Genomic DNA, 285,359 nt, shown 5'->3' with positions numbered 1-285,359 from the left:
CCCTGAGCAACGAGAATTGACAACTCTGGTATCATCTCTGTGACATCCTCGACCAACAACTTGAGAGTGAGATGTCCTACATCTGGCTCTGGACTTTTTGAGAACTTGTAGCCAATGGAAGGAGAATTATCCACCTTGTAAGTCAATTCCCTTTAAACGTTTGTTGTAAGTTGGCAAGTAGCTTTTCATATGGCTTTTTAATTTTAATGTTCTTGGACATTTTACCTACTTGTATGTCTGTGTGAGGCTGTCAGAAGTCCTGGAACTGAAGTTACAAGCAGGGGTGAGTTACCATGGGTGAGTAGGTGGTGGGAATCGAACCCAGGACCCGTGGAAGAGCAGCCTGTAACTGTCTGTATCTCTGGCCCTTCATATGGCTTTTTCAAATATCCTTAGTGTTAGTTCTTCTTCATCCTCTTCCCTGCAGCCCTAAAGATTTTAAACCAGTGTTTCATTTATGCATTATTTAACTATTGATCTAAATTGGTAGAAAAGATTTAAAAAAATAACACATGGTTTACAAAATTATATTTGTAATTTGACGAGGGGATTCGAGATTAGGTTCAAAACCAACATGGGGAAATCCGAAAAAGGATCTGGCCTCTGCCCCCTTGTTGGAACACCTTACGTGTGTTCTGATTTTCTTCTTTTATTTATTTCTTTGTTTAAGGGTGTCTGCAATTCCTTTTTGTCCACAGCTGAACACTTTCCAGGCCGTTCTGGCATCTGATGAATGTGATTCCTTTTTTTTTTTTTAAAGATTTATTTATTTATTATATATAAGTACACTGTAGCTGTCTTCAGATACACCAGAAGAGGGCATCGGATCTCTTTATAGATGGTTGTGAGCCACCATGCGGTTGCTGGGAATTGAACTCATGACCTCTAGAAGAGCAGTCGGGTGCTCTTAACCGCTGAGCCATCTCTCCAGCCCGATGAATGTGATTCCTATGCCCTCTTTCTCTATCCTCCCAATGGTCTTCAGTTTTTGGAACTCACCCCAAAGAATCCTACAGTGTCCAGCTGCAGCTTCCTGCTAAGGTGGGCTTCTGCCAAGGGGAAGCAGATGACCTGAAGAGAAAAGCCCTGTATTTCAGCCTGACTAACAGTGAGCAGTCGGTGAAGAATCTCTACCAGTGAGTAATGTGGAGTGTGTGACTGTGCTATGCACTGGAAGGACATTTAGGAGAGACACTATTTCTAGTGGCCAGAAACCATTTGATAATAACCTTTTGTAGCTTCTAAGAAAGGCGCTGCTTGAAAACCAAGTGCTAAGCTGGACCTCTGGAGCTCCAGGCTGTCCAAGATTTAAAAGATTCTTTCTTTCTCCTGCACTATCTGTCAGGCATAGAAACCAGCACCAGCAGTGATTATATGTTTTTGCAGAACTACTGGGGCTTGCTGTGAAAAACATTGTTCTTGGGGCTACATAAACATATCCAGTCATAACTAACTGCCTCAGTGGACGCTTTTCAGGTTAATGATTTCTGGAGAGGAGGCATCATGATTCAGTCTTTCAAACAGGTATTGTTAAGGACTAAATTATGAGTACTATAATGGGGGGAGGTAGATGAGGCTTTTAGTCGCCTCAGGTTTCTCCTGGCACCATCACCAGAAATCATGCTGACTGGTTTACCCACAGTGTTGCCAGAGACAAATCCATTTCTTAGTCTCCCCAGTGGGTTATTCTGCTAGTGCTGCAATAGGCTATTCTTCAGGTGTCTGTCCAGTTGGTGCTCCTATGAGACTATTGACTTCATGTGGGCTCTTTTGTCTTTGTATTTTGCAATACCAGCTTAGCCCACAGTAGTTACTTTGTGGCTTCCCTTAGTTGCTTCTCAGTCAAACTAGATCGTGGGCAGATAGAGTGACAGAGCAAAAATTTGCTGATCACTTTATCTGCAGAGCATTGTGATAAAACACTTGCAGATATTATCTTAATTAAAACTCTCTCAACTTATAGGTGGTAAGTATAATTATCTTCCCAGTTTTACCAATAGTCTTACCGAAATTATGAAAGGTGCTTATGTCAGAGTTAAATGGCCGAGCCATAGTCAATACTGCTCTGAAGTATGGATACAGGGGTGATCTCTTATGCAGAGTAGATAGGGTGTTTCTTACTTGGATTTCATGTTACCTGGTTGTTTGTATTTGGTTCATTTTATCAGTCACTCCGGTTACAGCTCACTCTGCCCTTCTCCTGCAATTTTGATATTTCTGGAAAGCATCAAAGAAGACAGTGAAGAACCAGAGTGAATGGATGACAGTGTTTGTGTGTGTGTGTGTGTGTGTGTGTGTGTGTGTCTGTGTGTGTGTGTGTGTGTCTGTGTGTGTGTGTGCGAGCGCGCGCACGCGCACACCCATGCACGCACGTTTATGAAGGCCTTTATGGGTCTAGTAGGGAAACACAACTTTCTCCTCACATGCTTTTTGCACAGACACACGGGCACACACATGCACACGCACAGCAGCTTCTCATGGCTATGCAGGTAACAATTCTCATTCTAATATTCTGTGATTGTTGGTCCTTCCCAGATGCTGTTGTTGTCCAGGGGCTCTGCCTTTAAAAATCATAGTATTTCAAGCACTCTGCCCTATTTCCAAGGGTTCTACATACAAGTGTCCCCTCCTCTTCTGCGATCCGTACCGGGTCTTGGTCTCCATCTCACCCGCTGTGTAGTCTAGACTCTAGAACAGACTTAGCATTTGGCCTCTATCCTTTCTCCTCTAACCTCTTACCCTCTAGCTTAAAGACTCTCTCTCCCCAGGTTGTACCTAGGGTCCCTTGGAAGGAGGGCTGAGTGCTTGAAATACTACGATTTTTAAGACACAGGCATGTGCCAAAAAGGAGCAGCGTGAGACATGACCAGAGTGATTAACAGATTTGGTGTGCCTCACGTTTAATAAAATGAGACAAACTACAGACAATGGAATAACATAAAATGCAAGTCAGAATTATCCTACCACTACTCTGAGTGACAACTCTGCTACCTCCCCTTTCAGCGTGGGCTTTGCCTCCCATTCCAGTGTTTCCATACTTAACACTGTCTCCTAGGCTTCTTTCCTCCAGATTCTGTCAGTATCGTTGTCTTAAGGGTTGAAACATTGCATCACACATGCCCAGTATTGAGGACAACATTTGTAAACTAAAGTATCTCAGGATCATGGTCCTAGCTCCCTCTGGATGCTTTGCTGTACCCCTCCAAGGAGAAGAACATTTTCCTAGTCCTGGAATCTTTTCCTCCAACAGAGGTCATACATTATTCATGTTTGCAGGCCTCTTCTGAAACATATGCATATTCAGGTAGAGAAGAGAGTAGTTCCTGGGAAGGGATTAGTCACAGGCAGGCCAGCATGGCTGTTCTGTATTGTGATACAGTTTTTCTTTCTAGGAGACAAATTCTATCTGTGAGCATTCAAACCTACATCAGTGTGGAGGGTAAATTAACTGTTTAGATTCCCACCAGCCACTGTGGCAAACGCCAGGATATTGATTTATGTCTCATTAGAAGGCATTTATTTAGCTCCACTCTTGCATGATTTGTATTTTCTTACTCTTTGAAGCTTTGAAGCTGTCCACTTCCAAATTCATGAGGTTTCCCAGCTGCAATACCCCTGCTGTAGGATGGGCTGAGGCTCTAGGGTCTCTTCTTACTGATTGGTTTCAGTTTTTAAAATTACATTACTGTGTGGGAGTTGGGGGTTGGAGGCAGCTGGTGGGGAGGTGTCTGGGTTGGAATCCAGTTTGTCAGAGTTTGTGTTCTCCCCCTACCACGTGGATTCTGGGTTTGCTCTAAGCTCTTGTAGTGAAGTGGCTTTCCCTGCAGAGTCATTTTTTCAGCCTGGAGTTTTGTCATCTGTGGTGTGTTTTATTTGCAACCATAATTTCTATAAGCACCAACTGAGGGCAAGAGTTGAAGCTCTGCTGGTAGAACACTTGCCTTGGGGACACAAAGCCAGAGTTTTGACCTTGGTGCCATACAAACAGGGTTTAGTATCACACCTGGTATCCCAGTGTTTGGGAGGTGCAGGCGGGAGGAATAGAAGCTCAAGGTTATCCTCAGCTACATGAGACTGTGTCTCAAAAAATGAAAAGAAACCTTAGCAATTGAATATAACAAGTCACCGAAGGGACGAACACTGACCAGACTCGGGGAGGAGAGGGTTTATTTGGTTTACTGTCTTGGGTCACACAGAGCATTAGGGGAGCCAAGGCAAGCTAAAGCAAGACAGGAACCTAGAAGGAGGTAGGAACGGGAGCAGAAGCTGTGGAGGAACATTATTATTGGCTTGGTTTCTCTGTCTTACTCAGCCTGATTTCTTATACAACCAGAGATGGTACCCTACGGTGGTATCACCCATAGTGAACTGCTCTTCCTCCCACCAATCATTAACCAAGAAAACGCCCCTCCCCCAGACTTGCCTTCAGGCCTGTGTGATTGAGGCAATCTCTTCTCTGGTCTGCATCAGGGTGACGAAATCCAGCCAGTACAGCAGAGTATCACGAATACACTTGGGTACAGGTAGTGGCTAGTGGACAGTGCACAGAATGAGAGAGAGATAGAGAACTGAAGAAAACCTCAACTCTCTTCATTATTGCTGTAGAAACCTAGACTAGAATGATGAATACTTGCCCCAGTGAACAAAGATCTTGTTATATGATTCAGTGGATCTTAATACTTCTTTTTAGCCATTCCCTCTTATTCTTGATTGTTGACTTTTGAGGAAATTACATAGTCTGGGAGAATTTGAGCTTAGGTATTTCGTGCAAACACAGGATTGATATTGGCTAGGTCCCACTTTCCAGAGTCATTTTTTTCTCCATCTTTATTAAATTAGGTATTTTTTATTTACATTTCAATTGATATTCCCTTTCCTGGTTTCCAGGCCAACATCCCCCTAACACCTTTCCCCTCCTACTCTATATGGGTGTTCCCCTCCCCATCCTCCCTCCAATACCGCCCTCCCCATAACAATCACGTTCACTGGAGGTTGATGAACGTGGCAGGATGAAGGGCTTCCCCTTCCACTGGTGCCCTTACTGGGCTATTCATTGTTACCTATGCAGTTGGAGCCCAGGGTCAGTCTTTGGGTAGTGACTTAGTCACCTGAAGCTCTGGTTGGTTGGCATTGATTTTCATATGGGGTCTCAAGCCCCTTCAAGCTCTTTCAATCCTTTCTCTGATTCGTTCAATGGGGTCGTCCCATTCTCGGTTCAGTACTTTGCTAATGGCATTCACCTATGCATTTGCCATATTCTGGCTGTGTCTCTCAGGAGAGATCTACATCCAGTTCCTGTCAGCCTGCACTTCTTTGCTTCATCCATCTTATCTAGTTTGGTGGGTGTATATATATGGTCCACATGTGGGGCAGGCTCTGAATGGGCGTTCCTTCAGCCTTCCAGAGCCTTCCTAACCCGAGCTTTCTCTTAGGGTTAGGAGTCGTCTTACACATGGCTGTTCTTTTCACAGCAAGCATACATTGACACTGAGATAGTAGGTGACTGAGCTGGCAAGAGTAGTGCCACATCCCAGCAGAAGATCTTGAGTTTCAGGATAGCTGGGACTATCTGGTGAGACTCCTCTGAGAACAGAGATTCTTGGGAACTAAGAGGGGTTCATGGTCTACAGAGAAAATGAAGATCTGTTCCCAAATACCGAGCCTCATTTTGATTAATACATTTGTATCTTACCCATGGTGAACTTTTGCTCAAAAATTGTTTTAGACTTGGTCATTAAAAAGTACTGATAGATCTGTCATCCTCTGTCATTAATACATTAGTCCATGTGAATCAGAGTACACAGAGATGTTTGGAAGACAAAGTTTCTTGTTAGCATGAAATTCTTGCCCTGGCTTTGCCAACTTTTGGCTGTATGATCTGAAGACTAGCTCACCTCTCAAAACCAACTTTTTCCTCACTAAGATCTAGCACAGCTACCACCCGTATCTTGCAGAGCACAGTGAAGACTGATAAGCACTGGTGTAGGCATGGCTTGTAGATATCAGTACTATTTAAGTGTTTTAGGAATTTTAAGCTTAAGTAAGCTTGAGTCCGATAAAGTTTTCATTCACGTCGAGAAAGCATAAAATATTCTTTCATTCCATGTTTGCTCTCAAGACAGCCAGGTTTTTGACAGAATATTTGATTTGGGCTTCTGGAGGAGACATATAACCTGATGGCTTAGTGTTCCATACACAATGCCAGACAAAAGGCAGCTTATAACAAAGTTCCTGTATGGTATTTATCTCAGTTACTTAGAAGCTTTGCTTCTGTTTGACACAGCAGGGAAAGTTTGACTTTGATCATTAAAGTCTTTTGATTCCAAAATAAATTCTGAAGGAGGATGAATGGACTGGTTAAAATCCACTCTTTCCTCTGTTCTTAGACTAAGCAACCTGGGGATTCCTGGGGCGTGGGCTTTTCACATCAGCAGCAGGCTGGCCCTCGACAATGTCTGGCCAGCCACGGTCAGAGGTAACCATTCCACAGCCTGCTCCTCAGCGCTGGAGCACTCCTTTAACCATGCTGCAGCCCTGGAGATATGCATTGAGGACAGTTTCAATTATCACAATGAGAATGAGAGGATGTAGAATAACCACCAATTGAACCAGGGGAGGCCCTGGAAGGCCACAGCAGAATCGATGTATTGATGTGTCTTTCAAATGAAAGGCTAATCCAAGCTTTGTGGATGTTGGCACCACATCTACAGATTCTGATCACGCTTCTCCTTTGCCACACCCAGCACCTGGTAACTGGCCATCCTACCAGGAAACAGAATCGGCTTATTTGTCCATCAAATCAAACAGGGGCCACCTATGGGAGAGGTAGAGGTTCTGGATTACAAGGACCCAGCATTGCTTTTGGATCCAGTGGGCACCAGAACCCCAGCTCCTCCACAGGCAGATGCAGTTTTCCTAACTCCAGACAGGAAAGACCTGGGGAACAGAAACACCCAGTCCTATTCAGAGGCATGGCCAGTGCCTTCAGAGCCAGATGCTCCCATTGCTCCTTTGGAAGGAGAAATCCTTCCTAATTACCCCGAGTCTGGTCACATGCCACCCCTGAGTGGAGGGAGGTATGTGGTAGGACTGGATGACCATGTGAGTTCTAAAGCTCAAGGCAAGTGCATTGAAAAACTTGGCATTTGAGGTTTTGTTTAAGAAAATAATAACAGAGTTGACAAACTAGGCATGGACATTCACCTGGGCCCATCCCTGTACCGGGCAGGCTGGGGCAGGCTGGGGCAGGCTGAGACAGAAAGATTGTCTAGGTTCAAGAGTAGCCTGGGCCATATAGAGAATTCTAGGCCAGCCTGGATTATACAGCCAGCTCTCCTCCCAAGTTTAATGAAAAATTCGGTTTGCAAGTTCAGAGAAGGTGAGCCATGTCGAGGCTTCATAGGCATTGCAGGATGGAGGGTACAACCATTTAGCTTTGATTGTGGTAGTTAGCTGTGCAGGCTTAGGCAAACATGCTGAAGAGCCTTAGGGAGAGAATATGGTATAGACCCCTGTGTCTGCTATTTGTTCTGGTTCTTGTCCACACAGCTGTGGCCTTCACCTCCCCTGAACCACCTTATCCTGGTTCTGTGACTCACTAGCACTAAAGGTAGCAGGAAGAAGGCAGGGGAATGCCCAGAGGGAACAACTTTTCATCCACCCTGATGGACTGGGAAACTGGTCCTAGATTCATCCTCCCCCACACCTATCTCCTCCTCTCCCTGCTCAATGATCTCTGCCAGGAGGAAGTGTCAGAGGTCACACCTCTCTCCACAGCATTTCAACTTCACAGTTTTTCTGTCAGTGTTTTGACAAAAACATTAACCTGCAAAGAGGACCTTCTGGTTCTGCTGGGACAGTTTCTGCAGGTTCAGGAGTTGTTTAGAGAAATAGTTCAGGAGAGAAGAAAACACTTTGTGTTTAACAGGTATAGAGTAATAGTTAGGGTAGGACTGTTGTCAAGTTTGAATCTTGGCCATGCTAAGGCAACTTATTTCACCCTCAAGTTTCTGATTTTCATTTATAAATGTATTGCCAGGATTTGTTGTTAGTATATGTTATGTTTTGAGTGCCTGCATTAGTCTGTTTCTTAGAAGACAGTGACGGCCATCATTACTAATCTTTAGAGGATTTAAAACATAGCAAACTGGAGGATGGGGGGGGGAGTGAACAGCTGGGCTGGAAAACAGAGAGACTGAAAACAGAAAGTTTCATTAAAAAGCTTTTACCTCCTGGCTCCTTTTCTGCTTGATGAAGTTTGATGAACATTTGTTTTTGTAAAGCCAAAGGCATGGATTTCTTTTAAACGTTCTAGAACTTTCAAATTCTTCTAACAATCTCCTAAAATATTCAGTGTGAGTTCTCTCTATCTAAAGAGATTTAAAGGCACGAATCAAAAGTTTCCTCAAAGAGATTTTGTGTTACAGATGTGTTTCTGACTGGCCTTTTGTTGGGGGTTGTATTTTCCTGGCCCAGGAAGAGCACACAGTTATTGGAAAGTGGGTCTATGTACAGTTTGAAACCTGAGGAGTGGGCTATGGCCCAGCACAAAACTGTAAACTGATCTAAAACCTTCAGAGAGTTTTCTTTTGCAATTCAGTCATGGTTCTTGAAGCATGAACTTTGTAGATGACAATGTGTCACAGTGTCAAAGGTTGTGCGTGGCTGTTTAAGAGCTCAGAGAGGCCTGAAATGGAACCAGTCACTGGGAACTGAGGGTAACAGCATAACCCAGGAGGGACATAATCTGTGGTATTTAATCAGCTGCCAAATGTAGTCAATGCTGACATCTAAATGCTAGAATGTTTATGAAAAAGACATTCAGGGGGAGAATTTCCAACTGGAAGCTTTCAAGTCATAGAGGAGAAAAATACCTTTAACTTTTATTTAAAAAACATTTATGTGTGTTCATGTGTACAAGTTCATGTGTCGGAAAGCCTAGCCCTTAAGAAAGAAAGTTTGGTGAGCTGTGTGAAACATAGAAACACGTAATTGTTATTATTTATGTTCAGAGGAAACCCTGGTGTCCCGGAGGTTTATCCAGCAGCTGTGGGCTTACTCTGGGCAGCTGTTGACATGGGGCTGAGACCTTCTAGTACCAGCTCAAGGTAGGAAATGCGCGGCTTCTGGTAGTGGATGGACTTGAGTTCCTCCACAGCTCTGTTGTGTAGTTTGAAGACAGATGTTGTTTGAACCTTATTTTCTGAATAGAGAGCACCCTTCCCAATAAATTTTAACTTCCCCTTTAAGCATATAGTATTTGGTTTGCTGAGTCAGGGAATTAGGATTTTGTTAAAGGCTCAGAAAATTTCTCTTCTTTTTAGTATTGTTTTCATTAGGGTGTGTGTGTGTGTGTGTGTGTGTGTGTGTGTGTTTGTGTGTGTGTGTGTGTTTGTGTGTGTGTGTGTGTGTGTGTGTGTGTTGTTTCCACCCCATGGGAATAGGAATAGGAGCAGTGCTCTGAAGTGGCCCCAGGGCAGCTTATGTAGCATGATGGTATAGACAGGTTCCATGCTGCCACCCTGAGCAGTGTTTCTTTGTGCTGAGAGCTGGCTGCAGCTCTGCTCATATTGGGAGCTTTCAATTCCAGTCTGCAGTACATTTTTGGTTGTCACAGCAGAGAGTATCTGCATTCTCACCACCAGGGAGATGGACTCCATTTGCAGAGAGAGAGATTCATGGGGAAAGACTGTTAGTCTCAGCAGATTGAGCAGCTGTGAACTTTCCCTTCACTAAGGCCATCCCTAACTCACGCCTTGGGAACTGTTCCCTACAGCTTTTACTCTGGACTGAGCTCACCCTCCCTGTTGCCTGCTCTATTGTCATCTTCCACCAGGTTCCCGGCAGCTACACACACAGACCAGTTCTTTTAGTCTTGGGCAGGGATTTTGTTGCAGCTTTCAACCTGGAGTAGCAAGCGCTGCTGAGGTGCTGGGGTCCGCACAGCTGGGAGAACTGAAGTAGAGGAGGACGGTGAGGCTCAAGGTCGCAAGCTCTGGGCCAGGAAGTGGTGGTCTCACAGGTGGCCATTTCTGAGCACCATCTCCACTGCTGTTTCTAACCCCCTGGCTTCTGATACCTGAAGGCCGTTACTGACTTTCCCATAGCGATGCAGGATGGGGAGGAGTCTGTGGGCAGCAAGTAGACACACCACCTAACCCGGATCAGGTGACCCAAGGGTGTCTGTTAGCCCCGCCTTCGCCCTCTCCCCCATGTCCCACCCCCAATCTTCGGCCAAGCTGCTCAAGTGGTTCTAGCTGTTGGCAGGGTCCTGCAGCTGTGATAGGCTCCTCCTCTCTGGCCCCTCCTCCCCACCCACCTCTCAGGCCCTCCTGGGATAGCTGTTGTCCTCGGGGGCCCTGCACTTGCTCCCAGCATGGTGGCTAGGCTCACTGCTCTCCTCCTTTACCTATTTTTGTCCTTGGCCATCCTGGTCCAGACAGGTAAGCTGAGTGAGGGCTGGGGCACCGGGGGAACCTGCCCTGGTTCTTGGGGGTCGATCTGTACATGAGCGACTTTGTCTCTACCTGGCTGGCCTGAGGTGTGGCGTCTGGATAGGAATAGGGAGACCTGGCTGCTCTGGGCCTAGGGGTGAGGGTCTAAGATTTTCTGGAACTGAACCAACTCTGAATTGAAGATGAGGGATGGCACCTTTTTAGGGCTGGTATGAAAACACTAGGATGTTAAAATCCTAGCCAAATATTAGTGATAGCAGCTGTCCCGAGCAGTGTACCTTGGGAAAACCTTAGAAAAAGCAGTCATTTTGAAAATTGAGGCCACCTGCAACAAAAGCATCTAGAGAGCTTCCCAGGAGACTCTCTGGCCACTTTCATCGGGAACTCAGAGGGTTAGTAGAGAGACAAAGGGAAATTAGGTTGGGGGCGACTTGTACTTCTTAATAGCATCCTACGTGCTTTTGGTGTCTGTCCCTACACTTCTAGAGACTCTGGTCATATTTTGTGGAGGAGGTGGACACAGAAATTGTGCTGAATCAAGGGAACGTTTCTTTCACCTTGTGCAACTCAATTTGTAGACCAGGCCTAAGTGGCATCACCTGTGGTCTAAGGTTAGAAATGCAGTAGCTCCTGAGTTACTGAGTCAGATCCAGTGATCTATTTAGAATAGTAATCAGATCCCCAGGAATTTGCAGGCACATTCAAGTCTGAGTAGTGTCTTCTTATGATAAATACAGTCTGTGATTGGGAATTGCATCTTAAGCATGGCCCAGCAGAGTCTTCTTTCATTTATTATGTCCCGTCTCCACATCAGGAGGGGAAAAATGGCTTCAAAAAAACACTGCGATTGTAGTTGATTCAAAGCAGCATTATGCTTTGAGATTTCTAAAAATGAAGGCAAACCCAACCACTGAGAAGCATAGGCTTAGGCAAACCAAACTTGGCCTTAGCACTGACTTCTAGCGAGGTTTATGTCACGTATAGGGAACACTGGGAAAGAGAGCTCCTTGCCCAGGTCATTATGATAAATGAATGAATGAATGAATAAATGAATGTAGGAATGGTTTTACTAAGGTAATTCTGTTGGTGTTGGTACAAGAACCTTTCAGTGAGCTACAGAGAGATGGCCAATCTGGGTTCTGGGTTCTAGGAAATGATGGTGCAGAGGGTGAAGACAGCCAACACTTGTATCTCTGCGATGACAATATGGTAGAGGAAGAAACCCAGCATAGACATCAGATCTATGTCATGGACTGCTACGGAGGGAAGGAAGCAAACAATCACAGGGATAAAGAGTGGCTCATGATTTTAGTCTCCCTTTGGGGATAAAATTTTTATTGTCTAGTGTCCTTTTGTAGAGAAAAGTATCCAGTAGCACACAATATCCTTGAGGTTTGTGTCCCAAACACTGCAGGAGATGCCTGAGACAGTAAATGTCAATTGTTTTTCCTTTGCTGAGTTGAAATGCAAAGCCCTGTGCATGGTAGATAATTGCATCTTATACAGTGGAGGTTTTGAAACTAGACTGTGAATGCCCTTAGGTTTTTCCTGCTTTGAAGTAAGAGAGATGAGGGAAGCTGGTAGAGGGGAAGTCATACAGTGATTAATTGGCAGCTAGTGTTTGCTCCCAGGCTCCTGTGACTCCACAGTCACCATCTTAAAACACGTGGCATAATTCATTTAGACCTGGAGGCTGCCCCACTTCTAACCTTCTGTGGCTTTCTGAAAATGAGTTCTCGAAACACGTTCAATCAGTCCATATAATGACTCATAATTGCAAAAGATGTCTCTGGTCCAGGAATGTGTCCATCTTAGATCAAGTACTACTCCCTGGGTGTTTTTGTGCCCATCGTATGCCTTCCATACTTGTTTGCTTGCTTTCTTTTTTTAAAAGATAGAGTCTCAAAGTTGCTATGTGTTCAAAGCTGGCCTTCAACTCTTGATCCTCCTGCCTCCGCTTCCTGAGACCTAGGCTTAGATTCCTGATTCTCTTGCCTCTCCCACCTGAGACTTGGAGTTACACTTATGTGCCACCATGTCTGACACACATCTTGTTTTGAATCAACACTACAACTCTTTAGGTTAGATATCCTCACTTCCAAGTAGGGGGACTGTGGCTACACGTCAGAAAGCATAGCAGGGTTCAACCAGATAAGAACGCCACTCTGTGACCTTTTTGTTTTGTTTCATTTGACCTAAGAATACTGAACCAGAAGTATCTTTGCTTTAAAGGTAGGGACCTAATTTTTCTGCAGCAGGGTCCAGGGAGCTCTGCCCCAGTGTCCCTTTATTCTTGTTCTTGGTCCTCAGTAATGGGTTGTACCTGAACAACCCTAGAAGGCATGCAAAAGGTTCTAGAAGCACTTTGGAACTCCTGGAGGGTTCCAATGTCCCTCCAGGCACAAGGAAGTAGCAACACATTTTAGCTCTCAAAAGTTGAAAGGGTGATTAAAACGTCACTCTAGAGACCAAGGGGTATTAATGTTCATGTGTTCTACCGCTTCTGAGACATCTTTTGAGGACAGGTGCATCACACACATGTATGCCATGCACCAACCTGGGAAGGTTGCCACAGTTATCTGCTCTGACACTCAACGTACATAGAGACTTGTTTCAAACTGCTTTGCAATTCTATCTTGCCATAGTCAGGACCATCCAATCAGATAGATAGCTCTCAATGGACAAACTATAAATGGCTAATAAATATTTGAGGAAATGTTCAATATCCTAGGTCTTTGGGGAAATGCAAATTAAAATTTCTTGAGCTTAGAATGGTGTTGATGAGGATGGGGTGGGGGCGGCTTACTCAACATTGGTGCAGCCATTGTGGAAATTAGTATGTGGTTCCTCAAAATCTGTGAATAGAACTCCCATGTGATTCAGCTTCACCACTCCTGTGCATGTACCTAAAGTACCTTAAGTCAACAGACCATGAAGATAGCTGTGCACCATGTTTGTGATTATTCCCAATAGCCAGGGTATGGAATCATTCTAGACTCCCATCAGTTGACAGGTAGCTAATGACAATGTGGTACATACATGTACATAGTGGAGTTTTGAGACAATTATCATTATCATTCTTTTTATTATTATTTTACTATTGGGGTATATATGTCTAGCCACACTGCAGGGTACACATGGAAGTCAAAGGACAAGTTTCTTTAGTTAATTGTCTTCTTCCACCCTACAGGTCCCAGGGATCAAACTCAGGTTATCAGGCTTGATGGCAAGTGCCTCTACCTACTGAACCATTTTACCAGCCTCACAATGGATTTCATTCATCTGTGAACAAAAAAAGTTATATTCCTTGCTGGAAAATGGATAGAACTGGATATAATCATGGATAGAACTGGATGTGATCATGTTAAGTAAAATACATCACCCCGAAAAACAAATACCCAAGTTTTTCCTCTCATGTGCTAAGTCTATATGTGTATCCATGTATATATTTATATTCATAAGACATGAAGATAAAGCAGGACTGTTGATAAGAGGTAAGGGAGTAGTAATATGGCAAGAAAAAGAGGAGGTAAATAGGGAAAAGATAAATAGAACCTTTTTCTCAGATGTGAAATCAGAAGGGAGACTAAGTAATGGATAATAGGGACGGTGAGAATGAGTGAAATATGAAATGTTACTTAGGTTTGCCTGTTTCTAGATGCAGACAGCAGAGCAGTTCCTTAGCACCAGGCCTTTGAATTTTAGCCTGGAAGTTGTATGCAGGTTGGGGTAGCATAGTGTGAGAAACCTGTCTAGCATATACGAGGTTCTGTTTTCCAGGAAGTAGTGGTGGGGCAATAACAGGAAAAGGAAAGTTGGTTGATTGATAGTAGATATCTTGTAAGCAAGGGAAACGTGGGTGCTGTCCTGTGTGGTGTAAGATGTTTGGCACACAATCTCTTGCCTTTACCCAGCAGGTACAGCACCCTGCTCACTTGCCTTGCAACCTGAAGACGCCTACAGAGAGCATCCAGTGTGTGCCGAGCAGTAGATTTCTACTGGTGGAGCACCAGTGATATTGACAAAGATGTCTATCTCATGACTCTTGAGATATCTCTGTATGCGTGTGGTTCTAGGGCTGGGAAAGAGGAGAGCCTTGTACATATCACAGAGATGCTCTACTACTGCCAAGACACAGCCTAGACCTTGGCAGAGTTTTTCAGAACAGGATCTCTGTTTGTATTTCAGGCTAGTCTTGAACTTATAAGCCCCTCCTGTTTCTGCTCTGAAATGCAAGGATAAAGGTTTCAGACAGTTTGCAGATATGTTTTTGTTGTTGCTTTTTTTTTTAAATAGTTCTCTCTCTTGATTTCAATATACTCAAACACCCAAGTTTTCTGTTTTCCTTGCTGCCTCAGTACAGACGTGTTGGAAGAAATGAGGTCAGAGGCCATCTTTGTGGGTTGGTGTCAGCTCCACTCATTTCAGATCTAACCTGGACTCTAGTGAGCTTTGGCTGTCCTAACTGTACAGCAAGTCACTGAGATGGGTAGATGTTAGGTCTCGCCAGTCTCAGTGCCTGATGACTTTTATTTTATCTTTGGTTTTGCTGTTGTTTGTTTTTTCTTTAATTTGAAAATCTTTTATAACAAAAGTTTTTAAAAAATGTGCTTTGATGGCTAATGGAAGATGCACTCTGGCTTATGCCTTTAAAAATCTATTTTAACCTGTCATATGATAAATATCAATAGTCAGAAACCATATTTGAAAAGCACATGAAGGTCTTCAAGTGTTTTAGCATCTAGAGTTGTAAGACCAAAAAGTTTGATGCTTCCTTTGGCAAAATTATAATCAGGAGAGTTGTTTCTGCTGTGCACAGTGGTTATCACTTTATTGTTATGAAGTGATACCCGACTGTCTCCTGAAGTGGCTGTTTTGGTTCTGGCCACCAGCAGTGTACTAAAGTAGCCATTGTGTAATGGCCTTGCCAGCACTTGTCAACTTTATCATGAACTAAACCCACAAGATTTACACTTCTACTATACAATTATATTATAATTATATATTTGTAATATATTTAATTTAAATGCTTCCGATTACTGCAGGGTTGTCTAAGATAGCTTCTTCTTTAATGAATTGCCTGGTCAAGCCTTTGGCTCAGATCCTTGTGTATATTTTCTCCTGGTTCCTGCTAACAATGCTCTTTTTTCCTGTTTTCTTTGCTTTATTTTTTTCATTATCATTACAATATCTATCTGTTGATATGTCTGTCTGTCTGTCTATCTATGCAAGTCATTCCCATTGTTTGCCCTAATCTTAAGTAGTATATGAAAGGACTGATAATTTCCTTATTGACTTATTTGAAAAAGTCAGTATCTTTGGTTTTTCAAGTCATGTACTTTGTGTTAACAGACAAGGACGTAAAATATTCTTCTTTGCTCTCAGTTTATAATCTAGTACAATAAAACCAAGAGAATATAATATAAACAAGGGATTGAACCTATCATAGTCGCTTACTAGCCAAATGCTTTTGAGCTCTATGCACAGCTCCAACCTTGTCTTTCTAAAATTATGCTTTGTTTTTGAGATCTACTTACCTGCAAGTTTCTGCCACTTACAGCTGAGAATAAAATTTTCAAAGTTTTAAATGCTATTAGGATTCCTCCCCACTACCATTGATTTTTTATTTTTTAGAGAAGATCTTCCTGTGTAGCTCAGTCTGCCATGAAATCTCAATCCTCCGCCTTAGTGTTTACAGTGCTGCCACTAGAGGCCTGCCCCACTATTCCTGGCCTACCTTGGGCTTTAAAATATTGTTTTAGATTTATTGTTTACTATTTTATCACTAGAAATATTTTTCCTACATGCATGGGTGTGTATCATGTGGTGCTTTGCACCCTCAGAGGTCAGGAAGGTGTTCGATCCCCTGGCACTGGAGTTACAGATATAAGCAGCCATGCAGATGCTGGAAATCAGTTGCCAGCACCCCGGTCAGGTCACTTATAACCACCATAGCTCCAGGTCCAGAGTATCTAAGGCCCTCTCTGTAGGGACTGCACTAATACAGATTTAACCCCTCCGCCCCTGTATGCATAATTTAAAAAAATCTTAAAAGAAGTAATTTTCTTTTACATTATTGATATTTCCCATTCAAATGTGATCTATGTAATTCTTTTAACTTTGGGTTTGTTTTCATAATCTTATTCATTTTCATTTCTCATAGGGCTGTTGCCAAGCATTGTATAGTATAGCTTCCTGTTATGAATAGGATCTTTTTCTCCACCTCCATTTCTCTAACTCATGAATATTGTTGCCTGAGAAAACTTAAGATTTTTTTTTCATATATCTGAAATTAGCAGCAACACCCTTAACTACTTTCTAAAGTTTTGTGTGTGCATGTATAACATGAACAGCTTCTGATGATGGACCATAGTCTCTAGTCTATACACGCATACACACACACACACACACACACACACACACACATATGAGAAAGAGATAGCTAGAGAGGCAGAAAGATAGAGACAAAGATAGAGAGACAAAGACAGAGAGACAAAAAGACACAGAGACAGAGACAGACAGAGATGGAGAGAGGGAGACAGGAAACACTTCACTGACTGAGCTACATTCCTCCACCCATGTTTTGTTTTGCTGTGTAGCCTAGGAATGTGCCAGGATGCTTGGTTTTGACCAAGTTTTTGAAATGTATAGTTACAGAATATTATCCATTAAGTCCAGTTGAATATATGATTCGTACACAAACAGGTTTTTTGGTCTGTTTTATTTAATGTTATATCCCTAGGACGTGAAAGAGGGTAGGTGTTTTTCAGTTCAATGGAAGGAAGAACAGATATATCCCAAATTTTCCATTCACAAGCACAGAGCTATAGTGATTTTGTTTTGAACCAGGCATAGTGGGGAAGTTGAAGTAAGAAGATGGTCTGTGTGTCTTCTTATTCTATGATTCCTTTTATATGGTAGCTTTCTGCCTCACCAGGCTTCTCATTCATGAATTTTCATAACAGCTTTATTTGAAATTGCCTGATACTGGAATGAACGCATATGTCCCAGACAATGGAATGAACTGTAACAATCACTTGGTGCACTCCATTGGGAGAGATGGCTTCACAGTTGGGGTGAATGGACTCAGAGAGTGGTAAACACTTCAAGCAGTATGATGCCACAAGTATGACTTTGTTGGAATTACCTCACTATGGAGGCAAAAAAACAAATTAGTGGTCATTTGGGGTCTGAGGTGGGTAGTGGATGGAGACCTAGGAGAGTTAGAGACAAGTATGTGTGTTAATCGGAGGTGAGGAGAAGGGGCCATTATAGTGATGTAACTGTTCTTTGTCTGGACTGTGGTGGGGTCACCTGACACATTTGACAAAAGTATGGATGAGCAAACATTCTCCAATGAACGAAGATAAAACAGCGGAAGTCTAAACCCAGTGTATGGTTGTGTGAATTTCAGTATTTTTATTGTGATGATAGACTATGTCTTGCCATAATGTGACTTTTGGAGGAAACTGAGCAAAGCACAAGAAACCTCTTATGTTGCTTCTTACAACTCTGTGAACCTGTAGTTATGTCGGTAAACTTTTGAGATCCTGTGGTTCAGTAATTCTGAAGACATCTGCATACATGTCATGGGTAGAGGGCAACACCATGTGTCTTCAATTGTTCTCTACTTTTAAAAATATATTTATTTATTTGCCCTTTTGTGTCTGTTTTGGCTGCTCATTCGTAAGTGCATCACCCGAATGCAGTACCAGAAGAGGGCGCCAGATCTCCTTGAACTGGAGTGCGGGTGGTTGTAATCCAGATAACACATACCCAGTGCTAGATTTACAACTGAGTACCACCACATCCGGCCTTTACATGGCTGCTGCACACCTGAACTCAGGCTCTTATGCTTGTGCAGCAGTAACATTACTCAGAGGTCTCCCTAACCCTGTTTGAGTGTTTGAAATAGAATAGGTTTTTCTGACATTGGAATCATAGCACCCAGTTCCTCATGCTCATGTGCACAGCTGGTTTCGTGCTTGGGCAGTCAGGCTTAGGTTTTGGTTGGAAGCCAGGTATATTTATGGTCCTTAAGACATAAGACCTCCCTCTTTCCATCTCACACCCTGAATACTTGGCCATTTCTCATCCTTCTTCTCAGCACACATTATACAGGGCATCACTGCTGCAGATGGGAGCTGCAGAACTCCTGATCCACTAAGATGTGAGACATGTCATCTGCCGACTCCTGTGGTCATTTACCGAGCCAGTCTGTTAGGCTTCCCTCACCATGATGCACTTTATCCTCTAATACTCGAGTCAGTGTGAGGCCTTCCTCTGTAAGTTGCTTCTGTCAAGTGTTTGTCCCAGCCACAAGACTAGAAGTCAGAAAGTGGAGAGATGGGCTGGGCTGTTCCTCACTTGGTTCAGAACTTGCTTGGTCCCTACCATCAGATAATCCCAGGCACAGAGACTGCAGTTACACACGCTGTCAAGGTGCATTCTAGCTGCAGCATGGCTCAGGACTCTGTGCCTTTGCACCTGACTGATAGCCCACTGAGTAGCTGGACTGTATCATAGGAGATGACCTGTCCTCACCTTTCTCTAGTTTTACTTCTCTCTTCTTTCCTTCTCCTCTCTCCCCCACCCTGTTTCTTCTTGTATTCCTTTCAGCAGACTGGATTTGCCCCAGTGAACCGGCACTTCTGCTTGTCATGCAATGGAAGATGGCTGTGTTGCTGTCTGTTCAGTAGTGTTACAAGTGATATATGATTGGCCAGCATCACCCTTTTTATTGTTCTTGGGTAATTTTCCGTATTCCACGTGTTTCTCCTGAAAATAGGTGTTTGAGTTACTTTGTTTTTAATTACAAATGAAACATGTCTGAGAGACCAAGGAGGGGCATTCCTGACTAATGGAGCACATATATATTTTATGTCTTAAGAAACTTCTGGGGTCTCTAAAGTGTTCCTACCATGTTCTACTCTCAGCAGCAACGCATGGCACATTCCATTCTTCCTCAGAGTAAGAGGAACTTCCAGAGGAACAGAAGTGGCTTAAATAAGAAAAACAAATTCACTCAAGAAGAACTTTGAATCACTAATAAATGTTGACTGAAACACAGAAAAATGGTAGAACCACTTTGGAATGCCTCCTGTGTCTAGCTGTTGTCTGTGGACACCCATGTGCTCTTTTATTTTTATTTTTTATTTTTTTTTTTTTACTATTTCCCAGGTGTTTGGATGGAGCAAGGATACAGATATGCATGCCTGAGGACATAATGTTTTAATTACACAGATGTGTGTGGCATCCAGCTTGAAGTTCTCTGTAAACAGGGCCAGCTGTTCCTGACATTTTCCTCTTCTCTGCTTTTTCTCTGTATAGAGGCAGATAACAAAAAATGATGATTTCTGTTCCCTCTGATCAAAGACTGTTAACCTTTCGGCTGTAGCCTTATCACAAAGCCAAGAACTACTCATTGAATGGGGGAAATGGGCCTGTTGACATTTTACAGGATTTTTTGCAATTATAAAGATCTTTTTGAGGGTGGGGCCAAGGGCACAAACACCTGTAATGTGTGCACTGTCCTGAGTGTCCTTACATTCTCAGGAAACAGGCGGCTACTGCTTTGTCTGTACTCTTGGAACAAACACATACCCTCCTGAAAGGACCAGAGTTTGTTGTGCTGATAGAGGGGGCACGTGGTAGACTGGGCTGAGGCCTTCACAGCCTCTGTTGAGGGAGTAGTACTGGAGGGGGGAGCCTTTCTGTCTGGTATCATTAAACAATGCTTGTCATCTTAGGCTACGACTTGGCAGGATACTTTCATAAAGCAGAACACACAGATTCATATGGACCAAAGTGGCAGGAAAGCAGTTTCCTAAGGGAGAAGGTCTTGGTTTTTTTTCATTTAAGAATTTAAGAGGAGGGCTCAAATCCTGTGCACTCTGTAATTTTGGTCAATCGTCATTGGCTATCTGTTAGTCTGGCAGGCAGGCATGAGTTTTAAAAACACGAAAACAGTATTGGAAAAGGATGTTCCGGCTCAGGGGGAAACCCAGGCTTTGCCAACCTGACTTTAAACATCTTTTTTCATAGAACTTAGCACAGCTAGTTATGCTGGGGGTGGGGTGGGCAGTGTAGGGAAGAAACATAATTATGCAAATTTTGATCTTAAAGCTTTATTCGTATGTTTCCTGGCAGGCTGTTCTTTAATCTCTAGAGCAAGATTGCTCAGAATTACCATATATTCTCATTAATTTCATTAAAATTATAGCAAAGGTTGTTTTTGCTATAATCAAGAGTGATTTTGATTAATACTTAGGAAATCAAACCCCTCGCCAGCAGTAGGAATGAGAACAACCTTCTCAGTCAGTCGTCCTTTCTCTTCCTTCTCTCCCCTTCTTGCAAAAGGCCAAAGATACAAATGCACCAGAGGGATTTTTAAGAGTCTGTTTGCTTTTGCAGATAGTTCTAAGGCAATCACTCCAAAATGGGAGTCCATTTTCCTCTCTCTTGAGTGTGAAGAAAGAACACACAAGTGCACACCAGCCTGCCTTGGCTGGCAACAAACAGTGCCAGGAGCACACACCCTCTCTTACAGGCTGACTGTTAAGTCAGCAGAGAATGCTGGGAAAATCTAGAAGATGAAGAAGATAACATACCCATGTACCCATGTAAAGAGGACATGAAAATTGCAGACAGGTATTAGATAAAAACTAAGGACCAGTCGAAGATGATCTATCTTTGCTTTTAGAAACCATACCTATTGAGGCATCCCACATTATAACTTGCTCTGACTATAAAGCATAGTTTGACACGTGTGTTTTTGTGCTTATGATCTGTTCATGAGCGTTCATTAGTACACTGTGTACAGTGTGAGGTGGAGCAGGTCATTGAGGGAGAAAAAGACCCTGGAAAGATAGTCATTTGACACGCTATAGTTTCTAATGTTTCAACCACACCCTCCTCCATTTTCCCTCCCTTCTTTCCATTCTTTCGAGTACTGAGGCTGGAAACCATGACCTTGTGTGTGCTAGACAAACACTCTATCAACGATTTTCTGTTGCCTCCTTATTGATCTGTGTAATAATTTTTGATCACAGGATAGGTGTAAAGTAGTGTATCTTCACCATCTCCTCCTTCAAGGAGTGCTCAGTATTCTAATCAAAGACAGAACCCATTTGTCCATTGTCTTTTTCCTTGCCAACCTCTATGGTTCCTGCTTTTAGGAAAAAGTGGGGCTAGCTTACAGGTTCAGGGGTTCAGTCCGTTATCCTCAGGGCGGGGGCAGGGCAGCGTCTACACAGATGTGGGGCTGGAGAAGCTGAGAGTTCACCATCTTCTGAGGGCAGATAGGAGAAGACTGGCTTCCAGTCAGCTTTTAGGAAGTCTTGTCAGACTATTTCTTATGTTTGGACACTGTAGGTATCTGTGTTGCACTGCTTTCTAGGGGTGCTGGGACACAGTGGAGTTAAAGTATACATTAACAATTGGCCACACAGCAACATTTGATCCATTAAAGACTGAATACCTGACAGTATGTATTATTTACTTCTTTATTGCTTTGAAAGACACCATGGCCAAAGCAAATTAAAAATAAAATTAGGATGATGTTTCCAGAAGGTTAGAGTCCATGACGGCAGACAGAAGCCATGGTGTCAGGAGCAGCTGAGAGCTTACATTTTGCGTAATTTAGTGTGAGCATGAGTGAGTGTGTGTGTGCGTGTGTGCGTGTGTGTGCGTGCGCTTGCATGCGCAAGGGTGTGTACATTAATGTGTATGTGTATGTATATGTGTAAGAAGAGAGAGAGAGATAGAGAGACAGAGAGACACACACACACAAAAAGAGATTGATATGTACCATGGTGCCTGTGGAAGTCCAAGAAAAGTTATGGAGTTGATAATCTCTCACATCTACATCGGTTGAAGGAATTGAGTTCAGGTTATCAGGGTTTCTGCTTTTTATGCAGAAGAAAACTGTACAATAAACTGGATAACTTAAAATTTGAAAAGAAATCATAATTTTTTTCCAATTCCCCAGAGCAGAATTCCCCAGAGCTCAAAATATCAGCAGAGCCATGCTCCTGAGTGTTCCTGGATTTCAATGGAATCCTTCCTTCCTCCCCATGCCCCCATTCTTAACTACTTTGTATCTCACTAAAATATAAGAACAGGTAACCAGTTTCCTGTGGATAGATGTGATGTCTTGGAAGCCTTTCTTCTGGATTTAGATTAGTGTGGGCAAAGGGTGTGTCCCTCAGGTGAGTGGAATGCCATTCTTTGTCATCTCAGCTTTCACAAGTCCTTTGTAATCACAGTATTTGCAAGAAGCTGTGCAGATGAGAGGGCCATGGTACAATGTTCACAAATGCCAATGTGTAGAAAGGCTTAATAATGCACTAGGTGTGAATGATGAACCTCAATTAAGGCCTTTGCCAGTCATATTGCCCAGTTAGAATATACATAATTGTAAGTAGGACTCCATTTTTTTTTTACAAAAGGAATATTTTCTTGTTAAAAGTGTGACATTCAAGAGGTAGCTTAATAGGATGTGGAGAGATTTCCCAATAAATACTGCAGACCTCAGAAGAACAAAGGCGAGCACGTGGTTTATTTTAAACAGATGTCACCTGCTGTGGAAACTTCTTTCAGGCAAAGAATACAATGTTCTTACTGTTCTCCAGGCCTGTGATGGATTGTTATATAGGTAGGAGAAAGGGGGAAATAGTCTCTCTATTTCTGCTTTGAACTTAGATGCCGAAAGCTACACAAATCCATCCATTTACATTTTGGTTATTAGGTGGCTGAAAGATTCCCACTAGAATAAAGTTCAGCTTTAGCAGCGTTGTCCTCCTCTGAAGGCTCTAGTTTCTTTGCCTTTCCTGAGTTTGTTCTCATTGTTTGTTCTGTTTCTTTTTGTTTTGTGAAATGTGTCTTCATCTCATGGATCATAGCTCCTTCACCTGATCCACTGACCACATGTTGTCTGATTATCACTCTTCTTTCCTTATCATGACCCTAGAATTCACTTTGAGCCTGTCCAGACAATACAAGATAATAACTGTATCTCCAATACCTTAGAAGCTAGCTTAGTTACATTTTATAGTGATTTCTGCCTCACAAAATATCAACTGTATATGCTTTGACACTCGAAATGAGAACACCCCTGAGGGATTGCATGCATTACAGAAAATTGAACATTATATCATTAGCATTGTGTCATGATGTCACAGTTTTTATTTTACATAAAACCACAATGGATTCTCAGAAAAGATCATATCTAGACAACTTCCATATGTGGTTTTAAAAAACAGTGTAAGATCTTCTGAAAACCATAAATGAAAATTCAACAATATGTGTGTTAAGCGAGGGGACAGCTGAAATGACTCAGACCCATTGCAGGGGACTAAGTACTTTTTCGTTCCACTAAGTGGTGGTTAATGAGCACACAGTAAGCTAAGTGGACTGTGCATGAAGTCTTCTTCTTGTGTAGCCTGGGTTCTGCTACTTTGCACAGGTCTGGTATTCATGTTTTTGCATGTGTCTCATTTGGTAATGTCTATGTTACTCTCAATGCAGGTCTAAGTGTGACAAACATGTTGAGTGTACAGTGGGGTTGTGTCTCAGCGGCTCTACCACAGGTGTCTTGCCTCAGGCCTCTTGGGCTTTCTTTGTGTAGAAATGTTAGAACTCATCTACCCAGTGATCCCACAGGGATGTGGGGTGATAGCCAGGACATAATGATTCTCTGGTTGGGGGGGGGGAAGGGACATGATGCTTTAAGTGTGTTTTAAAAATTATCACTTTTACTTTTGAAATTATAACATAATCCCAACATTTCTCCATTCCCTCCACTTCTCCTCCCACCAAACCCTTCCATGTGGGCTGGAGAGATGGCTCAGTATTTGGAAGTGTATTTTACTCTTCCAGAAGAACTGAGTTTGGTGCCTAGTACCCTTGGCAGATGGTTCACAACTGCCTGGAGTTCTAGCTCACAGGCTCTGATGCCTCTGCTTGCCTTGGGCATTCACACATACACAGGATGAAAATAAAATAAAATAAAATAAAATAAAATAAAATGTTAAAATGACTCCCATCTACTCTTCCTTGCACTCTTTCAAGTCCATGACCTCCTTTTTCATTAACTGTTGTTACATGCAACTATGTATAGATTTTCCTACTTACATAAATATAACCTATTCAACCTGTCTGATGTTGCTTCTATGTTTATGTTTTCAGTACTGACTACTTGGTATTGGGTAAAAATTGACCTGCTCTTCCCCAGGGAAGACTATCAAAGTCTGAGCATTTCTTAGTCGCATGTAGTTCTTTGTGTAGAGTTGAGGCTTCACCGGCTTTCATCCACTTTGGCATGTCTTTTAGTTTGGTAAATCAATTAATTTATTGAAGCTTAGTTACTGAGAAGAAACTGTGTGACTGAAAGGCAGCCGCATCACCAAAGCTCACCACAGAGGCTGGGGAGAGTGTTCAGTCCGTAAAGTGATTGCTGCATAAGCACAAGAGTCTGAGCTCAATACCGAACATCCACGTGATGAGCCAATGCTAGTGGCACACATGCTAGTGCGCTCATTGTTGGTGAAAGGGGGAGAGCAGATCCTTGGCACTGAGTAGCAAGCTGACTTGACTTAATTGCTATGTTCTGTGTATGTATCAAAGATTTTGTCTGAAAAAAAGAAGGGCCTTCAAATACCCACAAAGGTGTGTGTGAACCCAAACCTAGAAACATACACACACACATCTGCACATACATCTACAAAGTTTGGTTTTGAAGTTCCACCCCTGCATGGGTGATGGCTCACCAAAGCTGTAGCCACCGAGCCCTCTGAAAAATTTACACGTAGCCCGAGGAACCAGAGGCATTTTGTTAAATTTTATATGCCCTACGAGTCTACCTTCTCACTCTAGGAAGGGATTAGCAGTGACTGGCTTTATGGAGAACCATACTTTGAGCTGTTGGAAGGGACAAAAGTCCTTAAAGAAAACGGTGTGCAATAAAGAGCCACAGGGTAGTTTGTAGCTGGACTGAAACTAAAATCCTTGCCCTGCCTTGGCTAGAGCTGCTTCACTCCAGTCCGTTTCCATCTTCAAGAGGCCTCCTTCATGATATACCTTCCTCCTCCTCTTTGTAGGGTTTCAGCGTGTAGCCCTGGCTGGCCAAGGACTTGACACGTACACCAAGGTGTACTTGAAATCTCTGTGAATACCAGGCTTGCCTTGCGCCTGTAGTACAACTTCTGCTGACTCCCAGTTCCTGGGAGTAGAGAGGCTCTCGAGAGGACCTGGATTCAGTTCCCAGCATCCACATGATAACTCGCAGATGCCTCTAAGTCCAGTTTTAGGGGATCCGATGCCCTCTTCTGATCTTCAGGTATTCTTGCACACTCGTTGATTTTATGTGTGTGTGTGTGTGTGTGTGTACCAATAACATATATTAAATAAACAAAAAATATATTTATATATGTTTCTTGCCTACGTAGGTGCAGAGTATCACTCTGCCTTTGCTGAGGAAAGGTTTCCTCTTTCAAATTAGCTGCCCCTAAGCCATCATCCAGCTCACACACAAGTCTTGAATCTCCTTATGATCAGCAGTAATTAGATGGACCAGAATATGAGAAGGGGAGCGGAGCAATAAAACAGGCGAAATAATTTCACATTATTTCCAGACTGGTATCTCAGGGAAAACTGCTTAATGGGCCGCTTGTTCTGTAAGTTGGGTGAGCATTCAAGTGTGTGTTTCTGGGGTAGTGCTTTGGGCCCAGGGCTAGAGAGAGAACTGTCCATCTCTACTGGTTTATGGGACTGTTAGTGTCGGTCAAGAGGATAAGATCTCCGGTCTGAGTGGAGACTTGTTCGATCCCTTTGGTAAGGGATCACCATAGAAAGCTTGGCTCTCCAGCTAAAACCTTACTGAAAAGATAGAATGTTTTTTAAAATGAGACACTGTATTTTTCTTTTCCACGATCCCCACCACCATTGTTCAGAAACTTACCAACCAGTCATGTAAAAGGTCCTAAGTCCTACCCTATGACCAAGTCAGAAAAGCATACATATTTTTCACATTTTCTATATCTTTTCTAAGTGTTCATTCCTTAGTACTGGGGTCTTTATCCCCAGCATTTTGGGCCTCCCTACTCTTTCCTTAAACCCTGTAACCCTACATGTGGCTGCTTGCTGGCCATGAGCCTAACCTCCATGGCAGCTTAAACAGCACAGCTTGGCCCTTCTCCTTTTTCGTCCTCTCAGAGCTGCTAGGGCTCTACAGCTTGCCAGTCCTGGGGTTCTTCTTCTGAACTCTAATAAATCGTCCATGTGGTTCTTCGTGAGTCTGTTTTTAAGTCCTGTTGTCAGTGTGACTCGGAATCCCAGAGGGGACCTTGATCTCCCCTGTTTCACTGTGGAAGGAATATTATAAGAGGTGGACTTGATAATACTGAATCCCATGTTCAGGATTTGGAAGTAATATGTAAAGGACTCTGAAAAGAAGCAAGACTTGGCTACTAGGCTGTAAGCTTTTGACTCAGAAACTTTTTCGGTGCATTTGTAAGCTTGGCACTAGCAGTAATCGCCAGGTTGTAGAGAGGGACCACATGACACTGTAGCTTTGGGCAGGTTGAGTATGATACACTGGGTGGTTCCATTTAAGTGGGGCTGACAGTGCTGTTTGGAGGGGTATATGGGAAGATTTGGAGGGAGGGAAGAGAGAAGTGTTGTAGTTACAATCTCAAAAATAAAGGCCTTTTGCACACACCAAGTAAGTGTGCTATCACCAAGCCATTACCCTAGTCTAATAACGTTTTCTGTATTCATTTACCTATATAAAGTTTGAGTGAGTTTTTTTCCCCATACCTTGGCTACTGTGAATAGTTGTGCACTGAGCGTGATTGTGCAGATGCCTCTGATTTACCAACCTCAGTTCCCAAGCTTCATATAACTGGATTATAGGATAATTCTATGCTTACTTTTCAGGAGTGTCCATACCATTTTCCATGGGCTAGGATTAAAGCTAGCTTCATTGTACTTGCAATTTCTGTTTCCTCAAAGATTAGACTTGTCGTACATTATCTTTTAATTCATCGGTTGACCATGAACATCATTTCTTGGTGGAAAATGTCACTTATTGCATGGGTCATTCTTTAGCTGTGGTGAAGCATTTTGGTTGGATGGATGTTAGTCTCCTTGTTTTGTGGTGCTGGGAATTGAACCCAGGGCTTTCCACTTGTGGAGTGAGCCCTGGGCCTGTAAGCTCCGCCTCACTGCTGCAGTTTCCTCTTTTGCCTATGCTTTGGGAATGCTCTTCAGGAAACCATAAGCCAGACCAATGCCTGCTACTTCTTTTAGTAGCTCTTCAGGATTGGGTATCACATTTAATAAATTGCAAATTAATTATGATTCAGTTACTGTATTGGAATAAACTTCTAATTTTATTCTTTTGTGTTTTCCCACCAGTGATTCCTGAAGACACTATCCTCAACCCTTTGTGCATTTTCAACTCTCTGAAGAGTTACGTTCAAGTTTATTTCTAGGTTGTGTATTTTACACTACTATTATTTTTCTTTTATTTTTGGCAGCTTTGTAGCATTCAGGTCGAGTACCGCTTATACGGATTTTAGATCATTTTCTAATTTTGACTTTTATATTATTGCCAACTTGTAGTTCGTGCCTGTCACTGACCAATGTTGGCCCTGTCACTTTTCACACTGGCCACACAGGGCTTTCACTTATTCTGAACTGCGTCCTAGGATTTGTGATTGTGATTTTATTTGTTCTGTTCCTTGAGTGCTTGTTTAAAATCTAGACTCAGACTTGAAAACTAGCTTAGTCATTAAGATTTTGGTTCCCAGCATCCATGGCGGGCTGCTAGCTCTACCTCCTAGGGAACTGACATTCACTTCTGGTTTCTAAGAGCACCTGTACCTATGACCACAGATACACACATATGTGTAATTTTTAAAAATTAAAAATAAATAAAAATTAAAATCTAGACTCTCCCATTTAAGACAAAGTGTGTGATATTCAACTTTCTGAATTAATCCTTATATATAACCTCTTCTTCTGTGGGGTTCCAGAAATGACCCAGCAGTAAAGATCACTGACTGCTTTTCCACAGGACATGGGTTTGTTTGATCCCTAACATCCACATGACAGACCACAGTCATCTGTACTCCAGTTGTAGAGAACTTGACACCCTCTTCTGGCCTCTAAAGGGCACTGCATGCATGCCATGCAGAAACATACATGGCACCCCAAAACCTAAACACACACACACACACACACACACACACACACACACACACACAGAGAGAGACACACACACACACAAATAAATAAATTTCAATCATTTCCTTAGATTACCCGCTTAGTTGTTTTTTAAAAATGCATTGCTCTGCTTGGCTTTCCCTTTGTTCTGCTTTCTAGCTTTCTGAGGTGTAGCATGAGGGCTGATGTATTGCAGGCTTCCGGTCAGGACTGCTTTCTGATTGATTGTATTGTGATCCCATTTGCCCTTGTCTCTGGATCCTGTTTGGTTTCCGTCTAGTAGGTTTTCGTTGACTTATGGATTGTCGAGAAGAGCGTTGTTTAATTTCTACGTATTTGTGAGCTGTCTCTCTCACCATTCAGTTTTAGTTTCATGCTGTTGTAGTCAGAAAAGAGACTTGATATGATCCCACTCTTCCATAATCACTGCTGGAATGTGCTTCGTGTACTATCACATGATCTGTGATGTTCCCTATGTGTGCATTTGCAAAGAACACTTGTAAAACCCACTGTTTCTCCCCATGCTTAGGTCATCCATTTGCTGATGGAAGTTTCTTATTACTGTGTTACATTCTATGTTCATATCTATTAATGATTGTCATATATGTTTGGGTGCCTGACAATGGACACACACACACACACACACACACACACACACACACACATACACAAACACACACACATATCTCAAATGCATTTGACTTGTTGCTGAAGTAGCCCTTTTGCATTTTGTAAAGATCTGTTTCTTTCTATCACAATGGAGTGTTTGACTTCTGCTCTATTTTTTTTTTTTTTGGGCGTAAGTATAGCTCCTTTGGATTTTTGTTTTCCATTTGCATTCACATCCCCTTATTTTTTTAAATGACAAACACCATGTCAAGAGTATATTTTAGCATCAGCCTCAGTGGTGAACACTTGCCTAGTATGTACTAGGTCCTAGGTTGAGTTCTCAGAACCACAAATTAAAATGGTAAGCACAAAGAAAATATTACAATTTTTCCTTCAGTTTAAAAACTACCTAAACTTAAAATTGTCTTCTTCTTTGCAGGATATGGAGACTTTGATGATTTTAATCTGGAGCATGCGCTGAAAGAAACTTCCTCAGTAAAGCGTGACTCAAACAAACAAGTCCACCAAGCAAGCACAAGTGGTCGGCCGTGCACCACACTGACAATCTTGCCTTCAGAAAAGTACAGGCATATGAGACTAGCTGTTCCTCCATCCACCTGTTTGTTCTGTTGTGCAGGCTTGTGTCATCTCATCATACGTGTGTCATCTTCCTTTTTCATTTAGTTTATGTCGAGCCCACAAGAGAACGTGCATCTGCCTTACCCTTTTTTCTGCTGTACAAAAAGAGAGCTCCGACCAGTTTCATTCCTCTCACTGTTTTGTTTTGAGACAGGGTCTCTTGATTTAGCCAGGGTTGTCCGGAAATTCTCTGTGCTGACAAGGCCGGCTTTGACTTGGGTCCAGTGCTAGAGCAACAGTGACTCTTTGTCACTGATGTGCATTTCTAGCTTCAGAACCCATGACTTTTTATGATGCTTCAGTGTGATCCCCTCAATGGCCTCAGGGACCGATACTGAGACCCTTCTCAGGATGTGACTTCTGTAAACCATTAAGCAGCCGCTGTGTTTTACAATCTGCTTCCTTTTTCCTCCCTTCTCCATTCAGAGAGCCTCTTTAGCACCACGACTAGAAGGACAGGAACAACCAGAGCCCCATCAAATCCAGTAGGTAACGAGGTGTGGGAAGTGAGGAAGGCCAGACTCACCTGAGAAGGACACAAGGAGTGACTTGTTGGAACTCCATCTGGGACAGGGTCAAAAGGAGCCTTGTAGACTTTTTAGCTGCACATATGAAAAGTTAGCAAAGGCACCCATGTGTATGTTAGATTTAATTCAACAGAATCCCATCTGGTTGGTCACTGTGCCTTACTTGAAAGCCGAGCATTTCCACTTCCCTATTGCTTTGGGTGATGATGGCTGCCAGAATCCAGGTATAGTAGGCAGAAGGGGTGAGCTGGACTTGACTGAAGCCCCAGACTATCCCCATAACTCGCAGGTTAAACATGAGTCATGCATAGTCAAGCAGAGTGGGGCAACCTGAGGCCTAAGGAGAAGTCTTCAATGAAGATATTCAGACGTTTTCTTGAAATTCTCTAAGTATTTGAAGATCTCGGGAGAGTTTGTGTATGTGGGTAATAACTATAAATACTTCTCATCTGAGATCTTAGAACTAAAAACTGATATTAATCTGAGGAAAATAAAAAGCTATATGCATTCACATATGTGGTGGGTTTTTTATGAGAAATAACTGTGCCTATAAGGTGACAACATAATTTAGAGTAATGAATGACATTATTTTATAGTTTTCTGTAATGTCTGGCTTCAGTAGAATGCTTCTGGATTCCTTGTGTGTGTTTGTGTGTGCGTGCATGTTTGTGTGTGTGTATGTGTGTGTGTATGTTTGTGTGTCTGTGTTTGTATGTGTGTGTGTGTGCATGTCTGTGTGTGTCTATGTGTATGTGTTTGTGTGTATGTGTGAGTCTGTTTGTGTATATGTGTCTGTGTGTGTGTGTTACTGTGAGACAGACCTAGGAATCACTATGTAGACCACACTTTACTAGACAAACCAGACTGGCCTCAAATTCACAGAGATCTATCTATCTCCCTCCACCTTCCCACCCCCCAACCCCTGTGCTGGGACTACAGATGTGTGTTACCACTCCACCTGGATTTTTAATATCTGCATCTGGACTGAGCAGTTATAAGTTCCTGAGGTTCAGTACAACATGCGGAGAAAATCCAGACTCATGCAGATGTGTAGGAGAAAAGAAGAAAGAACTGAATGTGCTTTATTTCTTTAGTATTTTCTTATTTATTTACTCCCTTTTTGTCCAAATTGCTGCCAGTTTCCCTGCTCCCTTACACCGTCTCTCCCTCTATCTCTCCCCTTCTCTTCAGAGAGGGTGGTACCCACAGGGTATCCTCCCCCACTCCCCAACCCCCACACCTAGCTGGCACATCTAGCCTCTTTGGGGATGAATTCATCCTCTTCCACTGAGGCTAGTAAGGTAGCCCAGCCAGGGAAACAGAATTCACAGGCAGGCAACAGCTTTAGGGACAGCCCCTGCTCCAGTTGTTTGCGGACCCACATGCCCAAGCTGCATATCCGCTACATATGTGTGGGGACCTAGGGCCAGATGTGCATGCTCCCTGGTTGGCGGTTCAGACCCTGAGAGCTCCAAGGGTCCAGGTTAGTTGACTCTGTCCATGGTCCTTTGCAGTCCGTGTCCTCTTCTGGTCCTTCAGTCCTTCCTCCAGCTCTTCCATTGGACTCTCTTATTCTTTGAATGGATCATTCACAGTTTGCTAGCACTGTGCACTGGTCACTTGGAAACACTGATACCCCAACCAATGCACAATGTAATATATTACAGAATCACACCAATTCCTGTTGCCACCTATCTCATTGAACAAAGGGTTCAGTAAGTCATACGTGGTGGCACCACCTGTAATCCCAGCACTGTGGAGGCAGAGGTGGGGAGAATACCAAAAGTTTGAGGATAATCCTGTTCTGTATTGCAAGTTCCAGGGTACTCAGGGTTACAGCAGCAAGATTCTCTTGTCCAAAAACAAATAATCATAAATGATGAGTAAAACAATGATTTAAAAAACCATCTAGATATTGAAAAGCTGCTCATATCACAACCACCAGCAAGTTTTCGGAAAACTCTGTCTTAAATTCCAAGTTTCCTTACTGGCAGCAGATATGATCAGGGAGGCTGCAGGGATAGTTCAGTGGCACAAAGCACTAGTGCCTGTGTGGCAGCATTCCTCTTGGAGGCTCTGCGGGGGAGTGATTTCTCTCCTTTTGCCATCTACATTCTTTGGCTTATGACTACTTCGTTCATCTTCAAAACCATGGATATGCCAGTGTTTCCTTTTTCAGTTTGTCTATTTCTCCGTATCTGTAGCCCAGGCTGATTTGAAACTTGTTATATAATTCAGGCGGCCCTCCAAGTCCTCTTCCTCCTGAGTCTGCCTGTCAGATTCTGGGATCATAAGTGGGCACCACCACACTTGGTTCTCGTGGATCTTCTGTGCATACAGTCCTGTCACCTACAGACCGTTTTCAATATCCTTTCTTCATTCTTGCTACGACTGCTGGTACTGCATTGAATAGAATTGGTAGATTGGACATGGTTGTCTTGTTCCTCGGGTTAGAAGGAAATCTTTCAGTGTTTCCCCCTTGATTGTGTACCCTGGTGCCTCATCCTGTGTGGTCTTCATTCCGTTTGGTGACATTGCTTTCATCTTAGTTACTTTTCTAGTTGCTGTAAGAAAACACCAGGGTGGAAGCCGCTTAAGGGAGAGTTATTTTTGCCCAGTTTGAGCGATGATGGCATACACTCAGCTCACTCCATCACCTGTGTACAGGCTAGGATCTCAGACCGAAGAACCATGTCATCTGCCGTAGGTGCTTCTTTTCAACACAGTTTACCAAGTCAAGATGATCTCCTACCATATTTCTGGAGGCCTCTCTCTCAGGAGGTTCTAGAACTCATTGAGTTGACAACTCCCATTAACCACTCTAGCTTCTATGGCTGATATGTGGAGAATTGTCATCAAAAAGATGTTAAATTTTGTCAATTTCTCTTTCTATACCTACTGACATGATCACTTGATTTTTATGCTTCATACTTTTAATGTTTAATGATTTAAGTTATGTTGAGCAATGCTGTGTCCCGGGCATGAATCCAGTTTTGATTATAGGGTGCAATCTTTTAAATGTGCCGTTCATTCTCTTTGCTAATGTAATGTTTCCTTGATTTTTGTCTCTATTCATGTAGTTTTGCTTGTTTTTGGCACTGTCCTCTGGCTTTGCGTGAGGGTCATGCTGTTCTCATGAAGTGAATTTGGAATTAGTTCCTCCTCTTCAGATCTGCAAGGATTTGAGAAGGATTAGCTTTAACTTTTCTTTGAATTCATTTTTATAACCTTCTCCTACCTGGATATTTCTTTGTTGGGAGGTTGTTAATTATTCTAATTATCATTCATCCATTTATATTTTGATGTTTCATAATCACCTTAATAGTTTGTGTGCTTCTAGAACTCTATCCATTTCCTCTAGCGTGTCTGATTTGTTGGAATACATTGTCCATTGCAGTTTCCTTTGTGCCTATTTAGTATTATTTGTAATGCCTCCTCTCCCATTTATAACTTTGAGTCATTAGAACAAGTTTTGAATCTTGTTTTCTTTTCTCAAAAAGACAATTCCAGATTTCCTTTCTTTCCTCTCCTCCCCCTTGTTTTTCCCCGTTTGTTCTGAGGAAAAACCTAGGACCTCTAAGTAAATGCATGCTTGCTTCTGAGCTACCCCACCATCCCTCAAGAACCTTAGCTCCTTAAAGCTTCCTGATGGTTTTCTTCTCTAGAATTCGTTGTCCTCCCTCCTTTGTACACATCCTATTCCTGTGACACTTCTTCCTCTTTCTCCCTCTTTTGAGACTGAATCTTACTATCTTGACAAGCAGTTCTAGCTGGATCTCATATGCCAGGTCCTCCCACCTCAGCTTCCTGGATCGTGGCTGTGCACCAGGCGGCCTGCTCTTTCCAGCTTCGTTGTTACTTTTCCTCTTTTTTTTAATTTTTTTTATTAACATGAGTATTTCTTATTTACATTTTGAGTGTTATTCCCTTTCCCAGTTTCCGGGCTAACATTCCCCTAGCCCCTCCCCCTCCCATTCTTTCTGGGTGTTGACCTCCCTGTCCTCCCCCCATTGCCGTCCTCCCCCCAACAATCACTTTCACTGGGGGTTCAGTCTTAGTGGGACCAAGGGCTTCCCCTTCCACTTTTGATCTTACTAGGATATTCATTGCTACCTATGAGGTCAGAGTCCAGGGTCAGTCCATGTATAGTCTTTAGGTAGTGGATTAGTCCCTGGAAGCTCTCGTTGCTTGGCATTGTTGTTCATATGGGGTCTTGAGCCCCTTCAAGCTCTTCCAGTTCTTTCTCTGATTCCTTCAACGGGGGTCCTGTTTTCAATTCAGTGGTTTGCTGCTGGCATTCTCCTCTGTATTTGCTGTACTCTGGCTGCATCTCTCAGGAGAGATCTACATCCGGCTCCTGTCGGTCTGCACTTCTTTGCTTCATCCATCTTGTCTAATTGGGTGGCTGTATATGTATGGGCCACATGTGGGGCAGGCTGTAAATGGGTGTTCCTTCTGTCTCTTTTTTAATCTTTGCTTCTCTATTCCCTGCCAAGGGTATTCTTGTCCCCCTTTTAAAGAAGTTGTGAAGCATTTGCATTTTGATCATCCGTTTTGAGTTTCATGTGTTCTATGCATCTAGGGTAATTCAAGGATTTGGGCTAATAGCCACTTATCAATGAATGCATACCATGTGTGTTTTCCTGTGATTGGGTTACTTCACACAGGATGATATTATCCAGTTCCCTTCATTTGCCTATGAATTTCATAACGTCATTGTTTTTGATAGCTGAGTAATATTCCATTGTGTAGATGTACCACATTTTCTGTATCCATTCCTCTGTTGAAGGGCATCTGGGTTCTTTCCACTTTCTGGCTATTATAAATAAGGCTGCTATGAACATAGTGGAGCACGTGTCTTTTTTATATGTTGGGGCATCTTTTGGGTATACGCCGAAGAGATGTATAGCTGGATCCTCAGGTAGTTCAATGTCCACTTTTCTGAGGAACCTCCAGACTGATTTCCAGATTAGTTGTACCAGTCTGCAATCCCACCAACAATGGAGGAGTGTTCCTCTTTCTCCACATCCTCGCCAGCATTTGCTGTCACCAGAGTTTTTGATCTTAGCCATTCTCACATGTGTGAGGTGAAATCTCAGGAATGTTTTGATTTGCATTTCCCTTACGACTAAAGATGTTGAACATTTCTTTAGGTGTTTCTCAGCCATTGGGCATTCGTCAGCTGTGAATTCTTTGTTTAGCTCTGAACCCAATTTTTTAATAGGGTTATTTGCCTCCCTGTGGTCTAACTTCTTGGATTCTTTGTATATTTTGGATACAAGGCCTCTGTCTGTTGTAGGATTGGTAAAGATCTTTTCCCAATCTGTTGGTTTCCATTTTATACTAACCACAGTGTCCTTTGCCTTACAGAAGCTTTGCAGTTTTATGAGATTCCATTTGTCGATTCTTGATCTTAGAGTATAAGCCATTGGTGTTTTTTTCAGGAAATTATTTCCAGTGCCCATGTGTTAGAGATGCTGCCCTAGTTTTTCTTCTATTAGTTTGAGTGTATCTGGTTTGTTGTGGAGGTCCTTGATCCACTTGGACTTAAGCTTTGTACACTGTGATAAGCATGGATCGATCTGCATTCTTCTGCATGTTGACCTCCAGTTGATCCAACACCATTTGCTGAAAATGTTATCTTTTTTCCATTGGATCGTTTTGGCTCCGTTGTCAGAAATCAAGTGCCCATAGGTGTGTGGGTTCATTTCTGGGTTTTCAATTCTGTTCCATTGGTCTGTGTGTCTGTCTCTGTACCAGTACCATGCAGTTTTTATCACTATTGCTCTGTAATACTGCTTGAGTTCAGGGATAGTGGTTCCCCTGAAGTTCTTTTATTGTTGAGGATAGTTTTAGCTATCCTGGGTTTTTTGTTATTCCAGATGAATTTGCAGATTATTCTGTCTAACTCTTTGAAGAAATGGATTGGTATTTTTATGGGGATTGCATGGAATCTGTTGATCACTTTTGGTAAAATGGCCATTTTTACTATATTAATCCTGCAATCCATTAGCATGGGAGATCTTTCCATCTTCTGAGGTCTTCTTCAATTTCTTTCCTCAGTGTCTTGAAGTTCTTATTGTACAGATCTTTTACTTGCTTGGTTAAAGTCACACTGAGGTGCTTTATATTATTTGGGTCTATTATGAAGGGTGTTGTTTCCCTTATTTCTTTCTCCGCTTGTTTCTCTTTTGTCTAGAGGAAGGCTACTGATTTATTTGAGTTAAATTTATACCCAGCCACTTTGCTGAAGTTGTTTATCAGCTTTAGTAGTTCTCTGGTGGAACTTTTGGGATCATTTAAATATACTATCATATCATCTGAAAATAGTGATATCTTCTTTTCCGATCTGTATCCCCTTGATCTCGTTTTGTTGTCTGATTGCTCTGGCTAGAACGTTAAGAACTGTATTGAATGAGTAGGGAGAGAGCAGGCAGCCTTGTCTAGTCCCTGATTTTAGTGGGATTGCTTCAAGTTTCTCTCCATTTAGTTTAATGTTAGTTTAATGGCTTTTACTACGATTAGATATGGGCCTTGAATTCCTATTCTTTCCAGGACTTTTATCATGAAGGGGTGTTTAATTTTGTCAAATGCTTTCTCAGCATCTAATGAAATGATCATGTGGTTCTGTTCTTTCAGTTTGTTTATATAATTGATGACGTTGATGGTTTTCCGTATATTAAACCATCCCTGCATGACTGGGATGAAGCCTACTTGATCATGGTGGATGATTGTTTTGATGTACTCTTGGATTCGGTTTGCCAGATTTTTATTGAGTATTTTTGCGTCGATATTCATAAGGGAAATCGATCTGAAGTTCTCTTTCTTTGTTTGGTCTTTGTGTGGTTTAGGTATAAGATTAATTGTGGCTTCATAGAAGGAATTTGGTAGTTCTCCATCTGTTTCAATTTTATGGAATAGTTTGGATAGTATTGGTATGAGGTCTTCTATGAATGTCTGATAGAATTCTGCACTAAACCCGTCTGGTCCTGGGCTCTTTTTGGTTGGGAGACCTTTAATGACTGCTTCTATTTCCTTAGGAGTTATGGGGTTGTTTAACTGGTTTATCTGTTCCTGATTTAACTTCGGTACCTGGTATCTGTCTAGGAAATTGTCCATTTCCTGCACATTTTCAAGTTTTGTTGAATATAGGCTTTTATACTAAGATCTGATGATTTTTTGAATTTCCTCTTATTCTGAAGTTATGTCTCCCTTTTCATTTCTGATTTTGTTAATTTGGACACACACTATGTGTCCTCTCGTTAATCTAGCTAAGGGTATATCTTGTTGATTTTCTCAAAGAACCAACTTTTGGTTCTGTTGATTTTTTCTTTGGTACTTTTTGTTTCTACTTGGTTGATTTCAGTTCTGAGTTTGATTATTTCCTGCCTTCTACTCTTCCTGGGTGTATTTGCTTCTTTTTGTTCTAGAGCTTTTAGGTGTGCTGTCAAGCTGCTGACATATGCTCTCTCCTGTTCCTTTCTGCAGGCACTCAGAGTTATGAGTTTTCCTCTTAGCACAGCGTTCATTGTGTCCCATAAGTTTGGGTATGTTGTACCTTCATTTTCATTAAATTCTAAGAAGTCTTTAATTTCTTTCTTTATTTCTTCCTTGACCAGGTTATCATTGATTACAGCATTGTTCAACTTCCACATATATGTGGGCGTTCTTCCCTTATTGTATTTGAAGACCAGCTTTAGGCCGTGGTGGTCTGATAGCACGCATGGGATTACTTCTATCTTTCTTTACCTGTTGAGCCCCGTTTTTTGATGAATTATATGGTGAATTTTGGAGAAAGTACCATGAGGAGCTGAGAAGAATGTATATCCTTTTGCTTTAGGATAGAATGTTCTATACATATCTGTTAAGTCCATTTGGTTCATGACTTCTCTTAATCTGTCTATGTCTCTGTTTAAGTTCTGTTTCTATGATCTGTCCATTGATGAGAGTGGGGTGCTGAAATCTCCTACTATTATTGTGTGAGGTGCAATGTGTGTTATGAGCTTTAGTAAGGTTTCTTTTATGTATGTAGGTGCCCTTGTATTTGGGGCATAGATATTTAGGATTGAGAGTTCATCTAGGTGGATTTTTCCTTTGATGAATATGAAGTGTCCTTCCTTATCTCTTTTGATGACCTTTAGCTGAAAATTGATTTTATTTGATATTAAAATGCATACTCCAGCTTGCTTCTTCCGACCATTTGCTTGGAAAATTGTTTTCCAGCCTTTCACTCTGAGGTAGTGTCTGTCTTTGTCTCTGAAGTATGTTTCCTGTAGGCAGCAGAATGCAGGGTCCTCATTGGGTATCCAACAACTTTTCCTCTTATGGGTCTTGTTTCTGTTGACGAATATCTGAACTCTTTACTAAGCATTCAATTCTGAAATATTTCCTTCTGAAAATTTAATGGTTTAATATTTAAGCAAATAGAACCTATCCATTTGCAGTTAGTATTATATAAAATGAAACCAATTGCTTTTTGTTTTGGAAGTTTAATTATTCCACCACCTTTTGCTGAAAAGATTTCTTCCTCCTTTGAGTTGCTTTGCATATGTATAACAAAAATCACTTGAGCAGATCTGAGGTCTTTTGAGCTCTTCCTTCTGTTCTGTTACCTGTATCTATCTGCCACATCTTTGATAAATGTTAACTACGAAATATTACGTAGAGTGATTCATCCCACTTTATTCTTTTTAAGGTTTAAAAAAGACAATTTCAGGTTCTGCCTTCCCCAAAAAGTTTAGATCAAATTTGACTATTTCTGGAAAGAAACAATCAGTGGGACTTCTATAGGCTTTCATTGAACATAGAGAGTGTGGGAGCTGATGTTGCCAATCTGGTGTGTTTTCTGGTATGTGTCTTTATTTGGATCTTCTTGGTTTTATACCTTTAGGTTTACTTTACATTTATAGTAATTTCCCTCACCTCTGCTTTAAATACTTTGCTTTCTGAGACACTGCTGAAATGAGTTCAGTAGCATCGACATGTAATAGTGATGACAAGGCAGCGTCCCGTCCATCACTTACAAAATGCCATAGTAGTTCTCCTTTACTTTTAACCTGGGCCCAATATGACCCCACTGCTCATGTTGGAGTGACACGCAGGAAGCACAGAGATAGAGACAGGAAGTGGACTAGTAAAACTTACATGTCACCTTCCAGTGACGTATTCCCAACAATTGGCCTGTAGGGTCATTTCACGTTTGACTACAACACCCATTTGTTTTTTCTTCTGTGACCGTGCAAGTGAGTTGTTTGGAAATCCTAGTTGTTTTTTCTTTTCATTTCTTTCTCTTTTGTTGTTGTTGTTGTTGTTGTTGTTGTTTTTGTTGTTGTTGTTTCTTTAATGCAGGTTTTCTCTTGGATTGTCCTGAAAACTCACTCTGTGGACCAGGCTGTTTTCAAGTTCAGAGATCCTCTTGCCGCTGTTCCTATGAGAGCTGTGATTAAAAGAGTGCATCGCCATAGATCACATGAAACTCAAGAAGGATGACCAAAATGCGGATGCTCCACTCCTTCTTTAAAAGGGGAATATAAGTACCCTTAGAAGGGGATAGGGAGGCAAAGTTCAGAGTAGAGTCTGAAGGAATGGCCATTCAGAGCCTACCCCACATGTGGCCCATACATATGCAGCCACCAAACTAGATAAGATGGGTGAAGCAAAGAAGTGCAGGCTGACAGGAACCGGATATATATTTTTTCCAAAATGTTTTCTGCTGAGTATTTAGAAACTAGCTTTTTAGATCTTTGATCCATTTTAGTTGATTTTAATGTACAGTATAGCATGATGATCAAATTTGCTTCTTTAACCACGCTCAGTTTGTAAAGCAGTTCTCTGTACATCACATAATTGCTAGCTTATAAAACAATTCTTTGCACATTACAGACAACACCAGCACATTCATCTCTGGGCATCGTAATCTGCTGTTCAGTTCTTGCACTAACAGTGGAGGAAACCATAGCTCAAAGGTCTTGGGGATTGTCTAGAATTCCCTACTTCATGTGTGCAGCAGATCTGGACTCATGTTCTAGCTCTGGTCAAGTGGTGAAATGTGGGTCTCTCGGTCCCCAACCTATGAAGAATGGTTAGAATCTACCTCACTTAAATCTGTTCCATCTCTTTGCCATCATTTTCCAGGTAGTCATGAGGTTGTATAGGAGCTTTAATAAGTACTAAGGATGGTCTATTCACGGTGTGACTTCCTTAAACTATGATGTAGATATACATTTTATTATTATTTTTTTTATTGCTGTTTTCCCTCCTACTTTCAGAGAGAGGGGACCACATCACCACTACTACAACAAGAAGGCCAGGAACAACTAGAGCATTGTCAAATCCTATGGGTAAGACAAGCTCTCAGAGTTAAAAAGGAAGAAAGGATTTTCCACATCAGCTACCTGTCTCAGTGGGTATCCTATTTTGTGATTCTAAAGTGATAATTAAACACCATGATCAAAACCAACATAGAAAAGAAAGGGTTTATTTTATTTGGCTTATGACTACCAGCATAGGGATGGTACCATCCACAGTGTACCGTGTCCTTCCCCACTGACCGATCACTGAGAAAATGCCTAACAGCCTGAGCTTATGGAGGCCTTTTCCTAAACACGGTTTCCTCCTTGTAGATCACTCTAGCTCATGCCGACATAAAAACTACCCAGTACAGCAGTGATTATCTCTTTTGTTCTGTGGTCCCCAGAACTTGATGGGTTTGAATTGGAAGATGCCTTGGATGATCGGAACGATCTAGATGGCCCCAAAAAGAAAAGTACAGGAGAGGGAGGAGGTAAGTTCTAGATGCTCAACATCACAGGCCAGTGCTATAGTTCCTGGTATGGTTTGTCTTATACCTGCAATGGCATTCTGAGACGTCCAGAGTACTGTAGATCTGGGCCAGATCTGGGCCACGTTTAGCTGTAGGAGAACCCCACAACAGTAGTACTGATATATTTTGGTCTTAGGATTCTCCGAATTATTGGGAATCTCAATAACTATTGTCTGTGTGTGTCATATCTATCTCTGTTTATCATCTATATATTTAATTTTTTAAAAAATCAGTATTGTTCATATAAAATGATAATACAAAACCAATACATATTAACATAAATAGCACATTGTATGAGTCTGTGTGTCGAGAGAAAAACAATTTGTCAGAGAGTGGCATTACTTTATACTTATTAGAAATTTCTAGAATGTCAATCTTGCTAGGAGATACCTGGATTCTCATATTGAGATATGCAGCTTGAAAGCTGTCCTCTGACCTACACACACACACACACACACACACACACACACTTAAATACAATTAAATTCAAAAGGATTTAAAACAGACATATAAATGAATAATACATTTTAAAAAGTGTTTAGTAACCTTTCCTCACTTAGTTCTCCTTTCATTACTTTTCTGGTTGCCCTGACCAAGTACCTAGCAAGCAAAGAGGAGAGGAAGGATTCTTTCAGCTTATCATTTTAGAATTGATGAGGCCCTGATATGACTCTGCTACTCGTGTTGTAAAATTTCACGTTTGAACTACAACACCCATTCAATGGACTTGTGCCCATTTGTAGTTTTCTAGCATTGCAGGTTAGTCTTTTGGAAAACCTTGTTCTCTTATGGTTTATAAAAGTTCAGTGTAATGCTGCGTGCTAGAATAAAAAAATCTAACTTGCTGCTAACACCACCCATACCACTGGAAAAGACTCACGGTAGCTTACAAAGGCTTCACCCGAAATCTTGTCGACAAGCACCATCAGTGGCTGTCCTGGAAAACGGATTCATTTCATTCAGTTTTAAGAAATGCTTCCCAATTCATCCAGTTGGTACGACGTTCATTCTGCCTGGCAAAAGTGGTCTCATGACACAAAGCAGACAAAGCCAAGTAAGAGAAGGAACAGTGACACCAGGGGCTTAGCAAATCATCCCCCTGTCCTCTGGAATACAGTGGGATGGCTCTAAGCACACTTTGCACACAGAGCATAGGACATTCAGGAAGATGTGTACTTAATCACTGAACTATGGTTAATAATGATTCTGCTTCTTGTATTAGTCATCTGTGATTGTGTCGCAGATCGTGAGAAAGTTGAGACTTATTTTTGCAGAAAGGCATTAATCTCCTTGGTTCAGTTAAGAAGCAGAGTCTTCTATAGAGTCAGAGCCTCAGAGAGCTGCCATCGAGGCAGGGGGATGGCGTCTCATCTGAACTTAATTATAGGATTGCATTTCTTCTCTCTGTGGTCACAAAAACACTCAAGATGATTGGACGTTCTACATAACATATACATCGGCAGTGAGCTGTCTGAGGGGCTGGTTGAAATTTTGCCTACCCCCTTTCTTCCTTGTTCATTTCCCTCAACATCCTTCCCTTCCCCCTCCTCCTCCCCCTCCCCATCGATACTTAGTATGAGCACAAGGTATGGTTCTGAGACCTTACATCTGCTGTGCCACTGAACCACACTCTCAGTTCCATGAAGAACACTCACGTGTCATGGTCAACTTTGACTAATCCAAATGTTTGCTGCTGAGATTTTTTCTTTTGGCCACTGAAATGTGTGGTTTTTCTATAGGTTGGTCAGACAAGGTTCTCGAAGATATCTTGGGAGGCGGGGGATACAAACCTGACAAGAATAAAGGTAGGAATGTTGCTTTGTCTGGCAACACATGGATTCTCCTTAAAGTGCTAACCATCCGGCCGCCAGGTAAACATGTCACTCTCAGCCTCTGGCAAATCAGGCTTCGACATGTGCACTTGTCGTGTGCAGTGGGCTCTCATTCTTGCGGGTGGGGGCTCATTTGTGAGCCATCCTGAGATGCTACCCATTTGCTCTGTTGCTCTTTAAGCCTGAGCTGGTGTCCCCACTACCTAGATGCACCTCGTAAGCCAGTTTTCCATGCAGTGCGAGGGTTCAAACTTAGCATGGCATACATTTTAAAGAAGCCCTTAGCAAATCAGATGTTTACAAAATTCCTTTGGATTCCATTTCCCCTTCCCAGGAAGATTCACACTTCCCTCCTATTGGATCCCAGGAAGTGGAAACTCTCCTTGGGGTGTAGTGTGTGAGCGAAGAAACTATTTTCAATTAAAAAGACAAAAAGTTGGGGGAGGGGAAGGGGTGGGAATGGGGGCTGATGGACAGGAAGGCAGGAAGGGGAATAACATCTGAAATGTAAGTAACGAAATATATCTAATAAGAAATTAAAAAAAAAGAAAAATTAATACAAAAAGCAATTTATAAAAAAAATATCTAATGAAAAATTAAAAAAAAAAGAAAGACAAAAAGTCCCACATCGTTCCTTCCTGGGTCTGAGGCCCAAGTCCCGTTTATCAGCTGATACAGTCCATTCTTACCTTAAAGATCATGAGAGCTTTGCTACTTTGCAACATAATTTCAAGGTAGCGATCCCTGAGTTTTAATTAGGAAAATTAAACCACAGGATCAGACTGTCTAGAGGTTTCAATCCAGTCTGACACACAAAACAAAACACAAAACAAAAACAACCAACTGGGAAAAAAAAAAAGCCCTTTATACTAAAAAAAAAATAAAGTGGCACCGGTTCAGGAAAACTACGGAATCTTCATCCAGCCTCGCCCAAGGAATCTCCATTGTAGAACCATAGAGTTGGTTGTTCTAAATCGGAAGTTGTTATCTGTGAAATAAATTCACCTATTGACATTTTGGAAATTATGTTAGATCTCATTTTGTGTGTGTATGTGTGTGTGTGTGTGTGTGTGTGTGTGTGTTTGTGTGTGTATGTGTATGTGTGTGTGTGTGTGTGTCTGTGTGTGTCTATGTCTGTGTATGTGTGTGCCTATGTGTGTGTGTGTATGTCGGTGTGTCTGTGTTTGTATGCCTGTGTGTGTATCTATATGCATGTGTGCCTGTGTGTGTGTGTGTGTGTGTGTGTGTGTGTGTGTGTGTGTGTGTGAAATTTTCTCACATGTTAGATTTCAATAGCCCTTAACACAACCAGGGAGAGATTATCATAAAATCTCTTCTGCATGCTGCCCCTTGAACAGTCATGTCCTTCCCAAGCCTCATGTTTGCAGTTTTCACAGCTGTTCATGACTGAAACCTTTCTTCACACATCTGTCAGATGGGACCTTAAGCTTGGATGGGGTGAGATGTCTGAGTCTTGTGTGGTGAAGTACGTTCCTGTTGGAACCCATAGGTGTCACATGTCACAGTTGTGACCTTTCAAATAACCACTTTTGACAAGATGTTGGAATGTTGTGGTGTTTGAAACCCGTTGTTTATTATTCCAAGTTATGATGGAGAAATTGTAGCAGGGTCCGAAGAATTCAAGCTTTGAGTCCATCAAGACCCCTCTTTCTGAGTCCAGGCTGAAGTTGAGCATTTGCTTTGTTCTTGCAAGCACTGTGCCTTGCATATGGGAACAGTGTTCTGTTGCTTAAAATGCCCCACAGTCATGTTTGTCCCCAGAAACACCTTTCCAGATGGTATCATCTCGAGGAAAAAGCCCAGGGGTCAGGAGGACACAGAGCATTTAAAGGGTCATAATTGGTATTTCCAGATGGGGAGAGAAGGCAGTGTTTACCTCTGGTAAGCATGCAGGGGAACGAAAGCCTGAGTGACAAGCCGGGGGCTTCTCTTCATTTAATGTACTTGTTTTAGCAAGGAAGAGATGTCTGGAAATTCTTTAATTGGGCTCACGTTGGAGCTCATCTTGTAAAGAATAATTAATTGATGGCTACGGTTACTCCCTCTGCCACCCATCACTGTAGGTGTCAGAAAAGAAGATCAAAGGGTGACAAGGGGAACACGGGTGACATTCACAGACACCGTCCCTTCCACTGAACACCAAGCTCATGATGAGGAGCAAAGGGGAAGCATCACATAATTTCCTTACATTACAAACTCAGTTAGCACACTTTCTCGACTTGAGTCTTTACGACGTAGCTTCAGTCGTTCTGGCGTGGATTTATCAAGTAATATGTTATCCGTTATGTATTTTTTCCTCAAGACAACATTGTTGACACACTGCGAGTGTGTACCTGAGTCCTCGAGCATTTCTTGAAGTGAGTGGCTTGCCAACCCTCTGTTCTTCCTCTTCCTTTGACATTTCAGGACTCACACTGTTGCCAGTTTTTTTTTTTTTGCAAATGGCCTTGTTCTTTTCGTAGTATGGATGAGAGAAGGTCCAAAGAGGTGTCTTTGGAGTCGTTTCCACAATATTTCTGGCTTTAACGTGGGGAAATACTGTTTTATGGTGAGGAGACACATTGGACACCCACAGTCGCTCCAACAGATCAGGGAGTGCAGCATGAACATAGGGATGATGTTGATCTGCTCTTTTTTTCTCAGCAGGGTTTTGTTTTACAGCCCCAGCTTGCCTGGATGTCAAGAGCTTTCTGACTTAGCCCTCTAGGTTCAAGGGTGGCGCCACCTGGCGTAACTTTATTTATTGACTTTAAAAACACCATACCTCTCTTGCTATTTTTTGATACAATAAAAGCACATTTGAAAAATATTTAAAAGCCCTTGCTGTTTCTTGCTGGAAGCCTGGGACACTCACAAGGTCCCCAGCAGTTGTCGACATAATCACTCCACCCTCCCATGATTCTCTGTGTCCTTGGCAACCAGATGTCTCAGGCACTCGATGGGAGCCACAAGCTAGGTGGCCATCAGAGAGGGACAGACTCCTGCCTCATGTCCCTGCCTCTCCCAGGAAGTGCCTCCAAACGACTGGAGGCTGACATGTGTGTGTGTGTGTGTGTGTGTGTGTGTGTGTGTGCATTGTCATCTTTGTTTCTGAGCTGCTGAAAGTCTGACACTTCTTTTAACAGCATAATTTCTTAACCCATTGTCTATAAGAATAGAAAATAATAAATAATAATTAATAGTAATATTAATAAAGGAAAGATGTTTATTTAACTCCATGTTCTGGGAGCCGGGTTACCAATGAAAGACCCCAGCTTAGCAGCAGTAACGCCATTTTGCAAGGCTGTACTTAAGATGACTGGTTCAGGGAAAGGTTAGAACACTGAGTACACAGCGGCTGCCAAGCAGGATGTGTTTGGTTGAAGGCCTGGCAACAGGACGACTTCGGTTGAGCACCTGACAATGAAAAAAAAGCCCCGAGAGAGGTCCCACACCCTGGTGGGGGGCCGAGTCAGTCGTTATGTTCCAAGAAGGTAGCTAAGAAACTTGCCCCCGGGCTGAACCCTTGGGGGGCCGAGTCAGCCGTTATGTTTCAGGAAGGTAGCTAGGAAACTTGCCCCCGGGCTAAACCCTTGCCATATTAGAATCCACCAATTATATCCCTGTAACCATGCATCTGCTTCTGTATGCTTGCTTCTGCTCCCCAAAATCCTATAAAAGCCCATCCTTGGTTCCGTGGGGTGCGCCAGTCCCCCGAGTGACTGAAGCGCCCGCAGGTGCCTGTGCCTGTGTATCCCGACAATAAACCAAATCCTCTTGCTGATTGCATCCTGTGGTGTCTCGGTCTGGTCTTTAAAGTTGGAGGGTCTCCATCCCGAGGGAAAGTTCTCCCTGAGAGCTTTTCACCAAGATGGGTAGCTATATTTGGTGAAGGACTCACGTTGTACCCTAACATGGCAGAAAACAAAAGGGCAAATGGGCACAGACCCATAAGGCAACACAGCCTGCTCTTGTGGCACCGAATGGAAGCATCACGCTTTTTACCTCAAGTTTCCGTGGGGACAAGATTTATTCAAACCACTGAGCACAACTTCCTCACTGAAATAATCCCTCTTATTCTATAGGGTCCACCCAAGTAAAGGTGGTTGCTATAGCGACAAGGTCCCTGTAAGCTCAATCGGGCAAGCATCACAGTTTTGTAATCTTTGCAAATACAATCAGAACAGGGCATTTATCCTGGTCGCAGTTTCATGTCTTTTAATACATGTGTTTTTAGAAATTCGGTATACATCGTGATCTCATGTTCATGCCCTTGATCCAGTTTCTCCTCATCCTTTTATAATAATTTATATCACCGAGCCCTTTTCCATATATTACCAAACATTTTAATTTGCTATTTGTCAGTGGACTGCCAGACCGAAGGCCGTCATGAAAGAACTGTGCTGCTGTGAACATCTGTATATGGGCGTATAGAAGATTTCACACAGGCATAGTTTTTAAGTGCCTTGAGTACATGTGGGCATTGGCATCCGCTCAGCATCTGCTAGGGTCTCTGTGCTTGGTCCAGACAAGGCTCCGTTTCACTTGTGGGTGGCCCTTTAATACCCGAACAATATATTATATATTGTCTCTTTACTAATCTCACTGCACTTGCCCAAATTTCTCCTCTTGAGACTTAACCAGAGAACAAAGTCTCTGCTGGGCTTTTCTGAGACTTCCTTTGACTCTGCAATGAATCTGAGTCTTCACCTTAGCCTCAGGCAGACTCTTCAGACAAGGGCAAAAAGCAGCCACATTCTTCACCAAAACACCACAAAAACAATCTCCAGGCCACACACTGAAATTCTTCTCCCCTGAAGCCTCCTGGGCCAGGTCTATGCAGTTAAATTCACTCACAGCCACAAAGTCTTCCTGCCAGGATAGCTCATTGGGCCCCACTCAAACCATTTTATGGCTTTCCAAATCCAAAGTCCCAAAATTCACATTCTTCCAAACAAAAGTATGATCAGGCCTATCATTAATACCCAGGCCTTGGTATCAACTTCTGACTTACTTAGGGTTTTACTGCTGCGGACAGTCAGCGTGACCGAGGCAGCTCTCACAGGGACAACATGTGACTGGGGCTGGCTTACAGGGTCAGAAGTTCAGTCCGTCATCATCATGGCAGGAGCAGGGCATTGTCCAGGCAGGATGGTGCAAGAGTAGGTGAGAGTTCTCTATCCTCATCTGAAGGCTGCTAGCAGAGCACTGAGAGACTTACAACCCACACCCACAGGGCCACGCCCACTCCAGCAGGGCCACACCCTCTCCAGCATGGCCAAACCCACTCCAGCCAGGGTCACAGCCACTCCAGCCAGGGTCACACTTACTCCAGCAAGGCCACAACCACACCCAGTCCAACATGGCCACACCCACTCCAGCAGTGCCACACCCTCTAATGGTGCCACTCCCCGGGCTGAGTACAAACCATTAAAGTGGTTGGGTTCAGCCTGAAAGGTAAAAGTTTTATAGTTGCCCCTCTAGACACAAAGTTTAGAGCAGAAAAAAAAAACAAAAAAAAACAAAAAAAAAAAAAACAGGTTAGGTCCCAGAACTGTATGTTCCAAGAAGCCTCTCCTAGGGCTATAGAATGGATAATTACATTGGCCAGCTCAACAGCTTTCTCCCAGAAACTAGCTGACCATAAATCTTAGAGAACAATCTTGAGAAGCAGGAAACAACTTCTCCTAGGAACTAGCGGACCATGAAGTTAAACAATCTGAGAAGTAGGAGACAGCTTCTCCTAGGAAACAATCTTGGGGGACAGAGAGTTCTTCCTTGTGATTTTTCACTGTTATTCTACACACTTTCCAATGACACCATCCCTGCCCCTCGAGTTGTGGTTTCTCCCTTTAAATACCTCTTCTCCCAGCCTCTCGGGGTCGAACTCCACTGCCCCTGCGTGGGATACGAGTCTCGACCCCAGTGCACTGGTTGCTATCCATAAACCTCATGTGATTACAACAAGGACGGTCTTGTGTGAGTTCTTGGGGGGTTGCGTCATCCCGAGACTTGAGTGAGGGTCTCACCACTCCGGGGGTCTTTCATTTGGGGGCTCGTCCGGGATGGGTGACCACCCTCGTCTCCAAAGACCCACTTGGAGGTGAGATAGCATGTGTGTCTTTGTCTGTGTCTGAGTTTTGTGCCAGCTAAATTCTGGGTCTGTATTTGCTACTCTGGGTCTGTATTTGCTCGCGAGTTCTGGAGTTCTGCTTTTGCAGTCACTCCCATCTCGGGCTGAGAGGGAGGCTCGTGTCTCAGGAGAGAAGCAAGTGTGAGCGGTAGACGTGCCTGGGGCTCACTGATTGCACTGCCCTGGGAGATGTCCCAGGAGGTGAGGAGGGACCCCAGGGACACCTGGCAGATTCCCATCTGGGTGCTTGTGAGGATTCGGTGATTCTCCTGGATTGGAGAAAAGACCTGCCCTACCGGCCATCTGTATTTCCAGAGTGGTTTTTGTCTGTGTGTCTTAGGTCTTTGTTTTGTGTTACCACTAAATTGAACACACAACTTGTCAGTTGAGATTCTGGTTGGGAAAGAGGAGTGATGTGGAATCCGCTCCCCTTCATCTGTTTTTGGTGAGCTCACAGAAGCTCCTATCTGAATCAGTTCGGTTTTGTGGTAATCTTGCTGCGGCCACTTGTCTTTTGTTTTTGTGCACACTTCTGTTTTTTTTTGTCTGTTAATCTTTTGATTGTCTTTCTGTGTGACTGAATGCTTTTGTCCTTTTTGGCGGACCTCTATTTTCTGGACTCTCTTCTTGTTTTCTCACCATCCCACTTGAGATGCTTGTTAATAGCTGTTACAGGAAATACAAAATCCTACTAGAGGCCAGAAAAAAAAATGTTCCAGACATGGATGTAAGACCCTAACTTCTGCCTGTTGGATTCAATATGCCTGAAGGTAGGGAGTGCTCCGGGTCTGCCCCCAGGCTCCAAAGGTGGGTCTCCGAGGGGCTAAAAAATGCCCCACCAATCTGTCTATGATAAGGAAAATATATGAAGAGAAAGTTACAGAAATTTAAAGGGTTAAGAAGTTAGAGAGCTAAAGAGAGATAAAAGACAAGAGAGGAACATATACTGGCCACAGTAGTTAGGGAACCTAAGAAGACAGTACTTGACAACAGAAGAGAATTCCTGGCTAAAGATCAGTGTGCCTAATACAAAGAAAAAGGACACTGGGTCAGAGACTGCCACAGAAAGAATAAGAGGGGCCACTGGAGAGCCTCTTGGTCCTAGAGTGCTGGCTATGCGCAGAGATAGAAAAGAAGTCTGCCCAGTTGTTTTATGGATACAGAGACCCAACGCTCTGTGCTCCTATGCCCCAGTGGGCCAGTATCCAAAGACCTTGGGTACAGGGGGCTACTGACAACAAACAATACTTATGTACTACCTGAAGAACAGTGGACCTTGGCGTGGGCCGGGTAACCCACTAGCTCATGGTCATCCCTGACTGCCCCTATCCCTTGCTCATGAAAAATTTGCTCTCCAAGATGGCTTGTGTGGGCTAAAATGTCTGGGTGAGGCCATGTATATGCATATCTGTAGACTGTATATGTGGAGCTTAAGACTGTCTCAGTGCACCAGTACCTGATGCTGGGAGATGTGTGGCTTAGTGCTGTTCTGCCTAGAACCCATCACTCCTGCCAGCCGGGCACTAACAACTGTCACCCAATCCAGGGTGATAGAGTGGCTGATGTTTTGCCTCTGAATAAAACGTCCCAAAAGATGGGACCACTGGTCAGCTGCCATGGAATAGATTCTCCACCGGTTCGGGGCAATCTGGTCACCTTGCTGCCCAATCCTGACCCGGAGCCTAGCATGAGTATCAAGTAGTGGCAGAAGCCAATGGGGGGGGAGACCTCTGCGACTGGCTGATTGATCCCTGCTGAAAGCCGAGGCTACCTTGTCTACCGATGGAAACAGTTCTCTTCATAAAGGTCAGAGATAAGTACATGCTACAATGAAGGACAACACAAATGTCATCTGGGATGGACAAACCTCTACCCCCCAGCACATCAGAGCCACAGATGCCTTACAGTGTCTTGGATGCCCTGATGAAGCCAACAACTGAGAGTATTATTCATTGCCCAGGACATCAGGAAAGAAGAGATTCAGTGACATGGGACAGTAACAAAACAGATAAAGTGGCTCGGGTAATGGCTATGCAGGATCCTATCCTGGTTACAGGCCTACAAGAGACAGCCACTGTGAACTGGGATTAGACTAAGGGATGGCCTCACTTAGAATGTACAACAGAAGAAAAGGCCCAAATTGCTTATATCCTAGTGTTTGTAGATACCTTTCCAGGTATAGATAAAAGCTTTCCTCACCAAACAAGAGATGGCCTCGATAGTCATCCAGAAGATACTGGAAGAAATCTTCCCCTGATTTGGAATGCCCAAGGTAATCCGGTCAGACAATGGCCCTACATTCATTGCCAAGCTAAGCCAGGGTGTGGCCAAGTATTTAGAGTTCGATTAAAAATTACATTATATCTACAGACCTCAAAGTTCAAGACAGATAGAAAAAATAGATAAAGCTCTAAAAGAGACCCTGACCAAATTAACCATGGAGACTTGTACAGACTGGGTGATACTCCTTCCCTCTTGCTCTCTTCAGAGCAAGAAATCTCCCTTCTAGTTTCAGCTTAACCCCCTTTGAGATCTTATATGGGGCCTCAGCTCCTCTGACTGTATTAGATGATGTTACTGAGCCAACATTTCATAGTAATAATGATTTGTATACCAGGCTAAAGACCTACAGCTGATACAGAAAGAAATCTGCTCACAGCTGGCAGCAGCCTATGCCCCGGGGACCCCCCGAGACATCTCATCAGTTCCAGGTCAGAGACTGCAGCTACATACAATGACACCGAGCCCAGACACTCGGGCCTCGCTGGAAAGGACCGTACCTGGTACTGCTGACCACCCTGACAGCTGTCAAGTCTCAGCCTTCACTAGCCACATACTAGCCGTTGGGGCTGAGAGCTGGGACCTAGAGAGACACTCAGATCTTCAAAAAGCTCCCTAGACTTACACATCAGAGATGGTTCGAGAGCTGGTTTAGTAGATCTCCTTAGATGACTACTCTGATATCTTCCCTTATGGGACCCTTCTTAATTTTGCTTCTGTTTTCGATTATAGGTCCCTGTGTGTTAAATAAGCTAGTTACCTTTATTAAAAAAAAGAGGAGTACTGTTCAGATTTTGATGTTACGTCAACAATATCATGTTTTACAAGGTTAAAAAATATTATAAAGATACAAAAATTTAGTTCTAAGATTAGAACTAGCCACTAGAAGAAGTAGGGAATGAAAGGTAAATGTTTTAAATTTGCCCCCCTAGACACAAAGTTTAGAGCAGAAAAAAAAAAAAACAAAAAAAAAAAAAAAACAGGTTAGGCCCCAGAATTGTATGTTCCAAGAAGCCTCTCCTAGGGCTATAGAATGGATAATTACATTGGCCAGCTCAACAGCTTTCTCCCAGAAACTAGCTGACCATAAATCTTAGAGAACAATCTTGAGAAGCAGGAAACAACTTCTCCTAGGAACTAGCAGAGCATGAAGTTAAGCAATCTGAGAAGTAGGAGACAGCTTCTCCTAGGAAACAATCTTGGGGGACAGAGAGTTCTTCCTTGTGATTTTTCACTGTTATTCTACACACTTTCCAATGACACCATCCCTGCCCCTCGAGTTGTGGTTTCTCCCCTAAATACCTCTTCTCCCAGCCTCTCGGGGTCGAACTCCACTGCCCCTGCGTGGGATACGAGTCTCGACCCCAGTGCACTGGTTGCTATCGATAAACCTCATGTGATTACAAGGACGGTCTTGTGTGAGTTCTTCGGGGGTTGCGTCACCCCAAGACTTGAGTGAGGGTCTCCCCACTCCTGGGGTCTTTCAAGCCAATATGGAGGAAAAGTGAGTGGAGCTCAGAAGCCAAAGGGGGATGAAGTTTGTGACATCTGAGCCATTGTGATGCTAGAGCCACATAGCTCGGTTTAAGTCAGTTCCTGATTTGTCATACAGTACAGATGGGTAAGAGAATTAAAGCTGAGTAGCACTTGTGTGTGTGTGTGTGTGTGTGTGTGTGTGTGTGTGTGTGTGTGTATGTGCGCACACTTGTGTGTGCACATCTGTGTGTATATGTGTGTGTGCATGTTTGTGTGTCTCTGTGTCTATGTGTTTGTGCATGAGTGTGTTTGTGTGTGCATGTGTGTGTGAATGTCTGTGTCTGTGCATGTGTGTGTGTCAGTGTATGCATGTGTGTGCATGTGTGTTTGCATCTGTGTGTGCATGTGTGTGTACATATGTGTGCATGTGTTGTCTGTGCATGTGTGTGTCTGTGCATGTGTGTGCACGTGTGTGGATGTGTGTGTCTGTGTGTGTTAGTCCTACACTTTTGTCATGTGGTGATAGTGTATCACCATAATCCGATGAAACCTGTCACAATGACCTCTGTCCTGTGACCCTTATAAAAGGGTCTGACGTCCTCTGTCCACATTCCTGGGTTTTGTGTCTCTCTGACCTTTAAGAACTTGTTAAGTGTGAAAATGTCAGATGTAGTCTCACATGTTTGCGTTTGTCTGTGCTCCAGCTCGTGTTTGGGATAGATGTGGAGAAGATTTGCGGTGACCTTGAACCACCTTTTGCTCATCTCTCAGATAAGAACCCTGGCTCCCACCCTTGTGCTCATAGATGCTTTTAGTCTTTGGACCCTGATTAGAGACATTTTACACACTAGACAAGAGAGAAAATGAGTTTGAGAAAAACAGTCCTCTGGACTCTCCACAAATGCTTTGGTGAAAGAAGGAAAATGAGCTTAAGCTTTTTTGGAGCTCTCCTGGGGACAGAAGTAGGTGGGAAACCTCTTGCCTCCTTGCTTTCTCCTTTTGGAGAAGTGCTTATGTCTGGCTCTGGGTCCTTTAAGTAGGATATCTGGGACCTTTTGGTGGGACACCATCTAGCTCCTTCCCTCTATATCTATTGTCTCTCCTTCGTGTTCCAAGCTGTCCATGTATGTCAGTTTATGGCTGGGTTTTGCTTCTAGTTGCTTGAATGTTTTCTGTTTCATGTTTAAAAGGAAAAAAAAAATGGTTGAAACTCTAAATGCTGGTTGATTCCTCCCTTGATTTAGTTTTAAGTCCTTTCAAGAAAGGAACAAATAAATAAAAAGCAGTTTAAATTGACCTTTGAAGACCTGCATCATAGATAACTGGTTATCTCTGATGTCAACAGTCATGCATGTCTCTGACTGGATCTGGCATCAATGGAGGAATGTAGCTTGGAGCCTAGGTCTGTCCACTAGGGAAGCTCCCCAGGGGGCTGGCTAAATGTTTACACTAGCTGATCTTAAAGGTGCCAGCACCTTCAAAGCTTCTATGGTAATGGAGCTGTTAGCTGTTTCTCTTTGAAAATCTTTGAAATCTTTGACTGTGATTATTGGATTCAACACGTAACAAGGTGCTTCTTAAAAGAAAATGACAGCTAGAAAAAGTAAAAATGGTGTTTGATCTAAATACTATAGATATGTATTGTCACTTCATTTTTTTTCTGTTTGGTTTTCAATGTATAATGCGCTCTACATGTCTTGGCTATAGGTTACTGGCTTTTAAGTTACTGGGTATGGTTAAAAATTTGTAACATTGGAAACAGAAAGTTGGCTTAAAACTGGAGTCATTCTAGACAACATGTGGCATGAGCCAACCAAGGGAAACAGGTCTAGATTGGGATAATATTTTAATAGAACTCTTATCATAGAAACCATACTTATAAAAGAATTTAGGGCAATTTCTCTTTGGTGAGGTATTAGAGCCTGCACCATTGTTCGTTCATATGCAAGACTTGGCAGTCAAACTTTATAGCACGAGGAATGGATTTGGAGTTTTAGAGAATAGATTGTTTGTTGGAAGGTGAGTTTTGCTTTCCAAAGTTATGGCTGTGCCCTTGTGTTACAAGGGAAACTTAAAGATTGTGGTTAATGATTGCCAGTGTTACACTGACTACAGTTTACAGTTCGGTCACAAAGAGACGCGGGATTCTAACTCACACACATTTGCAATTAAGGAAAAATCAAATAGGTGGAGATTGTTACGAAGGGTTGATGAGGCTATGGAACTTATAAAAGCATTACAGCCTGGTTGCTTACTCCAACTGATATTTCAAGAAATACGTATAGAATTATTATAGGTTTAAGAGATTGTTTTTATGCTGTTTCTTTGTACTCTGGGGTTGTTATGAAATATTTCGTTATTGTGTATTCTTGGGTGTTGTTTGCCTTGACCATACATTTGTATGCCTTTTTGAAAAAAAAAAATGTATTTATTTTGATGAATTTTTCTTTGACTGACTTTTGTCTGTGGTCCCCCTGCATGCAGTTCCCTCAGTGGCCAGCGGAGGGCTCTAGATACCCTGTTACATATGATGGTTAAGCACACTATAGGTCCTCTGACTGAGCAGCAGATTTTGCATTGGGTTCTGGTGTTTATGACCTGGAGTTTGCCTCTCCCCTATGTTTATCTCTGGTGTTAACTGTCATTCATGTCTCTGACTGGATTCAGCCTCACTGGAGGAATGTAGAGCTCTGTGAGCTGGGTGACAGCTTGTCTCCTGGGAGTCAGGTAGTACTGTCTCTGTTTAGGGTGGGCCTCCTGTGTCTCTGGTTAGAGCAGGCCTCCAGGGTCCCTGGAGTACAAACCAACAGGCCTCAGAGAAATTTGAGAGAGTCTGTACTATTATTTTCTATCTTCCCTTCACAATTCCTACATCTTTAATAGAGTACAGAGTTGGTAACTATGAATTATATTTCCTAGGTTTCTCTCAAACCAAGAGTTTGCATGTGACTAACTTCTAGCCAGAAACACATGAACAGAGTCCGTAGGCAAAATGTCTGCAATTTTCTTCTTTATGTTTACCCTCCCTAGTACTAGGACCAAATTCCTATATTCTTTTTTTTTTTTTCTATTTTTCAGAGCTGGGGACCGAACCCAGGGCCTTGCGCTTGTTAGGCAAACGCTCTACCACTGAGCTAAATCCCCAACCCCAAATTCCTATATTCTTAAAGATAGTTGCTTTATTCAATATCAAGAATGTATGTGTAAGTAAAAGCCATATACAGCAAACCAGTTGCTAACATTAAACTAAATGGAGAGAAACTTGAAGCAATCCCACTAAAATCAGGGACTAAACAAGGCTTCCCACTGTCTCCCTACTTATTCAATACAGTTCTTGAAGTTCTAGCTAGAGCAATCAGACAACAAAAGGAAATCAAGGGGATTCAGACTGGTAAAGAAGAAGTATAAATATCACTATTTGGAGATGATATGATAGTATATTTAAGTGATCCCAAAAGTTCCACCAGGGAACTACTAAAGCTGATAAACAATTTCAGCAAAGTGGCTGGGTATAAAATTAATTCAAATAAATCAGTAGCCTTCCTCTACACAAAAGAGAAACTAGCCAAGAAAGAAATTAGGGAAACGACACACTTCATAATAGACTATAAATGACAATATAAATAATAGACAATATAAAGTACTTCAGTGTGACTTTAACAAGCAAGTGAAAGATCTGTACAATAGGAACTTCAAGACTCTGAAGAAAGAAATTGAAGAAGACCTCAGAAGATGGAAAGATCTCCCATGCTCATGGATTGGCAGGATTAATATAGCAAAAATGGCCATTTTACCAAAAGCGATCTACAGATTCAATGCAATCGCCATCAAAATACCAATCCAATTCTTCAAAGAGTTAGACAGAACAATTTGCAAATTCATCTAGAATAACAAAAAACCCAGGATAGCTAAAACTATTCTCAACAATAAAAGGAGTTCAGGGGGAATCACTATCCCTGAACTCAAGCAATATTACAGAGCAATATTGAAAAAAACTGCATGGTATTGGTATAGAGACAGACAGATAGAGCAATGGAACAGAATTGAAGACACAGAAATGAACCCACACACCTATGGGCACCTGATTTTTGACAAAGGACCCAAAACCATTCAATGGAAAAAAGATAGCATTTTCAGCAAATGGTGCTGGTTCAACTGGAGGTCAACAATGTAGAAGAATGCAGATCGATCCATGCTTATCACCCTGTATAAAACTTAAGTCCAAGTGGATCAAGGACCTCCACATCAAACCAGATACACTCAAACTAATAGAACAAAAACTAGGGCAGCATGTCGAACACATGGGCACTGGAAAAAATTTCCTGAACAAAACACCAATGGCTTATACTCTAAGATCAAGAATCGACAAATGGGATCTCATAAAACTGCAAAGCTTTTGTAAGGCAAAAGACACAGTAGTTAGGACAAAACGACAACCAACAGATTGGGAAAAGATCTTTACCAATCCTACAAGAAATAGAGGACATATATCCAAAATATACAAAGAACTCAAGAAGTTAGACCACAGGGAGACAAATAACCCTATTAAAAAATGGGGTTCAGAACTAAACAAAGAATTCACAGCTGAGGAATTCCGAATTGCTGAGAAACACCTAAAGAAATGTTCAACATCTTTATTCATATCGGAAATGCAAATCAAAACAGCCCTGAGATTTCACCTCACACCAGTGAGAATGGCTAAGATCAAAACTCAGGTGACAACAAATGCTGGCGAGGGTGTGGAGAAAGAGGAACACTCCTCCATTGTTGGTGGAATTGCAGACTGGTCAAACCATTCTGGAAATCAGTCTGGAGGTTCCTCAGAAAATTGGACATTGAACTACCTGAGGATCCAGCTATACCTCTCTGGGGCATATACCCACAAGATGCCCCAACATATAAAACAGACACCTGCTCAACTATATTCATAGCAGCTTTATTTATAATAGCCAAGAACTTGAAGGGGCTCGAGACCGCTTATGAACAACAATGCCAAGCAACTAGAGCTTACAGGGACTAAGCCACTACCTAAAGACTATACATGGACCGACCCTGGACTCTGACCTCATAGGTAGCAATGAATATCCAAGTAAGATCAAAAGTGGAAGGGGAAGCCCTTGGTCCTGCTAAGACTGAACCCCCAATGAACGTGATTGTTGGGGGGAGGGTGCCAAAGGGGCGAGGTTGGGGAGGGGAACACCCATAAAGAAGGGGTCAGGGAGGGATTAGGGGGATGTTTGCCCGGAAACCGGGAAAGGGAATAACATTCGTAATGTAAATACAAAATACTCAAGTTAATAATAATAATAAAAAAAGAATGTATGTTCAATGTGTCAACATCTGGTGTTGGGGATTGTCTCATTTTGTCCCCCCAAAGCCTCACTTCTAGACCTGAGTGCCCCTGTGGGCTTCAACTGATAATAAAGAGTTGCCATAGCCAATGGCTGAGCAGAAAGTAAGAAAGACAGGTCAAGGGATTGGGAGGGAGGAGAGTATGAACAGAGTCACCATGATCCAGAGTTAGAAGGATCAGATAAAAGAGCTACATGAGAGAAAGCAGCCTATGATGTAGGTAGAAGGGAATAGGACCCTATTGGGGGAGTGGGGTGTTTCCCATAAGGTAACAGGGCAGCAAAGATAAAACATACATTTAAAGGTGTGAAACCTGGGATGCTGGGTGGAAGGGAGATGTATGGTAGCTGTCAGGAGAATTAGAATTGTGTCTTTCATTCTCGGAACCAGAGAACTCTTGAGCAGGTGCCATGACTGTACTAAGGAGCCAAAGTTGTTTGATTAATTCACTGGTACAGTCTGGTACATTTAGGTCCCAAGTGAGGGTCGCATTACCCTGGACACGGGTTACACAGCTCAGTTAGCCAATAAACAGTTTATTCAGTTTCAACTTCTTTTAAATGCAAAGCATGATAAAAGTTTTCCACCATTTCTAGTTTTCACCAGCTGCTATTTCTCTAGCAATAGCACATCTTGGATCAAAGTGACCCAAACCTCCTTGCAGACTGAGAAATCTGTCAGCAGCCCAACTCTTAGATGTGTTAGAGGTGCTGCTGTCTAATTAAGCTATAAACAAAGTTACTTTCTCATTAGAAAATGACCATGAAGTCCACGTCCTCAGGTTCGCAGCTTATTTGGGAGACAGAGCACCAGGATCCTCTGCTTGAGGAAGTTTCCTTCTCTGTATCTCAGTGTGCTGAGAGTGACCGAACCACCCGAGGGTGCCCTGCAGCTGGCAAGCTAGGAGCAGTCGCCTCACGGCATTTCTCTAAATTAAAGAAAAATAGTGTCAACCCTAATCCCTAGAGAATGGCCAAGCAGACAGAGGGACCTGTGGTCCTGAATAGCCAGAGAAATGCTGCCCTCTGTGGATTGGCTGCCTACTTTTGGACTATCACAGGCAAGGGAAAACTCTCAATATTTGCACCAGATCCAGTCTTTTTCAATAGTTTGGCCTGTGCCCTAATTAACTTAAAAACACTTAATAATTTTAGTATTAATAATTTATTCCACATTTCAGCTACATAATTCAGTCTGTGCCTAAAATGGGAAAAATGAAAGGAAGTAAATTCTTAGTAATCTCAGATGTAAGAGTCAGGGACTTTAGAGAATTAGCCAGCCTTTGTTGGATAACTAAACCTTCAAGAAGTTCCTCTTAAACCTTGAGTGTAACCAAGCAAGACTGAGCCAGAAAGCAACATTCTGGTTCACTTTTATACTAGACTCAAGGACAATCATATACGTACACACATCAATCACAGACATTTTCTTCTGTCCTCTCCTGCTCACATGGAAAGCAATGGAGCCAGAAACTCAGATGATAAACTTCAGTCCAAACACAAGAAGCCAATTAAAATAACAACAACAATAAAGAAACTGGTTTGGTGGCACACACCTTTGCTGGGGGGACAGAGACTCCATATCCTCCCTAGCCAGCCAGACGGGCTGACCTGTCCTATTCCTAGTCAAATGAAAACTCCCATTTTATAAAAACTGGTGGATGGCACCTGAAGAGTAAACCCCAAGGTTGTCCTCTGGCCTGGACACATGCAAGCTCACATATGCAGAGCCACAGGACCACACGAGCCTGTAAAAGGTTTTTCATGAGCCAGGAAGATAGCTCAATGGCTAAAGGTTCTTTTGTGGCCAAGCCTGACATAATCAGTTCACTACCTGGGACCTACACAGAAACCTGACTCCTACCAGATGGCCCTGACCTCCATGCTTTGAGGTTTGGTCTGTTGATATGTATTGTAATGCTAACTGCAGGCCTCCATGGCCTGATTGTCCCAGAGACAAGAGAGTCCACATGTAGACCCAAGTGATACTATGTAAACTTGTGTCCCCAAATTATTTCTGATAGATGAATAAGGATTCCAACAGTCAACAGCTGCGCACAGGCAGGGTTTAGCATCCCAGGACTTCAGGCATCCAAGAAGAACCATGAGTAATAAAGAAGGTGAAGGGAGGAGGAAGCCGCCATGGGTCAGGTGGGTTGGCTAATTGGAGTTAAGAGCAGCTCAGATGAAACACAGCAAATTATATAGTGGAATTATTAGCATTGAAACAGACATAACAGCCAGAGGATCAATGGCTTCCCAGCTCCTGTGCTGATTAAGGCTTAATGTAAATATGAAGCTTGTGGGTGTCTTTTATCTGGGAACTAAGTGTTCAGAGGCAGGGGAGAAAACCTGGGTTGTGATTAAATAATTTCTACCACATCTACACTCACAATTCCTACCCCTCTACACACACACACACACACACACACACACACACACAAAAGTAACTGTAATTTTAAAAAAGGGGGAAAGGAACTTGTCATCAACCATGGGGTTCCAAGTTCTATTACTAACACCCATGTGGTAGGAGGATGACCTCCTCACTCATCGTCCTCTGACTTCCATATATGCACACTAACACATATAGGCATATGCACACAGAATACGATAATGTACCAATTAATGGATTAATAAATTAATTAAAGGTTTTACAAATCATCTGTTCTTGGCCCCCGCTCACTTCTGTCTTTGGTTTACACAGCTCTCTTCCCCAAATCTGCCTCTCCTTCTCGCATGCCTTTCATGCTTGCATGTGTGTTTCTCCTCTCTTAGTATCCATGTTTAAATCTATATTCACTTTTATATAAACTACAGATCTGGTGGCTAGACACATGGTTTCCTGGTTAAAAGAACTTGCTGTGTGATCATAAGGCTTGGAGTTCAAATCCCATCATCCTGCAAACACCGGCCACTACATCTGCCAGGAATCAGACAACATCCTCTTGGGCAGAAATAATGAAATACTTCCAGTAATTTGGAGGATCACACACTTACAAATATATGGCAAAAATGCAAAATTTCTCCTTTTAAAATGTAGCTCACAAAAGTGTTAGGACCTGGGCTATGAATCAAAGGAAAGTAAAAACTGTGGTTCCTTTCATACCATGTGAGCCAACCAAGTATTGTCATCTCTACAAACTTGTTCATTTGTTTGTACCCCAAATTTAAATAGTGCTTTGGGATATTAAATGGGAAACCCCTTAGCAAAGAGTCCTGGAGCATAGTCCATACTATGGAATTCACCAATTATTATTAAGTTTTGGAACAAATGTTAAAAAACAAGTAGGGTTTCATGTTCATTTTTAAGTGTCAGGCACAAGGCTTACAATCCTATGACATAAGGGTGAGACTAAAAGGAATTACAAAACATTATTTGCCAAGGAGAAATGCTAAGTAAAAATATGCTCCAACTTGAGAACCAAAATACAACATGAAGGAAAACTCCTTGTATAAAATTGTAGAAAACATCACACTAAAGATAATAAGAAACCTCTCCTTCCTGAACACTACAAGAAACAGAATTCCCTGAGATCTTTTAGGGTTTTCCTGTCTGGATAAGGGAAGCCCCAGTAAGTTCTCTCGTCACCACAATCTATTTCCAGTAGAACATCAAAGCAAAACCTAGGAAACGCATCTGTAGCTTTCCCATTCTCAGCAATTCATTTTTATTTCATTCTAGACTTATGGATAAACTACTTAGAAAGGCAATCAAATTTTGGTAGGCAGCAAAATTTCCCTCAAAAAATAAATAAAAATGAATTCTATTTTATCTTTGGACAACAATGAAAAGTGTTAGAGAACAAGAAACAGTAACACACCTTTAATCCCAATACTCTGGAGACAGAGGTAGGTAGGCAGATCACTTGACTTTGAAACCAGGCTGATCTATAGGCTACTCAGGAAAAGTTTGTGCATCACTGAAAAATCCAGCCTCCAACAAAAGGAGAGAGAGAGAGAGAGAGAGAGAGAGAGAGAGAGAGAGAGAGAGAGAGAGGGAGGGAGGAAGGGGGGAAGAACTGATTTTATTAAAATGTTTGAATTATCTGTTTATGTTTCTTTGCTTGGGGACTGGAAGCAGAGGGTTTTCTAGCAAAATAAAGCAAGCAGAATTTACTTATGAAGCCTGCAGGCTCATTTCCCACGGGAGTACTATCCACCCGACTGCTAAACTCTGCAGAGCATTGACAGAGTGGGTATGAAACTCCTCTAGTTTTCTTTCAAGCTGTAAACTGCAGGCCAGTCGCATCCTCAACGCTGCCTCCCAAAGTGGCATCTCCATCTTATACCATCTCATCCCATGTAGTTGGGGGAATGAGAAGGATATGCAGGCTCTGGTGCTGTTTCCACTGTGTTTACTTTCCAAATGCTTTTATATCCTTTCTGTTTTCATGTTCCCCTTATAACAAAATCCTCTGTGGCACTATTTCTATGTAATTGTCTTTAGCTTGTCACTACATGAGTACATGGTGTCCAGACTCTGCTGACTTTAATAGATACTAGAGAAAATTTGAGATCCACACCCCAAACCCCTTTGCCTTTATCTTGCTAGTTTCCACCCCAACTCTGTAGTGCATCGTGAGAGGATTCTCAGAGAGGTGTGTGCACAGTCTAGTTTCTGATGAAAAACCTCTGTCTACATCAATTCCTCAATGACAACCCCTCAAACCCTAGGATATGCATCCTAGTAATGTGAGGCAGCCAGTATGAAGCCCCTGACATTTGCTTAGGGCAAACATTTAAGCAGGGCATACCCTGATCTCAGGTGCACGGAAGTTTGTCTGCATGACAGGTGGCTTTGTGTCTTCGTGAGTAATCCCTACTTAAAGGTGGACTTGTCACAAGAAAGATATCAGAGCTGAGTCTTACATTCTTAGAACTTCATATCTTATCAATTACACTTCTGGGCTGCGTGCTTTCCGTCGCCACGTATTCAAGACACCAGTTTTGTCTGTTTATTTGTTTGTTTGTTTCTAGTATTGGACAGAGAGAGGTAGTAGTTCTACTGTGTTCTGTGTTTCAGACATATGACTGGATGGTTGCCTTTCTGTCTCTACTTCTGCAGTTAGACCATCAGGCTGGCTTAGTAAATTGGGATCCTCATTTTGTAGTTTAAAAGTGATTTTTTCCCACTTCTAATTGTAGCATCAGCATCTCAGTACAAGTTTAGTTTATACATAGTCTAAGATTTCTTAACAGAAAACATATTGATACCCTCAGCTTTAGAACTGAGACATAAAGATTGGCTAATTTTCAGTTCCTGTTCTTGAGGCCATTTTATTTGGGGAACATCATGTGATTAGTAATTGGACATCAACTTGGTCAGGCATAGGATGCCCAGGAGCTGACTAAATATTATGTCTTCCATATATGGATGAGTGTTCTAAAGAGCTTAGCATCCACACTGGTGGACTAAAGGACATAACTGCTCCTCTGTGTGTGTGTTTGTGTGTGTGTGTGAGTGTGTGTGTGTGTGTGTGTGTGTTTGTGTGTGTGTGTATGTGTGTATGTGTGTATATTTGTGTGTATGTATGTTTGTATGTGTGTATGTATGTGTGACATCTGGCCAGTTGCTGGCTGAATAGAAAGAGGAATATAGGTGAAGGTTGATTCCTAGCTTGGTTTGGGGGATTGATCTGTCAGTGACATTTTTAATTCTCAGGCTGTCAGACTGACTAGATCTCAACTGTGAGCTCTACTGTTTTGAGATTTCTTTCAAACATAACACTGGCTTTACAAGTAGACACACATAGAGAGCCACATGTAAGTCAAGGGCTGGAATACAGACTGAGAAAACTGTTCCTAGGCAGTTTTGTAGCTTGAGTGTGAAATACACTATTGAAAAAAAATTGTGCATCATATGACTGTGTATACAGAACACACATACAGAGAGAGACATATACAATTGGTTCTGTTTCTTTCATTTCTTTGAAGAACTCTGACTAATACTTAGTACTTGAAATCTAAAATTCATAGTTTTCTTTATGGATCTGTAAGTCAGAGGCTTTGGAAGGCAAGTTACTTGCTGTAGGTCATTCTTCAAAGGAAGGCAAAGATAAACATGAAGGAAAGGAGAACGTCATGGAGGACGTTAACACTGGGCTTGCATAGTTCCATTGGCAGGACTCATGTCTTTCAAAACACTCAGTCTTTACTTCCTGATTTCTACACATGTCTAAATGTTTTCAAAGGGAGTTCTAAGAACTCCATCTGTGCCTGGTAGTAAACTAGACAAGGCTCACACCATTCACTGTACCAAACAGAAGTCACTGAAACCTGGAGACTAGATTTAAAGGGTGTGCACTGTCATTCACACAGTCCACAGAGTCCTGTGAAGTTTCTATGTTGCTGGCTATTGGATGTTTGCTATCCTGCAGCACCATCAGTCACTATCCTTGGTTCTTGTTTTGAGCCAGAACCTCATTGAGGACCTGCTAGAACGGCAGTCTGAGTATATCTCTGGTCATAGAGGATGAGAGAAAGATGAGAACCATGAAGGTAATCTAGAACTCACGGAGGACTGAAGCCTTTGAGGATACACTGGATGTGCACATGTCTTAACATCTCCAGTCTTAGTAGCACCAGTATCCTGCAGAGTAGTTCAATGATCTGAAAATGTACATGACTTGAGACTTGAAGAACCATTGGTGGAGACCGAGGAGTTCCAAGTGCGGGTGATGTCCTATGCAGCAGGATGAGCCAGCAGGTCAGGGGGAGTGTGGGATGCCACCAGCATGCCCAGAGATTTGCATTTTGTTTTTAGAGTGGGGACACAATGATGATGCTTCTCTGCTGCCTTTCAGATGACAGGTAACATGACACTTGCTCAATCGCTAGTGAGTGCTTGTCACAAGGATTCTGGATGGTGTTTTCTTCTCCTCTGGAAGATACAAAGAAACTCTACCATTCAGCTCCTCCAAGGCTTCAGGCATCTGCATGGAAGGCACAGCAAGAGGAGAGATAGTGTCAGTGCATCCACTGCTCTACCACAGTCTGCTTTCTCATTAGGAAAACAAAAGGCCTCCCAGGAATTCTGAGACCTACGAAGAAGTAGGTAGAAACAGCTTTCAATGACTCAAAAGCGTTTTTTAAAAAAATCTATTGAGTGAGTTCTCATTTGAAGTTCATAGAACACTCACTTCCTAGTTTGAAAATTGGTATTTGAGGAGCAAATTAAACATCCCAATTTGGTAAAATCTTCCTAAAAATGTATCTTCAGGAAACCAAATAGGTCCAAATGATGACTGTTTTACTGTATAGAAGACTGTTAATTAAGAATATGGAAAGCAATACAGAATCAGAGGAGCCCACATTCTGTAATTCCTATTAAATTTAGCAATTTAGTTACTATGTTGAATTTTAATTAAAATGTTGCTGTTGGGACCTAAGAAAGTCACGTTGGACCAAAAGTAACCCTGCAGAGATTGCTTTCTTGTTGCTGATGGGGAACGAGGGGCTAAGGGTTAAGTGAAAGCTCAGACTGGACCAACAAGCTCATCAGGTAAAGGAACTTGCTACCAAGCTTCTCGACTTGAGTGTGCTCTCTGGAATCAGGTCCAAAGGACAGAACTCCTCCCAAAAGTTATCCACTGATGCCACACAGTGCACAGTGGAATTCATGTGCACAAGTGCACACACACACACACACACACACACACACACACACACACAGAGAGAGAGAGAGGGGGGACATGAATAAACATAATATATTTTGCAAAGGCTCAAATGTCACAGTGCCTAAGAATGAATCTTAGCATCCAGTCAGTGTTGCAGAACAGAAGGCAGAAGCAGGACAAGTCTACAGCAAGCTAGAAAGTTTCTAAGAATGTGGGTCCTGAGGCAAAACAAGGTTTGGAACCAGGGTGTGTACAAACAGATGGACCATAAAAGGATTTTTTGAGAACTTGATGCAGACATTTGCACTTGCACCAGAATTATTGTTAATGTTGGCATCCATTCTACACTCCACTGAGCCAAGCTCCCTGGGCAAGCCATCCCCAAATAGGACTTGGAAGTGCCATTTCCACATCTAGCTACTAGGATAATGAGTCCCACCTCTAAATCCCCTGCCTGTGAGTTCAGAGCACTCCAGGGGTATCTGAAAAGATCTTCCCAGTACAGGCCCAATACCTCTGAGACCGTCTCATGTTCTTCCTACCCCAGCTTTAGTCTCCTTGATGGTGACCTGGGCCCTTGAAAACAAAAGAAGTAAAAAGTTCTTAAGAAGCCGTGGCTTTTTGGTAAGCTTCTGGTTCTTAGTGGCTTTGATGAAAAGCTGGATTATAAGAAAAAGGTTTTGCACATTAATTTGGGATCATAGAATTCACATCCAACAAACTGGCGAGACTGGGCTCAGAGCTGGAGAGGGGAGACTCGGATGGAACTTGAGAACTGTCCAAAGCTACATCCCATTTCCCTTTGCAACTGCAAGAGCGGGAGAGACCCATTTCTGAGTTGTGCTGATCTGTGCTATAGTAGGCTTGATAATGAGAAAGCACAGTGCCCCCCTTTGTAGCCTCAAACTCCAGGCTCTCCTGTCTCAGTTCCCCAAGCATCAGGAGGGCAGTTGTGCACTGCCACAGCGCTAGCAGGAACAGGAAGATTTCTGTGTTCTGTCATCTTCTTCATGGGCTGAGGCTGAGCCTGGAGTCTCCCTGTCAGTAGCATCTTCCAAGGCTGTTCCTCTGCAGCTCTGCCACCTTTCTTTTTTTAATATCAACCAAGTTTATTTTGCCTTTTAAGTAGTGTTCATATAGCACTACAGGTAGGTAAACAATGTGAATTAGTATACATCATTTCAAAAGCCAGAGTTTTGTTATTGTTGTTGTCATTTTTTAATGAGTTGTGAAAAAGATGCAGCCTATTCTAACAGGATAAATATTTTTAACCATTTCACTTTGAGTTGATGAAGGCTCACAAATGAACGACACTCCTCATTGAGGAAAACAGAAAACTGTTCTCGACAAGGGACAGCTCACACACACGCAAGCAAAAAAAAAAAAAAAAAACTGTGTAAAAATAACTAACTGTTCCCATATTAAACCTTGACCACTGGGGAGATGCCTGGAGAGGTTCAATGACAGATTATTCAAGCACTTAGGCACCCTCTAGAGGAACAACTTGAAAACCTTCAAAACTTCTCTTGGAGAGGTTCACTGTCAGAATATTCAAGAACTTGGGCACCCTCTAGAGGAACAACTTGAAAACCTTCAAAACTTCATTTGGAAATAAGAAAAATCTGATTTTACCTAAGCTATCAAATTTTAAGCTCAGAGGTACCACTTGGACATTTTTATGTGGAAACCTCTTCAGAAGGTGTCTTGCTCTAAAGCACCCATGAAATGGGTGCAGCCACTGTCTTTGCTACTGTTCCACTCCTTTTTGTACAGCAACACAGGGACAATCATCTCCAGTTTCTGAACTGCAGTAAACTGTAAGCACTGCTACAGTGTGGGACAGCTAGCTTTCCTCCTGTTCTTAGGGATAGCATTCTTAACATTTGAATGCCTGTAGCATCACTCATCTTTGACCCTTCTTCCTCCCTCCTTCCTGTCTTTCTATTTGTCTGTGCTAGACAAGGTTCTGCCATTGGACTGTCACCCCATATCTGAGTTTCTTTTCATAGGATTAAATCACCAAATCATGTAAAGTGACATCCTCTGAGATGACATCTTGTTTCCATGTCACTTCCTTATGGCTGTTCTTTTGAGAAAGGCTCTCAATGCACAGCCCAGACTTAACCCAACCTCGAGATCCTCTTGCCTGTGACTCCCAGTCCTCATCGCTTTCATCTGAAATGCGATTAATAGCTCAACTTTCAACTTTTGTCCCCAGTACTGGGAGCTTTCTCTCTTGAAGATGCTCTGATAATTTAGTGGGCCAGCGTTGATTTGAATCAGTTTGACTTTGGGTTGATAAAAATTTTCACGGAGTTCATGGACTTCATTTCTTCTCTTTGAGAGTCTCTAAGAACCTGGTTCCTATTTTGTTCTTCAGGGCCCAAGAGTCCAGAGATTAGAAATATACAAAAGGTGAAGATTCTATTAAGAAACCTTGTCCCATAAACTCAGGCCTTAAATAGAAGGCTAAGGATGACTTAGAATTAAAGGCAATGTATTTTTACACTCTGTTCATGGGGGAGAATAAAAATCAGTAAGATAGATGGAAAGAGGACAGTAAAGAAAACAGAGACCTGCCCATGAGACCCTACAGGTATCTGTTGGTTGGGGTTCTCTGTGAGCTTGTAGCCACAACATCATCTCACCTGGATGTTCTACTAACATCATGCCTGGTTGAGTTTACAGTTGTTTAATATCAGACATAGTACCAGTGTCATAGTCAATGTTGTATTGTTATGAAGAGACACCATGACCATGACAACACTTACAGAGGAAAATTTTTAATTGGGACTGGCTTAACATTTTCAGGGTTCTAGTCTATTATTGTCATGGGGGGTGGGAACACAGGAAGCCATGGTACTAGAGAGATAGTTGAGACTTCTACATTTCAATCAGCAAGTAGCAGGAAAGGAGCAAAGACATTGGGCCTAGCTTGACCATTGTTAGATTCTTTTTTTGATCACCAAGAAACAAATAGATTTAGGTCTGTGGAGATTTCCAGGCAAATGTGGTGGTTAGGCCCTGTAATTCTAACAACCTGGAGACAGAGAATAAGTCATGGTGAAGACCAACTTCAGCCCAGAGTGAGGCCCTGTCTCAAAAAAAAAAAACCCACAAAGAAAAAACAAAACAAAACAAAACAAAAAAACAAAAACCAAGAGCCTGAAAAAGTGTACCACACCTTGATTACAAAGCCTTCTGGATACGCTGAGAGACTACTGGGGTCAGGCTATTTGGACAATAAATCTTAACAGTGAACAGCACTGATCAATCAATAGGCCTTGACTGTATATAAAGAAAAAGTGGGTGGAGCATAAGTATTCATTGCTCTCTGCGTTTTCAGAGAGGATAAAATATAGACAGCTGCTCAACCTGCCATGGTGGACTGTGGCCTCCAATTGTTGACCAATGTACACCCCTTCATTAAGTTGATTCTTGGGCATGTGATTTAGTAATGGGGAAGGAATTCATGTGGTAGGACATCTACAAATCCGTGTGAACAGGCAGGCATTTTAAAAATAGGGAAAGGGTCCAGAGGAAGCTTCATAAACAAGAAAATCTCCAAATTGCAGGCTTTAAGTATACTGTATGTACAACACCAATATTAACATGTAAAACATATCCAGATTTCAAGGAGAGACATTCTAGTCATGGTGGCACATGTTTGTAATCCTGGCACTGGGAAGATGAAGCAAGAGGATCTCTGTGAGTTTGGGTCAGCCAGGACTACATAGTCAGTTCAAAGCCCCCTCATAGTTTGTCTAAAATGAATTTTTTTCAGTGAGATAACAAGTCCAGAATAGATTAAAGAAAAGCCCAACAATAGAAGCGTTACTGAGGACGCAGACTGAGAGGGGGCACCCAAAATCCTGGGATGTGGTGTAAGTTGGAAAACATTTTTATGCCAATAAAACTAGGTGTGCACAAACCCTATGATCATGAAGGCACTTGCCTGTGTACACTGCATTAGAGGATCTGCCTTCTCAGATCCAAATCCTCCATTTCAAGATGCAAGAAGCAGAGCCACACTGAAAGCTGGGTGAGTCTGCAGGGTGAGTCCAAAGCCATAAGTGCTGTGGACCCCCCTCATTTCGGCAATTCTTTAGGGAACCAGTTACTAATGGTCCAGATTTGGCTCCTCAACATTTCCGTCAATTGTTAGTGAGAGCAGGGTATGTTGTCTCTGGGGCCTGAAAAACATTTGACTGTCATTCTTGGAGTTAATCTACTGTGCATGACTAAAGGAATCTGAACCCAGGAACTACTAGCTGGTAGCTTGGTGACATTAAACATGTACCCTTTCCCTGGAGATGCCCCGGAGTGACCTTAGATTGGTCCCATTTCTAGCTGATAGAATTGGAGGTAGCACTAAGATTGGCTGTGAGCTCCCTGCTTCTGATCTTTTGGATTGTCAGAGTTTCCTATAGAAAAAGACAACATAAGAAAAGTACAATTTATTGAGGTTGGAAGCCCACTGTGGTTGGCATCATTACCATGACATCATTCTGTGAACAGCATATGAAACTGGGCTCTAGCATTCATGTGGTAATTTGTGCCAAAACAAGGTTGCTGAGTGATCATGACAAAAGAGATGAAGTAATAGAAAATATTTGGTAACTTAAGAACATATGATTTTAAAGTTTTAAGCTTGGAAAGTTGTTATAATCATACAAATATTATTTTAAAATGTTTTATGTGTTCAAACATGTATGGCTTAATTAAATGATTAATGAAACATATAAATCTAAAGAAAATGAGAAAACTATCATTATGAGAACTGTGTCTGTTTTATCTTTAGTGGGTTAGAGACTCTGGTGATGACCTATATTCTGTAGCCCCGTTTAGCAGGGTGTGGTGAGACTGGGTGCTGAGGACCGCAATATATAGGTTTTCACCATTGGTTCCAAGCTCTGTGTCATGATCCTCTTTGTCCACATAAGGTTTCCAGTCTGGAACTTTTGGTGAAGCTCAGACATGAGCAAGGGCTCAGCCTTGTGAATAGTCCTTTGGGTCTGTTGCAGGGTCTTTAAGAATGTGCCAGGGGAATGGCTAGTAACTTTTACCTAGTGAACATCTCAATATGGGTGGCATCTGACCCTTAGGGCTAAAAATAGGAGGTTAGTCCAATTTTCATAGCTTTCATCGACACATTTATTTTATCATTCCTGATTTTTGCAGCCTCTATGCACAATGTAATTTTAGATGAACATTTAGGGCTTTTGCCAGATTTAGGGGAAAGTTTGATCATGAAGGTGAGGGCATTGTCAAATCTCAGAGGTAGAGGCAAACCATATACAGAATTTTTTGTCTTCTGAAAACAGCAGAGAGTATGGGTCTCTTGTTCAACAAGAACTGCCATCCATTTGCCTCCTGTTTCTTTTGGTCACTTGGTTTCCTCCTGTGTTCTTTCTGTCAAGGTGAGGAGTCCTCCTCTCTAAAGAGGGCCTATGGACACTGGCATTGGCAAATGCATGTCAACTGTTTGCAGTATGCATGTCTTTGCCCTTCTCCCAGCAAAATGAATGGGATAAAGCCAGAAGGTCAGCCCTTTTTGCTGAAGTCCATTGGCTGAGGGACTGGGCTGATACCATCCTGGATAGGTGACCACTGCAGCCTAGTATACCTGATTTCATGTTGAACAAAGCTGCTCCATATAAAACCTCTTCATGTCTGTAGAAAGTGCAGAGTGCAGCTGCAGTGGAGCCCAGAGTGGAAGCCAGAGGCTTCCAGCCAGCCCCAGAGCAGAGCAGGATGCAGCAGCCACAACTGCAGAGGTAGCAGCAATCAGGCCTGGGTTCCTGCTTAAGACAGGAGATGAAGCTGATCACATCCACCTTCTACCACAGCTATGGTTGTTTCTGTATTGTCAGACCCTGCCGGCAGGATCTGAACTTTGAGCTCCTGTTGATCAGAACTGGAGGAGCCAGAGCCTGGGCAGTTCCTGGAGTACATTTCCCCTTATGTGGGTTGTTGTGGGGTCTCTCCACGTCCATGGCTATGTCCCTCCTCTGTTCGGTGGAGTCTGATGACCTGAACTTGGCTGCTGTCCTGGAGTGGCTCCTTTGGGTTATCATCTGGTAGTGGGCTGGGTGGGCTGATGGCTATTGTTTTATTAAGTCAGATATGGGTCTGGCCCAGAAGACATACCTCATAATGGGTTATTTCAATGTTATGCATCCACTTACTGCAGTTCCCCTCAGGAGGTTCATTACAATGATGGAGATGTAAGTTAATAACAGTTCCTGGCACAAAGTCAATATATTTATTAGTATGGTTGTAGCAGCAACTGATCACAAAAAAGCAGGCCAAACAAGATCAAGTCTTTTGGATAGATAGGCCACTAATCTCCTCCAGGGTCATAGTGCCTGAGACATCCATCATAGCCATCCTACTCCACACAACTCCTTCTGGGCCTGTGTCCACCACCCACAATGCTGCACAGGAACCCCTACTGCTAGCATTACCTTAGCATCAGTAGCACCGACTTGCAGCCACAGTTGCTGCCAGAAGAGGGTTGCAGCATGGATGGGCCAGCATGACCTATGAGCCTATGGGAAGTTGTGTATCATCCCAGGGGCAGCAGTAGCTGTTGTCCCAGGAGTGCTCACTTCCCTTCTCTTTTAGATCTTTGACTCCAATCAATAGAAGTGACAGAAATATACAGAGAGATAAATACATAGAGAAAATTATCAGTGTCCCAACCATACATTCATGCACCTGAAGAGACCATATGGACCCCAGTCATAGATCCTCACCATCTGCATCTCATTGGCATCCTAAACAGAAGGTGCCTTAACCAAACTTAACTCTAGAAGTGACAAACCAGGCAACTTTCAATTTTGATCCATTTTTGGGCTGGAGGTGTCAGATTCTTTTAAAGCATTGGCCATCAAAGAGATTTCATGAGGAACATCTCAGGTTGTACAACTCTCAGAGTTCTTGACCATTACATTCTTTCCATCTCCAGGAAACTCCAAGACCACCAGTGTTTCAAGGTCTGGACCCGAGATGGAGCTATGTTACTGGGAGTGGATTTTGAGGTTGCAAAGGCTCCCACCATTCCCAGTTAGCATTTGTTTTCTTCTACTTCCTCATCAACATCAGAGTTCTCAGCTGTTCATGCCTCATGTTCTTGCTCTAAAACTCTGAAATTGCAAGTCCCCAATTAAATATGTTGTTCTATATGTCGCCTGGGTCACCTGTTTAGTCCTTCTTAGTTCTAGCATTCTATTAATAGAAATAACAACAAAAATCAAGCTTTCTGATTTTGTAGATTCTTTGCCAGGGCATGGTAAGATCTAGCTACCTTCATTGTGATGATTTTCAAGACTATACTGATTTCTAAATCTTGCTTTTCTCAAAGATTGGAATGGTCCCCTTGTCAATAACAGATGGGGCCTGCTGATTCTTTTTACTAAGTCAGGTAATAGTGAAGGGCAGGAAAAGGAAGCTCCAAACACCCAACTGCAATTTGCTGTGAACTTAGCTTTGCTGCACATGGAGAAAGCCATCCATTCCAGGCAGTCCAATGAGAGGAAGTGATTGGCTTCATCCAGAGAATAGGTTGAATAGAGTTAAATTTTGCATTTCTGATAATTTCCAGGTAGTGAAGCTACTGGTGCTTGTCCAGGTCACAGTTTCAGAAGTGTTGGTCTAGCATGCCTGACTGGTAAGTGAGGAGGTTGTTCAGGTTTTGATATTTATGGAATTTCTACTTTCCAGGACTTCTAGGAATACATGGCAAGTAGGCTTCAGTCTAAATGAATAACTTGTCTTCATAGTTTGCATGGTGGGTAAAGTTTGTTGATCATCACCTAGACAGCACCTGGAATCTCCCTGGAGACACACCTCTAGGGACCCAAGTGGAAGATCATTTGATTATTAGCTCTACTATATAAGGCATTGCTAGATTTAGGTTAGCCTCTGGACATGCCTGTGCAGAACACTTTTGATTAGCCTAATTGAAATGGGGAGACCCACCCTCTATGGTTGACTGGGATAGTGGACTGGATATGGTCGATGAAGTGATTTGAATACCAGCATCTCCCTCTGTTCTCTGCTTACAGTCAGTACAACAGCTCTCAAGCTCCTGCTGTATTGACTTTCCACTATGGTGCATCTTGCAACTATAAAACAAAGTAACCTTCTCTCCCTTAACTGTTGCTTTTGTACACATATTTAGTCAGAGTAACAGAGAAGTGACAAAGCCAATCAACTTTCACTTAAGCTCCTGAAAATCCACAGGAATCTCAGCCAGGAGTCATAACCTATTCTCCAGGAAAACTGGAAATTTAGGAGGAAGAGACACTCTTTCACAGTGCTTCTCCATTCACAAGCATTTTATGGGAACACAGACACTCAAGAGACAGAAAGTGGTCAACTGCAATGGAACTGAAAGGACACAGACCCCAATCACATGGTGGATCCCATGAGTCAGACGGTAGATCCCACTAGCTCTGCTTCCTAAGCCACCGTGTACTTATCTCCTTTTTCCCTGCTACCTGACTCCAGCTCCATCTTGCCTGCATCTTTCTGCCATGTGTCCTGGTCTTACCACTTTAATTTCCCATGATTTTGTGCTTTTCCCTTTGTATTCTGATGCCCAAGGTGCCTGTTCAAAAAACACCATGCTGTGATGGATTTACTCCTGGTGATACCCTATAGCCACAAAGTTGAACTCACTCATTAACCTTAGTGGTTTGAATTCTGCTGTGCCTAACACAAGTTTTTGTTCACATTTAGAATACAGAAGATTTGACTCCTTTTTATCTTTGAGGGGAGTCTTTCGACTAGGCTTCTCTGCCCCTGCACATAGTTTCTCTATGTCCCCTTTCAAGTACGTAAATCATAAAATAACCCTCCCTCTGATTCGGTTGGTTTCATAGCATGAAAAACCAGGGCCAGGCTCTTTACAGATTCATTGCTTCCTTACCTTGTCCAGTACAAAGATTGCAGCACTGTATCAGGTGTGACACATACTCTCATGCTCCCTGATGGAACTGCTCCCCCCCCCCCCCCGTCAGAGTCCACATCCCTTGGTGAGCCCCAACTCCATCCTATCCCTAGCCTGAGCCCGAGTCCTAGCCTGAGACCCAGCCCAAGACCTAGCCCGAGACCTGGCCCTAGAACTAACCCTTGTCTGAGCACCAGCCCGAGCTCCGGACCTGGTCAGAGTCAGAGACTAAGCCCTATCCTGAGCCAGAGCACAAACCGTAGCCCTATTCCTGGCCCAAGACCTTGCCCAAGCCTGAGCCTGAGCCTGAGCCTGAGTCCGAGCCCGAGCCCGTGCCCTAGCCGTAGGGTCAACTAAAATACAATTTTATTAGTCTGGTCTCTTAGTCTGCAGCACATCTATCTAGGTTCTTATGGCTCTTAGAGTCTTTAGGGAGAAGTAGTTTGTAATTCTTATAGGAGGACTGCATTTATATGTTACTAGTCCTTTTCCCCTTGCAGGTTTTATTACCCTTTATTTGTTCTCCATGCTTACTGGCTTAGGTAATATATGCCCAGGGGTATTCTTTTTCAACTCCAGGCCATTTCATATTCTGTTTGCTCCTTTTACTTTGATAAGTCTCTTATTTAAGTTAAGGACATTTTCTTCTGTATTTTTGTTGACAATGTTTTTTTCTTTGTTTTGTTTTGTGGGTTTTTTGCTTTTGACCCGAGTTTCTTTTCGTCCTTCTTATATACTTTATTGTCTTTATCATTTTATTATTATATTTGTTATTTTGTCCAAAACCCCTATCTATTTCTTCGATATTTTCTCACAGGATTGACTTTCTTTCTTTCTTTTTCCTTCCTTCGTTCCTTCCTTTCTTCCTTCTTTCTTTTTATTTTCTTTTTTTCAGAGCGGGGGACTAAACCCAGGGCCTTGCATTTGCTAGGCAAAGGCTCTACCACTGAGCAAAATCCCCAACCCCCTCTCCCCTCTTTTTCTCTTCCTTCCTTCCTTTCTTTCTTTCTTTCTTTCTTTCTTTCTTTCTTTCTCTCTCTCTCTCTCTCTCTCTCTTTTTCTTTCTTTCCATGTCCTTTCTTCCTTTTCCCCCTCCACTCTTTTCCTCCTTTTGGATTTAACATATTCCTCTATCTATGCATCCATTCCTCCTATCATCTCTTAAATGCTTGAGATTCTCTATTCCATCTGTTGTAGTCTGTTATTAAAATCTGCCTCTGAGAGACTATTTGAGTTCCTACCTTTTACTCATCCACATCTCCCTGTTTAGGTTTTCTTTATTCATTTCCTTCCACAGGTAGGGCTTTCACAGATTTCTTTATTTTTCTCTTTAAAGACCTCTATCATATGTGCAAATGCTGTTTTACACTCTTTTTTATTCTTGTTCTTCCGTCATGTTGACATATTCAGGGCCTTCTGTGATAGTGTTGATGGTCTCTAATAGACATTTGAATGCCCTGGCTGTGACTGGTTGTGTTTTTATACTGGTCTGTAGGTATCTGGGATTGGGAAGATTGTAATTCTAGGTGCTGGAGTCTGGTTTTGTGTGATAGAAAGTATTTGATCTCAACCATGAATTTCTACCATCCTTTGTTCATTTAGTTTCTGGATAAAAGATGCATACAAGCTTTATATTTACAATAATCCTTAATTAGCACGTGAACTGGGCAGATAGCTATCCTGTACACTATTATGCATATTTCTCAGCCAATAATTCCATTACATAATTTGCCATGGTTTTGTCTGGACTGCTTTTAACCCCAATTAGCCAATTCACATGGCCATTATCTAAAGATTCTTACCTCATAGTGGCTTCTCCTCTGCTCTGTTTACTTTTTTCTATCTACCCCTGTCATGGTCTCCTCCCATCCCCAAGCTGGGAACACCAGGGAACACCGATCTCAAGATCTCAATTCTGCACAGCTTTTGAGTGTAGGCATTTTAATTAACAATTCAGAAATAACTTGGGGGCGAGGTCTTTTAAGAATATGGATTAGTGTTTTCTTTCTTTTGTTTAATTGTTGTTGTTGTTGTTTTTTTTTGGCTTTGTCTGTCTGTTTGTTTGTTTGTTTGGTTGGTTTTTGAGACTGTGTTTCTCTTATATTTTTGGTTGTGAGCCTAGCCTTTAACAGCTGAGCCATCTCTCCAGCCCGAGACAGTGTTTCTCTATTAGTATTTTCAAAAGGCAATTGTTTGATTAAGATATCTGGGGTCAGAGAAAGGACCACCCGTTTCCTTAAATCTTGTGTATGGTAATCAAGAAATTCTACTAAACCTTCTGATGGTCCCTGTTACCTTTCAGCCCCAGGGCTTATATAGGTACCTCTGGATATTCTCTAATTTACTTTATTGATCAGGATGGTCTTAAACTCAGAGATCTGCCTGCCTCTGTTTCCTGAATGGTGGAATTAGAGGCATGGGCCAGCATGCCAGGCTAGTGCCCTGAATAACTGCAAAAACTGAGTAGTCTCTCCTTGCTAAGAAAGATTTTGATATGCATGCTGTGCAGACATTTTCAGGGAGTCATGAAATCAGTATGATCTTGCTGACTCATGCCTGCTGAGGCCTGCCAGGCTCTGCAAGGTAGTTCCAAAGCTGCTGATTCATGTTTACTGTCCAGAGTCTACCGAACTGCATCACTGATGTATCTGTGAAGGGCTTGTGAGTAGATCAAGCTGCTGCTGCTGACCTGTGAACTGAACTGCCGATTTTCCATCTGAAAAAAACGGATGGGAGTTGCTCTAAAGAACCATTTCTAAACAAGTCCACTCCCCCATATCCTTTCTTTCCCACTACCTCTGGTAAAAATGGCTGACAGGAAAGTTAAAATACTTAAGAACCATCATTAAAAATAGGTTTTAAAATGTTGCAGTTATACTCCTGCTTTTTAGTTCCTGAGAAACATCCCTGGCTTTTTTGCAACTTGGTGTGTAGATCAGGGTGGCTTGATACTTACAGAGATATGTCTGTCTTTGCCTCCTGAGTTCTGGGATTAAAGGCATGTACCACCACCCCATCCAGTCAACAGCTCTTGGAAAGTTTCACTCACACATATCATGGTGCTGTTTCTACCACATGAGTCACTAAGAGATAATGACACTCTTACCATCCCACTCGAGTGGTTCTGTTCAGTACCTCTATTCCAACGCACATGATCCAAATTATTCTTCTGCCCCTAATGTTGTTTTACTTTTCTTCTGTTGCCATTTGGAAATTAGTGTTGAAATTAGAAGCTTTAAAAGTCAATAAATATATTGCAAAAGTTAAAACATGCACATGAACAATAATCAATACTTTACATGGCACAATGTTCAAGATATTTCTAAATTTAGAAAAATATGAGGGACATCTATCATGTTAAAGAAACATAAGAGTTATCTCTGATACCTCTTCAGTTACCTACTCTAATAGGAACTAATGTTGAAAGCACCATTAGGAAATCTGTGTATTTTCCTGACAGAGACCAGCATTGGCATCCATCTGGTGTGCAAACTGAGGCAGGCAGCCATTGAGGGTCAGTGCTCAGAGATCCTGATGGTTGGATCCAGATACCTGAAGATGCTGCTGCCAAAGGAAACCAGAAATCAGAGAGGTTACTCGGCAGACCTTTTTATGAGGGAACAACATTTAAATTACTGGGGCTGGAACTCCCTGAGCGTACTGGAAAATCTATGAACTTTTTCTAACTCCTTGGGGCCAGCAAGAAAGAGAAGGAATGAGAGAACATTCTCTCTCTCTCTCTCTGTCTCTCTCTCTCTCTTTCCACACACAAACACACACACACATACAAACACAAATACACACACGAACACACAGAGGCACGAACACACGCACTGCATGGATGAAACAAAAGACAATGTCCAGTAATTTCATATACACAAATATATGCATACAAACACACAGACGTATATGCATAGAGACCTATAGACAGATATATGTACATTCACACATAGATTAGTTAACACAGACCTCCAGCAAGCAGGCTTCAAATATTTCATACCTGGATGCATAAGTACACACAATAGGTGGCCTGAGAAAGCAACACATACCCAGAATGGCAACAAGCTTTACACATATACCTACATACATACACATTGTTGATGGGTGAAAGGAACAATGTTCCAGACTACCATAGACACAAACATTACACATACACATATGTGGTGAATGAGGGTGGAAGCTCCAACCCTCATTCATGCAAACTATGCACATATACATATATACATACATACATGCATATATACATACATACATGCATACATGTATGCATACAAGCATGCTGACCTGTGAACTGAACTGCCGATTTTCCATCTGAAAAAAACAGATGGGAGTTGCTCTAAAGAACCATTTCTAAACAAGTCCACTCCCCCATATCCTTTCTTTCCCACTACCTCTGGTAAAAATGGCTGACAGGAAAGTTAAAATACTTAAGAACCATCATTAAAAATAGGTTTTAAAATGTTGCAGTTATACTCCTGCTTTTTAGTTCCTGAGAAATATCCCTGGCAATTGATAGATAAAAGAACAATGCTCTAACCATCACACACACAACCCTTACACAAATTCACACATACCCCATAGTTTATGTTAGAAGAAATAATGCTGCAGCCCACCACACATAAGCCTCAACAGAGACACATAGTTGGTGGATGCTCCAATCCCCACAATGTATTCTTCATTTCATTCAATATATATCCCAGCAAAATCTTTCATGCAGTATTAAATTACAATGTGTTTGTGTTTTAGTTTTATTGTAGTGAATGGTTAGTGAATGGTGTGTTTTTCAATGCCTTATAAGAAACAACATTACAAGTACAGGTAAAGAACAAAAATTAGTACCACAAACCCATGAACATTCATAACAAAGCAACTTATCATAGATTAACAAAGCATAAGCAAGCAAGATAGTTTTCCAGCCAGTTTATCTTACTGGCAGGCAGCAATTAGCAATTAGAAAGAAATGAGTAGCTCTCTGCTCCCAAACCCCGTGGGAGAGAGACATCACCGCCTGATCAGGTGGGCACTCCTGAGGCTGCAGAGCGGAGGAGACCACCAACACTGCCCACCCCTGCCCACATCCCTGGCCCAAGAGGCAACTGTATAAGGCCTCTGGGTTCCCGTAGGGGAGGGCCCGGGAGCGGCAGGACCCCTGCGCCTGAGACACTGCCGGAACCTGAAGGAAACAGACCGGATAAACAGTTCTCTGCACCCAAATCCCGTGGGAGGGAGAGCTGAACCTTCAGAGAGGCAGACACGCCTGGGAAACCAGAAGAGACTGCACTCTGTGCACATCCAGGCGCCAGAGGAAAACAGCAAATGTCATCTGGAACCCTGGTGCACGGAGGCTCCCGGAAAGAGCGGCGCAGATTTTCCCGGTTGCTACCACAGCAGAGAGGACTTAGGCAGTACCCCACGAGCAAACTTGAGCCTTGGAACCACAGGTAGGACCAACTTTTCCCCTGCAAGAAACCTGCCTGGTGAACTCAAGACACAGGCCCACAGGAACAGCTGAAGACCTGTAGATAGGAAAAACTACACGCCAGAAAGCAGAACACTCTGTCCCCATAACTGGCTGAAAGAAAACAGGAAAACAGGTCTACAGCACTCCTGACACACAGGTTATAGGACAGTCTAGCCACTGTCATAAATAGCAGAACAAAGTAACACTAGAGATAATCTGATGGAGAGAGGCAAGCGCAGGAACCCAAGCAACAAAAACCAAGACTACATGGCATCATCGGAGCCCAATTCTCCCACCAAAGCAAACACAGAATATCCAAACACACCAGAAAAGCAAGACCTAGTTTCAAAATCATATTTGATCATGATGCTGGAGGACTTCAAGAAAGACATAAAGAACTCCCTTAGAGAACAAGTAGAAGCCTACAGAGAGGAATCGCAAAAATCCCTGAAAGAATTCCAGGAAAACACAATCAAACAGTTGAAGGAATTAAAAATGGAAATAGAAGCAATCAAGAAAGAACACATGGAAACAACCCTGGACATAGAAAATCAAAAGAAAAGAAAAGGAGCTGTAGATACAAGCTTCACCAACAGAATACAAGAGATGGAAGAGAGAATCTCGGGAGCAGAAGATTCCATAGAAATCATTGACTCAACTGTCAAAGATAATGTAAAGCAGAAAAAGCTACTGGTCCAAAACATACAGGAAATCCAGGACTCAATGAGAAGATCAAACCTAAGGATAATAGGTATAGAAGAGAGTGAAGACTCCCAGCTCAAAGGACCAGTAAATACTGTATCCTGCAAAACTCTCAATTAACATAGATGGAGAAACCAAGATATTCCATGACAAAACCAAATTTACACAATATCTTTCTACAAGTCCAGCACTACAAAGGATAATAAAGGGTAAAGCCCAACATAAGGAGGCAAGCTATACCCTAGAAGAAGAAAGAAACTAATCATCTTGGCAACAAAACAAAGAGAATGAAAGCACACAAACATAACCTCACTTCCAAATATGAATATAACGGGAAGCAATAATCACTATTCCTTAATATCTCTCAATATCAATGGCCTCAACTCCCCAATAAAAAGACATAGATTAACAAACTGGATACGCAACGAGGACCCTGCATTCTGCTGCCTACAGGAAACACACCTCAGAGACAAAGACAGATATTACCTCAGAGTGAAAGGCTGGAAAACAATTTTCCAAGCAAATGGACGGAAGAAGCAAGCTTGTGTAGCCATTCTAATATCAAATAAAATCAATTTTCAACTAAAAGTCATCAAAAAAGATAAGGAAGGACACTTCATATTCATCAAAGGAAAAATCAATCAAGATGAACTCTCAATCCTAAATATCTATGCCCCAAATACAAGGGCACCTACATACGTAAAAGAAACCTTACTAAAGCTCAAAACACACATTGCACCTCACACAATAATAGTGGGAGATTTCAACACCCCACTCTCATCAATGGACAGATCATGGAAACAGAAATTAAACAGAGATGTAGACAGACTAAGAGAAGTCATGAGCCAAATGGACTTAACGGATATTTATAGAACATTCTATCCTAAAGCAAAAGGATATACCTTCTTCTCAGCTCCTCATGGTACTTTCTCCAAAATTGACCATATAAATGGTCAAAAAACGGGCCTCAACAGGTACAGAAAGATAGAAATAATCCCATGCGTGCTATCGGACCACCACGGCCTAAAACTGGTCTTCAAAAACAATAAGGGAAGAATGCCCACATATACGTGGAAATTGAACAATGCTCTACTCAATGATAACCTGGTCAAGGAAGAAATAAAGAAAGAAATTAAAAACTTTTTAGAATTTAATGAAAATGAAGTTACAACATACCCAAACTTATGGGACACAATGAAAGCTGTGCTAAGAGGAAAACTCATAGCGCTGAGTGCCTGCAGAAAGAAACAGGAAAGAGCATATGTCAGCAGCTTGACAGCACACCTAAAAGCTCTAGAACAAAAAGAAGCAAATACACCCAGGAGGAGTAGAAGGCAGGAAATAATCAAACTCAGAGCTGAAATCAACCAAGTAGAAACAAAAAGGACCATAGAAAGAATCAACAGAACCAAAAGTTGGTTCTTTGAGAAAATCAACAAGATAGATAAACCCTTAGCCAGACTAACGAGAGGACACAGAGAGTGCGTCCAAATTAACAAAATCAGAAATGAAAAGGGAGACACAACTACAGATTCAGAGGAAATTCAAAAAATCATCAGATCTTACTATAAAAACCTATATTCAACAAAACTTGAAAATCTTCAGGAAATGGACAATTTCCTAGACAGATACCAGTTATCGAAGTTAAATCAGGAACAGATAAACCAGTTAAACAACCCCATAACTCCTAAGGAAATAGAAGCAGTCATTAAAGGTCTCCCAACCAAAAAGAGCCCAGGTCCAGACGGGTTTAGTGCAGAATTCTATCAAACCTTCATAGAAGACCTCATACCAATATTATCCAAACTATTCCACAAAATTGAAACAGATGGAGCCATACCGAATTCCTTCTATGAAGCCACAATTACTCTTATACCTAAACCACACAAGGACACAACAAAGAAAGAGAACTTCAGACCAATTTCCCTTATGAATATCGACACAAAAATACTCAATAAAATTCTGGCAAACCGAATTCAAGAGCACATCAAAACAATCATCCACCATGATCAAGTAGGCTTCATCCTAGGCATGCAGGGATGGTTTAATATACGGAAAACCATCAACGTGATCCATCATATAAACAAACTGAAAGAACAGAACCACATGATCATTTCATTAGATGCTGAGAAAGCATTTGACAAAATTCAACACCCCTTCATGATAAAAGTCCTGGAAAGAATAGGAATTCAAGGCCCATACCTAAACATAGTAAAAGCCATATACAGCAAACCAGTTGCTAACATTAAACTAAATGGAGAGAAACTTGAAGCAATCCCACTAAAATCAGGGACTAGACAAGGCTGCCCACTCTCTCCCTACTTATTCAATATAGTTCTTGAAGTTCTAGCCAGAGCAATCAGACAACAAAAGGAGATCAAGGGGATACAGATCGGAAAAGAAGATGTCAAAATATCACTATTTGCAGACGACATGATAGTATATTTAAGTGATCCCAAAAGTTCCACCAGAGAACTACTAAAGCTGATAAACAACTTCAGCAAAGTGGCTGGGTATAAAATTAACTCAAATAAATCAGTTGCCTTCCTCTATACAAAAGAGAAACAAGCCGAGAAAGAAATTAGGGAAACGACACCCTACATAATAGACCCAAATAATATAAAGTATCTCAGTGTGACTTTAACCAAGCAAGTAAAAGATCTGTACAATAAGAAGTTCAAGAGACTGAGGAAAGAAATTGAAGAAGACCCCAGACGATGGAAAGATCTCCCATGCTCATGGATTGGCAGGATTAATATAGTAAAAATGGCCATTTTACCAAAAGCAATCTACAGATTCAATGCAATCCCCATCAAAATACCAATCCAATTCTTCAAAGAGTTAGACAGAACAATTTGCAAATTCATCTGGAATAACAAAAAACCCAGGATAGCTAAAGCTATCCTCAACAATAACAGGACTTCAGGGGGAATCACTATCCCTGAACTCAAGCAGTATTACAGAGGTATAGTGATAAAAACTACATGGTATTGGTACAGAGACAGACAGATAGACCAATGGAATAGAATTGAAGACCCAGAAATGAACCCACACACCTATGGTCACTTGATTTTTGACAAAGGAGCCAAAACCATCCAATGGAAAAAAGATAGCATTTTCAGCAAATAGTGCTGGTTCAACTGGAGGGCAACATGTAGAAGAATGCAGATCGATCCATCCTTATCACCCTGTACAAAGCTTAAGTCCAAGTTGATCAAGGACCTCCACATCAAACCAGACACACTCAAACTAATAGAAGAAAAACTAGGGAAGCATCTGGAACACATGGGCACTGGAAAAAGTTTCCTGAACAAAACACCAATGGCTTATGCTCTAAGATCAAGAATCGACAAATGGGATCTCATAAAACTGCAAAGCTTCTGTAAGGCAAAGGACACTGTGATTAGGACAAATGGCAACCAACAGATTGGGAAAAGATCTTTACCAATCCTACAACAGATAGAGGCCTTATATCCAAAATATACAAAGAACTCAAGAAGTTAGACCGCAGGGAAACAAATAACCCTATTAAAAAATGGGGTTCAGAGCTAAACAAAGAACTCACAGCTGAGGAATGCCGAATGGCTAAGAAACACCTAAAGAAATGTTCAACATCTTTAGTCATAAGGGAAATGCAAATCAAAACAACCCTGAGATTTCACCTCACACCAGTGAGAATGGCTAAGATCAAAAACTCAGGTGACAGCAGATGCTGGCGAGGATGTGGAGAAAGAGGAACACTCCTCCATTGTTGGTGGGATTGCAGACTGGTAAATCCATTCTTGAAATCAAATCAGTCTGGAGGTTCCTCAGAAAATTGGACATTGAACTGCCTGAGGATCCAGCTATACCTCTCTTGGGCATATACCCAAAAGATGCCTCAACATATAAAAGAGACACGTGCTCCACTATGTTCATTGCAGCCTTACTTATAATAGCCAGAAACTGGAAAGAACCCAGATGCCCTTCAACAGAGGAATGGATACAGAAAATGTGGTACATCTACACAATGGAATATTACTCAGCTATCAAAAACAACGAGTTTATGAAATTCGTAGGCAAATGGTTGGAACTGGAAAACATCATCCTGAGTGAAGTAACCCAATCACAGAAACACATACATGGTATGCACTCATTGATAAGTGGCTATTAGCCCAAATGCTTGAATTACCCTAGATGACTAGAACAAATGAAACTCAAGACGGATGATCAAAATGTGAATGCTTCACTCCTTCCTTAAATGAGGAAAAAGAATACCCTTGGCAGGGAAGGGAGAGGCAAAGATTAAAACAGAGACTGAAGGAACACCCATTCAGAGCTTGCCCCACATGTGGTCCATACATATACAGCCACCCAATTAGACAAGATGGATGAAGCAAAGAAGTGCAGACCGACAGGAGCCAGATGTAGATCGCTCCTGAGAGACACAGCCAGAATACAGCAAATACAGAGGCGAATGCCAGCAGCAAACCACTGAACTGAGAATAGGTCCCCCATTGAAGGAATCAGAGAAAGAACTGGAAGAGCTTGAAGGGGTTCGAGACCCCAAAAGTACAACAATGCCAAGCAACCAGAGCTTCCAGGGACTAAGCCACTACCTAAAGACTATACATGGACTGACCCTGGACTCTGACCCCATAGGTAGCAATGAATATCCTAGTAAGAGCACCAGTGGAAGGGGAAGCCCTGGGTCCTGCTAAGACTGAACCCCCAGTGAACTAGTCTATGGGGTGAGGGCGGCAATGGGTGGAGGGTTGGGAGGGGAACAGGCATAAGGAAGGGGAGGGGGGAGGGGGATGTTTGCCCGGAAACCGGGAAAGGGAATAACATTCAAAATGTATATAAGAAATACTCAAGTTAATAAAAAAAAAAAGACTGAACCCCCAGTGAACTAGACTATGGGGGGAGCGTGGCAATGGGGGGAGGTTTGGGAGGGGAACACCCATAAGGAAGGGGAGGGGGGAGGGTGATGTTTGTCCGGAAACTGGGAAAGGGAATAACACTTGAAATGTATATAAGAAATACTCAAGTTAATAAAAACAAAACAAAACAAAACAAAACAAAACAAAAACAAATTCATCAAAAAAAACAAAAAAAAAGAAATGAGTAATTATTTTCTTATTTTTCTTAAAAGTAATCTTGTAAGAATCTTAAAAGGATCACACTAAACTTTTATATAAAAATCAGTCATATATTCCTCATGTCCTCAGAATGCATATTGACTTATCAGAAATTCATAGTAAGTCTTATCAGGAAGCTGAGGGGAAAATGGGTGTAAGAAATTAGTTATCACCAGTCCAGCCTGAGTGAGAGTCATGTCAGCCATTAGTGCCATTGTACTTATTTTCTGATCATAAAGATCCTAGCTTAACCCATACGAGTGTGCCTTTCTGAACTTCAAATTATTTCCTAAGATTTTCTACATCATAGCCAGTAGTAGAAAACATCTCAGCCTAGCTTCACTAACAACTTTTATTCCAAATATTTTGATAGGGCGGAGGCCATTGCTAATAATCTAAGTTCTTCACAGGTCCAAAGGCTTTTCCTCCTATTGATGCTGGACAGTGCCATCCTCTGCCACATATGTGACTAGAGTCATGGGTCCCTCCTTGTGTACTCATTGGTTGTGGGTTTAGTGGCTGGAAGGTCTAGTGTGGTTCGATTGGTTTATATTGTTGTTCTACCTATGGTGTTGCAAATCTTTTCTGCTCTTCCAGTCTTTTCTCTATCCTCTCCATTGGGGTCCCCTTGTTCAGTTCAATGGTTACCTGCAACCATCCTCATCTGTATAGTAGGCCTCTGGCAGAGCCTCTCAGGAGACACCCTTTATCTGGCTCCTGTCAGCAAGCACTTCTTGGCATCAGCAATAGTGACTGGTTTGGTTGCTGTTTATGGGAAAGATCCCGAGGTGGGCCAGTCTCTGGATGACTGTTTCTTCACTCTATGCTCCATTCTTTTTCCCTGTACTTTCTCCCATAAGTATTTTGTTCTCCCTTCTAAGAAGAAATGACACATCCACATTTTGTTCTTCCTTCTTCTTGGGCTTTTGGTCTGAATGCTCTCTGAATCCAGGGAAACCAAGGATGGCATTTGGAGCTAATTTAGAGAGTTCTCTATTCTAGGTTTAGAGTGGCTCTTGGAGGTTACCACCACCCTAGAGCCTTAGCTCGTCCCCTGACTCACATGATAATGACTGCGAAACCGAGTGGACAGGGGCTTGGGAACAGCTATCTCAAGTCCTGAAAGATCACCCTGTGGCATCTTTCCTTGGGTGCTGATAACAGGGTCCAGGATCTTTGGCCTCAATCCAAAAGTAACGGGAAACTAAAAGAGAACAACCAGGGAACTTTCCTAACTCATACAGTAAGGGTAGGAAGGGAAGCCTGGTGCACATGCAGAGGCCTGCAAGAACCTGTCCTACCCAGTCTTTGTGCCCTTCCCCTTTTCAGCTTGTCAGTGGGGTTGCCAATGTCCAAGGGACCTAGCCAGGTAGCTCTTTTTTTTCTTAAATTTCTTTTTTTTTTTTAACTTTACATTTCAAATGCAATCTTCTTTCCTGGTTTCCCCTCCATGTGAAAGAACCCCAAAATTTGGGGAGACTCTCGCTCCAGTCTCGGCATGGCGGCATGCCCCAGGAAACTTGAGAAGCTGATCTTGATGTAATAACAAGAGGCAGCTTTATTAACGAGATCTCGGGCCGACACTGAGGTCTCGGGCCGACAAGCATCTCACGCAGGAGATAGAGGAGCCGACCATGAGCCTCTTCAGGCAGGGGTTTATATAGGGGAAGCCAGGGAATTTGGAGCGGTTACACAGGATTGGCTAATTCAAAGAACTCACAGTTACTTTTGGCGTGGTATTACATCAGCAAAGAGTACGTGCTACCTAGCCGCTCAGCAATGTGGGTAGGGTGACTCATCTCATTCAGCAGGGTAATGACCCATCCTCAGGGAGTGAAGGAAGGGGAGGGGGTGACTCTTTTTGAAATTTAACTCTTCACATACACCCCCTATCCCATCTCCCCTCCCCCTGCTTCTTTGAGGGTGTCTCCCAACAATCCACTCACCACTTTCTCCCTCCCTGCCCTGATATTCCCCTGCACTGCAGGGGCCCATCCTTGGCAGGACCAAGGGCTTCTCCTCCCATTGGTGCTCAAAAAGGAGATCCTCTCCTACATATGCAGCTAAAGCCATGGGTCTGTCGATGTATACTTTTGGGATGGTGGTTTAGTCCCTGGGAGATCTGGTTGGTTGGTATTGTCTTTCTTATGGGGTTGCAAACCCCTTGAGCTCCTTGAATCCTTTCTCTAAATCCTCCAATGGGGACCCTATTCTCTGTTCAAGTTGCCAGCCTCTGTTATTTGTCATGCTGTGGAAGAGCCTTTCAGGAGACAGCTATATCAGGCTCCTATCAGCTTGCCCTTTTTGGCATCAGCAATATTGTCTGGCTTTGGTAGCTGTATATGGGCTGAATCCCCAGGTGGGGCAGTCTCTGGATGGTCTTTCCTTCAGTCTTTGCTCTAAACTTTGCCTCTGTATTTCCTCCAGTGAGTATTTTTGTTCCTCCTTCTAAGAAGGACTGAAGCATCCACACTTTAGTCGTTCTTCTTCTCGAGCTTCATGTGTTCTGTGGATTCAATTTTGGGTACTGCAAGCTTTTGGACTAAACTCTTAAGGTCTCTCTCTCTCTCTCCTCAGATGTACCCTCAGTCTGTGTCATCGCTGGGTTGTCCCACTTCAATTGTAGCTGCTCTTCTGCACATAGTGGAAACTAGTGCTTATTCCTTGTGAAGATGAATTTCTTTCATCTTGTGTGTGGAGGGGTCTGTGCTTAAGTGTAAGGAACTGCTGACTGGCTATGCACATGAATGGATAGCTAGTGCCCATAGACTGCAGCCTGCTCCATCTTCCCCACCCTTGCCTGAGGAAGCTTCCTAGGGATCCTGGCTTCTGAGGGCACACGTCTTTCCCCTCCATTCACTCTACACTATTTCCTATTCTTTCAAATTTTTTAGTGAAGCTGAAAGTGCAGTTCAGTAATAGATTCCTACCTAATGCTGTAGGAGTCTGCAGAGTTAGAACTTGTTTATTCTTGGCAGGAAGGCTGCTCCTGTGGTCTGGGAAAGAGCAAGGCCTTTCTAAAAGAATACAATGTAACATTCTTTTGGAATTTACTCAGGACCTGCTTAGCTACTGTAAAAACACCCTAGAAAAACTGATAGGTTTAAATGTAAAGTGGATCCAAAACTTCATAATGAAAATTTCCTTAATTTTACCAGAGTTTGTGGTTAAAGGACAAAATTGAACATAGGGAAAGTACACTTGAGTGCTGGCAGCTCTGCAGCAGCCTGGGAGGGAAAAAGGAGGGAGGGGCCACAGTGTGAGGGGTTCAGGTATTGGTGTGAGGCCATGTGCTTTCCCATTGCTTACCAGCCATTGTTCACCCCACTGCTCACTTTGGACAGACTTCCGAAGAGGTGACACAGGTCAAAAAGAGTCATATTAACCAAGACAAGTAAGTGTCCCTACAACAATACAGAAAAAATAATTCAAAGAAGGCATTCTTAACTCATTCTTAACTCTTGATCTGGAATAAAATAAGAAGCAGATGGAAATGTTTATTGGAGACAAATATTTGGCACATTTACAAATAATTAATAGGTGATGCCTAAATGTTGGATATGGAATTTAGTGAAAATGCTTTTGTTAATATTATGTATAATAGCAGAAATCAATTGGCAATAGTATGAGATTAACAGGCAGGGGGATTTTAGCAGGGTTTGTTGAGGATGCTTCTAAAACATGTCATACTTGCCAGTGACACAATCCTGGTGGAAACCACTTAGGCAGGACATGTGTGAGCATCAAGTCTCAAGGCCCTCTGAATACTCAGATGGATTTTATACTGGTGTTGCTTCAACTCTACATGTTCTGCACAAGACAAAGGCAACATATTACTAAAAAATATTTAATACCCTCCTCTCCTCTCTTTTTCAGGCCCTTCTTGTTAGTTTGCACCTCTGAGTGCAAACATTAAATTAGCTATAAGGCATATTGTCTGGAGACATTATTGAAAATTTGTGCCTCTGTAAAAAGTTGATTTTCAAATGGGGGTTTCCCAAACAGCACAAAATAAGACAGAGACATTAAATAATCACCGCAATACTTAGTTTAAAAAATAGAATGATGGCAAAGCAAACTTGATGGATTCTGTTGTAATGTGGGAGATGTAAAAATTGAGTGAGCAGTCAGAGAGCAAGAGAAGCCCATGGTGTTTGAGATGTCTGAAGGAATACACCATGGTAGGTCTACAGAGTTCTTAGTTCTTGGAGTATTCGTTCTGTATGATACTAAAAAATATACAAGTATTGTGCTGGGTATTTTGGCACCTAATCCTTCTAAATTCCTTACAGTCTAATAATATTCTGGCACAGGAGTACATTTAATGAGATTACTCATTTGGTAAAATTAATGAGCACATTTTAAATACTGTCCAGCAAAAATCTTTTGCTAAGTATCCAAACATGTTGATCATAGCCTAAATATAGAGGTTGGAATTCTGTTGAGCTTATGGCCTGGTAAAACTCTTTTTCAATATTCCCGTGAAGCTTCAGTAGACTTACCCAGTGAGCTGACACATTGGGTAAATACATATGACAAATCAGCTCCCATCTGAAGTTCCACTTCCTTGGCAATGGCACCAGGCACCCCAGATTTATTGATTACAACCATTGTTTCTATGACTGTTGGAATCCTTAAAGGGGAGCCACATTTTTAGGACGGAACTTCTCCAGAACGCCTTCTTTCTCCACAAGAGCAGTGTTGTAGGTTGCTTCACATACTCTTCCTATTAGGGTAACGCCATAACTGTTAACTTCCTCTATACAGTTGTTTAAGGTCATATTGGTTGTATTGTGCATAATAAGAAATCTCATGTTCTTGTATGTGACTTCTACAGGAGCAAGGTGTTTCATTCAAGCCATATGAATTTAGTTTTTTAAAGAAACATGGAATAGGGTTATGAAAGAATTAAAAAATTGAATACAGAAATGATTCCAAGCAAAAACCAAAACCAGCGGGGGGTGGGGAGGACAAACTGAAATCTGCTTCAATATTTATATACTCCACTTAAAAGTTTAAATGGTTGACGACAGGAAATCAATGTATTTGTCCATTGGCACAAAAGATGTGGTATAGTGAGTGGTGAACAGAATGCCTTCTATGACTATTGGGTTACAATGATTTTGGGAACTGCGTTGTAACGTGTGTATTTTTCCGCCTCACAAATAATGTTTTGTCATTTGTTTTAGTGAAAATAACTGCTGTGCAAATAGATTTAAAAAAATAAAACATTCCCCCAAACTTCAGTTCCTTTTTTTCCCCCACAGTGGCATTTCAGGACAGGGCCTGCTGGGGATGCGGCTAGTGAGGAGCTCTGTCTGTAGCTCCTGAAATAAAGCTGTATCTATCTTTTCATCTTTTCAGATGTGTGTCCAGAGAAACATGCAACTTTCTAGGGGTAGGAATGGAATGCTGAAGTTGAACTCATAAAGGAGAGCGAGAAAGAGGGAGAGAGAGGACGATTTTTATTTCAATATCTGTCTTTCTGGGGGGAAAGCAGAGGTTTGCAAAGTCAGTTTTAAAAAGAGTACTGATTGTTTCTTGTGTTTGCAAACTCTTTTCAAATGTGTAAGGTGGGGGAACGAAAGTGTTGAACTTCAGGAGAGGAATTGTTTGGCTTCATGTTTGAATATTTTGACAACAATGACTACTGTAATAGTTTGTAATATTCATCCAGTTTGCCAGGTCACAGGTAGGCTGAAGGGTGGGGAATGGTGCTAAGCTGAGCTGATTGGTGCGTCCACTCTTCCACCTTTTGCAGATCATGGCAGGGGCACCCATGGCCCACACCAAGGTTCTCCAGCTTCCTCGCTCTGCTCATCCCCCATGTACCCGCTTCTCCCTCCATCTTGCTCTTAAGCATCCTGGAGTCAGTTTCTGGAGACAATGTTTAACAAACTCCCTTTTCCTTCTTACTATCTGTCCTGTTTCCTATGCAGGTCACCTGTCCCCTGTGATGCTACAGATGCTCCATTCACACCTGTGTGTGCTGTTAAAATAGCAGTCAGTCTGGGCAGACTGAGAGCAGAAGTTGTAGCTGTCTGGAAGCACATTCTTCTGTGTGTCTGGTTTGGAAAGCCGACCATCCTGTAGGAAGTTCCTTAATTGTTTACCAAACTGTACAGTTGATGCAGGTCTAGGACTTCGCTGTTTTTCTTGGGTGAGTTGTAACCTAGAATTACCATTCTATGAGTCTGCTTTCTCACACCGACTGAGCTTTGCCCTGGGAATTCCTGCTACAATACCCTTTGTGCCCTTCCAGTGCTGCAGTTCGGACACTTGGAAACTTACCTGAAGCTCTCCATCCAGAAATTCAGTTTACCTGAGTGCACTCAGCTTACTAATTGGCCTAGTTATTGGCCATTTTTCCTGAATTACTCTGTTTTCTTGTTTGTGTCACTATGTACAACTTTGTGTTTCATTATGTGAATCTTTACTTCTTTTTATGATGAGTAGCTGTTCATCTTTTAAAAGTTGGGATTCACTTTGACTTAATTGCTATGTTGTCTCAGGTAGAAAAATACTAATTTTCAAAGATAATGTATTTAAATATATATCTCCATTCCCTTAACCCCAATTGACAACTAATAAACTATATAGGAAATCAACCTCTTCTCAACAAGCAATCACTGTGTTTGTTTGTTTGTTTGTTTGTTTGTTTTTTGACATCTGACAGGGATCCTTTAATGACTGACAATGGTGAGACAGAGCTACAGTTGATGATAGCTCACATGAATGGGACCATGCAAATGAGCATCATGAGTATTCATGACAAACTAATGTGGGGAGAAACAGGGCTGTGATGAGGGCAAGGCTTGAGGTGGGAGTAATGAGTTCACTAGGCACAGGGTATCGACAGTAACTATGATGACTGCGGCTGGCCTGGGCAGCGAGTGATTGACAGGGGAGCCATGGCTGGCACTGAACTTCAATGACTGACAGTGGGGGCTGTGATACACTTGATGGACAGTTTCCATGGGCGGAGTCTCTGGGTGTGTGGAGGGGAATGGTGACACCTGTAGCCATCACTCAGGCAGGGCTGGGACCTCACATAGTCAAGAAGTGTGTGTGTGGGGGTGCGTATAACAACACCAGCAGCGGAGGCCGAACCCCAGTGTGCGTTTGACGTCAGGATTGCCCCACAGTCATGCACACAGACCTGCCCAGTGCTTTCACCATTTAGTGTTATGTTTTCTACCATTTTGTACCAGATCCCATTTAGTTTTCCATGTTCCTTGTTGTTGCCTTGTTAAGTTAATGTTTAGGCAGTGATGTTGGTGAGGCTTTATGGGTGAGGTCAAGGGAACATGGCAGAAGACTGGGAGGAAAGAAGTTTAAACAATCACTTCTACAATATTGTTTCTCCTTATAACATCAAGAGTGTTATAAATTTTATCAAGCTTTCAAAGGATAGAATCAAAATGTTACTACAGGATGTTCTAGAATTTTTATTGTTTAAATCTCACCGATTCATGAACATGTGGGAATCTTTCCATTATCTGATACCTGTTCAATTTATAAGACATTTTGTTTTGTTTTGGGTTAATTTTTTTCATTTTTTTGTTTTTTTAATCATAAAAGCCTTTTATTTCTTGGTTAGAATTTTCCCAAGAAACTTAATACTTTTAAAAGTTACTGTTAAAGACAGGTTTTCATTGATTTACTTTTCAGTAAGTTTGTGATTTTACAAAGAAGGAGTACTCACTTTGTGTGTTAATTTTGTATGTTGCTACTTTTGAAAGAATTTACAAGATATCTGATTATTCTTATGTTATATTTAGGCTCACTTACGTTTACTATCATATGATTTTCAAAAAGACATACTTTGAATTCTTCATTTCTAATATGTCCCCTTTGTCACATGCAGTTTTAATATTATCTTAATTGTTTACACATGCTGTATGAAACAAGAGTAAATTGAGTGTGACCAAAGATCAGCAAAGGAAGCCATTGGTGCCATAATATTTCATAAATAACTTGATGAGGGGCAGCACACACTATAAGGAAATTCTAGGTGATAGAATCATTATCATCCGTGCAGACGTAAGGCATTAACTGTTAAATATTCTTCAATGAACTCAATATGGTAAGCATTCTTATTGCTAGAAATTTCAACTTTTGATGTTTTAGACTATTGTCAATTAAGGCTAATTGTAGATGTGGAAAGAAGAAAACTAAAGTAACCAAAAAGAAGGAGTTGTATATTTATATAACATTTATACCATATTACTCTAGGAAAATGAATTTATCTTGTCAGAGAGGAGTGAAAATGTGTGACTTGGACAAGTCAAAGGACCTGCACCGATGATCCTAAAGAGAAATAACAAGATACCAAATGTTGAACTTTAAAAGCATACTTAAGAATAACATTTTTTTCTGAGAAACCAAATGAAAGACCCAGAACCATGTTCAATTCTATGGTAAAGAAAATACATTTAAGTCTAATCAAAGAACAGTTGTTTTGAAATGAGCTATTAGTGTCACTTATTGAACCTATTCTGCTATCTTGCCATACTGGTTATCATTGTACTTTATAGGTATTACCGGTGGGTACAACGATCAATTGCTTCCCTAATGTGTCAACTTGCCTACTGTTTTATCTACCTTAGAACTTTGACTTAAACCTAGAGGCTTCTAAGACATATCCAGGTAGATTGCTGAGATTTCTTGTAAGATTTATTGGGCAGCTGGCACTCAAGCCACCAACCTTGAGAGAAATCCAAGTGCTACCTGACAAATCCATATTTTGGGGGAAAGCCACAGGAAATACTTTAACAATTGGTAGAATTTCTCTCACCAGGATTGGAATCATGGCTGGAGCTAGATATATAGTCCGATTTATGTAGCTAGTTTGGTCATAAACTTTAAAATTGATGACATTAATTTAATAAATTAGTGACGTTCCTTCCAGCTTTTAAATATTAGTCTTTTATGTACCAACAAGTGGGGCCATCATCCTACATCAAAGAAGCCTCTTTGTGTAGAAAATGGAGACCATTACAGAAAACAAAAACTTGGACACAATGAAGAGATAATTGCATTATGAAAAATCCAGCACCAGTGAATGCATGTACATTAGAGCTAAATGCTCTGTAGCTCAGGGACCATTGTAGAAGAGGGCTTACAAATACTGTAAGACCCAGCATACTTGAAAGTCTGTTCTGAAATTGCCTCTCATAAAATTAGGTGCAAAATCACAATAATAGCAATGTCAATGCAGTGCTAAGGCAATGGTCAAAATTTCACTTGTCAAAAGTTATAGGCAGCTAATTATGACTAACAGAATATTAATTTTTCCAGAAATGACCTGCATATGGATTGTCTAATAGCACTGTATATCATGGAAACCATATTCACAAACAGAACAAAATGAACTCAAGTAATATTCATATTTGTAAAGATAAATATATATAAAAACATGTAAAAAACAATATTGAAATGAGTATGAAAGTGCAGTAACTGTGATGGACTTAAGGGAGAAAAGTCAGGCTACAATGCTATAATTCAATTTTTGATAAAAGTTTAAAATAATACTAGTAATAAATGAAAATATTGTAAACTTATAGTAATGGGAGTTCAGGAAAGACCAAGAACAGTAAATATGGAAATTATCAATTTCTTTACTGGAGGTTTTCTCTAAAATTTCCATTTCTCAAATTTGTATTACAGACACTTTTGAGATAAACAAACCATGAATAAAGAATATTTCATGTTGAGGCCTCAGGTGATGAAGAGTGATATAACAAATATGCTTTATCCTTCTGTGCATTTCTCAGTGTATGTAGTGTGTGTGTGTGTGTGTGTGTGTGTGTGTGTGTGTGTGTGTGTAAAACACGTGCAGATCACATCACTGGTGATATATATTTTGAGCTTAATTAGAGGTTTGAGCTTATTAACATATGAGAAGCCTCCAGTATTGGTCTTTCTCTCTGTCTTTTTTTTCGGGGGGGGGTCTCTTTTGATCATTACTGAACAATATGTCAGAAATATCTGTCCGATAAGCTTCTGTTACTGTCTGTGACTGCCATCTCTATTCAGGTAGAAACTTCTCATTTAGAGATGATTGTGCTACAATACCTAGTTTTGTTTGTTTTTTAATGTATGTTTTGATGACCCAAATTCATGTTACAAAGTCTAAATCTCAATTGCTTTAGACACTGGATTATCTTTTCAGGTCATTTTGTATATTTTAAAACCATGATCCACCTCTAAATTCATCATGTGTGATGATTAATTTTGATTGTTAATGGAATTTTATTTATAACTTTCTATGGCACGTGATTCTATGCAGAATTCTGAGGGATTATTCAGTGTCATTAGCTTCTGGCCACACATTGGTAACGGAGATGGGAAAACTATTACTATAACTGGGCTGTAGAGGCAGAGACTGAAAAATTTTCCAAAGACTGTTTAGGACCATGAACAAGGCACATCGGAGTGTAAGCAATAACCCAATTTAATAACATTTGTTATAATAGCAAACAATATGAAATATGCAGCATAAAATAAGTACAATGAGTGAAAATTATTTGTAACTAATACAGTGAATTATAAAACTAACACAGGATCTTGGAATAATTATTCTAATATGACTAAACCGGAGGTAGAAGGGAACATTAAAATACAATGACTTTAGACCTTCTTAAATCATCCACTACCACTTATATGTGGTAGTTGCTCTGTTTTGTCCTGCTAAATGAAACATAAAATGTCATTATCAGACAAATATTCCCAGATGATAGATTCACATCACTTAAAATAAGGGTAATATTTGGGTATATTTTCTTAACTCTATAGAAAGAATTACTTCAGTTAAAAATGTATTTGAATTTGTGTGCTACCAACTGATAATCAGGTGAGTTTAACCTCTTTATCATACCTCTCATTGGTTTTGTAGTGGATCCTGTGCAAATTTTTTTATCAATGATAAGATTTTGACAAATATTGTTTCTCATAGTAAATTAAACAAACATTAGTATTTTTGTGCTACGAAACCAAAGCATGTTGACAGTGGTGCAGGGCTTAATCTTGCAGAATGTTTAATCAATTTTTAAATCAAATCATTGTTTCTAAATGATCTTATCAAAAATAATAATTTCATATGCAAGAAATTCTCTAACTTAAGGACCATGGGAAGAAAGGGGGAAAATATAGCAGACAATATTGGTGGATTCTCTAAATAATGAGTCAGTGTTTACCGGAAGTCCCACACCCGCGGATCCCGGCCCGCAGCAGCTCTCTGCTCCCAGACCCCGTGAGAGAGAGACCCAACCGCCTGGTCAGGTGGGCACTCCTGAGGCTGCAGAGCGGAGGAGACCACCAACACTGCTCACCCCTGCCCACATCCCTGGCCCAAGAGGAAACTGTATAAGGCCTCTGGGCTCCTGTGGGGGAGGGTCCAGGAGCGGCAGGAACCCTGCCTGAGACACTGCCGGAACCTGAAGGAAACAGACCTGATAAACAGTTCTGTGCACCCAAATCCCGTGGGAGGGAGAGCTAAACCTTCAGAGAGGCAGACAAGCCTGGGAAACCAGGAGAGACTGCTCTCTGCACACACATCTCGGACACCAGAGGAAAAATCCAAAGACCATCTGGAACCCTGGTGCACTGAAGCTCCCGGAAGGGGCGGCACAGGTCTTCCTGGTTACTGCCGCTGCAGAGAGCCCGTGGGCAGCACCCCACGAGCGAACTTGAGCCTTGGGACCACAGGTAAGACCAAATTTTCTGCTGCAAGAAAGCTGCCTGGTGAACTCAAGACACAGGCCCACAGGAACAGCTGAAGACCTGTAGAGAGGAAAAACTACACGACCGAAAGCAGAACACTCTGTCCCCATAACTGACTGAAAGAGAGGAAAACAGGTCTACAGCACTCCTGACACACAGGCTTATAGGACAGTCTAGCCACTGTCAGAAATAGCAGAACAAAGTAACACTAGAGATAATCTGATGGCGAGAGGCAAGCGCAGGAACCCAAGCAACAGAAACCAAGACTACATGGCATCATCGGAGCCCAATTCTCCCACCAAAACAAACATGGAATATCCAAACACACCAGAAAAGCAAGATCTAGTTTCAAAATCATATTTGATCATGATGCTGGAGGACTTCAAGAAAGACGTGAAGAACTCCCTTAGAGAACAAGTAGAAGCCTACAGAGAGGAATCGCAAAAATGCCTGAAAGAATTCCAGGAAAACATAAATAAACAAGTAGAAGCCCATAGAGAGGAGACACAAAAATCCCTGAAAGAATTCCAGGAAAACACAATCAAACAGTTGAAGGAATTAAAAATGGAAATAGAAGCAATCAAGAAAGAACACATGGAAACAACCCTGGATATAGAAAACCAAAAGAAGAGACAAGGAGCTGTAGATACAAGCTTCACCAACAGAATACAAGAGATGGAAGAGAGAATCTCAGGAGCAGAAGATTCCATAGAAATCATTGACTCAACTGTCAAAGATAATGTAAAGCAGAAAAAGCTACTGGTCCAAAACATACAGGAAATCCAGGACTCAATGAGAAGATCAAACCTAAGGATAATAGGTATAGAAGAGAGTGAAGACTCCCAGCTCAAAGGACCAGTAAATATCTTCAACAAAATCATAGAAGAAAACTTCCCTAACCTAAAAAAAGAGATACCCATAGACATACAAGAAGCCTACAGAACTCCAAATAGATTGGACCAGAAAAGAAACACCTCCCGTCACATAATTGTCAAAACACCAAACGCACAAAATAAAGAAAGAATATTAAAGGCAGTAAGGGAAAAAGGTCAAGTAACATATAAAGGCCGGCCTATCAGAATCACACCAGACTTTTCGCCAGAAACTATGAAGGCCAGAAGAACCTGGACTGATGTCATACAGACCCTAAGAGAACACAAATGCCAGCCCAGGTTACTGTATCCAGCAAAACTCTCAATTAACATTGATGGAGAAACCAAGATATTCCATGACAAAACCAAATTTACACAATATCTTTCTACAAGTCCAGCACTACAATGGATAATAAATGGTAAAGCTCAACATAAGGAGGCAAGCTATACCCTAGAAGAAGCAAGAAACTAATCGTCTTGGCAACAAAACAAAGAGAATGAAAGCACACAAACATAACGTCACATCCAAATATGAATACACGGGAAGCAATAATCACTATTCCTTAATATCTCTCAATATCAATGGCCTCAACTCCCCAATAAAAAGACATAGATTAACAAACTGGATACGCAACGAGGACCCTGCATTCTGCTGCCTACAGGAAAACACCTTAGAGACAAAGAAAGACACTACCTCAGAGTGAAAGGCTGGAAAACAACTTTCCAAGCAAATGGTCAGAAGAAGAAAGCTGGAGTAGCCATTCTCATATCAAATAAAATCAATTTCCAAATAAAAGTCATCAAAAAAGATAAGGAAGGACACTTCATATTCATTAAAGGAAAAATCCACCAAGATGAACTCTCAATCCTAAATATCTATGCCCCAAATACAAGGGCACCTACATACGTAAAAGAAACCTTACTAAAGCTCAAAACACACATTGCACCTCACACAATAATAGTGGGAGATTTCAACACCCCACTCTCATCAATGGACAGATCATGGAAACAGAAATTAAACAGTGATGTCGACAGACTAAGAGAAGTCATGAGCCAAATGGACTTAACGGATATTTATAGAACATTCTATCCTAAAGCAAAAGGATATACCTTCTTCTCAGCTCCTCATGGTACTTTCTCCAAAATTGACCATATAATTGGTCAAAAAACGGGCCTCAACAGGTACAGAAAGATAGAAATAATCCCATGCGTGCTATCGGACCACCACGGCCTAAAACTGGTCTTCAATAACAATAAGGGAAGAATGCCCACATATACGTGGAAATTGAACAATGCTCTACTCAATGATAACCTGGTCAAGGAAGAAATAAAGAAAGAAATTAAAAACTTTTTAGAATTTAATGAAAATGAAGGTACAACATACCCAAACTTATGGGACACAATGAAAGCTGTGCTAAGAGGAAAACTCATAGTGCTGAGTGCCTGCAGAAAGAAACAGGAAAGAGCATATGTCAGCAGCTTGACAGCACACCTAAAAGCTCTAGAACAAAGAGAATCAAATACACCCAGGAGGAGTAGAAGGCAGGAAATAATCAAACTCAGAGCTGAAATCAACCAAGTAGAAACAAAAAGGACCATAGAAAGAATCAACAGAACCGGAAGTTGGTTCTTTGAGAAAATCAACAAGATAGATAAACCCTTAGCCAGATAACGAGAGGACACAGAGAGTGCGTCCAAATTAACAAAATCAGAAATGAAAAGGGAGACATAACTACAGATTCAGAGGAAATTCAAAAAATCATCAGATCTTACTATAAAAACCTATATTCAACAAAACTTGAAAATCTTCAGGAAATGGACAATTTTCTAGACAGATACCAGGTATCGAAGTTAAATCAGGAACAGATAAACCAGTTAAACAACCCCATAACTCCTAAGGAAATAGAAGCAGTCATTAAAGGTCTCCCAACCAAAAAGAGCCCAGGTCCAGATGGGTTTAGTGCAGAATTCTATCAAACCTTCATAGAAGACCTCATACCAATATTATCCAAACTATTCCACAAAATTGAAACAGATGGAGCACTACCGAATTCCTTCTACGAAGCCACAATTACTCTTATACCTAAACCACACAAAGACACAACAAAGAAAGAGAACTTCAGACCAATTTCCTTTATGAATATCGACGCAAAAATACTCAATAAAATTCTGGCAAACCGAAATCAAGAGCACATCAAAACAATCATCCACCATGATCCAGTAGGCTTCATCCCAGGCATGCAGGGATGGTTTAATATACGGAAAACCATCAACGTGATCCATCATATAAACAAACTGAAAGAACAGAACCACATGATCATTACATTAGATGCTGAGAAAGCATTTGACAAAATTCAACACCCCTTCATGATAAAAGTCCTGAAAAGAATAGGAATTCAAAGCCCATACCTAAACATAGTAAAAGCCATATACAGCAAACCAGTTGCTAACATTAAACTAAATGGAGAGAAACTTGAAGCAATCCACTAAAATCAGGGACTAGACAAGGCTGCCCACTCTCTCCATACTTATTCAATATAGTTCTTGAAGTTCTAGCCAGAGCAATCAGAAAACAAAAGGAGATAACGGGGATACAGATCGGAAAAGAAGAGGTCAAAATATCACTATTTGCAGATGACATGATAGTATATTTAAGTGATCCCAAAAGTTCCACCAGAGAACTAGTAAAGCTGATAAACAACTTCAGCAAAGTGGCTGGGTATAAAATTAACTCAAATAAATCAGTTGCCTTCCTCTATACAAAAGAGAAACAAGCCGAGAAAGTAATTAGGGAAACAACACCCTTCATAATAGACCCAAATAATATAAAGTACTTCGGTGTGACTTTAACCAAGCAAGTAAAAGATCTGTACAATAAGAACTTCAAGACACTGAGGAAAGAAATTGAAGAAGACCTCAGAAGATCGAAAGATCTCTCATGCTCATGGATTGGCAGGATTAATATAGTAAAAATGGCCATTTTACCAAAAGCAATCTACAGATTCAATGCAATCCCCATCAAAATACCAATCCAATTCTTCAAAGAGTTAGACAGAACAATTTGCAAATTCATCTGGAATAACAAAAAACCCAGGATAGCTAAAGCTATCCTCAACAATAAAAGGATTTCAGGGGGAATCACTATCCCTGAACTCAAGCAGTATTACAGAGGTATAGTGATAAAAACTGCATGGTATTGGTACAGAGACAGACAGATAGACCAATAGAATAGAATTGAAGACCCAGAAATGAACCCACACACCTATGGTCACTTGATTTTTGACAAAGGAGCCAAAACCATCCAATGGAAAAAAGATAGCATTTTCAGCAAATGGTGCTGGTTCAACTGGAGGGCAACATGTAGAAGAATGCAGATCGATCCATCCTTATCACCCTGTACAAAGCTTTAGTCCAAGTGGATCAAGGACCTCCACATCAAACCAGACACACTCAAACTAATAGAAGAAAAACTAGGGAAGCATCTGGAACACATGGGCAGTGGAAAAAATTTCCTGAACAAAACACCAATGGCTTATGCTCTAAGATCAAGAATCGACAAATGGGATCTCATAAAACTGCAAAGCTTCTGTAAGGCAAAGGACACTGTGGTTAGGATAAAACGGCAACCAACAGATTGGGAAAAGATCTTTACCAATCCTACAACAGATAGAGGCCTTATATCCAAAATATACAAAGAACTCAAGAAGTTAGACCGCAGGGAAACAAATAACCCTATTAAAAAATGGGGTTCAGAGCTAAACAAAAAATTCACAGCTGAGGAATGCCGAATGGCTGAGAAACACCTAAAGAAATGTTCAACATCTTTAGTCATAAGGGAAATGCAAATCAAAACAACCCTGAGATTTCACCTCACACCAGTGAGAATGGCTAAGATCAAAAACTCAGGTGACAGCAGATGCTGGCAAGGATGTGGAGAAAGAGGAACACTCCTCCATTGTTGGTGGGATTTCAGACTGGTACAACCATTCTGGAAATCAGTGTGGAGGATCCTCAGAAAATTGGACATTGAACTGCCTGAGGATCCAGCTATACCTCTCTTGGGCATATACCCAAAAGATTCCGCAACATACAAAAAAGACATGTGCTCCACTATGTTCATCGCAGCCTTATTTATAATAGCCAGAAACTGGAAAGAACCCAGATGCCCTTCAACAGAGGAATGGATACAGAAAATGTGGTACATCTAAACAATGGAATATTACTCAGCTATCCAAAACAACGAGTTTATGAAATTCGTAGGTAAATGGTTGGAACTGGAGAACATCATCCTGAGTGAGCTAACCCAATCACAGAAACACATACATGGTATGCACTCATTGATAAGTGGCTATTAGCCCAAATGCTTGAATTACCCTAGATGACTAGAACAAATGAAACTCAAGACGGATGATCAAAATGTGAATGCTTCACTCCTTCTTTAAATGAGGAAAAAGAATACCCTTGGCAGGGAAGGGAGAGGCAAAGATTAAAACAGAGACTGAAGGAACACCCGTTCAGAGCTTGCCCCACATGTGGTCCATACATATACAGCCACCCAATTAGACAAGATGGATGAAGCAAAGAAGTGCAGACCGACAGGAGCCAGATGTAGATCACTCCTGAGAGACACAGCCAGAATACAGCAAATACAGAGGCGAATGCCAGCAGCCAACCACTGAACTGAGAATAGGTCCCCCGTTGAAGGAATCAGAGAAAGAACTGGAAGAGCTTGAAGGGGCTCGAGACCCCAAAAGTACAACAATGTCAAGCAACCAGAGCTTCCAGGGACTAAGCCACTACCTAAATACTATACATGTACTGACCCTGGACTCTGACCCCATAGGTAGCAATGAATATCCTAGTAAGAGCACCAGTAGAAGGGGAAGCCCTGGGTCCTGCTAAGACTGAACCCCCAGTGAACTAGACTATGGGGGGGAGGGCGGCAATGGGGGAAGGGTTGGGAGGGGAACACCCATAAGGAAGGGGAGGGGTAGGGGGATGTTTGCCCGGAAACCGGGAAAGGGAATAACACTTGAAATGTATATAAGAAATACTCAAGTTAATAAAAAAAAAAAAGAATGTGTCATATACTTGAATGTATCCAGATGTATTTCAGTATATGAGTATATATATATACATATATATATGTGTATATATATATACATACATACATATATACATGTATATATGTATATATGATGTTTAAAAACTTTTCCATACTCTAATAATCATTTTGTGTCCCAAAGCTTCTCTGATATACACAAATTTATGACATCATGAAATGATTTGATCAAATGATTCCATTCATTTGATGAATAAATAAATCTTGTCTTACCTGTAGGACCTTCTTCCTGCAGTGCAGCATATGAAATATTAAATTTTTCATCAATATCATTCGTTTTCCAGTTGTGTCCAGCTATGCCTTTTGTCATAATAGGAGATTTTCCAGAATAATTTACTGATTCTTTGTATGTGTTTAAGTCTTCAGACCTTTTGTCAATGTGTTTACTAAATGTATCATCATTTCCAAATATTTGATCATAGTTGTCAATCATGATTTGTATAAGGGACTTCTGTAACACCACAAGGCAAAAATAAGATTGTCATTTTACATAGTTTACAAAATTAATTTAAAAATGAAAAGAAATACTAGGAGGAAAATTACAGATAAGATCCCATGAAATGAAGTCTCTGAAATGGAGACTCTAAGTCTTTTGCATCTTTACACAACTTGTTAAAATTTCATGCATATTGCAAAGAACAGAAGAACTACTTAACCAAAGAAACATTTCAGAACTGATATGCTGCAAAAAACTGTGAGTGTACCAAATTAATGACTGTTGTGTGTTAATTTTTAGTGTGTGGGTGGGGGTAGCTGTTTATTGTGATGTTTTGAATGGGATGCCTCTCTAGATTCAGGCATTGCAATACCCTCTCGCTGACAATTTTCTGGTGCCTTGATCTGCCTGGTGAAGAGTGCCATTGCTTAGAATTTATAGTTACAAAAGGTAGGTGACCATTTTCAATGTACTTTCTCTGCTACATTTTTGCTTCCCAAGATAAGAACCATCAGGTCTCAGCTTCCTGTTTGTTTTTTCTTCTTTTCTACAGTCATGCACCTCTGTCATGACACTGAAGTGCTATACTCGCTCAACATTTGTAGGTCCCAAATAACCACCTACTTCAATAAGTTTCCCTGGTCATGTTGTTTTATTTTTTTTATTGTTTATTTCATTCATTTACATTTCAAATGTTATCTCCGTTCACAGTTCCCTTCCACAAATCCTATATCTCCTTCCCTGCCTGTATTGCAGTTTTCTCTCACTTGACCACACACTCCTGCCTCAACAACCTAGCATTCCCCTACCCTAGATCATCAAGCCCCTCAGGACTAAACAGCTCCCCTCCTAGTGATGCCAAATAAGACAAGCCTCTGCTACATATTCAGCTGGAGCCATGGTTCCCCCATGTGCACTCTTTGTTTGGTCTTTAAATCCTCATGTTTTATTAAGGCAATAGAAATGTGACTGAGAGAAGTTGGTGAGAAGAGGGTGTCTTAATTGAGAAAATGCCTCCATCAGATGGACCTATTGTATAGTGAAGCCTAAGGGATATTGTCCTGATTAACTTTGGAATTTGTAGGGCCCAGATCTCCAGGATGGAGCCACGCTTGAGTTATTAGTCAGAAAAAGAAAGATATGAGATACAAGGCAGGAGGCAGTGCTCCTACTAGGCTTCTGCTTCAGTTCTTGCCTCCCTGTTTTATTTTTGGCTCTGACATTTCTCAGTATTTAACTGGTAACTGCAAATATATTTTGGAGTGTAACCTGTCTTCCATTAGTTCCTTTTCATCAGTGTTTTGTCACAGCAATTGTAGAAAATTATGACACTTCCTAAATTGAACAACACTGGTAAGTTACTTTTCTTCTGAGATGATGACTTAGGTTAAGCAAACTCTATTCATCACATGTGTTTCTTCTCAGCATGCACCTAAGTTTATTTTTGAGCAGTCCTGCACAGGATAGTCTTATTTTATATGCAGATGGTACAGAATAGTTTTGCTTCTTTGTTTTCATACCTGACCATACAAAAGAATATATTTGAAAAGAACTGTCCATAAAGGAAGAATCTTTAATAGTTATTGAGATTGAAAAATACATTTTATTTTTTCATTTGGACTAAACATGCAGTTTGATATAGTCTTGGATTTTAGGTTTCCTGTACCTTGGTAATTAGAAATTAACTAAAAAAGCTACGTTTCTAGTTCAAGCCAAGTACAGTCCTGAGCAAGAATCTTATTCAAGCTTTCCCTTGGGCTACATCCTCCATTGTGAGTAACACCATGATATCTTCTTTCCTGTGAACCTAATACCTGGGAGCTACTATTTAACATTTACCTTGCTTTCTGTCATATTTACATTTTCTTTATCTTCTATCCTTTTCAAAATATGTGTCCTTTATTAATTCTCTGAAATTTCTAATCATGTTACCAAGTAACTCTCATTTCATTTTTCAATCCTTCCATATATCCCTTGGAAACAATCCCCCCTCACTAAATTTCAAAAATTAAAATTAAATAAAAATTTAAATTTAATTAAAAAAATCAAACTAAAATTAAAAAAATTAAAAATACAGTGTTTGAGATGTGTTGTGCCATAAGTGGTCACACATTATACCCTCTTGTCCAAACAGATTTTCTTGCAAATGTGTAATGAAATAAGTCTGGTTTAAGCTCTTTGTATTTTACTATACTCTCAATACTGGAACCTCCTGGAGATGCCTCTCCTTCTATATCCTGGTAACTTGCTGTAGCCTTAAGTCATTGTGATCCTTCAGGTTTGAATCTGCAGGATCTCCCCCAACATATGCTCCAGCAGCAGGATCTCGGGCCCCTATATATATGTAGCAGATATGCAGCTTGATCTTTAGGTAGGTCCCCTACCAGTTCGTATGCAGACTGGCTCTGACCCTGTAGTCTACAAATGGATTGCTTTCTTTTATCTGGGCTGCTTCGTATGGCTTCAGTGTAAGGTGATTCACTTATTCCTGTTGTGAATTGATGTATGAGAGTGGGTTGGTGTCAATGGAAGGTCTACACTACTGAGGTAAGGAAGAATGGAGGGAAAAACAGGTTTCAAGGATAGGACTTGGAAGAAGGAACTGCAATAAGGATATAAAGTAAATAAATTAGTGAAGAATATTGATGTATATGTGTTTTAATAAAATTAACAGCTCCAATATACCTGAGGATCATAAAACTGTACCTGAAATAGGTTATTGCTAAAATAATGGAAGCATACAACATAATATACACCAATTATTCATCATTACATATGTATATACATATACATATACAAATACATTCACATGTATAAGTACACTTACACGTATATGTACACACACAAACTCACACTCATACACACACTCACACACACATATATATGTATACACACATACATATATCTATATCTATCAATATCTATAATGCAATGTGCTTTAATATGACCAGCAATTCACATGATGTGAATATTTTTATTAATATCATGGCCTCACCACTGTGAAACACAACTATTCTATACTCCAAAAATAGGGCTACAATGGAAAAAAAACAAACAAAACCTAGGTAATCCGGATCTTCTAAAATTTCACTCTAGTCCTCTTGGATTACCATTATATGTACAGATTATTGTTGGCTAAAACATCAATATCTAAATCAATATCTAAGAAGAAAGAAGGAAAGAACAGTAGAAAGAAATGATTAACTTACTTTAAACTACATTAAAAATCTCCCTTCCCAAATCTTCCTGAAATAGATCAATACATATTCTACTCCACTCCATAGGAATGCAATCCTAGTGTTTCCTGTTAGAGAAATCATCTTTGTAAAGTATTCCCAATTACTGAATAATAATTAGACTTTTGTTCCCAAAGGCAGATTTCAGATTCCCTTAATTTCTTAAGACGTCACTCCCAAATAATGAATTTCTCGAAATCTGACCCCACAGTACATGTGGAGCTATGTGCAGAGATAACCGGTAACTGTTTAATTTATTCATGGATGAATCTTTTATTATTACTAATACACATATGAGATGTTTTAATAGTATAAAGTTTGGTTCTGGGATCTGTTGCAAAAGTCTAAACAAAGAAAAAGGAGAATTTTAGTTTAGACCATCTTGAAAATAATGTAAGTTAGAAATCTAACTACAAAGAACAAATAGGGTAAATGTTTTGTAGACCAACTCATAGTATAATCAGAATTCAAAAGAAGTAACAATATATAGCTAGAGTATTACATAAAATATTTTCTGCAAATCACTTTTCTGTACAGAATCATCGAAAATACATTTTTCAAATTATTTAGGAATTTCAGTGTACTAGATGTATGAGTGCTACCTACAGAAGCCAGAGGAACATGTCAGGATCCCTGGTAACAGAATGAATGAATATTGTTGCAAACCATGTGTGTTCTGTGTGTGAAAACATCCAGTGTTATCAAACAGCAAATCATCTTTCTTGCCACCATGGGGACACATTTAATATCTAATGTATTATGAATCGATGACACACCCTTATAACAATCTAGAACATAAAGAGCAAAATCACACTCATGACTCTACTCAATGCCCTGGTATTAGAATGAATGAAGATTTTTGAAGACCATGTGTGTTCTGTGTATGAAAACATCCAGTGTTATTTAACAGCAAACCATCTTTCCAACCATCATGGAGTGGAGACACAGTTAATATCTAATGTAGTATGAATCCATGTAACACTCTTGTGACACTCTAGAACATAAGGAGCAGAAAGCAGACTAGTGACCCTACAAAATGCAATTATAAAAGCTTTGCTACAGCAAGACAGAGATGCAGGTCTCCTGGGTTGCAATGGGAACTCAAAGCTCTGGTTAAGTATGAAATCATTCTATGTATCACTCAGAAAAAATGATTCAAAAAAGTCAAAGCTATACCTGATCTAGACTTCTCTAGATAATTATAGTTGAGAAAGAAGAATTCAGTAAGAGATTCCTGTTCTAATCAATGACATATATTGACCATGTGAAATATTCACAATACCATGGTAACAATTCTAGGATGCAAGTAACCCACAGGTATTATACACACTTCTTTTAATTTGTCTCACACAGGAACTAAACCAATACTCTAAACTGATCTGAACACGTGGTGTTACATAGACTGTCTTCTAAATCATGACATTTATAAAGGAGAAGGCTCCCTGGTAAGATTACAGACCTGGTTCAACACGCTAGTTTGAGAAATGGGAATGTTTAAAAAGTGACAACACATGTCTGACCTAAGGAAACCTCTTGGCATAGAACATCATTCTAGCTTATAATCATGTAAACACAAGCCTATGTACATTACAAAAGCATTGCTTCTATATTGGTACAGTTCTCCAAGTATTTACTGTATCATTACCTTTGAATGGCATTAATTTTTCCACCCAGAGTTCCTTCATCTGGGATGCTAAGCCAATTTTCATAAAAATCCAAGGTTAGTAAGTTTCCTTCGATGGTAGTAATAAAATCCATTTTTTCTATTGAAAATAAAACAAAATAGTAATGGTCAATGTACATTGTAGAAAGTACTTGAAAAACATTTTTGCTTAAAATTAGCAGTTTCGACCAGTGATTCTCAACTTGTGGGTCATAATCATTACGGGGTCACATATATTTTCTATATCAGATATTCCATCCATTTTTCTTTATAATCACATCAGGAGCAAAATTTGAATTTTGAAGAGAAGCAAAATGAAGTAATGGTTAAGATTCACAAAGCCATGAGAAAATATATTAGTGTTACAGGATTAGGGAGGCTGAGAATCATTGGTTGAGAGTATACGTCCCGAAAAGATTCCCCAACTTCTATGGCTCCAGAATCTTGGCTCAAAAGTGGAACCAATATGCAGGATCTTATTTTTTTTCTTTTTCTTCCCTAAGACTAGAATCAATGAAGCAGAGTCCTAGTTGCTATAGCAATGAAGTAAACCTACCGTCTGTTCAAATTGCCTCTCCTGTCTTCTAGACTACACCACTCCTTGCAATCATAGATCTCCACTCCACTTCCCAGACCAAAGCTCTCTCTGCCTAAAGGAAACCAGCTCCTACATGGAATATCCAGACAGGAGTCTATCATAAGTGCCCTCTGAGAGGCTCCATCCAGCACTGACTGGAAAAGGATATGAAGAGCCATAGTCAATCATTGGATTTTATGGATCAATCAGGGACTTGTAAGGAAGAAATGGGGGAAGGATTCCACACCCTAAAGGAGATAGGAACTCCATAGGAAGAGCTACAGAATCAACTACTCAGGACCACTAGGAGCTACCAATAGCTGAATTACCATCTAAAAAGCCTACAGAAACTGTACCATGACACATTTATAGCAAACGAAAAGCTTAGTCTCCATGTGTGTCCCCCAAAATGTGGAGCAGGGCTGTCTGCAAGCTCTTGACTTGAAAACCCTCCTCAACTGGCCTTAGGGGAAAAGATGGTCTAACCCTGAACAGAGTTGAGGTGCCAAGGTAGTAGGATAACCAAAGGGCCCGTAACTGGCTCAGAGTAGGAAAAAGACTTTGTGAGGAGAGAATGGGGGTGGGTTGTCAGCATAGGAGACATAAAATTAACAAATAAATAAATGTAAAATAATAATAAAGATGATTATAATAATGATGATGATAGTAACTAATAAAATAAATGAACAAAACAAAGAAACAAAGATCATAGTCTACTTCTTGAAAATAGGCAACTGTCAAAAAATGGCAGCACCAGAAATTACCTGATCCTAATTGTATAATTTGGTGAATGTGTAGAGTACAGACAGTGTAAAGCTGTAATATACATGTAGACCTCTACTTACAGACCACCTGGAATAGTGATGAAGTTTCTTATATGTTTTCCTAGTGAGAACATCTCATTTCATATCTTTTTCTTAAAATTGGTAAATTTTCAACAATATAAATTAAGTTATAAGCATCAGTTTGTTTAAAGAACAAAAACTGTCCTTGTTCATAAAATACTGCAAATAACTTTCGTGTTGTATTAAGGGTAGTGAAAGATCCTACGCAGAGAGACCCTTACTCAAGTCTTGGGAAATCGCGGACCCCAGATACAGAGAGACCATTTTGGATGTAATAAGCAAAGGCGAGGTTTATTATGGAGACCTATTACAGAGATCTCCGGGCCAACTCGTATCCCATGTGGACCCCGAGAGGCTGGAAGAAAGAGTATTTAAAGGCAGAGGGTGTGAGCCCCAGGGGATGGGGGGATGTCAAAGCAGAATGCACGCAAGTTACAGGATTGTTTTATGGCTCCAGGAGACAAGGGGAGCCAAAAGGTTTTATGGCCCCCTGGTTCCTGGAACAGAGCTACTAAATCAGGAGAAGGCTCGGGTCTTCAGGTCCTCATTATTTTTAAAAGTTTGTCAGAATTGATGAATCATCTGTATTTGAAACTCCTCTGGTTAGGCTTGGGCCGCTGGTTTCCTGGGGTGCTCTCTGTAGGATGCAGTGGCTAAAAAGCACAAGTAGGGGCTTAAATAAACATCAAAGGGACAGAACAAAGAACAGTTAACTCACACCAGGTGATAAGCAAAGTTGTTCTCTTGCATTTTTAACAATCTGTCTTCCAGAGACAGGTCCTGTTGCTGAGTTTCAGGCTAATTTAAAACTCTATCTCTCATTCCTCTCTTCTTCGACTAAGTAATTCTAATCTTAGAATTTTCATATCAAGTCTCATATTTGGATTTACCAAGTTGTCCTAATTGATTGGTACTGTTGTCTCAGAACCATTAACTGTATAGCACCCACTCGATCTTTAACAAAAGCAATTAACCTGTTTGTCACGCAGGGGCCAAAAACTAAAACCAAGAAAATTATTAGTAATGGCCCAGCTATAGCAGAGAGTAGGTTAGTCATCCAGGGAGACACGAGTGAACCAAGACTCAAACCAACCTCGTTAAGTGTCTCTATCTTTTTGTGTTTTACTAAGTCTTTAGCACCAGGATTCTAATCTGGACACTATCTGTACCTATACACCAAGGTCATGACTGTCCTTTAGAACTTTTAAATGTATACACGTTGTGATCCCTGAGGCACAGTCTCATGAAGTGTTAGGAGTACTAACTCATGTAATGTTACATCATTTGTAATAGAAATTAAGCCTATCTCTATACTTCTCTCGATGGAACCCAGGGCAAACATGAAATCTTTGTTTCTAAAGCACACTCTTTAAGTGAGCATTATAGCAACCTCCCAGTCACGTCTCTGATGTATCCACTTATCTGATGTATAAGTCGAGGGAGCTTTTTGAAGATCTGAGTTTCCCTCTAGGTCTCAGCTCTCAGACCCAACAGCTAATATGCAGCTGGTGAGGGCTGAGAATTGACGGCTGTCAGGGTGGTCAGCAGCACCAGGTACAGTCCTTTTCAGTGAGGCTCGAGTCTCTGGGCTCAGTGTTGTCGTATGTAGCTGTAGTCTCTGACCTGGAACTGATGAGATGTCTCGAGGGTCTCTGGGGCACAGGCTGTTGTCAGCTGTGAGCAGATTTCTTTCTGTTTCACCTGTAGGTCTTTTAGCCTGGCATACAAATCATTATTACTATCACATGTTGGTTCAGTAACAACATCTAATACAGTCAGAAGAGCTGAGGCCTCGTATAAGATCTCAAAGGGGGTAAGGCTGAATCTGGAAGGGGTATTTCTTGCTCTGGAGAGAGTAAGAGGGAAGGAGTGTCACCCAGTCTGTGCCAGTCTTCATGGTCAATTTGGTCAGTGTTTCTTTTATAGTTTTATTTATTTACTCTACCTGTCCTGAACTTTGAGGTCTGTAAATATAATGTAATTTCTAATCGACCTCAAAATATTTGGCCACATCCTGGCTTACTTTGGCAATGAAAGTAGGGTCGTTGTCCGACCAGATTACCTTCGGCACTCCAGACCTGGGGAAGATTTCTTCCAGTATCTTCTTGATGACTACCAGGGCCGTCTCTTGCTTGGTGAGGAAATCTTCTATCTATTTTTGGAAAGGTATCTTCAAGCACTAGGAGATATTTGTGATCATATTTTCCTGGTTTTATCTCAATGAAGTTCACTTCGACTTTTCGTTAAACTCTCTAGGTCTCTTTGTCCTGTTTATTTGTTAAGCATTCACTTACTGACATACCTTATATTTTTTACTGTCTCTCTGTCTAAAATCTTAAAGTCTATTATATACATACCTTAACAACCTTCTTATCTCTTAAATGAATCTCTTTGTATATTTGGCAAAGTAAGTGTTTTATTTGTTCACTGGGGAGTATAGCTTTCTCCTCAAGTGTGTCACTGTCCGTTTATCTTTTAAGCAATTTGGGCCTTTTCTTTGTTGTACATTCTAAGTGAGGCCATCCCTTAGTCCAATACCAGTTCCCAGTGGCTGTCTCTTGTAGGCCTGTAACCAGGATAGGCTCCTGTATAGCCATTTCCCGAGCCAATTTATCTGCTTTGTTACTGTCCCATGCCACTGAATCTCTTCTTTCCTTGTGTCTTGGGCAATGAATAATACTCACAGTTGTTGGCTTCATCTGGGCATCCAAGAGATGGCAAAGATATCTGTGGCGCTGATGTGTTGGGGGGTTGGGGTTCAGCCATTCCAGATGACATTTGTGTTCTCCACCACGGCAGCACCCACTTATCTCTGACCTTCATGAAGAGAACTGTTCCCATCTGTAGACAAGGTAGCCTTGGCTTTCAGCAGGGGTCAATCAGCCAGTCACAGAGGCCTTTCCTACACCCATGGGCTTCTGCCAGTACTTGACACTCATGTTATGGTGGCTCCAGGTCAGGATTGGGCAGCAAGGTGACCAGATTGTCCCCAACCGGTGGAGAATCTAGACCAATGGTCCCATCTTCTGGGACATTTTATTTAAAGGCAAAACATTAGCCACTCTACCACAGTTTAAGTCCTGGATTGAGTGATAATTGTTAGTGCCCGGCTGGCAGGAGCAATGTGTCCCAGGCAGAACGGCACTAAGCTATACATCTCTCAGCATAAGGTACTGGTGTACCGAGACAGGTCTTAAGCTCCACATATACAGTCTGTAGATATGTATACACATTGCCTCACCCAGCCATTTCAGCCCATGTAAGCCATTTTGGAGAGCAAATTTTTCAGGAGCAAGGGATGGAGTTAGTCCATAAGTATTGTTTGTTGCCAGTAGCATCCTGTACCCAAGGTCTTTGGATATTGGCCCACTGGGGGGCATAGGAGCACAGACCGTTGAGTCTCTGTATCTATAAAAAGGCTGGGTGGGCTTCCCTTCTATCTCTGTGCATAGCCAGCACTCCAGGACCCAGAGGCTCTCCAGTGGCCCCTCTTGTTCTTTCTGGGGCAATCCCTGACCCAATGTCCTTTTTCTTTGTATTAGGCACACTGATCTTTAGCCAGGAATTCTCTTCTTTTGTCAGGTACTGTCTTCCTAGGTTCTCTAACTATGGTGGCCAGTATATGTCCCTCTCTTGTCTTTTATCTCTCTTTAGCTTTTTAGCTTCCTCTTTTTTTTTTAGTCTCTCTGTTTAACCTTATTTTCTCTGTAACTTATATTAACTCTCAGCAACATATAATAACTCTCTCAGTGACTTAGCTTAACCCTTTACGTTTCTTTAACTTTTTTTTTTCATATCTTTTTCTTATCTTAGCCAGATTGGTGGGGCATTTTCCAGCCCCTCAGAGACCCAACCTTGGAGTCTGGCAGCAGACCTGGAGCACTCCCTACCTTCAGGCGTCTGAAGAGAGCAGGCAGAAGTGAGGGCCTTCCATCCGTGTCTGGAACATTTTTTCTGGCCTCTAGTAGGATTCCCTCTTTCCTCGGTGGCAAAGAAGACCTGTGACAGTTACTAACAAACATCTCAAATGGGATGGTGAGAAAACAAGGAAATCTTGAGAATAGAGGTCCACTGAAGAGGACAAATACCATTTAGTCACACAGCTAAACCAGGAGGACTTTTTGGGACAAAAAGGCCTTGTGTCTGTGAAACAGAAAAGTGAGCAGAGGGGCAGCCTGTCTGTTACCGGCTGTCTCTCTGGACTTAGATTTTCCCTTAAGGAGTACCTCCCTTTAATGCCAGCTCAGTGGCTCTGTCTCTCAATAAACCCAGCCTCTGAAGGACACTAGTTTTCTAGTAAGAACTAATAACAAAAGGATGGAGAGAAGGTTAGAACCTGGGTGTTAGATACTAAGCAGGTGACAAAAGAATTGAAACCAGTTTACCTGGGGCTATCAGGACTTTTTTTTGTCATTTTTGAGGCAGGAGTCAAAGCTGAACTGGGCTTCCTGTCTCTTATATCTAATAAAGAGATTGTTAAAACTGTAGTACCAACCTTTAATTAAAAACAAAACAAAACAACAACAAAAAAAAACTATAGCTCTCTCCATGTCTCTGAATATCAGGACTGCAGTAGTAGTCCTTCACCAAACTGTCTCAGTGGGCTACGAGCCCATGGAAAAGAAAACATTAATCCTGACCTTGGCCACAGCCAAAGCCTGAACTATAAATTCTCACTGGCAAAACAAAACAAAGTTCTTCACAGTTTGTTGTAGACTCTTTTGAAACAATTTTATGGGGTCCTCTGTCCCCCAACCTGGGGCATTTCGACCACAGGGGCAGGAACTGGCTGCTGTGGGGATAGGATCAAAGGCATTCTCTATGCTAATGATGACCAGCAAGAACAGTTATTTAATGCTGGAGACTGACTCCTCTCTTGGAATAAGGCCAGCAGATAAGGCAGGCTCTTTAAAGAACTTCTCCTAATGAGCACTCTCTTTCTTTGAGCAAGAGTTGAAGATCGGGCCACAAAAGCAGAAATTCCTTTCTTGTTCTTGTTTTCCTTAGAGTCCTCTCCCACCTCACTCTCAGCCTTTTTAGATCATTCTTCCTGTAGCATTTTTAACACAGCCTGTCCCTTTTTTTAGCCTGTTGACAGCATTTCTGATCTTTTAGGCAGCTACGCACTAAGTGTCATACCAGCGGAAACTCCGCCTTTAAGATTCTTTGCTCCCAAGCAAAATTTAAATCCTTTTTTAGCTTATCTCAGCTGTCCACCATGAGATTCTCAGAGATCGCAAACCAAGGTGTAGCAATTTACTAAGAAATCTCTCTGTAGTGGATTTTTTTTTCCTAAGCCTTTTTCTTTTAAACAGCTCCGGAAGAGCCAGAAAAATTGGGTGAGACTTGAGAAGTCCCCATGCTCGCTGTAGCAGCTCTGCAGCTAGTTTTGCTTCCCTCTACTGTGTGCTGAGAGTACAAGCACAGATAAAACACTATGTTTTAAAAATCAACGTTGGCTATCAACCAACACACCTCCACTAGAGTGGGGTCCATAAAATTAAGTTTTCTACTCACTATACTTGTTCTATAGCCAGCTGCCTAATCTGGGGAACTTTTTTTTAAGAGAGGTTTTTTCAAGGTTCTTGTTAATGTCTGTTTACACAACTGTTAACAGCAGCTAGGTTGATCAAAGGGAGCAAAGGGAGGGGCCTCTTTCTTTGGGGAGGAGGCTCAAGAGAGAAAGACAAAACTCCCTGGCAGAAAACAATTTTTCTCAAGCAAACTATTTTTAACTTTTAACTTAAGCACCAGGAGGACCAAGTAAAACTCTTTGACGAACAAAGCAAACAGTTTCATGATTTCAAACACAGTCGTCAGTCCAAATTCAAAAACGAAACAAAAGTCAAAAACACACTCCACAATACCACAGAAAACAAACCAGACAAACAAGACCAAGACAAAGTATCCTATAACCAATTTCCACAGATGCCTGGTACCTTCAGTACCTGGCCCAAACTGCAGCTTAACCTTAGCTGCTTCTGGGATGAGATGGACCATCTGATTCCACCTCCCAACAGGATTCCAGAATGTCCTCTTGTCCTAACGTCCAAGAATACTTGTCCGCGCCTATACTTAAATAGGCAGCCGAACTCGACCTCTGACGGAGTGGGATTCCTCGTCCACTCCCACCTAGGTAAAAGGAGCATTCCATCTCCTTTGTTCCAGAAAACCAGAGTCAGGTCCTCCTGACTGTCCACAGCTGGGCTCTCTTGACTGTTCTCCGCCCGTGGAACGTCTTCCAGGGGCTTCAGCCTTGCGGGCCCCGGGGTGTCCCCCGCTTCCACAGCCAGTGGGTCCTCACAAACCACAAAGGCAGCTGCACCGAGTGGAGATACACAACCACTCTCCTAGCACAGGGCAGGAATACACATCCACCCTCCTAGCACAGGGCAGGAATACACATCCACCCTCTTAGCACAGACACAGAGTGGGATTCCACATCCACTCTCTAAGTACTGACCAGAGTGAGAATCCACCAGTACCGAGACACACATATAAACACACGGTGGAACCAAAACAGAGACAGACACAGACTGACAAATGCGGCACCGCTCACACAGAAACACTCAGACAAACATCTAATTCACCTCCAAGGGGTCTTCGGAGTCTGGGGTGGTTGCGAAGATCCCGGACGAGCCCCATTTAAAAGATCCCATGCAGAGCGACCCTTACTCAAGTCTTGGAAAATCACGGACCCCAGACACAGAGAGACCATTTTGGATGTAATAAGCAAAGGCGAGGTTTATTACAGAGACTTATTACACAGATCTCCGGGCCGACACGTTTCTCGCGCAGGAGACAGAGGTGTCGACCCTGAAACTCAAAAGTCAGGGGTTTATATAGGGAAAGCTAGGGGTTTTGGCGAGGTTACACACAATTGGCTCATTCAAACATAGCAGTGAGAACAAAGCAGAAGAGTACCTGCTAGAAGTCAGGGGCTTATCAGGGTCTGGATGACATCTGGTTAAAGTATGGCCCTGAGTAAACTGGGGGGATGTCTTCTTGTCGGATGGCCCATGAATCAGTTCTGATAGCCTGGGCTGGATCCTGCATTCCTTTTCTTTATCTTTATGGCCTGCTATTCCTGGTGGCAGGGCTTAGCCCTGAGTCTGTGGCTTTTGGGGCTTACTCTTTTAGTATTATATTTTTAAACCTTAAATTCGTATAATTTTCCTTTCACTGGGAAATCTTGGTCTTAAACTCTTGTCTTTTAGCTTCCCTCAGCTTTCTCTTGAGGGCAGTCAGAATCCTCTGTATTTCCCAAAATCTTTCTTCTTTAGATAAGTCCTATATCCCACGCTGCAGATCTCGATATAAACAGTTCAAAAGGAACTCCTGTCTCCTGATCTCTTCCTTGATGCCTGCTTGGGTCTCTGGCAGTGTTGGCATTGTGGCCATGTTGGACCAACGCAGAGGTCTTGTTACTTGTTTCGGGACCATGGTACCAAAGAGCTCTTGCACATGTGTGAAAAGCACATACAGGACCCGATTGCTGATCTGGACAGTTGGCCTCAGCACTAGAGAGATGTTCTGGATGTTCATCTTGGTTTCTATCTCCTTGGCAATGATGTGGTCCATGTGCACAATGAGCCAGGAAAGCAGAAGATGGTTATACTCCGGCAGTTAGGGAACTCCTGCACTTTCTCCGTCTCTGTGGTCCTCTGACAAGCCTCTTCAAATCGGGGCATAAGCTCTCTGGTAAGCAAATTCTCTGGAAGGTCTCGCAAATACTGCTTCAGCAAGCTGGCTACAGTGTTAGGTTCATATTCTTCCAAGTTTGGAGACTCCTCTCGGTCATAGGCTGCTCATCTACCTTTGATTTGATTCCTGACACTTCGTAGATGCCTTCCCACTTCATGCCGTGCTGCTACATGTAGTCCACGCACTCTCGGAAGACAGCTGGCAGCCGGATGCCGACGTACATCATGGTCCTCTCTACTGCATCGGCAAAGGGAATGCCAAAAATGGGTCTCAGACTTGGGGCGTCTGTCTGTGGCACCTCTGACTACTGAGTTGGCTTCTTCTTTTTCTTCTTCTCCTTCCAATCTTTAACAGCATTGGCTGCTGTCAAGTCTTTACATTTCTTTTCTTTATGCTTTTCCTCTTTATGCTTTTCTTCTTTGGGCTTTTCTTTGATTTTAAAATCCTTTTTCTTCTTTTTAGTGCAGCTGGGCTTTTTGAACACATGGATTCCCTTGGACCTCTTCATCTTGGAAGGACTTTCAGCTTCATCTCCAGAGCTGTCTTCCTAGAAGGCAGCTTAGCATTCAGTCCTTATCTCCTTTTCCTTAAATTTTCCTTTTTTCTTTCCATTGTCTTTCTCATCATCAGGACGCTCGTGGAGGATGTCATGGGGAGGCGAAGGCTCACCAGTCCGGTACAATCCAGGAAACTTTGTAGGGCTGATCTCCTCGAAGTTGAGAATCCAGGTCAGCCCGCTGCCTTGCTCGTCCCGGAGGTGTTCACTAGGGCTGCTGTTGGAGTGCAGGAAGGACTCGTTCATGCTGAAGCCCTGAGGAGGAAGGGAAGTGGTCTTCTGTTACCTATCCATTCCATCAGTGCCTGCAGCCGAGCGCCAATCTGTTCTGCTGAAGCCGCTGCCTCCTGTGCTGTCCCCCTGGCTGACCGCAGGAACCCCATTCCCACCCTGCCCAGCCTTTGCCTGTTTACACCAATTTTTGATCAGTGATGGGCTACCCATTTTGAGCTCTTATTTCTGAAGAACATTTTTTGGTAAGTGTTATTGAAACATGTGTTTTGTGAAACACACTTTTACCACTATTGTAACTTGTTTCACTATTACTTCACAAGGTATGGTCAGAGGTGAAATCAGTAGGAACTTTTGTAACGCCAAACTAAAGCCCATCTGATATATGAGGATGTTAGCTTCCAACAGAAGCTCTTCACCTGTGTCTTTGTGATGAATCTTTAAGGTTGTCAGACTTTTAAATGTTATGCCTCTTATCAAGACATCATGTGTCCATAGCTCCAGGAAGCAGACATCGTCATGTAATCTCAAGGATAGAAATGACATATGTATCTCTAGAGGGATGTTAATGTTCGTGATGTAAAAACCTTTCTTACCTTTAAGACAGATGCTGTTATAAGCATGTATTCTTCATTCCAGCCACTGTGTTGTTCACTGTCAAGCCTACACCTCAGGGACCAGTGTGATTCTTTACGTAAATTTCGAATATGTGATCTGATTCTTGTCCTTTCTCTGCAATTATGGATAACATATCCTGTGTGGGATAAGGATAAGCTTGTAATAATAGAGATCCACATCTGAAGCACAAATATATATTTTATTGTGGTCCTGAGCAAGGACAGTTTTGGGTGCACAGCAATAACTGAGAGGAATAAAGAAGTCATTGAACTTTTTTCTGTTTTAGCTTACAAATACATTTTCTTCCCTAATCCATTTTTCCCCAATTTGTAACATCACAGTTTTGTTTGGACTCCTGTTCCCCAAAGCATTTTCGTGAATAGTCCTTTATTGCTTTCTGTTTCCTTCTATGAATATCTTTCTGAAGCACGGAATTCTAAGTAAATATTGGGATATTTCCCCTCTAGAGATCAAATTGGTATTTTACTTCCTGTCTGTCCTGGCCTCTATTATGTATAAATATTATTTCCCTACTTCTAACACTTTAATTTCGTTTTCTCTGACTTCTTTTTTTTTTCTTTTTTCCGGAGCTGGGAACCGAACCCAGGACCTTGCACTTGCTAGGCAAGTGCTCTACCACTGAGCTAAATCCCCAACCCTTTCTGTGACTTCATATTTTTAACTATGTCTAAAGATGCTGTCACATTTAAGAACCCAAGTATTTGTCAATTATTCTTCCATGATTTTATTCTGTAAAAATGACTACCATACACAGATTTATTCCATATTTTCTCTATTTTCAATTGATTACATGATTAAAAACATGGTTACCAGAAAACTCTGCCTGAAATACCTAAGAAATGGGCAGTAAAGCTCATGTGTCTGACAAGATAAATTGGTTCACACAAAGAATTAATTCCTAGCTCAGCTATAGTGCTAAATTAGATGTGGACAGTAAATATATATTTCCAAAGAAGTTTAGTAAGTAGTTTAAAATAGAATAAGCCATATTAGGCAGCATTTAAATCTAGTCCACTATAATAAAAGATGTTAGTATATAGCAAAAAATATAAGGTATACATCTACTTCATTGATAAAGTAAAGTAAAAGTCTACAGATATTAATTATAAAAGATTGAGTAATCTCAGAGGCCATGCTATTAAGGGATCGACTCCAGAATAATATGGAGTCATAAAGAAGCTGGAAGACTGTACAGTCTGGTTATCAGAGGTGTACTTCCCTAGACCCATTTCCCCCAAGAAGCTGGTGGGTTAGGATCTTTGATGCAATCACTGTAAAACGTGGGAATACTATTTCTTTTAATTTTGTATTTTGGATTTCTTTCAATTACATGACTCAAACTTCAGTGCAAATTATTCCTATTTTACAAGGATCTTACTTTCATGTATAGGTCATATAAACATTAATCTGTTTAATTAAATGAAGGTGCTGTAGAAACACAAAATGATACTCACAAGTTTTGGAGTAGGCAACTTTGTTTTTCTTGTGGTGGATTAATAGATGTTACTCTTGGGTTAGTATATACGTTGCCTTTGTGTTTTTGTGAATCTATGGAAGAAGGGAAATCATTGCTGTAACTGAACTCATTTAGTCTTCATTTAGCCCTAGCGTACCCTTTTCCTTTTACCACCTGCATGCCTTATGCAATATCACTAATACACAGAAAATAACTAATTAATATTATAACATTTATAATAATCTTGCTTCATAAGGCACTTGATATATAGTTCTATATGGTCCATTCTTCATGTATAAAGAGTAAGTTATTGTGTTTGCCTTGAAAGCTATGCTTATAGGAATTAGAATCAAACGGTCATATAGTACCAATCTTTACATCCCTTTGTGTGACTTTCTGACTGCCGTGGACAACAGTAAAGTACCAGCAGTATCTGTACTTCACAACACAATTTGTCTAACTGCACTTCTGTTATATTCTTTGGGTTTCTCCACTGATCTGTGAGCTCAAATCTGAGACCGTAGTGTCTATGACAAACATTTGGGTTTATTATGCTATATTTTCAGATTTTCGTAAGAGACTAGGATGGTGGCACATGCCTTTATTTCTAGATCTCAGAAAGCAGAGCCAAGAGGATCTCTGTAAATTTGATTTCAGTTTGGTTCACTGATCATGACAACCAGAGCTGTTACATAGAGAAAATCCAATTTGCTATTGAGTTGCTATTTTCTTACATAAATTTATGAGATTCCACCTCACACTAGTCAGAATGGCTAAGAACAAAAACTCAGGTGACAGCAAAAGCTGGCGAGGATGTGGAGAAAGAGTAACACTCCTCCATTGTTGGTGGGATTGCAGACTGGTACAACCATTCTGGAAATCAGTCTGGAGGTTCCTCAGAAAATTGGAAATTGAACTACCTAAGGACCCAGCTATACATCTCTTAGGCATATATCAAAAAGATGCTCCAACATACAACAAAGACACATGCTCCACTATGTTCATACCAGCCTTATTTATAGTAGCCAGAAACTGGAAAGAACCCAGATGCCCTTCAACAGAGGAATGGATACAGGAAATATGGTACATCTACACAATGGAATATTACTCAGCTATCAAAAACAATGACTTTATGAAATTCATAGGCAAATGAAGGGAACTGGAAAATATCATCCTGAGTGAGGTAACCCAATCACAGAAAAACACACATTGTATGAACTCATTGATAAGTGGCTATTAGCCCAAATGCTTGAATTACCCTAGATACACAACACATGAAACTCAAGACGGATGACCAAAATGCGAATGCTTCACTCCTTTAAAAGGGGAACAAGAATACCCTTGGCAGGGAATAGGGAGGCAATGATTAAAACAGAGGCAGAAGGAACACCCATTCAGAGCCTGCCCCACATGTGGCCCATACATATACAGCCACCCAATTAGAGAAGATGGATGAAGCAAAGAAGTACAGGCCAACAGGAACCAGATGTTGATCTCTCCTGAGAGACACAGCCAGAATACAGCAAATACAGAGGCAAATGCCAGCAGCAAAGCACTGATCTGAGAACGGGACCCCCGTTGAAGGAATCAGAGAAAGGACTGGAAGAGCTTGTAGGGGCTCGAGACCACATATGAACAACAATGCCAACTAACCAGAGCTTCCAGGGACTAAGCCACTTCCCAAAAATTATACATGGACTGAGCCTGGACTCTAACCTCATAAGTGGCAATGAATATCCTAGTAAGAGCACCAGTGGAAGGGGAAGCCCTTGGTCCTGCCAAGACTGAACCCTCAGTGAACGTGATTATTGGGGGGAGGGTGGTAATGTGGGGGAGGATGTGGAGGGGAACACATATAGAAGGGGAGTGGAAGGGGTTGGGGAATGTTGGCCCGGAAACCGGGAAAGGGAATAACATCCGAAATGTAAATAAGAAACACTCAAGTTAATAAATTTAAAAAGAAATGTAAATAAGAAATACTCAAGTTAATAAGGATGGAAAAATGTTAAGAATCAATATATCACTGTAAGTATCATTTCTTTACATATTCTTAATTTCTTAATCTCATTTCTGTGTTTAACCTCTTGCACAAACTCAGTACCAGTGGAAAGAGGTACTAAAATTTGGAAGCAAATTCTAACAATAGGATAATATTTATAATGCACAGGTGAAATTTTCCCTCACATGGTAAATCCTTCATGGCTGTTTGTTATAAATCATATTTTCAGTGCTCAATGATTTAACTTTAAGTTCTGGGAGTAGAACAACCTATAACGCCCTCATAGGAAAGAGGAGCAGCTGGACTGTTCGGCATTGTATTATAACCAGGAGTGCATGTTCTCCCAATGGGGCAGCTGCTAAGTCCATGTTCGATTTCCTTTATGTTTCCAATATTTGTTGCATTATTCTGGGAACATGAGGACTTTCCTCCAGGAGGATGACATAGTGATGTTCCATGCCGCACTGCAGCCAAGTCCTCTCCAAAATCTCTTGGAGAATTTTCGATCATAAATTCTACTAGAGAAATCTATGAAAAAACAGGGCAAACACAGGTTGCAACACAGGGCAAAAACATGGTTGCAAAATCACATTTTACGTCTTAGTCTTGGATGCTAAAAATATGCCGTTCAAAATTCTGAGAAAAATTTAGCTGTTAGAAATAGGGGCAGGCTTTTTGTCAGAAATTTAAAAGATTGTGAGATCAGATGTTCAAGTGTGATCATCACAGTGCAATGTTACATAAGAGAATGATTTCCAGTTTTTACATTGTGATGGCCAGTATGTGATACATACTGTACACTGAAATAGCTTTGGTTACATTTTACACATATATGTGTGAACATGATTATAAGGCTGCTTATAGAAAGGCAGAGCTAAGGAGGGAAGATGGCCTATGAATGTGGGTACCATCCCATTGAAAGTTCCCATGGGCTGTGTAAAAAGTAAGAGACAGGCAAACCCATCTGAGAAGTGAAATTCATGTGTCTCAGTGCAGTGCAATGTTAACAGCTGCTTCAATATATCACTGTAGGTGCCATTTCTTCACATATCTTTAGTTAATTACTTAATCTTAATACAGTGATGACTCAGTGCAGATGCAATGGTAACATCTTGATTTTATGATTCATTATATTGGGAGGTCTTTGAAATAAGATCTACTGGGAGGAAATGGGGTAATTATGTATCTTCAATGGCAGGTACTTTGGAACCCTGTCTTCTCCTGATCTTTGATTCTTCTACACAATATAAGAAATATTATTGTTTCTCAGTTGAGTTGTTTTACAGTATGTTCCTCACAGTTCCAAGGACAATTGGTCAATTAATAATGGATCAGAACCTCAAATACTTAGAGTCAAAATAACCATTTATCACTGTACTGCATAAGATTTGGTAGTATATTATAGTACTTGAAAGATGACTAACATAGAAAATTATACAAAATAATTTCTCTTAACCAATCAAAACCAGCATCCTGAGGCCAATGGTATTTTACTCACATTAATCAGGGATTCTTAAGGATCACATCTGATAAAAAAAAATCCAAATTGCATTGCCTTTTTTAGTTGGGGAAATCACCTTGAAAACAAGTAGAATTTCACACATTCTACACTGAATATGTCAGAATTAAGTCTTGACTGCTGAACCAATACTTAGATTTTGTATCATTTCACAGCATTTGTTCTCACTGGGTTAGTGTTAGGATATTCTCAGTGACAAAGACAAAAGACTGAGTCACTGAGCTCAAATACCCATTTCTATTTTACTTAAAATGCACCAATGATTCCTTCCCTCCAGAAGAACACCTTTCAAAGCTGTACTTACTTTACAAAATGAAACAAAACAAAAACCAAAACAATCAACAACAACAACAACAACAACAACAACAACAACAACAAAATAACCAAGATTCTCAGGGATTTCCTGTTTTCCTGTCTCATTGTAAAGGCTTATCAATGCTAGGCATAAAGTTCTTATCTAATTATCCTTTTGCCAATATCATTTGTCACTCCATTATTGCAGGAGCTGGGCACAAATAAGAGACATGGGGCTAACCCAACAGATAGGTGGTAAGAAGACATTTCATTAACAGAACAGTTACGTTTAATTTCATATAATATACAAAAAAGTTGCCTCAGAAGAGCCGCATTTTCAGGTGGCATTTTATCTAAAAGACTGAACACAGAGACAGTTATTTTAAAACAAGTATACTCGATTTGTAAATATGAAGGAAGGGAAAAGAGTAATCATATTGTATGCAGGATGCACTGTAAATAAAATGAAAGAGTTTGTACTCAAATTATTGCTTGAAATATTTACCCAATTCAGAAAAAAGACAAATCTAATTGGAATATGAAAGTAAGATTATAAGCCTGGGCTACTGTGATTCCCACTGTAACTCACACTCTTTTGAAACTGTCTTCCATGTCTGTGAACAATTGAAAGCTTTTGCTGTCTGTCAGTGTTCTTAGTAAATGTTTCTGTGATATATAATTTCTAATGTGTGTAAGCAAATGTTACTTCTATTTTGTTGAGGTTGTTCACAGTTTCCAACAATTACCTCTGCACTGCAGCTAATTTCTCTTCATCATTGACCTTTTCAGGTACAGCAATCCACTCATCATACAGTTTTGAAGTCATTAGACTTCCCTTGAGGTTTTAGAGGAAGTCCTTATAAAGACAGGAATAATATTTTTGTGGAAAAAATTAAACATGGAAATTATTCAAAGTACATTCACCTGTAAATTTCAGTTTAGTTCCAACTTTCTTCACAGTTCCCCAAATTTGCCCTAGTTAGAATGTTCCATGATATGTGGGCCCAGTAAGTTTTATCTATTTAAGCTAGAGACCAAAGAGTACATTTTCAGATTTACTTGGACTATAGAAAAATCTTTTCTTAGCTCAGCATGGCTCTAGTGGACAGCTGAGCAAACTTGCACATATAAGCAATTAATACTCCAGTTAAAATACTATTTTTAAATGATAGAAAAATACAATTATGATACCCACAATAAAGACAACCATAGGAAGTTATTATCGAATTTCTCAGGAGCAGAAAGCCATATCTGGTATTGGAAGCATGGGGGCACATGTCTTCATGGTTCTTAGAGAATGCCCTGCCCCTATTTCTTTAAACAAGTGTAACTCCTAACTCTATTATAATTATTTAACTTAATCTTCACAGATAATATACCCTTACCCATCAAAAAAGATTCTCTGAAATGGATGGAGACTATTACTGAAAACCACAGCTAGTCAAGGTACAAAGAACAAACTATCCTGTGACTCTGAGCCCCAGTTTATATATATATATATATATATATATATATATATACACATAATAACTCCTGAACTGTTTGCTCTGAGCATAGGTTGAGACAGTCAGAAAAATTGTACACAAGAGGATAGGGACATTCGCTTTGAGATTTGGTCTCCTAGAAATGAGGGGAGGTTTCACTTTTGACAGTTCAACAATCACATTGCTTAAACAATTTCTGAACATCATCCATGTTATTAACACTAACAGAGGAGACTTTGAGCATATACGATTTCTCTCATACATATCTACTGTCATTCAAGGGAATGCAAAATGAAGACAACTACTCCCATAGACTCAGAGGAATCCTGAGGTGGATGATGGAAAGACATTCCCTACCTTAAAGATCCACGCCACTACATTAACTGATTGCTTGTTTATATCCACCTCCTCTTCTGAATCCAATTTGTCCTTTACTGTTTGGTACAATGTTATACTCGGAGATTCTAAAAAGACACCCGTGGTTGTGGGCCTTTTCTTTTTTAGTAGGTACAGCATGTCATGAGAAGATGATAGAGAAATACCTGTCAGGCTTCACACACCACAGACTACTATTTGCTCCTTGAGAACCAGACCAATGGTGTGCACGGGTGCAATGCACGTGCTGGCATGGACACTGACGACCTAAAGCTGATTTTGTGCCTCAATCTTTTGTTCTACACATCCCACCCTAATATTATCCCTTAAAGATCAGGCAACATTTCTTTATAACAGATTTTCCAAAATAGTTAAGGGATTAAATCCAACTTTTCCAATAGATGGTTTCTGAATAGCCCTCTCTCATCTTCCTACTGGAAAGCCAATGATTTGAGACACAATTTTTACTCCACATGGTGATAGAAGTGAAGGGGTCAGGTATTTAAGAAGCAAGATTTTGTCTTAGGAGAGCCAGAGGAACACCATTTGAGACATACCAGAATTGCTGCGGGCAGGATGCCATCCTGACAAATGGAACTGAATTCTCTTCCAAACAGTTTTCTTCCCTTTTTAAATGGTGGGGTGGTGCATACTTGGTCCTGGTGGGGCACAGAGCCCCTGTTCAACTGCGATGTTATAGAAGTTCTTTGTTTCTTAAAAGTTTTTTTCCTTCATATCTGAGCAGGAGTTGAGATCATTACATGGGATAGTGTAATTTACAAACATCTTTTACAAAACCAACTATCAATTGCAAAATGTCCCTATTATAATGGGTTAATCATCCTGCTGTGCTTATGTAACCTTCTTCTCATATGCCCTACACTGTTATTAATCTTAGTGATGTCTCTAAGACATGGTCTTGTGTTCTGTAGTGGGAATTCTCACAAGATGATGCTGTCTAACTCCATACTGTATCATGAAATACTAGATACATTGATTGAACAAGCTCCCTGAACTATGTATAGGCTGTTGCTTCAATAATTACATCCATTTTCATAGCCACCCTTACTTTTATTCTCATTTAAAAAATTTCTATTTTTTCAAATGTCATAATGAAGGTCTTTTCATCCTTACTTTTCTTGTTCAGCATTTTGAAGAACCACTGTTAAGTTTATTTCAGCAGCAGCATGTCCCCCTTATGAGAAAATATACATGACTATACACTATAGTGTCAGTTCAGAGCTGAAATTAAGTTTCTTTTTTGCTTCTGAGTTTTCTTTTAGAATATTGGACTATAATACAATTTTAAATATGTTACTTAAAACAAATAAATTAAAAGTAAACAAATGAGTCATATAACACAATATAAAATAGTCTTCATCACTGAAAAACATACTGTCTGCCTGGCTAGCTAGTGCAAAATTATGAGGCCTGAAATCACAAGTAATATTAGATAGATGGACAAAGATGTGTGTGTGTGTGTGTGTGTGTGTGTGTGTGTGTGTGCATGCATGTGTGTGTGTGTTTATATATATGTAAACCAAAACACATATCAAAATTTTTGACTCCGAATTGTTTCTGTCTAAAGAATATACATGGACAAAAACTGAAGCAGAGACTGAAAAGACCATCCAAAGATTGCCTCGACATCTGATCTATCCCATCCATAGACACCAAACCATGACAGTGTTGATGATGAAATGATATGCTTGCATACAGGAACCTGACAGGGTTGTCCTCTGAGAGGGTCTACCAGCTTCTGACTGAGACAGATGCAGATACACTCTGCCAACCACATGACTGAGTCCTGGGACCCCAATGAAAAAGTTAGGGGACGGAATGAAGGAAGAGAGAGGGATAGCAACCCCATAGGAAGAACAATAATATTAATTAACTTGACCCCTCAGAGCTCCCAGGGTCTTAGTCAACAACCCAAGAGCATACATTGCCAGTCTGCAATCCCTGCTACATAAGTAAGAGATGGCTGTCTTGTCTAGCCTCAGTGGGAAGGGATGTTCTTGTTCCTGTGGAGGCTTGATGCCCCAAAGAAGAGGGATACTTGAAGGGTAAGGTGGGAGTAGGTAGGTTGGTGGGGGAGCACCCTCTTAGAGGCAAAGGGGAAGAGGGATGTGGTGGGGTATTCTTGGTAGGGGGACCAGGAATGGGACAACATTTCAAATGTAAATAAAATTAATAAAAATAAAAAAGCAAAGTTTAAAAGAAATCAGAGGTATAAGTGGGAGGTTTTCAGGAAAGGAGAATAAGGAGAAATAATTATAGTATTCCATCATTTGAAAAAATAATTAAAACGTCCCAGTCTATCAATATTAGGGGCATTTCGAATCTAGATATAGGTCTAAAAGTTATTTGTTATATGATTTGAAATGAGATTAGAGACTGGGCTACAAGCCTAAGGTGATTTCTAGTCAAACCTGCAAAAGATTTTCTTCAATACCATACATCTTGTTTTTCTATGTAGATTTCATTGCAATAGATTGTCAAAATATAGTTCATAAGTAATTTTGTGCTCTAACCACGAAACCACTTAATGGGAACATATCACGATTCATGTCTTAGACCTGCTTATTCTAATGGGACAAAAATGTGTGTACAGAGTGTTTTGGCATACCAGTTTATGGCAAATATCTGCCTCGGAAAAATGAAATGTTCTCCCTATAACCAAGATTAGTCTTTACATCGGAATTTAGAGTACTCTTAACATGGACCTGAAACATACTGCTTTAGTGTGTTTTTTATTACAGTGTCCCTTTCCTAAGCAAGAAAATGATAGTATGCTGCGATATTTTATGACAAATTAAAATAGGAACTAAGACAAGCCACCTGAAGGAAGATGACAGACTCAATTTTTTGCTGCTGGCTGCTTGCTGAGCTTCTGAGTTTCAAGATGAATTTCCCATGTACATGAGCGTTTAGATATTTCATGATTACCCCAGGTAGGGAAGGAAAGCTGTAAAATTTCTTAAGTCCTGTGAACTGAAGTTCCTTTGAATATTTATCATTCTAATGTCATGCGGATACTCATACCCTATGAGGAAAAAAAAAACATGAATTGTAACTACTGTAACTGAATATAGGAAACCCTTCTGATACAATTTAGAATGCTTTGTTGTATTTCTTCTCCTCGTCCTCCCCCTCCCCCTCCTTCTCTCCTCCTTCTCCTTCTTCAGGATAATGTAGACTGTACATACTAGAACATTACATCCCTTACAGGAATACTATAATAAATTAAGCTGAGAACTCTAAAAATAATGAGGAGAAAATTTTCAGTGTATCACTTTGTTTTGAGAATATAGACCTAAGAATGCACTGTGTAGGGGGACTTTTGCTGTATTCTTCTCTAACCCTTTTAAGACAGGCCTGTTGGAGAATTAATACCAATAATATTTTTACATCATAAGAATCCTACTTCACTGGGGTTAGGGATTTAGCTCAGTGTTAGAGTGCTTGCCTAGCCAGCGCAAGGCCCTGGTTTCAGTCCCCAGCACGGAAAAAAAAAAAAAAAGAACCCTACTTCACTCCTCTAGCTTCATATTAACCAATTTAAATATTTCACACTGCATACGTAAAATAAAATATGAGCACTAACTGTCTTCACAAAGATAATTGTGATATCTTATATTAGCAACTTAAAAGCACAATGAAAATCTAGATCAAAAATAAGAAAACACACTAAAGAGAAGCAGACAACAGGAAATAATATTAAGTCTGAAATCAATTAGAAACAGAATCCATAAAACCAAGATCCTGTTCTTTGAGATAATCAACAAGATACATAAACCTAAACTAACTAAAAGTCTCAGAAATAGTATGCAAATAAACAAAATCAGAAATGAAAAGGGAGACATAGTGGAAATTGAAGAAATTAAAAAAAATCATCATGTTTTACTACAAAAGACTATAGTTCACAAAGCTTGAAAATCTATATGAAATGGATGATTTTCTACACAGATACCACATACCAAAGTTAAATCAAGATCAGATAAACTAATCAGTCCCATAACCCCTAAGGAACTAAAAGAATTCATTAAAAACAACCAAAAACAAAAACAGTAACAAAAAGACTAGGGCACGATGCATAATTCAGTGCACAATCCTACCAGACTTTCAAATAAGAGCTAATACCAAAACTCCTTAAACTATTCTCAAAATAGAAACAGAACTACAGATCTTGCTGGTGAGATTGTAGAGAAACGGGAATGCTCCTCCATTGCTGGTGGGATGGCAAACTACCACCACTATGGAAACCAATCTGGCTGTTCCTTAGCAAACAGGAAATAGTTGTACCTGAAGACGCTGATATACAGGTCCTCGGCATATAGCCAAAAGATGCTCCACAGTACCACAAAGATGCAAGCTCCACTATGTTAATAGCAGCCATATTTGTAATAAGCAACCCTGATATTCTTCAACCAAAGAATGGATTCAGAAAATATGGTTTATTTACACAATGGAATACTATTCAGCTACTAAAAATAAAAGACATCATTAAATTTGCAGGCAATTGCATAGATCTAGAAAATATTCTGAGTGAGCTAACCCAGAGTCCAAAGGACATGAATGGTATATCTTCATTATTCAGTGACACTACACAAAATATACAGAATATCCATGACACTAAAAGTTAAACCATAAGGAAAGCCTAAGTAAGAATGCTTCAATCCCAGTTAGCAAAAGGAAATAAATAACTATGGGAGGCAGAGGAAAGGAGAGATATGTGTGAGAGTGGAATGGGAAGAGAACAGGTCAGGATCAGGTATGGGAGAGACATGAGAGAGGACAAGGGACCCAAGAGAATGAATGGAAATATACAGCACTCGGGGTTGGTGGGAACCTCTAGAATATCCCAGAGACATTGGATAGGGGTGCTCCCAAGACTCAGGGTAGGAAATTTTCCCCAAACGCAAAATCACACAGATGTAAAATTTGAAGAGAGACCACCTTTTTAAATCAGACAGGACACCTGTGGGTGGATAGGGACACTAACACACCTACAAAACTTTCAACCTCAAATTGCTCCTGTCTAAAAGAAATGCAGGACAAAAATGGAATAGAGTCTGAAGCAGTGACCAGTTAGTGACAGGCTCAACTTGGGATTCATCCCATTATTAGGTATCAATCCCAAATATTATTACTGATGCAATGTTGTGCTTGCAGCCAGTAGCCTAGCTTGGCTGTCCTCTGAGAGGCCCTGCAAGCAGCTGACTAAAACAGATATAGATATTACATCTAACCATTGGACTGAGGTCAACAAGCCCTGTGGAAAAGTTGGGAGAACTGAAAGAACTGAAAGGATTGGAAACATCATAGAAAGACCAGCAATATCAATCTGAACGCCTGGGAGCTATCAGAGACTGAGCCACCAATCAAAGAGCATACATGGGCTGTTCAGAGGCCACAGACACCTATGTACGAGAATGTTTTCTTATCTGGCATTAGTGGGACAGCATGCCCTTAAATCTGCAGAGAGTTATGTCACTGGTATGAAGGTCAACTTTATGGGTTAGAGCTTCAAAATTTCAGTAGCTTTTAAAAGATCAGCTTTGCCAGAATACTTTGTGATCTCAAATTTTTAGTTCTTATTCAAACTTTTCTGATAATTTTATTACTATTATTTATTTGCTAATAATCCGGTGAGAAATAAAATAAGGCAACAAACAGAATAGCTGTAATTAAGTCAGGTTGTCTCCAGAAATCAGAATATGATTTCATATTCAGTTGCAAAATTATTGGTCATAGGAGATGTGCACTGAATATTTTACATGGATTCAGAGAAAGGGCTATATTTCTACTATTCATTACAACGCAATCTACATAATTTGGAATAAATAAAAAAGTGAAGATTTTACATTTTAGATTTAAACTTGTTTCTCTGAGTAAGTCTTTCGCTCACATATATACCTGATCACCATTTTAGACTTGGTGTCTGTGCAGGTCAGATGTGGGAATTAGATCCCCTGAAACCGGAGTTATAGACGGTTGTGAGCTACCATGTGAGTGATGGAAACCCTTGAGATATATAGCTAGGAAGAGTTTCTGTTATGATCACCAAATGACTTTTTTAAGTTGTTTTCTCCAGAAACAATATGTCTAGAGTTTTGTTTTGTTTGCCTCATGAGGAAAATTCTGTTTCTGAAACAGAAAGCACAGAAAAATTCCTGTCATTCTAAGGCTGTTGCTTATGAGGTATCAAATTGTTTCTGAATGTTATATTAGTAATTAATTATGATTTAAAAGAATGAAATTATACTTAAGTCATTTTGCTTTAGTGTTTATTCAAGTTTAAGACTAAATAATGAAAATAGTGAGGATTCACCTCCTTAGATTTTCCTGTTATTACCTTGGAATACTCTTGGAGCTTTCCCAGGGCCAGGACAGAACCACAGTTGGTAATCTTCAATGTTCTGGGAGGCAAAAAGAACCAACCACCACAAATAAACTGACATCTGAGTCTTGAAGAGTCTAGCAATTTCCTTTACTTGTCATTTCTAGCTCTTTAGCAGGGAAATTATTTAAACCAGTATTAATGATATTTCTTCTGACCACAGGTTTGAGTAAACAGGACTGATTTCAGGAGAAAATCTTTGGGTACTTGCCTTTCCTCTTGGATGGAACCTTGATCTACTGATGCACAATAAAATAAGAAGTTGCATTCAGCCATTACCACTAACCAAGACAAATAGTATTTTGAAAATTCTTACATCTGTGCAGACTGTGTGTCGTATATTGAATTTCGATTTAACATGAGCACAGAACCTAGTGTCCACAGAGGCATATACTCATGGTGGCTATAATGAGTTTAGCAAAGTTAACATTCAAAAGATATGATAACTTTGACAAGAGTGAACACAAGAGTCAAAAACAGAGAGTCTTTGAGGGTGCCTAGAAGTGAAAACAGCCTTTGGATTTCATTGAGAGATGTCCAGTCTGTGAAGAAGAAGGACATATGTCTATCCGGGAAAATAGGCCTCATACTGAAAAGAAGTTCTAGAACATAATTACTGCACACAGTGTTTTGGATCCATTTGAAATAATCATCTAAATAGAACATTCTGTTGAGATATTGAGCACCCTCCCGGAGTGGCTCTAACTGGAATTATTATTAATTTTCTTTTCTTGTAGACTCCTGTTTAAAACCAATGACATTGTCCCATAGAGTTTTTAAGTGTTAAACTAGCAGACAAAAAGCACTCAAACAGACACACCACCACTACCCATTTACACCCCAACATACATGGAGAGGGTGATAATGAAACAGAAAAAGAAAGAGATTGAGAGAGAGAGGTAGACAGAGGTAGAGGGGAATAAAGTCAGAGAGGTAGACTGACATGTGGATTCTCATTGTACAAACTCACAAAAGCAATAGACAGGGATGCATAAACACAGATAAACACACACACACACACACACACAGAGCTACAAAGAGATACACATGCACATTTAAAAATAGAAAGACAATATATACACAGATATGTATGCAGAAAAGACATAGAAATGTAGACTCATTTATTAAAGATTTATTAAAAGTTAAAAATAAATACACTAGAACATGTACACTTACACATTCACACAAGAAAAATAAAAACAAGAAGAAATGGGGAAGACTACAGAATTACATACCAAATAGGCAGTATAGTCTAATTAAAGAAAGAAAGAAGGGGTTGGGGATTTAGCTCAGCGGTAGAGCGCTTGCCTAGCGAGCGCAAGGCCCTAGGTTCGGTCCCCAGCTCCGAAAAAAAGAAAAAAAAAGAAAGAAAGAAAGAAAAAAGAAAGAAACAAAGAAAGAAAGAAAGAAAGAAAGAAAGAAAGAAAGAAAGAAAGAAAGAAAGAGAAAATATTCCCTCTAACATTGGCACCCTTTAAATTAGGTGTGAGCATATGACAAATTAATCACAATTTATTACAGTGGATATGTATTATATAGTGAAACTACACATACAGATCAAACCATTGGGCTATGACTTTCATTTCATATAAAACTAGACACGAATTCAAGAAAAAATGTCACTCAAAGAACTATTACTATGTCTTCAATAACTTCTGATTAAAAAGGAGGCATTTGTAAAATATGATTTGTAAATGTATCATGATCAAATTTCATCTGAATTTACACATTTCCACATATGTGAATCTCAAAAGCAAAATTCAATTTTTAACTCAAAATAGATTGAAGGTAACTTACATACTTTCTTATCACTGGTAGTAACTTGCTGATTATGTCATTCACCACATCAAAGTTTGTTGCTGTTACATACAGAGGCTATAGAATGCACAGAGAGAAAAATGCTATAAAATATCCTGAAAGCTCATGAATACAAAATTAATATGATCTACTCATTATTTACAATTTATAATCTGTAACAACTCCTCTAATGTATAACTCATTTTCTTCGCATAGGTTAAGTCTGGAAGACACGCAGTCTAACATATTTATCTTAGAATTTAGTTCTTGGGTACTGAAAAATAAAACATAACTGTAACAGGTTGTGTATGATAAAGGGTGACTGAGAAGCCATGAGTGCTAAAGCTCAGCATCCTGATTTCTCTTTCATTATGGCAGAATGTAGTCAGGGAGAGCAGAGACGTTTGCTTCCTCTCCATCTGGACTTCCATTATTACAGCCTTACTTCCATGTGCTTCACATGCACAGTTCTAGGAAAATGAGTTTGGGAAGCAGCACAATTATTTTTATAAAAATTAAAATTAGTGAGCACTCTTATCATATCAGGGTTTGTAAATACTTAGATGGCATACAGATATAGAGTGTTGAATTCTTTTATGGTGATAGATCTAGGGATCCAAAATGAATATTTTAGAAACAAGATGCCATTTCTTAACACTCCCAGGAAAAAAACAACGTACTTGTACTATTAGCTCTCTACTGCCTCTCACATTTAGAATCTGCTCCAGAGACCTAGGAAGACCGCAGCAAGAATATAGCATGAAATCAAAGCATAGTAATCGGACAAGAAACCACTGATGTACTAGAAATCTAATAAATAACCAGACAGTGAGTACATAAGTATATTTTCATGAAGTTAGTATCTATATTATCAGTTATCTTTGATGAGGATTGTAAGTATCGAAGAAACAGTCCCTTAAATGAGAAACAAGAAACACAGCACATGTGCTCTCTCCCTATCCATAACAACCTTGAACCCAAACCTAAGAATACCCCTTCACAAGCCATCTCTTTTACAAAGGTTTCATTATTTTTTAATTTTAACTTTTTATCAATCAACTGCTATGCATAATCTATTACTTTGAATATAATATGAGTGATTGTGTCTATGTCTGTGGTGCATTTGCATGTGTGTGTGCCTATGTGTGTGTATGTGTGTGTGTGTGTTTGTGCATATGTTTGAGTGCTTCTGATGATTCATCCAAGACACCAATGTTACATGTCAGCTTAGTAGAATTTTATGAAAAGGACAACTTATACTAACTGACTTTGTATCTTTTTATGCAGAGGCTAACAATTATGCAAAAACATCTTAGAATATGAAAAAAACCAGCTGTGATCTTGTGGTTGGAATGTAACAAGAAAGGAACAAATTTAAGGTTTTGTTCAGAATGTAAAATTAATCACCTATGGGTGAATATAGATCAGGGCTCAGAAATCATACATCCCAGAAGGAAATAATTACCTGCAAGTTTCCTTCTTACACCAATATGGCACATTGAAATATGTATATATATTCATAAACCACATACTCATAGGAACACACACACACACACACACACACACACACACACACAGAGACAGACAGACACACACACGGTAAGCATAGAACATTTAAAGAAAAGTAAAGCTTCTGATATTTTGATGAATGTCTGAAAACATTGGTATAATTTTAAGACAACAAAGTTTTATTATAAAGAATTCCGCACATGAGATAGAGTAATAATTCACATAGGACTTTAATTCACATTATTTTAAAATATTTTGTTTTCAGAGCAATAGAAACATATTAATGTCTAATTAATATTTGCAAAGATGTGTACATCTCTTTCTGATGTTGATTTTGTTTGTAATACAGATTTCAAGACAAAGAGACTTTTTAAATAAAATATTTCTACAAATAACATTTTTAAAGCATGAAAACTAAAGTAGAACTAGTAGTTTTTTTATATATGCTAAAATATTTCTTGACTCATGATGAACCACAGAAATGTAAACAATTCTTAAGAGAGAAGATCAACCTTAGAATAGTTCACAAGCTCTTTCTATGAGGAATAAAATGTTTTAATTGTTCAAAAACAAATAAAAAAAATTTTAATGTAAGTATATTTGCCTATATCTTCAGATAGAAATAATAACTATAAACATTGAAATTACATATTAATAGACTAAATGTGCAACAGTGAGCTGATACTATCACTAACAAGGCATGAATTTTAAAACAGATTACTAAAATAATGGAGGCATGTAGTAAAATGCTGTCCCCCAGGCATGGCATAAGCATTGACTCATGAGGACAGTGCAGTTGTTTTCTATACAATGCTAAGAACAAAAGTTAATATTTTATACATTGGTAATTATTAAAGTCAAGAAAAGGAAAGAATATGAATATAGTGAAAGGTTTGGGGATATCTTGTGATTGTGCAGGTGATTTGGCATTTCTATACTTACATGAAATTATCGAATAAAGATAATTCTAAAATCATCTGCATCTATCTATTTTAAAATATAAGCAGTGTCTGAGAGATCTGCATTCAATCTTAAGAGTAAAGAAAAAAAATAGGTGGAAAAATCCTAATTTAAAAATAGGATTAAAACATTTTCCTAATTTATCCATAGAAAAACTTTACAGGTTTATCTTAAGTGTAATGAAACACATTGATGATTCAAAGAATTTTCAAATGATAAAAGGCTAAAGTATAAGCAAAAAAATCAAAGAAAACTAATAAAAAATTGATATATATTTATATATCAATTATATAGATATATAATAGTATAAAATCTATTTTATACTATTTTTAGTTACTGTTTTGTGTTACGTGGACCTGGTATGAGTAAGAAATTGCTTGGTGATCTAAAATATCTTCATTATATTTCCCTTTGTAAGTCTAGTGCAGTGTCCACAGTGACATGTTAGAACACTAACTCTAGGTCCATTTTGTACCCATTAGCTGTCCCCGCCAGAGGGGACCCAGTTATTCAGGGTCCCGAAGAGGCTTTCTACCTGTGGGCCAAAATGAGGGTGAAGAGAAGAAGGAGACCAAGCAAAAGTTTTGTTGTCAAGGTCTCATTTATTGGGGTGAACATTAGAGCTTTTAAGGCTTTCAGGTAGGGGGAGTGTCCTTTGTGAAACACAGAGGAGGGGGAGATGAGGATATAGGCAGTGATAGCTGGAGGCAAAGAGGTCAGGTGGTGGAGACACTGGGTGTTGACTGAGGAGATAACTGGTATCTGCTAAGGGAGCTGAGGCATCCCTTGAATGTTATCTTCCTGTGCCGTAAATTCATGGGAGAGGCTTTCATTCAACAATCTTAAGACTTATGGCAGTCATCTTAGGGGTGAATATCTGTGGCCAAACAGCCCAGAGTCACCTAGTCACTTTGAGCCATGCAGTTCAAAAAGCAGCTAGCCCCAAATCCAATATGGCTCCGTGCATCTCCCCCATTTTTCTTTTTTAAAAAACCATTAGGTGGAAGTAGTGGTCTGAGAGAGATCAAACATGCCTCACAGAGTTCCCAGCTCGGCCATGGTGAGCCACTCTTGCAGTCAGGACTGCACCCCAATGGCTAGGAATGAACTTATGCTGTAACACACCATTCTGGGCTATACGTGTGTGTTTATTGGGGGAGAAACTGGGCAGAGAAGCATTGGACCGGCCCGAACGTTTAAACGGGGTGTAGCCACCTCTGTCTTAGGATCGACCTCTCAAACCCCAGCCTTATCCGTCATAGGATCACCTTGTCGCCCCCAAGGTTCCTGTCTTAGATTGGTCAAGGGTCAGAGGAAGTTGCCCGTCCCTGAGGATAGCTACATTGGATCATCTTCTCATTCCTCTTACTTGAGCCCAGGGGCGAAAGAGTAGGGGCCAAATGGCATTAATATAAGAGATTGTGGAAATAGAGCCTCTCCCGATAAGTAGTGGGCACCTCATCTGGTTCTCCTCAGCTGCTATGGCCATACCACCAAGGGCCTAGTCAAGCCTCTCCTGTAATAAAATTTAGAATTCCCAATTGTTAGCTACTACTCTAGAAAGTTCACCCACTGTGCTTGCCTAACAATAGATTGGGGGAGGGTAACTCCAGACACTGCAGACACAATGGCTGCAGCAGTAATGGCTGCTACAATAGCAGCGAAAGTGCCAAGGTCTTTCCCAGGACAGTTCAGGATCGGTCATTCTTTTCTGGAACAAGCAGCAGGCAATGGAACCATGTCTGAGATCTGCAGAACCAGGGCAGAATTCCCTAGTCCACAGCAGCTTCACGCAGGTGGCATTCCTTTGAAGCTACTGACTGCAAAATGACAACACCAGTTAAGGCAGCAAGAGTCACCAGGGGAATGAGGGGGGCAGGGGTAACAGCTGGAGTCCAGTCTTCTCCAGCAAACAGCAGTGCACAGAGGGTTGGAGCGCAGGCCGCGGTGGGGCGGGACACACGCAGTGGTAACACTGACTGCAGCAGTGCCAAAATCTCTGTGATGACAAAAGATGAGGGGGAATCTTCCATCTTCCTCTCAGGGCAGAGGAATGACTTCAGGGACCTGAACCACAAGAGCTGAATCTTCATGCTCCCAGGCTCAGCATGGCAAACCAGCCACTCGGGCAGCTGGCAAAATCCTGTAGCATCCTGTAGAAAAAACACAAAGATTCCCTCTTCCTCATATAAAATATCTGAACAGGATCATGCCAATATGTCGATCTTTCTATTTCACCTAGGCAGAAGTAAGCCTCGTTGTAAGGTGCCATAAATTCAGAGTGTTCCTTGGCATACAAATTTTAAAATTGGAAATAAAAGGAGTATTATTAAATAATTGTATAGCATACAGGGATGTAACTCCACCCTTTTTTATTTATTAAGATATCATTAAGATATTATTTATTAAGATAAGTACTTCGAGGATTAAATTGAGGACACTGAGCAATTGTATTTATAAATTGACTTTAATACCAAATTATTATCTCCAGCATTATTGTTTTGGTGATATAAAGAATGAGATTTTTTGACTAATTGTTCCTATGTAAGGCCTATAATCTGCATGGTATCATAGTCCTCCCTTCCTAAAGGGTCCAGGCAATCCAGTTTGAGTTCTTAAATAGCCTATAAAGGAACAGTACTTAGTGCTCTTAACCACTAAGCCATCTCTCCAGCCCCTTGCCAGCTTTATTTACCTAAACATAAGCATTAATTAGAGATGCCAAATACTATAAATACTGTCCAGATTCAGTCGCACTAGAAATCCCTGAGCCAGCAGGGTGAGGCTGGGAGTTGAAAGTAAGCAAATGGAGTCTTCCTCTATTCGTGAGGGTTTGTTATCAACTCCATTACCATTTTCAAAGAGCTGGGTCTATGGTTTTGTCTAGTTGTCTGAGTCAGAGCACTGAAAGGACACTGAGTTGTCAAACATTCACACTGAAATCATCACTCACTGATTTCAAGTAGAAAACCTGCCTCTAATATAGCATTAAGTAATTGTATAATTTGAGGGCTAGTAGTATCTAAAAAAGGAAACTTTTTAATCAACTGTAAACCATAAGGCACACATTGGCTATCAGTATATGAATTGAAAGCTTGATTTTTTTTTAACATTTTTAAAAACTGGCTACAGTTAATTAATAATCTGTGCTGAAGCAGGGGAAACTCAAGAGAATAAAAAAAGTGACCCAATCATACATGTAGCCTTTTCATTAGATGAACCACCTATAAATACAGTAAGCTCATTTTCTATGGGTTGCATGCACAAATTTATAGGATGTACAAAAGCATGTAAAGAGTAAAATTATCACTTTTGCCTGAAATTTGTATATGTAATAGGCCAAATATCAGTATTTTGTAATAACCAATTTAATTGCTGTTTGGAATAAGATATGTTTTACCAGGTTTCTTTTTAAAATACTTCCATGACTCTAGTCTACAATTCTGTATTAACACAACTGAAGCTTTATCTCCAATGTGCATAACAAAGACCTAAGTCCTCTGGTAATGTGAGGTACTTAGCCAACTAACATATACTTAGAAGCTTATAATTAGCTTCAAATATTCTTTTCTGGAGTAGTGCAACAGCTACTCCCCAAATATTAAAGCTCATTTTGAGAGCAAAGTTTTGTAGTAAAAATTTCCATATACACTGAAAGATTCAATGTTCTAACTTGAAGAAACGACAAAATTACATAATATAAGGCTATTAGCCATTCTTTTGTAAAATTTTTAATGATACCACTTTATAGGCTCTCTAAAATTATAAGCAAGCTCACGAAATGAAAACTCACAATCGCCAGGACGTAAATAAATTGCATAAAAACAATCCTCTAAATCTATCTTGAAATGGCAGTTGGAGTAGGCAAACTGGCTATAATGCTCTCACAAGTTCCAAAACCTCATCAATCCTTCATAAATCTTGTAACAGTCTCTACCTGTTTGATTTTTTTAAATTATAAATAAGTTTGAGTTAGTCAATGTAACACTGGCAATCCTTAATAACAATCTTTAAGTTCTCCTTGTAAAACCAGAGCACAGCCACAACTTTGGGAAGTCACCTGAGTTCTGAGTACGTGACTACGCAGCTGCCTTGGGGCAGTGGAATTAGCATCAAAATACAGGTAACTCCAGGGCAAACCACAACTTGTGGAAAGCAAAACTCAACCTCCAACAAACTAGTCTCCAAAATCCAGTCTCCAAGACACCGAGTCTGTCCTTCATGCTAGTAAGTTTGACTGCCAATTTCTACATATGCACGCACAATGGTGCGGTCTCCAATACCTCAACAAAGAGACATTGCCCTAAAATCTTTTAGAAGCCTTGTTTTTAGAATAAGAATTCCATAAAAATATTACCTCAATTTAAACTTGTTTCCCTAGGTTGGCCCATGTCACATGTTGTGTAGAATGACTTTATCCAAATTACCAGTTTTATGTCAACTTTCTGTTGCCAATGTTACATTTTTTTAAACCATATCCAATAGCTTAAAAGCCAATAGTCCATAACCAAGGCATGTAGAGCATATTTATACATTTAGAACCAGTCAGAAACAAAATTGAAGTGGCTACACATGTCTTTAATATTTAGTCCTAGCACCATTTTTACTTTTCTAGGTGTGATTTTAAGACAAGCACCTTGTCACCTGCTAAGTCTAATAATAAATCTGGGATTTTTCTAAGAGAAACAGCTATCAGCTCCCACACCATAGAAGCTGAGGAGCTAGCTGTTGGCGCCTTTAAGATCAGCTCCTGCAGACGCTCAGTCCACGGGCAGCTTCTCCAGCTGACATAGGCTCCTAGCTACAGGTACTGTGCTCCAAAGGCCGATTGAAACTGTTTTTTATTCATTTGTTCCCTTTTTTTTAAAATGAATTAAAACCAAATCAAGTTACCATTTTTCTTTTGAACATGAAACATAAAACATTTAAACAACGAGAAACAAAAACCACAGACATAAACTGACAGACATGGACAGCTTGGTGCACCAAGGACAGACAATAGACATAGAGGGAAAAAACTAGATGGTGTCCCACCGAAGGGACCTACATATCGTACCTATGGAACCCAGAACCAGAAATAAGCATTTCTCCAATAGGAGCCAGCAGAGAGGCAGGACATCTCCTGCCTTTCTTTTGTTCCTAGGAGAGCTCTGAAAGTTTTTCTCTTTCTCCAAAGCATCCATGGAGAGTCCAGGAGGACTGTTTTTCCCAAACCCATTCTCTCTCATGTCTAGGGTGTAAATTATCTCTAATCAGGGTCCAAAGACTAAAATATAACTCTAAAAGAACGCATATGCAAAAACACTTTACCATTACCTTGTCCCTTTTTTATTACAAGTTTTACTTAAGCTAGACCCACACTGCTTAAAATTAACCAGGGACACCTTTCATCAATAAAACAAACAAACAAAAAAAAACTTGATTAAATCCTTTTTCTTAACTCTTAATCTTCTCTCCCTGAGTGAGCGCTTGATCTCTCCTATGAAACAAGCCTCCTAAATCCATACCTTCCCCATGGCAATTAGACAACAATTATTCGACTGCTCCTTACCTCCCTCTCCAGCGATGCACAAGCTATATGGCCTGAAGAGTCCTCGATTCCCGCTGCAGCTCTCTTATCTCCCTCGTCCTTTAGTCGGCCTTTCTTCGGGGTCCCTGTTCGGGCGCCACTTGTCCCTGTCAGCGGGGACCCAGTTATTCAGGGTCCCGAAGAGGCTTTCTACCTGTGGGCCAAAATGAGGGTGAAGAGAAGAAGGAGACCAAGCAAAAGTTTTGTTGTCAAGGTCTCATTTATTGGGGTGAACATTACAGCTTTTAAGGCTTTCATGTAGGGGGAGTGTCCTTTGTGAAACACAGAGGAGAGGGAGATGAGGATATAGGCAGTGATAGCTGGAGGCAAAGAGGTCAGGTGGTGGAGACACTGGGTGTTGACTGTGGAGATAACTGGTATCTGCTAAGGGAGCTGAGGCATCCCTTGAATGTTATCTTCCTGTGCCGTAAATTCATGGGAGAGGCTTTCATTCAACAATCTTAAGATTTATGGGAGTCATCTTAGAGGTGAATATCTGTGGCCAAACAGCCCAGAGTCACCTAGTCACTTTGAGCCATGCAGTTCAAAAAGTGGCTAGCCCCAAATCCAATATGGCTCCATGCAATTAACATTTATGAAAGGCAGAGAGGTGGTGATCCCTGAGTTACAGTCTATTCTGCTTTACAGCAGGAAATGTCTTCAATGCTCTACATGTTACATAGTAGTTAGATTTTTGATCTGCATTAAACCCAATACTGGAAAGTGGAGAATAATATAAGCCTGAGAAAAATAGACAATAATTCAATAGATATTTATGTTTATCTCAATGATAGAACTACTGTATAGTATTGTGATGTTGTGAGTTTTATCCTAAACACCATACACAAAGATGAACACACACACACACACACACACACACACACACACACATACCACTTTTAAATTTAAATTTCTGAACAGAAGACACATACAAAGATATCCTCATGACTAGATTATTCAAGTAAACATGAGGATGAAAGCCATGACTTTGTAGCTGGTATTCAGAGGAAGGTATAAGGATGCATAGTAAGAGACTTAGAGAAAGAGCACAGAATGGAGAAAAAGAGCTAATATATCATTGAACACTTAGGTATGGAGAGAAAATGTAATGCTTTATGATAATATTATATAATAAAAATTGTTTACTAGACAAATATTTTAAAATGAATAAGGAATAGTGGAAACAACACACAATTCTATATATAAGCAATAAGGACTCAGGAGGGGGCAGTTTAATTCTACTAATAATACTTCACTTGGAAATATATGCTGTTGGAAATATTTGGCTCAATTTTCAGTGATATAACAAAAAGTATTTCCTCTTTTTGGATTTCTAGTACGTGAATCAGTCTTGTTTCATGTTGCTTTCTACACATTACATATGAGAGTCCTATGTCTGCCTTGACTACAGATAATTTAATATAATTTAATTTAAAATAATTTATTAGTTTCACATAATACTGTCTAAATTCTCTCCCTCGGTCTCTCTGTCCCTCTGTCCCTCTCTCCCTTTGTCCCGCTCTCCCCATCCATGCTCTTCATATGTCTTCATCTTCCATTACTTTACAAACTGTCTCTCTCCTAGTCATGAACATGGAATATTAGTTTTGGTTTTGTATTCACATACAGTGTCACAGCATGCAATATCCTCAGTGAATATCTGCATGGGAAGTTCCATTTTGTTGGGTTTCTTGGCTTCATGAATGGATCTGTGAAATGCAACAAAAATATACAATACAGCAAGTTAATTAGGAGCTTATTTCAAACTAATCCCTGTTAACATTTTTTTTCAGAATCATCTTAGCTTTCAATATAAGGAAATAAGTTCAGCAATATTCACCATTCGAATGGTGAATACTAAAAATGTTTCAGAAACAGATATAGTCAGGTAATAACACATTGACCTAAGTAGTATGGCCAGTCCTCAAAATGCTGTACCTGAAACAAACAGAATGATAGAAATTTTCTTGATCTCAAAGAAGGAAGCAGCAGATGGTTCGAATGTGCATGCTAGAGTGACATCTACTTAGTGAAATTTAAAATAAGATTTGAGAGTACTATTTACTCTAAATCAAAGAGGAAATAATAAAAGCAGAACTTCCACAAAATTAAATAAAATAAGGAATGGACAGGAGAATGCAAAGAATTTTTCCATTGACCATCTAATTAACAACTGATTTCGAGACAGAATATCAAATATATATATATATATATATATATATATATATATATATATATATATACCGAAGCACATACTACCATTCCTATATCACCAAGGAATTAAAATATTAACACAATCAAGGAAGAATGTCCACATATACTTGGAAATTGAACAATGCTCTACTCAATGATAACCTGGTCAAGGAAGAAATAAAGAAAGAAATTAAAAACTTTTTAGAATTTAATGAAAATGAAGGTACAACATACCCAAACTTATGGGACACAATGAAAGCTGTGCTAAGAGGAAAACTCATAGCGCTGAGTGCCTGCAGAAAGAAACAGGAAAGAGTATATGTCAGCAGCTTGACAGCACACCTAAAAGCTCTAGAACAAAAAGAAGCAAATACACCCAGGAGGAGTAGAAGGCAGGAAATAATCAAACTCAGAGCTGAAATCAACCAAGTAGAAACAAAAAGGACCATAGAAAGAATCAACAGAACCAAAAGTTGGTTCTTTGAGAAAATCAACAAGATAGATAAACCCTTAGCCAGACTAATGAGAGGACACAGAGAGTGCATCCAAATTAACAAAATCAGAAATGAAAAGGGAGACATAACAACAGATTCAGAGGAAATTAAAAAAATCAGCAGATCTTACTACAAAAACCTATATTCAACAAAACTTGAAAATCTTCAGGAAATGGACAATTTCCTAGACAGATACCAGGTACCGAAGTTAAATCAGGAACAGATAAACCAGTTAAACAACCCCATAACTCCTAAGGAAATAGAAGCAGTCATTAAAGGTCTTCCAACCAAAAAGAGCCCAAGTCCAGACGGGTTTAGTGCAGAATTCTATCAAACCTTCATAGAAGACCTCATACCAATATTATCCAAACTATTCCACAAAATTGAAACACATGGATCACTACCGAATACCTTCTACGAAGCCACAATTACTCTTATACCTAAACCACACAAAGACACAACAAAAAAAGAGAACTTCAGACCAATTTCCCTTATGAATATCGACGCAAAAATACTCAACAAAATTCTGGCAAACCGAATCCAAGAGCACATCAAAACAATCATCCACCATGATCAAGTAGGCTTCATCCCAGGCATGCAGGGATGGTTTAATATACGGAAAACCATCAACGTCATCCATTATATAAACAAACTGAAAGAACAAAACCACATGATCATTTCATTAGATGCCCAGAAAGCATTTGACAAAATTCAACACCCCTTCATGATAAAAGACCTGGAAAGAATAGGAATTCAAGGCCCATACCTGAACATGGTAAAAGCCATATACAGCAAACCAGTTGCTAACATTAAACTAAATGGAGAGAAACTTGAAGCAATCCCACTAAAATCAGGGACTAGACAAGGCTGCCCACTCTCTCCCTACTTATTCAATATAGTTCTTGAAGTTCTAGCCAGAGCAATCAGACAACAAAAGGATGTCAAGGGGATACAGATCGGAAAAGAAGAAGTCAAAATATCACTATTTGCAGATGATATGATAGTATATTTAAGTGATCCCAAAAGTTCCACCAGAGAACTACTAAAACTGATAAACAACTTCAGCAAAGTGGCTGGGTATAAAATTAACTCAAATAAATCAGTTGCCTTCCTCTATACAAAAGAGAAACAAGCCGAGAAAGAAATTAGGGAAACGACACCCTTCATAATAGACCCAAATAATATAAAGTACCTCGGAGTGACTTTAACAAAGCAAGTAAAAGATATGTACAATAAGAACTTCAAGACACTGAAGAAGGAAATTGAAGAAGACCTCAGAAGATGGAAAGATCTCCCATGCTCATGGATTGGCAGGATTAATATAGTAAAAATGGCCATTTTACCAAAAGCAATATACAGATTCAATGCAATCCCCATCAAAATACCAACCAAATTCTTCAAAGAGTTAGACAGAACAATTTGCAAATTCATCTGGAATAACAAAAAACCCAGGATAGCTAAAGCTATCCTCAACAATGAAAGGACTTCAGGGGGAATTACTATCCCTGAACTCAAGCAGTATTACAGAGCCATAGTGATAAAAACTGCATGGTATTGGTACAGAGACAGACAGATAGACCAATGGAATAGAATGGAAGACCCAGAAATGAACCCACACACCTATGGTCACTTGATTTTTGACAAAGGAGCCAAAACCATCCAATGGAAAAAAGATAGCATTTTCAGCAAATGGTGCTGGTTCAACTGGAGGTCAACATGTAGAAGAATGCAGATCGATCCATGCTTATCACCCTGTACAAAGCTTAAGTCCAAGTGGATCAAGGACCTCCACATCAAAGCAGACACACTCAAACTAATAGAAGAAAAACTAGGGAAGCATCTGGAACACATGGGCACTGGAAAATATTTCCTGAACAAAACACCAATGGCTTACGCTCTAAGATCAAGAATTGACAAATGGGATCTCATAAAACTGCAAAGCTTCTGTAAGGCAAAGGACACTGTGGTTAGGATAAAACGGCAACCAACAGATTGGGAAAAGATCTTTACCAATCCTACAACAGATAGAGGCCTTATATCCAAAATATACAAAGAACTCAAGAAGTTAGACCACAGGGAAACAAATAACCCTATTAAAAAATGGGGCTCAGAGCTAAACAAAGAATTCACAGCTGAGGAATGCTGAATGGCTGAGAAACACATAAATAAATGTTCAACATCTTTAGTCATAAGGGAAATGCAAATCAAAACAACCCTGAGATTTCACCTCACACCAGTGAGAATGGCTAAGATCAAAAACTCAGGGGACAACAGATGCTGGCGAGGATGTGGAGAAAGAGGAACACTCCTCCATAGTTGGTGGGATGGCAAACTGGTACAACCATTCTGGAAATCAGTGTGGAGGATCCTCAGAAAATTGGACATTGAACTGCCTGAGGATCCAGCTATACCTCTCTTGGGCATATACCCAAAAGATGCCCCAACATATAAAAAAGACACGTGCTCCACTATGTTCTTTGCAGCCTCATTTATAATAGCCAGAAGCTGGAAAGAACCCAGATGCCTTTCAACAGAGGAATGGATACAGAAAATGTGGTACATCTACACAATGGAATATTACTCAGCTATCAAAAACAACGACTTTATGAAATTCGTAGGCAAATGGCTGGAACTGGAAAATATCATCCTGAGTGAGCTAACCCAAACACAGAAAGACATACATGGTATGCACTCACTGATAAGTGGCTATTAGCCCAAATGCTTGAATTACCCTAAATGCCTAGAACAAATGAAACTCAAGACAGATGATCAAAATGTGAATGGTTCACTCCTTCTTTAAAAGGGGAACAAGAATACCCTTGGCAGGGAAGAGAGAGGCAAAGATTAAAACAGAGACTGAAGGAACACCCATTCAGAGTCTGCCCCACATGTGGCCCATGCATATACAGCCATCCAATTAGACAAGATGGATGAAGCAAAGAAGTGCAGGCCGACAGGAGCCGGATGTAGATCGCTCCTGAGAGACACAGCCAGAATACATCAAATACAGAGGCGAATACCAGCAGCAAACCACTGAACTGAGAATAGGACCCCCGTTGAAGGAATCAGAGAAAGAACTGGAAGAGCTTGAAGGGGCTCGAGACCCCATATGTACAACAATGCCAAGCAACCAGAGCTTCCAGGGACTAAGCCACTACCTAAAGACTATACATGAACTGACACTGGACTCTGACCTCATAGGTAGCAATGAATATCCTTGTAAGAGCACCAGTGAAAGGGGAAGCCCTGGGTCCTGCTAAGACTGAACCCCCAGTGAACTAGACTTTTGGGGGGAGGGGGACAATGGGGGGAGGGTGGGGAGGGGAACACCGATAAGAAAGGGGAGGGGGGAGGGGGATGTTTGCCCGGAACCTGGGAAAGGGAATAACACTCGAAATGTATATAAGAAATACTCAAGTTAATAATAATAAAAAAAAATAAAATATTAACACAAGTAAAATACCTTTGTAGAAAGAAATACCACCAAATGGTCTGTTCTATGGATCTGTGAAATTGAAAAATATTAGAGTCATGATAAATGGTAAAATTCTTAAGGTTATTATGCATAAAAATAACTTATGTCTGTGGCCATCAATTATGGTATAGGTATATTTGGCAGTCTCTACATGATTCTACCACGAAATGACCTAATTTTTGTACTGCCGTGCTGTCATGTGACACTTTACCATCCCTAAATATAATATTTCTCATATTTGATAAGAGAGAAACCATAAGCATTAAATAACAATCTTTTGAGATTTGACCAGAGGAATAGAAAACATTCAGAGAACAAAAGGTGAATTTCTCTTTTGTCAGAGTCTATGACAAATGCTTTTCCTTGTAAAGACCAAAGTCACAGAGCCTAGAATGCTCATAAACTTGTGTTTGTGTTATTTGAGTCAACTTTGTGATGACACTAAGAATTTGCATAGAAGAATGAAAAGAGCTCAAATTTGGAATATGGATGAACTTTTCATGTGGAAAAAATTTGAATTTTGATGTATGATTGATTAGAGAAGAAGGCACATGCTACACAATCCCTGTGATTCCATCAACTACACTCAATATAATATCAATATGCCATGAGCACATCTTCTAATGAAAGATTAGAATGCAAATTTGAAATTTTCCTGAACTCTGAAAATTATACCTGACTCTGATGGTGTAATGATACCAGTCCTTTTTAGTTGACTACAAAAATCAGTGATATTCTGCTACAGAGACATTCAAATAATTGGGTATTGCATGAGTAACTTTTCTCATTCAACTAAATACTAATTTTTAAGAAAATGTGCGAGTACATAAAGTATTTTTCAAATTTAATTATACTACACAATATTATTGGGAAGAGATAGATCTGTGTACTTTTAAGACACAGAAAAAATCAGATCATTTTGGGAAGAAGAATGTCTAGGATAAATAAGATCTTGTCCTGTCCACATTTTTCTAAGACAACGAACCTCTGTCCTGCCCCATGGATCTTGTGGAGTCTTGAACATCACAGATCAAAACATAAAGCACGCTGGTACTGGGTGGAGGGTCCGTTGGTCCGGCCCTGTGGGCTCACACGAGGTTAGAGGTAGCTCGCCAGGTCATGCTTCGCAAACACGTTCAAGATGTTGTACATGCTTCCGCATTTAAACAATGGCTGGCAGGTAGACCAGCCAATCCTTTCAGACGAGGACTGCGTGGTCGTCATTTACTTCGGACACGACTAGGACTCCACTTATGTGAAGATAGACAAAGTTCTGTACAGCATCGCCGAAACGAAATGGAAGATAGTGAGAAATCTTCCTCATCTTGTATGAGTTCCGTTTGGATAAAACAGGTGTCTTAAAGCAAATGGTGCTGGTGTCTCTTGTGCTCTGTGGCATCCTCTCTGATTCTCCCGAGTCTGATAGGCTTTTCTGCCGCCAATATGAACAAGTGCTGGGCTCGGCCATATGACCTGATAAACATACAACACTGCAACCTCCTCTGCCTGCCCGAGAACAACCAGATGAAATACTACTATCATGGCCTCTCGTGGCCCAGCTCTCCTACATTGCTGAGGATGAGGTTGGGAAGATTGTGGGTTATGTTCTGGCCAAAATGGAAGAGGATCCTGATAATGTCCCTCATGGACACATCACCCCACTGGCTGTGAAGCGCTGCCACCTAAGCTTTGGCCTGGCCAAGAAGCTAATGGACCAGGCCTCCCAGGCCATGATAGAGAACTTCAGTGCAAAGTATGTCTCCCTGCATGCCAGGAAGAGCAACTGAGCAGCCTTGCACCTCTGTTCCAACACCCTGAACTTGCAGGTTAGTGAGGTGGAACCCAAGTACTATGCAGATGGCGAAGATGCATATGCTCTGAAGCGAGATCTCTCACAGATGGCAGATGAGCTGAGAAGGCAACTGGAGCTGAAGAAAGGCAGGTATGTGGTTGGTTCCAAGGAGAATCAGGGTAGCACACTTCCTGGTTCTGAAGAGGCCTATCAGCAGGAGAACCTGGTTGGAGATGACAGTGGCAGTGATGGCAAAGATAGCACTGATGTCCTTGACAGCTTGCAGACCTTGGGGTACGCCTCTTAGGACGTGCTTGAGCACTACAGGTCCTCCTATTTTAATCATATTGTTCTTGGGAACCTTGTTCTGCAGTCTAGTGACCTAAATGGCTCTCCTTTCGATGCTTAGCAACCTTTTGCATAACCTGTGTGATCATGGAGGCACACCTGGACACAGATCCTGTTGTGTCGGAGTCAAGGAGGCCTGAGGACTGCCATGCAGCGCCTTTCTTGGCTTCTTCATGCTGCCATCAGATTCTGTTCAGTGCTGTACTGGTTCTGTATATCCTGCAGGTTTCCAAACCCTAGAATGCTAAACAGGAAGTGGGGACAACTTGAGAATACCCCAGCATCCTGCCTTTGCCATTGTTTATCTGTCTTTTACTTGGAGTAGAACTGTCAAGCTAGTCCCCATGCCCTCTCCCTTGTGGGGAGTTACCAGCTCTTGCTTTCTGGGGAACTGCCTGGCCTTGCCCTCCCTCCTTTTGAAGAAGAATGCTCTCTTTCCTGGTGGGAGACGATGATAGGTTCTGGACAAATATGGGAGCAGAATTTGTAGATCTTAAGGAAATGACAAGCAGAAATTAAACTGCAATCTCTAACCTGAACAAATAAAGATATAAGGAGAACAGAAAAACCCAAACAAACAACAAAACAAAAAACAAAAACAAAACAAAAAAACCATAAAGCACCTACCTACATGTGGAAATGGATATAATGAAAAGTATAGAAAATGTAGGATCATCATAGAAGGGGGAAAGTTGAGTTGGCATCCTGTATACAATCAGACTAAAATTGACTCTATATTTGCAAACATTTTGGGATGATGAAAGCATTTGGTGAAAGGAGTTACTAGATAGATACACACTCTTCAATGGTCACCAATAGCCATAGCCTGATTATTGTTTTCTAATTGGAGAATATTAGAATGAATATACTCATTCACTGGGAAGTGAATTACACTCCATTAATTTGACCCACAATTTCTGAAGTTATCATCTTGTGATCACAGGTCTGAACTCTAGGTCTTACCGAAAGGTGGCAACATTTCCCATCGGCCAGTATAGGTAAATGGACTTGGAAGCAGCAGTGTTGTCAGACCTGAATGCATCCACTTCATAACCAATCCACAGGTAAGCCAATGGAATGACGTTTTATCTTAAATTTCTTATTTCTATAAAGAGAATCAAATATCTGTTAGTTTAATTTGCATTGTAGTTGGTGTTGTGGTAAAACCACGTTCTTCCTGCCCCAGAGCAAAAAAGAACACATCCATTGCTAAGTCTAAGCACCGCAGCACTTACAGAAAGCCACCTGTATCAATATTTCTTACCTGAATTTAGTTAAGGAGTAACTATTTTGCTTTGTTTTTTCCCATAATACACAAAGGAAATTATTTCAAGATTTTTTATTTTAATTAATTACATGGAAAAATCTTTCCAGAATACAAACAAAAATATTGTTTGACTTAGTAAAATTTTCTGTTGTCTATCTCCCTGTACTAAAATATTCAATAACCTCATTCCAATAGCTCCTGTAGAAAACCCGCAAACTATATATCACACAAGTAACCAAAAAGGCAATCCTTTTTTCCTTTAGTTTAGCCAAATAATTAGAATAATGTCTTCCTATCAAGCATTCTGGTATTATTAGAAGTGTTTTTAAGAAACAATAATGTTTGAAGCATATTTTCTCCTTTTGTCATTCTTTTTTGAGTAATTTGCTCTTCGAGAATTCTACATTAAAATACAACACATTTGATGATTGTTTTTGTCACTTTCTCCTTCCATTCTATCTCCTGACAGATCTCCCCACACTCATGATTTTTTTTGTATTTTTTTAATGATGGATGTTTCATTTGCTGTGTAAGCCTAGGTATTGAACTTTCCTTCAGATACTCGTGAGCTAATATGTGGCTAGAAAACTGAAGATAATGGCTCCCTCTCAAATTTAGGGCACAGAATATCACAAGAATAAATCATGGTTCAAAAATCCTGTATATAACCCTTTAATATTCAAAACATGGGAAGACTAATTGCACTACAAAGAAAGATTCCTCATATAATCTAATGTAACATACTATAGTTAAAATACAAGCCATCATGCAACATGTACTTCAAGATATACATACACACATGTCTCAATAATGAGATATTTATATTTACATTTTATATTCACCATTTAAACATATATATATATATATATATATATATATATATATATATACATACACACACATCTGTATATCTCAAAATTCCCAAGAAATGCTTGAACCTGAAACCTCTAATTCCAATGTCTGATAAGAGATAATCTTCCTTAAAAATGGAAATAACAATAATCACTTCTTATAAACTTGATAAACTTCTTTCCATAATGTGAAGGAGAATCTAAAAATAGTTTTAATTACAATTGCAACATGACAGAAGGGACCGTATGTACTGCCTTTAAGAAACCAACCATTTCTGTTTCCTTTATTCTCAACACAAAGTTAAGTTTACTTCCTTCCATCAACTACACTTATATGGCAAATGATCAGTTTATTTCTTTTTACATTTCTGATGAGTTGATTACTATCTTTTAAAATAAAATGTGAAGATTTCCCACTGTGGAAAGAAACGGAGCTCTGTACCAAAAAAACAAGAAAGATGGACAGATTGACAGATACCCAATCCATTCTTTTATTTTCAGCCTGCCTCAGACACTAATTACCATTTTCTGTGAAGGAGCTTACATGACTGATCAGGGTTGCCAGAAAAACGTACCCAGTTTGTGTATTTATAATGTATAGAAGAACTCTCACCTGAATATTTTATTTTTCTCACAATCTGTGAAATGGATCTTCTGGAAAATGATTCACTGATGATCAGAAAATTTAACCCCTGCCCCCGCCCAAAACGGAATAGACTATTTTATTGATGTCTGTCTGATAAATTTATGTACTTATGAGAACACCACTTAAGATATTTACTTGATATTATCAATACCAGCATCACATATTCTAGAAGGCTGTGATCATAAGTAGTGGAGATTATATATGATGTCATCCCAGAAAATATCTCTATGGTCATAAATTCTAATATAACCAAGTACACAGTTTCATTCAATCACAACAGTTTTCTCTAGTGTCTGCAGAATCACCAAGCAAGACTTAGTGCCAGCAGTTTCCCTTGATAGTGGAGAGATAGAAGCTGCTTCCTGTCTCTTCATGCTAATCTGGAAGCTATGAGGTCAGGAGACTTACATATGTAGCCCCTTACGACCAAAAAACTTGCTTCTCTAATCTATTTGTAAACAGCAAGCAAGAAGGCTCCTGCTTATCAGGAGTTTAATATTTTATTTAGAGAAATGTGTCACTATATAGTTCACAGGGCTCTCATTACCAGTTGTAATACTCCTAAGTTAGTTTTTAAAAAAATGCTAGAAATGTGGGCACATGCCTGCATAACTGTCTCCTTGGTAGCTTGTCACTAATCTTTCACCAGATTCAAACAGCAGAGTAGTACTTTAATTAATTAATTTTTTAAATGTGCCCAAAGAATGTGTCAAAACAAATTGAGAAATATATAGGAGTAGTCCAGTAAGCGTCAACCCTACTCAAAGAAGTATATGCCATTAAGGAAACTTGAAAGTAAGAGAAATCTCCCCTAGGATTGTCAATTAGATTGCCTATCTAATACCAAATACACATTCCGGAAAAAATAAATACAAGGAATATTATACTGACTGAGTAGGTTATATTTAAGTACTTAGAAACTGTACATATATATGTATCAATGCATAGCTATTATATATGTATATCTTATGTTAGCTTACATATAAAATAATGTGTAAGAATGAGTAACAAAAAATAAAACCAGAAAGCCATGATTTCAAAAGAGAACAAGGAGGGGTATATGGAAGGATGTAGAAGGACATGGAAGAGGAAAAAGAAGGAGAATGTAAAGTAATTATAATCTCAAAAATAAAGGAAGTTATAAACAGTTTTGTACCTTTAGGCCTTTCCACTGAGTAGCCTTTTATAGTAAGGAAAGCATGATGCGTATACTTACAGTTTACTGGATACCACCAAAATGTCATCAAACAAGGTCAGATATCATTTCTTTCTTTTCCACCCTCTTTGGATAACCGCAGCACCCTGGTAAACCACGGTTAGATTTTCTTGTCCTACATCTTCCTCCTTAGTCGTGTCCATATTAAAAAAAAAAAAAAAACATTTCTCCTGATGCAGAGCTCCACCTAGAGAACAAGTGTTCAGTGGATAAGTTAAAAACCAATGTTCATACTGGATTTCAAAGGGTGAACGGTGTTCAAATGCAGACTCAGTTTTCCAAGCATGATTCTGCTGAGCTATAGACAGCTTTAAAATGTAACAGAAACTATGTCATGGATGAAGGGAACTACTGGGAACGTATTGAAGAAGTAGGATCTTTTCAGAAGTGGGACCCTTTTCAGAAGTGTCATGGGAATAGTTTGAAAAAGTGTAGTTGGTAGAATATAGAGCAATGGTTCTCAAACTCTAAATGCTACAGCACTTGAATGCAGTTCCTAAACTTGTAGCGATACCCTCCAATAAAATTATTGCATGGCTACTTTATAACTGAATTTTTTGAAACTTTGATAAATCCTAATGTAGATATACATTATGTCACATATCAGATATGATACTCTGAGAAAATGCTATAACTAAACCTTTGTGAGCTAACATTGTAGATGTGCTCTAAATAATCAGGTTATCTTGATTTAAATCAGTTAGATCTCTGGGAGAGTCTCAGAATTGCCAGGCTTGGTCCAGCTCAAGATACAAGAAAGAAAGATTCCTGATAGTTGCAAACAAAACAACAACAAGAACAACAAAAGGAAAAATGAAAAAAAATACAAGAATTCATCAAAAAAATTTGTGAAATTTGCCTTGTCTAGCAAAGGTAGACATTTCCCCTGACTGTGGCAAAAGGGACATACGACTCTCCATTGACTTGTTCATATTAGGATATCAATTTCCATTCTGACCTTCTTTATTCTTGAAGGAGGTAATCATACTTGGTATAAATTTAAAATCCCACATCTAGGTTACAGACATTTTCCAACATCCTCATTCCCTTCTTCATTATACTAATTCCTAACATGTGCTAGAATCCCCTTCCTCTCTTTGTGAGTCCTTTTCTGTGACTCTCTTCTGATAGTCTTCCTTGTCTTTTCCCAGACTTGGTCAAGCCTGTTTCTGTTTTCTATATTCTGAAATTTTCCATCTGCCTCTGAACATTTTTCTTTCTTATCCATAATAAAATTGTTCCCTATAATAAGGGAGTGGCTTCTGTTTTGGTGGTTTCTTTATCGTGCCCTGCTCTTTCAGTTTGGATATTTAAAATATATACTTACTCAAGTGACTATAATTCATCCCACTATATATGTTACATATTTCAAAGAATATGTACAGAAATGTCATAGCTTTCACTTAGAAAGGACTTAAGACTCACTTGAATCAAAAGGAGAACAGACAATAGTTGCCATCACACACATCAAGCAATATTATAAAGATATGTTTAAAAAAAGAGTAGTACCTCAGCTTCATGAACAAAATTTTAATTTAATGACCATGTCATGAAAGTTGTGCATGTCTCCTCTGAGTCAGTGTTAAATTCTGAGCATTAGATTACAAACGGCACAATGTGTGTTGGAAACAATAACAATTTCTTAAAAACCAGAGAATTCTTAGATTGTGGGTTAGATTTACCAGTTTCTTAAAATAAAAATCTACAGTCATGGGGGGTAAAGTAATTGGATTGAGCATAAAATTATCCTCACTTCTAACTTGTACAGTTTTTAAAGCTTTACAAAAATTATTCTCCTGTGTAGCACAAAATATACCCCTCTCCATGTGATAACTGTGTTTCTGTAGAAGATTGGTACTGAATATTGCTACAATGATTACCCTATCAAGAAACCACTGCTGAGTTGAGTTATTTCATATGATTTTGAATAATCAAGACAGAACACTTCATGATACCATAAGTCTATCCTGAGAATCAAATTATATAAATATATACCTTTTTAGTAGAGCCTGCGATGAAGAACTTAAAAAACAATGTGAAATTTACATTTGCCTTCCTGCCTCTAGACGCCAAACTGGTGACTACAGTGGCTAGAAAACAACTGAAGTCTCAGGATTCTGTAGTTGTCAGGCTGAAGGACCATTGTGATGTCAATATTCTAAGGCACATGTCATCTGGCAAAGTGACACGTGCATTTCATTTACTCTCCCTGTGGCTTTAGAACATAATTTTTGTACACAGGTGGAACCACAAGTGTTGTAATGAATAACATTTTCACAACTATAAATATACATATAGATGTAGATATACCTATATGATATAGATGAGATAGAAGACACATACATGGATAGATGGATAGATAGAGAGAGAGAGTGAGAAAGAGAGATAGAGAGAGAGATAGAGAGATAGAGAGAAGATTGATAGAGAGATAGAGAGGGATGGATGGATGGACAGATAGATAGATGGACAGATGGACAGGCAGATAGATGGTTAGACAGACGTGTATAGGAAGATATTGATTTAAAATATTGTGAAATGCATATGAATCTTCAAAAATTGTCAATTCTTATTTTTTCAACCTAAGGTTCCTTATGAAAAAGGTAGCATGGAGACTTCTTTAACACTGAAAACCTTAGAACTGAACAGACACAAAATCACAAGGAACTTTAAATTGTAATGTGCTTTCCTGACATAGAATCAGAAACCATCACACACTTCTGTGAAGTTAGAAAGCTTTGAAGGATACAGAGGAGGACACACAACTATCAATATATAGTAAATTTTATAGAGTAAAGTCTAAATTAATCTAATTAATTTGTAAATTAAAATTATTAACCTAATAAATTAATTAAATTACTATTACTAAATAACTCAAAGTATTTGAACTTATACCCAATTTGTTTGGTCTTAGTCAGTGAAGTTTTTTTAAAACAAAACAAAGTAAAAAAAAAAAAAACCAGAAGAAATACAAGACCAGCATTCACTTTTGAAGTTCTCAGGAAACTTGATTTTCCTAGTTTGTGTTCAAAGATTAACATCCATAGGTTATCTTCTCTAGGCATTTTTCTTCCTGTCCAAAGGGCTTAGATTTGGTTTTTATTGATTACTTTGGGTGGCTCACACATCTTATAACCCTATCTTCAACTCACCCTGCATCCTCTTTTGGTCTTCATAGAGAGCTCCATGTGTGCCATACTTTTATATAAAAATTAAAATAATTTATAAAAATATTAGCACTCCCTTATTCATAGAATATGGTAACACATTTAAAAAGTAATTTAAATGAATTATAATTTTGTACTTTTGTAATTAACTGAAGCTCCACTTAATAAAATACTATAAAGTTTCATAAATTCAGTAATCCTGCCATAACTAGCACATCAGGCATATAGAAAGACATTCTGGAGTATGGTGTTGATCATGATTATATCAAGAGAAAAAACAGTTAAGTGATGATATAGTCCGCTTATATTAATCTGATTTTGTACGAGAAGTTCAATGGAATATGTCTTCCATGATATGCTGCTTCTGGTTAAATGTAAGAACCTATGTTTAATTCTATATTTTCTTTTCTATCAAGCTTCACATTACCTATTAGAGATCAATCCCTTTCAAAACAACATTATATAAAGTCCAGATTTAACGTAATTTTTCAGTAAGTAGGAAAATCTCTGCCTTGCAAAGATAAATCATATTTTCCCATATAGAAATTATCTCCATGTTTAAAAGTCTAATTGTGTCTATTCTATACATTCAGTGAAGCTTGGTTATCATTTGCTTAACAGCTAATATTCACGTGTAGGTGATATAGGACATATTTGTCTTTCTGGGTCGAGGATACCTCACTTGGGATGTTATTTGCCTGCAAATTACATGATGCCATTTTCTTTAACAACTGTGTAATATTGGAATATGTAAACTATCAAATTTTATTCATCCATTCTTCTTTAGAGAGGCATCTAGCTTATTTCCATCTTCTGGTTATTGGGAATAGAGCAGCATTAAATATGGTAGAGAAAGTCTCTCTCTGATAGGATGAAATATGCTTTGGGTTTATGTTGAAGAGTGGTATAGCTAGACCTTGAGATAAATTGATTTCCAACTTTCTGAGGAACCTCCATATTGATTTTCATAGAGGATAAAAAGTTTGCATATTTTTATTAAAAACCAATTTTTTTATTTTTATTTACTTTGTACATTTGTCCTCTATAGAATGTATTGTTGGTTAAAAATCTTTTCCCATTCTGTAGGTTCTTGATTTGCCTAATGACAGTGTCTTTTGTCATGTATATCTTCTTGGTTTAAGGAGGTCCCATTTTTATTAAATTTTGGTGTTAGCACTTTCACTAATAGAGTCTTGTTCAGAAAGCTTTCTCTTCTGTCAGTGAGTTCAAGGTTATTCATTACATACTCTCCTATCATATTGAGTATATCTGGCTTATTGTAGTTTTGTTGCATTTGTAGTTGAGTTTTGTACAGGGTGATAAGTATAAACCTATTTTAATTCTCCTGCATGCAGACATTTGATGAAATCTACCATAGGTATGTAAATTTGTGTCTGGCTTATCAGGCCAATTCTTTTTATCACTGTGTCTGTTTTGTGACAATACCATACTTTTATTATATCACAGTGTTTTAGATATCCAGTTCTCTCTCTCTCTGCCTCTCTCTGTCTCTGTCTCTCTGTCTCTCTTTCTCTCTCTCTCTCTCTGTGTGTGTGTGTGTGTGTGTGTGTGTGTGTGTGTGTTTACTTCCATTTGAAGTTGAAATTAATCCATTCAAGATCTGTCAACTGTACTGGAATTTTGATGTTGATCACACTGAATCTAATAAATACTTTTGGTAGAATGACCATTTCTTTTTTTTTTCTTGGACACTCTCTTTATCTACACTTCAAATATAATCCCCTTTCCTGGTTTCTCCTCCCCCCCCCAAAAAACCCTATTCCATCCCCACACCCCGGCCTCCATTAGGGTGCTCCCGCAACCTACCTACCCACTCCCTCCAACCTCCCCAAACTGGCATTCTACTATAATGAAGCATCAAGCCTTCATTGGAGCAAGGACCTCTCCTCCTATTACTGCCCAACAAGGCTGTCCTCTGTTACATATGCGACTGGAGACATGGGTCACCCCATGTGTATTCTTTGGTTGGTGGTTTAGTCCCTCGGAGTTTTGGGGTGTCTAGTAGGTTGATCCTATTCTTCATATTAGGTTGCAAATCCCCTCACATACCTAAGTCCTTTCTCTTACTCCTCCAAAGGGGACCCCATTCTCAGTCCAGTGTTTGGCTGCAAGGATTTGCCTCTGAATTTCTCAGGCTCTGACAGAGCCTATCTGGAGGCAGCTTCTGTCAACATGCAACACTTGGCATTTCCAATAGTGATTAGGTTTTGATGACTGCATGTAGGATGGATCACCATGTGTGGCAGGCTCTGGATGGCCTTCCCTACAGTCTCTGCTCCACACTTTGTGTCTGTATTTTCTTCTGTGATTATTTTTCCCCCTTCTAAGAAGAACTGAAATATCCACACTTTTGTCTTTCTTCTTGAGCTTCATGTGGTCTGTAAATTGTGTCTTGGGTATGACAAGTTTTAAGATTAATATCCACTTCTCAGTGAGTACATATCGTGTGTGTTCTTTTCTGATTGGGTTACCTCATTCAGGATGATATTTTTTACTTCCATTCATTTTCCTAAAACTTTCATGAAGTCATTGTTTTCAATAGCTGAGTAATTATCCATTGTCCAAATATACCACAGTTTCTGTATCCATTCGTCTGTTGAATGACATGTAGGATTTTTCCCAGCTTCTGGATATTATAAAGAAGGCTGATATGAACATAGTGGAGCATGTTTCCTTGTTATATGTTGGAGCATCTTTTGGGTATATGCCAAGGAGTTGTATAGCTGGGTCCTCAAATAAAACTGTATCTAATTTTCTAAGGAAATGACAGACTAATTTCAAGATCATTTCTTAAGACTGTTCTAAGAGCAAGAGTCGACAAATGGGACCTCGTAAAATTGCAAAGCTTCTGTAAGGCAATGGACACTGTCCTTAAGACAAAATGTCCACCAACAGTTTGGGAGAAGATATTTACCAATCCTACACCTGATAGAAGACTAATGTCCAATACATACAAATAACTCAAGAAGTTAGACTCCAGAAAATCAAATAACCCTATTAAAAATGGGATACAGAGCTAAAAAAATAATTCTCAGCTGAGGAATTTTGAATAGCAAAGAATTACCTAAAGAAGTGGTCAACATCCTGAGTTATCAGGGAAATGCAAATCAAAACAATCCTGAGATTCCACCTAACACCAGTTAGAATGGCTAAGATAAAAATTTCAGTTAAAGTCAGATGCTGGCGAGGATGAGAGATAGTAGAATACTCTTTCATTGTTTGTGGGATTGTAAAATGGTACATTCACTGTGGATATCAGTTTGGGGGTTCCTTAGAAAAGCTCTGGTGGACAGGGGTATGTAAGCATTTTTTTGGAGACAGAGTAGGAGGAATTGGATGAGGAACCATTGGAGAGTGGACCAGGAGGTGGATAATGACTGGACTGTATATAAAACAAGCCTAAATCAACAAAAGCAATAATAATAAAAAAAATAATGAGGAGGAGGAAGAAGAATTGGCAGAGGAAGAAGAGGAAGAAGAGTAGAAGGAGGAGAAAAATAGAAAATCTTCATGGAAAGGGAGTGGTAACCCCACCCAGTTCATCTTCCAACTTTTGAAAAAGAATTTTTAAAAACTTTAAAATAGCTGTATTGCTACATGCATTTTATACCAGCCCTTGAGGTGAGGTGGTAGCAGAGTGATTTTAAAGCCAGCCTTGTCTACAGAGCCAACTCAAGTATAGCCAAGATTAAACATTGAACGAAACCATCAAAAGCAAAAGGCTGGTCAAACTGTACTTGAACAATAATCCATGTCCCAATACTGGAAACCAACACATCTTAACAACATTGGGTATGTGCTTGTAACTTTAGAGATACATATGCAAGAGTAGGGTTATGGAATCTCCCTCTGTGAGTTAAACAAGTAAATAACCCCTAGGTTATGGCAGAGGTAACCCTGAACGAAGATCCATAGAGGTCATTGTATTAAGCTGCGAGGATGAAGCCTAGATTGCCTTGGAGACTCTAAGATGTTGATAATGTCAATGTAGTCTTGTATGCTTGCCAAAGCATGCTGCTAACGGGGAATAAACACAGCTCAAAAGAAAGATGAGTTTTGTAGCCAATAAATTTGAAAAGAGGTGGAGATCCAAAGAATGCTTTGAAATTAAACATGGAGATTCAGAATTTAGAGTTTGTCTAGCTGGGATTTAGTCTTACTTTCATCTAGTATTTCCATATTATGTCCCCTTTTCTCACTTTTGGAATGGTAATTTATATTTTGTGTCACTGTGTGTTGAAAGTAAGTGATCCGCATTTTCATGTTGATTTTATAGAGGATTACAGTAAGGAGATTGCATGAGTCTCAGAAGAGACTTGGAACTTTCAAACAGTGCAGACACTATGATAGACCCTTGAAGTTGGACTATGGGGGACACAGAATAAAATGTGTGAGTGTGAATGAAGGGTCCTTGTAGGCTACTCTGGAGTGTCAATATGAGGAAGTCTGGTTTTGCTAGAGCAAGTGTGGCTCTCTCTTTTGCAAGAAGTGTTTTATTCTGGCAGAGAGGGGTGAGGAGCTTTGAAGTTTAAGAAGCACAAGCCATGCCAAATGTCAGTTTTATGTTTTGCTGCCTTGGGATCTGGATATAGAATTCTAAGCTATCTCTCCAGCCAGCTCACTACCAAGTTTTTAGCCTCGATGATAATGGATTAAACTTCTGAAACGTATGCCAGCCCTAAATAAATGTTTCCCATTAAAAGAGTTGTTATGGGCCCTGTATCTCTTCACAGCAATAGAACCCTAACTAAGACAAATAATATAAAATAATAAAACTTCAAATCTTTGAAGAAAGAAACTGAAGAAAATATTTGAATATGGAAAGATGCCCTAGGCTTATACTACCAGTAAGATTAATATAGCAAAAATAGCCATCCTATTCAAAAGAATCTACAGATTTAATGAAATCTCCATAAAAATTGCCACATAATCCTTTACAGACCTTAAGAGAACAATATGTAATTTCATATGGAAAAGCATTATGCCCAGGATAGCTAAAATGGTTCAGTACAATAATTAAAACACAACCCTATTACAATCCCTGATTTCAAGATCTATAACAGAGCTGTAATAATAAGAGTCAGATGCAGATATGTGTACCCAACCAATGAACAGAACCTTCTGACCCTCTGGTTGAATTAGGGAAAAGCTAGAAGTTGAGGAAGAAGGTGACCCTGTAGGAAGACCAGCAGTCCCAATTAACCTGTATCCCCGAGATCTCTTGTACACTGGATGACCGACCAAGTAGGCAGTATACACCAGCTGATATGAGACCCCCAACACATATACAGCACAGAAATCTCAGGCCTGGGTTAAATCAGAGAAGATGCACCTAACCCTCAAGAGACTGGAGGACCCAGGAACTTTAGAGATCTGGTGGGATGGGTGGGGTGGGGACATCTTCCTGGAGGTAGGGAGGGCAGGAAGGAGGTATGGGATGTGGTACAGTCAGAGGGTGGAGCAGAAGAGGACTAAAACCTAGAGTGTACAAATAAATATAAATTTTAAAAAGACACAGGTATGGGCATTAAAGCATACAGTTTGATCAGTGAAATGCAGTATAAGACCCAGACATAAATCTACATACTTATGAACACATTATTTTTGATGAAGAGGCTAGAAATACACAGGGGAAAAAGAAAGCATCTTCAACAATATTTATGTTCTAACTGTATTTTTACATGTAGAATAAGAAATAGAACTGTATCTATCATCCTGTACAAAACTCAAGTCCCAGTTGATGAAAGAGCTCAACGTAAAACCCGACATACTGAACTTTATAGAAGAAAAAGTGGGAAATAGTCTTGAATGCATTAGCACAGGAGAGAATTTCCTCAACAGAATACTAATAAGACCAGCAATATGGTCAATAATTGAAAAAAATGTTACCTCAGAAACTAAAAATCATCTGTAAGGCAAAGAACACTGTCAGTAGGAGGAAATGGAAGTTTACAGAATTGGAAAAGATTTTCACCAACTCCCCATCTGACAGAGGGCTAATATCCATTATATATAAAGAACTTAAGAAACTAGATGTCAGCAAAATATTCCAATTACAAAATTTGGTGCACATCTAAAGAGACTTTACAACAAAGCAATCCTGAGTTGCTGAGAAACACATAAAGAAACGTTCAACCTCCTTAGCCAACAAAGAAAAGAGATAAAAACTACCATGAAATAATATTTTATAGCTATCAGAATGACTAAGAGTAATAGTAAAAGTGTCAGTTCATGCTAGTGAGAATGTGGTGCAAGGGGAAACTTCCTGTTGGTTGGAGTGCAAACTTCTACAGCTCCAATGGAAATGAAAATAGCAGTTTCTCAGAAAGATAAGAATCAATCTTCTAAAAGACCCAAGTATACTATTTTTGGGCATATACCCATAGGATGCTCCATCCTACCACAAGGACACCTGTTAAATTATGTTCATCGTGGCTTTACTCATAATATCCATAAACTTGAAACCATGTGGATATTCCTCAACCAAAAATTAATAAAGTGTGGTAGATTTGTATAATGGAGTATGACTCAACTGATATAAACAATGGCATTTTGAAATTTGCAGAAAAATGTATGTAACCAGAAAAAAAAATCTTGAGGCAGGTTATCTAGACATAGAAGAACAATATAGTATGTATTCAATCATACATGCATATTAACTGCTAAGTAAATAATAAGTTACAATTCATAGACCTAGAAAGGTTAGATAAAGAAATAGGCTATAGGAATCGTGGATCTCCTTGGGCAGGGGAAAAAGGACAGTTTTTTTTTTTTGTGAATTAAGGGAGTGTAGGGATGGGAATAGGTGGGGTCAGGTTCATGGGGAGTGATGAAGTGAGAGTTAGGATTAAGATAATTGGAATTGGATGCATATACAGTTGTGGTGTGGAAATCTCATTCAGAGTAAACTTCATTGAAGGTGATTCTATTCGTAGAGTAGAAACTCTGACTTGGCCATCTCTTATAGCCAAAGAAGGCTTAAAGTGGCTAAACTTGGCCACAGGGATCTGCAAACAACCCATGATCATGATAGAACAAAGGGGTGCCCTCCACAAACTGACAGCATGACCTCATTGCCAAGGACAGCATCTACAAAGTTCATAAAGGACAAATCATGCATGTTTTCCTTCATTCTAAATTCCTACATTCTAGCCTGTTTCGTACAGGTATTCTGCAGCGTACCAAAACTAACACGAGAGCACCAACGTAGCCAAAAATCCTTTGAACCACAATTTGTCCTCCCTGAAAGATGTACCAGGGCAATGTGGTGCCAAACTTGGGAGGATAGCCAATTAATATGATAGTATATTTAAGTGATCCCAAAAGTTTCTCCAGAGAACTACTAAACCTGATAAACACCTTCAGCAAAGTGGCTGGGTATAAAATTAACTCAAATAAATCAGTAGCCTTCCTCTACACAAAAGAGAAACAACCCAAGGAAGAAATTAGGGAAACGACACCCTTCATAATAGTGCCAAATAATATAAAATACCTCCGTGTCACTTTAAAAAGCAAGTGAAAGATCTATATGATAAGAGCTTCAAGCCTCTGAAGAAAGAAATTGAAGAGGACCTCAGAAGATGGAAAGATCCCCCATACTCATGGATTGGCAGGATTAATATAGTAAAAATGGCCATTTTACCAAAAGCAATCTACAGATTCAATGCAATTCCCATCAAAATAATAATCCAATTCTTCAGAGAGTTAGACAGAAAATTTTGAAAATTTATCTGGAATAACAAAAAACCCAGGAGAGCTAAAAATATCCTCAACAATAAAGCGACTTCTAGGGGAATCACTATCGCTGAACTCAAGCAGTATTCCAGAGCAATAGTGATAAAAACTGCATGGTATTGGTACAGAGACAGACACATTGACCAATGGAAAAGAATTGAAGACCCAGAAATGAGCCCACACAGCCATGGTCACTTGATTTTTGACAAAGGAGCCAAAACCATCCAATGGAGAAAAGATAGCATTTTCAGCAAATAGTGTTGGTTCAACTGGAGGTCAACATGTAGAAGAATGCAGATCGATCCGTGCTTATCACCCTGTACAAAGCTTAAGTCCAAGTGGATCAAGGACCTCCACATCAAACCAGATGCACTCAAACTAATAGAAGAAAAAGAGGGCAAGCATCTCAAACACATGGGCACTGGAGAAAATTTCCTGAACAAAACACCAATGGCTTATGCTCTAAGATCAAGAATCGAAAAATGGGATCTCAGAAAACTGCAAAATTTCTGTAAGGCAAAGGACACTGTTGTTAGGACAAAGCGATAAGCAACAGATTGGAAAAAGATGTTTACCAACACTACAACTGATAGACGGCTTATATCCAAAATATACAAAGAACTCAAGAAGTTAGACTGCAGGGAGACAAATAACCCTATTAAAAAATGGGGTTCAGGGCTGGAGAGATGGCTCAGCGGTTAAGAGCACCCGACTGCTCTTCCAGAGGTCATGAGTTCAATTCCCAGCAACCACATGGTGGCTCACAACCATCTGTAAAGAGATCTGATGCCCTCTTCTGGTGTATCTGAAGACAGCTACAGTGTACTTATATATAATAAATAAATAAATCTAAAAAAAAATGGGGTTCAGAGCTAAACAAAGAATTCACAGCTGACGAATGCCGAATGGCTGAGAAACACCTAAAGAAATGTTCAACATCTTTAGTCATGAGGGAAATGCAAATCAAAACAACCCTGAAATTTCACCTCATTCCAGGAGAATGGCTAAGATCAAAAACTCAGGTGACAGCAAATGCTGGCGAGGATGTGGAGAAAGAGGAAAACTTCTCCATTGTTGGTGGGTTTGCAGACTGGAACAACCATTCTGGAAATCAGTCTGGAGATTCCTCAGATAATTGGACATTGAACTACCTGAGGACCCAGCTATACCTCTCTTGGGCATATACCCAATAGATGCCCCAACATATAACAAAAACACGTGCTCCACTCTGTTCCTAGCAGACTTGTTTATAATATCCAGAAGATGGACAGAACCCAGATGCCCTTCAACAGAGGAGTGGATACAGGAAATGTGGTACATCTACACAATAGAATACTACTCAGCTATCAAAAACAATGACTTTATGAAATTCATAGGCAAATGGATGGAACTGGAAAATATCATCCTGAGTGAGGTAACCCAATCACAGAAAAACATACATGTTATGTGGGAAGGTAAGAGTGTCATTTTCTCTTAGTGACTCATGTGGTAGAAACAGCACCATGACATGTGTGAGTGAAGCTTTTCAAGAGCTGTTGACTGGATGGGGTGGTGATACATGCCTTTAATCCCAGCACTCAGGAGGCACAGACAGACATATCTCTGTAAGTTTGAAGCCACCCTGGTCTACACACCAAGTTGCAGAAGAGCCAGGGATGTTTCTCAGGAACTAAAAAGCAGGAGTATAACTGCAACTTTTTAAAACCTATTTTTAATGATGGTTCTTAAGTATTTTAACTTTCCTGTCTGTCATTTTTACCAGAGGTAGTGGGAAAGAAAGGATATGGGGGAGTGGACTTGTTTAGAAATGGTTCTTTAGAGCAACTCCCATCTGTTTTTTCAGATGGAAAATCGGCAGTTCAGTTCACAGGTCAGCAGCAGCAGCTTGATCTACTCACAAACCCTTCACAGATACATTAGCAATCCAGTTCGGTAGACTCTGGACAGTAAACATGAATCAGCAGCTTTGGCACTACCTTGCAGAGCCAGGCAGGCCTCAGCAGGCATGAGTCAGCAAGATCATACTGATTTCATGACTCCCTGAAAATGTCTGCACAGCATGCATATCAAAATCTTTCTTAGAAAGGAGAGACTACTCAGTTTTGCAATTATTCAGGGCACTAGCCTGGCATGCTGGCACATGCCTCTAACTCCACCATTCGGGAAACAGAGGCAGGCAGATCTCTGAGTTTAAGACCATTCTGATCAATAAAGTAAATTAGAGAATATCCAGAGGTACCTATATAAGCCCTGGGGCTGAAGGGTAATAGGGCCCTTCAGAAGTTTTAGTAGAATTTCTTGATTACCATACACAAGATTTAAGGAAATGGGCCGTCCTTTCTCTGACCCCAGATATCTTAATCAAACAATTGGCTTTTGAAAATACTAATAGAGAAACACTGTCTCAAAAACCAACCAAACAAACAAACAGACAGACAAAGCCAAATGAAAAACAAAAATAAAACAAAAGAAAGAAAACAGTAATCCATACTGTTAAGTGACCTTGCCACCAAGTTATTTCTGAATTGTAAATAAGAATGCCTACACTCAAAAGCTGTGCAGAATTGAGATCGGTGTTCCCTGGTGTTCCCAGCTTGGGGATGGGAGGAGACCATGACAGGGGTAGATAGAAAAAGGTAAAAAGAGCAGAGGAGAAGCCACCATGAGGAAAGAATCTTTAGATAATGGCCATGTGATTTGGCTAATTGGGGTTAAAAGCAGTCCAGACAAAACCAGGGCAAATTATGTAATGGAATTATTGGCTGAGAAATATGCATAATAGTGTACAGGATAGCTATCTGCCCAGTTCATGTGCTAATTAAGGATTATCGTAAATATAAAGCTTGTATGCATCTTTTATCCAGAAACTAAATGAACAAAGGATGGGTAGAAATTCATGGTTGAGATCAAATACTTTCTATCACACAAAACCAGACTCCAGCACCTAGAATTACAATCTTCCCAATCCCAGATACCTAGAGACTAGTATAAAAACACAACCAGTCACAGTCAGGGCATTCAAATGTCTATTAGAGACCATCAACACTATCACAGAAGGCCCTGAATATGTCAACATGACGGAAGAACAAGAATAAAAAAGAGTGTAAAACAGCATTTGCACATATGATAGAGGTCTTTAAAGAGAAAAATAAAGAAATCTGTGAAAACCCTAACTGTGGAAGGAAACGAATAAAGAAAACCTAAACAGGGAGATGTGGATGAGTAAAAGGTAGGAACTCAAATAGTCTCTCAGAGGCAGATTTTAATAACAGACTACAACAGATGGAATAGAGAATCTCAGGCATTGAAGAGATGATAGGAGGAATGGATGCATAGATAGAGGAATATGTTAAATCCAAAAGGAGGAAAAGAGTGGAGGGGGAATAAGAAGAAAGGAAATGGAAAGAAAGAAAAAAGAAAGAAAGAATGAAAGAAAGAAAGAAAGAAAGAAAGGAAGGAAGAAAGAGGGGGTTGGGGATTTAGCTCAGTGGTAGAGCCTTTGCCTAGCAAATGCAAGGCCTTGGGTTTAGGCCCCCGCTCTGAAAAAAAGAAATAAAAAAGAAAGAAGGAAGAAAGGAAGGAAGGAAGGAAGGAAGGGAGGAAGGAAGGAAGGAAGGAAAAAGAAAGAAAGAAAGTCAATTCTGTGAGAAAATATCGAAGAAATAGATAGGGGTTTTGGACAAAATAACAAATGTAATAATAAAATGATAAAGACAATAAAGTATATAAGAAGGAGGAAAAGAAACTCGGGTCAAAAGCAAAAAACCCAAAAAACAAAACAAAGAAAAAAACATTGTCAACAAAAATACAGAAGAAAATGTCCTTAACTTAAATAAGAGACTTATCAAAGTAAAAGGAGCAAACAGAATATGAAATGGCCTGGAGTTGAAAAAGAATACCCCTGGGCATACATTACCTAAGCCAGTAAGCATGGAGAACAAATAAAGTGTAATAAAAGCTGCAAGGGGAAAAGGACTAGTAACATATAAATGCAGTCCTCCTATAAGAATTACACACTACTTCTCCCTAGAGACTCTAAGAGCCGTAAGAGCCTAGATAGATGTGCTGCAGACTAAGAGACCAGACTAATAAAATAGTATTTTAGTTGACCCTACGGCTAGGGCACGGGCTCGGGCTCGGGCTCGTACTAGGGCTCTGGCTCAGGCTCAGGCTCAGGCTCAGGCTCAGGCTCAGGCTCAGGCTCAGGCTCAGGCTCAGGCTTCGGCAAGGTCTTGGGCCAGGGATAGGGCTAGGACATGGGCTGGGTCTCAGGCTAGGACTCAGGCTCAGGCTAGGGATAGGATGGAGTTGGAGGCTCACCCAGGGATGTGGACTCTGACCGGGGAGGGCAGGGGCACCAGGGAGCATGAGAGTATGTGTCACACCTGATACAGTGCTGCAGTCTTTGTACTGGACAAGGTAAGGAGGTAGTGAATCTGTAAAGAGCCTGGCCCTGGTTTTTCATGCTATGAAACCAACCGAATCAGAGGGAGGGTTATTTTATGATTTATGTACTTGAAAGGGGACATAGAGACTCTATGTGCAGGGGCAGAGAAGCCTAGTCGAAAGACTCCCCTCAAAGATAAAAAGGAGTCAAAGGTTCTGTACTCTAAATGTGAACAAAAACTTGTGTTAGGCACAGCAGAATTCAAACCACTAAGGTTAATGATTGAGTTCAACTTTGTGGATAAAGGGTATTACCAGGAGTAAATCCATCACAGCATGGTGTTTTTTGAACAGGCACCATGGCCATCAGAATACAAAGGGAAAAGCACAGAATGATGGGAAATTAAAGTGGTAATACCATGACACATGGCAGAAAGATGCAGGCAAGATGGAGCTGGAGTCAGGTAGCAGGGAAAAAGGAGATAAGTACACGGTGGCTTAGGAAGCAGAGCTAGTAGGATCTACTGTCTGATTCATGGGATCCACCATGTGATTGGGGTCTGTGTCCTTTCAGTTCCATTGCAGTTGACCACTTTCTGTCTCTTGAGTGTCTGTGTTCCCATAAAATGCTTGTGAATGGAGAAGCACTGTGAAAGAGTGTCTCTTCCTCCTAAATTTCCAGTTTTCCTGGAGAATAGGATATGACTCCTGGCTGAGATTCCTGTGGATTTTCAGGAGCTTAAGTGAAAGTTGATTGGCTTTGTCCCTTCTCTGTTGCTCTGACTAAATATGTGTACAAAAGCAACAGTTAAGGGAGAGAAGTTTACTTTGTTTTATAGTTGCAAGATGCACCATAGTGGAAAGTCAATACAGCAGGAGCTTGAGAGCTGTTGTACTGACTGTAAGCAGAGAGCAGAGGGAGATGCTGGTATTCAAATCACTTCATCGACCATATCCAGTCCACTATCCCAGTCAACCATAGAGGGTGGGTCTCCCCATTTCAATTAGGCTAATCAAAAGTGTTCTGCACAGGCATGTCCAGAGGCTAACCTAAATCTAGCAATGCCTTATATAGTAGAGCTAATAATCAAATGATCTTCCACTTGGGTCCCTAGAGGTGTGTCTCCAGGGAGATTCCAGGTGCTGTCAAGGAGATGATCAACAAACATTACCCACCATGCAAACTATGAAGACAAGTTATTCATTTAGACTGAAGCCTACTTGCCATGTATTCCTAGAAGTCCTGGAAAGTAGAAATTCCATAAATATCAAAACCTGAACAACCTCCTCACTTACCAGTCAGGCATGCTAGACCAACACTTCTGAAACTGTGACCTGGACAAGCACCAGTAGCTTCACTACCTGGAAATTATCAGAAATGCAAAATTTAACTCTACTCAACCTATTCTCTGGATGAAGCCAATCACTTCCTCTCATTGGACTGCCTGGAATGGATGGCTTTCTCCATGTGCAGCAAAGCTAAGTTTACAGCAAATTGCAGTTGGGTGTTTGGAGCTTCCTTTTCCTGCCCTTCACTATTACCTGACTTAGTAAAAAGAATCAGCAGGCCCCATCTCTTATTGACAAGGGGACCATTCCAATCTTTGAGAAAAGCAAGATTTAGAAATCAGTATAGTCTTGAAAATCATCACAATGAAGGTAGCTAGATCTTACCATGCCCTGGCAAAGAATCTACAAAATCAAAAAGCTTGATTTTTGTTGTTATTTCTATTAACAGAATGCTAGAACTAAGAAGGACTAAACAGGTGACCCAGGCGACATATAGAACAACATATTTAATTGGGGACTTGCAATTTCAGAGTTTTAGAGCAAGAACATGAGGTATGAACAGCTGAGAGCTCTGATGTTGATAAGGAAGTAGAAGAAAACAAATGCTAACTGGGAATAGTGGGGGCCTTTGCAACCTCAAAATCCACTCCCAGTAACATAGCTCAATCTCGGGTCCAGACCTTGAAACACTGGTGGTCTTGGAGTTTCCTGGAGATGGAAAGAATGTAATGGTCAAGAACTCTGAGAGTTGTATAACCTGAGATGTTCTTCATGAAATCTCTTTGATGGCCAATGTTTTAAAAGAATCTGACACCTCCACCCCAAAAATGGATCAAAATTGAAAGTTGCCTGGTTTGTCACTTCTAGAGTTAAGTTTGGTTAAGGCACCTTCTGTTTAGGATGCCAATGAGATGCAGGTGGTGAGGATCTATGACTGGGGTCCATATGGTCTCTTCAGGTGCATGAATGTATGGTTGGGACCCGGATAATTTTCTCTATGTATTTATCTCTCTGTATATTTCTGTCACTTGTATTGATTGGAGTCAAAGATCTAAAAGAGAAGGGAAGAGAGCACTCCTGGGACAACAGCTACTGCTGCCCCTGGGATGATACACAACTTCCCATAGGCTCATAGGTCATGCTGGCCCATCCATGCTGCACCCCTCTTCTGGCAGCAACTGTGGCTGCAAGTCGGTGCTACTGATGCTAAGGTGATGCTAGCAGTAGGGGCTTCTGAGCAGTATTGTGGGTGGTGGACACAGGCACAGAAGGAGTTTCATGGAGTAGGATGGCTATGATGGATGTCTCAGGCACTGTGACCCTGGAGGAGGCTAGTGGCCTATCTATCCAAAAGACTTGATCTTGTTTGGCCTGCTTTTTTGTGATCAGTTGCTGCTACAACCATACTAATAAATATATTGACTTTGTGCCAGGAACTATTATTAACTTACATCTCCATCATTGTAATGGACCTCCTGAGGGGAAATGCAGTAAGTGGATGCATAACATTGAAATAACCCATTATGAGGCATGTCTTCTGGGCCAGACCCATATCTGACTTAATAAAACAATAGCCGTCAGCCCACCCAGCCCACTACCAGATGATAACCCAAAGGAGCCACTCCAGGACAGCAGCCAAGTTCAGGTCATCAGACTCCACCGAACAGAGGAGAGACATAGCCGTGGATGTGGAGAGACCCCACAACAACCCACATAAGGGGAGATGTACTCCAGGAACTCCCCAGGCTCTGTCTCCTCCAGTTCTGATCAACAGGATCTCAAAGCTCAGATCCTGCCGGCAGGGTCTGACAATACAGAAACAACCATAGCTGTGGTAGAAGGTGGATGTGATCAGCTTCATCTCCTGTCTTAAGCAGGAACCCAGGCCTGATTGCTGCTACCTCTGCAGTTGTGGCTGCTGCATCCTGCTCTGCTCTGGGGCTGGCTGGAAGCCTCTGGCTTCCACTCTGGGCTCCACTGCAGCTGCACTCTGCACTTCCTACAGACATGAAGAGGTTTTATATGGAGCAGCTTTGTTCAACATGAAATCAGGTATACTAGGTTGCAGTGGTCACCTATCCAGGATGGTATCGGCCCAGTCCCTCAGCCAATGGACTTCAGCACAAAGGGCTGACTTTCTGGCTTTATCCCATTCATTTTGCTGGGAGAAGGGCAAAGACATGCATACTGCAAACAGTTGACATGCATTTGCCAATGCCAGGGTCCATAGGCCCTCTTTAGAGAGTGGGGACTCCTCACCTTGACAGAAAGAACACAGGAGGAAACCAAGTGACCAAAAGAAACAGGAGGCAAATGGATGGAAGTTCTTGTTGAACAAGAGACCCATACTCTCTGCTGTTATCAGAAGACAAAACATTCTGTATTTGGTCTGCCTCTACCTCTGAGATTTGACAATGCCCTCACCTTCATGATCAAACTTTCCCCTAAATCTGGCAAAAGCCCTAAATGTTCATCTAAAATTACATTATGCATAGAGGCTGCAAAAATCAGGAAGGATAAAATAAATGTGTCGATGAAAGCTATGAAAATTGGACTAACCTCCTATTTTTAGCCCTAAGAGTCAGATGCCACCCATATTGAGATGTTCACTAGGTAAAAGTTACTAGCCCTTCCCCTGTCACATTCTTAAAGACCCTGCAACTGACACAAAGGACTATTCACAAGGCTGAGCCCTTGCTCATGTCTGAGCTTGACCAAAAGTTCCAAACTTGAAACCTTATGTGGACAAAGAGGATCCTGACACAGAGCTTGGAACCAATGGTGAAAACCTATATATTGCAGTCCTCAGCACCCAGTGTCACGACACCCTGCTAAACGGGGCTACAGAATATAGGTCATCACCAGAGTCTCTAACCCACTAAAGATAAAACAGACACAGTTCTTATAATGATAGTTTTCTCATTTTCTTTAGATTTATATGTTTCATTAATCATTTAATTAAGCCATACATGTTTGAACACATAAAACATTTTAAAATAATATTTGTATGATTATAACAACTCTCCAAGCTTAAAACTTTAAAATCGTATGTTCTTAAGTTACCAAATATTTTCTATTACTTCATCTCTTTTGTCATGATCACTCAGCAACCTTGTTTTGGCACAAATTACCACATGAATGCTAGAGCCCAGTTTCATATGCTGTTCACAGAATGATGTCATGGTAATGATGCCAACCACAGTGGGCTTCCAACCTCAATAAATTGTACTTTTCTTATGTTGTCTTTTTCTATAGGAAACTCTGATAATCCAAAAGATCAGAAGCAGGGAGCTCATACCCAATCTAAGTGCTACCTCCAATACTATCAGCTAGAAATGGGACCAATCTAAGGTCACTCCGGGGCATCTCCAGGGAAAGGGTACATGTTTAATGTCACCAAGCTACCAGCTAGTGGTTCCTGGGTTCAGATTCCTTTAGTCATGCACAGTAGATTAACTCCAAGAATGACAGTCAAATGTTTTTCAGGCCCCAGAGACAACATACCCTGCTCTCACTAACAATTGATGGAAATGTTGAAGAGCCAAATCTGGACCATTAGTAACTGGTTCCCTCAAGAATTGCCAGAATGAGGGGGGTCCACAGCACTTATGGCTTTGGACTCACCCTGCAGACTCACCCAGCTTTCAGTGTGGCTCCGCTTCTTGCATCTTGAAATGGAGGATTTGGATCTGAGAAGGCAGATCCTCTAATGCAGTGTACACAGGCAAGTGCCTTTACGATCACAGGGTTTGTGCACACCTAGTTTTATTGGCATAAAAATGTTTTCCAACTTACACCACATCCCAGGATTTTGGGTGCCCCCTCTCAGTCTGCGTCCTCAGTAACACTTCTATTGTTGGACTTTTCTGTTAATCTATTCTGGACTTGTTATCTCACTGAAAAAAATTCATTTTAGACAAACTATGAGGGGTCTTTGAACTGACTATGTAGGGCTGACCCAAACTCACAGAGATCCTCCTGCTTCATCTTCCCAGTGCCAGGATTACAAACATGTGCCACCATGAATAGAATGTCTCTCCTTGAAATCTGGATATATTTTACATGTTAATATTGGTGTTCTACATACAGTATACTTAAAGCCTGCAATTTGGAGATTTTCTTGTTTATGAAGCTTCCTCTGGACCCTTTCCCTATTTTTAAAACGCCTGCCTGTTCACACGGATTTGTAGATGTCCTACCACATGAGTTCCTTCCCCATTACTAAATCACATTCCCAAGAATCAACTTAATGAAGGGGTGTACGTTGGTCAACAATTGTAGGCCACAGTCCACCATGGCAGGTTGAGCAGCTGTCTATATTTTAACCTCTCTGAGAACGCAGAGAGAAATGAATACTTATACTCCACCCACTTTCTCTTTATATACAGTCAAGGCCAATTGATTGATCAGTGCTGTTCACTGTTAAGATTTAATGTCCAACTAGCCTGACCCCAGTAGTCTCTCAGGGTATCCAGAAGGCTTTGTAATCAAGGTGTGGTACATTTTTTCAGGCTCTTGTTTTTGTTGTTGTTGTTGTTGTTTTTTTTTTGTTTTGTTTTTTTTTTTTGAGACAGGGCCTCACTCTGGGCTGAAGTTGGTCTTCACCATGACTTTTCTCTGTCTCCAGGTTGTTAGAATTACAGGGCCAGACCCCCACATTTGCCTGGAAATCTCCACAGACCTAAATCTATTTGTTTCTTGGTGATCAAAAAGAGAATCTAACAATGGTCAAGCTAGGCCCAATGTCTTTGCTCCTTTCCTGCTACTTGCTGATTGAAATGTAGAAGTCTCAACTATCTCTCTAGTACCATGGCTTCCTGTGTTCCCACTCCCCATGACAATAATAGACTAGAACCATGAAAATGTTAAGCCAGTCCCAATTAAAAATTTTCCTCTGTAAGTGTTGTCATGGTCATGGTGTCTCTTCATAACAATACAACATTGACTACGACACTAGTACTATGTCTGATATTAAACAACTGTAAACTCAACCAGGCATGATGTTAGTAGAACATCCAGGTGAGATGATGTTGTGGCTACAAACTCACAGAGAACCCCAACCAACAGATACCTTTAAGGTCTCATGGGCAGGTCTTTGTTTTCTTTATTGTCCTCTTTCCATCTATCTTACTGATTTTTATTCTCCCCATGAACAGAGTGTAAAAATACATTGCCTTTACTTCTAAGTCATCCTTAGCCTTCTATTTAAGGCCTGAGTTTACGGGACAAGATTTCTTACTAGAATCTTCACCTTTGGTATATTTCTAATCTCTGGACTCTTGGGCCCTGAAGAACAAAATAGGAACCAGGTTCTTAGAGACTCTCAAAGAGAAGAAATGAAGTCCATGAACTCCGTGAAAATTTTTGTCAACCCAAAGTCAAACTGATTCAAATCAACGCTGGCCCACTAAATTATCAGAGCATCTTCAAGAGAGAAAGCTCCCAGTACTGGGGACAAAAGTTGAAACTTGAGCTATTAATCTCATTTCAGATGAAAGCGATGTGGACTGGGAGTCACAGGCAGGAGGATCTCGAGGTTGTGTTAAGTCTGGGCTGTGCATTGAGAGCCTTTCTCAAAAGAACAGCCATAAGGAAGTGACATGGAAACAAGATGTCATCTCAGGGGATGTCACTTTACATGATTTGGTGATTTAATCCTATGAAAAGAAACTCAGATATGGAGTGACAGTCCAATGGCAGAACCTTGTCTAGCACAGACAAATAGAAAGACAGGAAGGAGGGTGGAAGAAGGGTCAAAGATGAGCAATGCTACAGGCATTCAAATGTTAAGAATGCTATCCCTAAGAACAGGAGGAAAGCTAGCTGTCCCACACTGTAGCAGTGCTTACAGTTTACTGCAGTTCAGAAACTGGAGATGATTGTCCCTGTGTTGCTGTACAGAAAGGACTGGAACAGTAGCAAAGACAGTGGCTGCACCCATTTCATGGGTGCTTTAGAGCAAGACACCTTCTGAAGAGGTTTCCACATAAAAATGTCCAAGTGGTACCTCTGAGCTTAAAATTTGATAGCTTAGGTAAAATCAGATTTTTCTTATTTCCAAATGAAGTTTTGAAGGTTTTCAAGTTGTTCCTCTAGAGGGTGCCCAAGTTCTTGAATATTCTGACAGTGAACCTCTCCAAGAGAAGTTTTGAAGGTTTTCATGTTGTTCCTCTAGAGGGTGCCTAAGTGCTTGAATAATCTGTCAGTGAACCTCTCCAGGCATCTCCCCAGTGGTCAAGGTTTAATATGGGAACAGTTAGTTATTTTTACACAGTTTTTTTTTTTTTTGCTTGTGTGTGTGAGCTGTCCCTTGTCGAGAACAGTTTTCTGTTTTCCTCAATGAGGAGTGTCATTCATTTGTGAGCCTTCATCAACTCAAAGTGAAATGGTTAAAAATATTTATCCTGTTAGAATAGGCTGCATCTTTTTCACAACTCATTAAAAAATGACAACAACGATAACAAAACTCTGGCTTTTGAAATGATGTATACTAATTCACATTGTTTACCTACCTGTAGTGCTATATGAACACTACTTAAAAGGCAAAATAAACTTGGTTGATATTAAAAATGAAAGGTGGCAGAGCTGCAGAGGAACAGCCTTGGAAGATGCTACTGACAGGGAGACTCCAGGCTCAGCCTCAGCCCATGAAGAAGATGACAGAACACAGAAATCTTCCTGTTCCTGCTAGCGCTGTGGCAGTGCACAACTGCCCTCCTGATGCTTGGGGAACTGAGACAGGAGAGCCTGGAGTTTGAGGCTACAAAGGGAGGCACTGTGCTTTCTGATTACCAAGCCTACTATAGCACAGATCAGCACAACTCAGAAATGGGTCTCTCCCGCTCTTGCAGTTGCAAAGGGAAATGGGATGTAGCTTTGGACAGTTCTCAAGTTCCATCCGAGTCTCCCCTCTCCAGCTCTGAGCCCAGTCTCGCCAGTTTGTTGGATGTGAATTCTATGATCCCAAATTAATGTGCAAAACCTTTTTCTTATAATCCAGCTTTTCATCAAAGCCACTAAGAACCAGAAGCTTACCAAAAAGCCACGGCTTCTTAAGAACTTTTTACTTCTTTTGTTTTCAAGGGCCCAGGTCACCATCAAGGAGACTAAAGCTGGGGTAGGAAGAGCATGAGACGGTCTCAGAGGTATTGGGCCTGTACTGGGAAGATCTTTTCAGATACCCCTGGAGTGCTCTGAACTCACAGGCAGGGGATTTAGAGGTGGGACTCATTATCCTAGTAGCTAGATGTGGAAATGGCACTTCCAAGTCCTATTTGGGGATGGCTTGCCCAGGGAGCTTGGCTCAGTGGAGTGTAGAATGGATGCCAACATTAACAATAATTCTGGTGCAAGTGCAAATGTCTGCATCAAGTTCTCAAAAAATCCTTTTATGGTCCATCTGTTTGGACACACCCTGGTTCCAAACCTTGTTTTGCCTCAGGACCCACATTCTTAGAAACTTTCTAGCTTGCTGTAGACTTGTCCTGCTTCTGCCTTCTGTTCTGCAACACTGACTGGATGCTAAGATTCATTCTTAGGCACTGTGACATTTGAGCCTTTGCAAAATATATTATGTTTATTCATGTCCCCCCTCTCTGTGTGTGTGTGTGTGTGTGTGTGTGTGTGTGTGTGTGTGTGCACTTGTGCACAAGAATTCCACTGTGCACTGTGTGGCATCAGTGGATAACTTTTGGGAGGAGTTCTGTCCTTTGGACCTGATTCCAGAGAGCACACTCAAGTCGAGAAGCTTGGTAGCAAGTTCCTTTACCTGATGAGCTTGTTGGTCCAGTCTGAGCTTTCACTTAACCCTTAGCCCCTCGTTCCCCATCAGCAACAAGAAAGCAATCTCTGCAGGGTTACTTTTGGTCCAACGTGACTTTCTTAGGTCCCAACAGCAACATTTTAATTAAAATTCAACATAGTAACTAAATTGCTAAATTTAATAGGAATTACAGAATGTGGGCTCCTCTGATTCTGTATTGCTTTCCATATTCTTAATTAACAGTCTTCTATATAGTAAAACAGTCATCATTTGGACCTATTTGGTTTCCTGAAGATACATTTTTAGGAAGATTTTACCAAATTTGGATGTTTAATTTGCTCCTCAAATACCAATTTTCAAACTAGGAAGTGAGTGTTCTATGAACTTCAAATGAGAATTCACTCAATAGATTTTATTAAAAAACGCTTTTGAGTCATTGAAAGCTGTTTCTACCTCCTTCTTTGTAGGTCTCAGAATTCCTGGGAGGCCTTTTGTTTTCCTAATGAGAAAGCAGACTGTGGTGGAGCAGTGGATGGATGCACTGACACTATCTCTCCTCTTGCTGTGCCTTCCATGCAGATGCCTGAAGCCTTGGAGGAGCTGAATGGTAGAGTTTCTTTGTATCTTCCAGAGGAGAAGAAAACACCATCCATAATCCTTGTGACAAGCACTCGCTTGCGATTGAGCAAGTGTCATGTTACCTGTCATCTGAAAGGCAGCAGAGAAGCATCATCATTGTGTCCCCACTCTAAAAACAAAATGCAAGTCTCTGGGCATGCTGGTGGCATCCCACACTCCCCCTGACCTGCTGGCTCATCCTGCTGCATAGGACATCATCTGCACTTGGAACTCCTCCTCGATCTCCACCAATGGTTCTTCAAGTCTCAAGTCATGTACATTTTCAGATCATTGAACTACTCTGCAGGATACTGGTGCTACTAAGGCTGGAGACGTTAAGATATGTGCACATCCAGTGTATCCTCAAAGGCTTCAGTCCTTCGTGAGTTCTAGGTTACCTTCATGTTTCTCATCTTTCTCTCATCCTCTATGACCAGAGATCTACTCAGACTGCCGTTCTAGCAGGTCCTCAATGAGGTTCAGGCTCAAAACAAAACCAAGGATAGTGACTGATGGTGCTGCAGGATAGCAAACATCCAATAGCCAGCAACATAGAAACTTCACAGGACTCTGTGGACTGTGTGAATGACAGTGCACACCCTTTAAATCTAGTCTCCTGGTTTCAGTGACTTCTGTTTGCTACAGTGAATGGTGTGAGCCTTGTTTTGTTTACTACCAGGCACAGATAGAGTTCTTAGAACTCCCTTTGAAAACATTTAGACATGTGTAGAAATCAGGAAGTAAAGACTGAGTGTTTTGAAAGACATGAGTCCTGCCAATGGAACTATGCAAGCCCAGTGTTAACGTCCTCCAAGACGTTCTCCTTTCCTTCATGTTTATCTTTGCCTTCCTTTGAAGAATGACCTACAGCAAGTAACTTGCCTTCCAAAGCCTCTGACTTACAGATCCATAAAGAAAACTATGAATTTCAGATTTCAAGTACTAAGTATTAGTCAGAGTTCTTCAAAGAAATGAAAGAAACAGAACCAATTGTATATGTCTCTCTCTGTATGTGTGTTCTGTATACACAGTCATATGATGCACTATGTTTTTTTCAATAGTGTATTTCACACTTAAGCTACAAAACTGCCTAGGAACAGTTTTCTCAGTTTGTATTCCAGCCCTTGCTTACATGTGGCTATTTATGTGTGTCTACTTGTAAAGCCAGTGTTATGTTTGAAAGAAATCTAAAAACAGTAGAGCTCACAGTTAAGATCTAGTCAGCCTGACAGCCTTAGAATTAAAAATGTCACTGACAGATCAATCCCCCAAACCAAGCTAGGTATCAACCTTCACCTATATTCCTCTTTCTATTCAGCCAGCAACTGGCCAGATGTCACACATACATACACACATACACACATACACACACACACACACACACACACACACACACACACACACACACACACACACAGAGGAGCAGTTATGTCCTTTAGTCCACCAGTGTGGATGCTAAGCTCTTTAGAACACTCTTCCAGATATGGTAAGACCCTGGGCATCCTATGCCTGACCAAGTTGCCGTGCAATTACTAATCACATGATGTTCTCCAAATACAATGGCCTCAAGAACAGGAACTGAAAATTAGCAAAGCTTTATGTCTCAGTTCTAAAGCTGAGGGTATCAACATGTTTTCTGTTAAGAAATCCTAGACTATGTATAAACTAAACTTGTACTGAGATGCTGATGCTACAATTAGAAGTGGGAAAAAATCACTTTTGAACTACAAAATGAGGATTCCAATTTACTAAGTCAGCCTGATGGTCTAACTGCAGAAGTAGAGACAGAAAGACAACCATCGAGTCATATGTCTGAAACACAGAACACAGTAGAACTGCTACCTCTCTCTGTCCAATACTAGAAACAAACAAACAAATAAACAGACAAAACTGGTGTCTTGAATACGTGGCGACTGAAAGCACGCAGCCCAGAAGTGTAATTGATAAGATATGAAGTTCTAAGAATGTAAGACTCAGCTCTGGTATCTTTCTTGTAACAAGTCCACCTTTAAGTAGGGATTACTCAACGAAGACCCAAAGCCACCTGTCATGCAGACAAACTTCCCTGCACCTGAGATCAGGGTATGCCCTGCTTAAATGTTTGCCCTAAGCAAATGTCAGGGGCTTCATACTGGCTGCCTCACATTACTAGGATGCATATCCTAGGGTTTGAGGGGTTGTCATTGAGGAATTGATGTAGACAGAGGTTGTTCATCAGAAACTAGACTGTGCACACACCTCTCTGAGAATCCTCTCACGATGCACTACTGACTTGGGGTGGAAACTAGCAAGATAAAGGCAAAGGGGTCTGGGGTGTGGATCTCGAATTTTCTCTAGTATCTATTAAAGTCAGCAGAGTCTGGACACCATGTACTCATGTAGTGAAAAGCTAGAGATAATTACATAGAAATAGTGCCACAGAGGCTTTTGTTATAAGGGGAACATGAAAACAGAAAGGATATAAAAGCATTTGGAAAGTAAACACAGTGGAAACAGCATCAGAGCCTGCATATCCTTCTCATTCCCCCAACTACATGGGATGAGATGGTATAAGATGGAGATGCCACTTTGGGAGGCAGCGTTGAGGATGCTACTGGCCTGCAGTTTACAGCTTGAAAGAAAACTTGAGGAGTTTCATACCCACTCTGTCAATGCTCTGCAGAGTTTAGCAGTGGGGTGGATAGTACTCCCGTGGGAAATAAGCCTGCAGGCTTCATAAGTAAATTCTGCTTGCTTTATTTTGCTAGAAAACCCTCTGCACTCCAGTCCCCAAGCAAAGAAACATAAACAGATAATTCAATCTTTTTAATAAAATCAGTTCTTCCCCCCCTCCCTCCCTCTCTCTCTCTCTCTCTCTTTCTCTCTCTCCTTTTGTTGGAGGCTGGATTTTTCAGTGATGCACAAACTTTTCCTGAGTAGCCTATAGATCAGCCTGGTTTCAAAGTCAAGTGATCTGCCTACCTACCTCTGTCTCCAGAGTGTTGGGATTAAAGGTGTGTTACTGTTTCTTGTTCTCTAACACTTTTCATTGTTGTCCAAAGATAAAATAGAATTCATTTTTATTTATTTTTTGAGGGAAATTTTGCTGCCTACCAAAATTTGATTGCCTTTCAAAGTAGTTTATCGATAAGTCTAGAATGAAATAAAAATGAATTGCTGAGAATAGGAAAGCTACAGATGTGTTTCCTAGGTTTTGCTTTGATGTTCTACTGGAAATAGATTGTGGTGACGAGAGAACTTACTGGGGCTTCCCTTATCCAGACAGGAAAACCTAGAAGATCTCAGGGAATTCTGTTTCTTGTAGTGTTCAGGAAGGAGAGGTGTCTTATTATCTTTAGTGTGATGTTTTCTACCATTTTTACAAGGAGTTTTCCAACATGTTGTATTTTGGTTCTCAAGTTGGAGCGTATTTTTACGTAGCATTTCTCCTTGGCAAATAATGTTTTGTAATTCCTTTTAGTCTCACCGTTATGTCATAGGATTGTAAGCCTTGTGCCTGACACTTAAACATGAACATGAAACCCTACTTGTTTTTTAACATTTGTTCCAAAACTTAATAATAATTGGTGAATTCCATAGTATGGACTATGCTCCAGGACTCTTTGCTAAGGGGTTTCCCATTTAATATCCCAAACCACTATTTAAATTTGGGGTACAGAGAAATGAACAAGTTTGTAGAGATGACAATACTTGGTTGGCTCACATGGTATGAAAGGAACCACGGTTTTTACTTTCCTTTGATTCATAGCCCAGGTCCTAACACTTTTGTGAGCTACATTTTAAAAGGAGAAATTTTGCATTTTTGCCATATATTTGTAAGTGTGTGATCCTCCAAATTACTGGCAGTATTTCATTATTTCTGCCCCAGAGGATGTTGTCTGATTCCTGGCAGATGTAGTGGCCGGTGTTTGCAGGATGATGGGATTTGAACTCCAAGCCTTATGATCACACAGCAAGTTCTTTTAACCAGGAAACCATGTGTCTAGCCACCAGATCTGTAATTTATAAACAAGTGAATATAGATTTAAACATGGACACTAAGAGAGGAGAAACACACATGCAAGCATGAAAGGCATGCGAGAAGGAGAGGCAGATGTGGGGAAGAGAGCTGTGTAAACCAAAGACAGAAGTGAGCGGGGACCAAGAATAGATGATTTGAAAAACCTTTAATTAATTTATTAATCCATTAATTGGTACATTATCGTATTCTGTGTGCATATGCCTATATGTGTTAGTGTGCATATATGGAAGTCAGAGGACAATGAGTGAGGAGGTCATCCTCCTACCACATGGGTGTTAGTAATAGAACTTGGAACCCCATGGTTGATGACAAGTTACTTATCCCCCTTTTTTAAAATTACAGTTACTTTTGTGTGTGTGTGTGTGTGTAGAGGAGTAGGAATTGTGAGTGTAGATGTGGTAGAAATTATTTAATCACAACCCAGGTTTTCTCCCCTGCCTCTGAACACTTAGTTCCCAGATAAAAGATACCCACAAGCTTCATATTTACATTAAGCCTTAATCAGCACAGGAGCTGGGAAGCCATGGATCCTCTGGCTGTTATGTCTGTTTCAATGCTAATAATTCCACTATATAATTTGCTGTGTTTCATCTGAGCTGCTCTTAACTCCAATTAGCCAACCCACCTGACCCATGGCGGCTTCCTCCTCCCTTCACCTTCTTTATTATTCATGGTTCTTCTTGGATGCCTGAAGTCCTTGGATGATAAACCCTGCCTGTGCCCAGCTGTTGACTGTTGGAATCTTTATTCATCTATCAGAAATAATTTGGGGACACAAGTTTACATAGTATCACTTGGGTCTACATGTGGACTCTCTTGTCTCTGGGACAATCAGGCCGTGGAGGCCTGCAGTTAGCATTACAATACATATCAACAGACCAAACCTCAAAGGATGGAGGTCAGGGCCATCTGGTAGGAGTCAGGTTTCTGTGTAGGTCCCAGGTAGTGAACTGATTATGTCAGGCTTGGCCACACAAGAACCTTTACCCATTGAGCTATCTTCCTGGCTCATGAAAAACCTTTTACAGGCTAGTTTGGTCCTGTGGCTCTGCATATGTGAGCTTGCATGTGTGCAGGCCAGAGGACAACCTTGGGGTTTATTCTTTAGGTGCCATCCACCAGTTTTTATAAAATGGGAGTTTTCATTTGATTAGGAATAGGACAGCCCGTCTGGCTGGCTAGGGAGGATATGGAGTCTCTGTCCCCCCAGCAACAGGGTGTGCCATCAAACCAGTTTCTTTATTGTTGTTGTTATTTTAATTGGCTTCTTGTGTTTGGACTGAAGTTTATCATCTGAGTTTCTGGCTCCATGGCTTTCCATGTAAGCAGGAGAAGACAAAAGAAAATGTCTGTGATTGATGTGTGTATTGTATATGACTGTCCTTGAGTCTAGTATAAAAGTGAACCAGAGTGTTGCTTTCTGGCTCAGTCTTGCTTGGTTACACTCAAGGTTTAAGAGGAAATTCTTGAAGGTTTAGTTATACAACAAAGGCTGGATAATTCTCTAAAGTCCCTGACTCTTACATCTGAGATTACTAAGAATTTACTTCCTTTCATTTTTCCCATTTTAGGCACAGACTGAATTATGTAGCTGAAATGTGGAATAAATTATTAATACTAAAATTATTAAGTGTTTTTAAGTTAATTAGGGCACAGGCCAAACTATTGGAAAAGACTGGATCTGGTGCAAATATTGAGAGTTTTCCCTTGCCTGTGATAGTCCAAAAGTAGGCAGCCAATCCGCAGAGGGCAGCATTTCTCTGGCTATTCAGGGCCACAGGTCCCTCTGTCTGCTTGGCCATTCTCTAGGGATTAGGGTTGACACTATTTTTCGTTAATTTAGAGAAATGTCATGAGGAGACTTCTCCTAGCTTCCCTGCTGCAGGGCACCCTCGGATGGTTCGGTCACTCTCAGCACACTGAGATATAGAGGAGGCAACTTCCTCAAGCAGAGGATCCTGGTGATCTGTCTCCCAAATAAGCTGCGAAACTGAGGACATGGACTTCACGGTCATTTTCTCGTGAGAAAGTAACTCTGCTTATAGCTTAATTAGACAGCAGCACCTCTAACACGTCTAAGAGTTGGGCTGCTGACAGATTTCTCAGTCTGCAAGGAGGTTTGGGTCACTTTGATCCAAGATGTGCTATTGCTACAGAAATAGCAGCTGGTGAGAACTAGAAATGGTGGAAAACTTTTATCATGCTTTGCATTTAAAAGAAGTTGAAACTGAATAAACTGTTTATTGGCTAACTGGGCTGTGTAACACGTGTCCAGGGTAATGCGACCCTCACTTGGGACCTAAATGTACCAGACTGTAGCAGTGAATTAATCAAACAACTTTGGCTCCTTAGTACAGTCATGGCACCTGCTCAAGAGTTCTCTGGTTCCGAGAATGAAAGACACATTTCTAATTCTCCTGACAGCTACCATACATCTCCCTTCCACCCAGCATCCCAGGTTTCACACCTTTAAATGTATGTTTTATCTTTGCTGCCCTGTTACCTTATGGGAAACACCCCACTCCCCCAATAGGGTCCTATTCCCTTCTACCTACATCATAGGCTGCTTTCTCTCATGTAGCTCTTTTTTCTGATCCTTCTAACTCTGGATCATGGTGACTCTGTTCATCCTCTCCTCTCTCCCAATCCCTTGACCTGTCTTTCTGTATTTCTGCTCAGCCATTGGCTATGGCAACACTTTATTATCAGTTGAAGCCCTCAGGGGCACTCAGGTCTAGAAGTGAGGCTTTGGGGGGACAAAATGAGACAATCCCCAACACCAGATGTTGACACATTGAACATACATTCTTTTTTTTTATTATTATTAACTTGAGTATTTCGTATTTACATTATGAATCTTATTCCCTTTCCCGGTTTCCGGGCAAACATCCCCCTAATCCCTCCCCGTCCCACTCTTTATGGGTGTTCCCCTCCCCACCCTCCCCCCTTTGGCACCCTCCCCCCAACAATCACGTTCATTGGGGGTTCAGTCTTAGCAGGACCAAGGGCTTCCCCTTCCACTTTTGATCTTACTAGGATATTCATTGCTACCTATGAGGTCAGAGTCCAGGGTCGGTCCATGTATAACCTTTAGGTAGTGGCTTAGTCCCTGTAAGCTCTAGTTGCTTGGCATTGTTGATCATAAGGGGTCTCGAGCCCCTTCAAGCTCTTCGCTATTATAAATAAGGCTGCTATGAACATAGTTGAGCACGTGTCTTTTTTATATGTTGGGGCATCTTGTGGGTATATGCCCAAGAGAGGTATAGCTGGATCCTCAGGTAGTTTAATGTCCAATTTTCTGAGGAACCTCCAGACTGATTTCCAGAATGATTTGACCAGTCTGCAATTCCACCAACAATGGAGGAGTGTTCCTCTTTCTCCACATCCTCGCCAGCATTTGTTGTCACCTGAGTTTTTGATCTTAGCCATTCTCACTGGTTTGAGGTGAAATCTCAGGGTTGTTTTGATTTGCATTTCCCTTATGAATAAAGATGTTGAACATTTCTTTAGGTGTTTCTCAGCAATTCGGAATTGCTCAGCTGTGAATTCTTTGTTTAGTTCTGAACCCCATTTTTTAATAGGGTTATTTGTCTCCCTGTGGTCTAACTTCTTGAGTTCTTTGTATATTTTGGATATATGTCCTCTATCTGTTGTAGGATTGGTAAAGATCTCTTCCCAATCTCTTGGTTGCCGATTTGTCCTAACCACTGTGTCTTTTGCCTTACAAAAGCTTTGCAGTTTTATGAGATCGTATTTGGCGATTCTTGATCTTAGTGCATAAGCCATTGGTGTTTTGTTCAGGAAATTATTTCCAGTGCCCATGTGTTAGAGATGCTGCCCTAGTTTTTGTTCTATTAGTTTGAGTGTATCTGGTTTGATGTGGAGGTCCTTGATCCACTTGGACTTAAGTTTTGTACAGGGTGATAAGCTTGGATCGATCTGCATTCTTCTACATGTTGACCTCCAGTTGAACCAGCACCATTTGCTGAAAATGCTATCTTTTTTCCATTGAATGGTTTTGGCTTCTTTGTCAAAAATCAGGTGCCCATAGGTGTGTGGGTTCATTTCTGGGTCTTCAATTATGTTCCATTGGTCTATCTGTCTGTCTCTATACCAATACCATGCAGTTTTTTTCACTATTGCTCTGTAATATTGCTTGAGTTCAAGGATAGTGATTCCCCCTGTATTCCTTTTATTGTTGAGAATAGTTTTAGCTATCCTGGGTTTGTTGTTATTCCAGATGAATTTGCACATTGTTCTGTCTAACTCTTTGAAGAATTGGATTGGTATTTTGATGGGGATTGCATTGAATCTGTAGATCGCTTTTGGTAAAATGGCCATTTTTACTATATTAATCCTGCCAATCCATGAGCATGGGAGATCTTTCCATCTTCTGAGGTCTTCTTCAATTTCTTTCTTCAGTGTTTTGAAGTTCTTATTGTACAGATCTTTTACTTACTTGGTTAATGTCACACTGAAGTACTTTATATTGTCTTTTATTTATATTGTCATTTATAGTCTATTATGAAGTGTGTCGTTTCCCTAATTTCTTTCTTGGCTAGTTTCTCTTTTGTGTAGAGGAAGGCTACTGATTTATTTGAGTTAATTTTATACCCAGCCACTTTGCTGAAATTATCAGCTTTAGTAGTTCTCTGGTGGAACTTTTGGGATCACTTAAATATACTATCATATAATCTGCAAATCGTGATATTTTGACTTCTTCTTTACCAATCTGAATCCCCTTGATTTCCTTTTGTTGTCTGATTGCTCTGTCTAGAACTTCAAATACTATATTGAATAAGTAGGGAGAGAGTGGGAAGCCTTGTTTAGTCCCTGATTTTAGTGGGATTGCTTCAAGTTTCTCTCCATTTAGTTTAATATTAGCAACTGGTTTGCTGTATATGGCTTTTACTTACACATACATTCTTCATATTGAATGAAGCAACTATCATTAAGAATATAGGAATTTGGGGTTGGGGATTTAGCTCAGTGGTAGAGCGCTTCCCTAGCAAGCACAAGGCCCTGGGTTCAGTCCCCAGCTCTGAAAAATAGAAAAAAGGAAAAAAAAAGAATATAGGAATTTGATCCTAGTACTAGGGAGGGTAAACATAAAGAAGAAAATGGCAGACATTTTGCCTATGGACTCTGTTCATATGTTTCTGGCTAGAAGTTAGTCACATGCAAACTCTTGGTTTGAGAGAAACCTAGGAAATATAATTCATAGTTACCAAATCTGTACTCTATTAAAGATGTAGGAAATGTGAACGGAAGATAGAAAATAATAGTACAGATTCTCTCAAAATTCTCTGAGGCCTGTGGGTTTGTACTCCAGGGACCCTGGAGGCCTGCTCTAACCAGAGACACAGGAGGCCCACCCTAAACAGAGACAGTACTACCTGACTCCCAGGAGATCAGCTGTCACCCAGCTCACAGAACTCTACATTCCTCCAGTGAGGCTGGATCCAGTCAGAGACATGAGTGACAGTAAACACCAGAGACAAACATAGGGGAGAGGCATACTCCAGGTCATAAACACCAGAACCCAATGCAAAATCTGCTGCTCACTCAGAGGACCTATAGTGTGCTTAACCATCATATGTAACAGGGTATCTAGAGCCCTCCGCTGGCCACTGAGGGAACTGCATGCAGAGAGACCACAGACAAAAGTCAGCCAAAGAACAATTCATCAAAATAAATAAAAATGAATACATTTTTCTTTCAAAAAGGCATACAAATGTATGGTCAAGGCAAACAACACCCAAGAAAACGCAATAACGCAATATTTCATAACAACCCCAGAGTGCAAAGAAACAGCATATAAACAATCTCTTAAACCTATAATAATTCTATACGTATTTCTTGAAATAGCAGTTGGAGTAAGCAATCAGGCTGTAATGCTCTTACAAGTTCCATAGCCTCATCAACCCTTCGTAACAATCTCCACCTGTTTGATTTTTCCTTAATTGCAAATGTGTGTGAGTTAGAATACGGCATCTCTCTGTGATCGAACTGTAAACTGTAGTCAGTGTAACACTGGCAATCATTAACCACAATCTTTAAGTTTCCCTTGTAACACAAGAGCACAGCCATAACTTTGGAAAGCAAAACTCACCCTCCAACAAACAATCTATTCTCTAAAATTCAGTCTCTCTAAAACTCCAAATCCATTCCTCGTGCTATAAAGTATGACTGCCAAGTCTTGCGTATGAACGAACAATGGTGCAGGCTCTAATACCTCACCAAAGAGACATTGCCCTAAATTCTTTTATAAGTATGGTTTCCATGATAAGAGTTATATTAAAATATTATCCCAATCTAGACCTGTTTCCCTTGGTTGGCTCATGCCACGTGTTGTCTAGAATGACTCCAGTTTTAAGCCAACTTTCTGTTTCCAATGTTACAAATTTTTAACCATACCCAGTAACTTAAAAGCCAGTCACCTATAGCCAAGATATGTAGAGTGCATTATACATTGAAAACCAAACAGAAAAAAAATGAAGTGACAATACATATCTTTAGTATTTAGATTAAACACCATTTTTACTTTTTCTAGCTGTCATTTTCTTTTAAGAAGCACCTTGTTACGTGTTGAATCCAATAATCACAGTCAAAGATTACTCTAAGAGAAACAGCTAACAGCTCCATTACCATAGAAGCTTTGAAGCTGCTGGCACCTTTAAGATCAGCTTGTGTAAACATTTAGCCAGCCACCTGGGGAGCTTCCCCAGTGGACAGACCTAGGCTCCTAGCTACATTCCTCCATTGATGCCAGATCCAGTCAGAGACATGCATGACTGTTGACACCAGAGATAACCAGTTATCTATGATGCAGGTCTTCAAAGGTCAATTAAAACTGCTTTTTATTTATTTGTTCCTTTCTTGAAAGGACTTAAAACTAAATCAATGGAGGAATCAACCAGCATTTAAAGTTTTAACCATTTTTTTCTTTTAAACATGAAACACAAAACATTCAAGCAACTAGAAGCAAAACCCAGCCATAAACTGACATACATGGACAGCTTGGACCACCAAGGAGAGACAATAGACATAGAGGGAAGGAGCTGGATGGTGTCCCACCAAAAGGTCCCAGATATCCTACTTAAAGGACCCAGAGCCAGACATAAGCACTTCTCCAAAAGGAGAAAGCAAGGAGGCAAGAGGTTTCCCACCTCCTTCTGTCCCCAGGAGAGCTCCAAAAAAGCTTAAGCTCATTTTCCTTCTTTCACCAAAGCATCTGTGGAGAGTCCAGAGGACTGTTTTTCTCAAACTCATTTTCTCTCTTGTCTAGTGTGTAAACTGTCTCTACTCAGGGTCCAAAGACTAAAAGCATCTAGGAGCACAAGGGTGGGAGCCAGGATTCTTATCTGAGAGATGAGCAAAAGGTAGTTCAAGGTTACCGCAAAACTTCTTCACATCTATCCCAAACACGAGCTGGAGCACAGACAAACGCAAACATGTGAGACTACATCTGACATTTTCACACTTAACAAGTTCTTAAAGGTCAGAGAGACGCAAAATCCGGGAATGTGGACAGAGGACGTCAGACCCTTTTATTAGGGTCACAGGACAGAGGTCATCGTGACAGAAGGTTTCATCGGATTATGGTGATACGCTATCACCACATGACAAAAGTGTAGGACTAACACACACAGACACACACACCCACACACATGCACACACATGCACAGACACACACATGCACAGAGAACACATGCACACATATGTACACATACATGCACACACAGACACACACAGATGCAAACACACATGCACACACATGCATACACAGACACACACACATGCACACACAAATACTCTCATGCACAAACACATAGACACACAGACACACAAACATGCACACACACACATATACACACAGATGTACACACACAAGTGTGCACGCACACACACACACACACACACACACACACAAGTGCTACTCAGCTTTAATTCTCTTACTCATCTGTACTGTATGACAAATCAGAACCTGAATTAAACCGAGCTATGTGGCTCTAGCATCACAATGGCTCAGATGTCACAACCTTCATCCCCCTTTGGCTTCCGAGCTCCACTCATTTTTCCTCCGTATTGGCTTGAAAGACCCCCAGAGTGGGGAGACCCTTACTCAAGTCTCGGGATGACGCAACCCCCCCGAAGAACTCACACAAGATCATCCTTGTTGTAATCACATGAGGTTTATCGATAGCAACCAGTGCACTGGGGTCGAGACTCGTATCCCACGCAGGGGCAGTGGAGTTCGACCCCGAGAGGCTGGGAGAAGAGGTATTTAAAGGGAGAAACCACAACTCGAGGAGCAGGGATGGCGTCATTGGAAAGTGTGTAGAATAACAGTGAAAAATCACAAGGAAGAACTCTCTGTCCCCCAAGATTGTTTCCTAGGAGAAGCTGTCTCCTACTTCTCTGATTGTTTAACTTCATGGTCCACTAGTTCCTAGGAGAAGTTGTTTCCTGCTTCTCAAGATTGTTCTCTAAGATTTATGGTCAGCTAGTTTCTGGGAGAAAGCTGTTGAGCTGGCCAATGTAATTATCCATTCTATAGCCCTAGGAGAGGCTTCTTGGAACATACAATTCTGGGGCCTAACCTGTTTTTTTTTTTTTTTTTTTTTTTTTTTCTGCTCTAAACTTTGTGTCTAGGGGGGCAACTTTAAAACATTTACCTTTTATTCTCTACTTCTTCTACTGGCTAGTTCTAATCTTAGAAATAAATTTTTTATCTTTATAATATTTTTTAACCTTGTAAAACATGATATTGTTGACGAAACATCAAAATCTGAACAGTACTCCTCTTTTTTTAATAAAGGTAAATAGCTTATTTAAGACACAGGGACCTATAATCGAAAACAGAAGCAAAATTAAGAAGGGTCCCATAAGGGAAGATATCAGAGTAGTCATCTAAGGAGATCTCCTAAACCAGCTCTCGAACCATCTCTGATGTGTAAGTCTAGGGAGCTTTTTGAAGATCTGAGTGTCTCTCTAGGTCCCAGCTCTCAGCCCCAATGGCTAGCATGTGGCTAGTGAAGGCTGAGACTTGACAGCTGTCAGAGTGGTCAGCAGTACCAGGTACGGTCCTTTCCAGTGATGCCCGAGTGTCTGGGCTCCGTGTCATTGTATGTAGCTGCATCTCTGACCTGGAACTGATGAGATGTCTCGGGGGGTCCCCGGGGCATAGGCTGCTGCCAGCTGTGAGCAGATTTCTTTCTGTATCAGCTGTAGGTCTTTTAGCCTGGTATACAAATCATTATTACTATGACATGTTGGGTCAGTAATATCATCTAATACAGTCAGAGGAGCTGAGGCCCCATATAAGATCTCAAAGGGGGTGAAGCTGAATCTAGAAGGGAGATTTCTTGCTCTGAAGAGAGCAAGAGGGAAGGAGTATCACCCAGTCTGCACCAGTCTCCACAGTTAATTTGGTCAGGGTCTGTTTTAGAGCTTTATCTATTTATTCTATCTGTCTTGAACTTTGAGGTCTGTAGATATAATGTAATTTTTAATTGAACTCTAAATACTTGGCCACACCCTGGCTTAGCTTGGCAACGAATGTAGGGACATTGTCTGACCAGATTACCTTGGGCATTCCAAATCAGGGGAAGATTTCTTCCAGTATCTTCTGGATGACTATCGAGGCCATCTCTTGTTTGGTTAGGAAAGCTTTTATCTATTCCTGAAAAGGTATCTACAAACACTAGGAGATAAGCAATTTGGGCCTTTTCTTCTGTTGTACATTCTAAGTGAGGCCATCCCTTAGTCTAATTCCACTTCACAGTGGCTGTCTCTTGTAGGCCTGTAACCAGGATAGGCTCCTGCATAGCCATTCCCCGAGCCACTTTATCTGTTTTGTTACTGTCCCATGTCACTGAATCTCTTCTTTCCTGATGTCCTGGGCAACGAATAATACTCACAGTTGTTGGCTTCATCAGGGCATCCAAGACACTGTAAGGCATCTGTGGCACTGATGTGGTTGGGGGTAGAGGTTTGTCCATCCCAGATGACATTTGTCTTGTCCTTCATTGTAGCATGTACTTATCTCTGACCTTTATGAAGAGAACTGTTTCCATCGGTAGACAAGGTAGCCTCGGCTTTCAGCAGGGATCAATCAGCCAGTCGCAGAGGTCTTTTTCCCCCCCATTGGCTTCTGCCAGTACTTGATACTCATGCTATGGTGGCTCCGGGTCAGGATTGGGCAGCAAGGTGACCAGATTGCCCCGAACCGGTGGAGAATCTATTCCATGGCAGCTGACCAGTGGTCCCATCTTTTGGGACTTTTTATTCAGAGGCAAAACATCAGCCACTCTATCACCCTGGATTGGGTGACAGTTGTTAGTGCCCGGCTGGCAGGAGTGATGGGTTCTAGGCAGAACAGCACTAAGCCACACATCTCCCAGCATCAGGTACTGGTGCACTGAGACAGTCTTAAGCTCCACATACACAGTCTGCAGATATGCATACACATGGCCTCACCCAGCCATTTTAGCCCACACAAGCCATCTTGGAGAGCAAATTTTTCATGAGCAAGGGATAGGGGCAGTCAGGGATGACCATGAGCTAGTGGGTTACCCGGCCCACACCAAGGTCCACAGTTCTTCGGGTAGTACATAAGTATTGTTTGTTGTCAGTAGCCCCCTGTACCCGAGGTCTTTGGATACTGGCCCACTGGGGCATAGGAGCACAGAGCGTAGGGTCTCTGTATCCATAAAACAACTGGGCGGACATCTCTTCTATCTCTGCGCATAGCCAGCACTCTAGGACCAAGAGGCTCTCCAGTGGCCCCTCTTATTCTTTCTGGGGCAGTCTCTGACCCAGTATCCTTTTTTTTTTGTATTAGGCACACTGATCTTTAGCCAGGAATTCTCTTCTGTTGTCAAGTACTGTCTTCTTAGGTTCCCTAACTACTGTGGCCAGTATAAGTTCCTCTCTTGTCTTTTATCTCTCTTTAGCTCTCTAACTTCTTAACCCTTTAAATTTCTGTAACTTTCTCTTTATATATTTTCCTTATCATAGACAGATTGGTGGGGCATTTTTTAGCCCCTCGGAGACCCATGCAGGATATGTGTGGAGAGCCTAGCGACAGGATGATTGTGGTTGAGCGCCTGACAATTAGAAAGAAATGTAGAAAGCCCCGGGAGAGGTCCCACACCCTGGTGGGAGGCCGAGTCAGCCATTATGTTCCAAGAACACACTATAGAGAACTTGCCCCCGGGCTGACCCCTGTAACCATGCATCTGCTTCTGTATGCTTGCTTCTGCTTCCCAGAACCCTATAAAAAAGCCCATCCTTGGTTCTGCTAGGCGCGTCAGTCTTCTGAATTGACTGAGACGCCCACAGATATCTGTGTATCTTGATCAATAAAAATCCTCTTGCTGATTGCAGCCTGTGGACTCAGACTTGGGCTCGAAGATCTCCCTCCTGAGGGAAGATTCTCTCTGAGGGTCTTTCATTTGGGGGCTCGTCCGGGATGGGAGATCCTCTACCCAGAGACCACCGACCACCCACCGGGAGGTAAGCTAGCCAGCGTTGGTCTTGTCCTGTCTTGTCTTGCTTTGTGACTTGTTCTGTAAATGCTTAGTTTCTTGGCTTGGGTCTAGACCGTTTGTATTTGGGCGGGCCAGAGAAGGAGCTGACGAGCTCGGACTTCTCCCCCACAGCCCTGGAAGACGTTCCAAGGGTGTTTGGAGCCCGGTTTTCGGGGCTCAGCCCGTATCAGAAGGATACGTGGTTTTGGGTTAGAGGAGAAAGGAGAGAGCCGGATCCACTGAACTTTTGGTTTCAGTTTGACACCGAAGCCGTGTGGCGAGTCTATCTGTTGCTTGTTTGACTGTTAGAATTGTCTTCTTTGTGTCCTAATTTTCTTTGAACATCTGTGGAAATTGGTTATAGGATGCTTTGTCTTGGTCTTCTTTATCTGGTTTGGTTTTTTTTTTCTTTTTTTTTTTTTGGTATTGTCTAGTATCTTTTTGGCTTTTGTTTCGTTTTTGGACTTTGGACAAATGACTATGTTTGAAATCTTGGACTGATGACTGTGTTTAAAATTATGAAACTGTTTGCTTTGTTCGCCGAAGAGTTTTACTTGGTCCCCTTAATGCTTAATAAGAAACTTAATTTTGTGAACCCCGCTCTAGTGGCGCTGTGTTGGTTGATAGCCAAGGTTAATTTTTAAAACATAGTGTTTTAAACAAGAACAAGAAAGGAATTACTGACATTTCCTCACAGAAGGAGAGCACTCATTAAGAGAAGTTCTTTAAAGAAGCCTGCCTTATCTTCTGGCCTTATTCCAAAGGAGGAGTCAGTCTCCGGCATTAGATTACTTTTCTCGTTGGTCATCATTAACATGGAGAGTGCCTTTGATCCTATTCCACAGCAGCCAGTTCCTGCCCCTGTGGTCAAAATACGCCCCAGGTGAACTGGTTACGATTCTTTTGTCAGCCACCTGGCATCTAGCACCCAGGTTCTAACCATCTCTCTATCCTAGTAGGGACATCCTCCACTCTCTCTTCTGCTATGTCTGCCAAGATGATGGGGAGACCCTGCCAAATGGCGCCATCCCTAAGCATACCCCAGTCCAGTACCTACTTCCCGAGGTCAAGCCCCAGGACTCAGACAAGATCTGCTGCCTCTCAAAAGGTGAGCAAAGCTTGTGCTTGTTTGTACAATGGCCTTTTTGTCCCAAGAGAGCCTCCTGTTTTAGCTGTGTGACTAAATGCTGTTTGCCCTCTTCAGTAGATCTCTATTCTCAAGATTCTCTTGTTTTCTCACCTACTGGAGGCCAGAAAGAATGTTCCAGACATGGATAGAAGGCCCTCACTTCTGCCTGTTGGATTCATTACGCCTAAAGGTAGGGAGTGCTCCAGGTCTGCTGCCAGGCTCCAAGGGTGGGTCTCTGAGGGGCTATAAAGTGCCCCACCAATTTGGCTAAAGTAAAAAAAAAAGATATAAAGAAAAAATTACAGAAACTTGAAGGATTCAGCTAAGTCATTGAGAGAGTTGTTGTAAGTTGCAGAGAAAATAAGGTTGATATATGGTTCAGGGTCAGTGCACAAAATTGGACAGCAACTAATAGCTGTAGAAGAAGATACAGACAGAGAGACTGAGGAAGAGAAAGAGGAAAGAAAGTAAAAAGAACAGGAAGCTAGAGAAAAAAAAGAGACAAGAGAAGAACATATTCCGGCCACAGTAGTTAGAGAACCTAAGAAGATGGTACCTGGCTAAAGATCAGTGTGCCTAATACGAAAAAAAAAGGGATAGTGGGTCAGAGAAAGGTCAAGAAAGAACAAGAGGGACCACTGGAGAGCTTCTTGGTCCTAGAGTGCTGGCTATATACAGAGATAGAAGGGAAGTGTGGATACAGGGACCCAATGCGCCGTGCTCCTATGCCCCCCCACCCCCAGTGGGCCAATAACCGAAGACCTTGAGTACAAGGGGCTACTGACAACGAACAATACTTATGGACTGCCCGAAGAACAGTGGACCTTGAGGTGGGCCGGTTAACCCACCCACTAGCTCATGGTCATCCCTGACTGCCCCTATCCCTTGCTCATGAAAAATTTGCTCTCCAAAATGGCTTGCGTGGGCTAAAATGGCTGGGTGAGCCCATGTGTATACATATCTACAGACTGTATATGTGGAGCTTAAGACCTGTCTCAGTGCACCAGTACCTGATGCTGAGAGATGTGTTTGTGGCTTAGTGCCGTTCTGCCTGGAGCATATCATTCCTGCCAGCCGGACTCTGACAATTATCACCCAATCCAGGACTTAAACTGTGATAGAGTGGCTGATGTTTTGCCTTTGAATAGAACGTCCCAAAAGATGGGACCACTGGTCAGCTGCCATGGACTAGATTCTCCACCGGTTGGGGACAATCTGGTCACCTTGCTGCCCAATCCTGACCTGGAGCCACCACAACACGAGTGTCAAGCCCTGGCAGAAGCCCATGGGTGGTCTGCGACTGGCTGATTGACCCCTGCTGAAAGCCGAGGACCTTGTCCACAGACGGGAACAGTTCTCCTCATGAATGAAGGTCACAGATAAGTGGGTGCTGTCATGGTAGACAACACGATGTCATCTGGGATGGCTGAACTTCTATCCCCCCAGCACACATCAGTGTGACAGATGCCTTTGCCATCTCTTGGATGCCCTGGTGAAGCCAACAACTGTGAGTACTATTCATTGCTGAGAATATCAGGAAAGAAGAGATTCAGTGGCAGATAAAGTGGCTCGAAAAATGGCTATGCAGGAGCCTATCCTGGTTACAGGCCTACAAGATACAGCCACTGAGAACTAGGATCGGACTAAGGGATGGCCTCACTTAGAAAAGGCCCAAATTGCTTAAAAGAAAAAGGACAATGGCACACTTGAGGGAAAGCTATACTCCCCAGAGAACAAAGAAAAGACTCATTTTGCCAAATACAGAAATGGACTCATTTAAGAGATAAAAAGTTTGTCCAAATAGCTAAGATATATATAATAGACTTTAAGATTTTAGCCAGAGAGAGAAAAAAAATATATATGTATGGTATGTCAGTAGTAAATGCTTAACAAGCAAACAGGGCAAAGAGACCTAGAGAGTTTAATAAAAAGTCAAAGTAAATTTCACTGACATAAAACCAGAAAAATAGTGCTTGTAGATACTTTTTCAGGAATAGATAGAAGCTTTCCTCACCAAATGAGAGACGGCCTCTACAATCATCAAGCAGACAATGGCCCTACTTTTGTTGCCAAGGTAAGCCAGGGTGTGGCCAAGTATTTAGAGGTCGATTAAAAATTACATTATATTTACAGACCTCAAAGTTCAAGACAGGTAAAATAAATAAATAAAACTCTAAAAGAGACCCTGACCAAATTAAATTGACCATGGAGACTGGCCCAGACTGAGTGACACTCCTTCCCACTTGCTCTCCTCAGAGCAAAAAAAAAAATACCCCTTCCAGATTCAGCGTTACCCCCTTTGAGATCTTATATGGGGCCTCAGCTCCCCTGACTGTGTTAGATGATGTTACTGAACCAGCATGCCATAGTAATAATGATTTTATATGCCAGGCTAAAAGACCTACAGGTGATACAGAAAGAAATCTGCTCACAGCTGACAGCAGCCTATGCCCGGGGACCCCCGAGACATCTCATCAGTTCCAGGTCGGAGACTGTAGCTACATACAATGACACGGAGCCCAGACACTCGATAAAAAGGATCGTACCTGGTGCTGCTGACCACCCTGACAGCCGTCAATTCTCAGCCCTCACCAGCTGCATACTAGCTGTTGGGGCTGAGAGGTGAGAGCTAGAGGGACACTCAGATCTTCAAAAGGCTCCCTAGACTTACACATCAGATAAGTGACTGAGAGACTGTTATAATGCTCACTTAAAGAGTGTGCTTTAAAAACAAGAATTTCATGTTTGCCCTGGGTTCCATCGAGAAAAATATAGAGATAGGCTTAATTTCTATTACAAATGGTATAACATTACATATGTTAATACATCTTGATATCAGAATTCTAAGATTAGAATTACTTAGTAGAAGAAGAGGGGAATGAAGGACCCCAGCCTAATAGCAGTAACAGAAAGACCCCAGCCTAGCAGTAGTAATGCCATTTTACAAGGCTATATTTAGGAAGACTGGTTCAGGGAAAGGTCAGAACACCGAGTACACAGCGGCTGCCATGCAGGATATGTGTGGAGAGCCTAGCGACAGGATGATTGTGGTTGAGCGCCTGACAATGAGAAAGAAATGTAGAAAGCCCCGGGAGAGGTCCCACACCCTGGTGGGAGGCCGAGTCAGCCATTAGGTTCCAAGAACACACTATAGAGAACTTGCCCCCGGGCTGACCCCTGTAACCATGCATCTGCTTCTGTATGCTAGCTTCTGCTTCCCAGAACCCTATAAAAAGCCCATCCTTGGTTCTGCTAGGCGCGTCAGTCTTCTGAATTGACTGAGACGCCCACAGATATCTGTGTATCTTGGTCAATAAAAATCCTCTTGCTGATTGCAGCCTGTGGACTCAGACTTGGGCTCGAAGATCTCCCTCCTGAGGGAAGATTCTCTCTGAGGGTCTTTCATTTGGGGGCTCGTCCGGGATGGGAGATCCTCTACCCAGAGACCACCGACCACCCACCGGGAGGTAAGCTGGCCAGCGTTTGTCTTGTCCTGTCTTGTCTTGCTTTGTGACTTGTTCTGTAAATGCTTAGTTTCTTGGCTTGGGTCTAGACCGTTTGTATTTGGGCGGGCCAGAGAAGGAGCTGACGAGCTCGGACTTCTCCCCCACAGCCCTGGAAGACGTTCCAAGGGTGTTTGGAGCCCGGTTTTCGGGGCTCAGCCCGTATCAGAAGGATACGTGGTTTTGGGTTAGAGGAGAAAGGAGAGAGCCGGATCCACTGAACTTTTGGTTTCAGTTTGACACCGAAGCCATGTGGCGAGTCTATCTGTTGCTTGTTTGACTGTTAGAATTGTCTTCTTTGTGTCCTAATTTTCTTTGAACATCTGTGGAAATTGGTTATAGGATGCTTTGTCTTGGTCTTGTTTATCTGGTTTGGTTTTTTTTTTTCTTTTTTTTTTTTTTTTTTGGTACTGTCTAGTATCTTTTTGGCTTTTGTTTCGTTTTTGGACTTTGGACAAATGACTATGTTTGAAATCTTGGACTGATGACTGTGTTTAAAATTATGAAACTGTTTGCTTTGTTCGCCGAAGAGTTTTACTTGGTCCCCTTAATGCTTAATAAGAAACTTAATTTTGTGAACCCCGCTCTAGTGGCGCTGTGTTGGTTGATAGCCAAGGTTAATTTTTAAAACATAGTGTTTTAAACAAGAACAAGAAAGGAATTACTGACATTTCCTCACAGAAGGAGAGCACTCATTAAGAGAAGTTCTTTAAAGAAGCCTGCCTTATCTGCTGGCCTTATTCCAAGGGAGGAGTCAGTCTCCGGCATTAGATTACTTTTCTCGTTGGTCATCATTAACATGGAGAGTGCCTTTGATCCTATTCCACAGCAGCCAGTTCCTGCCCCTGTGGTTAAAATACGCCCCAGGTGAACTGGTTATGATTCTTTTGTCAGCCACCTGGCATCTAGCACCCAGGTTCTAACCATCTCTCTATCCTAGTAGGGACATCCTCCACTCTCTCTTCTGCTATGTCTGCCAAGATGATGGGGAGACCCTGCCAAATGGCGCCATCCCTAAGCATACCCCAGTCCAGTACCTACTTCCCGAGGTCAAGCCCCAGGACTCAGACAAGATCTGCTGCCTCTCAAAAGGTGAGCAAAGCTTGTGCTTGTTTGTACAATGGCCTTTTTGTCCCAAGAGAGCCTCCTGTTTTAGCTGTGTGACTAAATGCTGTTTGCCCTCTTCAGTAGATCTCTATTCTCAAGATTCTCTTGTTTTCTCACCTACTGGAGGCCAGAAAGAATGTTCCAGACATGGATAGAAGGCCCTCACTTCTGCCTGTTGGATTCATTACGCCTAAAGGTAGGGAATGCTCCAGGTCTGCTGCCAGGCTCCAAGGGTGGGTCTCTGAGGGGCTATAAAGTGCCCCACCAATTTGGCTAAAGTAAAAAAAAAAGATATAAAGAAAAAATTACAGAAACGTGAAGGATTCAGCTAAGTCATTGAGAGAGTTGTTGTAAGTTGCAGAGAAAATAAGGTTGATATATGGTTCAGGGTCAGTGCACAAAATTGGACAGCAACTAATAGCTGTAGAAGAAGATACAGACAGAGAGACTGAGGAAGAGAAAGAGGAAAGAAAGTAAAAAGAACAGGAAGCTAGAGAAAAAAAAAAGAGACAAGAGAAGAACATATTCCGGCCACAGTAGTTAGAGAACCTAAGAAGATGGTACCTGGCTAAAGATCAGTGTGCCTAATACGAAAAAAAAGGGACAGTGGGTCAGAGAAAGGTCAAGAAAGAACAAGAGGGACCACTGGAGAGCTTCTTGGTCCTAGAGTGCTGGCTATATACAGAGATAGAAGGGAAGTGTGGATACAGGGACCCAATGCGCCGTGCTCCTATGCCCCCCCAGTGGGCCAATAACCGAAGACCTTGAGTACAAGGGGCTACTGACAACGAACAATACTTATGGACTGCCCGAAGAACAGTGGACCATGGTGTGGGCCGGTTAACCCACCCACTAGCTCATGGTCATCCCTGACTGCCCCTATCCCTTGCTCATGAAAAATTTGCTCTACAAAATGGCTTGCGTGGGCTAAAATGGCTGGGTGAGCCCATGTGTATACATATCTACAGACTGTATATGTGGAGCTTAAGACCTGTCTCAGTGCACCAGTACCTGATGCTGAGAGATGTGTTTGTGGCTTAGTGCCGTTCTGCCTGGAACATATCATTCCTGCAAGCCGGACTCTGACAATTATCACCCAATCCAGGACTTAAACTGTGATAGAGTGGCTGATGTTTTGCCTTTGAATAGAACGTCCCAAAAGATGGGACCACTGGTCAGCTGCCATGGACTAGATTCTCCACCGGTTGGGGACAATCTGGTCACCTTGCTGCCCAATCCTGACCTGGAGCCACCACAACACGAGTGTCAAGCCCTGGCAGAAGCCCATGGGTGGTCTGCGACTGGCTGATTGACCCCTGCTGAAAGCCGAGGACCTTGTCCACAGACGGGAACAGTTCTCCTCATGAATGAAGGTCACAGATAAGTGGGTGCTGCCATGGTAGACAACACGATGTCATCTGGGATGGCTGAACTTCTATCCCCCCAGCACACATCAGTGTGACAGATGCCTTTGCCATCTCTTGGATGCCCTGGTGAAGCCAACAACTGTGAGTACTATTCATTGCTGAGAATATCAGGAAAGAAGAGATTCAGTGGCAGATAAAGTGGCTCGAAAAATGGCTATGCAGGAGCCTATCCTGGTTACAGGCCTACAAGATACAGCCACTGAGAACTAGGATCGGACTAAGGGATGGCCTCACTTAGAAAAGGCCCAAATTGCTTAAAAGAAAAAGGACAATGGCACACTTGAGGGAAAGCTATACTCCCCAGAGAACAAAGAAAAGACTCATTTTGCCAAATACAGAAATGGACTCATTTAAGAGATAAAAAGTTTGTCCAAATAGCTAAGATATATATAATAGACTTTAAGATTTTAGCCAGAGAGAAAAAAAAATATATATATATGTATGGTATGTCAGTAGTAAATGCTTAACAAGCAAACAGGGCAAAGAGACCTAGAGAGTTTAATAAAAAGTCAAAGTAAATTTCACTGACATAAAACCAGAAAAATAGTGCTTGTAGATACTTTTTCAGGAATAGATAGAAGCTTTCCTCACCAAATGAGAGACGGCCTCTACAATCATCAAGCAGACAACGGCCCTACTTTTGTTGCCAAGGTAAGCCAGGGTGTGGCCAAGTATTTAGAGGTCGATTAAAAATTACATTATATTTACAGACCTCAAAGTTCAAGACAGGTAAAATAAATAAATAAAACTCTAAAAGAGACCCTGACCAAATTAAATTGACCATGGAGACTGGCCCAGACTGAGTGACACTCCTTCCCACTTGCTCTCCTCAGAGCAAAAAAAAAATACCCCTTCCAGATTCAGCGTTACCCCCTTTGAGATCTTATATGGGGCCTCAGCTCCCCTGACTGTGTTAGCTGATGTTACTGAACCAGCATGCCATAGTAATAATGATTTTATATGCCAGGCTAAAAGACCTACAGGTGATACAGAAAGAAATCTGCTCACAGCTGACAGCAGCCTATGCCCGGGGACCCCCGAGACATCTCATCAGTTCCAGGTCGGAGACTGTAGCTACATACAATGACACGGAGCCCAGACACTCGATAAAAAGGATCGTACCTGGTGCTGCTGACCACCCTGACAGCCGTCAATTCTCAGCCCTCACCAGCTGCATACTAGCTGTTGGGGCTGAGAGGTGAGAGCTAGAGGGACACTCAGATCTTCAAAAGGCTCCCTAGACTTACACATCAGATAAGTGACTGAGAGACTGTTATAATGCTCACTTAAAGAGTGTGCTTTAAAAACAAGAATTTCATGTTTGCCCTGGGTTCCATCGAGAAAAATATAGAGATAGGCTTAATTTCTATTACAAATGGTATAACATTACATATGTTAATACATCTTGATATCAGAATTCTAAGATTAGAATTACTTAGTAGAAGAAGAGGGGAATGAAGGACCCCAGCCTAATAGCAGTAACAGAAAGACCCCAGCCTAGCAGTAGTAATGCCATTTTACAAGGCTATATTTAGGAAGACTGGTTCAGGGAAAGGTCAGAACACCGAGTACACAGCGGCTGCCATGCAGGATATGTGTGGAGAGCCTAGCGACAGGATGATTGTGGTTGAGCGCCTGACAATGAGAAAGAAATGTAGAAAGCCCCGGGAGAGGTCCCACACCCTGGTGGGAGGCCGAGTCAGCCATTAGGTTCCAAGAACACACTATAGAGAACTTGCCCCCGGGCTGACCCCTGTAACCATGCATCTGCTTCTGTATGCTAGCTTCTGCTTCCCAGAACCCTATAAAAAGCCCATCCTTGGTTCTGCTAGGCGCGTCAGTCTTCTGAATTGACTGAGACGCCCACAGATATCTGTGTATCTTGGTCAATAAAAATCCTCTTGCTGATTGCAGCCTGTGGACTCAGACTTGGGCTCGAAGATCTCCCTCCTGAGGGAAGATTCTCTCTGAGGGTCTTTCATTTGGGGGCTCGTCCGGGATGGGAGATCCTCTACCCAGAGACCACCGACCACCCACCGGGAGGTAAGCTGGCCAGCGTTTGTCTTGTCCTGTCTTGTCTTGCTTTGTGACTTGTTCTGTAAATGCTTAGTTTCTTGGCTTGGGTCTAGACCGTTTGTATTTGGGCGGGCCAGAGAAGGAGCTGACGAGCTCGGACTTCTCCCCCACAGCCCTGGAAGACGTTCCAAGGGTGTTTGGAGCCCGGTTTTCGGGGCTCAGCCCGTATCAGAAGGATACGTGGTTTTGGGTTAGAGGAGAAAGGAGAGAGCCGGATCCACTGAACTTTTGGTTTCAGTTTGACACCGAAGCCGTGTGGCGAGTCTATCTGTTGCTTGTTTGACTGTTAGAATTGTCTTCTTTGTGTCCTAATTTTCTTTGAACATCTGTGGAAATTGGTTATAGGATGCTTTGTCTTGGTCTTGTTTATCTGGTTTGGTTTTTTTTTTTCTTTTTTTTTTTTGGTACTGTCTAGTATCTTTTTGGCTTTTGTTTCGTTTTTGGACTTTGGACAAATGACTATGTTTGAAATCTTGGACTGATGACTGTGTTTAAAATTATGAAACTGTTTGCTTTGTTCGCCGAAGAGTTTTACTTGGTCCCCTTAATGCTTAATAAGAAACTTAATTTTGTGAACCCCGCTCTAGTGGTGCTGTGTTGGTTGATAGCCAAGGTTAATTTTTAAAACATAGTGTTTTAAACAAGAACAAGAAAGGAATTACTGACATTTCCTCACAGAAGGAGAGCACTCATTTAGAGAAGTTCTTTAAAGAAGCCTGCCTTATCTTCTGGCCTTATTCCAAAGGAGGAGTCAGTCTCCGGCATTAGATTACTTTTCTCGTTGGTCATCATTAACATGGAGAGTGCATTTGATCCTATTCCACAGCAGCCAGTTCCTGCCCCTGTGGTCAAAATACGCCCCAGGTGAACTGGTTACGATTCTTTTGTCAGCCACCTGGCATCTAGCACCCAGGTTCTAACCATCTCTCTATCCTAGTAGGGACATCCTCCACTCTCTCTTCTGCTATGTCTGCCAAGATGATGGGGAGACCCTGCCAAATGGCGCCATCCCTAAGCATACCCCAGTCCAGTACCTACTTCCCGAGGTCAAGCCCCAGGACTCAGACAAGATCTGCTGCCTCTCAAAAGGTGAGCAAAGCTTGTGCTTGTTTGTACAATGGCCTTTTTGTCCCAAGAGAGCCTCCTGTTTTAGCTGTGTGACTAAATGCTGTTTGCCCTCTTCAGTAGATCTCTATTCTCAAGATTCTCTTGTTTTCTCACCTACTGGAGGCCAGAAAGAATGTTCCAGACATGGATAGAAGGCCCTCACTTCTGCCTGTTGGATTCATTACGCCTAAAGGTAGGGAGTGCTCCAGGTCTGCTGCCAGGCTCCAAGAGTGGGTCTCTGAGGGGCTATAAAGTGCCCCACCAATTTGGCTAAAGTAAAAAAAAAGATATAAAGAAAAAATTACAGAAACGTGAAGGATTCAGCTAAGTCATTGAGAGAGTTGTTGTAAGTTGCAGAGAAAATAAGGTTGATATATGGTTCAGGGTCAGTGCACAAAATTGGACAGCAACTAATAGCTGTAGAAGAAGATACAGACAGAGAGACTGAGGAAGAGAAAGAGGAATGAAAGTAAAAAGAACAGGAAGCTAGAGAAAAAAAAGAGACAAGAGAAGAACATATTCCGGCCACAGTAGTTAGAGAACCTAAGAAGATGGTACCTGGCTAAAGATCAGTGTGCCTAATACGAAAAAAAAGGGATAGTGGGTCAGAGAAAGGTCAAGAAAGAACAAGAGGGACCACTGGAGAGCTTCTTGGTCCTAGAGTGCTGGCTATATACAGAGATAGAAGGGAAGTGTGGATACAGGGACCCAATGCGCCGTGCTCCTATGCCCCCCCCAGTGGGCCAATAACCGAAGACCTTGAGTACAAGGGGCTACTGACAACGAACAATACTTATGGACTGCCCGAAGAACAGTGGACCTTGGTGTGGGCCGGTTAACCCACCCACTAGCTCATGGTCATCCCTGACTGCCCCTATCCCTTGCTCATGAAAAATTTGCTCTCAAAAATGGCTTGCGTGGGCTAAATTGGCTGGGTGAGCCCATGTGTATACATATCTACAGACTGTATATGTGGAGCTTAAGACCTGTCTCAGTGCACCAGTACCTGATGCTGAGAGATGTGTTTGTGGCTTAGTGCCGTTCTGCCTGGAACACATCATTCCTGCCAGCCGGACTCTGACAATTATCACCCAATCCAGGACTTAAACTGTGATAGAGTGGCTGATGTTTTGCCTTTGAATAGAACGTCCCAAAAGATGGGACCACTGGTCAGCTGCCATGGACTAGATTCTCCACCGGTTGGGGACAATCTGGTCACCTTGCTGCCCAATCCTGACCTGGAGCCACCACAACACGAGTGTCAAGCCCTGGCAGAAGCCCATGGGTGGTCTGCGACTGGCTGATTGACCCCTGCTGAAAGCCGAGGACCTTGTCCACAGACGGGAACAGTTCTCCTCATGAATGAAGGTCACAGATAAGTGGGTGCTGCCATGGTAGACAACACGATGTCATCTGGGATGGCTGAACTTCTATCCCCCCAGCACACATCAGTGTGACAGATGCCTTTGCCATCTCTTGGATGCCCTGGTGAAGCCAACAACTGTGAGTACTATTCATTGCTGAGAATATCAGGAAAGAAGAGATTCAGTGGCAGATAAAGTGGCTCGAAAAATGGCTATGCAGGAGCCTATCCTGGTTACAGGCCTACAAGATACAGCCACTGAGAACTAGGATCGGACTAAGGGATGGCCTCACTTAGAAAAGGCCCAAATTGCTTAAAAGAAAAAGGACAATGGCACACTTGAGGGAAAGCTATACTCCCCAGAGAACAAAGAAAAGACTCATTTTGCCAAATACAGAAATGGACTCATTTAAGAGATAAAAAGTTTGTCCAAATAGCTAAGATATATATAATAGACTTTAAGATTTTAGCCAGAGAGAAAAAAAAATATATATATATGTATGGTATGTCAGTAGTAAATGCTTAACAAGCAAACAGGGCAAAGAGACCTAGAGAGTTTAATAAAAAGTCAAAGTAAATTTCACTGACATAAAACCAGAAAAATAGTGCTTGTAGATACTTTTTCAGGAATAGATAGAAGCTTTCCTCACCAAATGAGAGACGGCCTCTACAATCATCAAGCAGACAACGGCCCTACTTTTGTTGCCAAGGTAAGCCAGGGTGTGGCCAAGTATTTAGAGGTCGATTAAAAATTACATTATATTTACAGACCTCAAAGTTCAAGACAGGTAAAATAAATAAATAAAACTCTAAAAGAGACCCTGACCAAATTAAATTGACCATGGAGACTGGCCCAGACTGAGTGACACTCCTTCCCACTTGCTCTCCTCAGAGCAAAAAAAAAATACCCCTTCCAGATTCAGCGTTACCCCCTTTGAGATCTTATATGGGGCCTCAGCTCCCCTGACTGTGTTAGATGATGTTACTGAACCAGCATGCCATAGTAATAATGATTTTATATGCCAGGCTAAAAGACCTACAGGTGATACAGAAAGAAATCTGCTCACAGCTGACAGCAGCCTATGCCCGGGGACCCCCGAGACATCTCATCAGTTCCAGGTCGGAGACTGTAGCTACATACAATGACACGGAGCCCAGACACTCGATAAAAAGGATCGTACCTGGTGCTGCTGACCACCCTGACAGCCGTCAATTCTCAGCCCTCACCAGCTGCATACTAGCTGTTGGGGCTGAGAGGTGAGAGCTAGAGGGACACTCAGATCTTCAAAAGGCTCCCTAGACTTACACATCAGATAAGTGACTGAGAGACTGTTATAATGCTCACTTAAAGAGTGTGCTTTAAAAACAAGAATTTCATGTTTGCCCTGGGTTCCATCGAGAAAAATATAGAGATAGGCTTAATTTCTATTACAAATGGTATAACATTACATATGTTAATACATCTTGATATCAGAATTCTAAGATTAGAATTACTTAGTAGAAGAAGAGGGGAATGAAGGACCCCAGCCTAATAGCAGTAACAGAAAGACCCCAGCCTAGCAGTAGTAATGCCATTTTACAAGGCTATATTTAGGAAGACTGGTTCAGGGAAAGGTCAGAACACCGAGTACACAGCGGCTGCCATGCAGGATATGTGTGGAGAGCCTAGCGACAGGATGATTGTGGTTGAGCGCCTGACAATGAGAAAGAAATGTAGAAAGCCCCGGGAGAGGTCCCACACCCTGGTGGGAGGCCGAGTCAGCCATTATGTTCCAAGAACACACTATAGAGAACTTGCCCCCGGGCTGACCCCTGTAACCATGCATCTGCTTCTGTATGCTTGCTTCTGCTTCCCAGAACCCTATAAAAAGCCCATCCTTGGTTCTGCTAGGCGCGTCAGTCTTCTGAATTGACTGAGACGCCCACAGATATCTGTGTATCTTGGTCAATAAAAATCCTCTTGCTGATTGCAGCCTGTGGACTCAGACTTGGGCTCGAAGATCTCCCTCCTGAGGGAAGATTCTCTCTGAGGGTCTTTCATTTGGGGGCTCGTCCGGGATGGGAGATCCTCTACCCAGAGACCACCGACCACCCACCGGGAGGTAAGCTGACCAGCGCTTGTCTTGTCTTGTCTTGTCTTGCTTTGTGACTTGTTCTGTAAATGCTTAGTTTCTTGGCTTGGGTCTAGACCGTTTGTATTTGGGCGGGCCAGAGAAGGAGTTGACGAGCTCGGACTTCTCCCCCACAGCCCTGGAAGACGTTCCAAGGGTGTTTGGAGCCCGGTTTTCGGGGCTCAGCCCGTATCAGAAGGATACGTGGTTTTGGGTTAGAGGAGAAAGGAGAGAGCCGGATCCACTGAACTTTTGGTTTCAGTTTGACACCGAAGCCGTGTGGCGAGTCTATCTGTTGCTTGTTTGACTGTTAGAATTGTCTTCTTTGTGTCCTAATTTTCTTTGAACATCTGTGGAAATTGGTTATAGGATGCTTTGTCTTGGTCTTGTTTATCTGGTTTGGTTTTTTTTTTCTTTTTTTTTTTTTGGTACTGTCTAGTATCTTTTTGGCTTTTGTTTCGTTTTTGGACTTTGGACAAATGACTATGTTTGAAATCTTGGACTGATGACTGTGTTTAAAATTATGAAACTGTTTGCTTTGTTCGCCGAAGAGTTTTACTTGGTCCCCTTAATGCTTAATAAGAAACTTAATTTTGTGAACCCCGCTCTAGTGGTGCTGTGTTGGTTGATAGCCAAGGTTAATTTTTAAAACATAGTGTTTTAAACAAGAACAAGAAAGGAATTACTGACATTTCCTCACAGAAGGAGAGCACTCATTAAGAGAAGTTCTTTAAAGAAGCCTGCCTTATCTGCTGGCCTTATTCCAAGGGAGGAGTCAGTCTCCGGCATTAGATTACTTTTCTCGTTGGTCATCATTAACATGGAGAGTGCCTTTGATCCTATTCCACAGCAGCCAGTTCCTGCCCCTGTGGTCAAAATACGCCCCAGGTGAACTGGTTATGATTCTTTTGTCAGCCACCTGGCATCTAGCACCCAGGTTCTAACCATCTCTCTATCCTAGTAGGGACATCCTCCACTCTCTCTACTGCTATGTCTGCCAAGATGATGGGGAGTCCCTGCCAAATGGCGCCATCCCTAAGCATACCCCAGTCCAGTACCTACTTCCCGAGGTCAAGCCCCAGGACTCAGACAAGATCTGCTGCCTCTCAAAAGGTGAGCAAAGCTTGTGCTTGTTTGTACAATGGCCTTTTTGTCCCAAGAGAGCCTCCTGTTTTAGCTGTGTGACTAAATGCTGTTTGCCCTCTTCAGTAGATCTCTATTCTCAAGATTCTCTTGTTTTCTCACCTACTGGAGGCCAGAAAGAATGTTCCAGACATGGATAGAAGGCCCTCACTTCTGCCTGTTGGATTCATTACGCCTAAAGGTAGGGAGTGCTCCAGGTCTGCTGCCAGGCTCCAAGAGTGGGTCTCTGAGGGGCTATAAAGTGCCCCACCAATTTGGCTAAAGTAAAAAAAAAAAGATATAAAGAAAAAGTTACAGAAACTTGAAGGATTCAGCTAAGTCACTGAGAGAGTTGTTGTAAGTTGCAGAGAAAATAAGGTTGATATATGGTTCAGGGTCAGTGCACAAAATTGGACAGCAACTAATAGCTGTAGAAGAAGATACAGACAGAGAGACTGAGGAAGAGAAAGAGGAAAGAAAGTAAAAAGAACAGGAAGCTAGAGAAAACAAAAGAGACAAGAGAAGAACATATTCCGGCCACAGTAGTTAGAGAACCTAAGAAGATAGTACCTGGCTAAAGATCAGTGTGCCTAATACGAAAAAAAAGGGACAGTGGGTCAGAGAAAGGTCAAGAAAGAACAAGAGGGACCACTGGAGAGCTTCTTGGTCCTAGAGTGCTGGCTATATACAGAGATAGAAGGGAAGTGTGGATACAGGGACCCAATGCGCCGTGCTCCTATGGCCCCCCCAGTGGGCCAATAACCAAAGACCTTGAGTACAAGGGGCTACTGACAACGAACAATACTTATGGACTGCCCGAAGAACAGTGGACCTTGGTGTGGGCCGGTTAACCCACCCACTAGCTCATGGTCATCCCTGACTGCCCCTATCCCTTGCTCATGAAAAATTTGCTCTCAAAAATGGCTTGCGTGGGCTAAATTGGCTGGGTGAGCCCATGTGTATACATATCTACAGACTGTATATGTGGAGCTTAAGACCTGTCTCAGTGCACCAGTACCTGATGCTGAGAGATGTGTTTGTGGCTTAGTGCCGTTCTGCCTGGAACACATCATTCCTGCCAGCCGGACTCTGACAATTATCACCCAATCCAGGACTTAAACTGTGATAGAGTGGCTGATGTTTTGCCTTTGAATAGAACGTCCCAAAAGATGGGACCACTGGTCAGCTGCCATGGACTAGATTCTCCACCGGTTGGGGACAATCTGGTCACCTTGCTGCCCAATCCTGACCTGGAGCCACCACAACACGAGTGTCAAGCCCTGGCAGAAGCCCATGGGTGGTCTGCGACTGGCTGATTGACCCCTGCTGAAAGCCGAGGACCTTGTCCACAGACGGGAACAGTTCTCCTCATGAATGAAGGTCACAGATAAGTGGGTGCTGCCATGGTAGACAACACGATGTCATCTGGGATGGCTGAACTTCTATCCCCCCAGCACACATCAGTGTGACAGATGCCTTTGCCATCTCTTGGATGCCCTGGTGAAGCCAACAACTGTGAGTACTATTCATTGCTGAGAATATCAGGAAAGAAGAGATTCAGTGGCAGATAAAGTGGCTCGAAAAATGGCTATGCAGGAGCCTATCCTGGTTACAGGCCTACAAGATACAGCCACTGAGAACTAGGATCGGACTAAGGGATGGCCTCACTTAGAAAAGGCCCAAATTGCTTAAAAGAAAAAGGACAATGGCACACTTGAGGGAAAGCTATACTCCCCAGAGAACAAAGAAAAGACTCATTTTGCCAAATACAGAAATGGACTCATTTAAGAGATAAAAAGTTTGTCCAAATAGCTAAGATATATATAATAGACTTTAAGATTTTAGCCAGAGAGAAAAAAAATATATATGTATGGTATGTCAGTAGTAAATGCTTAACAAGCAAACAGGGCAAAGAGACCTAGAGAGTTTAATAAAAAGTCAAAGTAAATTTCACTGACATAAAACCAGAAAAATAGTGCTTGTAGATACTTTTTCAGGAATAGATAGAAGCTTTCCTCACCAAATGAGAGACGGCCTCTACAATCATCAAGCAGACAACGGCCCTACTTTTGTTGCCAAGGTAAGCCAGGGTGTGGCCAAGTATTTAGAGGTCGATTAAAAATTACATTATATTTACAGACCTCAAAGTTCAAGACAGGTAAAATAAATAAATAAAACTCTAAAAGAGACCCTGACCAAATTAAATTGACCATGGAGACTGGCCCAGACTGAGTGACACTCCTTCCCACTTGCTCTCCTCAGAGCAAAAAAAAAATACCCCTTCCAGATTCAGCGTTACCCCCTTTGAGATCTTATATGGGGCCTCAGCTCACCTGACTGTGTTAGATGATGTTACTGAACCAGCATGCCATAGTAATAATGATTTTATATGCCAGGCTAAAAGACCTACAGGTGATACAGAAAGAAATCTGCTCACAGCTGACAGCAGCCTATGCCCGGGGACCCCCGAGACATCTCATCAGTTCCAGGTCGGAGACTGTAGCTACATACAATGACACGGAGCCCAGACACTCGATAAAAAGGATCGTACCTGGTGCTGCTGACCACCCTGACAGCCGTCAATTCTCAGCCCTCACCAGCTGCATACTAGCTGTTGGGGCTGAGAGGTGAGAGCTAGAGGGACACTCAGATCTTCAAAAGGCTCCCTAGACTTACACATCAGATAAGTGACTGAGAGACTGTTATAATGCTCACTTAAAGAGTGTGCTTTAAAAACAAGAATTTCATGTTTGCCCTGGGTTCCATCGAGAAAAATATAGAGATAGGCTTAATTTCTATTACAAATGGTATAACATTACATATGTTAATACATCTTGATATCAGAATTCTAAGATTAGAATTACTTAGTAGAAGAAGAGGGGAATGAAGGACCCCAGCCTAATAGCAGTAACAGAAAGACCCCAGCCTAGCAGTAGTAATGCCATTTTACAAGGCTATATTTAGGAAGACTGGTTCAGGGAAAGGTCAGAACACCGAGTACACAGCGGCTGCCATGCAGGATATGTGTGGAGAGCCTAGCGACAGGATGATTGTGGTTGAGCGCCTGACAATGAGAAAGAAATGTAGAAAGCCCCGGGAGAGGTCCCACACCCTGGTGGGAGGCCGAGTCAGCCATTATGTTCCAAGAACACACTATAGAGAACTTGCCCCCGGGCTGACCCCTGTAACCATGCATCTGCTTCTGTATGCTTGCTTCTGCTTCCCAGAACCCTATAAAAAGCCCATCCTTGGTTCTGCTAGGCGCGTCAGTCTTCTGAATTGACTGAGACGCCCACAGATATCTGTGTATCTTGGTCAATAAAAATCCTCTTGCTGATTGCAGCCTGTGGACTCAGACTTGGGCTCGAAGATCTCCCTCCTGAGGGAAGATTCTCTCTGAGGGTCTTTCATTTGGGGGCTCGTCCGGGATGGGAGATCCTCTACCCAGAGACCACCGACCACCCACCGGGAGGTAAGCTGACCAGCGCTTGTCTTGTCTTGTCTTGTCTTGCTTTGTGACTTGTTCTGTAAATGCTTAGTTTCTTGGCTTGGGTCTAGACCGTTTGTATTTGGGCGGGCCAGAGAAGGAGCTGACGAGCTCGGACTTCTCCCCCACAGCCCTGGAAGACGTTCCAAGGGTGTTTGGAGCCCGGTTTTCGGGGCTCAGCCCGTATCAGAAGGATACGTGGTTTTGGGTTAGAGGAGAAAGGAGAGAGCCGGATCCACTGAACTTTTGGTTTCAGTTTGACACCGAAGCCGTGTGGCGAGTCTATCTGTTGCTTGTTTGACTGTTAGAATTGTCTTCTTTGTGTCCTAATTTTCTTTGAACATCTGTGGAAATTGGTTATAGGATGCTTTGTCTTGGTCTTGTTTATCTGGTTTGGTTTTTTTTTTCTTTTTTTTTTTTGGTACTGTCTAGTATCTTTTTGGCTTTTGTTTCGTTTTTGGACTTTGGACAAATGACTATGTTTGAAATCTTGGACTGATGACTGTGTTTAAAATTATGAAACTGTTTGCTTTGTTCGCCGAAGAGTTTTACTTGGTCCCCTTAATGCTTAATAAGAAACTTAATTTTGTGAACCCCGCTCTAGTGGTGCTGTGTTGGTTGATAGCCAAGGTTAATTTTTAAAACATAGTGTTTTAAACAAGAACAAGAAAGGAATTACTGACATTTCCTCACAGAAGGAGAGCACTCATTAAGAGAAGTTCTTTAAAGAAGCCTGCCTTATCTGCTGGCCTTATTCCAAGGGAGGAGTCAGTCTCCGGCATTAGATTACTTTTCTCGTTGGTCATCATTAACATGGAGAGTGCCTTTGATCCTATTCCACAGCAGCCAGTTCCTGCCCCTGTGGTCAAAATACGCCCCAGGTGAACTGGTTATGATTCTTTTGTCAGCCACCTGGCATCTAGCACCCAGGTTCTAACCATCTCTCTATCCTAGTAGGGACATCCTCCACTCTCTCTACTGCTATGTCTGCCAAGATGATGGGGAGCCCCTGCCAAATGGCGCCATCCCTAAGCATACCCCAGTCCAGTACCTACTTCCCGAGGTCAAGCCCCAGGACTCAGACAAGATCTGCTGCCTCTCAAAAGGTGAGCAAAGCTTGTGCTTGTTTGTACAATGGCCTTTTTGTCCCAAGAGAGCCTCCTGTTTTAGCTGTGTGACTAAATGCTGTTTGCCCTCTTCAGTAGATCTCTATTCTCAAGATTCTCTTGTTTTCTCACCTACTGGAGGCCAGAAAGAATGTTCCAGACATGGATAGAAGGCCCTCACTTCTGCCTGTTGGATTCATTACGCCTAAAGGTAGGGAGTGCTCCAGGTCTGCTGCCAGGCTCCAAGAGTGGGTCTCTGAGGGGCTATAAAGTGCCCCACCAATTTGGCTAAAGTAAAAAAAAAAAGATATAAAGAAAAAGTTACAGAAACTTGAAGGATTCAGCTAAGTCACTGAGAGAGTTGTTGTAAGTTGCAGAGAAAATAAGGTTGATATATGGTTCAGGGTCAGTGCACAAAATTGGACAGCAACTAATAGCTGTAGAAGAAGATACAGACAGAGAGACTGAGGAAGAGAAAGAGGAAAGAAAGTAAAAAGAACAGGAAGCTAGAGAAAACAAAAGAGACAAGAGAAGAACATATTCCGGCCACAGTAGTTAGAGAACCTAAGAAGATAGTACCTGGCTAAAGATCAGTGTGCCTAATACGAAAAAAAAGGGACAGTGGGTCAGAGAAAGGTCAAGAAAGAACAAGAGGGACCACTGGAGAGCTTCTTGGTCCTAGAGTGCTGGCTATATACAGAGATAGAAGGGAAGTGTGGATACAGGGACCCAATGCGCCGTGCTCCTATGCCCCCCCAGTGGGCCAATAACCGAAGACCTTGAGTACAAGGGGCTACTGACAACGAACAATACTTATGGACTGCCCGAAGAACAGTGGACCTTGGTGTGGGCCGGTTAACCCACCCACTAGCTCATGGTCATCCCTGACTGCCCCTATCCCTTGCTCATGAAAAATTTGCTCTCAAAAATGGCTTGCGTGGGCTAAATTGGCTGGGTGAGCCCATGTGTATACATATCTACAGACTGTATATGTGGAGCTTAAGACCTGTCTCAGTGCACCAGTACCTGATGCTGAGAGATGTGTTTGTGGCTTAGTGCCGTTCTGCCTGGAACACATCATTCCTGCCAGCCGGACTCTGACAATTATCACCCAATCCAGGACTTAAACTGTGATAGAGTGGCTGATGTTTTGCCTTTGAATAGAACGTCCCAAAAGATGGGACCACTGGTCAGCTGCCATGGACTAGATTCTCCACCGGTTGGGGACAATCTGGTCACCTTGCTGCCCAATCCTGACCTGGAGCCACCACAACACGAGTGTCAAGCCCTGGCAGAAGCCCATGGGTGGTCTGCGACTGGCTGATTGACCCCTGCTGAAAGCCGAGGACCTTGTCCACAGACGGGAACAGTTCTCCTCATGAATGAAGGTCACAGATAAGTGGGTGCTGCCATGGTAGACAACACGATGTCATCTGGGATGGCTGAACTTCTATCCCCCCAGCACACATCAGTGTGACAGATGCCTTTGCCATCTCTTGGATGCCCTGGTGAAGCCAACAACTGTGAGTACTATTCATTGCTGAGAATATCAGGAAAGAAGAGATTCAGTGGCAGATAAAGTGGCTCGAAAAATGGCTATGCAGGAGCCTATCCTGGTTACAGGCCTACAAGATACAGCCACTGAGAACTAGGATCGGACTAAGGGATGGCCTCACTTAGAAAAGGCCCAAATTGCTTAAAAGAAAAAGGACAATGGCACACTTGAGGGAAAGCTATACTCCCCAGAGAACAAAGAAAAGACTCATTTTGCCAAATACAGAAATGGACTCATTTAAGAGATAAAAAGTTTGTCCAAATAGCTAAGATATATATAATAGACTTTAAGATTTTAGCCAGAGAGAAAAAAAAATATATATATATGTATGGTATGTCAGTAGTAAATGCTTAACAAGCAAACAGGGCAAAGAGACCTAGAGAGTTTAATAAAAAGTCAAAGTAAATTTCACTGACATAAAACCAGAAAAATAGTGCTTGTAGATACTTTTTCAGGAATAGATAGAAGCTTTCCTCACCAAATGAGAGACGGCCTCTACAATCATCAAGCAGACAACGGCCCTACTTTTGTTGCCAAGGTAAGCCAGGGTGTGGCCAAGTATTTAGAGGTCGATTAAAAATTACATTATATTTACAGACCTCAAAGTTCAAGACAGGTAAAATAAATAAATAAAACTCTAAAAGAGACCCTGACCAAATTAAATTGACCATGGAGACTGGCCCAGACTGAGTGACACTCCTTCCCACTTGCTCTCCTCAGAGCAAAAAAAAAATACCCCTTCCAGATTCAGCGTTACCCCCTTTGAGATCTTATATGGGGCCTCAGCTCACCTGACTGTGTTAGATGATGTTACTGAACCAGCATGCCATAGTAATAATGATTTTATATGCCAGGCTAAAAGACCTACAGGTGATACAGAAAGAAATCTGCTCACAGCTGACAGCAGCCTATGCCCGGGGACCCCCGAGACATCTCATCAGTTCCAGGTCGGAGACTGTAGCTACATACAATGACACGGAGCCCAGACACTCGATAAAAAGGATCGTACCTGGTGCTGCTGACCACCCTGACAGCCGTCAATTCTCAGCCCTCACCAGCTGCATACTAGCTGTTGGGGCTGAGAGGTGAGAGCTAGAGGGACACTCAGATCTTCAAAAGGCTCCCTAGACTTACACATCAGATAAGTGACTGAGAGACTGTTATAATGCTCACTTAAAGAGTGTGCTTTAAAAACAAGAATTTCATGTTTGCCCTGGGTTCCATCGAGAAAAATATAGAGATAGGCTTAATTTCTATTACAAATGATATAACATTACATATGTTAATACATCTTGATATCAGAATTCTAAGATTAGAATTACTTAGTAGAAGAAGAGGGGAATGAAGGACCCCAGCCTAATAGCAGTAACAGAAAGACCCCAGCCTAGCAGTAGTAATGCCATTTTACAAGGCTATATTTAGGAAGACTGGTTCAGGGAAAGGTCAGAACAACGAGTACACAGCGGCTGCCATGCAGGATATGTGTGGAGAGCCTAGCGACAGGATGATTGTGGTTGAGCGCCTGCCTGACAATGAGAAAGAAATGTAGAAAGCCCCGGGAGAGGTCCCACACCCTGGTGGGAGGCCGAGTCAGCCATTATGTTCCAAGAACACACTATAGAGAACTTGCCCCCGGGCTGACCCCTGTAACCATGCATCTGCTTCTGTATGCTTGCTTCTGCTTCCCAGAACCCTATAAAAAGCCCATCCTTGGTTCTGCTAGGCGCGTCAGTCTTCTGAATTGACTGAGACGCCCACAGATATCTGTGTATCTTGGTCAATAAAAATCCTCTTGCTGATTGCAGCCTGTGGACTCAGACTTGGGCTCGAAGATCTCCCTCCTGAGGGAAGATTCTCTCTGAGGGTCTTTCATTTGGGGGCTCGTCCGGGATGGGAGATCCTCTACCCAGAGACCACCGACCACCCACCGGGAGGTAAGCTGACCAGCGTTTGTCTTGTCCTGTCTTGTCTTGCTTTGTGACTTGTTCTGTAAATGCTTAGTTTCTTGGCTTGGGTCTAGACCGTTTGTATTTGGGCGGGCCAGAGAAGGAGCTGACGAGCTCGGACTTCTCCCCCACAGCCCTGGAAGACGTTCCAAGGGTGTTTGGAGCCCGGTTTTCGGGGCTCAGCCCGTATCAGAAGGATACGTGGTTTTGGGTTAGAGGAGAAAGGAGAGAGCCGGATCCACTGAACTTTTGGTTTCAGTTTGACACCGAAGCCGTGTGGCGAGTCTATCTGTTGCTTGTTTGACTGTTAGAATTGTCTTCTTTGTGTCCTAATTTTCTTTGAACATCTGTGGAAATTGGTTATAGGATGCTTTGTCTTGGTCTTCTTTATCTGGTTTGGTTTTTTTTTTTTTCTTTTTTTTTTTTTTTTTTTGGTACTGTCTAGTATCTTTTTGGCTTTTGTTTCGTTTTTGGACTTTGGACAAATGACTATGTTTGAAATCTTGGACTGATGACTGTGTTTAAAATTATGAAACTGTTTGCTTTGTTCGCCGAAGAGTTTTACTTGGTCCCCTTAATGCTTAATAAGAAACTTAATTTTGTGAACCCCGCTCTAGTGGCGCTGTGTTGGTTGATAGCCAAGGTTAATTTTTAAAACATAGTGTTTTAAACAAGAACAAGAAAGGAATTACTGACATTTCCTCACAGAAGGAGAGCACTCATTAAGAGAAGTTCTTTAAAGAAGCCTGCCTTATCTGCTGGCCTTATTCCAAGGGAGGAGTTAGTCTCCGGCATTAGATTACTTTTCTCGTTGGTCATCATTAACACGGAGAGTGCCTTTGATCCTATTCCACAGCAGCCAGTTCCTGCCCCTGTGGTCAAAATACGCCCCAGGTGAACTGGTTATGATTCTTTTGTCAGCCACCTGGCATCTAGCACCCAGGTTCTAACCATCTCTCTATCCTAGTAGGGACATCCTCCACTCTCTCTACTGCTATGTCTGCCAAGATGATGGGGAGCCCCTGCCAAATGGCGCCATCCCTAAGCATACCCCAGTCCAGTACCTACTTCCCGAGGTCAAGCCCCAGGACTCAGACAAGATCTGCTGCCTCTCAAAAGGTGAGCAAAGCTTGTGCTTGTTTGTACAATGGCCTTTTTGTCCCAAGAGAGCCTCCTGTTTTAGCTGTGTGACTAAATGCTGTTTGCCCTCTTCAGTAGATCTCTATTCTCAAGATTCTCTTGTTTTCTCACCTACTGGAGGCCAGAAAGAATGTTCCAGACATGGATAGAAGGCCCTCACTTCTGCCTGTTGGATTCATTACGCCTAAAGGTAGGGAGTGCTCCAGGTCTGCTGCCAGGCTCCAAGAGTGGGTCTCTGAGGGGCTATAAAGTGCCCCACCAATTTGGCTAAAGTAAAAAAAAAAAGATATAAAGAAAAAGTTACAGAAACTTGAAGGATTCAGCTAAGTCACTGAGAGAGTTGTTGTAAGTTGCAGAGAAAATAAGGTTGATATATGGTTCAGGGTCAGTGCACAAAATTGGACAGCAACTAATAGCTGTAGAAGAAGATACAGACAGAGAGACTGAGGAAGAGAAAGAGGAAAGAAAGTAAAAAGAACAGGAAGCTAGAGAAAACAAAGAGACAAGAGAAGAACATATTCCGGCCACAGTAGTTAGAGAACCTAAGAAGATAGTACCTGGCTAAAGATCAGTGTGCCTAATACGAAAAAAAAGGGACAGTGGGTCAGAGAAAGGTCAAGAAAGAACAAGAGGGACCACTGGAGAGCTTCTTGGTCCTAGAGTGCTGGCTATATAGAGAGATAGAAGGGAAGTGTGGATACAGGGACCCAATGCGCCGTGCTCCTATGGCCCCCCCCAGTGGGCCAATAACCAAAGACCTTGAGTACAAGGGGCTACTGACAACGAACAATACTTATGGACTGCCCGAAGAACAGTGGACCTTGGTGTGGGCCGGTTAACCCACCCACTAGCTCATGGTCATCCCTGACTGCCTCTATCCCTTGCTCATGAAAAATTTGCTCTCCAAAATGGCTTGAGTGGGCTAAATTGGCTGGGTGAGCCCATGTGTATACATATCTACAGACTGTATATGTGGAGCTTAAGACCTGTCTCAGTGCACCAGTACCTGATGCTGAGAGATGTGTTTGTGGCTTAGTGCCGTTCTGCCTGGAACACATCATTCCTGCCAGCCGGACTCTGACAATTATCACCCAATCCAGGACTTAAACTGTGATAGAGTGGCTGATGTTTTGCCTTTGAATAGAACGTCCCAAAAGATGGGACCACTGGTCAGCTGCCATGGACTAGATTCTCCACCGGTTGGGGACAATCTGGTCACCTTGCTGCCCAATCCTGACCTGGAGCCACCACAACACGAGTGTCAAGCCCTGGCAGAAGCCCATGGGTGGTCTGCGACTGGCTGATTGACCCCTGCTGAAAGCCGAGGACCTTGTCCACAGACGGGAACAGTTCTCCTCATGAATGAAGGTCACAGATAAGTGGGTGCTGCCATGGTAGACAACACGATGTCATCTGGGATGGCTGAACTTCTATCCCCCCAGCACACATCAGTGTGACAGATGCCTTTGCCATCTCTTGGATGCCCTGGTGAAGCCAACAACTGTGAGTACTATTCATTGCTGAGAATATCAGGAAAGAAGAGATTCAGTGGCAGATAAAGTGGCTCGAAAAATGGCTATGCAGGAGCCTATCCTGGTTACAGGCCTACAAGATACAGCCACTGAGAACTAGGATCGGACTAAGGGATGGCCTCACTTAGAAAAGGCCCAAATTGCTTAAAAGAAAAAGGACAATGGCACACTTGAGGGAAAGCTATACTCCCCAGAGAACAAAGAAAAGACTCATTTTGCCAAATACAGAAATGGACTCATTTAAGAGATAAAAAGTTTGTCCAAATAGCTAAGATATATATAATAGACTTTAAGATTTTAGCCAGAGAGAAAAAAAAATATATATATATGTATGGTATGTCAGTAGTAAATGCTTAACAAGCAAACAGGGCAAAGAGACCTAGAGAGTTTAATAAAAAGTCAAAGTAAATTTCACTGACATAAAACCAGAAAAATAGTGCTTGTAGATACTTTTTCAGGAATAGATAGAAGCTTTCCTCACCAAATGAGAGACGGCCTCTACAATCATCAAGCAGACAACGGCCCTACTTTTGTTGCCAAGGTAAGCCAGGGTGTGGCCAAGTATTTAGAGGTCGATTAAAAATTACATTATATTTACAGACCTCAAAGTTCAAGACAGGTAAAATAAATAAATAAAACTCTAAAAGAGACCCTGACCAAATTAAATTGACCATGGAGACTGGCCCAGACTGAGTGACACTCCTTCCCACTTGCTCTCCTCAGAGCAAAAAAAAAATACCCCTTCCAGATTCAGCGTTACCCCCTTTGAGATCTTATATGGGGCCTCAGCTCCCCTGACTGTGTTAGATGATGTTACTGAACCAGCATGCCATAGTAATAATGATTTTATATGCCAGGCTAAAAGACCTACAGGTGATACAGAAAGAAATCTGCTCACAGCTGACAGCAGCCTATGCCCGGGGACCCCCGAGACATCTCATCAGTTCCAGGTCGTAGACTGTAGCTACATACAATGACACGGAGTCCAGACACTCGATAAAAAGGATCGTACCTGGTGCTGCTGACCACCCTGACAGCCGTCAATTCTCAGCCCTCACCAGCTGCATACTAGCTGTTGGGGCTGAGAGGTGAGAGCTAGAGGGACACTCAGATCTTCAAAAGGCTCCCTAGACTTACACATCAGATAAGTGACTGAGAGACTGTTATAATGCTCACTTAAAGAGTGTGCTTTAAAAACAAGAATTTCATGTTTGCCCTGGGTTCCATCGAGAAAAATATAGAGATAGGCTTAATTTCTATTACAAATGATATAACATTACATATGTTAATACATCTTGATATCAGAATTCTAAGATTAGAATTACTTAGTAGAAGAAGAGGGGAATGAAGGACCCCAGCCTAATAGCAGTAACAGAAAGACCCCAGCCTAGCAGTAGTAATGCCATTTTACAAGGCTATATTTAGGAAGACTGGTTCAGGGAAAGGTCAGAACAACGAGTACACAGCGGCTGCCATGCAGGATATGTGTGGAGAGCCTAGCGACAGGATGATTGTGGTTGAGCGCCTGACAATGAGAAAGAAATGTAGAAAGCCCCGGGAGAGGTCCCACACCCTGGTGGGAGGCCGAGTCAGCCATTATGTTCCAAGAACACACTATAGAGAACTTGCCCCCGGGCTGACCCCTGTAACCATGCATCTGCTTCTGTATGCTTGCTTCTGCTTCCCAGAACCCTATAAAAAGCCCATCCTTGGTTCTGCTAGGCGCGTCAGTCTTCTGAATTGACTGAGACGCCCACAGATATCTGTGTATCTTGGTCAATAAAAATCCTCTTGCTGATTGCAGCCTGTGGACTCAGACTTGGGCTCGAAGATCTCCCTCCTGAGGGAAGATTCTCTCTGAGGGTCTTTCATTTGGGGGCTCGTCCGGGATGGGAGATCCTCTACCCAGAGACCACCGACCACCCACCGGGAGGTAAGCTGGCCAGCGTTTGTCTTGTCCTGTCTTGTCTTGCTTTGTGACTTGTTCTGTAAATGCTTAGTTTCTTGGCTTGGGTCTAGACCGTTTGTATTTGGGCGGGCCAGAGAAGGAGCTGACGAGCTCGGACTTCTCCCCCACAGCCCTGGAAGACGTTCCAAGGGTGTTTGGAGCCCGGTTTTCGGGGCTCAGCCCGTATCAGAAGGATACGTGGTTTTGGGTTAGAGGAGAAAGGAGAGAGCCTGATCCACTGAACTTTTGGTTTCAGTTTGACACCGAAGCCGTGTGGCGAGTCTATCTGTTGCTTGTTTGACTGTTAGAATTGTCTTCTTTGTGTCCTAATTTTCTTTGAACATCTGTGGAAATTGGTTATAGGATGCTTTGTCTTGGTCTTGTTTATCTGGTTTGGTTTTTTTTTTTGCTTTTTTTTTTTTTTGGTACTGTCTAGTATCTTTTTGGCTTTTGTTTCGTTTTTGGACTTTGGACAAATGACTATGTTTGAAATCTTGGACTGATGACTGTGTTTAAAATTATGAAACTGTTTGCTTTGTTCGCCGAAGAGTTTTACTTGGTCCCCTTAATGCTTAATAAGAAACTTAATTTTGTGCACCCCGCTCTAGTGGCGCTGTGTTGGTTGATAGCCAAGGTTAATTTTTAAAACATAGTGTTTTAAACAAGAACAAGAAAGGAATTACTGACATTTCCTCACAGAAGGAGAGCACTCATTAAGAGAAGTTCTTTAAAGAAGCCTGCCTTATCTGCTGGCCTTATTCCAAGGGAGGAGTCAGTCTCCGGCATTAGATTACTTTTCTCGTTGGTCATCATTAACATGGAGAGTGCCTTTGATCCTATTCCACAGCAGCCAGTTCCTGCCCCTGTGGTCAAAATACGCCCCAGGTGAACTGGTTATGATTCTTTTGTCAGCCACCTGGCATCTAGCACCCAGGTTCTAACCATCTCTCTATCCTAGTAGGGACATCCTCCACTCTCTCTTCTGCTATGTCTGCCAAGATGATGGGGAGACCCTGCCAAATGGCGCCATCCCTAAGCATACCCCAGTCCAGTACCTACTTCCCGAGGTCAAGCCCCAGGACTCAGACAAGATCTGCTGCCTCTCAAAAGGTGAGCAAAGCTTGTGCTTGTTTGTACAATGGCCTTTTTGTCCCAAGAGAGCCTCCTGTTTTAGCTGTGTGACTAAATGCTGTTTGCCCTCTTCAGTAGATCTCTATTCTCAAGATTCTCTTGTTTTCTCACCTACTGGAGGCCAGAAAGAATGTTCCAGACATGGATAGAAGGCCCTCACTTCTGCCTGTTGGATTCATTACGCCTAAAGGTAGGGAGTGCTCCAGGTCTGCTGCCAGGCTCCAAGGGTGGGTCTCTGAGGGGCTATAAAGTGCCCCACCAATTTGGCTAAAGTAAAAAAAAAAGATATAAAGAAAAAATTACAGAAACGTGAAGGATTCAGCTAAGTCATTGAGAGAGTTGTTGTAAGTTGCAGAGAAAATAAGGTTGATATATGGTTCAGGGTCAGTGCACAAAATTGGACAGCAACTAATAGCTGTAGAAGAAGATACAGACAGAGAGACTGAGGAAGAGAAAGAGGAAAGAAAGTAAAAAGAACAGGAAGTTAGAGAAAAAAAAAGAGACAAGAGAAGAACATATTCCGGCCACAGTAGTTAGAGAACCTAAGAAGATGGTACCTGGCTAAAGATCAGTGTGCCTAATACGAAAAAAAAGGGATAGTGGGTCAGAGAAAGGTCAAGAAAGAACAAGAGGGACCACTGGAGAGCTTCTTGGTCCTAGAGTGCTGGCTATATACAGAGATAGAAGGGAAGTGTGGATACAGGGACCCAATGCGCCGTGCTCCTATGCCCCCCCCCCCAGTGGGCCAATAACCGAAGACCTTGAGTACAAGGGGCTACTGACAACGAACAATACTTATGGACTGCCCGAAGAACAGTGGACCTTGGTGTGGGCCGGTTAACCCACCCACTAGCTCATGGTCATCCCTGACTGCCCCTATCCCTTGCTCATGAAAAATTTGCTCTCCAAAATGGCTTGCGTGGGCTAAATTGGCTGGGTGAGCCCATGTGTATACATATCTACAGACTGTATATGTGGAGCTTAAGACCTGTCTCAGTGCACCAGTACCTGATGCTGAGAGATGTGTTTGTGGCTTAGTGCCGTTCTGCCTGGAACACATCATTCCTGCCAGCCGGACTCTGACAATTATCACCCAATCCAGGACTTAAACTGTGATAGAGTGGCTGATGTTTTGCCTTTGAATAGAACGTCCCAAAAGATGGGACCACTGGTCAGCTGCCATGGACTAGATTCTCCACCGGTTGGGGACAATCTGGTCACCTTGCTGCCCAATCCTGACCTGGAGCCACCACAACACGAGTGTCAAGCCCTGGCAGAAGCCCATGGGTGGTCTGCGACTGGCTGATTGACCCCTGCTGAAAGCCGAGGACCTTGTCCACAGACGGGAACAGTTCTCCTCATGAATGAAGGTCACAGATAAGTGGGTGCTGCCATGGTAGACAACACGATGTCATCTGGGATGGCTGAACTTCTATCCCCCCAGCACACATCAGTGTGACAGATGCCTTTGCCATCTCTTGGATGCCCTGGTGAAGCCAACAACTGTGAGTACTATTCATTGCTGAGAATATCAGGAAAGAAGAGATTCAGTGGCAGATAAAGTGGCTCGAAAAATGGCTATGCAGGAGCCTATCCTGGTTACAGGCCTACAAGATACAGCCACTGAGAACTAGGATCGGACTAAGGGATGGCCTCACTTAGAAAAGGCCCAAATTGCTTAAAAGAAAAAGGACAATGGCACACTTGAGGGAAAGCTATACTCCCCAGAGAACAAAGAAAAGACTCATTTTGCCAAAAACAGAAATGGACTCATTTAAGAGATAAAAAGTTTGTCCAAATAGCTAAGATATATATAATAGACTTTAAGATTTTAGCCAGAGAGAGAAAAAAAAAATATATATGTATGGTATGTCAGTAGTAAATGCTTAACAAGCAAACAGGGCAAAGAGACCTAGAGAGTTTAATAAAAAGTCAAAGTAAATTTCACTGACATAAAACCAGAAAAATAGTGCTTGTAGATACTTTTTCAGGAATAGATAGAAGCTTTCCTCACCAAATGAGAGACGGCCTCTACAATCATCAAGCAGACAACGGCCCTACTTTTGTTGCCAAGGTAAGCCAGGGTGTGGCCAAGTATTTAGAGGTCGATTAAAAATTACATTATATTTACAGACCTCAAAGTTCAAGACAGGTAAAATAAATAAATAAAACTCTAAAAGAGACCCTGACCAAATTAAATTGACCATGGAGACTGGCCCAGACTGAGTGACACTCCTTCCCACTTGCTCTCCTCAGAGCAAAAAAAAAATACCCCTTCCAGATTCAGCGTTACCCCCTTTGAGATCTTATATGGGGCCTCAGCTCCCCTGACTGTGTTAGATGATGTTACTGAACCAGCATGCCATAGTAATAATGATTTTATATGCCAGGCTAAAAGACCTACAGGTGATACAGAAAGAAATCTGCTCACAGCTGACAGCAGCCTATGCCCGGGGACCCCCGAGACATCTCATCAGTTCCAGGTCGGAGACTGTAGCTACATACAATGACACGGAGCCCAGACACTCGATAAAAAGGATCGTACCTGGTGCTGCTGACCACCCTGACAGCCGTCAATTCTCAGCCCTCACCAGCTGCATACTAGCTGTTGGGGCTGAGAGGTGAGAGCTAGAGGGACACTCAGATCTTCAAAAGGCTCCCTAGACTTACACATCAGATAAGTGACTGAGAGACTGTTATAATGCTCACTTAAAGAGTGTGCTTTAAAAACAAGAATTTCATGTTTGCCCTGGGTTCCATCGAGAAAAATATAGAGATAGGCTTAATTTCTATTACAAATGATATAACATTACATATGTTAATACATCTTGATATCAGAATTCTAAGATTAGAATTACTTAGTAGAAGAAGAGGGGAATGAAGGACCCCAGCCTAATAGCAGTAACAGAAAGACCCCAGCCTAGCAGTAGAAATGCCATTTTACAAGGCTATATTTAGGAAGACTGGTTCAGGGAAAGGTCAGAACACCGAGTACACAGCGGCTGCCATGCAGGATATGTGTGGAGAGCCTAGCGACAGGATGATTGTGGTTGAGCACCTGACAATGAGAAAGAAATGTAGAAAGCCCCGGGAGAGGTCCCACACCCTGGTGGGAGGCCGAGTCAGCCATTATGTTCCAAGAACACACTATAGAGAACTTGCCCCCGGGCTGACACCTGTAACCATGCATCTGCTTCTGTATGCTAGCTTCTGCTTCCCAGAACCCTATAAAAAGCCCATCCTTGGTTCTGCTAGGCGCGTCAGTCTTCTGAATTGACTGAGACGCCCACAGATATCTGTGTATCTTGGTCAATAAAAATCCTCTTGCTGATTGCAGCCTGTGGACTCAGACTTGGGCTCGAAGATCTCCCTCCTGAGGTAAGATTCTCTCTGAGGGTCTTTCATTTGGGGGCTCGTCCGGGATGGGAGATCCTCTACCCAGAGACCACCGACCACCCACCGGGAGGTAAGCTGGCCAGCGTTTGTCTTGTCCTGTCTTGTCTTGCTTTGTGACTTGTTCTGTAAATGCTTAGTTTCTTGGCTTGGGTCTAGACCGTTTGTATTTGGGCGGGCCAGAGAAGGAGCTGACGAGCTCGGACTTCTCCCCCACAGCCCTGGAAGACGTTCCAAGGGTGTTTGGAGCCCGGTTTTCGGGGCTCAGCCCGTATCAGAAGGATACGTGGTTTTGGGTTAGAGGAGAAAGGAGAGAGCCTGATCCACTGAACTTTTGGTTTCAGTTTGACACCGAAGCCGTGTGGCGAGTCTATCTGTTGCTTGTTTGACTGTTAGAATTGTCTTCTTTGTGTCCTAATTTTCTTTGAACATCTGTGGAAATTGGTTATAGGATGCTTTGTCTTGGTCTTGTTTATCTGGTTTGGTTTTTTTTTTTCTTTTTTTTTTTTTTTTGGTACTGTCTAGTATCTTTTTGGCTTTTGTTTCGTTTTTGGACTTTGGACAAATGACTATGTTTGAAATCTTGGACTGATGACTGTGTTTAAAATTATGAAACTGTTTGCTTTGTTCGCCGAAGAGTTTTACTTGGTCCCCTTAATGCTTAATAAGAAACTTAATTTTGTGAACCCCGCTCTAGTGGCGCTGTGTTGGTTGATAGCCAAGGTTAATTTTTAAAACATAGTGTTTTAAACAAGAACAAGAAAGGAATTACTGACATTTCCTCACAGAAGGAGAGCACTCATTAAGAGAAGTTCTTTAAAGAAGCCTGCCTTATCTGCTGGCCTTATTCCAAGGGAGGAGTCAGTCTCCGGCATTAGATTACTTTTCTCGTTGGTCATCATTAACATGGAGAGTGGCTTTGATCCTATTCCACAGCAGCCAGTTCCTGCCCCTGTGGTTAAAATACGCCCCAGGTGAACTGGTTATGATTCTTTTGTCAGCCACCTGGCATCTAGCACCCAGGTTCTAACCATCTCTCTATCCTAGTAGGGACATCCTCCACTCTCTCTTCTGCTATGTCTGCCAAGATGATGGGGAGACCCTGCCAAATGGCGCCATCCCTAAGCATACCCCAGTCCAGTACCTACTTCCCGAGGTCAAGCCCCAGGACTCAGACAAGATCTGCTGCCTCTCAAAAGGTGAGCAAAGCTTGTGCTTGTTTGTACAATGGCCTTTTTGTCCCAAGAGAGCCTCCTGTTTTAGCTGTGTGACTAAATGCTGTTTGCCCTCTTCAGTAGATCTCTATTCTCAAGATTCTCTTGTTTTCTCACCTACTGGAGGCCAGAAAGAATGTTCCAGACATGGATAGAAGGCCCTCACTTCTGCCTGTTGGATTCATTACGCCTAAAGGTAGGGAGTGCTCCAGGTCTGCTGCCAGGCTCCAAGAGTGGGTCTCTGAGGGGCTATAAAGTGCCCCACCAATTTGGCTTAAGTAAAAAAAAAAGATATAAAGAAAAAGTTACAGAAACTTGAAGGATTCAGCTAAGTCACTGAGAGAGTTGTTGTAAGTTGCAGAGAAAATAAGGTTGATATATGGTTCAGGGTCAGTGCACAAAATTGGACAGCAACTAATAGCTGTAGAAGAAGATACAGACAGAGAGACTGAGGAAGAGAAAGAGGAAAGAAAGTAAAAAGAACAGGAAGCTAGAGAAAACAAAAGAGACAAGAGAAGAACATATTCCGGCCACAGTAGTTAGAGAACCTAAGAAGATAGTACCTGGCTAAAGATCAGTGTGCCTAATACGAAAAAAAAGGGACAGTGGGTCAGAGAAAGGTCAAGAAAGAACAAGAGGGACCACTGGAGAGCTTCTTGGTCCTAGAGTGCTGGCTATATACAGAGATAGAAGGGAAGAGTGGATACAGGGACCCAATGCGCCGTGCTCCTATGGCCCCCCCAGTGGGCCAATAACCAAAGACCTTGAGTACAAGGGGCTACTGACAACGAACAATACTTATGGACTGCCCGAAGAACAGTGGACCTTGGTGTGGGCCGGTTAACCCACCCACTAGCTCATGGTCATCCCTGACTGCCCCTATCCCTTGCTCATGAAAAATTTGCTCTCAAAAATGGCTTGCGTGGGCTAAATTGGCTGGGTGAGCCCATGTGTATACATATCTACAGACTGTATATGTGGAGCTTAAGACCTGTCTCAGTGCACCAGTACCTGATGCTGAGAGATGTGTTTGTGGCTTAGTGCCGTTCTGCCTGGAACACATCATTCCTGCCAGCCGGACTCTGACAATTATCACCCAATCCAGGACTTAAACTGTGATAGAGTGGCTGATGTTTTGCCTTTGAATAGAACGTCCCAAAAGATGGGACCACTGGTCAGCTGCCATGGACTAGATTCTCCACCGGTTGGGGACAATCTGGTCACCTTGCTGCCCAATCCTGACCTGGAGCCACCACAACACGAGTGTCAAGCCCTGGCAGAAGCCCATGGGTGGTCTGCGACTGGCTGATTGACCCCTGCTGAAAGCCGAGGACCTTGTCCACAGACGGGAACAGTTCTCCTCATGAATGAAGGTCACAGATAAGTGGGTGCTGCCATGGTAGACAACACGATGTCATCTGGGATGGCTGAACTTCTATCCCCCCAGCACACATCAGTGTGACAGATGCCTTTGCCATCTCTTGGATGCCCTGGTGAAGCCAACAACTGTGAGTACTATTCATTGCTGAGAATATCAGGAAAGAAGAGATTCAGTGGCAGATAAAGTGGCTCGAAAAATGGCTATGCAGGAGCCTATCCTGGTTACAGGCCTACAAGATACAGCCACTGAGAACTAGGATCGGACTAAGGGATGGCCTCACTTAGAAAAGGCCCAAATTGCTTAAAAGAAAAAGGACAATGGCACACTTGAGGGAAAGCTATACTCCCCAGAGAACAAAGAAAAGACTCATTTTGCCAAATACAGAAATGGACTCATTTAAGAGATAAAAAGTTTGTCCAAATAGCTAAGATATATATAATAGACTTTAAGATTTTAGCCAGAGAGAGAAAAAAAATATATATATGTATGGTATGTCAGTAGTAAATGCTTAACAAGCAAACAGGGCAAAGAGACCTAGAGAGTTTAATAAAAAGTCAAAGTAAATTTCACTGACATAAAACCAGAAAAATAGTGCTTGTAGATACTTTTTCAGGAATAGATAGAAGCTTTCCTCACCAAATGAGAGACGGCCTCTACAATCATCAAGCAGACAACGGCCCTACTTTTGTTGCCAAGGTAAGCCAGGGTGTGGCCAAGTATTTAGAGGTCGATTAAAAATTACATTATATTTACAGACCTCAAAGTTCAAGACAGGTAAAATAAATAAATAAAACTCTAAAAGAGACCCTGACCAAATTAAATTGACCATGGAGACTGGCCCAGACTGAGTGACACTCCTTCCCACTTGCTCTCCTCAGAGCAAAAAAAAAATACCCCTTCCAGATTCAGCGTTACCCCCTTTGAGATCTTATATGGGGCCTCAGCTCACCTGACTGTGTTAGATGATGTTACTGAACCAGCATGCCATAGTAATAATGATTTTATATGCCAGGCTAAAAGACCTACAGGTGATACAGAAAGAAATCTGCTCACAGCTGACAGCAGCCTATGCCCGGGGACCCCCGAGACATCTCATCAGTTCCAGGTCGGAGACTGTAGCTACATACAATGACACGGAGCCCAGACACTCGATAAAAAGGATCGTACCTGGTGCTGCTGACCACCCTGACAGCCGTCAATTCTCAGCCCTCACCAGCTGCATACTAGCTGTTGGGGCTGAGAGGTGAGAGCTAGAGGGACACTCAGATCTTCAAAAGGCTCCCTAGACTTACACATCAGATAAGTGACTGAGAGACTGTTATAATGCTCACTTAAAGAGTGTGCTTTAAAAACAAGAATTTCATGTTTGCCCTGGGTTCCATCGAGAAAAATATAGAGATAGGCTTAATTTCTATTACAAATGATATAACATTACATATGTTAATACATCTTGATATCAGAATTCTAAGATTAGAATTACTTAGTAGAAGAAGAGGGGAATGAAGGACCCCAGCCTAATAGCAGTAACAGAAAGACCCCAGCCTAGCAGTAGTAATGCCATTTTACAAGGCTATATTTAGGAAGACTGGTTCAGGGAAAGGTCAGAACACCGAGTACACAGCGGCTGCCATGCAGGATATGTGTGGAGAGCCTAGCGACAGGATGATTGTGGTTGAGCGCCTGCCTGACAATGAGAAAGAAATGTAGAAAGCCCCGGGAGAGGTCCCACACCCTGGTGGGAGGCCGAGTCAGCCATTATGTTCCAAGAACACACTATAGAGAACTTGCCCCCGGGCTGACCCCTGTAACCATGCATCTGCTTCTGTATGCTTGCTTCTGCTTCCCAGAACCCTATAAAAAGCCCATCCTTGGTTCTGCTAGGCGCGTCAGTCTTCTGAATTGACTGAGACGCCCACAGATATCTGTGTATCTTGGTCAATAAAAATCCTCTTGCTGATTGCAGCCTGTGGACTCAGACTTGGGCTCGAAGATCTCCCTCCTGAGGGAAGATTCTCTCTGAGGGTCTTTCATTTGGGGGCTCGTCCGGGATGGGAGATCCTCTACCCAGAGACCACCGACCACCCACCGGGAGGTAAGCTGACCAGCGTTTGTCTTGTCCTGTCTTGTCTTGCTTTGTGACTTGTTCTGTAAATGCTTAGTTTCTTGGCTTGGGTCTAGACCGTTTGTATTTGGGCGGGCCAGAGAAGGAGCTGACGAGCTCGGACTTCTCCCCCACAGCCCTGGAAGACGTTCCAAGGGTGTTTGGAGCCCGGTTTTCGGGGCTCAGCCCGTATCAGAAGGATACGTGGTTTTGGGTTAGAGGAGAAAGGAGAGAGCCGGATCCACTGAACTTTTGGTTTCAGTTTGACACCGAAGCCGTGTGGCGAGTCTATCTGTTGCTTGTTTGACTGTTAGAATTGTCTTCTTTGTGTCCTAATTTTCTTTGAACATCTGTGGAAATTGGTTATAGGATGCTTTGTCTTGGTCTTGTTTATCTGGTTTGGTTTTTTTTTTCTTTTTTTTTTTGGTACTGTCTAGTATCTTTTTGGCTTTTGTTTCGTTTTTGGACTTTGGACAAATGACTATGTTTGAAATCTTGGACTGATGACTGTGTTTAAAATTATGAAACTGTTTGCTTTGTTCGCCGAAGAGTTTTACTTGGTCCCCTTAATGCTTAATAAGAAACTTAATTTTGTGAACCCCGCTCTAGTGGTGCTGTGTTGGTTGATAGCCAAGGTTAATTTTTAAAACATAGTGTTTTAAACAAGAACAAGAAAGGAATTACTGACATTTCCTCACAGAAGGAGAGCACTCATTAAGAGAAGTTCTTTAAAGAAGCCTGCCTTATCTGCTGGCCTTATTCCAAGGGAGGAGTCAGTCTCCGGCATTAGATTACTTTTCTCGATGGTCATCATTAACATGGAGAGTGCCTTTGATCCTATTCCACAGCAGCCAGTTCCTGCCCCTGTGGTCAAAATACGCCCCAGGTGAACTGGTTATGATTCTTTTGTCAGCCACCTGGCATCTAGCACCCAGGTTCTAACCATCTCTCTATCCTAGTAGGGACATCCTCCACTCTCTCTACTGCTATGTCTGCCAAGATGATGGGGAGCCCCTGCCAAATGGCGCCATCCCTAAGCATACCCCAGTCCAGTACCTACTTCCCGAGGTCAAGCCCCAGGACTCAGACAAGATCTGCTGCCTCTCAAAAGGTGAGCAAAGCTTGTGCTTGTTTGTACAATGGCCTTTTTGTCCCAAGAGAGCCTCCTGTTTTAGCTGTGTGACTAAATGCTGTTTGCCCTCTTCAGTAGATCTCTATTCTCAAGATTCTCTTGTTTTCTCACCTACTGGAGGCCAGAAAGAATGTTCCAGACATGGATAGAAGGCCCTCACTTCTGCCTGTTGGATTCATTACGCCTAAAGGTAGGGAGTGCTCCAGGTCTGCTGCCAGGCTCCAAGAGTGGGTCTCTGAGGGGCTATAAAGTGCCCCACCAATTTGGCTAAAGTAAAAAAAAAGATATAAAGAAAAAGTTACAGAAACTTGAAGGATTCAGCTAAGTCACTGAGAGAGTTGTTGTAAGTTGCAGAGAAAATAAGGTTGATATATGGTTCAGGGTCAGTGCACAAAATTGGACAGCAACTAATAGCTGTAGAAGAAGATACAGACAGAGAGACTGAGGAAGAGAAAGAGGAAAGAAAGTAAAAAGAACAGGAAGCTAGAGAAAACAAAAGAGACAAGAGAAGTACATATTCCGGCCACAGTAGTTAGAGAACCTAAGAAGATAGTACCTGGCTAAAGATCAGTGTGCCTAATACGAAAAAAAAGGGACAGTGGGTCAGAGAAAGGTCAAGAAAGAACAAGAGGGACCACTGGAGAGCTTCTTGGTCCTAGAGTGCTGGCTATATACAGAGATAGAAGGGAAGTGTGGATACAGGGACCCAATGCGCCGTGCTCCTATGGCCCCCCCAGTGGGCCAATAACCAAAGACCTTGAGTACAAGGGGCTACTGACAACGAACAATACTTATGGACTGCCCGAAGAACAGTGGACCTTGGTGTGGGCCGGTTAACCCACCCACTAGCTCATGGTCATCCCTGACTGCCCCTATCCCTTGCTCATGAAAAATTTGCTCTCAAAAATGGCTTGCGTGGGCTAAATTGGCTGGGTGAGCCCATGTGTATACATATCTACAGACTGTATATGTGGAGCTTAAGACCTGTCTCAGTGCACCAGTACCTGATGCTGAGAGATGTGTTTGTGGCTTAGTGCCGTTCTGCCTGGAACACATCATTCCTGCCAGCCGGACTCTGACAATTATCACCCAATCCAGGACTTAAACTGTGATAGAGTGGCTGATGTTTTGCCTTTGAATAGAACGTCCCAAAAGATGGGACCACTGGTCAGCTGCCATGGACTAGATTCTCCACCGGTTGGGGACAATCTGGTCACCTTGCTGCCCAATCCTGACCTGGAGCCACCACAACACGAGTGTCAAGCCCTGGCAGAAGCCCATGGGTGGTCTGCGACTGGCTGATTGACCCCTGCTGAAAGCCGAGGACCTTGTCCACAGACGGGAACAGTTCTCCTCATGAATGAAGGTCACAGATAAGTGGGTGCTGCCATGGTAGACAACACGATGTCATCTGGGATGGCTGAACTTCTATCCCCCCAGCACACATCAGTGTGACAGATGCCTTTGCCATCTCTTGGATGCCCTGGTGAAGCCAACAACTGTGAGTACTATTCATTGCTGAGAATATCAGGAAAGAAGAGATTCAGTGGCAGATAAAGTGGCTCGAAAAATGGCTATGCAGGAGCCTATCCTGGTTACAGGCCTACAAGATACAGCCACTGAGAACTAGGATCGGACTAAGGGATGGCCTCACTTAGAAAAGGCCCAAATTGCTTAAAAGAAAAAGGACAATGGCACACTTGAGGGAAAGCTATACTCCCCAGAGAACAAAGAAAAGACTCATTTTGCCAAATACAGAAATGGACTCATTTAAGAGATAAAAAGTTTGTCCAAATAGCTAAGATATATATAATAGACTTTAAGATTTTAGCCAGAGAGAGAAAAAAAAATATATATATGTATGGTATGTCAGTAGTAAATGCTTAACAAGCAAACAGGGCAAAGAGACCTAGAGAGTTTAATAAAAAGTCAAAGTAAATTTCACTGACATAAAACCAGAAAAATAGTGCTTGTAGATACTTTTTCAGGAATAGATAGAAGCTTTCCTCACCAAATGAGAGACGGCCTCTACAATCATCAAGCAGACAACGGCCCTACTTTTGTTGCCAAGGTAAGCCAGGGTGTGGCCAAGTATTTAGAGGTCGATTAAAAATTACATTATATTTACAGACCTCAAAGTTCAAGACAGGTAAAATAAATAAATAAAACTCTAAAAGAGACCCTGACCAAATTAAATTGACCATGGAGACTGGCCCAGACTGAGTGACACTCCTTCCCACTTGCTCTCCTCAGAGCAAAAAAAAAATACCCCTTCCAGATTCAGCGTTACCCCCTTTGAGATCTTATATGGGGCCTCAGCTCACCTGACTGTGTTAGATGATGTTACTGAACCAGCATGCCATAGTAATAATGATTTTATATGCCAGGCTAAAAGACCTACAGGTGATACAGAAAGAAATCTGCTCACAGCTGACAGCAGCCTATGCCCGGGGACCCCCGAGACATCTCATCAGTTCCAGGTCGGAGACTGTAGCTACATACAATGACACGGAGCCCAGACACTCGATAAAAAGGATCGTACCTGGTGCTGCTGACCACCCTGACAGCCGTCAATTCTCAGCCCTCACCAGCTGCATACTAGCTGTTGGGGCTGAGAGGTGAGAGCTAGAGGGACACTCAGATCTTCAAAAGGCTCCCTAGACTTACACATCAGATAAGTGACTGAGAGACTGTTATAATGCTCACTTAAAGAGTGTGCTTTAAAAACAAGAATTTCATGTTTGCCCTGGGTTCCATCGAGAAAAATATAGAGATAGGCTTAAATTCTATTACAAATGATATAACATTACATATGTTAATACATCTTGATATCAGAATTCTAAGATTAGAATTACTTAGTAGAAGAAGAGGGGAATGAAGGACCCCAGCCTAATAGCAGTAACAGAAAGACCCCAGCCTAGCAGTAGTAATGCCATTTTACAAGGCTATATTTAGGAAGACTGGTTCAGGGAAAGGTCAGAACACCGAGTACACAGCGGCTGCCATGCAGGATATGTGTGGAGAGCCTAGCGACAGGATGATTGTGGTTGAGCGCCTGCCTGACAATGAGAAAGAAATGTAGAAAGCCCCGGGAGAGGTCCCACACCCTGGTGGGAGGCCGAGTCAGCCATTATGTTCCAAGAACACACTATAGAGAACTTGCCCCCGGGCTGACCCCTGTAACCATGCATCTGCTTCTGTATGCTTGCTTCTGCTTCCCAGAACCCTATAAAAAGCCCATCCTTGGTTCTGCTAGGCGCGTCAGTCTTCTGAATTGACTGAGACGCCCACAGATATCTGTGTATCTTGGTCAATAAAAATCCTCTTGCTGATTGCAGCCTGTGGACTCAGACTTGGGCTCGAAGATCTCCCTCCTGAGGGAAGATTCTCTCTGAGGGTCTTTCATTTGGGGGCTCGTCCGGGATGGGAGATCCTCTACCCAGAGACCACCGACCACCCACCGGGAGGTAAGCTGGCCAGCGTTTGTCTTGTCCTGTCTTGTCTTGCTTTGTGACTTGTTCTGTAAATGCTTAGTTTCTTGGCTTGGGTCTAGACCGTTTGTATTTGGGCGGGCCAGAGAAGGAGCTGACGAGCTCGGACTTCTCCCCCACAGCCCTGGAAGACGTTCCAAGGGTGTTTGGAGCCCGGTTTTCGGGGCTCAGCCCGTATCAGAAGGATACGTGGTTTTGGGTTAGAGGAGAAAGGAGAGAGCCGGATCCACTGAACTTTTGGTTTCAGTTTGACACCGAAGCCGTGTGGCGAGTCTATCTGTTGCTTGTTTGACTGTTAGAATTGTCTTCTTTGTGTCCTAATTTTCTTTGAACATCTGTGGAAATTGGTTATAGGATGCTTTGTCTTGGTCTTGTTTATCTGGTTTGGTTTTTTTTTTTTTTCTTTTTTTTTTTTGGTACTGTCTAGTATCTTTTTGGCTTTTGTTTCGTTTTTGGACTTTGGACAAATGACTATGTTTGAAATCTTGGACTGATGACTGTGTTTAAAATTATGAAACTGTTTGCTTTGTTCGCCGAAGAGTTTTACTTGGTCCCCTTAATGCTTAATAAGAAACTTAATTTTGTGAACCCCGCTCTAGTGGCGCTGTGTTGGTTGATAGCCAAGGTTAATTTTTAAACCATAGTGTTTTAAACAAGAACAAGAAAGGAATTACTGACATTTCCTCACAGAAGGAGAGCACTCATTAAGAGAAGTTCTTTAAAGAAGCCTGCCTTATCTGCTGGCCTTATTCCAAGGGAGGAGTCAGTCTCCGGCATTAGATTACTTTTCTCGTTGGTCATCATTAACATGGAGAGTGCCTTTGATCCTATTCCACAGCAGCCAGTTCCTGCCCCTGTGGTCAAAATACGCCCCAGGTGAACTGGTCATGATTCTTTTGTCAGCCACCTGGCATCTAGCACCCAGGTTCTAACCATTTCTCTATCCTAGAAGGGACATCCTCCACTCTCTCTACTGCTATGTCTGCCAAGATGATGGGGAGCCCCTGCCAAATGGCGCCATCCCTAAGCATACCCCAGTCCAGTACCTACTTCCCGAGGTCAAGCCCCAGGACTCAGACAAGATCTGCTGCCTCTCAAAAGGTGAGCAAAGCTTGTGCTTGTTTGTACAATGGCCTTTTTGTCCCAAGAGAGCCTCCTGTTTTAGCTGTGTGACTAAATGCTGTTTGCCCTCTTCAGTAGATCTCTATTCTCAAGATTCTCTTGTTTTCTCACCTACTGGAGGCCAGAAAGAATGTTCCAGACATGGATAGAAGGCCCTCACTTCTGCCTGTTGGATTCATTACGCCTAAAGGTAGGGAGTGCTCCAGGTCTGCTGCCAGGCTCCAAGAGTGGGTCTCTGAGGGGCTATAAAGTGCCCCACCAATTTGGCTAAAGTAAAAAAAAAGATATAAAGAAAAAGTTACAGAAACTTGAAGGATTCAGCTAAGTCACTGAGAGAGTTGTTGTAAGTTGCAGAGAAAATAAAGTTGATATATGGTTCAGGGTCAGTGCACAAAATTGGACAGCAACTAATAGCTGTAGAAGAAGATACAGACAGAGAGACTGAGGAAGAGAAAGAGGAAAGAAAGTAAAAAGAACAGGAAGCTAGAGAAAACAAAGAGACAAGAGAAGAACATATTCCGGCCACAGTAGTTAGAGAACCTAAGAAGATAGTACCTGGCTAAAGATCAGTGTGCCTAATACGAAAAAAAAGGGACAGTGGGTCAGAGAAAGGTCAAGAAAGAACAAGAGGGACCACTGGAGAGCTTCTTGGTCCTAGAGTGCTGGCTATATACAGAGATAGAAGGGAAGTGTGGATACAGGGACCCAATGCGCCGTGCTCCTATGGCCCCCCCCAGTGGGCCAATAACCAAAGACCTTGAGTACAAGGGGCTACTGACAACGAACAATACTTATGGACTGCCCGAAGAACAGTGGACCTTGGTGTGGGCCGGTTAACCCACCCACTAGCTCATGGTCATCCCTGACTGCCTCTATCCCTTGCTCATGAAAAATTTGCTCTCCAAAATGGCTTGAGTGGGCTAAATTGGCTGGCTGAGCCCATGTGTATACATATCTACAGACTGTATATGTGGAGCTTAAGACCTGTCTCAGTGCACCAGTACCTGATGCTGAGAGATGTGTTTGTGGCTTAGTGCCGTTCTGCCTGGAACACATCATTCCTGCCAGCCGGACTCTGACAATTATCACCCAATCCAGGACTTAAACTGTGATAGAGTGGCTGATGTTTTGCCTTTGAATAGAACGTCCCAAAAGATGGGACCACTGGTCAGCTGCCATGGACTAGATTCTCCACCGGTTGGGGACAATCTGGTCACCTTGCTGCCCAATCCTGACCTGGAGCCACCACAACACGAGTGTCAAGCCCTGGCAGAAGCCCATGGGTGGTCTGCGACTGGCTGATTGACCCCTGCTGAAAGCCGAGGACCTTGTCCACAGACGGGAACAGTTCTCCTCATGAATGAAGGTCACAGATAAGTGGGTGCTGCCATGGTAGACAACACGATGTCATCTGGGATGGCTGAACTTCTATCCCCCCAGCACACATCAGTGTGACAGATGCCTTTGCCATCTCTTGGATGCCCTGGTGAAGCCAACAACTGTGAGTACTATTCATTGCTGAGAATATCAGGAAAGAAGAGATTCAGTGGCAGATAAAGTGGCTCGAAAAATGGCTATGCAGGAGCCTATCCTGGTTACAGGCCTACAAGATACAGCCACTGAGAACTAGGATCGGACTAAGGGATGGCCTCACTTAGAAAAGGCCCAAATTGCTTAAAAGAAAAAGGACAATGGCACACTTGAGGGAAAGCTATACTCCCCAGAGAACAAAGAAAAGACTCATTTTGCCAAATACAGAAATGGACTCATTTAAGAGATAAAAAGTTTGTCCAAATAGCTAAGATATATATAATAGACTTTAAGATTTTAGCCAGAGAGAAAAAAAAAATATATATATATGTATGGTATGTCAGTAGTAAATGCTTAACAAGCAAACAGGGCAAAGAGACCTAGAGAGTTTAATAAAAAGTCAAAGTAAATTTCACTGACATAAAACCAGAAAAATAGTGCTTGTAGATACTTTTTCAGGAATAGATAGAAGCTTTCCTCACCAAATGAGAGACGGCCTCTACAATCATCAAGCAGACAACGGCCCTACTTTTGTTGCCAAGGTAAGCCAGGGTGTGGCCAAGTATTTAGAGGTCGATTAAAAATTACATTATATTTACAGACCTCAAAGTTCAAGACAGGTAAAATAAATAAATAAAACTCTAAAAGAGACCCTGACCAAATTAAATTGACCATGGAGACTGGCCCAGACTGAGTGACACTCCTTCCCACTTGCTCTCCTCAGAGCAAAAAAAAATACCCCTTCCAGATTCAGCGTTACCCCCTTTGAGATCTTATATGGGGCCTCAGCTCCCCTGACTGTGTTAGATGATGTTACTGGACCAGCATGCCATAGTAATAATGATTTTATATGCCAGGCTAAAAGACCTACAGGTGATACAGAAAGAAATCTGCTCACAGCTGACAGCAGCCTATGCCCGGGGACCCCTGAGACATCTCATCAGTTCCAGGTCGGAGACTGTAGCTACATACAATGACACGGAGCCCAGACACTCGATAAAAAGGATGGTACCTGGTGCTGCTGACCACCCTGACAGCCGTCAATTCTCAGCCCTCACCAGCTGCATACTAGCTGTTGGGGCTGAGAGGTGAGAGCTAGAGGGACACTCAGATCTTCAAAAGGCTCCCTAGACTTACACATCAGATAAGTGACTGAGAGACTGTTATAATGCTCACTTAAAGAGTGTGCTTTAAAAACAAGAATTTCATGTTTGCCCTGGGTTCCATCGAGAAAAATATAGAGATAGGCTTAATTTCTATTACAAATGATATAACATTACATATGTTAATACATCTTGATATCAGAATTCTAAGATTAGAATTACTTAGTAGAAGAAGAGGGGAATGAAGGACCCCAGCCTAATAGCAGTAACAGAAAGACCCCAGCCTAGCAGTAGTAATGCCATTTTACAAGGCTATATTTAGGAAGACTGGTTCAGGGAAAGGTCAGAACACCGAGTACACAGCGGCTGCCATGCAGGATATGTGTGGAGAGCCTAGCGACAGGATGATTGTGGTTGAGCGCCTGCCTGACAATGAGAAAGAAATGTAGAAAGCCCCGGGAGAGGTCCCACACCCTGGTGGGAGGCCGAGTCAGCCATTATGTTCCAAGAACACACTATAGAGAACTTGCCCCCGGGCTGACCCCTGTAACCATGCATCTGCTTCTGTATGCTTGCTTCTGCTTCCCAGAACCCTATAAAAAGCCCATCCTTGGTTCTGCTAGGCGCGTCAGTCTTCTGAATTGACTGAGACGCCCACAGATATCTGTGTATCTTGGTCAATAAAAATCCTCTTGCTGATTGCAGCCTGTGGACTCAGACTTGGGCTCGAAGATCTCCCTCCTGAGGGAAGATTCTCTCTGAGGGTCTTTCATTTGGGGGCTTGTCCGGGATGGGAGATCCTCTACCCAGAGACCACCGACCACCCACCGGGAGGTAAGCTGGCCAGCGTTTGTCTTGTCCTGTCTTGTCTTGCTTTGTGACTTGTTCTGTAAATGCTTAGTTTCTTGGCTTGGGTCTAGACCGTTTGTATTTGGGCGGGCCAGAGAAGGAGCTGACGAGCTCGGACTTCTCCCCCACAGCCCTGGAAGACGTTCCAAGGGTGTTTGGAGCCCGGTTTTCGGGGCTCAGCCCGTATCAGAAGGATACGTGGTTTTGGGTTAGAGGAGAAAGGAGAGAGCCGGATCCACTGAACTTTTGGTTTCAGTTTGACACCGAAGCCGTGTGGCGAGTCTATCTGTTGCTTGTTTGACTGTTAGAATTGTCTTCTTTGTGTCCTAATTTTCTTTGAACATCTGTGGAAATTGGTTATAGGATGCTTTGTCTTGGTCTTCTTTATCTGGTTTGGTTTTTTTTTTTTTTCTTTTTTTTTTTTTTTTGGTACTGTCTAGTATCTTTTTGGCTTTTGTTTCGTTTTTGGACTTTGGACAAATGACTATGTTTGAAATCTTGGACTGATGACTGTGTTTAAAATTATGAAACTGTTTGCTTTGTTTGCCGAAGAGTTTTACTTGGTCCCCTTAATGCTTAATAAGAAACTTAATTTTGTGAACCCTGCTCTAGTGGCGCTGTGTTGGTTGATAGCCAAGGTTAATTTTTAAACCATAGTGTTTTAAACAAGAACAAGAAAGGAATTACTGACATTTCCTCACAGAAGGAGAGCACTCATTAAGAGAAGTTCTTTAAAGAAGCCTGCCTTATCTGCTGGCCTTATTCCAAGGGAGGAGTCAGTCTCCGGCATTAGATTACTTTTCTCGTTGGTCATCATTAACATGGAGAGTGCCTTTGATCCTATTCCACAGCAGCCAGTTCCTGCCCCTGTGGTCAAAATACGCCCCAGGTGAACTGGTCATGATTCTTTTGTCAGCCACCTGGCATCTAGCACCCAGGTTCTAACCATTTCTCTATCCTAGAAGGGACATCCTCCACTCTCTCTACTGCTATGTCTGCCAAGATGATGGGGAGCCCCTGCCAAATGGCGCCATCCCTAAGCATACCCCAGTCCAGTACCTACTTCCCGAGGTCAAGCCCCAGGACTCAGACAAGATCTGCTGCCTCTCAAAAGGTGAGCAAAGCTTGTGCTTGTTTGTACAATGGCCTTTTTGTCCCAAGAGAGCCTCCTGTTTTAGCTGTGTGACTAAATGCTGTTTGCCCTCTTCAGTAGATCTCTATTCTCAAGATTCTCTTGTTTTCTCACCTACTGGAGGCCAGAAAGAATGTTCCAGACATGGATAGAAGGCCCTCACTTCTGCCTGTTGGATTCATTACGCCTAAAGGTAGGGAGTGCTCCAGGTCTGCTGCCAGGCTCCAAGAGTGGGTCTCTGAGGGGCTATAAAGTGCCCCACCAATTTGGCTAAAGTAAAAAAAAAGATATAAAGAAAAAGTTACAGAAACTTGAAGGATTCAGCTAAGTCACTGAGAGAGTTGTTGTAAGTTGCAGAGAAAATAAAGTTGATATATGGTTCAGGGTCAGTGCACAAAATTGGACAGCAACTAATAGCTGTAGAAGAAGATACAGACAGAGAGACTGAGGAAGAGAAAGAGGAAAGAAAGTAAAAAGAACAGGAAGCTAGAGAAAACAAAGAGACAAGAGAAGAACATATTCCGGCCACAGTAGTTAGAGAACCTAAGAAGATAGTACCTGGCTAAAGATCAGTGTGCCTAATACGAAAAAAAAGGGACAGTGGGTCAGAGAAAGGTCAAGAAAGAACAAGAGGGACCACTGGAGAGCTTCTTGGTCCTAGAGTGCTGGCTATATACAGAGATAGAAGGGAAGTGTGGATACAGGGACCCAATGCGCCGTGCTCCTATGGCCCCCCCCAGTGGGCCAATAACCAAAGACCTTGAGTACAAGGGGCTACTGACAACGAACAATACTTATGGACTGCCCGAAGAACAGTGGACCTTGGTGTGGGCCGGTTAACCCACCCACTAGCTCATGGTCATCCCTGACTGCCTCTATCCCTTGCTCATGAAAAATTTGCTCTCCAAAATGGCTTGAGTGGGCTAAATTGGCTGGCTGAGCCCATGTGTATACATATCTACAGACTGTATATGTGGAGCTTAAGACCTGTCTCAGTGCACCAGTACCTGATGCTGAGAGATGTGTTTGTGGCTTAGTGCCGTTCTGCCTGGAACACATCATTCCTGCCAGCCGGACTCTGACAATTATCACCCAATCCAGGACTTAAACTGTGATAGAGTGGCTGATGTTTTGCCTTTGAATAGAACGTCCCAAAAGATGGGACCACTGGTCAGCTGCCATGGACTAGATTCTCCACCGGTTGGGGACAATCTGGTCACCTTGCTGCCCAATCCTGACCTGGAGCCACCACAACACGAGTGTCAAGCCCTGGCAGAAGCCCATGGGTGGTCTGCGACTGGCTGATTGACCCCTGCTGAAAGCCGAGGACCTTGTCCACAGACGGGAACAGTTCTCCTCATGAATGAAGGTCACAGATAAGTGGGTGCTGCCATGGTAGACAACACGATGTCATCTGGGATGGCTGAACTTCTATCCCCCCAGCACACATCAGTGTGACAGATGCCTTTGCCATCTCTTGGATGCCCTGGTGAAGCCAACAACTGTGAGTACTATTCATTGCTGAGAATATCAGGAAAGAAGAGATTCAGTGGCAGATAAAGTGGCTCGAAAAATGGCTATGCAGGAGCCTATCCTGGTTACAGGCCTACAAGATACAGCCACTGAGAACTAGGATCGGACTAAGGGATGGCCTCACTTAGAAAAGGCCCAAATTGCTTAAAAGAAAAAGGACAATGGCACACTTGAGGGAAAGCTATACTCCCCAGAGAACAAAGAAAAGACTCATTTTGCCAAATACAGAAATGGACTCATTTAAGAGATAAAAAGTTTGTCCAAATAGCTAAGATATATATAATAGACTTTAAGATTTTAGCCAGAGAGAAAAATATATATATATATATGTATGGTATGTCAGTAGTAAATGCTTAACAAGCAAACAGGGCAAAGAGACCTAGAGAGTTTAATAAAAAGTCAAAGTAAATTTCACTGACATAAAACCAGAAAAATAGTGCTTGTAGATACTTTTTCAGGAATAGATAGAAGCTTTCCTCACCAAATGAGAGACGGCCTCTACAATCATCAAGCAGACAACGGCCCTACTTTTGTTGCCAAGGTAAGCCAGGGTGTGGCCAAGTATTTAGAGGTCGATTAAAAATTACATTATATTTACAGACCTCAAAGTTCAAGACAGGTAAAATAAATAAATAAAACTCTAAAAGAGACCCTGACCAAATTAAATTGACCATGGAGACTGGCCCAGACTGAGTGACACTCCTTCCCACTTGCTCTCCTCAGAGCAAAAAAAAAATACCCCTTCCAGATTCAGCGTTACCCCCTTTGAGATCTTATATGGGGCCTCAGCTCCCCTGACTGTGTTAGATGATGTTACTGAACCAGCATGCCATAGTAATAATGATTTTATATGCCAGGCTAAAAGACCTACAGGTGATACAGAAAGAAATCTGCTCACAGCTGACAGCAGCCTATGCCCGGGGACCCCCGAGACATCTCATCAGTTCCAGGTCGGAGACTGTAGCTACATACAATGACACGGAGCCCAGACACTCGATAAAAAGGATCGTACCTGGTGCTGCTGACCACCCTGACAGCCGTCAATTCTCAGCCCTCACCAGCTGCATACTAGCTGTTGGGGCTGAGAGGTGAGAGCTAGAGGGACACTCAGATCTTCAAAAGGCTCCCTAGACTTACACATCAGATAAGTGACTGAGAGACTGTTATAATGCTCACTTAAAGAGTGTGCTTTAAAAACAAGAATTTCATGTTTGCCCTGGGTTCCATCGAGAAAAATATAGAGATAGGCTTAATTTCTATTACAAATGATATAACATTACATATGTTAATACATCTTGATATCAGAATTCTAAGATTAGAATTACTTAGTAGAAGAAGAGGGGAATGAAGGACCCCAGCCTAATAGCAGTAACAGAAAGACCCCAGCCTAGCAGTAGTAATGCCATTTTACAAGGCTATATTTAGGAAGACTGGTTCAGGGAAAGGTCAGAACACCGAGTACACAGCGGCTGCCATGCAGGATATGTGTGGAGAGCCTAGCGACAGGATGATTGTGGTTGAGCGCCTGCCTGACAATGAGAAAGAAATGTAGAAAGCCCCGGGAGAGGTCCCACACCCTGGTGGGAGGCCGAGTCAGCCATTATGTTCCAAGAACACACTATAGAGAACTTGCCCCCGGGCTGACCCCTGTAACCATGCATCTGCTTCTGTATGCTTGCTTCTGCTTCCCAGAACCCTATAAAAAGCCCATCCTTGGTTCTGCTAGGCGCGTCAGTCTTCTGAATTGACTGAGACGCCCACAGATATCTGTGTATCTTGGTCAATAAAAATCCTCTTGCTGATTGCAGCCTGTGGACTCAGACTTGGGCTCGAAGATCTCCCTCCTGAGGGAAGATTCTCTCTGAGGGTCTTTCATTTGGGGGCTTGTCCGGGATGGGAGATCCTCTACCCAGAGACCACCGACCACCCACCGGGAGGTAAGCTGGCCAGCGTTTGTCTTGTCCTGTCTTGTCTTGCTTTGTGACTTGTTCTGTAAATGCTTAGTTTCTTGGCTTGGGTCTAGACCGTTTGTATTTGGGCGGGCCAGAGAAGGAGCTGACGAGCTCGGACTTCTCCCCCACAGCCCTGGAAGACGTTCCAAGGGTGTTTGGAGCCCGGTTTTCGGGGCTCAGCCCGTATCAGAAGGATACGTGGTTTTGGGTTAGAGGAGAAAGGAGAGAGCCGGATCCACTGAACTTTTGGTTTCAGTTTGACACCGAAGCCGTGTGGCGAGTCTATCTGTTGCTTGTTTGACTGTTAGAATTGTCTTCTTTGTGTCCTAATTTTCTTTGAACATCTGTGGAAATTGGTTATAGGATGCTTTGTCTTGGTCTTGTTTATCTGGTTTGGTTTTTTTTTTTTTTCTTTTTTTTTTTGGTACTGTCTAGTATCTTTTTGGCTTTTGTTTCGTTTTTGGACTTTGGACAAATGACTATGTTTGAAATCTTGGACTGATGACTGTGTTTAAAATTATGAAACTGTTTGCTTTGTTCGCCGAAGAGTTTTACTTGGTCCCCTTAATGCTTAATAAGAAACTTAATTTTGTGAACCCCGCTCTAGTGGCGCTGTGTTGGTTGATAGCCAAGGTTAATTTTTAAACCATAGTGTTTTAAACAAGAACAAGAAAGGAATTACTGACATTTCCTCACAGAAGGAGAGCACTCATTAAGAGAAGTTCTTTAAAGAAGCCTGCCTTATCTGCTGGCCTTATTCCAAGGGAGGAGTCAGTCTCCGGCATTAGATTACTTTTCTCGTTGGTCATCATTAACATGGAGAGTGCCTTTGATCCTATTCCACAGCAGCCAGTTCCTGCCCCTGTGGTCAAAATATGCCCCAGGTGAACTGGTCATGATTCTTTTGTCAGCCACCTGGCATCTAGCACCCAGGTTCTAACCATTTCTCTATCCTAGAAGGGACATCCTCCACTCTCTCTACTGCTATGTCTGCCAAGATGATGGGGAGCCCCTGCCAAATGGCGCCATCCCTAAGCATACCCCAGTCCAGTACCTACTTCCCGAGGTCAAGCCCCAGGACTCAGACAAGATCTGCTGCCTCTCAAAAGGTGAGCAAAGCTTGTGCTTGTTTGTACAATGGCCTTTTTGTCCCAAGAGAGCCTCCTGTTTTAGCTGTGTGACTAAATGCTGTTTGCCCTCTTCAGTAGATCTCTATTCTCAAGATTCTCTTGTTTTCTCACCTACTGGAGGCCAGAAAGAATGTTCCAGACATGGATAGAAGGCCCTCACTTCTGCCTGTTGGATTCATTACGCCTAAAGGTAGGGAGTGCTCCAGGTCTGCTGCCAGGCTCCAAGAGTGGGTCTCTGAGGGGCTATAAAGTGCCCCACCAATTTGGCTAAAGTAAAAAAAAAGATATAAAGAAAAAGTTACAGAAACTTGAAGGATTCAGCTAAGTCACTGAGAGAGTTGTTGTAAGTTGCAGAGAAAATAAAGTTGATATATGGTTCAGGGTCAGTGCACAAAATTGGACAGCAACTAATAGCTGTAGAAGAAGATACAGACAGAGAGACTGAGGAAGAGAAAGAGGAAAGAAAGTAAAAAGAACAGGAAGCTAGAGAAAACAAAGAGACAAGAGAAGAACATATTCCGGCCACAGTAGTTAGAGAACCTAAGAAGATAGTACCTGGCTAAAGATCAGTGTGCCTAATACGAAAAAAAAGGGACAGTGGGTCAGAGAAAGGTCAAGAAAGAACAAGAGGGACCACTGGAGAGCTTCTTGGTCCTAGAGTGCTGGCTATATACAGAGATAGAAGGGAAGTGTGGATACAGGGACCCAATGCGCCGTGCTCCTATGGCCCCCCCCAGTGGGCCAATAACCGAAGACCTTGAGTACAAGGGGCTACTGACAACGAACAATACTTATGGACTGCCCGAAGAACAGTGGACCTTGGTGTGGGCCGGTTAACCCACCCACTAGCTCATGGTCATCCCTGACTGCCCCTATCCCTTGCTCATGAAAAATTTGCTCTCCAAAATGGCTTGAGTGGGCTAAATTGGCTGGCTGAGCCCATGTGTATACATATCTACAGACTGTATATGTGGAGCTTAAGACCTGTCTCAGTGCACCAGTACCTGATGCTGAGAGATGTGTTTGTGGCTTAGTGCCGTTCTGCCTGGAACACATCATTCCTGCCAGCCGGACTCTGACAATTATCACCCAATCCAGGACTTAAACTGTGATAGAGTGGCTGATGTTTTGCCTTTGAATAGAACGTCCCAAAAGATGGGACCACTGGTCAGCTGCCATGGACTAGATTCTCCACCGGTTGGGGACAATCTGGTCACCTTGCTGCCCAATCCTGACCTGGAGCCACCACAACACGAGTGTCAAGCCCTGGCAGAAGCCCATGGGTGGTCTGCGACTGGCTGATTGACCCCTGCTGAAAGCCGAGGACCTTGTCCACAGACGGGAACAGTTCTCCTCATGAATGAAGGTCACAGATAAGTGGGTGCTGCCATGGTAGACAACACGATGTCATCTGGGATGGCTGAACTTCTATCCCCCCAGCACACATCAGTGTGACAGATGCCTTTGCCATCTCTTGGATGCCCTGGTGAAGCCAACAACTGTGAGTACTATTCATTGCTGAGAATATCAGGAAAGAAGAGATTCAGTGGCAGATAAAGTGGCTCGAAAAATGGCTATGCAGGAGCCTATCCTGGTTACAGGCCTACAAGATACAGCCACTGAGAACTAGGATCGGACTAAGGGATGGCCTCACTTAGAAAAGGCCCAAATTGCTTAAAAGAAAAAGGACAATGGCACACTTGAGGGAAAGCTATACTCCCCAGAGAACAAAGAAAAGACTCATTTTGCCAAATACAGAAATGGACTCATTTAAGAGATAAAAAGTTTGTCCAAATAGCTAAGATATATATAATAGACTTTAAGATTTTAGCCAGAGAGAAATATATATATATATATATGTATGGTATGTCAGTAGTAAATGCTTAACAAGCAAACAGGGCAAAGAGACCTAGAGAGTTTAATAAAAAGTCAAAGTAAATTTCACTGACATAAAACCAGAAAAATAGTGCTTGTAGATACTTTTTCAGGAATAGATAGAAGCTTTCCTCACCAAATGAGAGACGGCCTCTACAATCATCAAGCAGACAACGGCCCTACTTTTGTTGCCAAGGTAAGCCAGGGTGTGGCCAAGTATTTAGAGGTCGATTAAAAATTACATTATATTTACAGACCTCAAAGTTCAAGACAGGTAAAATAAATAAATAAAACTCTAAAAGAGACCCTGACCAAATTAAATTGACCATGGAGACTGGCCCAGACTGAGTGACACTCCTTCCCACTTGCTCTCCTCAGAGCAAAAAAAAAATACCCCTTCCAGATTCAGCGTTACCCCCTTTGAGATCTTATATGGGGCCTCAGCTCCCCTGACTGTGTTAGATGATGTTACTGAACCAGCATGCCATAGTAATAATGATTTTATATGCCAGGCTAAAAGACCTACAGGTGATACAGAAAGAAATCTGCTCACAGCTGACAGCAGCCTATGCCCGGGGACCCCCGAGACATCTCATCAGTTCCAGGTCGGAGACTGTAGCTACATACAATGACACGGAGCCCAGACACTCGATAAAAAGGATCGTACCTGGTGCTGCTGACCACCCTGACAGCCGTCAATTCTCAGCCCTCACCAGCTGCATACTAGCTGTTGGGGCTGAGAGGTGAGAGCTAGAGGGACACTCAGATCTTCAAAAGGCTCCCTAGACTTACACATCAGATAAGTGACTGAGAGACTGTTATAATGCTCACTTAAAGAGTGTGCTTTAAAAACAAGAATTTCATGTTTGCCCTGGGTTCCATCGAGAAAAATATAGAGATAGGCTTAATTTCTATTACAAATGATATAACATTACATATGTTAATACATCTTGATATCAGAATTCTAAGATTAGAATTACTTAGTAGAAGAAGAGGGGAATGAAGGACCCCAGCCTAATAGCAGTAACAGAAAGACCCCAGCCTAGCAGTAGTAATGCCATTTTACAAGGCTATATTTAGGAAGACTGGTTCAGGGAAAGGTCAGAACACCGAGTACACAGCGGCTGCCATGCAGGATATGTGTGGAGAGCCTAGCGACAGGATGATTGTGGTTGAGCGCCTGCCTGACAATGAGAAAGAAATGTAGAAAGCCCCGGGAGAGGTCCCACACCCTGGTGGGAGGCCGAGTCAGCCATTATGTTCCAAGAACACACTATAGAGAACTTGCCCCCGGGCTGACCCCTGTAACCATGCATCTGCTTCTGTATGCTTGCTTCTGCTTCCCAGAACCCTATAAAAAGCCCATCCTTGGTTCTGCTAGGCGCGTCAGTCTTCTGAATTGACTGAGACGCCCACAGATATCTGTGTATCTTGGTCAATAAAAATCCTCTTGCTGATTGCAGCCTGTGGACTCAGACTTGGGCTCGAAGATCTCCCTCCTGAGGGAAGATTCTCTCTGAGGGTCTTTCATTTGGGGGCTCGTCCGGGATGGGAGATCCTCTACCCAGAGACCACCGACCACCCACCGGGAGGTAAGCTGGCCAGCGTTTGTCTTGTCCTGTCTTGTCTTGCTTTGTGACTTGTTCTGTAAATGCTTAGTTTCTTGGCTTGGGTCTAGACCGTTTGTATTTGGGCGGGCCAGAGAAGGAGCTGACGAGCTCGGACTTCTCCCCCACAGCCCTGGAAGACGTTCCAAGGGTGTTTGGAGCCCGGTTTTCGGGGCTCAGCCCGTATCAGAAGGATACGTGGTTTTGGGTTAGAGGAGAAAGGAGAGAGCCGGATCCACTGAACTTTTGGTTTCAGTTTGACACCGAAGCCGTGCGGCGAGTCTATCTGTTGCTTGTTTGACTGTTAGAATTGTCTTCTTTGTGTCCTAATTTTCTTTGAACATCTGTGGAAATTGGTTATAGGATGCTTTGTCTTGGTCTTCTTTATCTGGTTTGGTTTTTTTTTTTTTCTTTTTTTTTTTTTTTGGTACTGTCTAGTATCTTTTTGGCTTTTGTTTCGTTTTTGGACTTTGGACAAATGACTATGTTTGAAATCTTGGACTGATGACTGTGTTTAAAATTATGAAACTGTTTGCTTTGTTCGCCGAAGAGTTTTACTTGGTCCCCTTAATGCTTAATAAGAAACTTAATTTTGTGAACCCCGCTCTAGTGGCGCTGTGTTGGTTGATAGCCAAGGTTAATTTTTAAAACATAGTGTTTTAAACAAGAACAAGAAAGGAATTACTGACATTTCCTCACAGAAGGAGAGCACTCATTAAGAGAAGTTCTTTAAAGAAGCCTGCCTTATCTGCTGGCCTTATTCCAAGGGAGGAGTCAGTCTCCGGCATTAGATTACTTTTCTCGTTGGTCATCATTAACATGGAGAGTGCCTTTGATCCTAGTCCACAGCAGCCAGTTCCTGCCCCTGTGGTCAAAATACGCCCCAGGTGAACTGGTCATGATTCTTTTGTCAGCCACCTGGCATCTAGCACCCAGGTTCTAACCATTTCTCTATCCTAGAAGGGACATCCTCCACTCTCTCTACTGCTATGTCTGCCAAGATGATGGGGAGCCCCTGCCAAATGGCGCCATCCCTAAGCATACCCCAGTCCAGTACCTACTTCCCGAGGTCAAGCCCCAGGACTCAGACAAGATCTGCTGCCTCTCAAAAGGTGAGCAAAGCTTGTGCTTGTTTGTACAATGGCCTTTTTGTCCCAAGAGAGCCTCCTGTTTTAGCTGTGTGACTAAATGCTGTTTGCCCTCTTCAGTAGATCTCTATTCTCAAGATTCTCTTGTTTTCTCACCTACTGGAGGCCAGAAAGAATGTTCCAGACATGGATAGAAGGCCCTCACTTCTGCCTGTTGGATTCATTACGCCTAAAGGTAGGGAGTGCTCCAGGTCTGCTGCCAGGCTCCAAGAGTGGGTCTCTGAGGGGCTATAAAGTGCCCCACCAATTTGGCTAAAGTAAAAAAAAAGATATAAAGAAAAAGTTACAGAAACTTGAAGGATTCAGCTAAGTCACTGAGAGAGTTGTTGTAAGTTGCAGAGAAAATAAAGTTGATATATGGTTCAGGGTCAGTGCACAAAATTGGACAGCAACTAATAGCTGTAGAAGAAGATACAGACAGAGAGACTGAGGAAGAGAAAGAGGAAAGAAAGTAAAAAGAACAGGAAGCTAGAGAAAACAAAGAGACAAGAGAAGAACATATTCCGGCCACAGTAGTTAGAGAACCTAAGAAGATAGTACCTGGCTAAAGATCAGTGTGCCTAATACGAAAAAAAAGGGACAGTGGGTCAGAGAAAGGTCAAGAAAGAACAAGAGGGACCACTGGAGAGCTTCTTGGTCCTAGAGTGCTGGCTATATACAGAGATAGAAGGGAAGTGTGGATACAGGGACCCAATGCGCCGTGCTCCTATGGCCCCCCCCAGTGGGCCAATAACCAAAGACCTTGAGTACAAGGGGCTACTGACAACGAACAATACTTATGGACTGCCCGAAGAACAGTGGACCTTGGTGTGGGCCGGTTAACCCACCCACTAGCTCATGGTCATCCCTGACTGCCTCTATCCCTTGCTCATGAAAAATTTGCTCTCCAAAATGGCTTGAGTGGGCTAAATTGGCTGGCTGAGCCCATGTGTATACATATCTACAGACTGTATATGTGGAGCTTAAGACCTGTCTCAGTGCACCAGTACCTGATGCTGAGAGATGTGTTTGTGGCTTAGTGCCGTTCTGCCTGGAACACATCATTCCTGCCAGCCGGACTCTGACAATTATCACCCAATCCAGGACTTAAACTGTGATAGAGTGGCTGATGTTTTGCCTTTGAATAGAACGTCCCAAAAGATGGGACCACTGGTCAGCTGCCATGGACTAGATTCTCCACCGGTTGGGGACAATCTGGTCACCTTGCTGCCCAATCCTGACCTGGAGCCACCACAACACGAGTGTCAAGCCCTGGCAGAAGCCCATGGGTGGTCTGCGACTGGCTGATTGACCCCTGCTGAAAGCCGAGGACCTTGTCCACAGACGGGAACAGTTCTCCTCATGAATGAAGGTCACAGATAAGTGGGTGCTGCCATGGTAGACAACACGATGTCATCTGGGATGGCTGAACTTCTATCCCCCCAGCACACATCAGTGTGACAGATGCCTTTGCCATCTCTTGGATGCCCTGGTGAAGCCAACAACTGTGAGTACTATTCATTGCTGAGAATATCAGGAAAGAAGAGATTCAGTGGCAGATAAAGTGGCTCGAAAAATGGCTATGCAGGAGCCTATCCTGGTTACAGGCCTACAAGATACAGCCACTGAGAACTAGGATCGGACTAAGGGATGGCCTCACTTAGAAAAGGCCCAAATTGCTTAAAAGAAAAAGGACAATGGCACACTTGAGGGAAAGCTATACTCCCCAGAGAACAAAGAAAAGACTCATTTTGCCAAATACAGAAATGGACTCATTTAAGAGATAAAAAGTTTGTCCAAATAGCTAAGATATATATAATAGACTTTAAGATTTTAGCCAGAGAGAAAAAAATATATATATATATGTATGGTATGTCAGTAGTAAATGCTTAACAAGCAAACAGGGCAAAGAGACCTAGAGAGTTTAATAAAAAGTCAAAGTAAATTTCACTGACATAAAACCAGAAAAATAGTGCTTGTAGATACTTTTTCAGGAATAGATAGAAGCTTTCCTCACCAAATGAGAGACGGCCTCTACAATCATCAAGCAGACAACGGCCCTACTTTTGTTGCCAAGGTAAGCCAGGGTGTGGCCAAGTATTTAGAGGTCGATTAAAAATTACATTATATTTACAGACCTCAAAGTTCAAGACAGGTAAAATAAATAAATAAAACTCTAAAAGAGACCCTGACCAAATTAAATTGACCATGGAGACTGGCCCAGACTGAGTGACACTCCTTCCCACTTGCTCTCCTCAGAGCAAAAAAAAAATACCCCTTCCAGATTCAGCGTTACCCCCTTTGAGATCTTATATGGGGCCTCAGCTCCCCTGACTGTGTTAGATGATGTTACTGAACCAGCATGCCATAGTAATAATGATTTTATATGCCAGGCTAAAAGACCTACAGGTGATACAGAAAGAAATCTGCTCACAGCTGACAGCAGCCTATGCCCGGGGACCCCCGAGACATCTCATCAGTTCCAGGTCGGAGACTGTAGCTACATACAATGACACGGAGCCCAGACACTCGATAAAAAGGATCGTACCTGGTGCTGCTGACCACCCTGACAGCCGTCAATTCTCAGCCCTCACCAGCTGCATACTAGCTGTTGGGGCTGAGAGGTGAGAGCTAGAGGGACACTCAGATCTTCAAAAGGCTCCCTAGACTTACACATCAGATAAGTGACTGAGAGACTGTTATAATGCTCACTTAAAGAGTGTGCTTTAAAAACAAGAATTTCATGTTTGCCCTGGGTTCCATCGAGAAAAATATAGAGATAGGCTTAATTTCTATTACAAATGATATAACATTACATATGTTAATACATCTTGATATCAGAATTCTAAGATTAGAATTACTTAGTAGAAGAAGAGGGGAATGAAGGACCCCAGCCTAATAGCAGTAACAGAAAGACCCCAGCCTAGCAGTAGTAATGCCATTTTACAAGGCTATATTTAGGAAGACTGGTTCAGGGAAAGGTCAGAACACCGAGTACACAGCGGCTGCCATGCAGGATATGTGTGGAGAGCCTAGCGACAGGATGATTGTGGTTGAGCGCCTGCCTGACAATGAGAAAGAAATGTAGAAAGCCCCGGGAGAGGTCCCACACCCTGGTGGGAGGCCGAGTCAGCCATTATGTTCCAAGAACACACTATAGAGAACTTGCCCCCGGGCTGACCCCTGTAACCATGCATCTGCTTCTGTATGCTTGCTTCTGCTTCCCAGAACCCTATAAAAAGCCCATCCTTGGTTCTGCTAGGCGCGTCAGTCTTCTGAATTGACTGAGACGCCCACAGATATCTGTGTATCTTGGTCAATAAAAATCCTCTTGCTGATTGCAGCCTGTGGACTCAGACTTGGGCTCGAAGATCTCCCTCCTGAGGGAAGATTCTCTCTGAGGGTCTTTCATTTGGGGGCTCGTCCGGGATGGGAGATCCTCTACCCAGAGACCACCGACCACCCACCGGGAGGTAAGCTGGCCAGCGTTTGTCTTGTCCTGTCTTGTCTTGCTTTGTGACTTGTTCTGTAAATGCTTAGTTTCTTGGCTTGGGTCTAGACCGTTTGTATTTGGGCGGGCCAGAGAAGGAGCTGACGAGCTCGGACTTCTCCCCCACAGCCCTGGAAGACGTTCCAAGGGTGTTTGGAGCCCGGTTTTCGGGGCTCAGCCCGTATCAGAAGGATCCGTGGTTTTGGGTTAGAGGAGAAAGGAGAGAGCCGGATCCACTGAACTTTTGGTTTCAGTTTGACACCGAAGCCGTGCGGCGAGTCTATCTGTTGCTTGTTTGACTGTTAGAATTGTCTTCTTTGTGTCCTAATTTTCTTTGAACATCTGTGGAAATTGGTTATAGGATGCTTTGTCTTGGTCTTCTTTATCTGGTTTGGTTTTTTTTTTTCTTTTTTTTTTTTTTTTGGTACTGTCTAGTATCTTTTTGGCTTTTGTTTCGTTTTTGGACTTTGGACAAATGACTATGTTTGAAATATTGGACTGATGACTGTGTTTAAAATTATGAAACTGTTTGCTTTGTTCGCCGAAGAGTTTTACTTGGTCCCCTTAATGCTTAATAAGAAACTTAATTTTGTGAACCCCGCTCTAGTGGCGCTGTGTTGGTTGATAGCCAAGGTTAATTTTTAAAACATAGTGTTTTAAACAAGAACAAGAAAGGAATTACTGACATTTCCTCACAGAAGGAGAGCACTCATTAAGAGAAGTTCTTTAAAGAAGCCTGCCTTATCTGCTGGCCTTATTCCAAGGGAGGAGTCAGTCTCCGGCATTAGATTACTTTTCTCGTTGGTCATCATTAACATGGAGAGTGCCTTTGATCCTAGTCCACAGCAGCCAGTTCCTGCCCCTGTGGTCAAAATACGCCCCAGGTGAACTGGTCATGATTCTTTTGTCAGCCACCTGGCATCTAGCACCCAGGTTCTAACCATTTCTCTATCCTAGAAGGGACATCCTCCACTCTCTCTACTGCTATGTCTGCCAAGATGATGGGGAGCCCCTGCCAAATGGCGCCATCCCTAAGCATACCCCAGTCCAGTACCTACTTCCCGAGGTCAAGCCCCAGGACTCAGACAAGATCTGCTGCCTCTCAAAAGGTGAGCAAAGCTTGTGCTTGTTTGTACAATGGCCTTTTTGTCCCAAGAGAGCCTCCTGTTTTAGCTGTGTGACTAAATGCTGTTTGCCCTCTTCAGTAGATCTCTATTCTCAAGATTCTCTTGTTTTCTCACCTACTGGAGGCCAGAAAGAATGTTCCAGACATGGATAGAAGGCCCTCACTTCTGCCTGTTGGATTCATTACGCCTAAAGGTAGGGAGTGCTCCAGGTCTGCTGCCAGGCTCCAAGAGTGGGTCTCTGAGGGGCTATAAAGTGCCCCACCAATTTGGCTAAAGTAAAAAAAAAGATATAAAGAAAAAGTTACAGAAACTTGAAGGATTCAGCTAAGTCACTGAGAGAGTTGTTGTAAGTTGCAGAGAAAATAAAGTTGATATATGGTTCAGGGTCAGTGCACAAAATTGGACAGCAACTAATAGCTGTAGAAGAAGATACAGACAGAGAGACTGAGGAAGAGAAAGAGGAAAGAAAGTAAAAAGAACAGGAAGCTAGAGAAAACAAAGAGACAAGAGAAGAACATATTCCGGCCACAGTAGTTAGAGAACCTAAGAAGATAGTACCTGGCTAAAGATCAGTGTGCCTAATACGAAAAAAAAGGGACAGTGGGTCAGAGAAAGGTCAAGAAAGAACAAGAGGGACCACTGGAGAGCTTCTTGGTCCTAGAGTGCTGGCTATATACAGAGATAGAAGGGAAGTGTGGATACAGGGACCCAATGCGCCGTGCTCCTATGGCCCCCCCCAGTGGGCCAATAACCAAAGACCTTGAGTACAAGGGGCTACTGACAACGAACAATACTTATGGACTGCCCGAAGAACAGTGGACCTTGGTGTGGGCCGGTTAACCCACCCACTAGCTCATGGTCATCCCTGACTGCCCCTATCCCTTGCTCATGAAAAATTTGCTCTCCAAAATGGCTTGAGTGGGCTAAATTGGCTGGCTGAGCCCATGTGTATACATATCTACAGACTGTATATGTGGAGCTTAAGACCTGTCTCAGTGCACCAGTACCTGATGCTGAGAGATGTGTTTGTGGCTTAGTGCCGTTCTGCCTGGAACACATCATTCCTGCCAGCCGGACTCTGACAATTATCACCCAATCCAGGACTTAAACTGTGATAGAGTGGCTGATGTTTTGCCTTTGAATAGAACGTCCCAAAAGATGGGACCACTGGTCAGCTGCCATGGACTAGATTCTCCACCGGTTGGGGACAATCTGGTCACCTTGCTGCCCAATCCTGACCTGGAGCCACCACAACACGAGTGTCAAGCCCTGGCAGAAGCCCATGGGTGGTCTGCGACTGGCTGATTGACCCCTGCTGAAAGCCGAGGACCTTGTCCACAGACGGGAACAGTTCTCCTCATGAATGAAGGTCACAGATAAGTGGGTGCTGCCATGGTAGACAACACGATGTCATCTGGGATGGCTGAACTTCTATCCCCCCAGCACACATCAGTGTGACAGATGCCTTTGCCATCTCTTGGATGCCCTGGTGAAGCCAACAACTGTGAGTACTATTCATTGCTGAGAATATCAGGAAAGAAGAGATTCAGTGGCAGATAAAGTGGCTCGAAAAATGGCTATGCAGGAGCCTATCCTGGTTACAGGCCTACAAGATACAGCCACTGAGAACTAGGATCGGACTAAGGGATGGCCTCACTTAGAAAAGGCCCAAATTGCTTAAAAGAAAAAGGACAATGGCACACTTGAGGGAAAGCTATACTCCCCAGAGAACAAAGAAAAGACTCATTTTGCCAAATACAGAAATGGACTCATTTAAGAGATAAAAAGTTTGTCCAAATAGCTAAGATATATATAATAGACTTTAAGATTTTAGCCAGAGAGAAAAAAAAAATATATATATATGTATGGTATGTCAGTAGTAAATGCTTAACAAGCAAACAGGGCAAAGAGACCTAGAGAGTTTAATAAAAAGTCAAAGTAAATTTCACTGACATAAAACCAGAAAAATAGTGCTTGTAGATACTTTTTCAGGAATAGATAGAAGCTTTCCTCACCAAATGAGAGACGGCCTCTACAATCATCAAGCAGACAACGGCCCTACTTTTGTTGCCAAGGTAAGCCAGGGTGTGGCCAAGTATTTAGAGGTCGATTAAAAATTACATTATATTTACAGACCTCAAAGTTCAAGACAGGTAAAATAAATAAATAAAACTCTAAAAGAGACCCTGACCAAATTAAATTGACCATGGAGACTGGCCCAGACTGAGTGACACTCCTTCCCACTTGCTCTCCTCAGAGCAAAAAAAAAATACCCCTTCCAGATTCAGCGTTACCCCCTTTGAGATCTTATATGGGGCCTCAGCTCCCCTGACTGTGTTAGATGATGTTACTGAACCAGCATGCCATAGTAATAATGATTTTATATGCCAGGCTAAAAGACCTACAGGTGATACAGAAAGAAATCTGCTCACAGCTGACAGCAGCCTATGCCCGGGGACCCCCGAGACATCTCATCAGTTCCAGGTCGGAGACTGTAGCTACATACAATGACACGGAGCCCAGACACTCGATAAAAAGGATCGTACCTGGTGCTGCTGACCACCCTGACAGCCGTCAATTCTCAGCCCTCACCAGCTGCATACTAGCTGTTGGGGCTGAGAGGTGAGAGCTAGAGGGACACTCAGATCTTCAAAAGGCTCCCTAGACTTACACATCAGATAAGTGACTGAGAGACTGTTATAATGCTCACTTAAAGAGTGTGCTTTAAAAACAAGAATTTCATGTTTGCCCTGGGTTCCATCGAGAAAAATATAGAGATAGGCTTAATTTCTATTACAAATGATATAACATTACATATGTTAATACATCTTGATATCAGAATTCTAAGATTAGAATTACTTAGTAGAAGAAGAGGGGAATGAAGGACCCCAGCCTAATAGCAGTAACAGAAAGACCCCAGCCTAGCAGTAGTAATGCCATTTTACAAGGCTATATTTAGGAAGACTGGTTCAGGGAAAGGTCAGAACACCGAGTACACAGCGGCTGCCATGCAGGATATGTGTGGAGAGCCTAGCGACAGGATGATTGTGGTTGAGCGCCTGCCTGACAATGAGAAAGAAATGTAGAAAGCCCCGGGAGAGGTCCCACACCCTGGTGGGAGGCCGAGTCAGCCATTATGTTCCAAGAACACACTATAGAGAACTTGCCCCCGGGCTGACCCCTGTAACCATGCATCTGCTTCTGTATGCTTGCTTCTGCTTCCCAGAACCCTATAAAAAGCCCATCCTTGGTTCTGCTAGGCGCGTCAGTCTTCTGAATTGACTGAGACGCCCACAGATATCTGTGTATCTTGGTCAATAAAAATCCTCTTGCTGATTGCAGCCTGTGGACTCAGACTTGGGCTCGAAGATCTCCCTCCTGAGGGAAGATTCTCTCTGAGGGTCTTTCATTTGGGGGCTCGTCCGGGATGGGAGATCCTCTACCCAGAGACCACCGACCACCCACCGGGAGGTAAGCTGGCCAGCGTTTGTCTTGTCCTGTCTTGTCTTGCTTTGTGACTTGTTCTGTAAATGCTTAGTTTCTTGGCTTGGGTCTAGACCGTTTGTATTTGGGCGGGCCAGAGAAGGAGCTGACGAGCTCGGACTTCTCCCCCACAGCCCTGGAAGACGTTCCAAGGGTGTTTGGAGCCCGGTTTTCGGGGCTCAGCCCGTATCAGAAGGATCCGTGGTTTTGGGTTAGAGGAGAAAGGAGAGAGCCGGATCCACTGAACTTTTGGTTTCAGTTTGACACCGAAGCCGTGCGGCGAGTCTATCTGTTGCTTGTTTGACTGTTAGAATTGTCTTCTTTGTGTCCTAATTTTCTTTGAACATCTGTGGAAATTGGTTATAGGATGCTTTGTCTTGGTCTTGTTTATCTGGTTTGGTTTTTTTTTTTTCTTTTTTTTTTTTTTTGGTACTGTCTAGTATCTTTTTGGCTTTTGTTTCGTTTTGGACTTTGGACAAATGACTATGTTTGAAATCTTGGACTGATGACTGTGTTTAAAATTATGAAACTGTTTGCTTTGTTCGCCGAAGAGTTTTACTTGGTCCCCTTAATGCTTAATAAGAAACTTAATTTTGTGAACCCCGCTCTAGTGGCGCTGTGTTGGTTGATAGCCAAGGTTAATTTTTAAAACATAGTGTTTTAAACAAGAACAAGAAAGGAATTACTGACATTTCCTCACAGAAGGAGAGCACTCATTAAGAGAAGTTCTTTAAAGAAGCCTGCCTTATCTGCTGGCCTTATTCCAAGGGAGGAGTCAGTCTCCGGCATTAGATTACTTTTCTCGTTGGTCATCATTAACATGGAGAGTGCCTTTGATCCTATTCCACAGCAGCCAGTTCCTGCCCCTGTGGTCAAAATACGCCCCAGGTGAACTGGTTATGATTCTTTTGTCAGCCACCTGGCATCTAGCACCCAGGTTCTAACCATCTCTCTATCCTAGTAGGGACATCCTCCACTCTCTCTACTGCTATGTCTGCCAAGATGATGGGGAGCCCCTGCCAAATGGCGCCATCCCTAAGCATACCCCAGTCCAGTACCTACTTCCCGAGGTCAAGCCCCAGGACTCAGACAAGATCTGCTGCCTCTCAAAAGGTGAGCAAAGCTTGTGCTTGTTTGTACAATGGCCTTTTTGTCCCAAGAGAGCCTCCTGTTTTAGCTGTGTGACTAAATGCTGTTTGCCCTCTTCAGTAGATCTCTATTCTCAAGATTCTCTTGTTTTCTCACCTACTGGAGGCCAGAAAGAATGTTCCAGACATGGATAGAAGGCCCTCACTTCTGCCTGTTGGATTCATTACGCCTAAAGGTAGGGAGTGCTCCAGGTCTGCTGCCAGGCTCCAAGTGTGGGTCTCTGAGGGGCTATAAAGTGCCCCACCAATTTGGCTAAAGTAAAAAAAAAGATATAAAGAAAAAGTTACAGAAACTTGAAGGATTCAGTTAAGTCACTGAGAGAGTTGTTGTAAGTTGCAGAGAAAATAAGGTTGATATATGGTTCAGGGTCAGTGCACAAAATTGGACAGCAACTAATAGATGTAGAAGAAGATACAGACAGAGAGACTGAGGAAGAGAAAGAGGAAAGAAAGTAAAAAGAACAGGAAGCTAGAGAAAAAAAAGAGACAAGAGAAGAACATATTCCGGCCACAGTAGTTAGAGAACCTAAGAAGATGGTACCTGGCTAAAGATCAGTGTGCCTAATACGAAAAAAAAAGGGATAGTGGGTCAGAGAAAGGTCAAGAAAGAACAAGAGGGACCACTGGAGAGCTTCTTGGTCCTAGAGTGCTGGCTATATACAGAGATAGAAGGGAAGTGTGGATACAGGGACCCAATGCGCCGTGCTCCTATGCCCCCCCACCCCCAGTGGGCCAATAACCGAAGACCTTGAGTACAAGGGGCTACTGACAACGAACAATACTTATGGACTGCCCGAAGAACAGTGGACCTTGAGGTGGGCCGGTTAACCCACCCACTAGCTCATGGTCATCCCTGACTGCCCCTATCCCTTGCTCATGAAAAATTTGCTCTCCAAAATGGCTTGCGTGGGCTAAAATGGCTGGGTGAGCCCATGTGTATACATATCTACAGACTGTATATTTGGAGCTTAAGACCTGTCTCAGTGCACCAGTACCTGATGCTGAGAGATGTGTTTGTGGCTTAGTGCCGTTCTGCCTGGAGCACATCATTCCTGCCAGCCGGACTCTGACAATTATCACCCAATCCAGGACTTAAACTGTGATAGAGTGGCTGATGTTTTGCCTTTGAATAGAACGTCCCAAAAGATGGGACCACTGGTCAGCTGCCATGGACTAGATTCTCCACCGGTTGGGGACAATCTGGTCACCTTGCTGCCCAATCCTGACCTGGAGCCACCACAACACGAGTGTCAAGCCCTGGCAGAAGCCCATGGGTGGTCTGCGACTGGCTGATTGACCCCTGCTGAAAGCCGAGGACCTTGTCCACAGACGGGAACAGTTCTCCTCATGAATGAAGGTCACAGATAAGTGGGTGCTGCCATGGTAGACAACACGATGTCATCTGGGATGGCTGAACTTCTATCCCCCCAGCACACATCAGTGTGACAGATGCCTTTGCCATCTCTTGGATGCCCTGGTGAAGCCAACAACTGTGAGTACTATTCATTGCTGAGAATATCAGGAAAGAAGAGATTCAGTGGCAGATAAAGTGGCTCGAAAAATGGCTATGCAGGAGCCTATCCTGGTTACAGGCCTACAAGATACAGCCACTGAGAACTAGGATCGGACTAAGGGATGGCCTCACTTAGAAAAGGCCCAAATTGCTTAAAAGAAAAAGGACAATGGCACACTTGAGGGAAAGCTATACTCCCCAGAGAACAAAGAAAAGACTCATTTTGCCAAATACAGAAATGGACTCATTTAAGAGATAAAAAGTTTGTCCAAATAGCTAAGATATATATAATAGACTTTAAGATTTTAGCCAGAGAGAAAAAAAAATATATATATATATGTATGGTATGTCAGTAGTAAATGCTTAACAAGCAAACAGGGCAAAGAGACCTAGAGAGTTTAATAAAAAGTCAAAGTAAATTTCACTGACATAAAACCAGAAAAATAGTGCTTGTAGATACTTTTTCAGGAATAGATAGAAGCTTTCCTCACCAAATGAGAGACGGCCTCTACAATCATCAAGCAGACAACGGCCCTACTTTTGTTGCCAAGGTAAGCCAGGGTGTGGCCAAGTATTTAGAGGTCGATTAAAAATTACATTATATTTACAGACCTCAAAGTTCAAGACAGGTAAAATAAATAAATAAAACTCTAAAAGAGACCCTGACCAAATTAAATTGACCATGGAGACTGGCCCAGACTGAGTGACACTCCTTCCCACTTGCTCTCCTCAGAGCAAAAAAAAAATACCCCTTCCAGATTCAGCGTTACCCCCTTTGAGATCTTATATGGGGCCTCAGCTCCCCTGACTGTGTTAGATGATGTTACTGAACCAGCATGCCATAGTAATAATGATTTTATATGCCAGGCTAAAAGACCTACAGGTGATACAGAAAGAAATCTGCTCACAGCTGACAGCAGCCTATGCCCGGGGACCCCCGAGACATCTCATCAGTTCCAGGTCGGAGACTGTAGCTACATACAATGACACGGAGCCCAGACACTCGATAAAAAGGATCGTACCTGGTGCTGCTGACCACCCTGACAGCCGTCAATTCTCAGCCCTCACCAGCTGCATACTAGCTGTTGGGGCTGAGAGGTGAGAGCTAGAGGGACACTCAGATCTTCAAAAGGCTCCCTAGACTTACACATCAGATAAGTGACTGAGAGACTGTTATAATGCTCACTTAAAGAGTGTGCTTTAAAAACAAGAATTTCATGTTTGCCCTGGGTTCCATCGAGAAAAATATAGAGATAGGCTTAATTTCTATTACAAATGATATAACATTACATATGTTAATACATCTTGATATCAGAATTCTAAGATTAGAATTACTTAGTAGAAGAAGAGGGGAATGAAGGACCCCAGCCTAATAGCAGTAACAGAAAGACCCCAGCCTAGCAGTAGTAATGCCATTTTACAAGGCTATATTTAGGAAGACTGGTTCAGGGAAAGGTAAGAACACCGAGTACACAGCGGCTGCCATGCAGGATATGTGTGGAGAGCCTAGCGACAGGATGATTGTGGTTGAGCGCCTGCCTGACAATGAGAAAGAAATGTAGAAAGCCCCGGGAGAGGTCCCACACCCTGGTGGGAGGCCGAGTCAGCCATTATGTTCCAAGAACACACTATAGAGAACTTGCCCCCGGGCTGACCCCTGTAACCATGCATCTGCTTCTGTATGCTTGCTTCTGCTTCCCAGAACCCTATAAAAAGCCCATCCTTGGTTCTGCTAGGCGCGTCAGTCTTCTGAATTGACTGAGACGCCCACAGATATCTGTGTATCTTGGTCAATAAAAATCCTCTTGCTGATTGCAGCCTGTGGACTCAGACTTGGGCTCGAAGATCTCCCTCCTGAGGGAAGATTCTCTCTGAGGGTCTTTCATTTGGGGGCTCGTCCGGGATGGGAGATCCTCTACCCAGAGACCACCGACCACCCACCGGGAGGTAAGCTGGCCAGCGTTTGTCTTGTCCTGTCTTGTCTTGCTTTGTGACTTGTTCTGTAAATGCTTAGTTTCTTGGCTTGGGTCTAGACCGTTTGTATTTGGGCGGGCCAGAGAAGGAGCTGACGAGCTCGGACTTCTCCCCCACAGCCCTGGAAGACGTTCCAAGGGTGTTTGGAGCCCGGTTTTCGGGGCTCAGCCCGTATCAGAAGGATACGTGGTTTTGGGTTAGAGGAGAAAGGAGAGAGCCGGATCCACTGAACTTTTGGTTTCAGTTTGACACCGAAGCCGTGTGGCGAGTCTATCTGTTGCTTGTTTGACTGTTAGAATTGTCTTCTTTGTGTCCTAATTTTCTTTGAACATCTGTGGAAATTGGTTATAGGATGCTTTGTCTTGGTCTTGTTTATCTGGTTTGGTTTTTTTTTTTTTCTTTTTTTTTTTTTGGTACTGTCTAGTATCTTTTTGGCTTTTGTTTCGTTTTTGGACTTTGGACAAATGACTATGTTTGAAATCTTGGACTGATGACTGTGTTTAAAATTATGAAACTGTTTGCTTTGTTCGCCGAAGAGTTTTACTTGGTCCCCTTAATGCTTAATAAGAAACTTAATTTTGTGAACCCCGCTCTAGTGGCGCTGTGTTGGTTGATAGCCAAGGTTAATTTTTAAACCATAGTGTTTTAAACAAGAACAAGAAAGGAATTACTGACATTTCCTCACAGAAGGAGAGCACTCATTAAGAGAAGTTCTTTAAAGAAGCCTGCCTTATCTGCTGGCCTTATTCCAAGGGAGGAGTCAGTCTCCGGCATTAGATTACTTTTCTCGTTGGTCATCATTAACATGGAGAGTGCCTTTGATCCTATTCCACAGCAGCCAGTTCCTGCCCCTGTGGTCAAAATATGCCCCAGGTGAACTGGTTATGATTCTTTTGTCAGCCACCTGGCATCTAGCACCCAGGTTCTAACCATCTCTCTATCCTAGTAGGGACATCCTCCACTCTCTCTACTGCTATGTCTGCCAAGATGATGGGGAGCCCCTGCCAAATGGCGCCATCCCTAAGCATACCCCAGTCCAGTACCTACTTCCCGAGGTCAAGCCCCAGGACTCAGACAAGATCTGCTGCCTCTCAAAAGGTGAGCAAAGCTTGTGCTTGTTTGTACAATGGCCTTTTTGTCCCAAGAGAGCCTCCTGTTTTAGCTGTGTGACTAAATGCTGTTTGCCCTCTTCAGTAGATCTCTATTCTCAAGATTCTTTTGTTTTCTCACCTACTGGAGGCCAGAAAGAATGTTCCAGACATGGATAGAAGGCCCTCACTTCTGCCTGTTGGATTCATTACGCCTAAAGGTAGGGAGTGCTCCAGGTCTGCTGCCAGGCTCCAAGAGTGGGTCTCTGAGGGGCTATAAAGTGCCCCACCAATTTGGCTAAAGTAAAAAAAAAAGATATAAAGAAAAAGTTACAGAAACTTGAAGGATTCAGCTAAGTCACTGAGAGAGTTATTGTAAGTTGCAGAGAAAATAAGGTTGATATATGGTTCAGGGTCAGTGCACAAAATTGGACAGCAACTAATAGCTGTAGAAGAAGATACAGACAGAGAGACTGAGGAAGAGAAAGAGGAAAGAAAGTAAAAAGAACAGGAAGCTAGAGAAAACAAAAGAGACAAGAGAAGAACATATTCCGGCCACAGTAGTTAGAGAACCTAAGAAGATAGTACCTGGCTAAAGATCAGTGTGCCTAATACGAAAAAAAAAGGGACAGTGGGTCAGAGAAAGGTCAAGAAAGAACAAGAGGGACCACTGGAGAGCTTCTTGGTCCTAGAGTGCTGGCTATATACAGAGATAGAAGGGAAGTGTGGATACAGGGACCCAATGCGCCGTGCTCCTATGCCCCCCCCCCCAGTGGGCCAATAACCGAAGACCTTGAGTACAAGGGGCTACTGACAACGAACAATACTTATGGACGGCCCGAAGAACAGTGGACCTTGGTGTGGGCCGGTTAACCCACCCACTAGCTCATGGTCATCCCTGACTGCCCCTATCCCTTGCTCATGAAAAATTTGCTCTCAAAAATGGCTTGCGTGGGCTAAATTGGCTGGGTGAGCCCATGTGTATACATATCTACAGACTGTATATGTGGAGCTTAAGACCTGTCTCAGTGCACCAGTACCTGATGCTGAGAGATGTGTTTGTGGCTTAGTGCCGTTCTGCCTGGAACACATCATTCCTGCCAGCCGGACTCTGACAATTATCACCCAATCCAGGACTTAAACTGTGATAGAGTGGCTGATGTTTTGCCTTTGAATAGAACGTCCCAAAAGATGGGACCACTGGTCAGCTGCCATGGACTAGATTCTCCACCGGTTGGGGACAATCTGGTCACCTTGCTGCCCAATCCTGACCTGGAGCCACCACAACACGAGTGTCAAGCCCTGGCAGAAGCCCATGGGTGGTCTGCGACTGGCTGATTGACCCCTGCTGAAAGCCGAGGACCTTGTCCACAGACGGGAACAGTTCTCCTCATGAATGAAGGTCACAGATAAGTGGGTGCTGCCATGGTAGACAACACGATGTCATCTGGGATGGCTGAACTTCTATCCCCCCAGCACACATCAGTGTGACAGATGCCTTTGCCATCTCTTGGATGCCCTGGTGAAGCCAACAACTGTGAGTACTATTCATTGCTGAGAATATCAGGAAAGAAGAGATTCAGTGGCAGATAAAGTGGCTCGAAAAATGGCTATGCAGGAGCCTATCCTGGTTACAGGCCTACAAGATACAGCCACTGAGAACTAGGATCGGACTAAGGGATGGCCTCACTTAGAAAAGGCCCAAATTGCTTAAAAGAAAAAGGACAATGGCACACTTGAGGGAAAGCTATACTCCCCAGAGAACAAAGAAAAGACTCATTTTGCCAAATACAGAAATGGACTCATTTAAGAGATAAAAAGTTTGTCCAAATAGCTAAGATATATATAATAGACTTTAAGATTTTAGCCAGAGAGAAAAAAAATATATATATATATATATATATATATATATATATATATATATATGTATGGTATGTCAGTAGTAAATGCTTAACAAGCAAACAGGGCAAAGAGACCTAGAGAGTTTAATAAAAAGTCAAAGTAAATTTCACTGACATAAAACCAGAAAAATAGTGCTTGTAGATACTTTTTCAGGAATAGATAGAAGCTTTCCTCACCAAATGAGAGACGGCCTCTACAATCATCAAGCAGACAACGGCCCTACTTTTGTTGCCAAGGTAAGCCAGGGTGTGGCCAAGTATTTAGAGGTCGATTAAAAATTACATTATATTTACAGACCTCAAAGTTCAAGACAGGTAAAATAAATAAATAAAACCCTAAAAGAGACCCTGACCAAATTAAATTGACCATGGAGACTGGCCCAGACTGAGTGACACTCCTTCCCACTTGCTCTCCTCAGAGCAAAAAAAAAATACCCCTTCCAGATTCAGCGTTACCCCCTTTGAGATCTTATATGGGGCCTCAGCTCCCCTGACTGTGTTAGATGATGTTACTGAACCAGCATGCCATAGTAATAATGATTTTATATGCCAGGCTAAAAGACCTACAAGTGATACAGAAAGAAATCTGCTCACAGCTGACAGCAGCCTATGCCCGGGGACCCCCGAGACATCTCATCAGTTCCAGGTCGGAGACTGTAGCTACATACAATGACACGGAGCCCAGACACTCGATAAAAAGGATCGTACCTGGTGCTGCTGACCACCCTGACAGCCGTCAATTCTCAGCCCTCACCAGCTGCATACTAGCTGTTGGGGCTGAGAGGTGAGAGCTAGAGGGACACTCAGATCTTCAAAAGGCTCCCTAGACTTACACATCAGATAAGTGACTGAGAGACTGTTATAATGCTCACTTAAAGAGTGTGCTTTAAAAACAAGAATTTCATGTTTGCCCTGGGTTCCATCGAGAAAAATATAGAGATAGGCTTAATTTCTATTACAAATGATATAACATTACATATGTTAATACATCTTGATATCAGAATTCTAAGATTAGAATTACTTAGTAGAAGAAGAGGGGAATGAAGGACCCCAGCCTAATAGCAGTAACAGAAAGACCCCAGCCTAGCAGTAGTAATGCCATTTTACAAGGCTATATTTAGGAAGACTGGTTCAGGGAAAGGTCAGAACACCGAGTACACAGCGGCTGCCATGCAGGATATGTGTGGAGAGCCTAGCGACAGGATGATTGTGGTTGAGCGCCTGCCTGACAATGAGAAAGAAATGTAGAAAGCCCCGGGAGAGGTCCCACACCCTGGTGGGAGGCCGAGTCAGCCATTATGTTCCAAGAACACACTATAGAGAACTTGCCCCCGGGCTGACCCCTGTAACCATGCATCTGCTTCTGTATGCTTGCTTCTGCTTCCCAGAACCCTATAAAAAGCCCATCCTTGGTTCTGCTAGGCGCGTCAGTCTTCTGAATTGACTGAGACGCCCACAGATATCTGTGTATCTTGGTCAATAAAAATCCTCTTGCTGATTGCAGCCTGTGGACTCAGACTTGGGCTCGAAGATCTCCCTCCTGAGGGAAGATTCTCTCTGAGGGTCTTTCATTTGGGGGCTCGTCCGGGATGGGAGATCCTCTACCCAGAGACCACCGACCACCCACCGGGAGGTAAGCTGGCCAGCGTTTGTCTTGTCCTGTCTTGTCTTGCTTTGTGACTTGTTCTGTAAATGCTAGTTTCTTGGCTTGGGTCTAGACCGTTTGTATTTGGGCGGGCCAGAGAAGGAGCTGACGAGCTCGGACTTCTCCCCCACAGCCCTGGAAGACGTTCCAAGGGTGTTTGGAGCCCGGTTTTCGGGGCTCAGCCCGTATCAGAAGGATACGTGGTTTTGGGTTAGAGGAGAAAGGAGAGAGCCGGATCCACTGAACTTTTGGTTTCAGTTTGACACCGAAGCCGTGTGGCGAGTCTATCTGTTGCTTGTTTGACTGTTAGAATTGTCTTCTTTGTGTCCTAATTTTCTTTGAACATCTGTGGAAATTGGTTATAGGATGCTTTGTCTTGGTCTTGTTTATCTGGTTTGGTTTTTTTTTTTTTCTTTTTTTTTTTTTTGGTACTGTCTAGTATCTTTTTGGCTTTTGTTTCGTTTTTGGACTTTGGACAAATGACTATGTTTGAAATCTTGGACTGATGACTGTGTTTAAAATTATGAAACTGTTTGCTTTGTTCGCCGAAGAGTTTTACTTGGTCCCCTTAATGCTTAATAAGAAACTTAATTTTGTGAACCCCGCTCTAGTGGCGCTGTGTTGGTTGATAGCCAAGGTTAATTTTTAAACCATAGTGTTTTAAACAAGAACAAGAAAGGAATTACTGACATTTCCTCACAGAAGGAGAGCACTCATTAAGAGAAGTTCTTTAAAGAAGCCTGCCTTATCTGCTGGCCTTATACCAAGGGAGGAGTCAGTCTCCGGCATTAGATTACTTTTCTCGTTGGTCATCATTAACATGGAGAGTGCCTTTGATCCTATTCCACAGCAGCCAGTTCCTGCCCCTGTGGTCAAAATATGCCCCAGGTGAACTGGTTATGATTCTTTTGTCAGCCACCTGGCATCTAGCACCCAGGTTCTAACCATCTCTCTATCCTAGTAGGGACATCCTCCACTCTCTCTACTGCTATGTCTGCCAAGATGATGGGGAGCCCCTGCCAAATGGCGCCATCCCTAAGCATACCCCAGTCCAGTACCTACTTCCCGAGGTCAAGCCCCAGGACTCAGACAAGATCTGCTGCCTCTCAAAAGGTGAGCAAAGCTTGTGCTTGTTTGTACAATGGCCTTTTTGTCCCAAGAGAGCCTCCTGTTTTAGCTGTGTGACTAAATGCTGTTTGCCCTCTTCAGTAGATCTCTATTCTCAAGATTCTTTTGTTTTCTCACCTACTGGAGGCCAGAAAGAATGTTCCAGACATGGATAGAAGGCCCTCACTTCTGCCTGTTGGATTCATTACGCCTAAAGGTAGGGAGTGCTCCAGGTCTGCTGCCAGGCTCCAAGAGTGGGTCTCTGAGGGGCTATAAAGTGCCCCACCAATTTGGCTAAAGTAAAAAAAAAAGATATAAAGAAAAAGTTACAGAAACTTGAAGGATTCAGCTAAGTCACTGAGAGAGTTATTGTAAGTTGCAGAGAAAATAAGGTTGATATATGGTTCAGGGTCAGTGCACAAAATTGGACAGCAACTAATAGCTGTAGAAGAAGATACAGACAGAGAGACTGAGGAAGAGAAAGAGGAAAGAAAGTAAAAAGAACAGGAAGCTAGAGAAAACAAAAGAGACAAGAGAAGAACATATTCCGGCCACAGTAGTTAGAGAACCTAAGAAGATAGTACCTGGCTAAAGATCAGTGTGCCTAATACGAAAAAAAAAGGGACAGTGGGTCAGAGAAAGGTCAAGAAAGAACAAGAGGGACCACTGGAGAGCTTCTTGGTCCTAGAGTGCTGGCTATATACAGAGATAGAAGGGAAGTGTGGATACAGGGACCCAATGCGCCGTGCTCCTATGGCCCCCCCAGTGGGCCAATAACCAAAGACCTTGAGTACAAGGGGCTACTGACAACGAACAATACTTATGGACTGCCCGAAGAACAGTGGACCTTGGTGTGGGCCGGTTAACCCACCCACTAGCTCATGGTCATCCCTGACTGCCCCTATCCCTTGCTCATGAAAAATTTGCTCTCAAAAATGGCTTGCGTGGGCTAAATTGGCTGGGTGAGCCCATGTGTATACATATCTACAGACTGTATATGTGGAGCTTAAGACCTTTCTCAGTGCACCAGTACCTGATGCTGAGAGATGTGTTTGTGGCTTAGTGCCGTTCTGCCTGGAACACATCATTCCTGCCAGCCGGACTCTGACAATTATCACCCAATCCAGGACTTAAACTGTGATAGAGTGGCTGATGTTTTGCCTTTGAATAGAACGTCCCAAAAGATGGGACCACTGGTCAGCTGCCATGGACTAGATTCTCCACCGGTTGGGGACAATCTGGTCACCTTGCTGCCCAATCCTGACCTGGAGCCACCACAACACGAGTGTCAAGCCCTGGCAGAAGCCCATGGGTGGTCTGCGACTGGCTGATTGACCCCTGCTGAAAGCCGAGGACCTTGTCCACAGACGGGAACAGTTCTCCTCATGAATGAAGGTCACAGATAAGTGGGTGCTGCCATGGTAGACAACACGATGTCATCTGGGATGGCTGAACTTCTATCCCCCCAGCACACATCAGTGTGACAGATGCCTTTGCCATCTCTTGGATGCCCTGGTGAAGCCAACAACTGTGAGTACTATTCATTGCTGAGAATATCAGGAAAGAAGAGATTCAGTGGCAGATAAAGTGGCTCGAAAAATGGCTATGCAGGAGCCTATCCTGGTTACAGGCCTACAAGATACAGCCACTGAGAACTAGGATCGGACTAAGGGATGGCCTCACTTAGAAAAGGCCCAAATTGCTTAAAAGAAAAAGGACAATGGCACACTTGAGGGAAAGCTATACTCCCCAGAGAACAAAGAAAAGACTCATTTTGCCAAATACAGAAATGGACTCATTTAAGAGATAAAAAGTTTGTCCAAATAGCTAAGATATATATAATAGACTTTAAGATTTTAGCCAGAGAGAAAAAAAAAAAATATATATATATATATATATGTATGGTATGTCAGTAGTAAATGCTTAACAAGCAAACAGGGCAAAGAGACCTAGAGAGTTTAATAAAAAGTCAAAGTAAATTTCACTGACATAAAACCAGAAAAATAGTGCTTGTAGATACTTTTTCAGGAATAGATAGAAGCTTTCCTCACCAAATGAGAGACGGCCTCTACAATCATCAAGCAGACAACGGCCCTACTTTTGTTGCCAAGGTAAGCCAGGGTGTGGCCAAGTATTTAGAGGTCGATTAAAAATTACATTATATTTACAGACCTCAAAGTTCAAGACAGGTAAAATAAATAAATAAAACCCTAAAAGAGACCCTGACCAAATTAAATTGACCATGGAGACTGGCCCAGACTGAGTGACACTCCTTCCCACTTGCTCTCCTCAGAGCAAAAAAAAAATACCCCTTCCAGATTCAGCGTTACCCCCTTTGAGATCTTATATGGGGCCTCAGCTCCCCTGACTGTGTTAGATGATGTTACTGAACCAGCATGCCATAGTAATAATGATTTTATATGCCAGGCTAAAAGACCTACAAGTGATACAGAAAGAAATCTGCTCACAGCTGACAGCAGCCTATGCCCGGGGACCCCCGAGACATCTCATCAGTTCCAGGTCGGAGACTGTAGCTACATACAATGACACGGAGCCCAGACACTCGATAAAAAGGATCGTACCTGGTGCTGCTGACCACCCTGACAGCCGTCAATTCTCAGCCCTCACCAGCTGCATACTAGCTGTTGGGGCTGAGAGGTGAGAGCTAGAGGGACACTCAGATCTTCAAAAGGCTCCCTAGACTTACACATCAGATAAGTGACTGAGAGACTGTTATAATGCTCACTTAAAGAGTGTGCTTTAAAAACAAGAATTTCATGTTTGCCCTGGGTTCCATCGAGAAAAATATAGAGATAGGCTTAATTTCTATTACAAATGATATAACATTACATATGTTAATACATCTTGATATCAGAATTCTAAGATTAGAATTACTTAGTAGAAGAAGAGGGGAATGAAGGACCCCAGCCTAATAGCAGTAACAGAAAGACCCCAGCCTAGCAGTAGTAATGCCATTTTACAAGGCTATATTTAGGAAGACTGGTTCAGGGAAAGGTCAGAACACCGAGTACACAGCGGCTGCCATGCAGGATATGTGTGGAGAGCCTAGCGACAGGATGATTGTGGTTGAGCGCCTGCCTGACAATGAGAAAGAAATGTAGAAAGCCCCGGGAGAGGTCCCACACCCTGGTGGGAGGCCGAGTCAGCCATTATGTTCCAGGAACACACTATAGAGAACTTGCCCCCGGGCTGACCCCTGTAACCATGCATCTGCTTCTGTATGCTTGCTTCTGCTTCCCAGAACCCTATAAAAAGCCCATCCTTGGTTCTGCTAGGCGCGTCAGTCTTCTGAATTGACTGAGACGCCCACAGATATCTGTGTATCTTGGTCAATAAAAATCCTCTTGCTGATTGCAGCCTGTGGACTCAGACTTGGGCTCGAAGATCTCCCTCCTGAGGGAAGATTCTCTCTGAGGGTCTTTCATTTGGGGGCTCGTCCGGGATGGGAGATCCTCTACCCAGAGACCACCGACCACCCACCGGGAGGTAAGCTGGCCAGCGTTTGTCTTGTCCTGTCTTGTCTTGCTTTGTGACTTGTTCTGTAAATGCTAGTTTCTTGGCTTGGGTCTAGACCGTTTGTATTTGGGCGGGCCAGAGAAGGAGCTGACGAGCTCGGACTTCTCCCCCACAGCCCTGGAAGACGTTCCAAGGGTGTTTGGAGCCCGGTTTTCGGGGCTCAGCCCGTATCAGAAGGATACGTGGTTTTGGGTTAGAGGAGAAAGGAGAGAGCCGGATCCACTGAACTTTTGGTTTCAGTTTGACACCGAAGCCGTGTGGCGAGTCTATCTGTTGCTTGTTTGACTGTTAGAATTGTCTTCTTTGTGTCCTAATTTTCTTTGAACATCTGTGGAAATTGGTTATAGGATGCTTTGTCTTGGTCTTGTTTATCTGGTTTGGTTTTTTTTTTTCTTTTTTTTTTTTGGTACTGTCTAGTATCTTTTTGGCTTTTGTTTCGTTTTTGGACTTTGGACAAATGACTATGTTTGAAATCTTGGACTGATGACTGTGTTTAAAATTATGAAACTGTTTGCTTTGTTCGCCGAAGAGTTTTACTTGGTCCCCTTAATGCTTAATAAGAAACTTAATTTTGTGAACCCCGCTCTAGTGGCGCTGTGTTGGTTGATAGCCAAGGTTAATTTTTAAAACATAGTGTTTTAAACAAGAACAAGAAAGGAATTACTGACATTTCCTCACAGAAGGAGAGCACTCATTAAGAGAAGTTCTTTAAAGAAGCCTGCCTTATCTGCTGGCCTTATTCCAAGGGAGGAGTCAGTCTCCGGCATTAGATTACTTTTCTCGTTGGTCATCATTAACATGGAGAGTGCCTTTGATCCTATTCCACAGCAGCCAGTTCCTGCCCCTGTGGTCAAAATATGCCCCAGGTGAACTGGTTACGATTCTTTTGTCAGCCACCTGGCATCTAGCACCCAGGTTCTAACCATCTCTCTATCCTAGTAGGGACATCCTCCACTCTCTCTACTGCTATGTCTGCCAAGATGATGGGGAGCCCCTGCCAAATGGCGCCATCCCTAAGCATACCCCAGTCCAGTACCTACTTCCCGAGGTCAAGCCCCAGGACTCAGACAAGATCTGCTGCCTCTCAAAAGGTGAGCAAAGCTTGTGCTTGTTTGTACAATGGCCTTTTTGTCCCAAGAGAGCCTCCTGTTTTAGCTGTGTGACTAAATGCTGTTTGCCCTCTTCAGTAGATCTCTATTCTCAAGATTCTCTTGTTTTCTCACCTACTGGAGGCCAGAAAGAATGTTCCAGACATGGATAGAAGGCCCTCACTTCTGCCTGTTGGATTCATTACGCCTAAAGGTAGGGAGTGCTCCAGGTCTGCTGCCAGGCTCCAAGGGTGGGTCTCTGAGGGGCTATAAAGTGCCCCACCAATTTGGCTAAAGTAAAAAAAAAAGATATAAAGAAAAAGTTACAGAAACTTGAAGGATTCAGCTAAGTCACTGAGAGAGTTGTTGTAAGTTGCAGAGAAAATAAGGTTGATATATGGTTCAGGGTCAGTGCACAAAATTGGACAGCAACTAATAGCTGTAGAAGAAGATACAGACAGAGAGACTGAGGAAGAGAAAGAGGAAAGAAAGTAAAAAGAACAGGAAGCTAGAGAAAAAAAAAGAGACAAGAGAAAAACATATTCCGGCCACAGTAGTTAGAGAACCTAAGAAGATAGTACCTGGCTAAAGATCAGTGTGCCTAATACGAAAAAAAAGGGACAGTGGGTCAGAGAAAGGTCAAGAAAGAACAAGAGGGACCACTGGAGAGCTTCTTGGTCCTAGAGTGCTGGCTATATACAGAGATAGAAGGGAAGTGTGGATACAGGGACCCAATGCGCCGTGCTCCTATGCCGCCCCCCCCAGTGGGCCAATAACCAAAGACCTTGAGTACAAGGGGCTACTGACAACGAACAATACTTATGGACTGCCCGAAGAACAGTGGACCTTGGTGTGGGCCGGTTAACCCACCCACTAGCTCATGGTCATCCCTGACTGCCCCTATCCCTTGCTCATGAAAAATTTGCTCTCCAAAATGGCTTGCGTGGGCTAAAATGGCTGGGTGAGCCCATGTGTATACATATCTACAGACTGTATATGTGGAGCTTAAGACCTGTCTCAGTGCACCAGTACCTGATGCTGAGAGATGTGTTTGTGTCTTAGTGCCGTTCTGCCTGGAACATATCATTCCTGCCAGCCGGACTCTGACAATTATCACCCAATCCAGGACTTAAACTGTGATAGAGTGGCTGATGTTTTGCCTTTGAATAGAACGTCCCAAAAGATGGGACCACTGGTCAGCTGCCATGGACTAGATTCTCCACCGGTTGGGGACAATCTGGTCACCTTGCTGCCCAATCCTGACCTGGAGCCACCACAACACGAGTGTCAAGCCCTGGCAGAAGCCCATGGGTGGTCTGCGACTGGCTGATTGACCCCTGCTGAAAGCCGAGGACCTTGTCCACAGACGGGAACAGTTCTCCTCATGAATGAAGGTCACAGATAAGTGGGTGCTGCCATGGTAGACAACACGATGTCATCTGGGATGGCTGAACTTCTATCCCCCCAGCACACATCAGTGTGACAGATGCCTTTGCCATCTCTTGGATGCCCTGGTGAAGCCAACAACTGTGAGTACTATTCATTGCTGAGAATATCAGGAAAGAAGAGATTCAGTGGCAGATAAAGTGGCTCGAAAAATGGCTAGGCAGGAGCCTATCCTGGTTACAGGCCTACAAGATACAGCCACTTAGAACTAGGATCGGACTAAGGGATGGCCTCACTTAGAAAAGGCCCAAATTGCTTAAAAGAAAAAGGACAATGGCACACTTGAGGGAAAGCTATACTCCCCAGAGAACAAAGAAAAGACTCATTTTGCCAAATACAGAAATGGACTCATTTAAGAGATAAAAAGTTTGTCCAAATAGCTAAGATATATATAATAGACTTTAAGATTTTAGCCAGAGAGAAAAAAAATATATATATATATATATATATATGTATGGTATGTCAGTAGTAAATGCTTAACAAGCAAACAGGGCAAAGAGACCTAGAGAGTTTAATAAAAAGTCAAAGTAAATTTCACTGACATAAAACCAGAAAAATAGTGCTTGTAGATACTTTTTCAGGAACAGATAGAAGCTTTTCTCACCAAATGAGAGACGGCCTCTACAATCATCAAGCAGACAACGGCCCTACTTTTGTTGCCAAGGTAAGCCAGGGTGTGGCCAAGTATTTAGAGGTCGATTAAAAATTACATTATATTTACAGACCTCAAAGTTCAAGACAGGTAAAATAAATAAATAAAACTCTAAAAGAGACCCTGACCAAATTAAATTGACCATGGAGACTGGCCCAGACTGAGTGACACTCCTTCCCACTTGCTCTCCTCAGAGCAAAAAAAAAATACCCCTTCCAGATTCAGCGTTACCCCCTTTGAGATCTTATATGGGGCCTCAGCTCACCTGACTGTGTTAGATGATGTTACTGAACCAGCATGCCATAGTAATAATGATTTTATATGCCAGGCTAAAAGACCTACAGGTGATACAGAAAGAAATCTGCTCACAGCTGACAGCAGCCTATGCCCGGGGACCCCCGAGACATCTCATCAGTTCCAGGTCGGAGACTGTAGCTACATACAATGACACGGAGCCCAGACACTCGATAAAAAGGATCGTACCTGGTGCTGCTGACCACCCTGACAGCCGTCAATTCTCAGCCCTCACCAGCTGCATACTAGCTGTTGGGGCTGAGAGGTGAGAGCTAGAGGGACACTCAGATCTTCAAAAGGCTCCCTAGACTTACACATCAGATAAGTGACTGAGAGACTGTTATAATGCTCACTTAAAGAGTGTGCTTTAAAAACAAGAATTTCATGTTTGCCCTGGGTTCCATCGAGAAAAATATAGAGATAGGCTTAATTTCTATTACAAATGATATAACATTACATATGTTAATACATCTTGATATCAGAATTCTAAGATTAGAATTACTTAGTAGAAGAAGAGGGGAATGAAGGACCCCAGCCTAATAGCAGTAACAGAAAGACCCCAGCCTAGCAGTAGTAATGCCATTTTACAAGGCTATATTTAGGAAGACTGGTTCAGGGAAAGGTCAGAACACCGAGTACACAGCGGCTGCCATGCAGGATATGTGTGGAGAGCCTAGCGACAGGATGATTGTGGTTGAGCGCCTGCCTGACAATGAGAAAGAAATGTAGAAAGCCCCGGGAGAGGTCCCACACCCTGGTGGGAGGCCGAGTCAGCCATTATGTTCCAAGAACACACTATAGAGAACTTGCCCCCGGGCTGACCCCTGTAACCATGCATCTGCTTCTGTATGCTTGCTTCTGCTTCCCAGAACCCTATAAAAAGCCCATCCTTGGTTCTGCTAGGCGCGTCAGTCTTCTGAATTGACTGAGACGCCCACAGATATCTGTGTATCTTGGTCAATAAAAATCCTCTTGCTGATTGCAGCCTGTGGACTCAGACTTGGGCTCGAAGATCTCCCTCCTGAGGGAAGATTCTCTCTGAGGGTCTTTCATTTGGGGGCTCGTCCGGGATGGGAGATCCTCTACCCAGAGACCACCGACCACCCACCGGGAGGTAAGCTGGCCAGCGTTTGTCTTGTCCTGTCTAGTCTTGCTTTGTGACTTGTTCTGTAAATGCTTAGTTTCTTGGCTTGGGTCTAGACCGTTTGTATTTGGGCGGGCCAGAGAAGGAGCTGACGAGCTCGGACTTCTCCCCCACAGCCCTGGAAGACGTTCCAAGGGTGTTTGGAGCCCGGTTTTCGGGGCTCAGCCCGTATCAGAAGGATACGTGGTTTTGGGTTAGAGGAGAAAGGAGAGAGCCGGATCCACTGAACTTTTGGTTTCAGTTTGACACCGAAGCCGTGCGGCGAGTCTGTCTGTTGCTTGTTTGACTGTTAGAATTGTCTTCTTTGTGTCCTAATTTTCTTTGAACATCTGTGGAAATTGGTTATAGGATGCTTTGTCTTGGTCTTGTTTATCTGGTTTGGTTTTTTTTTTTCTTTTTTTTTTTTTGGTACTGTCTAGTATCTTTTTGGCTTTTGTTTCGTTTTTGGACTTTGGACAAATGACTATGTTTGAAATCTTGGACTGATGACTGTGTTTAAAATTATGAAACTGTTTGCTTTGTTCGCCGAAGAGTTTTACTTGGTCCCCTTAATGCTTAATAAGAAACTTAATTTTGTGAACCCCGCTCTAGTGGCGCTGTGTTGGTTGATAGCCAAGGTTAATTTTTAAAACATAGTGTTTTAAACAAGAACAAGAAAGGAATTACAGACATTTCCTCACAGAAGGAGAGCACTCATTAAGAGAAGTTCTTTAAAGAAGCCTGCCTTATCTGCTGGCCTTATTCCAAGGGAGGAGTCAGTCTCCGGCATTAGATTACTTTTCTCGTTGGTCATCATTAACATGGAGAGTGCCTTTGATCCTATTCTACAGCAGCCAGTTCCTGCCCCTGTGGTCAAAATACGCCCCAGGTGAACTGGTTACGATTCTTTTGTCAGCCACCTGGCATCTAGCACCCAGGTTCTAACCATCTCTCTATCCTAGTAGGGACATCCTCCACTCTCTCTACTGCTATGTCTGCCAAGATGATGGGGAGCCCCTGCCAAATGGCGCCATCCCTAAGCATACCCCAGTCCAGTACCTACTTCCCGAGGTCAAGCCCCAGGACTCAGACAAGATCTGCTGCCTCTCAAAAGGTGAGCAAAGCTTGTGCTTGTTTGTACAATGGCCTTTTTGTCCCAAGAGAGCCTCCTGTTTTAGCTGTGTGACTAAATGCTGTTTGCCCTCTTCAGTAGATCTCTATTCTCAAGATTCTCTTGTTTTCTCACCTACTGGAGGCCAGAAAGAATGTTCCAGACATGGATAGAAGGCCCTCACTTCTGCCTGTTGGATTCATTACGCCTAAAGGTAGGGAGTGCTCCAGGTCTGCTGCCAGGCTCCAAGGGTGGGTCTCTGAGGGGCTATAAAGTGCCCCACCAATTTGGCTAAAGTAAAAAAAAAAGATATAAAGAAAAAGTTACAGAAACTTGAAGGATTCAGCTAAGTCACTGAGAGAGTTGTTGTAAGTTGCAGAGAAAATAAGGTTGATATATGGTTCAGGGTCAGTGCACAAAATTGGACAGCAACTAATAGCTGTAGAAGAAGATACAGACAGAGAGACTGAGGAAGAGAAAGAGGAAAGAAAGTAAAAAGAACAGGAAGCTAGAGAAAAAAAAAGAGACAAGAGAAAAACATATTCCGGCCACAGTAGTTAGAGAACCTAAGAAGATAGTACCTGGCTAAAGATCAGTGTGCCTAATACGAAAAAAAAGGGACAGTGGGTCAGAGAAAGGTCAAGAAAGAACAAGAGGGACCACTGGAGAGCTTCTTGGTCCTAGAGTGCTGGCTATATACAGAGATAGAAGGGAAGTGTGGATACAGGGACCCAATGCGCCGTGCTCCTATGCCGCCCCCCCCAGTGGGCCAATAACCAAAACCTTGAGTGCAAGGGGCTACTGACAACGAACAATACTTATGGACTGCCCGAAGAACAGTGGACCTTGGTGTGGGCCGGTTAACCCACCCACTAGCTCATGGTCATCCCTGACTGCCCCTATCCCTTGCTCATGAAAAATTTGCTCTCCAAAATGGCTTGCGTGGGCTAAAATGGCTGGGTGAGCCCATGTGTATACATATCTACAGACTGTATATGTGGAGCTTAAGACCTGTCTCAGTGCACCAGTACCTGATGCTGAGAGATGTGTTTGTGGCTTAGTGCCGTTCTGCCTGGAACATATCATTCCTGCCAGCCGGACTCTGACAATTATCACCCAATCCAGGACTTAAACTGTGATAGAGTGGCTGATGTTTTGCCTTTGAATAGAACGTCCCAAAAGATGGGACCACTGGTCAGCTGCCATGGACTAGATTCTCCACCGGTTGGGGACAATCTGGTCACCTTGCTGCCCAATCCTGACCTGGAGCCACCACAACACGAGTGTCAAGCCCTGGCAGAAGCCCATGGGTGGTCTGCGACTGGCTGATTGACCCCTGCTGAAAGCCGAGGACCTTGTCCACAGACGGGAACAGTTCTCCTCATGAATGAAGGTCACAGATAAGTGGGTGCTGCCATGGTAGACAACACGATGTCATCTGGGATGGCTGAACTTCTATCCCCCCAGCACACATCAGTGTGACAGATGCTTTTGCCATCTCTTGGATGCCCTGGTGAAGCCAACAACTGTGAGTACTATTCATTGCTGAGAATATCAGGAAAGAAGAGATTCAGTGGCAGATAAAGTGGCTCGAAAAATGGCTATGCAGGAGCCTATCCTGGTTACTGGCCTACAAGATACAGCCACTGAGAACTAGGATCGGACTAAGGGATGGCCTCACTTAGAAAAGGCCCAAATTGCTTAAAAGAAAAAGGACAATGGCACACTTGAGGGAAAGCTATACTCCCCAGAGAACAAAGAAAAGACTCATTTTGCCAAATACAGAAATGGACTCATTTAAGAGATAAAAAGTTTGTCCAAATAGCTAAGATATATATAATAGACTTTAAGATTTTAGCCAGAGAGAGAAAAAAAATATATATATGTATGGTATGTCAGTAGTAAATGCTTAACAAGCAAACAGGGCAAAGAGACCTAGAGAGTTTAATAAAAAGTCAAAGTAAATTTCACTGACATAAAACCAGAAAAATAGTGCTTGTAGATACTTTTTCAGGAATAGATAGAAGCTTTCCTCACCAAATGAGAGACGGCCTCTACAATCATCAAGCAGACAACGGCCCTACTTTTGTTGCCAAGGTAAGCCAGGGTGTGGCCAAGTATTTAGAGGTCGATTAAAAATTACATTATATTTACAGACCTCAAAGTTCAAGACAGGTAAAATAAATAAATAAAACTCTAAAAGAGACCCTGACCAAATTAAATTGACCATGGAGACTGGCCCAGACTGAGTGACACTCCTTCCCACTTGCTCTCCTCAGAGCAAAAAAAAAAATACCCCTTCCAGATTCAGCGTTACCCCCTTTGAGATCTTATATGGGGCCTCAGCTCACCTGACTGTGTTAGATGATGTTACTGAACCAGCATGCCATAGTAATAATGATTTTATATGCCAGGCTAAAAGACCTACAGGTGATACAGAAAGAAATCTGCTCACAGCTGACAGCAGCCTATGCCCGGGGACCCCCGAGACATCTCATCAGTTCCAGGTCGGAGACTGTAGCTACATACAATGACACGGAGCCCAGACACTCGATAAAAAGGATCGTACCTGGTGCTGCTGACCACCCTGACAGCCGTCAATTCTCAGCCCTCACCAGCTGCATACTAGCTGTTGGGGCTGAGAGGTGAGAGCTAGAGGGACACTCAGATCTTCAAAAGGCTCCCTAGACTTACACATCAGATAAGTGACTGAGAGACTGTTATAATGCTCACTTAAAGAGTGTGCTTTAAAAACAAGAATTTCATGTTTGCCCTGGGTTCCATCGAGAAAAATATAGAGATAGGCTTAATTTCTATTACAAATGATATAACATTACATATGTTAATACATCTTGATATCAGAATTCTAAGATTAGAATTACTTAGTAGAAGAAGAGGGGAATGAAGGACCCCAGCCTAATAGCAGTAACAGAAAGACCCCAGCCTAGCAGTAGTAATGCCATTTTACAAGGCTATATTTAGGAAGACTGGTTCAGGGAAAGGTCAGAACACCGAGTACACAGCGGCTGCCATGCAGGATATGTGTGGAGAGCCTAGCGACAGGATGATTGTGGTTGAGCGCCTGCCTGACAATGAGAAAGAAATGTAGAAAGCCCTGGGAGAGGTCCCACACCCTGGTGGGAGGCCGAGTCAGCCATTATGTTCCAAGAACACACTATAGAGAACTTGCCCCCGGGCTGACCCCTGTAACCATGCATCTGCTTCTGTATGCTTGCTTCTGCTTCCCAGAACCCTATAAAAAGCCCATCCTTGGTTCTGCTAGGCGCGTCAGTCTTCTGAATTGACTGAGACGCCCACAGATATCTGTGTATCTTGGTCAATAAAAATCCTCTTGCTGATTGCAGCCTGTGGACTCAGACTTGGGCTCGAAGATCTCCCTCCTGAGGGAAGATTCTCTCTGAGGGTCTTTCATTTGGGGGCTCGTCCGGGATGGGAGATCCTCTACCCAGAGACCACCGACCACCCACCGGGAGGTAAGCTGGCCAGCGTTTGTCTTGTCCTGTCTTGTCTTGCTTTGTGACTTGTTCTGTAAATGCTAGTTTCTTGGCTTGGGTCTAGACCGTTTGTATTTGGGCGGGCCAGAGAAGGAGCTGACGAGCTCGGACTTCTCCCCCACAGCCCTGGAAGACGTTCCAAGGGTGTTTGGAGCCCGGTTTTCGGGGCTCAGCCCGTATCAGAAGGATACGTGGTTTTGGGTTAGAGGAGAAAGGAGAGAGCCGGATCCACTGAACTTTTGGTTTCAGTTTGACACCGAAGCCGTGTGGCGAGTCTATCTGTTGCTTGTTTGACTGTTAGAATTGTCTTCTTTGTGTCCTAATTTTCTTTGAACATCTGTGGAAATTGTTTATAGGATGCTTTGTCTTGGTCTTGTTTATCTGGTTTGGTTTTTTTTTTTCTTTTTTTTTTTTGGTACTGTCTAGTATCTTTTTGGCTTTTGTTTCGTTTTTGGACTTTGGACAAATGACTATGTTTGAAATCTTGGACTGATGACTGTGTTTAAAATTATGAAACTGTTTGCTTTGTTCGCCGAAGAGTTTTACTTGGTCCCCTTAATGCTTAATAAGAAACTTAATTTTGTGAACCCCGCTCTAGTGGTGCTGTGTTGGTTGATAGCCAAGGTTAATTTTTAAAACATAGTGTTTTAAACAAGAACAAGAAAGGAATTACTGACATTTCCTCACAGAAGGAGAGCACTCATTAAGAGAAGTTCTTTAAAGAAGCCTGCCTTATCTGCTGGCCTTATTCCAAGGGAGGAGTCAGTCTCCGGCATTAGATTACTTTTCTCGTTGGTCATCATTAACATGGAGAGTGCCTTTGATCCTATTCCACAGCAGCCAGTTCCTGCCCCTGTGGTCAAAATACGCCCCAGGTGAACTGGTTATGATTCTTTTGTCAGCCACCTGGCATCTAGCACCCAGGTTCTAACCATCTCTCTATCCTAGTAGGGACATCCTCCACTCTCTCTACTGCTATGTCTGCCAAGATGATGGGGAGCCCCTGCCAAATGGCGCCATCCCTAAGCATACCCCAGTCCAGTACCTACTTCCCGAGGTCAAGCCCCAGGACTCAGACAAGATCTGCTGCCTCTCAAAAGGTGAGCAAAGCTTGTGCTTGTTTGTACAATGGCCTTTTTGTCCCAAGAGAGCCTCCTGTTTTAGCTGTGTGACTAAATGCTGTTTGCCCTCTTCAGTAGATCTCTATTCTCAAGATTCTCTTGTTTTCTCACCTACTGGAGGCCAGAAAGAATGTTCCAGACATGGATAGAAGGCCCTCACATCTGCCTGTTGGATTCATTACGCCTAAAGGTAGGGAGTGCTCCAGGTCTGCTGCCAGGCTCCAAGGGTGGGTCTCTGAGGGGCTATAAAGTGCCCCACCAATTTGGCTAAAGTAAAAAAAAAAGATATAAAGAAAGTTACAGAAACTTGAAGGATTCAGCTAAGTCACTGAGAGAGTTGTTGTAAGTTGCAGAGAAAATAAGGTTGATATATGGTTCAGGGTCAGTGCACAAAATTGGACAGCAACTAATAGCTGTAGAAGAAGATACAGACAGAGAGACTGAGGAAGAGAAAGAGGAAAGAAAGTAAAAAGAACAGGAAGCTAGAGAAAAAAAAAGAGACAAGAGAAAAACATATTCCGGCCACAGTAGTTAGAGAACCTAAGAAGA

The 285,359-nt window shown here is 42.1% G+C and overlaps 11 protein-coding genes, 4 long non-coding RNA genes and 2 pseudogenes across 56 annotated transcripts; 16 read left to right on the top strand and 1 right to left on the bottom strand.

Moving 5' to 3' along the window:
• The first annotated feature begins 49,928 nt into the window (after positions 1–49,928).
• LOC148001960 (uncharacterized) lies at positions 49,929–203,570 on the top strand. Of its 15 annotated transcripts, XR_015634437.1 has the most exons (8): positions 196,795–196,868; positions 196,942–197,093; positions 197,240–197,304; positions 199,106–199,188; positions 199,506–199,736; positions 200,453–200,581; positions 201,561–201,709; positions 201,809–202,004. XR_015634437.1 is itself a non-coding variant. In XM_087579611.1 (4 exons), exons 1-4 carry the CDS (start codon positions 196,801–196,803, stop codon positions 198,495–198,497), a joined length of 324 nt encoding a protein of 107 aa, XP_087435737.1. In that variant the 5' UTR covers positions 196,689–196,800; the 3' UTR covers positions 198,498–198,621. The 15 variants fall into 15 exon arrangements, 1 of the variants encoding a protein (XP_087435737.1); XR_015634432.1 differs by lacking the exons at positions 196,795–196,868; positions 199,106–199,188 and adding an exon at positions 198,082–198,621 and having other exon boundaries at positions 196,945–197,093; positions 197,193–197,304; positions 201,558–201,709; positions 201,809–201,998; XR_015634433.1 differs by lacking the exons at positions 196,795–196,868; positions 199,106–199,188 and adding an exon at positions 198,082–198,621 and having other exon boundaries at positions 197,068–197,093; positions 201,558–201,709; positions 201,856–201,999.
• On the bottom strand, positions 117,819–150,659 carry LOC148001962 (uncharacterized; annotated as a pseudogene).
• Positions 150,699–151,434, top strand: LOC148001961 (N-alpha-acetyltransferase 11-like; annotated as a pseudogene).
• A 3,778-nt stretch (positions 203,571–207,348) lies between the features above and the next one.
• LOC148001959 (uncharacterized) lies at positions 207,349–212,783 on the top strand. The gene is made up of 5 exons (XM_087579607.1): positions 207,349–208,954; positions 209,671–209,799; positions 210,770–210,921; positions 211,068–211,132; positions 212,087–212,783. The coding sequence occupies exons 2-5, from the start codon at positions 209,756–209,758 to the stop codon at positions 212,177–212,179; spliced, it is 354 nt and encodes a 117-aa protein (XP_087435733.1). The 5' UTR covers positions 207,349–208,954; positions 209,671–209,755; the 3' UTR covers positions 212,180–212,783.
• A 543-nt stretch (positions 212,784–213,326) lies between these two features.
• LOC148001958 (uncharacterized) lies at positions 213,327–217,384 on the top strand. Of its 6 annotated transcripts, XM_087579597.1 has the most exons (5): positions 213,327–213,557; positions 214,274–214,402; positions 215,372–215,523; positions 215,670–215,734; positions 216,688–217,384. In XM_087579597.1, the coding sequence occupies exons 2-5, from the start codon at positions 214,359–214,361 to the stop codon at positions 216,778–216,780; spliced, it is 354 nt and encodes a 117-aa protein (XP_087435723.1). In that variant the 5' UTR covers positions 213,327–213,557; positions 214,274–214,358; the 3' UTR covers positions 216,781–217,384. The 6 variants fall into 6 exon arrangements, with proteins under 6 accessions (XP_087435723.1, XP_087435727.1, XP_087435726.1 ...); XM_087579601.1 differs by lacking the exon at positions 213,327–213,557 and having other exon boundaries at positions 213,695–214,402; positions 216,884–217,384; XM_087579600.1 differs by lacking the exons at positions 213,327–213,557; positions 214,274–214,402 and adding an exon at positions 215,119–215,298 and having other exon boundaries at positions 215,375–215,523; positions 216,884–217,384.
• Positions 215,909–222,416, top strand: LOC148001957 (uncharacterized). The gene is made up of 6 exons (XM_087579606.1): positions 215,909–217,616; positions 217,933–218,163; positions 218,884–219,012; positions 219,992–220,143; positions 220,290–220,354; positions 221,309–222,416. The coding sequence occupies exons 3-6, from the start codon at positions 218,969–218,971 to the stop codon at positions 221,399–221,401; spliced, it is 354 nt and encodes a 117-aa protein (XP_087435732.1). The 5' UTR covers positions 215,909–217,616; positions 217,933–218,163; positions 218,884–218,968; the 3' UTR covers positions 221,402–222,416.
• A 137-nt stretch (positions 222,417–222,553) lies between these two features.
• Positions 222,554–226,455, top strand: LOC148001956 (uncharacterized). 2 transcript variants are annotated; one of them, XR_015634461.1, is made up of 4 exons: positions 222,554–222,784; positions 223,501–223,629; positions 224,603–224,754; positions 224,854–226,455. It is a non-coding gene; the product is annotated as an uncharacterized LOC148001956 (long non-coding RNA). The 2 variants fall into 2 exon arrangements; XR_015634460.1 differs by lacking the exon at positions 222,554–222,784 and having other exon boundaries at positions 223,175–223,629.
• Positions 226,456–230,324: 3,869 nt separating this feature from the next.
• Positions 230,325–235,835, top strand: LOC148001955 (uncharacterized). Of its 2 annotated transcripts, XR_015634427.1 has the most exons (6): positions 230,325–231,459; positions 231,776–232,006; positions 232,727–232,855; positions 233,824–233,975; positions 234,117–234,186; positions 235,139–235,829. XR_015634427.1 is itself a non-coding variant. In XM_087579608.1 (5 exons), exons 2-5 carry the CDS (start codon positions 232,812–232,814, stop codon positions 235,229–235,231), a joined length of 354 nt encoding a protein of 117 aa, XP_087435734.1. In that variant the 5' UTR covers positions 231,776–232,006; positions 232,727–232,811; the 3' UTR covers positions 235,232–235,835. The 2 variants fall into 2 exon arrangements, 1 of the variants encoding a protein (XP_087435734.1); XM_087579608.1 differs by lacking the exon at positions 230,325–231,459 and having other exon boundaries at positions 234,122–234,186; positions 235,139–235,835.
• Positions 235,836–238,153: 2,318 nt separating this feature from the next.
• On the top strand, positions 238,154–240,448 carry LOC148001954 (uncharacterized). 3 transcript variants are annotated; one of them, XM_087579603.1, is made up of 4 exons: positions 238,154–238,363; positions 238,440–238,588; positions 238,735–238,799; positions 239,948–240,448. In XM_087579603.1, exons 1-4 carry the CDS (start codon positions 238,296–238,298, stop codon positions 239,984–239,986), a joined length of 321 nt encoding a protein of 106 aa, XP_087435729.1. In that variant the 5' UTR covers positions 238,154–238,295; the 3' UTR covers positions 239,987–240,448. The 3 variants fall into 3 exon arrangements, 2 of the variants coding, with proteins under 2 accessions (XP_087435729.1, XP_087435728.1); XM_087579602.1 differs by having other exon boundaries at positions 239,752–240,448; XR_015634425.1 differs by having other exon boundaries at positions 238,167–238,363; positions 238,730–238,799; positions 239,948–240,442.
• A 2,322-nt stretch (positions 240,449–242,770) lies between these two features.
• On the top strand, positions 242,771–245,065 carry LOC148001953 (uncharacterized). 3 transcript variants are annotated; one of them, XM_087579605.1, is made up of 4 exons: positions 242,771–242,980; positions 243,057–243,205; positions 243,352–243,416; positions 244,565–245,065. In XM_087579605.1, exons 1-4 carry the CDS (start codon positions 242,913–242,915, stop codon positions 244,601–244,603), a joined length of 321 nt encoding a protein of 106 aa, XP_087435731.1. In that variant the 5' UTR covers positions 242,771–242,912; the 3' UTR covers positions 244,604–245,065. The 3 variants fall into 3 exon arrangements, 2 of the variants coding, with proteins under 2 accessions (XP_087435731.1, XP_087435730.1); XM_087579604.1 differs by having other exon boundaries at positions 244,369–245,065; XR_015634426.1 differs by having other exon boundaries at positions 242,784–242,980; positions 243,347–243,416; positions 244,565–245,059.
• Positions 245,066–247,771: 2,706 nt separating this feature from the next.
• On the top strand, positions 247,772–249,677 carry LOC148001952 (uncharacterized). Its single transcript, XR_015634465.1, has 3 exons — positions 247,772–247,817; positions 247,964–248,028; positions 248,981–249,677. It is a non-coding gene; the product is annotated as an uncharacterized LOC148001952 (long non-coding RNA).
• A 1,499-nt stretch (positions 249,678–251,176) lies between these two features.
• LOC148001951 (carboxy-terminal domain RNA polymerase II polypeptide A small phosphatase 1-like) lies at positions 251,177–254,292 on the top strand. 2 transcript variants are annotated; one of them, XM_087579610.1, is made up of 4 exons: positions 251,177–251,305; positions 252,284–252,432; positions 252,579–252,643; positions 253,596–254,292. In XM_087579610.1, the coding sequence occupies exons 1-4, from the start codon at positions 251,262–251,264 to the stop codon at positions 253,686–253,688; spliced, it is 351 nt and encodes a 116-aa protein (XP_087435736.1). In that variant the 5' UTR covers positions 251,177–251,261; the 3' UTR covers positions 253,689–254,292. The 2 variants fall into 2 exon arrangements, 1 of the variants encoding a protein (XP_087435736.1); XR_015634428.1 differs by lacking the exons at positions 251,177–251,305; positions 253,596–254,292 and having other exon boundaries at positions 252,304–252,432; positions 252,574–252,643.
• Positions 254,293–254,840: 548 nt separating this feature from the next.
• LOC148001950 (uncharacterized) lies at positions 254,841–258,906 on the top strand. The gene is made up of 5 exons (XM_087579609.1): positions 254,841–255,071; positions 255,792–255,920; positions 256,895–257,046; positions 257,193–257,257; positions 258,210–258,906. Exons 2-5 carry the CDS (start codon positions 255,877–255,879, stop codon positions 258,300–258,302), a joined length of 354 nt encoding a protein of 117 aa, XP_087435735.1. The 5' UTR covers positions 254,841–255,071; positions 255,792–255,876; the 3' UTR covers positions 258,303–258,906.
• Positions 258,907–259,195: 289 nt separating this feature from the next.
• LOC148001949 (uncharacterized) lies at positions 259,196–263,525 on the top strand. Of its 4 annotated transcripts, XM_087579590.1 has the most exons (6): positions 259,196–259,686; positions 260,407–260,535; positions 261,250–261,435; positions 261,509–261,660; positions 261,807–261,871; positions 262,829–263,525. In XM_087579590.1, exons 2-6 carry the CDS (start codon positions 260,492–260,494, stop codon positions 262,919–262,921), a joined length of 540 nt encoding a protein of 179 aa, XP_087435716.1. In that variant the 5' UTR covers positions 259,196–259,686; positions 260,407–260,491; the 3' UTR covers positions 262,922–263,525. The 4 variants fall into 4 exon arrangements, 3 of the variants coding, with proteins under 3 accessions (XP_087435716.1, XP_087435718.1, XP_087435717.1); XR_015634417.1 differs by lacking the exon at positions 261,250–261,435 and having other exon boundaries at positions 259,273–259,686; positions 261,802–261,871; positions 262,829–263,362; XM_087579592.1 differs by lacking the exons at positions 259,196–259,686; positions 261,250–261,435 and having other exon boundaries at positions 260,387–260,535; positions 263,025–263,525.
• A 550-nt stretch (positions 263,526–264,075) lies between these two features.
• On the top strand, positions 264,076–268,145 carry LOC148001948 (uncharacterized). Its single transcript, XR_015634463.1, has 5 exons — positions 264,076–264,306; positions 265,027–265,155; positions 266,129–266,280; positions 266,427–266,491; positions 267,449–268,145. It is a non-coding gene; the product is annotated as an uncharacterized LOC148001948 (long non-coding RNA).
• Positions 268,146–269,638: 1,493 nt separating this feature from the next.
• On the top strand, positions 269,639–277,415 carry LOC148001947 (uncharacterized). 10 transcript variants are annotated; one of them, XR_015634418.1, is made up of 9 exons: positions 269,639–269,804; positions 270,778–270,929; positions 271,076–271,140; positions 271,914–272,453; positions 272,952–273,034; positions 273,351–273,581; positions 274,302–274,430; positions 275,400–275,551; positions 275,693–277,415. XR_015634418.1 is itself a non-coding variant. In XM_087579595.1 (4 exons), the coding sequence occupies exons 1-4, from the start codon at positions 269,761–269,763 to the stop codon at positions 272,327–272,329; spliced, it is 300 nt and encodes a 99-aa protein (XP_087435721.1). In that variant the 5' UTR covers positions 269,656–269,760; the 3' UTR covers positions 272,330–272,791. The 10 variants fall into 10 exon arrangements, 3 of the variants coding, with proteins under 3 accessions (XP_087435721.1, XP_087435719.1, XP_087435720.1); XM_087579595.1 differs by lacking the exons at positions 272,952–273,034; positions 273,351–273,581; positions 274,302–274,430; positions 275,400–275,551; positions 275,693–277,415 and having other exon boundaries at positions 269,656–269,804; positions 272,291–272,791; XM_087579593.1 differs by lacking the exons at positions 269,639–269,804; positions 272,952–273,034; positions 273,351–273,581; ... (1 more) ...; positions 275,400–275,551; positions 275,693–277,415 and adding an exon at positions 270,495–270,704 and having other exon boundaries at positions 270,781–270,929; positions 271,987–272,789.
• Positions 277,416–277,765: 350 nt separating this feature from the next.
• Positions 277,766–280,688, top strand: LOC148001946 (uncharacterized). 4 transcript variants are annotated; one of them, XR_015634454.1, is made up of 4 exons: positions 277,766–278,205; positions 278,926–279,054; positions 280,026–280,177; positions 280,319–280,688. It is a non-coding gene; the product is annotated as an uncharacterized LOC148001946 (long non-coding RNA). The 4 variants fall into 4 exon arrangements; XR_015634455.1 differs by lacking the exon at positions 277,766–278,205 and adding an exon at positions 279,767–279,952 and having other exon boundaries at positions 278,237–279,054; positions 280,029–280,177; XR_015634456.1 differs by lacking the exon at positions 277,766–278,205 and having other exon boundaries at positions 278,228–279,054; positions 280,029–280,177.
• The last annotated feature ends 4,671 nt before the right edge of the window (positions 280,689–285,359 follow it).

The sequence above is a fragment of the Rattus norvegicus genome, chromosome 12, assembly GCF_021556685.1.
Source record: "Rattus norvegicus strain SHRSP/BbbUtx chromosome 12, alternate assembly SHRSP_T2T, whole genome shotgun sequence".
Classification (NCBI taxonomy): Eukaryota; Metazoa; Chordata; class Mammalia; order Rodentia; family Muridae; genus Rattus; species Rattus norvegicus.
This window is presented reverse-complemented; position numbering and strand designations above follow the sequence as displayed.

Bases quoted from the DNA above. Each gene is read 5' to 3' on its own strand.
- LOC148001960 (XM_087579611.1), top strand. From the start codon at position 196,801: ATGGAGAGTGCCTTTGATCCTATTCCACAGCAGCCAGTTCCTGCCCCT. The intron at 196,869-196,941 runs GTGAACTGGTTA...TCTCTATCCTAG, and splicing joins GTGGTCAAAATACGCCCCAG to TAGGGACATCCTCCACTCTC. The intron at 197,305-198,458 runs GTAGGGAGTGCT...CCTTGTCCACAG, and splicing joins TGGATTCATTACGCCTAAAG to ACGGGAACAGTTCTCCTCAT.
- LOC148001959 (XM_087579607.1), top strand. From the start codon at position 209,756: ATGGGAGATCCTCTACCCAGAGACCACCGACCACCCACCGGGAG. The intron at 209,800-210,769 runs GTAAGCTGACCA...TCTCTATCCTAG, and splicing joins CACCGACCACCCACCGGGAG to TAGGGACATCCTCCACTCTC. The intron at 211,133-212,086 runs GTAGGGAGTGCT...GCCTTTGAATAG, and splicing joins TGGATTCATTACGCCTAAAG to AACGTCCCAAAAGATGGGAC.
- LOC148001958 (XM_087579596.1), top strand. From the start codon at position 215,231: ATGGAGAGTGCCTTTGATCCTATTCCACAGCAGCCAGTTCCTGCCCCT. The intron at 215,299-215,371 runs GTGAACTGGTTA...TCTCTATCCTAG, and splicing joins GTGGTCAAAATACGCCCCAG to TAGGGACATCCTCCACTCTC. The intron at 215,735-216,687 runs GTAGGGAGTGCT...GCCTTTGAATAG, and splicing joins TGGATTCATTACGCCTAAAG to AACGTCCCAAAAGATGGGAC.
- LOC148001957 (XM_087579606.1), top strand. From the start codon at position 218,969: ATGGGAGATCCTCTACCCAGAGACCACCGACCACCCACCGGGAG. The intron at 219,013-219,991 runs GTAAGCTGACCA...TCTCTATCCTAG, and splicing joins CACCGACCACCCACCGGGAG to TAGGGACATCCTCCACTCTC. The intron at 220,144-220,289 runs GTGAGCAAAGCT...ACTGGAGGCCAG, and splicing joins GATCTGCTGCCTCTCAAAAG to AAAGAATGTTCCAGACATGG.
- LOC148001955 (XM_087579608.1), top strand. From the start codon at position 232,812: ATGGGAGATCCTCTACCCAGAGACCACCGACCACCCACCGGGAG. The intron at 233,976-234,121 runs GTGAGCAAAGCT...ACTGGAGGCCAG, and splicing joins GATCTGCTGCCTCTCAAAAG to AAAGAATGTTCCAGACATGG. The intron at 234,187-235,138 runs GTAGGGAGTGCT...GCCTTTGAATAG, and splicing joins TGGATTCATTACGCCTAAAG to AACGTCCCAAAAGATGGGAC.
- LOC148001954 (XM_087579602.1), top strand. From the start codon at position 238,296: ATGGAGAGTGCCTTTGATCCTATTCCACAGCAGCCAGTTCCTGCCCCT. The intron at 238,589-238,734 runs GTGAGCAAAGCT...ACTGGAGGCCAG, and splicing joins GATCTGCTGCCTCTCAAAAG to AAAGAATGTTCCAGACATGG. The intron at 238,800-239,751 runs GTAGGGAGTGCT...GCCTTTGAATAG, and splicing joins TGGATTCATTACGCCTAAAG to AACGTCCCAAAAGATGGGAC.
- LOC148001953 (XM_087579604.1), top strand. From the start codon at position 242,913: ATGGAGAGTGCCTTTGATCCTATTCCACAGCAGCCAGTTCCTGCCCCT. The intron at 242,981-243,056 runs GTGAACTGGTCA...CTATCCTAGAAG, and splicing joins GTGGTCAAAATACGCCCCAG to GGACATCCTCCACTCTCTCT. The intron at 243,417-244,368 runs GTAGGGAGTGCT...GCCTTTGAATAG, and splicing joins TGGATTCATTACGCCTAAAG to AACGTCCCAAAAGATGGGAC.
- LOC148001951 (XM_087579610.1), top strand. From the start codon at position 251,262: ATGGGAGATCCTCTACCCAGAGACCACCGACCACCCACCGGGAG. The intron at 251,306-252,283 runs GTAAGCTGGCCA...CTATCCTAGAAG, and splicing joins CACCGACCACCCACCGGGAG to GGACATCCTCCACTCTCTCT. The intron at 252,644-253,595 runs GTAGGGAGTGCT...GCCTTTGAATAG, and splicing joins TGGATTCATTACGCCTAAAG to AACGTCCCAAAAGATGGGAC.
- LOC148001950 (XM_087579609.1), top strand. From the start codon at position 255,877: ATGGGAGATCCTCTACCCAGAGACCACCGACCACCCACCGGGAG. The intron at 255,921-256,894 runs GTAAGCTGGCCA...TCTCTATCCTAG, and splicing joins CACCGACCACCCACCGGGAG to AAGGGACATCCTCCACTCTC. The intron at 257,047-257,192 runs GTGAGCAAAGCT...ACTGGAGGCCAG, and splicing joins GATCTGCTGCCTCTCAAAAG to AAAGAATGTTCCAGACATGG.
- LOC148001949 (XM_087579590.1), top strand. From the start codon at position 260,492: ATGGGAGATCCTCTACCCAGAGACCACCGACCACCCACCGGGAG. The intron at 260,536-261,249 runs GTAAGCTGGCCA...ATTTCCTCACAG, and splicing joins CACCGACCACCCACCGGGAG to AAGGAGAGCACTCATTAAGA. The intron at 261,872-262,828 runs GTAGGGAGTGCT...GCCTTTGAATAG, and splicing joins TGGATTCATTACGCCTAAAG to AACGTCCCAAAAGATGGGAC.
- LOC148001947 (XM_087579593.1), top strand. From the start codon at position 270,637: ATGGAGAGTGCCTTTGATCCTATTCCACAGCAGCCAGTTCCTGCCCCT. The intron at 270,705-270,780 runs GTGAACTGGTTA...CTATCCTAGTAG, and splicing joins GTGGTCAAAATATGCCCCAG to GGACATCCTCCACTCTCTCT. The intron at 271,141-271,986 runs GTAGGGAGTGCT...TTTGTGGCTTAG, and splicing joins TGGATTCATTACGCCTAAAG to TGCCGTTCTGCCTGGAACAC.